This window comes from Rhea pennata, chromosome 2 (assembly GCF_028389875.1).
Source record: "Rhea pennata isolate bPtePen1 chromosome 2, bPtePen1.pri, whole genome shotgun sequence".
In the NCBI taxonomy this organism is placed as follows: domain Eukaryota; kingdom Metazoa; phylum Chordata; class Aves; order Rheiformes; family Rheidae; genus Rhea; species Rhea pennata.
In genome coordinates this window covers 164,582,591-164,815,579 of record NC_084664.1, presented here as the reverse complement: position 1 = coordinate 164,815,579, position 232,989 = coordinate 164,582,591, and the positions used below count along the sequence as shown (strand labels likewise).

Below are 232,989 nucleotides of genomic sequence, written 5' to 3'. Positions count from 1 at the left end.
ATGAAAGAATAAATGGAGCAAGAGAAACGGCAGTCAAAGCCTGGCGAGCAGCAATCTACGACTTCTTTCTAAAAAAGGACCGTTTCGGCCGGACCGAAAGCCGAGGGGACGGATGTGATTTAATTAAGAGGACGCAAACAAACAAAACTGTCTTTATTCGAAAGAACAGACGCACGCAACTATCTTTGTCTTTATTGCTCAAAACCGGTCAACGATCTCTTTTATCGCAACAAGATACCTTGGCCTTCGATCATCACAATAGAAAAACCTCGACGAGCAACTCCACATCCTAGAGCGGCTCCGCGTACTCCTCGCCATCCGTCTCTATAATCTCACGGCTTCTACTCGCGTCGCCTGGCACGTACGCTACCTTCCTGCGGTAATAGGCGATCCCCTCCTATTTTAGGTAGCTCTCAGTAACAGGGTTACCAAGAAGAAAAAAGGAAAAAAAAAAATCCTAAAAAAACCCCAGTCCCAAGGCAGAGCTCCGCATCGACACGGGCGACAATAGTTGCCTCGCAGAGTGGCCGGGACCGGGGAAAAAAAACCCAGCTGGGGGAAAAAAAAAAAATCCCCCAGCTGGGGTTTTTTTTTTTTTTTTTTTTTTTTTTTAATAAAAACCAAAAATAAATTTAAAATGCTAACTACAACCTAGAGGCAAAAAGAAAAGCATACAACATTAGACTCATCCCACTACCGAACAACCGCCCGTTCACGCTCGCTACGGCCATCCATCCCCTGAGCTAACGTAACTATCTGCTACCGTTCTTCTTAAAGGTAATGCTGCGTTGGAATGACCGGGAAGCCCCCCAGACTGGAAATTCTAACTAATAATAAATAAATAAATACCTCTACCTCTTATTAACCCCCCCCCAAAAAAAACTAGGATAGCTACATTACTATATTCTACCCACTACCATAACTACATCCACAGGCAAGGCAGCTCCAAACAAAGACACGGACGTACATACAGACACAAATACACACCCTAGCATAGAAAAAGGGCAGCGAAGACAACGTTGCTGGCCGGTAAGCCCTATGACGCTATGGTTGTGCGGCTCAGATGCTCTGGACGAGTCCAGAAAAGAGGGGGAAAGGCCACCGCTCGCGATGGAAAGGAGCCGGCAAAGCCGGGAACGCCGAGGAAGAGGAGGCTCGCGAGAAAGACCCGAGCCCGGGACAACGCAGGGAAGAGAACCCTGAAAGGGCGCCGCAAAGACGCGGGACGAGAGCGGCCTCGGAAGAGGAGCGGCCGGCAAGGCCGCGACCGTGGCCCGATCGGCCGTGACGCGAAGCCGGAGCGACGGACCGCCCCTTTTGGTAGGCCGCACGGAATGAGACGAGATTCCCTTGGCGCGATGCCGATGACTCGTGCCCGGCAAAGGGCAACGGATGCCTGCCACGCTACTCCTACGCAGTGTGGGCTGTGCTCCCTGAGCACAAAGAACGAGAGCGACATCAAGACCTCAGCAAAAGAGAACACAGCCACAACACACAGACGACACCAGGACACAGACGACACCCTGGAGCTGCCCTGCCTAGCACCCCCTCGCTTTCTGCCACACACACCCCACCATCTCTTCCTCACACACAGCACTCCTCCCGAGGAGCCCTCCGCACTACAATGATGCCAGCACACGTGCACACGCACACACGCGCACACACACACACACACACACTGAGCCAACACACCCCAACACCCTTTGCCCTTCAGCTTAGCTTTTAGAGTGCTGAGTCCGTGGGTCACCGTCTGTCCTCAGGAGGCACCCGCGACGGCGGCCGCGTCCTCTCCGGTCTTCCTTCGATCGCCGCGTTCGCCTCCGGCACCTGCCAAACCGCAGCACGAGCGGTCACCTCCGTGCCGGTCGGCTCCTACCTCATCCCCGACAACACCCTCCCCCAAAGCACCGCAGATGCTCCGCTCGCCTTCGCTACAACACTTCCAAACCCCAACGCTGCGGCTGGATGCGCCACCTGCAGCATCCGGAAGAAACAAAAAAACAAAATTGCTCTTCACCCAGACGGCGCTCGCCGACCGCACGATGCTGGACGCCGAGCCGCTCCCCTGCGACCCCGGGCGTGCCACGGAAAGGCCTGCACGGTACCTGCAAAAAAGCAGAGCGAGAGACATCATCGAGGGGCAGCCCACCACCGCCCACCACACAATAACATTCTGACACAAACAAGATACGCTCTCACCTGCTCAGGCTCTTGCCAGCACTCCACTTCTCTCCACAGCTTTCTGCAAAACCTGCAAGCACAGAGCAATCGTGCACTGAGGTGATGTGTCCAAGACCACAGCCCACCCGCATCAAGCATTTGTGCCCGCCCTTTTACCCGCTCCTATAACCCCTGCTGACCGCCAGGCTACGGCCACCGTGCCGAGCTCTGCCGCGCCCCTGTAAAACCGGAACGGCAGCACGCAACAGAAACGGCGCCGATTACACAACAGCCCTACATAGGCTCCGCTTCATCTCCTGCACTGACGCTCATTTTGCTGTGCTCTGCCTGGGCGTAAGTAATCTGCTCTCCGCATTGCTCCTCATCTACAAGCACAAAGCGGGAATTGATCCAGGAACCGCAACACAACACCACCCCGTTTCCAACAACAAACCCCTAGATCACCATCTAAGACAACGCCCCTTTCTTCCTCCATCTCCCTTCGGCCCGCTGGGAATGCTGCTCTGCATCTGACAAGAAATAAACCACAGCGTGCAAAGGCTGAATGATCACCACCCCAGTCCATCACTGCAACACTCTACATCCTACCATTGCTACATCCACAGGCAAGGCAGCTCCAACCCCAGATGGACAGACACAAACACAAAGCAGAATCGTACACAAAAAGAATCACACTCACACGCAAGACTGTCAGCCAGAAAGCCATGCAATGGCACAGTTGTGCAGCTCAGATGCTCTGGACGAGTCCAGAAAAGAGGGGGAAAGGCCACCGCTCGCGATGGAAAGGAGCCGGCAAAGCCGGGAACGCCGAGGAAGAGGAGGCTCGCGAGAAAGACCCGAGCCCGGGACAACGCAGGGAAGAGAACCCTGAAAGGGCGCCGCAAAGACGCGGGACGAGAGCGGCCTCGGAAGAGGAGCGGCCGGCAAGGCCGCGACCGTGGCCCGATCGGCCGTGACGCGAAGCCGGAGCGACGGACCGCCCCTTTTGGTAGGCCGCACGGAATGAGACAAGATTCCCTTGGCGCGATGCCGATGACTCGTGCCCGGCAAAGGGCAACGGATGCCTGCCACGCTACTCCTACGCAGTGTGGGCTGTGCTCCCTGAGCACAAAGAACGAGAGCGACATCAAGACCTCAGCAAAAGAGAACACAGCCACAACACACAGACGACACCAGGACACAGACGACACCAGGACACAGACGACACCAGGACACAGACGACACCAGGACACAGACGACACCCTGGAGCTGCCCTGCCTAGCACCCCCTCGCTTTCTGCCACACACACCCCACCATCTCTTCCTCACACACAGCACTCCTCCCGAGGAGCCCTCCACACTACAATGATGCCAGCACACGTGCACACACACACCGAGCCAACACACCCCAACACCCTTTGCCCTTCAGCTTAGCTTTTAGAGTGCGGAGTCCGTGGGTCACCGTCTGTCCTCCCCCCCCCCCCCCCCCCCCCCCCCCCCCCCCCCCCCCCCCCCCCCCCCCCCCCCCCCCCCCCCCCCCCCCCCCCCCCCCCCGGCACCTCCCCCCGCCCCGCGCCCCCCGGCCGGGCTCCACCTCCCCCCGACCCCCCCCCCCCAAAGCACCGCAGATGCTCCGCTCGCCTTCGCTACAACACTTCCAAACCCCAACGCTGCGGCTGGATGCGCCACCCGCAGCATCCGGAAGAAACAAAAAAACAAAATTGCTCTTCACCCAGACGGCGCTCGCCGACCGCACGATGCCGGACGCCGAGCCGCTCCCCTGCGACCCCGGGCGTGCCACGGAAAGGCCTGCACGGTACCTGCAAAAAAGCAGAGTGAGAGACATCATCGAGGGGCAGCCCACCACCGCCCACCACACAATAACATTCTGACACAAACAAGATACGCTCTCACCTGCTCAGGCTCTTGCCAGCACTCCACTTCTCTCCACAGCGTCCTGCAAAACCTGCAAGCACAGAGCAATCGTGCACTGAGGTGATGCGTGCAAGACTACAGCCCACCCGCATCAAGCATTTGCTCCCACACCTTTACCCGCTCCTATAACCCCTGCTGACTGCCATGCTACGGTCACAGTGTCGAGGCCCGTCTGTAAAACGAGAACGGCGGTGTGCGACACGGACGGCGCCGACAGGACAACAGCCCTATATAGCCTCCGCTTCATCTCTGGGACCGACGCTCACCTTGCTGTATTCTGCCTCGGTGCAAGGATCTGGCCTCCGCATCGCTCCTCATCTACAAGTACAAAGCAAGAATTGATCCAGGAACCGTAGCACAACACTACCCCATTTTCCAACAACAAACCCCTAGATCACCTTCTAAGACCGTGCCCCTTTCTTCCTCCATCTCCCTTCGGCCCACTGGGAATGCTGCTCTGCACCTGAACCTAAGAGCGGATATGCCTCTCGCTTCCTTCATCTCCCTTGGGCACATGGGCTGCTGCAGCACATCTGCAAAACAGCATAAAGGGGAGCACGCAGGCTGGCGGATCGATGTTCTGAGCCATCCCTGCCACACTCTACATCCTACCGTTCCTAACGCCCACAGGCGAGGCAGCTCCAGCCCCAAACAGACGGACAGACACAAACACAAAGCAGAGTCCTACACAAAAAGAAACACACACACACACACACACACCTTTGCTAGCCAGAAAGTCCTACAATGCCACAGCTGTGCGGCTCTGATGCTCTGGACAAGTCCACAAAAGAGTCAAATACCAGCGTCCGTGATGCAAAGGTGCCGACAAAGGCAGGAGAGTCGATGCCAAAGCAGCCGGCCACGGAAGACCCCGAGCTGTGCCTGTACAGGGAAGAGAACCCTGAAAGGGTGCCAGCAAGATGCAAAACGAGAGCGGTCCCAGAAGACGAGAGCCGACGAGGCCTCGATGACGACCGCGGAAACGATTGGCCGCAAATGACCGGGATGCGAAGCCGGAGCGACGGACCGCCCCTTCTAGCTGGCCGTACAGAATGAGACAGGATCCCTTGGCAGGATGTCGATGAGTCGCGCCAGACAAAAGACAACGGATGCCTATCGCTCTACTGCTGCGCAGTATGGGCCGTGCTCCTTGAGCACAAAGAACAAGAGTGACATCAAGACCTGAGAAAAAAGGTATCACAGCTACACACAACACAGACACAAGCTGCAGCTGCCCTGCCTAGCGCACCCTCGCTTTCTCCCGTACACCCTCTGCTGCACTTGCCTCGCACAGGAATCACCAGAAGAACCCTCCATGCTACACTGAATGTCAGTGTGCACATATACACCCCACACACACTCTTTGACCCTCAATTTCGTTTTTGGAGTACTGCAAGTCACCGTCTGTCCTCACGAGTCCTCGATAACGGTCGCATCCTCTCCGATCTTCCTTCAGTCGCCACGTTCGCCTTCGTCGCTCGCCAAACCGGAGCGCGAGCGGTCGCCCCCGTGCCGGTCGGCTCCGGCCTCTTCTGCGACGGCACCCTCCCCGCAATCGTTATAATTGCTCTGTTCACCTGCACCGCACCGATTCTACGCTCCGTCGTGGCTATGAGAACACCCACGGCACCTGGAAAAAACGAGACAACAAAAGTACTCTTCTGCTAGGCGGCATCGACTTAGCTCTAGAACTGTCACACCATTATACTCACCCATTCTACCTAATCTCAAACACTCAAACATTCCTGGGAAAAGCCCACACAGTACCTCGAAAAGAAAAGAAAAAAATAAGTTACTGACCAGCAGCCTGGCATTACCCGACAGGACAAGGGAACTCCAGCCTGACAAGTGCCCCCTCTCACCTGCTCAGCCTTCTTGTTGCCGCTCATGTTCTCCTCTCCACGACTTCCTGCAAAACCTGCAAAACCAGAGAAAAGACTAGACCTGGAGGTGATGCCAAAAACCACACCCCGTCTGCAACCATACCTCACTATAACACTTACCTGCTCCGCTTGCCCATCCTGACCGCCAGGCTATGGGTTGCCATGCCGAGGCATGCCACACACCTGTAAAATCAGAACGGCGGTGGGCAACGGGGACGGCGCCGACAAGACGACGGCTCTATACTAGGTTCCGCATCCTCTCTCGGACTGACGCTCGCCTCGCCGCGCTCCTCCCGGGTGAGAGGGACCCTCATTGCACATTGTTCCACACCTACAAGCACAAAGCAAAAGTTAACAAGGGGACCGTTGACCACACCGCTCTCCTTCCAAAAACAACTCTAGCTCATCTTCTTATAGCACAATCCTTTCTTCCTCCATCTCTCTTCAGCCCGCCAGGAAAGCCGCTGCATATCTGCAACAAATCAAAGCAGAGCGCAAGGAGGCCGATCGATTGCCGCTCCGGTCCATCACTGACACGCTCTACACACTACCGTTGCTAACACCCACATGCAAGGCAGCTCCAGCACTAAACAGACAGATAAACATTAGACACAAACATGCAGGAAAGCCCTACACAAAAAGAACTACTCCCACACATAAGATGCTGTGGGTTAGAAAGCTCTACAACATCACGACCGCACAGCTCTGATGCTCTGCACAAGACCAGAAAGGAACCAAGTGCCACCACTTCCGGTGGCGAGAGCTCTGGCAAAGCCAGAAAGATCGACGCAAGAAAGGTCGGCGAGAAAGATCCGACGCGGCGATGACGCAGGGAAGAAAACCCTGAAAGGACGCCGCAAAGATGCGAAACAAGAGTGGCCGATGATGCCTCGACGATGGCAAAGATGATTGGCCGCAAACGGCTACGACGCAAAGCTGGAGTGACGGACGGCCCCTTTTAGCCGGCCACACGGAATGAGAGGCGATCTGTCGCCGCGACGCCGATGAGTCACGCCAGGCAAAAGACGACGGATGCCTACCGCGCTACCGCTGCGCGGTGTGGATCATGCTCCTTGAGCGCAAAGGACAAAAGCAACATCAAGACCTGAACAAAAGGTAGCAGAGCTAAAACACACAACAAACTACACACGAACATAGACACAGGCTGGAGCTGCCCCGCCTAGCTCGCTCTCGCTTCCTCCCATCCACCCTCCGCCGCGCCTGCCTCACACACGGCATGCACCAGAAGAGCCCTCCGCGCTGCACTGAGGGTCAGCAGGCACACACGCGCAGCCAAGACACCCCAACGCTCTTCGCCCCTCAACTTAGCTTTTGGAGTTCTCGGGGTCACTATCTGTACTGAAGAAACATCCGCAATGGCAGCCGCACGCTCTCCGATCTTCCTTCGGTCGCCACATTCACCTTCATCGCCCGCCAAATCGGAACGCGAGCGGTCGTCCCCGTGCCGGTCGGCTCCGGCCTCGTCCGCGAGAGCTTCCTCCGCCCGAGCGCCGTGCGTGCGCCGCTCGCCCGTGCCACGCCGATTCCGAGCTCCCGCAACTTCTCTGCGGTGACGTCCGCGGTACCTGGAAAACCAACGCGACAAACTTACTGTGCTGCCAGGCAGCGCTAACCAGCCCTTGACCAACTGAAACACCGGTACCATCACCTGTTCTGCCTCACCGGAAATGCTCAGCCGTTTCTTGGAAGGGCCGCACGGTACCTGAAAAAACAGAGCGGACGGCCCCTAAAGCCAGAGTAAGGGTCAGAAGCACAGCCGCGAAACTGTATGCTGCAGCATGTTCGGGGGCACAAATATAAGGCAGGCGCTGGAAGGCAACGCTGCAAATCGCTTGCTGCTCGCCCAGGAAGTCCAGCAGTTTCTTCCTGCTCAGCCCTAATGCTTCGGTAGGAAAAGAGGGGAGTTGATTAGCTATATGTAGGTTGATTTTTGAGCTCTTGAAGCACATATGCTTACTTATGTGGGGGTTGTGTTTCCAATGAGATGACTACATTTCTCATCATACTGCGGTGGTAGGGAGGAAGGGTGCTTCCTTCTCTCTTCATATGAAGTCTACGCTCTTCTACAAGTCTACATACTACAAAAATCTCAAGCAGTATCTCCCTGACAGGGCTGACAATATTTCTGAGGAGCAGCAAAACATCCAGCAAGTAAGCTGTCAGACTAGCTGACGAGAGCAACAGCTCACACAGATCTGAATTACTGGAGATGCTACACAACACACCACCGCCTAGGCTGTGAAAGAAGGAGAAAATGCTTTTTGAGAACCTCTGCTGTCTCCTTTTGTCCGCAGTCCAAGAGGAGAGCAAATAATTTCTCAGGTCTCATCATCTGGGAAGAACCCAGTGATGAAGTTGGGACCCTTCCACAATAAACACAGAAACACCAGAACCCAATAATGACACTTAACAGAAGATATACCTGGAGACCTGGAAGTCCTTTTCCGCCGCTGAACGCCCCGTACCGAAACACCGACTGGAGAGAAAAAACGCGGGGTACGAGGGGTTTTCTGTCGTACTTGCGTCTCTGCGTTCGGCCGTCCCGTCGCTCTTAGGTTAAGGCGTGACCTTTGCTATGCTAAATGCAGCAATAAATTTTGCAGGAGGTTTTATTTTCTCAAATGCTGTTATTTACAGCATTTGTTATTTTAAGGCAATTCCAGAGCTCTACTCCCATGAGAGAGCAAAGCCAGAATGATCTCCCCGGGCTGAGGGCCTGCCTTTATGTGGCGCTAGGCCCGCCCACCGCCCTACCCACAAGCCCTTGGAAGGGGCGGAGCAAAGCAGTGGAAGCCATAAATACATAGGGCTGGGCAGGAGCAGGTCTTTCTCTTCTGCTCAGACTGCAAACTATGGAAAGGATCAGCAGACCATTTTGACAGAAAGAGTTATCTACTCTGCTACTGAGACTTCATCTACTATTTCTATAATACCAGGAGGTATGTTGTTAAACTTCTTTTTACTCTAACTAGCACGAGCCTTTGCATTCAAAAGTAGGAACTGGTTCTGCTTATGTTTTGGAAAGAAACAACAACATTCTGCATAACCTTTAAAGGAAATATTATACCACAGTCAATTGGTTCAGACCTGCATATAATTCAGCTCTTTAGGCAGGACACCATTTCCCATAGGGCAAACCGAGGTACCAGAATAAACTCCTGGAACAAGCCTGCTTCTGTAATGTGAGTACTTCCAAACAGGGATGTTTCCTGTGTAGTACCTAGAGTAATTAAGAAAATACAGTTGCTAGGTAGAATAGATAGGTCCCCAGGGGAATACTAGCTCTGTATCTCAAAGTGGAAGACTCACAGGACACAAGAAAGGTACTAAGAGGGATGCAAAACTAACATAATGCTCTGGGGTGCAACAGAGGCTTCAACAGGCAGTTCTGAAGGGACTAGAGGAGTCCTACAAGGGCTGGAAGCTCAAAACAGAGTTTGGGGAAGAAAAAAAAAAGCTGAAAAAGTAGTCCAGACTAAAATAAAGGGGTTCCTAAGGGCTCTTCAGGGCCAACAGAGGTGCACACAGCACAGTAAAGCTCTGAAGAGGAATGCAGAGCGCATTACACATCTCTTACGGGGACTAGCAAACAACTAAAAAATGCCAAAAAAAGACCAACTAAGGCCTCCCGAAGGGTTCAGAGGAAAAAAGGGGGCTCAGGCAGCTGAAGGATAAAAAGATTACTCTAGGGCATAAGAAGAACCTCTGTAACAGTTTGGAGAACACTGCAGAAAGTCTAAAGAAGCAAGAGTGCCAAGAGATAGCTCTAGGGAGCAAGGAAGGCCAAGAGTCCAAAGTGCGCTAGGGAGGCCCTAAGGAACCTGCACAGATAAAAAATGACTCTGGTGCACAGGGAAGATAACTGGAGGGCTACTGAGCAGACTAGAGAGTTCCTAAGGTGGCTGGAGGGCCAGAGAGAATCTCTGGAGCACAATAGGCACCCCAGCACATGTTCACAGCAGACCAGACAGCTTGTAAGGGGACTAGCTAGCCAAAAATTAACAACTAGCTAACGAGAGCTCTCTAGAGGTGCTCTAAGGGGACAGGAAACATTTTTATGGGATCTGTAGGGTTAAAGGCCTCAGGAGGCCATTTTGACAACTTGATGGCTCTTAAGCAATGTCGAGGGCCAGAACACAGCTGTGGAGCATGAAAAAGGCCTTTCAAAGGGTTTCCACGGCAGCAGCATGGTGCTGGGGTGGGGGTCTAGGCAGACAACACAAGTCTGTGCCTGGAAAACAAAAGGCCAAAAGAGGAAGCCAAAGCAAAGCAGTGGGCTCCTAAAGGGGCTAGACTGCAAAGAGGGCTCCACAGCAGTACGAGCACTCCAGACGGATTCTGAAGGGAATACAGGAACCTAAGGAAGGGGAGGAGGGCCAGACAACAGCTCTGGCAAACAACAAAGGGAAACCACTAGTCTAAAGTGTACAACAGAAGTTCAAAAGGAGCTTACGTAGGCAATCAAATGACTGGGGAATACAGAAGAAATGAGAATGGGCTGTCAGAAAATTAAATGCAATATGAGGGGATTCCAGAGGACACGAAAGACCACAAGGAAAACGGAGTCATCCAGAGCAAATTACAACTGCTAAACAGTCTACACGGCAAAAAGAATGACTCCGGGAAACAAGGAAGACAGCTACAGAAAATTCTGAGGAGACGAGAAAGATCTTAGGTGTCCAGGTGGAGTTCAGGGGGGAGAATTCTGGGGCACAAAAAAGACTGAAAGCATAGTGCAGAGTGCACTAGAGCAGTGCTAAGGGGTCTGGAGGGCCAACAGAGGTCTGAGTGTAGAAAATAAATGGCCAAAAGAGGTTGCTAAAGGGCAGCAGCAGGCTGCTGAAGGCACTGGAGCACCAACCGGGGGGCCCAAGGCCATAAGATGACCTCCAGTGGCATTCTGAGCGCACTCCAGGAGTGCTTCAGGATGCAGAAGGCGAGAAGGCAGCTCTGGGGCAGAAGAAAGGCTGGAAGGGTAGTCCAGAGCGCACCGGGGAGAGCCCAAGGTGCCCAGAGGGCCCCCGAAAGACTCTTGGGAACAAGGTAGGAATCCGGAGGGGTTCTCAGAAGACTGGGTGGTTCCGAAGGGGTCCACAAAGGCAGAAGCCTGCTCTCGGGCCGCCATTCCATCCAAAAGGGGTGTCCAGGGAGCCCAAGAGGGGTCGCTGGGGCCCTCGGGGCTCTCTAGGGTGCTAAAGCTGAAAGAGTAATCCCGAGTGCACTAGAGGGTTTCTGAGGGGACTCCAAGGGGCAAAGATGACTCTGGGGAAGAAGGAAAATAGCTGGAGGCATTCAGAGGAGACTAGAGGGTTCCTGAGCGAGCTGGGGAGGCCATGGGACAGCTTTGGGGCACACAGAAGGCTGAAACAGTAGTGCAGAGTGCACTAGAGCGCTGCTAAGGGTTCTAGAGGGCCAACAGAGGTGTGCAGATGCGAAATAAAAGGCCAAAGGAGGTTTCTAAAGCAGAGCAGCGGGCTGCTGAAGGGACTGGAGCACCAATCGGAGGGCTCCAGGGCAGGAAGAAGGTGTCGTGGGGGATTCTGAGGGGGCTCCAAGTGTGCTTCAGGATGTAGAAGGCGAGAAGAGAGCTCTGGGGCAGAAGAAAGGCTGGAAGGGTAGTCCAGAGCGCACCGGGGAGAGCCCAAGGTGCCCAGAGGGCCCCCAAAAGACTCTTGGGAACAAGGTGGGAATCTGGAGGGGTTCTCAGAAGACTGGGTGGTTCCGAAGGGGTCCGCAAAGGCAGAAGCCTGCTCTCGGGCCGCCATTCCATCCAAAAGGGGTATCCAGGGAGCCCAAGAGGGGTCCTCGGGGCTCTAGAGGGCCAGGAGAAGACTCTGGGGCCCCATAGAGGTCAAGAGAGGGGTGCGGAGCAGAGGGTCACAGAGAGGGCTAGAGGACCAAAGGAGTCCTCCGGGGCAGAATGAAGGCCTGCGGAGGAGCTCTGAGGGGAGTCGAGGGCTGCTAAAGAGGCTGACAGACTAGAAGACAGCTGTGGGGCACAAGAAAGGCTGCAAGGGTAGTGCAGAGCGCACGAGAGAGGTGCTGAGGCGTCTAGAGGAACAACAGAGGTCAGCAGATGGAAAACAGAAGGCTAAACCAGAGCAGCAGGCTGCTGCAGGGGGCAGAGCGGCAACTGAGGGCTGCAGGGCAAGAAGAAGGGCTCCTGGGGGATTCTAAGCGGGCAAGAGGGAGGCTAACGGGTCTAGAGGGCACCAGGACAAACCTCTGGGGCAGCAGGAAAGCTGAAAGAGTAATCCCGAGTGCACTAGAGGGTTTCTGAGGGGACTCCAAGGGGCAAAGATGACTCTGGGGAAGAAGGAAGATAGCTGGAGGCATTCCGAGGAGACTGGAGGTTCCTGAGGGAGCTGGGGAGGCCAGAAGACAGCTGTGGGGCACACAAGGCTGCAAGGGAAGTCCAGAGTGCACTAGAGCGCTGCTAAGGGTTCTGGAGGGCCAACAGAGGTCAGTGGACGGAAAATAAAAGGCCAAAGGGGATTTTTAAAGCAGAGCAGCAGGCTGCTGAAGGGACTGGAGCACCAACCAGAGGGCTCCAGGGCAGGAAGAAGGATCCCCCTCATGCAGTATTCTGAGGGGACTCCAAGTGTGCTCAATGGTGTAGAAGGCGAGAAGAGAGCTCTGGGGCAGAAGAAAGGCTGGAAGAGTAGTCCAGAATGCACTGGGGTGATCTTAAGGTGTCCAGGGGACCCCCAAAAGACTCTAGGGACTAGAAGACAGCTGTAGGGCACAAGGAAAAGCAGTAGCCCAGAGTGCGCTAAAGGGGTGCTAAGAGATCTAGATGGCCAAAAAAGTTCTCTGAGAAACAAGATATCTGGAGAGTTTCTTTGGAGACTGGATGGCTCCTAAGGGGGCTGGAGTGGCAGAGTAGAGCTCTGGGAAGCAAGAAATACTGAAAGAGTCATCCAGAGCACTGTGCAGCATTGCTAAGGTGTCCAGGGGGCGAACAGAGGTCTGCAGGTTAAAGATGAAATGTCAAAAGAAGAGGCCAAAGCAGAAGAGAAGGCTGTTAAAGGGGCTCCAGGGCAGAAAGGGTAGTTCCAGAGGGATTCTGAGGTCACTACAGCTGTCCTAATTGGGCTGGAAGACCTGAAGGCAGTTCTGGAGCACAAAGAAGCCTAAAAGAGTAGTCAAGAGTGCACTAGAGGGGTGCAATGGTGCCTACATGGTGCAAAAAACTCTAGGGAACAAGCAATAAATCTGGGGAAATTCTGATGAGACTAGATGATGCCTAATAGGGTTGGGGGATCACAGGACAGCTCTGGAGCACAACAAGCACCCAGGAGGTGTTCTGAGTAGACCAGAGGACTCTTAAGGGGACTAGGTGGCCAAGAAATAAAAACTGGTTAACGAGACAGAAGTCAGGAGGTGCTCTAAGGGAACAGGAGGGGATCCTATGAGATGCAGATAGCCAACAGAGGGTGCCAGGGCACAAAGGCCTCAGGAGGGCTTCTGAGCAGACTACATGGGTCCTAAGGGATCTAGAGGACCAAGACAGAGCTCTAGGGCACAAAGTCGACTTGGATAGTCATCCAGAGTGCACTAGAGAGGTGCTAAGGAGTCTAGAGGGTGAGAAAAATGACTCTGGGAAGAAGGAAGATAGCTGGAGGCATTCTGAGGAGGCTAGAGGGTTCCTAAGGGGGCTGAGGGGCCAGAAGACAGCTTTGGGGCACACAGAAGGCTGAAAGGCTAGTGCAGAGTGCACAAGAGGGGTGCCAAGGGGTCTAGAGGGCCAACAGAGGTCGGGGGTCAAAACAGGAGGCCAAAACATAGCAGAGGGCCGCTAAAGCAGCTGGTGCACTAACAGAGGGCTCCAGGGCAGCTTGAAAGGGTTTCTGAGGCAACTACAAGGATGTTAAGGGGTCTAGAGAGACATAAAAGAGATCTGAGGCACAGGGAAGCCTAAAAGAATAGTTAAGAGCACATTAGAGGGGTACAAAGCGGTCGACTTGGCCGAAAAAGTAACTATAGAGAAGAAGCAACAAATCTAGGGAGGTTCAGAGGAGACTAGATGATTTCTAATGGAGCTGGGGAGTGGGCACAGTATAGCTCCAGGGCACAGCAAGCACTCAGGTGTTCTGAGCAGACCAGAGGGCTCCTAAGGGAACCTGGAGGCCAAAAAAAAAATATAAACTGGGTAACAAGACAGGATTTGAAGGATCCTATGGGATGTGGATGGCCCAAAAGAAGGCTTCAGGGTATAACAAAGGTCTTAGGAGGGCCTCTGAGCAGACAGGATGAATCTTAAGTGGACTTCAGGCCAGAAGACATCCTTGGGGCATGACAAAGCGCTTTGGAAGGGTTCTGAGGAGACTAGAAGGGTGCTAAGGGGACTAGAGGGCCAACAGAGGTCTGCAGGTGGAAAAGGAAAAGCCAAATAAAAGGACAAAGCACAGTAGAGGGTTGCCAAAGGGACTGAAGCACCAACAGAGGTCTCCAGAGCAGGAAGAGGAGCTCTGGAGGGATTCTAAGGGGACTACAGGGGTCGTAAGGGGTCTAGAGGGCCAAGATTCCAGGAAGAGTCATCCAGAGTGCACTAGAGGGGTGCTAAGAGGTCTACCTGGCCAAAAAAAAAAAAAAAAAAAAAGAGACTCTGGGGAAGAAGGAAGAAATCTGGGGGATTTGAGGGGATTCTGAGGAGACTGGACAGTTTCTAAGGAGCCCGGGGTCCAAAAGATAATTCTGCAGTACAAAAAGCACCTAGATCGTGTTCTGAGCTGAGCAGCGCAGGGGGCTCCTGAGGGGACTAGGCGGCCAAAAAATAAAAACTGGTTACCAAGACAGAAGTCAGTGCTCTGAGGGGCAGATGAGGGTCCTATGGGATGTGGATGGCCAAAAGAGGGCTCCAGGGCACAATAAAAGCCTCGGGAGGTCTTCTGAGCGGACTAGATGGGTCCTAAGAGGACACAAGGGCCAGAAGACAGCTCTGGTGCACAAAGAACACAGAAAGAGTCATCCAGAACACACTAGAGAGGTGCTAAGGGGTCTTGAGGGTCAGAAAAATGACTCTGAGGAACAAGGAAGATAGCTGGAGGGGTTCTGAGGAGACTAGGGAGCCAAAAGACAGCTCTGGGGCACAACAAAGGTCTCGAGGGATTTGGAGGTATCTAAGGGGTCCTAATGGTTCTAGAGAGCCCAAATAGGCCTCTGGGGCACAAGGAAGGCCAAAAGAGGGGTCCAGGGTTCACTGGAGGTATCCTAAGAAGTTCAGAGGACCAAGAGAAGCCTCTAGGGAATAATGGTCCCAAAGGGTCCTAAGGCAAAAGAGACGTCTTAAGAGAGCTAGCAGGCCAAAAGAGGGCTCTAGCCACAATTTTGGCCACAAGAGGCATCTAGAGTGGACTAGGGGACTTGTAAGGGGCCTAGGAGGCTAAAAAGAAAAGGAGCTATAAGGCACAATGAAGGCAAAAGGAGGGGTCCTGATAGAAGTAGAGGGACTAGCAAAGGGCTTCTGCCTAATGAAGGCCAAAAGAGAGGTATTGAGAGAATTAGATAGGTCCTACAAGAGGTGTTGGACCAAAAGAGGGCTCTAGAGGCACTAGGAAAGCTGCAGGAGGGCTTCCGAGAGTACTAGAGGGATCCTAAGGATTCTACATGCCCAAGAGAGACTCTGGTGCACAGTGAAGGCCAATAGAGGACTTCTGAGAGGACTGGAGCAGTCCAAGAGAACTAGACATCATAAGCCTGTAGGGCACAGTGAAGACTTTGGGAGCAGTTTTAAGTTCATTTGATTGGAAAGTGGAAGAGTCTTGAGAAGATCAGAGGGCATGCATTTGGTTCTAGGATGGCTTTTCTCTAGTACACACCAAAGGCTCATGGCAGGGGTGGAGGGGGGTTGTTAGGGAGCCAAGGGACCAAAGGAAGCATTCTGTAAGGATTAGAGGGCAAATGTGGGAGTCCTGAGGGGAAGAGAGAGCACATAGTAGGCACCAGGGCCTGGTGGTCCTGATAGGATTAGGATGCAGAGGCCTGAAGCACAACAGGAGAACACAGGGGTTCTGAAGCGAGCAGAGAGCAATTGAGAGGATGTGAGGCACACTGAAAGGAAATGGATATGGCATGTGCTAAGAGGCAAAACAAAGATATCTGAGAGAAACAGAGAACTCCCAAGTAGGAGCTGAGGTAGGATTTGAGGGCATTTCAGGGGTGCTGGAGCACAATGAAGGCCCACCATTTTGAGACTACATGCCACATGAATCAATTCTGACCAGACTAGAGGACATATGGAATGTTCTGAGGGACAACAAAGGAAGACAGAGGAGTCTTGAAGGGATTAGAAGGAAGGGGGTCCTGATGGGATAGAAGGCACACAGAATGGTCATAGGGATAGGTCACAGAGAGAACTCTGTAGTCAATGGAAAAGGAGAACTCTAGGGCACACTGAAAGGGTGCAATGAACGCATAGGATTTTGGGGTCTCCCCAGTGCAAAACCAGGTGTCCCAAGGGGAGCGTGTAACAATCCAAGAAGTTCTGATGGGACTAAAGGGCAGTGAGATGGGCTCTAAGAGGCTCAGAGAGCAGAGGCATCCTGAGAGGACTAGAGGGAAAAACAAAGGCTCTGGGATGCACCAACAGCAAACAGAGAGGTTTTGAGGGGACTAAAGGAGAAAGAAAGAGGACTTAATAGGACAAGAGGACAAACGTAGCAGTCTTGATGCTACTAGAAGGCAAATAGCAGAGTAATCTTGCAGGAACTAGAAAGAAACAAAGCGTTTTGAAGGGACAAGAGAACTAATGGAGTGCCTTAGAGCACACCTAAAAGCAAACAGATAGGTGTTGAGGGATGTAGGGAGTAAATGGATGAGTCCTGAGGAGACAAGGGGGAAAACCTGAAGATTCTAGGGCATTAACTCATCTGCTGTAATCTTCCTATTTGAACGCTGCCTCTTACCTCTGAGAAGCTGGCTTTTGCTTTCATTCCACAGGCAGCTGTCAGCTGTTGGGCAGTCTTGGCAGGCAAGTTGGGGATCGCTGCCCAAGTAGTTGTGACCTGCAACACCACGTGTTGAGAACAGTTCTCAGGGAATCGTGCAGATCCATAACCTGAAGGGTAAGAAACAAGTATCTCTTAAGGATAGTTTTTATTTCATCATAGGAACAATTTTTTCCCCTCTCTTCTCCACTGTACTGCCTCTAACAACACACCTTGTCATCATCATTTTCTGCTGCTACTTCCACTGCTCTCAGTTGCCCCGCATTTTAGTCCTTTAAAGCGGCTGTTTTTCATCCACATGTATTTTCATGTCTGGTCACTGCTGATTCCCCCTCCCATTTGTCCTATAGCAGGCAGCTAAGACACCCTGGCCTAGTTCTTAGCTGCACATCCCTTCTAGTCTGGCCAGCAGCTCTGATAGAGCAGAGGGCAACAAGAAGAGTGGATCTAAATGTAGTAGTCCTGGGCACCAAGCAACACAGAAACAGCAGCAAAGCATCCAAGAGATCACATCTTTCTAAAGAAAATACATATAGTTCCAAGTGACTGAGGATTCCCTTTATCTGTACCCAGGGCTCCTGCAGGCTCTTTCCACACAGTTAAAAGTTCCTGAATGTGGCTGTTCCAGGGTCTCTCAGGCTGTTCAAGGATCCTTGGACAGAAACAGCACTGATCACATTTCCCTGAGGATTTTGCCTTGTGCTTCATAACAGGACAGCTCTGCACCAAGCCTTCCCAGCACCACCGCTGTCTAAGAGGCTCCAATCCTGAGCAAAGCTATGACTACCAGGAGCCCACACCACCCCTTGCACTCCTGCTTGCCTCCCCCACTGCCAAGAGGGAAGGCCTCAGCCCCTGGGACAACCTGCCTGCTTGCACCAGAGATTGAAAACACTTTCTGCCCTGCACCAGGGAAAAATAGGAAATGGCCCCAGTGACCTACAGGGACTCTTGTATGAGTAGCACTTATCCAGTAAGGAGCAGACACAGCAGGCTGCTGCTGCAGGGCTGAGAAGGCAGAGGCACCTTGAGCTACAGCTCCTGATTGCCACCAAGCACAATGTGGCTGGCTGTTAGGAGCCCCACTGGCAGAGAACCACGCCTTCCAGTACCTCAAGAGGCACAACATGATCCCCCAGAAGCTCAGTATGGGAATGTTGTCCCAAAAATGGTTTCTGTTACACAGTGTGCAAGGAACCAATAGACACACAGGGTTGAGATATTTGTTTATTTCCTTTCTCTGCAGAGATGGGTGCTAAGTGGTAGATCCACAAAGCTAGCACCCCTTCTCCTTTCCTCACTCTTTATTTATATATTTGTTTTTCAGGGAGTACTTTATTGGTTACAATTTTATCACATCATCCATTAACTCGCTGCTTGCACTTTAACATTCCTGTTAATTAGCATAATACGCAGAGAAAAAGACAGTAATATATTAGTATGTTAATAAGCCTTAATGAACTTATAGGTTACTCTCTGTTATTCTGCTGTTTTTGTCTTGTCGACTCCTCACACTGTTAAGTGTTGTGGTTTCCTTGAGGTTATTCTGCTGGAACCGGTTGTCTTTCGCATTACTGTTTTACGATATCCTCTGTCCCTTCTCCCAGGATTTGCACAGCCGCATTCCAACAGGAAGACTATATCTCCCAGCATGCGTAGCAGACTAAAATGGCCTCCCGGAAGCCCGGTGCCGGAAGACTACTGCTCCCGGCAGGCCGCGCGAAACAAGATGGCCTCCCCGGAAGCCCGGTGCCAGAAGACTACTGCTCCCGGCAGGCCGCGCGAAACAAGATGGCCTCCCCGGAAGCCCGGTGCCGGAAGACTACTGCTCCCGGCAGGCCGCGCGAAACAAGATGGCCTCCCCGGAAGCCCGGTGCCGGAAGACTACTGCTCCCGGCAGGCCGCGCGAAACAAGATGGCCTCCCCGGAAGCCCGGTGCCGGAAGACTACTGCTCCCGGCAGGCCGCGCGAAACAAGCTCTCTCTCTCTCTCTCTCTCTCTCTCTCTCTCTCTCTCTCTCTCTCTCTCTCTCTCCCCCCCCCCCCCCGGAAGCCCGGTGCCGGAAGACTACTGCTCCCGGCAAGCCGCGCGAAACAAGATGGCCCCCGGAAGCCCGCTGCCGGAAGACTACATGCCGGGGACCGCAGTGCTCAGTGAGGTTTCACCCCGTGACGGCTGCTTTGCCCCCCTCCTCCATCCCAAACACACACACACACGACCCGGAAACCTTCGCAGAGCCCAGATCACAGCTTCGCGCTCCCCAGCACCGGCCCGGGCTCCCCAACACCGCCACGACCGGCTCAAGGTCAGCTCTGACACTGCCCCTGCCCCACACGACCCTCTCCAGAGCTTCTCTGGGGATCTCTCCTGCCCCTCCCTGACACGGCCCCGATCTGACCCCGGACCCCTCCCCGCGCTAATCTGACTGCGCATTAAACTCCACCAGAGCCTCAGTGCAACCCCTTCCTCCAGCGCACCCTCAGCCCCGGTGCAAGCCCTTTGTCTTCCTCCTCCAGCCCCAGCACACTGCCTTCCTCCCGTTACTCCACAGCCCTGGTGCACTGCTCTTCCCCACCTTGTCCTTGGCCCCCACTGCATGGCCATCCCCAGCCCCAGTGCAGTTTTCCCTGGCCTGGAGCACCTCAGTTGTGCCATGTTGCCCAGGATGCTTCTGTCACTGAAACCTCCAGCATGTGCAGGACCTGCAGCCCAGACCCCTCCCTTCCCCCCCCCCCGGCCCTGCTCACCTCCTCTGTGGGGCAGCTGCTGTTCCGGTCCCAGTAGGCACTGCTCAGCAGCAGCTCCATTGTGCCAGACTGACCCCAGCATGAGCTTCTCCCAAATGCACACCCTGCTCCCAGAGTGTGCCCACTTCCTGCCTTTGCTATCAACCCAACACGTCCCACCTGGGACTCATCCCAGCCTCAGGGTGCACAGCTGCAGCCCATCAGGGACAGCTGGGGTTGCCAGGGCACCAGAGGCACCCTGGCTCCTCAGAGCAGCTTCCTAAAAGCTCAATGGAGAGCCCTGGGGTGCACAGAGAGGAAAAGAATATTCAGGGGACAAGAGAAAAAAAAATGAGAGCTATGGGTGCAATAAAAGTTAAAAAAGGCAATGAAAAAGCAAACAGAGTGACTCTGGGGGCACCAAAAGACAAAGGGAGAGCCCTGGGGCACACCCAGAGGCACCCAGAAAACTCTGGGAGAGAGGGACAGTAAAAAGCTAAACAGAACATTGTGGCATGCTGCAAAGCAAACACAGGGCCCAGGGGCACACCATAAGGTACATGGGTGTGTTGGGGGCAACCCAAAACGTGAATTGAGGGGTTCTGAGGGCATCAGAGGATTAACACAGGACTCTGAGGCAAATCAAAATACAAATTGTGTGCACCAGTGGGGCCATAAGGCACATCACAGGGCTCAATGCAGCTGACAGACTGGGACGGTGCCTGCAGGCTCCCCCCCCATCCACATGGGGACTCCCAGCTCCAAGCAGACAGGCCCTGGCCCCAGGCACACAAGGGATGTTGCAGAGTGCAGAAAGCAAATTCAGGATCAGTCTGGGCACCTTACACAACCCTGAAGGGGCCCTGGCTGCCCCCCCCCAATAATGGGAATCACCCCCAAGAGCCCCAAGGGTCGAGGCAGTGCAAAGGCAATTCCCCACAGCCCTGTGAACAGCAACAAGTTTCCTGGGAACTGCAGGCACTCCCAGGTGCAAGGAACTTGGGGACCAGCTCCCGGCCGCAGGTGCAACGTGTAACCTCCCGCTCTGGGCATCATCTTCAGGCAAAGGCACATCTGAAACCACAGACACAAGTGCAAAGAATAAAGCAACTGTTTATTGTTTTGCTGTATGTTGTTTTGAAATACCACCTGGGAGTGAGTCTAGAATCCATGCAGCTGGATTCCGGCATGCTTCCCCTTTACCTTGTGACACCTGAAGAGTCATTACCAGCGTTCATCTGTCTGTTCAGGAAGGGTCAGCTCCTGCTGCCGCCCTTGACACGGCAGGTTTCTGTGTAGCCAGCAGCCTACTCCTTTTGCTTTTTCCTTCAGGGATGGGATTCAGCTGTGAGAATGGAGACAATGATCTCACCTGTCTGCGCTTCTGCCTTGCCCCAGACTAGAGCCCTGCAGGATGCTTGCACAGCTCTCAGTTTGCCCGTCAAATGGCCAGTCTTGGTGGGATGGGCCTGCACCGTATTGAACTGTGCACAGAGCTGAACGCTGGTACAGGGGAAGATGACAAACCCCAAAGGAGAGTTTGCTGCCTTAAGCTGCCTAGGCTTCAGGGCTTACAGTTTATTATCTATGGATTTTTCATTTATCAGTAAGCTCTAAGCCCTGAAACTTAAGTGACAAATTACAAATCTTGGCACCCAAATGGTTGCTGAGGCTGTAAAGTCTAGGGATGAGGTTGGATTTTAAATCTTGCACTCTGATCACTAAAAAAGTGACCTGTAAACTCTGACTGCTAAAGGCTGAGCCCCACAAAATAAAGTAAGAAACCATAACCCCTTCGTGAGAGATCTTCAACAACAAACTAAATAAACCTCAAGTGAAAAAGTCCAAACCCGTAGCTTTAAGCAAGAAACACCAAAGTGTTAGAGAAATACTGTGAGAAAAACCTTGCAAATAGTTAACAAGACTCAAGGACAAGGGGGAGAGAAAAACAGTACTGCAAAGGATAACCAGCTCCGGCTAAATAACCTTGATGAAACCACAGCGCTTTGAAGATTGCGAGGGGTAGGTAAGACAAAAACAGCAGAATAACCCAGAAGTGACCTTAGGTTCATTAAGGCTTATTAACATATTAAATTTCACACTCCTAAATGAATAATGAGATGGAAATGACATGATAATGATGTTACCGCCTCTTCTTCGCTTCCTATGCTAATTAAGAAGAATGTGAAAGCGCAAGCGCAGAGCAATTACCTGAGGTAATGAAATTGTAACCAATAGAAAGATTTGTATAAAATACTCCCTGAAAAGTGTGTATAAATAAAGAATGAGAAGGGGAGAAGGTGCGCTAGCATTGTGGATTTACCACCTAGCACCCATCTCTGCGCAGAAATGAAATAAACAAATATCTTGACCCTGTGTGTCTATTGGTTGCTTGCACACCGGGTAACAGAACCCAGGTTTTGGGACAACAGTTTGGCGACCCAGGTGGGACTTGCCAGAAGGCCTTGCCCAGATCATCTTGCCATTCCCGACAGCGGACTGGATCGGATCAAGCTCCAGCGCGCACCGACCTGTTGATCGGGGAGTCCTCCGACCTCCCTCCGAAGTCAGGACGACAAGAGACTCAGAGGTGCAACGCTGACCAGAGATATTTGTGCCAGGGCGAAAGGGAGGTGAATCTTTGGATTGGTGAGTATAAAATTTACTTACTTCCGCGGAAGATTATGTTGAATTATGTCGCACGTAGGCACTCGGCAAAGGTTGCCTTAAATTGACCAGAGGGGTCAGAGCTGAGTGTGCATAAAGGAATAAAGTCGCACGTAGACGCTTGGCAAGGGTTGCCTTAAATTGACCAGAGGGGTCAGAGCAGAGTGCGCACAAAGATACGGGAAAAAAAGGTATTTCTAGGTAATAAGGTTGGTATTTCTAGGTAATTGACATGGGATCAAGCCAATCCATGATTCCTCCCTGTAGCCCTTTGGGTTGTATTTTGAAATACTGGAATATTTTTGGAGGAGATTGGATGACAAAAAAAGAATGAAAAGATGATGTAATCAATGGTGGCCAATGTATAAGCTGGAATGTGATGAGCAATGGCCAAAAAATGGGACCTTGAACTATAACGCTATATTACAGTTACTGCTGTTTTGTTGCCAGAAGGGGAAGTGGGATGAAATACCCTATGTGGAGGCTTTTGTGTCACTATATAAGGAACCAGAAATTCAAAGGGAATGTGAACTTATAAGTAAAGAGGAATCTGTAATGGTTGCAGTAGGAAAGAAGGAAGACAGCAGGTATTGTGCTAACAGAAAAATTCTGAATGGAGAGGAGCAGGAGGATGTACAATTACTGACACTGCCCCCCTCTTGTGGAAATGATTCCACCTCAGCTGAAGAATCAGCCCCCCGCTAGAAAGCCAGGGGTCCAGCCCTGTTTCTGGCAGAACTAGGAGACGGAACCTGTTATACAGGCTCCTTTGAGACAAGCAGTGGGACCAGCAGGGCTGCCAGTATTTGTACAAGTTCCTTTCACAACCTCGGATTTACTAAACTGGAAGCAGTCTATTGGATCATATAGGGAAAATCCTGAAAAGCTGCATCAACTTTTGGAGACTATTATGATAACTCATAATCCTAATTGGGGAGATGTGCAGGTGCTGTTGAATACTTTCCTGACACGAGAAGAAAAGAGGCTGGTAATTGATAAGGCAAAAGGAAGAGGGTGAGAGAAGGGACAGAAAGGGGGATCCTGAGGTCTATTTACCCACCAGAAAGGCTCCAGAGTGGGATCCAAATAGGAGCGGGAGTAGGGAGTTATTGAGGCAGTATCAACAGCTAATTTTGTACGGGGGTTCTGAAACCAAACAATGTATCAAAATTGTATGAAGTAAAGCAAGGGCCTGAAGAAAATCCCTCGGTCTTTTATGAAAGATTATGCGAAACAGCCAGAAAATGGACAGACCTGGATCCAAATGAGGAAGCGAACCAAAGACTGTTTAATACGCTATTCATTGGCCAGTCAGCTCAGGATATTAGAAAGAAGCTACAGAAGGTAGATGGAGCTGGGGGAATGTCTATTTCACAGCTGATAGAAATAGCGTATAAGGTATATAATAATCGAGGTGAGAAGAGAACAAGAGAAACACAAAATCGAATGAAACTATAGGCTTCTATCCTGGCAGCTGTCCAGAGGAATGAATTCCAAGGCAGGGGCAGGGGAAGCAGAAGAGGTAACAGAGGAGGAAGAGGTGAAAGGGGAGGGAGGCCAGGAGGAGGCCTCCCTAGACCTGCTTTGGGTCCAAATCAATGTGCAATTTGTAGACAGGAAGGGCACTGGAAAAATGAATGTCCAAATCGAAGAAGGATAACAAAGCTACAGAGCCCAGCAAACACCGACCTAATTATGTTAGAGGAGTCAAATATGGAATGAAGGGGACCGGGGGAGAAAATTAGAATTTCCTCAGCTGATCCCCTGGTTCCAGTAAAGCTGGGGAATGAAACTATAGATTTTTTATTAGATAGTGGAGCCACTCATTCAGTGATAACTAGTTGTAAAGGACCCTTAAGTAAGACTACTACCACTATTGTTGGGGCTATGGGAAGGAAAACATTAAGGCCATTTTTGCAACCAATGGAGTACACGATTGGAGGTACTAAATTGACTCATGAATTTCTCTATATGCCAGAGTGTCCCCTCCCTTTATTAGGAGGGGATTTACTATGCAAACTGAATGTGCAGGTGACCTTTTCTGAGAGTTCCGTGCAGCTCCATATCCCCCCAGAATCGGCATGGAGAGCACAAATCTGCCTTTTGATGGGATCAGCTCCAGAGGATAACAGTGCAAGTATCCCTTCCAGTGTATTGGATGCAGTGATTCCCTTGGTTTGGGCCTCAACAAAGCCAGGTAAAGTGAAAAATGTGACTCCGGTCAAAATAGAGCTACAACCAGGAGCGAAGCCAGTTAGGGTGCATCAGTACCCTATCAAGCTAGAAGCACGTAGAGGATTGGAACCCCTAATTAATGCCTTCTTGCAATATGGCTTGCTTAGAGAGTGTCAGTCTGAATTCAATACACCAATCCTGCCGGTAAGGAAACCGCGCTCCCAAGAATATCGACTGGTCCAGGACCTAAGGCAGTGAACCAAATAACAAAAGATATCCATCCAACCGTGCCAAACCCATACACTCTTTTAGCCTCGGTGCCTGAGACTAACAATTATTTTACAGTGTTAGATTTAAAAGATGCTTTTTTCTGTATTCCTATAGAAGAACAAAGCCAGACAATTTTTGCCTTTGAATGGGAAAGTCCCACTATGAGGAGGAAGGAGCAGTTATGCTGGACAGTTCTTCCTCAAGGATTCAAGAACAGTCCTACCCTGTTTGGTGAGATCTTGGCCAAAGAACTAGCCCAATGGCAGGAAGGTAACAAAAATGTCACTCTTTTACAGCATGTGGATGACATTTTGATTGGAGCAGATTCAGAGCAAATATGTTTAGAGGTGACAGTGAGTCTGTTAAATTTTTTGGGACTTGCCGGGTATCGTGTTTCAAAGAAAAAGGCTCAGATTGCGAAGAAGGAAGTCCAATATCTTGGTTTTAAAATATCAAAAGGACAACGTGCACTAGGAGCAGAAAGAAAAGAGGCTATATGCCGAATTGCAGTACCCCGCACAAAAAGACACCTGAGGGGATTCTTGGGAATGGCAGGATTTTGCCGTATATGGATCCCTAATTTTGGGCTGATAACTAAACCTTTATTGCAGCCCTAAAGGGTCCAGGAGAATGGTTAGAGTGGACCCCAGAATGCCGTGCTAGTTTCGATGAAATAAAAAATAAATTGATGGAAGCTCCAGCATTGGGACTCCCAGATATGGCTAAACCCTTTCAATTGTATGTTCATGAGCAACAGCAGGTGGCCTCGGGAGTAATGACCCAAATGCTTGGGAGCTGGAAAAGACCGGTGGCGTATTTTTCTAAACAATTAGACAAAGTAAGTAAAGGATGGCCGGCCTGCCTCTGGGCTATAATTGACTCTGGGACAGCCCTTGTACCACATGCAGTATCAGCAATTTTAAATCAAAAGGGGCATCATTGGATTTCCCCAAGCAGACTGGTAAAATATCATGCTGTGTTATTGGAACAAGGAGATATTACCTTAAAGGTGGTTTCGACCCTAAACCCTGCTACTCTGCTACCTGGTGAAGAGCAAAAAGAGTTACAACATGACTGTTTGGCCACTGTAGAGCAAGTATATTCTAGCCAGCCTGATTTAAAGGATGAACCTTTGCAGAACCCAGATGTGGAACTATATACAGCTTTGTACAGAATGGAGAGAGAGAGGCTGGATATGCAGTAGTGACTCAATGGAAAGAAGTAGAAGCTAAACCATTGCCACAAAACACCTCAGCACAAAAGGCTGAAATCATTGCCCTTATATGAGATTTTGGGACAGCAAAAGCACCCATGAGCATGAGAACAGTAAAAAGAAGCCAAGGAGGTTTGACCACAGCTTAAGAAGTTTCCCCTTCATTTAGAAATGCAACAGAACAGGAAGACATGCACCACAATCCTGTTACTGTTGCTGTTTATAGGCTTGGTTTTAGCCACCCTTCAAATGTGAGCACATGCAACCAACCACAGCCAGTGACATCTGCAACCACCAAGGGCAAAACCACCTGCCACCTCCTAGCCCTGCTCACATATAGTGTAGCCTCAGGACTTAGCTGTGTCCATGCTGCAAGTTCGGGCTCATCCTCCGCGGCCAGACGCAGATCTCTGTGGAGAGCTCCCATCTGTGACAATGCTCTTTTGACTGCCAGACTATGCTTTAGCACCTGCAAAGAGGCCAGAACAGTCACTGAGATGCCAGGCAACTGCACAGTCCTCCTAGAACTACTCCCTAGTCCACAATTATTACTGACTGTAACTGACCAATAACCCCTGTAATGAAAGAAGGCTCAGAGGAGATGAACACAGGCAGGACGGCCCTGAAGTTCAGGAATGGTGTAAGATGCAACTTGGTAATCCTAACTGTTGTACAGAGAACTGACTTTATCTTAACACAAAGGGAGCCGGAAGGTAACCTTTGTTTTAGGTAAGTAACCAAATATTGGTGAAAATGTTTCTTCCTAAGTTCAAGAAAGAATATGAATATCTCTCTGAGATTAGCCAGACCAGCATGGGAGAAATGCATGCACGACTAAGCCCAATACAGAGTATAAAGCCTGAACAACTAACAAAAGAATTTTTGAAGAGAGCAACTGGCCGGAGCTGGCTTCAACCCACGTATTCCTTCCCTGCAACTGGGGACATCCAGCATCATGATGATGAGCATATTGTAGAGACTGGTAATACCAATTACACTTGTATTGTGATTTCAGTACATTACTGTATCACTCCTCTAAAACAAAAATTCCATATAACATCAAATACCTTTAAATGAAACCTTTATATCAAACATTGTGCTCTCCGTATGTGTGCAATATTTAAAAGAACCTGGTCGGAGAGTACTAGATTCTGACACTGACCTGCTATGAGAATCAGCCACCAAGGTTCCTGGGAGAGTCTCATTTTAGAGATTTTTCCCTCCCAAAGCTTTAATGACGGTTCCCTAACCTGGGCAAATACAGATCCCCCCCCCTTAAGTGTTAAAAAAAAAAAAAAAAATGGACTGAGGCTGTCTAGAATTGATCGTTTAGCACTTAGCATAACTTGCTGAGCATTAGTAGCTAAGATTGCTGAAGCCTTGGGCCACAAGCTGTGAACTCTTCACCTAGTTAAGGAAAAGAAGGCCCCCAACTCTGGTTCAAGCTGGAAAGATAAGGAAGCCTAATTGTCTAACAAGAGAAGCTGCAGAGATAAGAGAAGAATCTTTACTGTCTGCTTAGAAGCAATGAAAGGACCAAATGAAATATGAGAAGACCTCAGACCTAAATTTTACAATTGGTCCAAACCATCATGTGAGAGGCAGGGAAATTTAGAGTGTAAGAGTATAAGTGCCCAGGAATTTCATTGTTCGGGGTCCCTCTTCAGGCACCCAGCTTGAGCTGTAATTTCTGCACGTGCCATTAAATCTTATTTTACTCTAATTTTGGTTTTAAGGTCTGTTTCAGCAGGCACCTAGGGTCAGACTCTGTTACGGAAGCCAGCAAGCCTAATTTTTAACAATATTAAGCACTACAACAGTTTTTATCCTGGGGTCCTAAGTTGCTATTATGACACAAAGCATCAAAGCAAGGCAAAGACACATGGGGTCACGGCTTACCCATCTAGCCACAAAAATTCTTATTTTAGACCTCACTGCTTCTTCCAGAAGAGACCAAAATACAGCTCCAAGCAGGCCACTGAGGCTTCACACAGACCTTGGGGCCCTGTTAACAACAGCAATGCCATAGCAACTGGGCTACACATCACTATTCCCCGCCTTCCTTTGCTGGTCTGTGAATTGTGGCTTATTACTCACAAGTCTGGTGAGGACACAGCCAACCTTCCTATGGCCAAAGGCTCCTTGTCAGCTCTGGGAGGAGAACCTTTCCTCTGGCATTTGGATCCTCGTGGCTGCTCTTGACACATGATAACTTACAAAGGTCTGAGGCGGTAGCTTGTAGTTCTTCATTGCAGCATATGGCCATTCCCTGATGTTCTGAATGCCTAGGATAAACACAGTTTATAAATACTACCACTATAGGGTGTAAAGCCAAGCTAAAATTTCTGCAACCAAAGAAAACATATTTGTGTCTGGTAGAACGATCCATATGCATCAGTGCCTAGAGCTCGAGGCTAGTAACTCCTCTCAGGTGATGTTCTTCTAGCAGGCTGTCTATCTGAACTCTTCCATCTTGCCTAAGAGTCTCCATTGCAATATTATAACTTGTTGATGGAGGCATAGTAAAACCTATCACCCTACAAAAGTATAGAGCAAAGCAGAGCGCAGAGAGAAAAAAAGAAAAAAAGCTCTGCAGAAAAATCGTAAGAACCCAAAGCTGCTTCTAAGCACGGAAGCAGCTCTAACACACACAAGCAAGGTAAACAGGAATGCGCAACCCACAGATACCCCGCCCCCCCCCCCCCGCTGTCTAGTTGTATGCCTGGCGTTACTACTTTAGAGGGACCTGAGCAGACTGAATTGCCTCTGTGCTATCAAAGGGAGAAGTCTCAAAGACAGAGCACAGAGCGCTGTTAAAACAGTCTTTCTCCCAACCAGAGAATTTGTGTTCCGGCCCAAAAGGGGATATGAGGATGGTGCTACTGGCACCCACTTTCCCTTGCTGCTGTTTTTAAACGGTGCTGTTCCTACAGAGTCAGCAGATGTGGAAAGCATTACTGAAAAAGACTTGCCTTGTCCTGGGAATTTGTGGGCAGGAGATGCTAATTCATTCCATGAGGCTTTAACATTTCCTCTATCTACTGTCTTCCTCTTTCCCCAAATACCATTGCCAGGTAACTAACTGTGGATTACACTAATTGAGCCCTCTGAAAGCGATCTCTTAATTTTACACTTCACACACTCTCTCTCTTCTCTTTTTCTCTCTCCGTCTCTTCCCTTTTCTCTCTCTTTTCTTTCTCCCTCTGCTTCTTCAGTAACTCTGTCCACTTGACCATCATTCCCCTAAGATAATAATTTGCTGTCTTGCAGCTTTTAAAACAGGATGTTTTGTAGACATGTAAAGTCACACGCACAGAAATAAATGTATGTAGCATGTGTCTCTAATGTGCACAGACCTCCCACTATACATTGGTGATCTATTACTCCGATCATCATTAACGGTGATCCTTCCTAGTCAGGAGGAATGGGTTTTCCTTTGTGGGAGATGAAGACTTTCCTTTGGTTGAGGAGGAAAGGATTAGAGATCTGGGCAGGCTAGACATCCACAAATCCATGGGCCCTGATGGGATGCACCCACGGGTACTGAGGGAGCTGGCGGATGTTACTGCTAAGTTGCTCTCCATCATCTTTGAAAGGTCCTGGAGAGGTGCCTGAGGACTGGAAGAAAGCCAGTGTCACTGCTGTCTCCAAGGACAAGAAGGAGGACCCAGGCAACTATAGACCAGTCAGCCTCACCTCCATCCCTGGAAAGGTGATGGAACAGCTCATTCTGGATGTCATCTCCAGACATATGGAGACATACTCTTGAACCAGCAGGCTAAAGGTACCTGTCATAGGGAAGGCTCAGCATAAATCCACCCATAAGTTCCACATAAAACATCACATGCCATGATTTTGCAGGAGGTGATCAAAAGGTCCAATACTGTTAACTAAGAGATCTATCATGTGCATAGTTCAGGCTGTGTTTTACTGGCAACCATCATGATTGTTTGCTTCTTATTCCATCTCCAGCATGTGCTGGATGTGTGTCCAGCATATGGCTATGCTGGGCTGCCTTAATGCTCTAATCAAGTTCAAAGCTAGGCCAATAAAAAGAACTGAGTAGTTTCCTTACAGGTTAACAGGCTGAAACAGCTTAACAAGCACCTGAGGAGCATTAGTGGGAGAAGAAGTGGTAGTGAGTGCTGTAGGAGCTAGACAGACTTTGGGGACCATGGAGCTTCATCCTGGGAGATACCATTGCAGTCATGCATCATGGATATCTGCTCAGTTAGTGATAGTGTGGATCTGCTGGGGAAAAGCCTCTGCCTCAATAGCCTGCACAAACACAAAAATTCAGTGATAACCACAATCTTAGAGACAAATGAATATTGTGGTTAGTCTACAAAAACAGACTATTGTATGTTGAAATAAGGCACATAATCAAATGCAGTAAGAAGTCATTTTAGATAAGTAGATATAAAGTGGATTAAAAAAGTATACCATATATGCAAGAGTACCTTGGGAGAAAATCTCACACTTTAGTTAACACCTTTATCATTTGCTTGAATCTCCTGGTAAGATAGCGTGTAACACTGAAGCTAGATGCTTATAGTGACCTTTTTTTCCTATTCAGATCATATTTAGATCATATTTCTGTTGTTTTTCTTGGATTAGAAACTTTTTAATGAAAGTATATTGTGTTCACTTAAGTTATTGAGAGTGTGTTTCTAGATATAACATTTAGGCAGTGGACAGATCTGAAACTGCCAATTGCTACTGTCTCTTTCATTTAAACACTTTTTTCAGCTTTTAGTATTTGGGAGCAGTGTTCTTCATGTTCCTTGGGTGGGTCTATATCCATACTCTATATTGTACATGTGTTATTTTCAACTTTATAGAGCACATTAGACACACATTTCTTGTTCCAGTAAATGGCAGATATATTAAATGCCATAAGGTCATATATAAAACTCACAAGCTGGTCCTTATACATGAGAAATTTTATTTTCTTGAATATAAAAGCGTAGAAGAGACTGATCTGTTGTCAAACTTGGCTTCTGTGTGGCACAAGCATGGAATTTCATTAGCTTACCTGTCCACCGAATCTAGTGACTTGTGACTAAAGACCATCTTTATAGAAAGACATCAGAACTTGAGTACAGTAATAACGGAGAATCCATTACTTTGGCCATATACTGCAGTGATTAATCACTTCATGTAAAAAAGTATGATTTTTTTTTCCTCATTTGAATTTTACAGCTTGAGATTTTATTGACGTCTAGGTGGTTTTGTGTAAATTTAGAGCACCCTTTATTCTTTAGTCTTTTCTCCAAATGCAAATTTTTATGTATTAAATTTACATGTCTCATTTTTCTGAAATGAGACTGGGTTGCTTCTGCCTCATTTTAAGGCATTTTTGCCAGGCCATGAATAATTTTCTTGTATACAATCTCAGTCTACCAGGGTTTTTTATAATGTGTTAATTCTTGTCTGCAAGTAGCAGAACATAAACAACAGAAGAAATGCAACAAGACACTTATTAGTGTGCAGACTTGCAGCCAATCTCATCTGTTCTGAAAATAATATAACTACATTAAACTATATTGAAAGGTGAATTGATGGACTGTTTTCCTCATAACAGAAACTATCAGCTAAACACATAAACAGGTAACTCCTTAAATGCAAACTGAGAGCCTGCCTGCCCCCCCCCACCCCCCCCCGCGGGGCTTTGAGGTCCCCAGGACTCTTCTTACAGCATGACTCTGGCACCCCACAAACCTTGTGTGGCTTTTGGCTGTCCCAGATCCCTTCATGCGGCTCTGGGGCTAGTTGGACCCCCACTGTGTGGCTTCCCCTTCCCCCCCCCCCACCCGCTCACATACACCCCTTCCTAATTTTGTGGGATCTGGGATCGTTTGCCAAACTTATGGAAAGAAAGCCCAAATATACAGACTAGATATGCTTGAGTAGATATTGGTACCTAATTCCCAAGGAGGACTAGGGATGAAGTCATATGTTTTCCTTTAGCAAATCCTAATAGCTAGCTGAGACTGTTTCCCACAAAATATAGTAGCCTCCGTAAGACTTGTTCTTATAAGCCAAACTACCCTTACATTTCTATTTATTTGACAGCTCATCACTTGGTAGGTAACAAAACATCTCACAGTCTGGTCTCACAACAAGGCTGGGAACTGAAATTGTTCTAAGAATCTCGCTGCAGAGCAACTGTGGTTGCAGTGTTTCATCACCATGGACACATACAGCTTGTAAACAACACCGCTGTTCAGAAATCACAGTCTGGCTATCTTCAAATGCTGTCTCGTAAGCCAGGAGGAGCAAGGCAGAAGAAACTATCTTGAAACTTGAAGACCATAAGAGCTGGAAAGGTCAGTGGCTTTCTGAAAAACATGTTTTATATAATACCAACTTTAGCAAAGCCTCTTTTTATGCAGATTTAGCCATTCCGCCTAACATTCATATAGTCCTACACTTGTCTTTCCCCCAAAAACCTACCATGCCTTGCATTAACTCATTTCTACTACTTTCCATCATGATACCTTTCCAGTCTTCAAGTGTCTTCTAAAACACAGCTGCACTTCTCCCTCAGATTCTTATGTCTCCTTATATGCACTATATTTCTGATGCAGGTGCCATACTTCCAGCTTTGCATCTGTTGTTATTATAATGATAAGAGCTTTTAGTACATTTATTCTATGTTAGTCACCTTGAATTTGGACAATTTCTGAAAGCGAGACATAGTTTTATTAGGATACAATAAGTTTTAGTTACAGATGTTCATTAAAAATTACATTAGACTTACCAGACTTCTTTCTAGCTGTGATTAAATCCTTGATTGCAGTATTCCTCCTTTGACAAAGTAGTTTAAAAGTTCAGCATACAAAGTACTGTTCACTTTTATTTTCACAGTTAAGTCTGCAAGAGTCATTAATACTGATGCATTTCCCTTCTCTCAGTATTTGCTGTCATGTAACTATACCTCTTATATTGCAAGTATCTCACCAGTTCTAATATATAATGTTGCATTTAAAAAAAATGAGAACTCTGCTAAAATGTCTGTTTTCAAAAAAATTATCAAAGTCTTACTTTAGGACTGTAGGCATAATGTTTACAATATTTCAATATATCTTAAAATAATTACATTACCACTTACTGTTACATCAACAATTCCCTGCCTCATTCACACTACAAAAAAAATATGTCTAATTACCAGACATTGTTATCTATGATGTATTATCTTTTAATCTTTTGATATGTACAGAAGAGGGCTTTTAAAAAGGGCTATTTAAGGCATTGCACATTATTCTGTCATCTTCCTCTGATAACTCACAAACATTATAAAACAAGTCTTCTAACTTATTTCTCAGATTCAGGATGTGCTTAGCTACACTTAACAGTGTGAACCTTTGGCATACAGATATCAAGATTAATGGAAACATTATTCTGAAACTAAAGAAAAAAAGCATACATTCCAGAGATGTACAGCTTCTTCTTTGTTGCTGTGCTTGAGCACTTGTTGTTCTGTAATCTTTTGCCCTTCTGGAAAAAAAATTATGCTCTAAAGGTACATCTTACTGTGGCCATTTTTTCTAACATGATAATTCTTGCCATATTTGCACTACACGTGTTTCTTCACCTCTGGCTCTAATTTGGGATGTTTTCATACATGTGGCTGGTATGCTCCCCTAGAATTCCTAATTTTCCATTCTGTTACATTTTGCCAGAGTTTGAGACATTACTGTGAAGTATGACATCCAAGAAAAAGAAGCTGAAACAAGACACCACAGGTGCAGAAACAAATAAGGAAGGACTAAGAACCAAGAATGGAGACATATCCAAAGGAAGAAGTCCCATGGAAATGCTTGTCAGAGAGAGGAAGCAGTATCTGCAGAAGGAATACAAGACCCTTACTGAACATATGAACACATACATGGGAAGAGTGGAGCACTTCCTCCATGAGAATGATATCCTAGAAAAGGAAGCTCAACAGAATCAGGAAGAGAGCAACGCTTACCTCTCCTACATAACAAAATACAGCCAGAAGTGCCAGAATGTGATAATAACATTAAATGATCAGAATCACACTGATCTATCTCAAATTGGGAAGCAGAAAGAGAAGCTAATCTCAGAGTATACAGAAAAAGAGAAGGAGATAAGGAACTACCTTATAGATATGGAGACAAAGTACACTCTTATGAACAAGGAGGTTGAAGACTTGCAGCCTTTCAAAGACCTGCAGCTGGAACAGATGAACAAGATTAAGGACCTGGAGAAGGAGTTGTTGGTCACAAGGATCCAGCATTCAGAACAAATGCACAAAATCAAGAGCAGATTTCTCCAGGCCAAGGCTGCCTGTGAGGCAGAGTCTCATCAGAAGATCCAAGTTCAGACAAAGAAAGCAGAAGAAGCAGCAGTACAATCTCTGATTCAGCATGCCAAACAAATAAAAGCTGAGAACTGGCATCTACGCCAGGAATTGCTCAATCTCATCCAATGCTCACACATTCTTAAAGCAATCAGGCTTCAACTGAGCAAGCAGCAGCAGCAGCTTCTTCAGGAGAACCAGTACAGCCAGGACATGGCACGCATGCGTCGTTGGTTTCCCCAAGATGAGGTATATGATGCAAACAGGTAAACCTACAGCTTCCATAGCCCCTTCAGATGTGTGCATTAGCCCAGAAGAAACACTTCTCTACTCCTCACTCATACCAATTTATCATTAGACATAGCTGGACTGTTGTTACTACTAATCAGGTAACAAAGTATGCAAAAGTAAGGCGAATAGCTGATTTGTTCTGTGCATGGGTGAATGGTTTGATTTACACAGTTTGTGCTCAGAGCACAGTCCAAATACCTCTTAAAAGTAACCTCACATTTAGCTTCCACAACATCCATATTAAGTAGCAGTTGAAACTGCAATCCTTTCACTCCTCAAAATAAAATGAGATTTTTTTCTTTGAGAACAGACTTTGATATTTGATCAATTAGTAACCTTCTACCTGTAAATTATGTTCTTAGACCTAGTGAGGCAACCTTTGTTACTTTTCACTGCCAGCTACACCTACAAACACCATGATATGAACTGGTGTAGGTCACCTCCTACTTCCAGCAATATTCATTTTCCCAAAACTTCTAGAAGGCAAAGAATTTTAATTAATCTTTTACTAGTCTCCAAAGGAGGTAAAATAAATAAGCAACTACATTATTTAATTAATATACATAGTAATAAAAGATATTCAACCTTTAGTCAGAACTATCAATAAACTATCCTCACTGAATATACTCGTATCAGTTTTGATTTTTTTTCACGTTTTCCTTGCTTTAATGTTTCACTTCAGAAAAAAACTGGCAGTCAGTTCTGTTTCTGATAGCCTACAGATATATTCGCTTTCCAAGCTGAACACTTCTGAATTCCAATTACCTCATCAGTGCCATCAGAGGTCACCTTTCTTTCATGCTTGGATAGTCACACAGGAATATTTTACACAGAATCATACAATAGCTCAGGTTGGAAGGGACCTTAAAGCAGGATCAACCAGAGGAGGTAGTTCAGGGCTGTCTCTGGTAGGGTTTTGAATATCCCAAAGGATGGAGACTTCACAACCTCTCTGGGCAACGTGTTTGATCACCATCATGGTAAGAAAGTTTTTTTTTTTTTTTTTTCTTTTTGCTTAAATAGAATTCCCCATCGCCTCTCATCCAGGCACTGGGTGCCATGGAGAAGAGTCTAGCTCTGCTGTCTGTATTCCTTCCCATCAGGTATTTATACACATTGATAAACACTGGGACAGGTTGCCCAGAGAGGTTGTGCAGTTTCCTTCTTTGGAGATATTCAAAGCCTGCCTGGATGCAACCCTCTCTAACATGCTCTAGGTGACCCTACTTGAGCAGGGCAGTTGGACTAGATGATCTCCAGATCATCTAAGGTCTTCCAACGTTACCGACTCTATGATTCCCCTGAGCTTTCTCTTCTCCAGGGCAAACAGTCCCAGCTCTCTCAGAGTCTGCTTATCTAAGCCCTTAATTACCTTCATGACCCCTCACTGGACACACTCTAGTATGTCTATGTCTCTCTTGTACTGGGGAGCACAACACTGGATGCAGTGCTCCAGATGTGGCCTCACCTCTGTAGAGTAGAGGGGAACTCTCGACCTGCTGGCAACACTCCTCCTAATGTGGCACAGGATGCTGTTGGCCTTCTCTGCCATGAGCACACATTGCAGGCTCGATGGTTAATTTATAGTCCACCAGGGCCACTAGGTCCTCTTCTACCCAGCTGCTTTCCAGCTGGTCTGCCTCCAGCCTGTACTGGTGCATGCAGTTATTCCTCCTCAGATGCAGGACTCGGTGTTTCCCTTTGATGAACTTCATGAGATTCCTGTTGGCCCATTTCTCCAGCCTGTTGATGTTCCTCTAAACGGCAGAATGCCCATCTGGTGTATGGGCCACTCCTCTCATTTTCTGCCATCAGAAAACTTGCTGAAGGTGCACGCTGTCCCATCATCCAGGTCATTAATGAAGATGTTAAACAGTACTGGCCCCAGCACGGACCCTTGGGGACACCACTAGAGACTGGCCTCCAGCTGGACTTTCTGCAAATAATCACAGCACTGAGCCCAGCAGTTCAGCCATCAGTTTTCAGTCAACCTCACTGTTCTCTTATCCAGTCCATACTTCATCAGTTTGTGAATGTTATGGCAGACATTGTCTCCCAGAGCATGCCACCCCCCAAAAAAGACTTGTGCTGTAGGCATTTCACAAAAAGTTGCTAGATAAAATAATAAAACCCTGTTTATCTTCAATAATATCAGGTGCAGGTAGCAATGCTAGAGGTCTCCAGCTACACAATCACAGTTCTTTACAGTTTGTAAGATGAAGGAAACAGCTCCTGATATCTCGAAAAAGTCTTACACCCTGCCGGTGCATCCACCATGCGCACAGCCCGCGGCCGCCTCGGGGTCGCCGTCCGGGGCGGCCGCGCTCCGCCCTCCCGGCGACGCGGGGCTTCGACCACGGCCAGATCCACGGACACGACGCCACACCGGGGGGGGGGGGAGGGGGGAGGGGGGCGGGCGGAAAAGGCCGCTCCGCGCCTCTCCACATCTCAGGCCTCGTAGGGCGCGCCCGCAGCCCCCGCCCCAGAGGTACCTGCGCCTGAGCAGCCATAGGAAGGCCGGCGCATGCGCTTTGAGACGGCGGCCGTTTCCATAGCAGCGAGAATCAGGAGGGAGGGCGTTGTATCCGGCGCGGCGCGGCGGGCTGGGGAGGTTCTGCGCCCGTCGAGGGCGCCGCCTCCCGTCTCGGCACGCCAGCCATGAGCGTGGCGGAGGTGGAGGCGCTCGTGTCCCAGAAATACGAGATCAAGAGGCGCCTGGGCAAGGGGGTGAGCGCGTCGGGGGAGTCTCGGGAGCGCGGCTGCTGCCGTCGCCTGCAGCGGGCTGTCATGGGGAGGAGGTTTCTGGCAGCGCGTCCCCGCGGGCGCACCGCGCGGCCAGCCCGAGGGGTAGGGCTGCCCCCCCAAGCCGCCGGCGCCTTTTTGTTCCGTTCCGGCCCTGGGGCGGGCGCAGGCCTGTGACCAGCGCCGCCTCCGGTGGCAGAGCTCTGAGAACTGGTATCAAGAAGTTGAAGAAATACTGAGCCTTGAATTACTTGTTATGCCTGAGAGAGGAAGAAACTCACAAATCAGTCCGATTGCTTTATTTGCTATATTTACTTACTTAAATTCCCTGACATTTTTCCTATAATTTAGTGGAGAACCCTTCCTACTTCGATGTTTTCTGCTATAAATTTGTGTTACCACACAAAGCAAATTTTGACCTTTCATTTACACCTACATTGTAGTAAAATGAGTCTGAGTCTCAAAAAGAGACTTGGATTGTGTTGGTCAGATTCTTTCACATTTACTGTAACCTTGTTATTTCAAGTATAATGCCACATCATGTAGTTTTTTTTCATAAAATATTGATATATTTTTGTATGTATTTTTCAAGAACCAGATTTAATTTCTCAGCTCTTTCTCCTTGGGCAATATCTAAGCCCTTCCTAATGTGCTGCTATTTTTTGATCTGCCAACTGTTTGCCATTGCTTACTTGCATTGAGACCAAGTGTTTCGTGTGCAGTTCCATCTGGATGTGAAAGGCACCTTTTCTCCTTTCTCCTAGAAGATGATGGTTTGTTTTTCTAGCTTTGAAATCATGCCAGTCTTTTTTTTGTGTGTGTGTATTTCATTCTAAGTTTGTCTGTTTTTACTGCCATTCTGTTACTACCTACCAGCTTTCTTCCTTTGAGTGTAATATATTGCATCCTTTAACAAGTTATGTTCTTAAAACAGAATGGCTTTTTTCTTTTATCTAGAATACCAGATTGTTTGAGAGTTCTAATTGGAGGCTGTTTCACAAACATAACTACATGGATCCAGGGAAGACAGGCAGCAACAAGGGAGATAAGCTGTTCCTTTACAGTGAGGGCATTCAAACAGCTCACTTTTTTTTTTTTTTTTTTTTTTTCAAATTACAATCAGTATTGCCTATGATGGGAAAAGGAACCTTAACTCCAATTTCTCTTATTCTGGATGAGTGTGTTAACCAGTGTGATATTTGCAGATAGTGATTACACAGCCTCCTGTGTGGAACAGCTCCAGTTTTGTTACTTTTAGGTAATAGATCTGAATCTTAACTTTCCACATTCTAGGGAATGCCTTATCCCTGCACAGTAGTGTAATTTCTCACTCTGTTAATATTTAAATAACTGTACAAAATAAAACAACTTCCATATGGAAAAAATAAATGATTTCTGTACTTAAATACTCTGATATTGATATTAAGGAAGACTTGGCTCAAGAATATTCATGGTCCTGGAGTATACATTCCAGACCTTTGCAGCATATTTGACAAAGCAAGCAATTGGAGCAAAGGTATCTGAGATAGGTGCTAAGATGTTGGCAATTGGGGTGTGTGGGGGGGTTTTTTGTTTGTTTTGCGTGTGTGGTTCTAATCTCGGTTTCAGGAGAGGATATGTGGCTCGGGATCTCAAACAGACAAATGTGTCTATGACCAGCGATAAATATCTGTTTCTGACCACATCAGCTATATAACTGTCAAAAACATCCCTTCTGCCTGTTTTCTTCTTTTATTTGTATACACTTTAGATATTTCTCCGTTTACCTAGATTTTGAGAATGGGAAGTTCAAGTGCCTAGAAAGACATTCTTGGTATAGGAAGCCTGTCTTTGAAACAAAGACTCTATTAGATGATAGGACAATTTAGGATTTACCTATGGCAGTGCTAAACAGAACAATGGTAAGTACTTTTAAAAATCAAGCTCATGGAGCCTTGTTTAATTTCACTGCATCATCTATCCCTATTTGCAATGTTTAGGTGCTAAAGTGACAAATGCAGGTGATGAGGTTTATTGTTATTGCTCTATATGTATGTTGGTGGTATTTGCTGTAAGCAACGGATTTCAAGGTTTAAGGTTACTTCTTAACCAGCAGAAGCTATTCCAAAGATTTCTACCTTGCTGTTGTTTTAGAGTCACTGTGGTCAGCCTTTGCTCAAAATCAAAACACTGAATTGGGAGGATCTTACTAGTTTGATCAATGTTATGCTAGGATTTTTTTCTTAGAAAAGCAGATGTTCCTCTTGGAACAGTCTACTGTTGATACTTCAGCATGTTGTTGAGAGGAAACTGGGTAAGCTAATAGAAAACAAACCTATGGAGGCTTTTAGAAACACATTGAAACCATCTCTGGCTCAGATATGTCCTCAGCCAGAAATTAGCAGAGGCTGGGAAGGTGTTAAGGGAAAGTATTATTATATATTTACTCTATTCATGTGCTTCTGCTATTGGCTGCTTTTTGGCCCAGAATTCAGGGTCTTGTTGACCTCTTGTCTGACTCGATATGGATGTTCTTAGTTCTTCAGTCAAGAACTATTGTTCATTGATCTAATTTTTCTGTCTCCTGGGTAGTTAGTGATCGTCTTTTCTTTTAAGCTGTCCGTTGAGTACATTCTACTTCAACACTGAATGTCTGAACTGAGCTTAAGATAGTACACTGTTCATCTGTGGTTTTTACTCCTTAGGCTTATGGCATTGTGTGGAAAGCAATTGATCGCAGGACAGGAGAAACAGTTGCCGTTAAAAAGATTTTTGATGCTTTCAGAAACAGAACGGATGCTCAGGTGAGAAATCATTGTAATGACATGTCCTGAAGGATGTGGCGGGAGTTCATAGATATTTTGAGGATTTATATATTGATATGTAAGTAGGCAACTAGACTGTGCTCTGAAATATGTTAGCTATTTGACAGTTGTGTGTAATAGTGTAGTTTACAATTATATCAGGATAAAAATGAGCAAAAATATAAGGCTCTGTGTATCATAGCATCTACAGACTACTGACTGACGTTACTGAGGGGAAAGTGTCTTTATAGGCATGTGCAATTTGATTCTCCCTTATGTTGTTATTCAGCAGTATCTAAGGACTGAGAGCATGCTTATGACTCTCTAGCCTCTCTACCACGTAACATTTTCTTCTGCCTTAGCTATTAGAATGTATCCATCCCTCTCCACTGGAAGTCCATATTCTTTTCTGTCATTCTGTCATAGTGTTAATAAATGTTTCTCTTTATTTCTAGAGAACTTTTCGAGAGATTATGTTCCTGCAGGTAAGGTCCTCTTTGATTTTTAATTATCTTTGCCGTCATTCACATATTTCTTTCTCATTCTTTTTCGAAATGCAGTAGTCAAGTGTTCCCATGTCTTTTCACTTCCTTTCTTCACTTTCTGTCTTGGCAAACAGATTTTTCATGATGCTGGAAAAGGTCCTGAATGAAATGGAGAATTGGTTTAATATTTTCTTTCAGACGTGCCATGTTCTTTCACCATTTTTAGTAATGTGTCTGCTCTGTAACCACTGCATGAATATGCACTCTCTCTCGTGTCTTCCTTCTTATGGATGGAAAATTTTTTTCCTTGAATTTTTAATGCCATGATTCAGAGCTGAGGACAAGGGATGGAAGAGGATTGCATGGTAAAATTTTCTTCCTCTCTCATGTAGGAAGAAAACTTGACCATTTGAAGTAATTAAAGGATAACTGAAAGGAAAGTTCTATATGGAATTGCTTAAGGTTGCTCTTATTTTAATATTAATCACACACTAGGCCTAATTAGAGTGGCAGTGGCATTAAAATAATCTGTCCATTTATCCATAGACCTATCATGTAGAAACATTAATGTTTTGGAATAGCAGTAATGTTGTTATAAGCATGATCATCTAAGAACACAAGCAAGATGGGGGTTCATAGAAAGAGGTATTTCCTAAGACCATTATGTTTAGGTGAGAAAGATACGAGGTTTTGGACTCTCAGCTCATCCTTCAAGCCTGAAATAGACCATTCCTGAAAGTATAGCTCTTTTGAGGAAGGTGGGTGGAAGTGGATTTGGGAGAAGATAGAGAAAGATTCCTCCTAAAGGAAAGAACAAGACGTGGGGGGAGGGGGAAGGTTGTAATGTGCCATTAGGACATTACTGTCATGGATTTAGGTGCTCAATAGACTTAAGACTTTTGATTTCCACCTCTTCTTTTTAAATGTATTTTGTAGTTCTTCCTTGAGGATCAGAACTGAGAGATAAGAAATTGAAAGATTATATAAGAAATAGTCTTTCTTACATACTTGGATATTTTGTCTTATTTTGTTAGTCTGTATGAGTTCCGTCCTGTGTGTAGTGATTATTTAGTTTCATTTATATATTTACTGTAAGGGTATTTAATGCACTGGATAAAATTCATTATACTTGAGAAGTGTGAATGTAGAATCCAGGCATTCTGATGGCTTTCTTCTGGGTGATATGTAATATGTTGGCCGTAATGTTGCTGGCAGGTTTTGCATTTATTGTTCAGCATAAATCTAGATCTGTTTGGTGCCTTTTGGGCCATAGTTTAGAATGTGATTTTGGTAATGAGTTTCGTGACAGTATAGTTCTTTAAGCAAAGGTAAGTGGGACTGGCTCTGGCAAGATTCTTTTTTTCAAGGTAGGACATTTTTATAGTATTGACTGAAACTTTTTCATAACTTTCCATTATCAGTTCTAGGGCAAGACAGTGTGAGGCAGTGGAGATTTTCCTTTAGTATTAAGTTCTTAAAGTTTGTCTTTTGAATAAAGATTTCTTTAGATTATTAAAGTGGGTATTGTGAATACTGTCTTCAGAATAAACACAAGGGTATTTGATGACCTGACTATATTACAGCTTTGTAGTATTTTCACTGGTTGCGGCAGATGAGTGTGTTAGTTTGTGAATCAGTTTTCTAGATGTACATTATAACCAATTTTTCTATCGGCTTCAGAGTCTAGGAAGCAGATGCTCTTCTAAGATTGTTCTGGAGATAGTTTAATATGTTTTTTGATACTTACTGTAACTGAATTTGTGATGGAAACAGGTAAGAAATCTATGTTTCAAGTAGAAATAATGATGATTTAATTTATGTATTTTAGGTACAGCATAGGTTTCATGGTGCACCTGTTTGTAATTTTCTACTCAAGATGGTTCATGAAAATGGCATACTATGAAGTGTTCACAGTGACGCTAGCTTATAGTGTTAGTTACAGGAAATGAAAGTTGTTATAGCTGAGGGTGAAGTAAGTATTCCTGGCAGCATTACCAGCCTGCAGATGTGAGGGTAGGATTCACCTTCAGATTATCTGTATTTAGGTATCTCTGTGCATGTTGATTGTCTGATCTCCCATTAAAGTCAGTTCAATGCAACCTATAGGGTGTTTCAGCTTACCTTCAAATAGGCCGTTTCTGGTTCACAGAATCACAGAATGGTTGAGGTTGGAAGGGACCTCTGGAGATCATGTAGTCCAAACCCCCTGCTCAAGCAGGGTCACCTACAGCATGTTAGACAGGATTGCTTTCAGGCAGGTTTTGAATCTCTCCAGAGAAGGAGACTCCACAGTCTCTCTGGGCAACCTGTTCCAGTGCTCCGCCACTCTCACAATAAAGTAATTTCTCCTCATATTCAGGCAGAACTTTCTGTGTTTTAGTTTGTACCCGTTGCCTCTTGTCCTGTTGTATAGCACCACTGAAAAGAGTTTGGCCTCATCCTCTTGACATCCTCCCTTCAGATACTTATATACATTGATAAGATCCCCCCTCAGTCTTCTCTTCCCCAGGCTGAAGAGGCTCAGCTTTCGCAGCCATTCCTCATAGGGCAGATGCTCTGGTCCTCTGATCATCTTTGTAGCCCTGTGCTGGACTCTCTCCAGCAGCTCCATGTCTCTCTCGTCCTGGAAAGCCCAGAACTGGACACAGGACTCGAGATGAGGCCTCACCAGGGCTGAGGAGAGGGGCAGGATCACCTCCCTCGACCTGCTGGCAACACTCTTCCTAATGCACCCCAGCATACCGTTGGACTTCCTGGTCATAAGAGCACATTGCTGGCTCATAGTCAATTTGTCCACCAGTACTCCCAGGTCCTTCTCTGCAGAGCTGCTTTCCAGCGGGTCATCCCCCAGCCTAGCCTGTTCCATGGGGTTATTTCTCCCTAGGTGCAGGACCCTGCACTTGCCTTTGTTGAACTTCATGAGGTTAATTCAGCTAATTGGCAGTTGAATTGTGTTGGTGGTTTTTTTAATTATGAATGTTGATGGCACCTTTATTATGAGTTTCACTGCCACACTCTTGAGTCTCTTTGTCTTGAGTATGAAATATGATGTGCATAATGTTGATTGGTTTTTATTTGTACGTGGTATAGTGGGAGTTTTAGTACTGAAGTCTCAGAAACGGATTTTTTTAGATTAACTTGGCAGTTTCATACTGTGGAGCAAGTTTAGAAAAAAAACATTTTGTATTTCTGTAGAAGTATAATGGAGGAGGTAACTTTAATATTTGTTCTAGAGCACAATACAAAATAAAATAAGCTATTGTTTTTTATTTGGTTCACCAGCATGGTTCTTGATTTCAGCAGTTGGGTCTCTTTCCTCTGCAGGAGTTTGGGGAACATCCAAATATCATCAAGCTGCTTGATGTTATCCGAGCTCAGAATGACAAGGACATCTATCTCATCTTTGAGTCCATGGGTGAGACTCAGCATTGCATCAGCCATTTACAGCCATCCCCTCTTACATGTTATCTTTGTTCCCTACCTTGACAGTAAACTAACATGAATAATGATGGAGGTAGGCAGATACATAGGAGCAGTACAGGTCTTTGTATTTATGCCAGCTGTGATTAGATAGGAATAGTAGTGAAACTTAAGAGGGAAAATGATTATGAAAAGTGGTTTGGTTCAGGAGGTGGAAGGAAGGCAGTGAGAAACAAATTAGAAGGCTTGTAGAAACACAGGAATTGCACCTTTATTATAACAAAATTATGCAATAGACCAAATACTGCAGCATGAGTTCTACAGTTCAAAGTATATGTGGGTATATATAATGCAGAATGCAAATAAGACAGTAGGTGTTATTCTAGCTTTACAGTTAGTGCGTTCTTGATCCGAGTTAAGGAGCATAAATGTTTTTCTCTGCACACGTGAAACTGCTAACCAAGGATATAATAGGTTGATTTATAATTCAGAAGTGGACCAGATAATACAGAGAAATTGCAGTACTATCAGTAACTGAAGTATTAACTTCTGTTGAGGATGCACTTGAAAGATTACAGTTTTGCAAACAGTCATTGTAGCCTTTCTCTGAGGAACTTATTGACGACTTGTAATCTTTTACTGATATGTATTACAGAGACAGATTTACATGCAGTGATTAAGAAGGGGAATTTGTTGAAAGACATCCACAAGTGCTACATTCTTTACCAACTCTTGAAGGCCACTAAATTCATCCACTCGGGAAATGTTATTCACAGAGATCAGAAGGTACAGTTCAGTCACCAATCTGTATTGAAATGGATGGTCACTCCTTCACTCAAGTTTTCTGTTAAACAGTAATGAGAAAGTGTGAAAGGAATGAGACTGGTAGAAGAACCTTAGTAATAACTTTCTGCTATTCAGAGAGTAAAGAACTTACTAATTTTTCTTTGTTCAATACAGCCTTCAAATATTCTGCTGGATGCAGACTGCTTTGTTAAACTTTGTGATTTTGGGCTGGCTCGTTCTCTGTGTCAGATGAACGAGGATCAAGGCAACCCTGCACTAACAGATTATGTGGCAACACGTTGGTACCGAGCCCCTGAGATCTTACTTTCCTCCCAGAGGTAACTGTAAGAATTGGCTACACTCTGCTTGGTGTTAGAGAGAGGATGAGATTATGTAATTTCTTCACTATTGGTAAAAATTACTGGCTGAGAAGTCTTCTATCATTTTATTTTGGTTGTGAGCAGATGCAATGTCATGTCACCAAGCTATCTTCTCAGCGTGCACCTAAAATTCTGTTCTGCAACAGAAAAGTTTCTCATTACATGCATGTTACTTGCTTTTTTCTTAGGTTGCCTATTTACATACATCATCCAGTTTATATGTTTGTCATCCCTTCTCCCACCAGACTTGTTCTCACTAATCCCCAGAAAAGGTCCCCCCAAATCCTCCTCAGTTATCTGCAATGTTCCACTGTTTCTTGCATAACTTTCCCTTAACTGCCTGTGAAATTCAGCCAGTCTTCACAATGCTATATGTAACTTTGGTTAGCTTCTTATATTGTTACTTTTACATCCAGCAGTTTCTCACATTATGTTCGGTAGTGTCCCATGTCATGTTCAGCTAGTGCAACCTCAGGAAAGGCCCTGATCAGGAGTCATGTCATCCTAACACTGGCCAGTGCTAATAAGAGAGTTATCCTTCTCTGTTGCCTGCCTCTCAAATTGTATATATTCCCTTTCCTGATCAACTTTGAAATCCCACTGACAGTTTCTGACTTTCAAAATAGAAGTCTCGTAACAGTCTGCTTTACACTGATGATTTCAAGTAGATTAGATTGCATATTTGAGCCTACAGTAAAATTAAAAAAGTTGTATTCACTGCATTTCTTGAATCTGTTGATTTTTAAATGTAATCAGAAATATCTATTATTTGAGTTAAGATTTATTTTCGATAGACCTTCAGGAAATAGTCTATAACTAAATGTTAAGGTAACTGCATGTTGGTCAGGTTTAGTCCTATTTTTTGGCTACTTTAGTAGTCAAAATCAGAAAATAAATATGTATAAAGATCCCAATTCTGTAATGTGGATATTTTCCAAATTGTCATATACCTACTCCTTGCCATTTACTCTGTTTAAATAATTGTAATTGCTTTCTGATATATTATACTCTGAAAAGTCATGTTATATCAGTTGTTTCCAAACAGTTTGTATCTTCGTTACTGGTTGTATATAAAGTGTATATGAACTTGTCTGGATATTCACCTTTAATATATTTCTTTTTCTATTTTCCTAGAGCAGGCTTCTAATAGGACAGATGTCCTTAATATATTTCTTTTTCTGGTTTCCTAGAGCAGGCTTCTAATAGGACAGATGTCCTTTCTGTTTTACTTTTGCCACATTAACAGAATCAAAGAGTAGCTGGGATTGGAAGGGACCTCTGGAGATCATCTGGTTTAACTCCTCTGCTCAAGAAGGGTCAGCTACAGCAGGTTGCCCTTGACTGTGTTCAGTTGAGTTTTAAATATCTCCAAGGATGGAGATTCTGCAACCTCTCTGGGCAACCTGTTCCAGTGTTCAACTACCATCACAGTAAAGAAGTATTTTATTATGTTCAGGTGGAGTTTTCTATCATAGAATCATAGAATGGTAAGGTTGGAAGGGACCTCTGGAGGTCATCTAGTCCAACCCTCAGCATAGCCCCATACAGGGATTGAACCCACAACCTTGGCATTAGCAGCACCACACTCTAACCAACTGAGCTAAACGTTCCTATGTTTCAGTTTGTGCCTGTTGCTTCTCGTTCTTTCACTGCCCACCCCTGAGAAAAGTCTGGCTACTTCCTCTTTACACCATCCTATCAGATATGTATAAACATTGTTAAGATTCACCTTGGAGCCTTCTATTCTCCAGGCTAAGCAGTCCCAGCTCTCAGCCTCTTCTCATATGAGAGATACTCCAGTCCCTTAATCATCTTTTTGGCCCTTGACTGACTTGATCCAGCAAATCCATGTCTGTCTTGTACTGAGGAGCCCAGGATTGGACATAGTATTCTGATCAGTGATTTCCCTAATCTCATTCAGTCAAAACCTGTCAATATTCCTTTTCAAGCAATAGATCAAGCTTATATTTCTATGAAAAGGAGCTGACAGATGAAAATACCAAGTAGAGAAAATGCTTGCTTGATCTTTTCCTAACCCTGTTCTGTTCTTGTTTGTAGTTATACTAAAGGGGTAGACATGTGGAGCATTGGCTGTATTCTGGGGGAGCTGCTACTTGGGAAGCCTCTTTTTCCTGGAACATCAACTGTGAATCAAATAGAGCAGATCTTGAGAGTCATTCCTGCCCCATCTGCAGAAGGTAAGACTCTTCTGTGGAGGAATGTGTTCAGAGAAGTGGTCAAAAGAGAAAGGAAAGCAGTGCAGCTTTATCAAGAAAGAGGATATCAGTTGTGAATCATTCTTGCATCTTCCCAAGGAAATTAAAAGACTTAATTGTGGAATGTTAGCATTAGAGGAAAACAGGACTGTGCTTGATTATATGAGAAATAAGAACTAGGCTCTCCAAGACATTTTTGAGATTTATAAGAGGATAACAGCTTAAAACGGAGTGTAGTACTACTGTGGGACTTGTATAGTTACAGTGAATTGGACTTTCTAGTCTGATACTCTGAACACAGAAGTGAAAGCTGGAATACATCTATTTAAAATACACAAGGGATTATTATTATTATATTTTTTCTATCTTCCAGTCCATAAAGTTTATTAATTTTTGCAACTTGTTGATGTTTTCTAACTGAGCTAATGAATAGTTTTTAGGAAAATAACCACCTTTGATTTAAGGATATCACAGACTTGAAAAAATCCATTCTAGTTTACCTTTATTTATATTCTTTATTAGAGATATGTAACAGCTTCATGTGAATGAAGTATGAATGGAAATGTGTGTGTGAAAACACCAGGAAAAAGAACAAAACAAGTTGAAAAATAACCTGCACTGATAACAAAAAATGCTGCTATTCTCAGCAATAAAATTGAGGAATGTGTTGATTATGTCAAAATCAGAAGATGCACACTCTGATAAGAGTACAGGACAAATGACAATAGCAGAAGGTCCTGCATTCTAAACACAGGATGATAGCAGCAGATACCATTTCTTTTTCTATTAACTAAATAAGTAAGAACAGACATATGGTCAAAACATTATTTCAAACAAGGAAAAATGAACAATGAGTAGTTTTAGACATCTGGCCCAAGATTTATGGACACCAAAGAAGAAGGATTCTGAAGCAAAAGACCACTGCAGAACAACTGTTACTCTTAAAGCATGTAAAAGATGTGCAGAAAATATCTCATCATCACCAGTCAAGAAAAGCCCCAGAGATGGGATGAGGAACTCTTTAGCTGATATCCCTTGTCCACTGTGTTACACACAAGTGATCCTGGCCAGACCATTTGGCTTCAGATGTCATAGTACTTCTGAGTATGTGGGTGTAAGAGGGCAAGTGTATGAGAAGATGAATAGGAATTGAGAAAATCAACTTAGAACATCTGTAAATAAATAGTGCATCCTCCTCACATAAGATTTCCCACTGAGTTTTGTTATCCTAATTTCCTATGTTAAAATCAAATAGTTGCTTTCCTTCATAAACTATATGGTTCCAGTAATCCTAATGTTGACATTAACTGTATCTTCTCTATTGCAGATATTTTGGCTATGCAGTCGGATTACAGGGCCTCAGTTATCAACTGCATGAGCTCCCGGTAAGCCTTGTATAGATAGATATGTCTCAGAAGTCAACAGTCCACTATATTACATGTACAAAAATGTTACCTGTTCATGTGATGTTCACCTTCCACTGTTCACCACTGGATATGATTCTTTGTCTCGGTGTATTCACTTGCCTTTAAGGAAGGGATATAAGCTTTTTTTTTTTTTTTTAATTAAAACCCTGAGAAGACCAATGACTGATTATAAGCTGGGGACAACAATAAGATTTGCCTACATTCCAAGCTGTTGTTATGTACACTTTCTCAAAATTAGAATATTTTCCTATTCTAAGTTGTTTAAGTCTAATGCCTGAAGCTATACAGACTGACAACCTCATTCCCGCTGCTTAATGACTCTATTATTTTTTTTCTTGTATCCAATAGAAAATTCCAGTGTTGTAATTTTTGGATGTTGCTTCTTGTCCTTTTGCCATGCACCTCTGAGAAGAGTCTGGCTCTAAGTAGTGGACGACAATTAGAACTTTCCATTTGTTCCCAGCTGAAATGCCTTTTTTTTTTCCCTTCTTTTGACAGCCCTACATTTTGGATTTTATCTTTCTTTTTTTTCCCCTGACAGTATGGGGTTTGAACAGTTAAATTCTGATAGGTGACTTGAGCTAAATAAAAGAACAAATGAAATCTTCATGCTTAAAACTGAAAAGATTTTTTTCTGAGCCACTCAGTTCAAAAGGTATTGTTCAGTGTTGGATCATTTTTCTAAACTAAAAGACTGCTGTCATGACATGAAAATAATTTAAAATAAAGATTAAAATAGTGTTTTAAATGTGTTAGGTTTTATCATGTTTGTTATATTAATAATTATCTTTAGGATTTAAATGTGGAAAATTTTCATCTTTTCATTGCAAATAGTACAGAATTTCTGTAGTTCTAAGGGCTGGATCATGGGATCTTCAGCAATCTAATTGAAACATCTAAGTTAGGGGTCTGGTCTTCCTCCATTGTCAAAAGAACAAAGGAAATATTCCAGCCAATTTGTTATAGTTCTAGTAGGTTCTAGTGTGCTGGATGTAGTATCACTTGATTATAACTGAAACAAGACAAAGGCTAGACTTCTAAATTAGGCACTTTGTGTATATTCCCAAGGCTAGGAGGGAAGCATCCAAATCTAATCAACGAAGTGAAAGCCTTAATGCAGTGAATATGGTGGAGTGCTCCTGGATTAAGGCATACTATTGGTGAGTGAATTTTGGGGATAGGTGTCATCCTGATGTGAATCTCAGAACGGTAATCCATGACTTCACTGTGAATTAGACATAGGGAGCTTATGCCATTGTTTCTTGACTTTTAGGCAGCAAGTAACACTTGAGGAGATTTTGCCATCCTCTACTCCACCACATGCCTTGGATCTTCTGAAAAAACTATTAGTATTTAACCCTGATAAACGGCTAACAGCAGAGGAGGCACTGCAACATCCTTATGTGAAAAGGTAATATCAATGTGCAGTTTCAGCTGCCATCTTCTGAATTGTGATAGAGCTGCTTTTGGCACAAGCTTCCATTATACACATAGTTAAAAAAAAAAAAAAGACAAGACAAAGCTAATTCATAATTCTCTCTAACTCTGTTTAGACTGGAGGTCATGTTAGATGATTGAACAATCTTCTCTAACATGGTATTAATCTGTGATGCTGTTCTTAGTGTGTTACATTATGTGTTATCTTCTTCCTAGGTTTCACTGTCCTACCAGGGAGCCCTCTCTGGGTTATGATGTGATTCTTCCTGTAGATGATGATATCCAGCTCTCTGTAGCAGAGTATCGAAATAAGTTATATGAGGTAGTTGCTCTTACCTATTTCCCAAAACCCTACTTCTCCAGATAACATGCTCTTCTTGCACACACACATTGAATTCTGTCACTTTCTCCTATTTGTCTTCCTCTATGCTTTCTATATATGTTTACAGTTACATTTTAGCATTTCTTGTTATTCAGTTCCATACTGTCATAACTTTTTAAAGAGATCTTGAAATCTGCATTCCCACTGGGAAAAGAAGAGTCTGTAAAGTGTGATATCTGAGAAAGACTGGAGTTTGGTGCTAAAGAGTAATCAAGTGCCAAGTCATGCTGTACAATGTACACAGAATTATCAGATTCCACAAAAATTAGAATTAACAGAGGAAGAAGAACAAGTGAAGAATTTAAAGGTAGCTGATGTGCAAAAATAATAAAGGACAGTGATTCTTTAGGAGCCATGTTTTGAATGTATTAACATGGGGAAATAGCATTTGAAAAAAAAATTGAAATAGTACACAATAAGCAAGCGAGGAAATGAAAGTGAAGTAAGACCTTTAGTTACATGGGAAAAAGGAAAGATAGTATTTTTAAATGCCATTTGATATATGGGATAAGATCAAAAGGAAGATAAAAGCTGAACTTTCCTAGTAAGTTCAAGTAATAGGGAAAGAGAGAGATTAAAAAAGTAAGGAAAATGAAATCTTCAGGTGGCAAGGCAGACAGGGTCATGGAGTGAGAAAGTAAGTGTTGATGTTAATTTCAGACTGACAGATTTAAACAGAAGAATGTGGAATTCGAGAGATAGGTCATCAAGGAAAAGGATGAATTAGATCTACGTAAAAAAAACAATATGAGGGGAAAAAGATAAGAGAGAGTAGAGGAACTTCTGCAGAGAGCAAAACCAACTAAAGCTAACATTCAAGCAATGATTACAGAAGTGAGAAAAGAACAAAGATAAACACAAATCAGAGCTAATTATAGGAGATTGGGCTGATTTGGTGATGGTGTTGAAGTAGTAGTAAGAAGATAGCTTCAGTTGAATGCTCTAACAATGAAATATGAAGAGCAGCAAAAATGGAAGTAAGTCAAGCCTTCTGGATGAGGAATTGTTTCTGGGGGATTTTGTGTGGATTTTGACTTTTTTTGTTTCTGAGTTATTTTCAGTGAATGAGATTATATAAATGCTGTAATATGAGGGAAAGGATCTGGAGGATGGTGAGAAGAGCAGAGGCTGGAAAGTGAAAGAAGTTAAAAATAAGTTGAGAAGATTGCTTGTGGGAAGAGAAGACCAAAAAGGACTCCTGGAGATCAGAAAATACAAGATTGAGAAAATGATAAATGTGTCCACCTTCCCAGAGAGAGAGAGAGGAACAATGTTATTGCTTTTGTTAACAGCAATTAAAATTGAAAAAAAGAAAAAATGAAGTTGAATTTAAAAAAGTTGAACCTATTTATAAAATTTCTGTTAAGGTCTTCAACAGAAGGAATCTAATAAACTTTACTGTGAAAGAGTTTTAGGAATCCTGACCAGATGATTAAGTGGATAGATAGTGAGCACAGGTAGAAAAGATACTATAAAAGACAAAAGATAGCCTTGTGCCTAGGTTATCTATGAGCAAAGAAACGAGTAGTCTTGAATAATCTTAGTGCTAGTGTGTCAAATTGGGGAGGACTATGATTAGAAGAAAGTGAGAGCAGACTGCACCAAAACCTGAAAAACTTGCCAAGGATTCTGATGCTAGATAATTGCCATGCAGAGGTAGGTAAAAGAAAAAGAAGATATAATCAAGAAGAGATTATGCAGTGATTGAAATAAATGTTGTCTTGACCATTTAAAAATAGACTTGGCAAAACTGTAGAAAGGGATGGTAAGCAATGACATTGTTTTACCTTCTGACATACATATTTTGTCTTTTCCAAGGCTATTGCCTATTTTATGTAGTAGTGTTCTCCCTTAGGGTGTATTGACATGGCTCTAATGATGAAATATGCTCTATTCATCCAAGTAGTCCTTTTTCTTAATTTTTTAGGCTATTTTTTCTTTCCACTGAGAATTTTATTTCTATCTTCTTTCCAAGTCTACTTTAATTCTAAATTTTTAATTTTTACCTATTTTGTGAAATTACAATTATTTGCAAATCTTTCTCTTTGTTTCTGTTTTATTCCTCTGCTCTGCTGTGTAGCTGTTTTAAGTCTAATCAGCTTTTCCTTCCTGCAGATGATCCTTGAAAAGAAAGTAAATAGCCATCCAAAGGAGCTAGTGCCAAGAGAAAACATTCAACAAAGTCAATCTCAATCCAAGCCACTTCTTCCAAATTCCAGTTCTGTGATTTTACCTACCAGGAAAAGCCAGAGAGAACCAAGATCGCCTCTTCAAAAAAAATCATACATGTGTGCTGGAACTACAACTGGCATCCAGCCAGAAATATCCAACCAGAGTGAAGATTTAGCAAGAACCTTATGTCAGAGATCAAAGAACAATGTGATATATAATCCCATAACACACACTGCTGTTCAAAGTAGGTTCAACCTTCCTATGCCATGAGGCATTATTAGGGGAAAGAAAGGAGGAAGGAGACTGAACAAGGGAAAGAGAAATAAGGAGAATTTACATGGCAAGATGAGAGGGTGAAAGAGTAGAAGGAAAATGACTTGAAGAATAAGACACTGTTGAATGAGTTCTGCGTATATGACGTTATCTCTGCTGCTTCTGTCTTGACTGCTTCTTTCTCTTTTCCTTTTTTTTATTGCAGTTATGTTTTCTCATACCCTTTCAAACTATTTTTGTTTGTTTCTGCTTTCTAATTTTATTCTGAATATTTTTTCCTTTTCTGGGTGGTCCAAGTCTGTGTGAGAGGAAGCAAGGTGGCAGGGGCTGACTTAGCTTTTATGTTCTGTCTTTGCCTTAGTATCATCTGTGTTCCGTGTCCTCATGATTTTCCTCCTTTCTCTTCTTTACATATTATTTCTCCTGCAGGTAATGCAAATTCTGGTGCTGTAGTTAGGAATCATTCTGCACCACCACCTCAGCAGGAGAGAACCTCCAACAATGGGAAACTGGGTAGACAAATCACATGGGCACATGCAAATGGTCGGCCACCTCCAAATTTACAGGATCTTTATAATGTGAGTAGCAGTGCTACCAAAAAAAAAGCCTTAAAAAAAAAAAAAGTCTTACCTTTTCAGGTAAGGTAATTTGCTACTTGGAAGAAGAGCATAAAACAAGCATTCAGTCTGCATTTTCATTATCCAGTCAGGCTCATGAACCTGTTATTCAAAGGACTTTCCTGTAATCACTAGGGTGACAGTAGTCAGTGCCACAGTAATGAGTAGAATCTCTTGCCTTTCATTTAACTAATACAGGCTCACAAAGTAGAAGCTGCCGTGAAGCATCTTTCCTTGAACTGCAGGTTCCAGTCTGCTCTCATCTGCTTAATATATTAACTTGTATCCAGTGGGGCTGTTAAACACAGTATCTGTGTGCAGCTTCCAACTTGGAAAGTCATCAGCTCATTAGATTGGCCAAAGCCAGGAGAGTATACTGGGCAATAATGACGACGACCTCTCTTGTATGTTTAAAGCATTCACAACTGTTGAAAACAAGGTAGTAGCCAAACAGTCAGTTGGATCTTTGCTTCAGTGTATGATTACTTTCTCATATCTTCCCCTAGTGCCTCTAATCTCATTTTCAGTATACTCATTCTGAAGCCCTTTTCCCTCACACAATTCTCACCACCTTACTCTTGATCTTATGGAACAGTCTGTTTTGTTTTTCATTTAATGAATTCATGATCTGTTCTACCCTTCAGCTCAAGCAAACTCAGTGTTCCTTGTCTGTATTTTAGAAAGCTGCTAAGGGTTCCTAAAACGTCTTGGCTTTTTTTCTCACACAGAATCCAAGAAATGCTCAGTTTCACAACAGAGATGTTCGTCCACTTCTGAAGTCCAGTAAAAAGATGTTCCAGATTACTGCAAACATGGGAGCTGCTGGGGATCCGAAAGCATCAATGGGCAGTTACTCCCAGGCCTATGGAACCATATGTAAATCTGCATTGCAAAGTCTTCCAATATCAAATTTGTTCCAACAGCATGAATACTGAATATGTAAGAGCTTTAACCAGGTGAAGTACAGCTCATCTCATCAACCCACAAGCTCTGCTGGTAACAGCGAATGAAAATGTAAGAGGCACTTGACAGTTACCTCAACTGAAGAGATTTTTTTTTTATTCATTTCACTTCATTCATCACATGGGATAGTGTTCCATTTTCCTCTGAGCAAAGCAACAAAGAAGATAGTCTAATCTCCTTGCCTTCCAGTCTTCCCAGACCTGGGCACAGCACTGTTTGCTCACACACCATGAAAACAGTGAATGCTCTGAGTTCTTATTTCTCATTTATATTACTGCAGAAAATTACAGCTGCAATATTCTGGTATTTGACTCTCTTTAGACATATTCAGACTTCTTTACAAGCTTCAGGTACGCTGCTTGAATCTAGTTTTTTTGGAGGAGAACAACTAAACTGTTCTCTGAAGACCAGGAAGGCTAAACTCTTTACAGATAATCTTAAAGCCCTTCACTTTGTTTTCCACTAACTTCTGTATGACTGTTTTAGAGTAAATTAATAGAATTGATGGGGGCTTCTCTTTATTAAAATCAAGTAAAAAAAGATTGTAAATATGGGTGGGTTCTGCTACACTATTTAATACCTTACCTACTATGTATGAATGTATTTTTTAAGTATTGTAGTAATAAATTCTACATTGCACTGCAGAAAATCCTTGTCTTTTATTAAATGTTTGCTGTGTGTGTACGGGAGAAAAATTCCAGGGATAGCTTGTTCAATCAGTAATATGATAATGTTCTTCCTTTTGGAAAGCAATATTCCAAGAGATGCTATTGCTGAAACATTGTGAAGTTGTTTTCAGGTAACAGTGGGACTACATTAAACTTCAAAAATATTTTCCCCCTTTAAAGCTGATTTTTGATAGATCCTCCTTTTTAACTCCAAAGCTCTCGTAAGAGATCTCTATCCCTACAATTTTACTTCACCTATCATAATAATTGTTGTTGCGGAACTTTGGACCTATATTTACACAGAGCTTTCAGACACTAAATTCCAACACGTGAGTACTACTGTCATTGATGGTATTTCCATTTTATCTTTTAGTACCTGAACACCAAAGACTAGTGAAGGAAGAAGTAGTGCATTCATTTCTGGCACCAGATGTAGTCACTTGTCTGGTAATACTAGGGACCTAGGAATGTAGTTCACAGGAAGGTCCCAGTTTCTTCTGGCATATTCATAAAGTAGCCATTTCCTGTCCATGGCAGGTTTAAGTCTAGGTAGATATAGGAAATACCAATGACTGGGTGAACATGCTGTGTAGGCAACTCCCTCTGCAGTGTGTCAGCTCTTGTGAATCTAAGGCTTAATTCAGGGCCATGACTTCCACGAAATGCCTAGAACCTAGCAGTTTGATGATACAATGCAAGAGCTAAGACTTTCTGAACCTAATCCCAAACTAAGAAGTCATAGGCTGTAACACTAAATTTTTATTTTAAAAATGGCTTTTGTTATTACCAAATGAGTTAGTTATTCTGCAGTATCTGTAGGCATCTGCAATATCTGGTAAGCAAAATCACACTAAATAGATGAGTCATTCTAGTTCTGGTCAGGAACACACTTTTATGCTAAACACAATGCTGAGCAAGATAAAATTCTGAAAGTCTAAGCAAATAATAAAAAACAATCTAAAATGCTAATATAATCTGTGACTATAGAAACAATTAAATTTCCAGCAGGTCTGCTACAGAATGATGCTGGAAGGCTGGGAACATAAGAAATGATGTGAATATAAATTACATATAAAAGGGCAAGAAGAAATCTCAGGCCCTCATATATGTATTTGTATGTATATATACACCTACATATGTAGCCCATCTTCCTCTCTAGAGTAGGATCAGCTTTATCAATATCATCTAACTGACCACTTTAATTATTACACTTCATTTGGGGATTTATAACTGCATCTGATTCAGTACTTTTTGCTAAGAGCAAACAAAATAAGGATGCACACAGCATTCATATATGAATTTGTGTATTTAACAGGTTATGGGGTGGTACCCTGAAATGATCTTTCTCAACTTGGTGCGGTACTGCTGAAATGCCTGCAAGGACATTGGTGTATATTATCTGAGGATCTGGCCTGTACATATCTGGTATTACTTCTGTGCCCTCATTGTTTGAATTTTGCTTGCATATAAACTTTTTGGAGAGGCGATGTTGTACAACATATCACATTATGTGGACACAATCCTTACTGAAATGTCTGCAGTGCTGTTGGTAAATCTAATTTGTTTATGAATGCAGAAAATAATTTTAATGGTGCACACATTGATATACAAATTCTAATTCTCCTCTGGGTTTTTTGGGAAGGTATTAGCTGCATTTCAGTGAGATTACTTTCTCTTTTCAAATAATTAGAAGTAATTGGAAATAGAAACAGAAAATACACATATGCTAGGAAATCTGTGCCCACTTAGTTCTGGTCCTGCCTCAAGTTGCATATTTACTGGTCTGTCCTTTGTGGTATTAACTTCTTTTTCATGAAGATGGACTCAATTTCATAAGGAAAATTCAGATCACTTTTGAATTCTTCATATCATGAGGGGAGAGTGTGTGTGAAAACTGAGTCTTTTTCAGCACTATAGTAAATTACTGTGTTTATTTAATGAGCACAATATTCACAATTACTTGGTTACTGTTCTAGAACACCAGCAAACCCCCCCCCCCAAAATCTCGTGCTTGATGACTTGCATCATCAAGTAAGTTACTGCCTGGCCAAGACAGCATTATACAGGCTTAATTAAACTCCCTTCTAACTCAGCTTAGCTGAAATGCAGACCTAGATACACATCTTTCACCTTGCATAGTATGTAAATTTCCTCTTTTATGGCCTTCCAGCTGCTTCTCTCAACTCACCCTCAAGACCAATAGTACTTATGATTATTGATAGGGAAAAAAAATGGTAACAAAACACACCCAGTAGGTTTATAAAATGACAAATATGAAAGCTGGGCATGTATTAATGGATAAGGCAATAACCATAGATAAGGGAAAAGAGCTTATTTTTGAGCAAGATTTTTTTTTTCTCTCTCGCACGCGTTCAAAGATGTTCTTTCTGGTACTAGATACAAAGAAAAGCACCTGAGAAACAGTCTTAAAAAAAAATAAAGCAAAACCACTTTTCAATTAATATATCTGTATCTACAAAAATTTTTTGGGGGCTTGGCTCAAACCCAAATATTGAATTTTCTGGTTTTACTTCTGTCCTTACTGATAGCAGAATTGTGTTGTCAGCTGAAAATGTTCCCTGAGTACAAGATAAAGAGACTCTACTATATGTGTGTTAAGCATTTTGGCAATTTAATATTTTTATTTGAAACGTACTGCAGTAAGATTGCCTGATACCATGTGACTTTGGCGAATTGTGCCACTAGAGGCTAGTGAAGAACGTATTTCCACTCAGTAACCCAGAACTGTGTCACCTGTGGTACTTACATCCATCATAAATGTGTTATCTCCTCATTCTCTTTTGACAGTCAATGATTATATGGAATTAAATAGTATTTCTATGATCATTTTTTGGTCTTGAAGGTCCCCAAGATTTTGGGCATGAATTTTCCCATCTTCTTGTCTTTGGCATCTGTATCATATTCCTCTTCACTCTGACTTGTATGATCATCCTTTTTGCAGAAGACCTCAAATCTACTGTAGACTCGCTTTTCCTTCCGCATATTCTCCATTTTTTTCAGAAGCGTATCTCGATCCTCTGATGGTTGCCGCTGAAGATTTCGTTTCTGACTCCCAAAACTCTCTGATCTGTGGATGTTACAGCTTTTCTCCTTCTCACCTTTCCTTTCCAAGCTTGAAGTTGATTTACAAAGATCAGGATTGCTAGTGGATGGCAGCTGCTTGGCCAGTTCAGCTCTGTTCTTCTGACTATTTGCAGAAATTTGTTCTAGAATCACTTTGGTATCATCACGGAGATTGCTACTGTACAGGATGTTAGCAGTGGATGAGGGAAATCTCCCCTGAGTTAGCTGACTGCTTTTGGGAGGAAGTGGTGTTGCAAATTTATGGGTTTTTTCTTCTTCCATCATTTCCTGACAGTCCCCTATGGAAGATCGTTTGAGAACCACAGGCTGTTTGTTAGATTTTCCACTCTCAGAAATGGATTCCTCCTCCAATTTCTTTTCACCTTTTGGGTTCAACAGCTGCTTCAGCCGTAATGACCCTTTCCTGAAAAATTCGATTGGATTCTGTTCCTGTTTTGAACATTCTTCCTCAGACTTACTGAGAGAGCTGTCAGATCCTTGACTTTTAGATAAGTTTTCAAGAACTGACGTGGTACTTGTTCTAATCTGTGGTTTCTTGAGTTCTGTATTAGCTGATTTTTGAGACTCGTCTTTAAATGTCACTCTTTCCTTCTTCTCTGGAAGATTCAGTTTCTGAGTGTCCCCTACAAATATAAGACTCTCCTTCTCTGGAAGAGCAGGCTTACTCTCTATAGGGTAAAACCGAGATGATAATTTTTCCACTTTAGTGCTAATATGTGCTAGAGGGTCTTTACTCAATGTGTCAGTAAGCTGGGGGGTTGATGAAGCCATTCCAAATGGTCTGTCAGTCTCTCCATGCACTTTGTAAGTACTGCAGGAGTCTTTGGAGTCCAGTACCCTGCTCTCCAGAATCTTATACTGCACAGATTTGGTACATTTCTTCTCTGCATTCTGTGATTCTTCCTGGAGAAAACTGGAAATAGCTTTGGTGTGACTGACTGTCGCTCGCTCTGTGTCTTTTCCCACAGCTTTGTACTTCTCTAAGAGTTCTGCCACTTTAGATGAGGCAGCTGTCTTTACAGTTTCATTGTCTTTTGTCAACTCACTGGATATTTGTTCCTTTTGGATCATATGAACCTTTTCTATTGTTGTGTTTGGCTGATCTAATTTGGCAGCACTAAAAATCAGAGAAGACCTGAGTCTTGAGCTCCTCTGGATCAAGGGATTTATTCTGGACCTAAAGGCATCTTGTTTCATTATAGAGGTTTCTTCACTTACTTTATCAGGATCTACAAATTCTTTGGCACTTTCAATTCCTAGTGACTTGTTATTGAATGATATAGGGGATTTAAACACTGGGATGAGGTCACCGGAGTGCTTTGTGAGGGTATCCCCAAGAACATCACTGTATGCCTCTGATTCCATAGGCATTGGGAGACCTTCTTCTGGTTCAGACTGGTATGCACTAAGGTATGAAGAAATCCTCCAGTCACGTAACCCTGTTTTATTTTCCTGGGTATTCTTGTCTTGATCGGGGTCCTCATCTTTGTCCTGTAAAAACAGACGTTGTTCCAGGCTTTGCTTCTGTGTAGGTGATGTCTGGCAAATGAATTTCTGTCCTATGTTTTGCCTTCTTAACATCATTCCCATGGGGCCGTTGCCTGCTGGGTTCAGATGATCAGATCCATGTCTCACTTCCCTGGAAGAATTTGAAGGTACATAATCTAGTCTTAAGGGGAAACCCTCCTGTGGAAAATTGGATTCAAATTCAGGGTATCTTGGTCCCTCTCCATAGTCTTCTAGTTCATTGAATCCTGGCCTACCACCTCGTAGTCTATCAAACAGTCCCTGAGGCCTGCCATGGGGATGTTCAAAATGGTACTGGTAGAACTGGTCCTTCTGAAAGTGACTAGACTGGATCTTAAATTCATCCAGATTATTCATGAACATCTGTCTGGCATACTGTTTGGAAGAAGCGAAATTTTCAAATGTTCCTTCTGCAAAACTGTGTCTCTTAAAAGCATCTAATTCTAACTGCTTGGAGCGGAGAAACCCCCTGACAGGATCCATCTGAGAATTCTCCATTTCTACCTTTTTATACATTCGCATGGCTGACCCCTCCACAGTATGGCGCAGCATGTCATCCCGCCTGAAATTTGACAGGAAGTACCTGTCTGGATCAACTCTGTCCATAAAGGAGGGAAAAAGATAGTCCTCTCTCTGGAACATTAGGGGTGCTTTTTTGGGAAAGAAAGGCGTGTTATTCCCAAAGGGAGTCATGGCAAATGGGTTCTCTGCCTTTGCCAAAACATTGGCTGGAGGAACAAGAGGTTCTGATTGTGCAAACAAAATTCGGAATTCTTCATCAAAGCTGGACACCAGCTCCCCCTGGAAGATGTGTGCAATGCTTCTGTGAATCTTCTCAAAAGACCACATAAAACTACAAAGAAAAACAGAAGCAATGATAATGTTATCATCAAGTAACTCAGCAGTACCAGTTCACATTAAATCATTTGCTTGCCTGAAGAAAATTCTCCTGATATTATGTACTACTCAGGTAGCCATTCATTACACACTGGTGTTCCCAAGCCTAATACTTACGGATTTATTGGACATCATTGCTTTGCAGAGGATTTTACAGAGCAATGAATGACTCATGTTCTAAATAGGCTAATCAGTATTAACAGCAGTCAAAGAGAGAGAACTGAGACCAAGGATGATAATCTTTATCATTCACATGAACTAAGTCTTCCTGCAATTACTTTGTGTTGCAGTTCTTTTTAAAATTAAAATGTCATGGCTTCAAGAACAGCAGAAAGCAAGTCGAGAACTACAGCCAGTCAGCCTTACCTCAGTCCCAAGAAAGATTATGGAGCAAATCCTCCTGGAAGCCATTTCCAGGCATAGAAAGGACACAAAGACAACTGCAAACAGCCAACAGGGATTTACAAAGGGTAAATTGTGCCTGAACCAATGTTCACAGTTGATATGCTGGAGGACAGGGGTGCCATTCAGAGGTATCACAACAGGGTGGAGAAATGGGCTGATGACAACTGCATGAAGTTCAGCAAAAGTGAATGCAGAATCTCGTACATGGGATCAAATAACCCATGCACCAACATAGGCTGAGGACAATGAGGAAACAGTTTGGCAGAAAATGACTTGTAACAAGTTGAGGAAAGACAGCAGTGGTGAAGATAAATATATACAGAAATAAATTAGTAAAAGTCTAGCCAATAGGTGAATGGAAGTGATTATTCTCCTCTAGTCAGCATTCTGACACTGTATCTGGAGTATGAGTACACTTTTACGCTTCCTTTTAGAAGCTAACTGTTGACAAAAGTGGAGCAAGTTCAGCAGAGGGCCACCATAATGGTTTACAGGCTGAAGTATGTTAAGTATCAGGAGAGGCTGAAAGAGCTGGTTTTGTTCAGCCTGAAGAAAAGCATGCTAAGGGAAGTGTGATTGTGTGTGAAGGGGAGCAACAAGCTAATTGTTGTCCTCAACTACTTAAAGGGTGCTTGTAAGTAAAATGGAGCCATCCTGTTCTGGGAGGGACACAGCAGAATGATACAAGGCAACAGACGCAATTGTAGCAAGAGAAATATGGATGAAATATTAAAAAAAAAAAAGAATTATTCACAATGAGGACAATCAAACATTTGAGCAGCTGTTCAGAGAGGTTGTGCAGTCTGTACTCTTGAGGTATTCACAGCAGCATTGAACTGTGAGCCTATGATTCGTCAGGACCAACATTCTCAAACTAGAGAAATGTTAAAAATTATTGTAAATGTCTCAGAATATTGTCTCTAACTATTCACACATTCAAGAAAGTTAATTCAAATGGGAATAGAAGGTCCATCAAATCTAAAAGGACTGACTGAGGCACAGGGAGGAAGAAAGAAACCTGCAGGCCAAAGAGTTTGTGCTGTTTGTCAGCACAAACACAGCTATGGCTAAACTGTACATGAATACCTTTAGACTGGACTACAAAAGATTCCTAGTATCAGCATAGTAAACCTCTAGGTTTGCCTTCCTATATGATGTTATCTGAGTTTTGGGTTGGGGTAGGGAGGGTTTTTTTTTTTGTTTTATAGAGGCCACAGTTGGGGGGAATGCTGACTGAGCAGAGTAGATTTTGGTTATGAAGAAGGATGTAAGATATACTTCCCTCTAGCAATAAGGAATGGGATACAATACCATACAACTCTTGGTTGGTATACTCAGGCATAACATAGGTACAATATATTCACTAACAAAGAAGGCATCAGTAATTTTATTAGTAACTAGCTCTTGAAATGTAAGTGCCTACTCCTTGGTCTCTGTAACTATTTTACATTGGAGGAGGTGGTTGGGTTAGGGTTCGTTTGTTGTTAGGGAGGATTTGTGACACTTTTTTTGAACGAAGTTTAAGAATTCCCCAAAATATATTCAGTTACATAACTTGTGCCAGACTGCATGTAAGTTTTTTGGACTTGTTAACCTTGGTGACATTATTGTCCAGCATTGCATTGGATTTTAAAATACATTATAATTATTGTATCTTTTGTACAGATCATTTACACCTTAGATGTTAAACAAGCTCAGCTTTGGGTATTTAAGCTTCAGGTTCAATTGGTGTATCTACCTCAGTTGCAAAATGGTATATTTTCCTTAAAATTGCTGCCCAGTATCCATCAGTGAGAACTTTGTCACTGATGTTCATTTGGAAATCTGAAACACTGCTTTACCCAACAACCAGCCTCTCTCTCATTGAACTAGAGAAATGTAAAGTTGCAGGGCTTCTCACCTGTAGTTGCCACTCAGCACCACCATGCAGTCCACCAAGAGGAATTTTTCTTTCACATGGCCTTTGAATGACATCCCTGTGCGGCAGTAGTAGGTTGGGCCAGAAACTGTCCTCACCCTTAGGAACTGCAAACCAGAAAAGGCAGTGACACAACTGGAAGCTGTTTTTTCCTTTCTCCTACCTCTAGGTCTTTCCCTTGTTCCTTTACTTTTCCTCCCTATCCACCATTTTTATCAGCACTAGCTATTCTGTCTGCCTAGCCAATGAGTAGGAAAAAACCTAAGTAACGTCTTGAGCCTTCACCACTACATTGTTATGCCAGCTCTCCTGGCTTCCCTCATACTCCTGTATTTCTAGGCTCTAACCCAGCTTTCCCTTTTCTCAGGTTTTTACTATAATGACAGACCTCTGTGTCCCAAGACATACCCCTCTAAGGATAGGAAGGAAGAATAGAGGAGGTCTTCTGTTTGCTTACCTCCACATAGTTAAGATTGACTCTGCATTTAGCAGCTGTATCAAGGAAAAGCTGAGAGTTCATTTCATCCAGCAAGATGTACACAGGGACTCTGCGAGCAGCAGCATCCAATACCTCGAACAGCAAATCCACATCAGTGAAGATGTCCATCACTATGGCTACCACCTAAGAAAATGCAAGGATGTCACAATTCTGCGCAGGCTTACATCCTAACTGCATGTTCCCCAGCACTTTACATTTCAAAGCTGAACTGCTGCACTGTCTCCAGTTCAATGTCCTTTTTTTTTTTTTTTTTTTTTTTTTAACATTCTGAGTCCCAGAACTGGAAATAGAATTCCTATCTTATGTGCATATTCCATAGATGATGGTGACAAGCGAGGGAAAATCTTCACTACTATTAACATCCCCTTGTTAATTAATCCAATAATCATAGCAGGCATTTTTTCCTCACATAACCACAGAGAGATTGTATTGAGCTGCTTGGCCTTTACAGGCCCACACCCTCTGACACTCTGACACATTCCTGGCCAGCATTCAGTCAGCCAGTATATAGCTATGTTTATACGCTATTAAATGGGAAATAGCTTCAAATCTTTCTGGGATTTCCATGTCCTTCGCAACTCTTCTCTTACCAATGCATATAAATATCTGAGCAGGGAGTAAAGAAGACAGAACCAGGCTCCTGTCAGTGGTACTCAGTGAAAGGACAAGAGGCAATGGACACAAATTGACATATAGGAAATTCTTCTTAAACATAAGAAAAAAACCTTTTTACTGTAAGGGTTATCAAACACTGGAACAGATTACCAGAAAGGCTGTGGAGTCTCCATCCTTGGAGATATTCAAGGACAGACCCTGAGCAACCTGCTGTAGTTGATCCTGCTTTTAGCAGGACTAGATGATCTCCAGAAAAAGATCCCTTCCAACCTCAACTACTGTGCATCTTTCGTATATTTTAGCATTGTCTCACACAATTCTCCATGGGTTCAGACAGCAGAGGCTAGCTTTGATGCCATAAAAGGTAACTAAAGAAAAATCCTTCCCTGCCATCAGGTCCTGGGAGCAAAGTTATGGGAATTAGTAGAGGGCCTGATGCATCCTGACCCATCTCACACACAAACACATATTTATCTCTGATCTAGTTTGACTCTTTACTATCTCACCTGTTGAGCTGCTCGAATCATTCTGCGAGCCTCCTCCTTAATGCTTGAATTGTCTGGGGGTGGTGGTTGCACAAGTGTTGTTACTTCCGTTCCCCTGAACCCAAAGACCATTGGCCAGCCCAGGTCAAGCTCAGGAACAGCAAGGTCTGAGTTCATGGGCCAGTATGTCCCAGAGGATCCATCCATGTCTTTGTCACCTGTGGTGTCTGTGTTACTTTCTTGATTGGCATACTGGGGTTTCTGGAGATTCTGTATGATGTGATCCACCTCTGAGTTGCAAAGAAAATCAGGGGCTCCTTCCTCTGCCAAGAAGCGTTGGTAACTTTCTTTGCCCTCTTCAGTTAGCACATCCAGAGCCAAGCGGTAATACTCCTTATAATGCGGTGGCAGGTAGTTAGGGTCGAGGGGGTTGTCCCCCTGTGAGGAGCTTTGAGACCGACGAGCCATAAGGCAGGGGAGAGCTGAAAACAAACAAACCAAAAGAAATGACAACAGCAATAGTCAGGCCAGCAGTCTCACTACGGTGACACATTCGTTCTCACAAATTGCAAGGATTGGAGTCCTGATGGCAACATTGAAAGGGAAGAAATTCAAAGCGTTGGAGAGAATTCCTTCCTAATGCATGGGGAGCCTCGATTAGGCAAAGATGGCAAACACTTAAAGCATTACTTTAACATAGTTAAGTGTTTTCAGGCAAAATAAGGAATGAATCAAATTGGAGAATATAGTGATGAGTGAGGATAATGCATTTAACAGAATGCTCAGCTTTCTCTTTCAGGCTACAGATTGCCAAGCTTAAATTTATTTTTTTGTTTTAAAGCTATATATTTTTTAAATAAAGTATAAGGCTGCCAGTTATTAGCTGGACTGCATTAAAACTCATTTCTACATGCTATAGAAATTATTTACTGTGTGTAATATGGTAGTAAACCAGAAAGCACATGCATGTGTACAAATGCATCTACTAAATACTTAAAAAGCTGAGTGTGATAATCATGTCAGCATAGGAATAGAAGCAAGGGTAAGATTGGAATGCAGGCAAGTGTAAAGTATCTTGCTGCTGTAGTATGGTCAGAAGACATGCAAGTGCAAAACTGCTGAGATACATGAAGGGCTAAAGAAAATGGCCATGATTGCTTCTTCAGTTTCCTGATGATTCAGTTAGAAAAAAATCTGTAGTGAAGCGGATTATATTTAATATTTTAAGATGACTTACCTGTAGCGAACCTATTGCTTAAGACTAAGGACAAAAATGATTCTAGTCACAGTTCTGGAAGAAAAGCTTCTCATGGTACAAATGCAACTCAAGTACTAACACCTGACCTGTGAAAAACTCCAAAGCTCTTTGGCTCCTGGCCCTGAATTAACGTCAGTGCTCAGACATACTTTTCTTCAGGCCCCATCACTGACATGCCAGCACACACCTCCTTATAGTGAAAAAAGAGCATACCATGCTCTCATGACCATTCATGCAAAATTTCCTCAACAGAGTCTGAGTACAGTGGGTGGAAGTGGCTGCTGCTATCATGGTCATCCAACACAGAAGAGATGTCTGCTTCCAAAATAAAAGGGATTGCGACAGATGTGGGAGGAAGAAAAGAGACTGCAGGCCCATACTACCGCTCTCTAATCAGTTTAAGAATAAAGCCAAAATAGTTTGCAGATGAAGCCTTAGTGGACTTCCCCATTGGAACATCTGCATAACACAGGTCACAGAGTATCACAAGTTACTCTGATTTCAAACTATATATCCTGGAAGAGCTGCATCAGACAATGGAAAAAAATATGGCCTTAATAAAAGGGAGCAGCTGAATCCAGCAGGTCCCTGTGTGATACGCTGCAATGGACAATTGTCTTTGCAGTTTACATATGTTTCTTATTTGCAGTCTGAATTGTCTACCTTTGTCTTCCCGCTGCTAATTCTCATTCTGTCTTTTTTGTCTTAGGAAAAAAAGCAGTCCGCTATATACTTCCATTTTTTTTTGTGTTCAAGTCACCTGTGTACCTGTTCTTAACTATTTTGGAAGTGTCTCTAGCCTTTCATTTTCAGGAAATGTTGCCAGAGTTCAAGTCATTCTCAGATATTTTCTGAGACCCTTCCTGGTTTAACATTCTTCCTGAAGTGATATTACAGAAAAAGCACACACTGTTGAAGTAATGAGATCATTAATATTTATGTAGCAGCATCCTCAATTTTCTTCTCTTCACTTACGTTCTCTGCTTTACTGCTATGAAGTTCTTAGCCACCACATCCCACTGGAATTTCATGCTTGATGTAGTCTTTACCACGCCCATGGAGGCCCACAGCATCACAGGAATCCCACAGTTGTCCATTTTCTCCTCCAGTACAAGTACTAAAAGGCCATCAAATTAACCTAGCAGGCAGTAGGTTCAAATCGAACACTGGGAAATACTTTTTCTCAATTGAACTTGCACTGCAAGACTCCTTGCTACAGGATGTTTTAGATATTAACATTTTACAAGGATTCAGGAAGTAACTAGGTATCTCTATTGGACTGGAGAGCAGGTAATGAAGGCAGCAGTGGTGCCTGGAGCAAGAAGGAGTCAGCAGAACTAGAGCTATGGTCAGGGAGGGGGAGAAAGAGTTCAGAAAAGTGGCTTAAAGAAGAGGAGAAATTTTGCCAGCTTTTTCATGTGAGGGTCAGGTACAGAATGACTGTGTACTGCAGGCCTCAAGTGTTATTTCTCTGAAGGTTTTATGTGAAAAGAGTGCATGGATTCATAGTATGCGTGTACTCAAATCGGAATACACAGCACACACTGTCCTGCAGACTGGATGCAAGACCTTTTAGGCTGAAAATGAACAGAACAGATTATTGTAGAACAGTCAGCACAGCTTTTGTAGGGGAAAACCATTGTCCCTCCCCTTTGTAGGGGGGGAAAACCATGTCCTGTGAATGTCTCACTGTGCCTTGAAGAAATCAGAGAGTACATAGTTACTAAGAGTGTTCTCATTTATATTGTATATTTGGCATTACTTACAAGCAACAACAAAAAAGATTTCAACAAGCTCCTCACCAAAGCTTTTTGCACAAGCTAGCTGATCATAAGACAAAGTAAGCGTATGAGGAAAAAACTTGAGAATGGCCACATTGGTCAGCTCCAAAGTTTGCCTAGCCCTGTATCGTATCTATGAGAGCAGCCAACAGCAAGTGCCCAAGAAAGCTTGTACGAACAGGACCGACATGCAGCAATATTACTCAGAACACTTTTCCATTGTTCAAAAATTTGTGGCTGGAAAGGTAGATCAGAAAACAAAGGGGAGGGATAAGTGAGTAGTTTTTACAATGGGGGAGGAGTGTCACTGATGTTTCCTAAGGGTTTGTGGTAGTCAATATATTAATGAATAAGCAGGAAAAATACTACCAGTGAAGAAACAAATGTGCTGAAAAATACTCCTCATCCTTTTTCCTAAGCCACTGGCCACAAGGAGAAAACAAACACAGAGCTGAAGGGGCTCCCTGTCTGAGTATAGTAACCACAGACGAAGTGGGATGGTCCCAGGAGGGACACTGGTCTGTGAAGGATATTTAGAAAGGGGACTTGTGCTTCTCATTTAACACTGAGAGATATTTGCACTCGCCTGCGCTGCCAGAATAAAAACAGTCTCTCAGGAGGGCGTTGCCTCCTTGTGTCCGTGTTGGAGGGTATCATTTTGCTGTGTGTGCATTAAGGAGTGTCAGCCTCAGCTGTGAAACACACGGTGTGACTGCTCCTCTGGGCTTTGCGCAGGCTGAGCCAGGGTGTGGCATCGCTGCGGGGCAGGCAGGAAGCAGGTTTGTCAGCACCCAGCCTGGGACATTTATTGGGCCATCAGCCTTCATGCTGCATAGCCCTGACTATTCCCTACCTGTGCTGTTAGGACTCTAGCCTCTAAAGAACCAGCAAGGAGATAGTTACTGACCACAGGGAGCCAGGGCTCAGCCTGTGAGGCCAAACCTGGCTACCCTGGAAGCAGCAGGAGCAGACCAGGGCAGGGAAAACTAGTCTCCAGACTTCACCTTTACCTGCAACAACAGATTGCAAGAGCCACAGCAAACACCTGAACTGGACTGCACTAAATGCCGGAGCGTGAACAGTCCTGTGGCTGACTAAGAAGGTTAAAAAATCTGCACCATCACTCTCTTTGGCTCACAAGAACAGAACTAAGGAAGGAGCTGCTGTGTCTTACTTCAGCCAGCTCTGATTTCTTAGAAGTTAATGCTGAAAAATCATCATCAAATTCAAGATGCCTAGCACCACCTAGCAAGAACCTGCAGCCTGCCATTCCTATATTTGCTCAGGCAAGGCTTTAGTGACTGAGCATCCTCAATTTTAAGGAGTAGACTTCTCCCTCAGGTGGTTTTAATTTCTTCCAAAATAGATACACTTATCTGAGAACTGTGAAATGATACAAGAAATGATGTTTCTGCAATCAAAAGTAACTCATGAGTTGCAAGGACATAAACACAAATCCCTAAAAGGTGGGTACAACAAATTTAAGAACACTTACCATTAGTGTGTTTGACTTTTATGCTGTTCCCTAGACCATGCAGGAAAGCTGCAAAAATGCATCCCCCCCACCCCGTAAGTCCCTAGATTATCCTGCGACTGTGTGTGAGGAATTCTGGAGTTTGTTCACATTTAATGCACAGCTTTCATTTACTTTGATTTTCCCAAATAGATCCCCAGAAGATAGTTCTTGAAAGATCTGAAGTTTTCCAACTTTTTTTCTGGATTTTTGGACAGCTTGTTTGCTGTTGCAAACCCGGGTCAGCAGCTTGCTACATACACACAGATGAACCCTACAGTGTGTGCACAAAAGTTTGGTGCCCTTGGGTAGTGCCAGACTAATAGTACTAGTGCTACATAGGAGGTCTGTGCATGTGCAGTGAGGCTGATGTCAGGACATGTCATGGCTGCATGGGTAGTATGTGTAAGCACGAACAGTAATTTCAACCGACACACACCAGGCTCACTGTACATGCACTGGGCTGTAAGGGTATGCACACATTTCTCCTCACAGAATCCTGGATAGAAACAGCTTATATGGTAACTAAATAGGACTTTAATTTTAAAAATCTCTTAAATATTCTACACCACTTTGGAGAAAAATAACTTACTGAATATGATTCCAGGGAGTGAAAGCACTGGCACAATTCCTGAGAATTATCTGGAATACATTCAGAAAGATATGGTCCTTCTGCATTTGTGATAGATCTGTTTGGTAAGTCAGAAGCCAAACACGTATCTGTGCTTCACATCTGCGCAAGATGGAATACTGATGGTCTACTGATACGGATTTAAAGTCTGAGGAGTACAAACAGTCTCAAGAGCAAATGGCTGTGTGTGCATCCGTAAGGAAAGCTTACTTTAATCCTTAAATCCAACCAAAGAGTTGAAGAGGATGATGTTCCTGGATCTCAGGAGAAAAAAACTCCAGAAAATCCAGATCTGTTTATCTGTTACTTCAGTCAAACGCATGAGTAGCTGATTTCCTATACAAAAAGCACACTATAAGATCAGGGTTTTGTTTATGGAAACAGGCAGATGTCCTACAATGTTCAGCTCTATTCTATATTGCAGTTTTTCTTAAAGGTACTAATCTAGAATGCTTTTTACAAAAGGTAGTAGCTGTTAGCATTTATACAACTAGTAAAATATTTAAATAATGAGTAAGATGATGTGATGTATTTTATATGTCTTCTTCATGCTGCAGAATTCTTTAATTCTCTGATACGCAGCAAGGATATAATAGGTTGATTAATTCTCAGCTTGCATGAAGAACACTGCTTTTTCTCTGTCTGCATCATTGATATGGTTGCTTGTATGATTTGGTCCTACCTCCCTTAGGTCTATTTTCATTATGCCACTTGTAACCCTATAAAGTTGGAAGAAATAGCCCAAGTACACTTAGCACTGGCATGATCCCAATATTCTCCCTCTAGCTCCTCATGTGCTGCTATCTAAAACGAATATTGCATGACAAGAGATGCACTAAGTGATTTAAGCTCTTTCAGTAATCTTTCAAACTATTTCCCTGACTGTCAATTTAAGCAGAAGGGAAGAAGTTAGCTGCAACCACAAATATAATCTTCTGTCACTGTGGTAAGAGCATGAGTGCATTTGAGTTCAATGAATAAGTAAAATTTTGCAAAAGCTATCAAGGTAGCTGCTGGGCAGAAACTCTGCTAGGAATGTCAATTCACTGTGATGTAGTGGTGTTACCTGAGCTTTTGGATTCCATGCATTTGCAATCTTTGCAAGTACATCTCTACTACTACCCATCTTGTAGAGTTTATCTACATTATTTTTGCACTTAGTTAATGTATTAGTTCTTCTTTCCACTAAGTCATAACTTAGTCATTTCTGGGAATAGTTATCTGAAACTGGCAGAACTCAGAGCTACTAGTTCAAATTTGATGTTAAGCTGCAGAATGCAAGGCTGCATCTCTAATTCTAGATCAAATAATCCATCATTTGATGAATAATTCCCCTACAAATTAGCTGAAAAATACAACATACCATTTATGGCTAATATTTGTTTGTCACAAGGAGGACACAGAGGCTTCTAAAATAAAATTTTTAAAACTAGTATCTCTTTACATCTATGTTAACCAGTTTTGATCCATACAATATGTGTCAGTTATCACTGTGCACAGATAGATGTTGTGGAGTGCATTCATATGCCTTAGAAAAGATTGGATAATTTACTAAGTATGCAGAATTACCTTGTTACTGTTTGACTCCAGAATTGGGTATTCTGTTATTTGTTTGTGTAGGGAATTCGGAATCTAGAGTGCCAGGGAAGGGCATCCAAGTGTCAGCAGTTCCTTATTCTCTCTTAAACCTGTGGTAGTTGTCATGTAGCAGGCCTGGTAAGAGCAAAATGAAAGAAATACTTGGCAGAAGCAGCAAAGCTTGGAAGAGAGCTCTGTGAAACGGATAACCTACGTGGACCCTTACTTCCTTCAAGAGCTCAGTAGTCAAGGTCCTCATTAAAGTTAGATGGTAATTCTTTGTTTCTATACCTTTAGTGGGAGCAAACTGAACACTTTGTCAGACCTCCTGAATACAGTGACAGAAGATTGAGGTACACATTATTTATTGGTATTCTTGCATGATGTCTGGATTTTCCTACAAGATTATGGTAGCATCTAAGACAGAAGAACGCCAAGAGGGGATTACTTCCTTTCTTGAAATTTACCTGCAAATTTGCTTTTTTGCAGCTTTCAAAACTATCCACCAAACATCCCTCTTTCCATTCACAAGAGAAGTACTGAAAAAAGTTAAGATCTTTTGTACAAAAGCCCCAAAAGCCATAAAACCTACAACGTACTACCAGAAGAAAACAAGAACGAACAAGCTTATCACCAAAGTCCTTCACACCTTTGACAGCTCCAACTTTAGGAAAAACATCCCAGGAAGAGCCCTACCCTTATATTGTACAGGAAAGCAAAGGATTCCCATCAAACCTGGCTAGTATGACCTGAGAAAAACTTCTTTCCTGTCCTCAAATCCGGCAATTGTTTTAAGCCTGAATTTATGAGCAGAACACATCAATAAGGGACATGAGAAGTTCTTTAAGACCACTACACCTGCTAGCACATGCCACTAATTATCCTCTCACTAGAGCTGTCCAATTGTGATGGTTCAGAGGAAGATGAAAGAAAAATCCCTGCAGCAAAATTAGATAACAAGGTGAAAGTCTCTTCTAACCTCTTCCAGCACATAGTCCTAAAGCCTTGGATAAATTAAATAAAATGCAAATAAACCTTTGGGGAGCAATTCAGGTGTCTACATGCAGGTGTTTAGTGTCATTTGGGATGCCCTCAGGTATCTTGGTTGAGGGCATGGCACATATGCCATGCCTGAATTACCCTCAGGCACCTAAAATGACACTAGCCACCTCAGTTTGTGAACCTGGATTCAGATGTGATAACCACACACTGTATCCCTCTACCCTGACTGCTCCCCAGAAGTAAGATTCGCTGACTAAATGCAGGTGTCTAAAATGTCTACATGCAAAATAATTGCCCTGTATTCCCCTCATAGCTGATGGAGAATGAGATGAGATTCATCTTCTAACAGATGCTTATATTTGGCCAAGTTTTTTCTCAGTCCTTCTCCTGGAGACACTAACCCTTCCAAAGCTTCAATGCTCAACATTCAATTCCCAGATAACCTTTATCCTGTCCTACATTCCCTTCTATCAAAATCTATCTTGAAATTTTAAAGATCTTATAACAGAACATGCCCAGAAGGTGGTTCTAGAATGTCACTCCTTTGACAGTACATAAAGTAAAGAAATAGGAGGATCTTTTTTTTACTTTTTCATTGTACTTTCAAACATGGCTTCCATAGCAGGGCAGATCAGTCTCATATAAATTTAGGCATACAATCCCATGAATGTCTGATTCCTATTACAACCATCAAAATCTAGTCAACACAGTCAAGTGAGTAATTTGTCTTTTACTAAAGTAGACACCTACAATAGGGCTGATGAGTCCCACTATCGCTGTACAATGTTCTCCGAGCAATCAAATTGCTTTGATAACTTTTTTGTACTCTGTTCAAGGCCCATCTTCAAACATAGCCAGTACAGTTGAACAGAATATTCTGATGGTTCTCTTACCAATGGTATATTTGAGATAAATCTGCCTCTCTACTCATGTTTATACATCTATGGTTGTTGCTGTGGTGTAACACTTCAACTCATTGGCTGCCCTGACACCAATTAGTTGGGATACCATCTCCTTTCTATAGGTATGAAATGGATTCTGTTACTAAGTGTAATAACTAATTGTGCTACACCCAGTTTATCAACTGATTCAAAGTGTTCTGTATGCCTGCCCTACATTTTATCTTAATTAACCTTCACAATAATCAAGTATCTAAAAGCCTTCTCATGTGTTCTGACTTCTTTGATTAAAATACTTAGCTAACACTGAACTTCATGGAAATCTACTAAAAACAAATCTATCCAACTGATGACTATTTTTGAAACAAAACATTTAAAATTATTTAAAGTGCCTATTTTAATTTTGCACTATTATTCAGTCAATATCACATCAGCTTTTTAACAGATTGAGTGTACAATGCCGAGACTTTTAAATCATCTCTTTTAATACTGCAAATCATTAACTTAGCACTGAATATTCCAAGCCATTGTATATCTGCCTTGACTATTGCTACTCAGTGTATCACTGTCCCATTCTACCTGAAGCTGTGGCCATCTGGGTCAAAGGAAAATTAAAAATACTAAATACATTTACCAGTTGTGCAATGAGGAAAGCTACTTTCTGACCAGTCCTAAAATATGAGATTTGTTTATCATTGTTATTTTACCACATGGATGGAAGAACAATAGGCATGATTAGCATGCAGCAGGCAATCCTACTCAGCACAAAAGCTGACTGGTAGAGTATAGCAGAGAAGGGAATTGCAGATATAAAGGACGAGAAAGAGCCAGTAAATCTTTCAACCTGAACACTCCAGCACCTTGTACACGCAGGTGATATCAGTTCTCCTGGTAACAATATGTAAGCATATATTTTAGAAAGTTATATTTTGTTTTAAAAATACCAGAGAGCTGTGAGTCAACTACTATCCTAGCAAGATATTTCAATCTTCATTTACCTTACTGGAGTGAAAATGCATCTTATTACAAAGTCAATTTAAGCTAACTTCAGATACTAGCTGTGTTACAATGCCTCTATTAGCAAAACAGAAAAAAATACCTAATATCAAATCTTTTGTCTGTTCAAGTACAATGTAAATCTCTTCTTAGCTTCCTCCATGATAAACTGAATAGATTTTTCTGTTTGTAAGGCTTGTTTCCTATCCTTGGACAATGTTTGTGGCATTCATTTAAGAATTATCTGAACTTTCTCTGGTAATTTAACTCACCTTCACATCACAATACCAAAAGGAGAAACAGTATACTACTAGTGGCCTTACATCTTGTATCATTAAAATTTGTAAACCGTGAGTAGCAAATAAAATAAAATAAAATAAAATTTTTCATAAAACTAACTTATATTACTAGTGACCAGAAAAGGTAAAATGACTAATTTGTCAATTCTATAATTTCAGCCTTCATTCATGCTTTCTGTACGTTGTCTTCTATCCGACTGCATTAAAATATGATTCATCAGATTGTAGTGTTGCATTATTTACTCTTTCCTCAAACTTTAGGCTATCTGTGAACTTTATCAGACTATTTAATGATTACCTAAATATTTTACTAAAATACTGAGCAGCACTAGACAAAGATTGCTGATAAGTCAGATAAAAATGAGCACTATTAATAGCTTCTCTTTAATAACTGATACTAGTTCATTAACTATCTAATGTAAGACCTGTTAATTTTGCATAATATATAGATTTTAATCACATTTAAGAAAGCAGTAATTAGGCTGATTTGCAGAAGTCAACGCTTACTATAATAAACCTACCTGTGCTTTCACCAGCCAAAACTATGATCAGGCCAAAGAAGGCTGGTACAGTTTGACAAGATCTATCTTAATTAAATATTAGAACAAATTTCTGAGGGAAATATGATGCCTTCTTATCAAGACTGAATGTCTTTTTAGCTCAGGAAAAAAACAAGTGTTAAATGTTGTAGTCTCTTATACCAATAGGCAGCTTAGATTATCTAATGATCTTGTCTGGTTTAACTGCTCAAATTATCTAATTCTTATTATAAGGATGCTGAATAGGCTTTTGAATATCTGCCTTCTCCCTGGCTAGTGATGAGTTATTTTAGCATCACGTAATTTCTGTAAAAGAATTCAATAGTCTAAGTAGCTACTAAGTAGAAGCAGCTATTTTATCATTTTTCATGTTGTCTATGAATTGTATCAGTTCTCAACTGATTTTTCAGTTGAAAAAATCAGAACATCTCAATTTACTGTATTCCTTGTTTTATCATGTCCCTTGTTCATCTTGTCCCTACTGTAACAATATCAGTCTTTTCAATCTTACTGTGACAATACCAAACTTTTCAGTTTCTCTTCCTGAGCATTTTCTGTCTAATAAATAAATTCTTTTGTTTTTTCAGACAGCTTCCCTGTTACCTGTGAATTCTGCAATATCAACATCAGGATGAAACTACCATTACTGCACATGAGGTCCACACTGCTGAATTACACAATAAGCATTATTTTTCAAAACTATTAACTGTGGTATTCTGAAGTTTAAAGCATCTTGTCTCTTTTTTCACTCCCCTATAGCAAAGCCAGTATAGTCTGCAACTTAACTCAGATCCCTTTTTTCCCCTGATTTTTATAGTTTTTAGTAGAATCCCAGAAGGCATACAAATAGATCAGTATTTTCCTTTGTGTAAATTACTTTGCACTGGCAGCACATAGTTTCACTTGCATTACGCTCATCTTTCAACTAGCCTGGCTTCTAAAATTCTCTATAGTTCTCTCTGGATTTAATTAAAGATTATTACTCTGTGAAAGATCTTGTCAAATGCCTTTTGAAAGTAATGTATTTTTATCCACTAAAATTATTTTATCATATTTATCCAGTTAACAACCTGCTATTAGGGTATGGATTCAGGATCAAATTAGCAAAGTAAGCTAAGGAACACAAACATAGTGATCCACAGCAACTATCCTGCACTTCCCCTGTCAAAAATTAAAGGTAATTTCTTCTTCAGCAAGAAAGAACTGCAATACCCTGCATTTACCATGGGGAACCATGCAGTAAGGGAAATCACATACAGTTGCTATGAAATAGTTACTGTAAGCACACCTTAGCATTTTTGTGTGCCCCTATGGCTTTCATCTAAAACTGCATTTAAAATAGCAGCTTTCAAGAAGTTTTCTCTGTGTAAATTACTGATGTGGCTTTTCCTCACATAAACCATGATGATTTAGATCAAAATCCTCCAGAAAGATTGTATTTTTTCCCAACTCCTGTGCTGTATACTGTACTTTGTACTCCTGTATATTGTCTAAATAACTGTAATGTAAAAGCCCCCTCAAGATCTTTGTGCTCCACCTGCCATTTACAACTATCATTTTAAGTGTTTTCTTTCTATCATCTTTAAATAAAGGGTTGCAAAATTCTCTGTTTCTCCAGGATTCATTCTCATTAACTGTGTCTGAAACCTCTCTTTGACATGTATTTCTGAAATAGTATGACCAAAAAAAAAATCATAGAATCATAGAATCGGTAAGGTTGGAAGGGACCTCTGGAGATCATCTAGTCCAAACTCCCTGCTCAAGCAGGGTCACCTAGAGCATGTTAGACAGGGTTGCATCCAGACAGGCCTTGAATCTCTCCAGAGAAGGAGACTCCACAGTCTCTCTGGGCAACCTGTGCCAGTGCTCCGTCACTCTCACAGGGAATAAATTCCCCCTCACTTTCAGGCGGAACTTCCTGTGCTTCAGTTTCTGCCCATTGCTTCTTGTCCTGTCACATGGGACAACTGAAAAGAGTTTGTCCCCATCCCCTTGACACCCTCCCTTCCGGTACTTATACACACTGATAAGGTAAAATCAGCTGTACTGGGTCAGATCAAAGGTCCATCAAGCCTGGAATCCTGTCTCTACCAGGGACTGAGAGGAGATGACGTGTAAAACACCTATGTGAACAGGCTAAGCATTTATGATGCTTCTCCAGCTTTTCTAGCCTAATTTTTAGGTACTTGAGGTTCAAGAACTTCCTGATCGAGGAAGTGTGCAGACAGCTTCAGTGGATTTGGTTTCATTAACTCACTCAGAATTTCCCTAAACCCATATACAATTTCAGCACCCACATCTAGAGGCAAGGAGTTCTACAGCTCAGCTATACAGTAGATGAATCAGTCTTCTTTTTTGAATCTGCCACTTGTTTTTTGCTTCAGATAGAAGAATCAATATGTGTTGCTCCTCATCATGCCACTGATTTTATATATCCCTGTCAAACCTCCTTCAATCATCTCTTTTTCTAGATGGAGGACCCTAACCTCCTCTGTTTCTTCTTACATGGAAACTGTTCCTAATTCTATTCCTTTCCTAATATTACATTTGCTTTTTGACTCCTCATCATGCCACTGATTTTATATATCCCTGTCAAACCTCCTTCAATCATCTCTTTTGCTAGATGGAGGACCCCAACCTCCTCTGTTGCTTCTTACATGGAAACTGTTCCTAACTCTATTCCTTTCCTAATATTACGTTTGCTTTTTGACTACTATGGAAAAATGGGCATCATGCTGATTTACAAGATAGTAGTATTATGCTTTGATTTTTGCTCTTAGCCTTGCTGTTGCTGAACTGTTCCCAGTGACCATCAATTAAATTTTCTGAAACCTAAGGGTGAGGCTACAGGCAAGCACTCTTGCTGGTTTGGTTACAGTTATAGTAAGAGACTCTAATCAAGAGTTATGATACCGTTCTGTCAGATGAGGTACCAGCAATTATAAAACTTGAGGTTTTACCTAAGAAGGTCTCATAATGAAGGTTGCATTAGAAATGCTAAACAAATGAGAGAGAAAAGAAGTGATGGGTGAAAAGGAACAACTGAGAGATGTTCAAATTTAGCATTGTGCATATAATCAGCTGTGCAATTAAGTGGGCTATAGCCACTGTACTACAACTATCTTCCAAAGGGAGATTTGAAGAACAATTTTTTGATAGAGTTTCCCAACATAGGGAGAAGCAGAGGAGAAACATCACCTGAAAGACAGGTAAATTAACTGGCATCCAGCACAGAGAAAATAGGTTTGATAAGACATGTCACACTGCACCACGAAGAGCGCACAGAACAAGACAGAGTAGAGACATGGAGCTACTGGAGAGAGTTCAGCATGGGGTTACAAAGATGATTAGTGGACTGGTGCATCTCCTCTATGAGGAAAGGCTGTGAGAGCTGGGCCTGTTTAGCCTGGAGAAGAGAAGACTGAGAAGAGATCTTATCAAGAGCAACAAATACCTGAAGGGAGGGTGTCAAGAGGATGGGGCTGGACTCTCTTCAGTGGTGTCAAGCAACAGGACAAGAGGCAACAGGCACAGACTGAAACACAAAGTTGCACCTGAATATGAGGAGGAATTTCTTTACTGTGAAAGTGACAGAGCGCTGGAACAGGTTGCCCAGAGAGGTTGTGGAGTCTCCTTCTCTGGAGAGATTCAAAACCTGCCTGGATGCAATCCTGTCTAACACACTGTAGGTGACCCTGCTTGTGCAAGGGGGTTAGACTAGATGATCTCCAGAGGTCCCTTCCAACCTCAACTATTCTATGTGATTCTGTGATCTTTGAACCTATTTTTACAGGAATTCCAGACCACCCTTCACTTACCATTTCAGACCAGTTACCACACTGGCTCTCATCTCTGCTACAGAAGTGCTGCAGTATTTCACATTTACTATCCTTCTGATTTTGCAGTCACTCAGAATAGGTATTTCATAGAATGACGGCAAAAAAACATTGATTCACAGTGTCCTCTCTCCAGTTGTTCTAGAAGATTGTTAGAATTATTTGTCATTTCATACTTTTCTCTGCTATCCTTAACAACCATTGCATCAAATCAGGCTCACTAACTTGTCAGTACCAAAAGCATCAGTCATAAATCAGAATCTTATCATATTAGGAAATGAACAACCAAAACTACAAAATTTAGTTCCTTCCCAAGAGATTTGTCCTTTAAGTATCATACCAGGGAAAACAGTCAACATAGACAGATATAGAGAGGAATATATGAAGAAATAAGCATTCAGTACATTAGCTTCTGAGACGTTATTTGTTCACATGTTAATATGGGACGGTTGTTTTTGTTCAAGAGGAAGCTGAAGAAGAACAATAAGAAGACAGGCTTTGTATCTGTTTATCAGTAACTACTCCCATGCTCAGGGGCCATGGATAAAGGAGAGAGGTCAAAGGAGCTTGTTGAAAACTTAGAAGGAGGAGATGAAGGCTATACTGGGCTGATGAGAAGCAAGGCGAAGTGAAGGTCTCTCAGCGGTGGTCTCCCTTACCCATTTGTTTGGGTCTTCCCAAAGACACTGAGTTGGTTGCTAAAGTGCCAGCGTGCCTCTGTACAAGGACTACTAATGCAATCAGGAGAGAAAAGAGCATGAAGCACTATCACTGTGCAATTACCAAGAGCTTTTTTTTTTTGAGCAGGCAGTCTCCTAGGGAAATTTCCCTTTGGCTTGGCTTGAGGTCTGGTTCTGTTCTGTTCTGGGAGTGACTTTATTTGGTTTGATATTTATCTCAGGCATTCAGTCTGGTGATCAACAAAAGCTATCAGACCAAAGAACATTGCTCTCTTAATTCTAAAAAAGTAAGAGATGATGTGATCACAGACTACAAATATCTGTGCACAGAAAAATGCTCAGTCATAAGGAATTTTTTTATCTAGGTAGAGAATAACAAAGTAATTTACAGATGAATCTAGATGTAAAAATCTTCCCTCTATCTCTAGACTAACAATAAGAGCAGATATTGGAATAAATTACGGACCTGCTGGACTGTGCATCATTTGTTGCCTTTCTATATTATGTTCTATTTCAATGGAGCTTAATTTTTTTTTTTTTTTTTTTTTTTTGAAAGAGTAACATGAAATTCTAGTCTGTGCTATGCTGACTGGATGATTATCATGATCCCACAAAGATTAAAAAAAAAGAAGAAGAAGAAGAAGAAGAAGAAGAAGAAGAAGAAAAGACATGCATTTCTCTTAATTTTACTCTTTCCCAGGAGCAAATCAAGTGTTATCTTCAAGGTGATGGACTGTAGTTTTCCAGTCTAAAAGAAGGAAAACTAGTTTAACATTTCCTTTTTCTCTCCTCTGCTGCTGCTTGATGCGAGCCCCTGCTGATGTCTCAGCACCTCAGGCTGGCTCTATCTTCCTGCCAATGCTGACTCCAAAGCTTGTTGTTACATGTTTTGCCTGCACAGTGAGTTCCCTGCCTGCCTCTCTCAACTGATCACTTCCCTGGCTGGACCTGCTTCTCTGCTTCAAGACACTCCCCAAAGCTGAGGCCTTCATAGAGTTATATGCACCAGTAGAGGGAACTGCCTGAGAGGCAGCAATGGTTGTATAAACCCTTCTAGAATGGGATAGTCAGTTATGATCTCTGCCTGACACCTCATGCTCATATGCAAGTATAAGCACAATTTGCTGGGCTTAAGCATCTTGTCTTCTTCATTGCCCTGGATATAAGCGAGAAAGGAAGCAGACAGAAAAAAATAATTTAGCCTGTTGTACTCCACACACAGCCACAAAACCCCTCTGTGCCATGAACATGTGTGGGACTGCCAAACTCAAAGTGATTTGACAGTCAGACTGAGAAGTAGAAAAAGGTATACCCCGAAGAAAAATGTAAAGCAATGATTTCCAATCTGTGATCTAGTAGGCAGGAGTGAATGGGCCACAGATGGTCCACAGAGCCACATGAAACAATGTCCCTTACATCTCTTTATGGTGGGCTGTGAAAAATGTCCAGGTTTCCAAAATTTCTGAAATCGCCGAAGTTCAGAAACCAATAATTTAAGAAATTACATTTGATGAAGTAGAAAAGTTGGTCTGAGAACAGCTTGCTAATATTCTGGAAGTGTTGACTTTAGGAGACAACAGTAATGCTGAAGGTAAAACTACTTGGACAGACATTGTGATGGTAAGAGGAAAAACATAGGATGCAAAATGTGGGTTGCTCTCAAGAAAATTAACTAGTAGGGTTTAAGGTGGACTTTTTAACTCTACTTTGTGTGATAGAGAGCCTGCCAGTGCCTTCTAACCCTGCTGCAGCAGGCTAAATAACCTATACTAATCGTGACAGCTACACTCATCTTTTCCAAAAGCTGCTCCTACAGGTGCTAGATTTCTCTATTAAGGATTTAACTTCTACTGACAAAGGATCTTTCAATTTAAGGCTTCTTACTTGCCAGTCACAGAGCCATGTGTATAGCACTTTTAGCTCACAATCATATCCCAGAATTTCCTGATTAGCTGTAGCAGATTGCCATGAGGATTCTACAAGAGCTATGGCAAAGGACACTGGACCACACTGGAGACTCCAATACTTTCCTATTAAGTACTGTTCTAAGTAAGGCTCAGATACATTTCCCAAAATAGTCTAGTGAAATGTGGGTGCTACTCTGAATTAGGCTCTTTCTCAGCTGCAACTGTGTCTGCTAAATCCTCAAGGCAATTACTTTTCCCCTTTTCATCTTCCTTTCTGTACTTTCTGCTGAAGTCTGAATTCTCTGTTCTTGAACTATATCTAGGCTGAAAACCTTCCTGTGTTACCATTAAAATTTCTGTTTGGAAGATGAAAATATGGAATTTATTTTTTCTGTTGCAATGCCATGTAAACAATCCAAGCTTTCTCTTCTAGTCATCTGACTAGCCTCTACTGTTCACTCTAAGTTAGAGTATCCAAGTGAAAGCAGTCCCGTTCTTTACTCTAAATGGTTTTGCATGAATCACAGTCATCATTTTAAAAAATGATTTATCTGCCAGCTGTAGTCTAGTAGTTTCATTCTGCCTAAAGTCATGGTCATCAGATGAGAATTGCTTGAATTCATTTAATCAGTTCAATCACTGAGCATCCACAGACTACAATTTTATCTCCCCTATTACGTGCATTTGCCAGCTCACCCTGTGAACTGGCATAATAAACTCTTTCATGGTCCAAAGTGAGTAGTGAATGTACTGAATGCTACAGGCATGCAGCAGAGAAGAACTGGGAACCTAGTCAGCACATTGGAACCCCTACTAGACTCCCATTCACCTCTTCTTTTCAGTCAGTGCAAAGGATCCCACATAATATTCTTTGCTGGATAATCAGGAAATTAGCCAGACATTTAGAATGTCCAGGGATCTTTCTACAGGCCAGAGGAAGAGAAAAGTAGCAGAAAAATTACATGTCGTAATTCTCCTTGTGAAGTGGTTATTGAGACAGCATGTCAATCTTAACTGTCTTATGCAACAGAAAGTTTGCACTGGCACATGTAAATCCAGAATACAGCCATTAGGACAAAACCTGATGTTCACAGCTAGTTACTTTCTGCACATGGAGACAAACTGAAAACTGGGGAAATTAGGTTCTGCATGAAAAAGGGGCCTCTACAGAAAGCAGATTACCTAAAGAGATAGCAATGCTCATGCAAAGCTTACTGTATTTCAATCAATCCCCTTCACTGGATTTTTATCTACTAAAGAACAGACATAAGGATGTCCATAACAGAACTGCAAGAAAAGGCCCATCAGTGTAACACATAGTTTGCAGGAGATCCCCCACTGCATGCTGCCTTTGGCCTTTTACCTCACTCCCCCACCTCAATTACATTGTAGAAATAAAACTCCTTCATTAGAGCTATGACAATCCTGCCAGATGGGGTCTGATAAGCAGTTCAAATGTGTTCCATTTACTCATAAAATACAAAGTCCAATTCTGCATGATCTTGAGGTGGATTTTAGTTGCTTAGAAAGTTGTGACTACATGAAAAATGAGGTACAGAACACAGGTGCCTCTCTCCTGAGCCATGACACTGCCCTGGCACAATCATACCAGACTGTGGAGTGTGGTATTTTCATTTTTTCCTTTGACATGCAATTTTCCCTAAAACCACACAGTGACTGCAATTTTTTTTCCATTGAGTATCACCATTTCCCCTGCCAGGTGACAGCAAATACAGTTCGTAGCCTCTCAAATACAACTCTCTAAAGCCCTTCAGTTAAAGGGGAGCACAAAGAAATCCTTCTTTCCCCCCCCACACACAAGCCCTTCTGTAGACCTGTAACATGGTGAAGGCATGCTATGTTTTCTCTGTCTGCTTGCTATTTTACTCCTTGTTCAATGAATACAAAGGCTGTGCAAAGGAATCCAGGGCCACCAGTGTTCTGCACTGTATTTGTCACTACTCTGCTTTGGGGCTAGCTTGTTGTTTAGAATTGTTACTGATTTATCTTTGGCCTCTATTGCAGCTGAGTTTACTGCAGCTTTCATGAATTAAATGTTTTCAGCAGAAGAATGTCACTATAGGTACTGCTGTTCCTCTCCCAGCACCTCCTTCCCTTCTGTTTTAGAAAATTGAGAACCTCAGTATTCAGGCTAGACAAAAGCCATAACTGAACTCCGCTGATCTTAATCAATACAGAGTGCCAGGAACACAAAATCTTCCCTGTCTTCTCTGTGCACCCACTGAACCTAAGTTCTGTCAGACAAGCTTGTATCTGCGGAAAAAAGTTCGTGAGTATATGTGTGTGTGTCTGCATGCATGTGTCCATACGCATCTATCCGTGCCTTTGCATGTACACGCATGAATGCCTGTGTCACTGCTTGCAGGCCATGCCAGCAGGTAGCTACACACCCATGCATGCGGAGTGAAGTCAAAGCAAGTAAAGGAGCAGTGGGCCTCAGTAGCTCTTTCTTGTCTCCTTGCCCACCTCATGCCTTGGCCTTTCCAGGGCTACCACCAGTTAAGTTCTCTTTGTCCCAGTCTCCTGAGCAGATGTCTCTACAGCATTTCCTACTCAAGGAGAAGGCCAACTTGCGCTCTAACCTGGGTAACAGTGAGGCTGCCTGATCTCTTCCCAAGGACAGGGATAAGTTAGGAAATACCCACGCCTCAGGGCTTTCTCGAAGTCACAGGTTTAGTGAAGTGTTCACTGAGCAGTTCTGCTCAGGCTACCTGAGGACTGACAAGTCTCTTCCCTCACCAGGCATAATACCTGCCATCTCGGCTGTGACATGCACTCTCTACCCTTGCCTCTGCTATCTCCTCCTGGGATTCCCTCTCACACCAGGGCAGTCACAGCATGACTGCAGCGCCTGCTGCGGGAGCCTTTTCCCCCTTGCAGCCGCCATCTCTTGCCTCAGACTGCCTGCAGAGTCCCTGCCCCAAATCCTGAGCACCTAGCCCTGCGCAGAGGGGCAGGACAGGGCCTCCCAAGCCCCTGCCTGCCACCGCATGTTGCCACTAATATACCCCAGGAAGTGCCTGCAGGTCTCCTACCTTCTCGAGTGAGCCAGGGCAGGTGGTGGGTCGTGCTCTCCGGCTCTCTGCTCCCCTGGACGTGCCTGCAGCCTGATTCACAGGCACCTCCAGCCAGCGAGAATCAAGCTCCACCCAGGGCAGAGGGTGAGTAAGAGCGAGAGAAAGGCAAACTCTGGAGAGTTATTCCCTCCCCAGGATTGCAGGGGAACGAAAGATAAGGCCTGCACATTCCTGAGCCGCAGGCTGCCTCTCCCTTCCCGTCTGCTCTGAGCCTGCCAGACCAGCTCGGGCCTGGCTTGTGGAGTAGGCCATGGAGCACTGGCTCAGCAGTGGCGACACAGCACAGACCCTGCCGCAGGTCCTGTCTGTGGCCCAGGTACAGGGCAGCCCAGCAGCAACCTTGGGAAGGAGGGCTGGGCCTGGCAGGGACTCTGAGGCCTGCTCTGGGGAGGCTGTGCTTCTCTATCTAGTTGGGCCTCGCTAGCTGGACAGTGGCATCGTGGCAGCAGGAGTGTCTGGGGTCGCAGGGCCACAGCCTCCCTCTTCCCCAGGATGAGGTGGCACTGGTGCAGAGGCACATCTGAGGGTGCAGCACCAATGATCAGCTGGTGCAAACACTCTCTGTCTCCCTGAACCCCTCCACCCCACCCCGGGAACTGCACTTCACAGCTCAGCCTCACTGACAGCAGGGTGCCGGGCTGCAACCGTGGCCTGTCAGCATGCGGAGGGAGCAGGGCCTTGCCCTGAGCCGAGGAGGGGCCGGGCTGCAGGCACAGGCAGAGAAGGGTTAAGTGAGATTCCCCGCAGCCCCGGGCGCGGCAGCTCCTGTTATTTCACCTTTCATGTTCTATCTTATTCAGCCTGGCAACCGCGGCGGCTGGTGCGCTGGGCGGTGCCCGAACGGCTGCGAGGGCGCGGCGGGAGGCGGCTCCGCGGGCGGTGGCGGTGACTCAGGCCTGGGCAGCCCGGTTCTGGCGGGCGCGGGCGCCGCAGCGCGGGGCGGGCCGACACGGGCGCCATGTCATAGCCGCGGCGGGGGCTGCGCTGCCGCCTGCCGGCCCTGCCTCCCGCGGTCTCGCAGAGCTCATCCTGCCGGTAACACCTGATTGCCTGCAACTGGAAGTTGCACAGCCAAGCAGGAAAGACCCTACAGCAGGAGGGCGTGGAGGAAGGTGGCTGAGGGATAAGCACCACAGAAAGAGCAGATTCACACGTGGCAGCATAAGCAGGTAGTGGGCGTGCGCACACATCCCATGACCTGCACTCCCACATAGCGCTTCCTACCATAGATTCATGTACCTGTATGATAATTTAATATATGTACTATAAAATGTAGTTTAATACTAAGGTGCCAAGGTGGGGGCTGCTCAGAATTTAGAAAATACCACGTTAGGGTTGAGTGAGGGTCATAAATCTATTGCCACTCTTTTCTGCCCAAATGTATATGCATCATGTAACAGCTTTCAATTATCTATTTTGGAGTATTTTCTCTGTAAGAACTTGTTTTAGTAAGTGCAAAGGGTGGAGAGTACCAGCTGAGGAGGTAGCTAGTCGATATATTGCTTTTAATCATCCTTTACTATGTTGCCCTACTATTATTCGCTATATGCTATTTAAACACCACACTGAATAAAGTTATTAACTTCCATGTAGGTGTTGCCATGCTGTCCATCAGTATACTGCTGGACTGCTTCACAAATAGTAATTAACTTCTCAGTACTCAATTGGGCTGTGATGGTGTGATTATCCCTATTTTGAAGGAAAGGAACTGGAACAGGAATATTAATTTTAAAATGGCCCACTCACTTTCAATGCTTAGTTCAAGATTTCAGTAATCAGACCTTCCAGAGTCTCTAGCAGGTGGTGATATAAGGAATGCAGACTGGATGGCAATCTATACAGATAGGCCATCTTAATTTTGTCATTGCTGATCTTTCAGTGATTTCAATTTCAAGTATCTGCTTTCCAGTAGCATATTATCATGTGATTAATTCTCTACTGTGTCTTGTTCATTTCTCTTCCTCTCCTCATGGCTATAATTGCATCTATCCTAGAATATTGTATTTGATTGGGCTTTTATGTTCTGTTATTGTTTACAGTGTGGAGGTTGCTAACTTTGTTAGAAAAGGTAAGATCAAAGAAGTGTGTTTTGGACTATAAGTAGATATAAGCAAATTTGTACTTTGATAGAAAGATCTGTTGTGCCACTGGGCTGGTTATGACAGTCTGTATCACAACCTAGAATATCAGGTGATTTTTGTATGTTCTGTGTGCACACATTGAAGATAAGAAACACAACTTAGAATTTGATGTTTATCCAAAGAAAAGACAGTACAAAGAGTACATGGCCAGTTTGATGTTCTTGTGGTTAATACGTTGTATTCTGTGAAGTTAGTCTATAAGACCTGATTGTTTTATGCAGTTGTTCAAAAGCCTGAATAATTGTGGTCAAGTCATCATCCACTGGGATGGGATGGAATTCTCTAAATAATAAAACACAGGAGAAAGTATTAGTCATTATTGTTGTTACCTGAGAGTTTAACTTCAGAAAGAAATCATAGAATACAGTTATAGAATAATTTAGGTTGGAAGGGAGTTCTGGGAGACATCTGATCCAATGCCCCCCACTCAGTGGAGAACCAGTTGGGTCAAGTTGCTCAAGGCCTTTTTCCACTGAGTTTTGAGTACAAGGATGAAAAAACTACAGCCTCTTCAGGCTGTCGTTCCAGTGCTTGATCACCCTCATGGTGATTTTATTTTTCTAAGCTCTAATTGGAATATTTTTCATTGCAGCTTATATCTGAGGGTGTAATAGCATGTCTAAGTTACACTGACTGCTTCAGTTGTAGGTGTATACCTTCAGCCAAGGAAGTGTACAGGTGATAGAAAGCTTTCCAAAATGTCAGAACAAGAAAGCAGCAAAACATAATTATTAATTGGAAGGATGCAAATAATACCATCATGACATAGTGTGATGATAAAGTAGTTTTTAGACCATTAGCAATGAGATCACCTCTGTTAGGAATACCCTTGTTAAAATCAGCAGTTCTAGGTAATTTTCACTTAAGAGTCCAAGGGAACTGGCTCAGGAAATACCAAAACTACTCAAATAAAGTTTATAAAACTTGGAATAGCAAAATAATTCTGGTGATGTATTTGTGTATAATGCAACAGTGAGCCTGATACCAAAGCTACGTATCCAGTTTGGTATTCACACTTTTAGTTTTGAAAAGCTGGAACAGGTCAGAAATAGATGGGAAGAAACATACAATGAGAGATTTTAAAAAGTTCAGTTTATTTCAATTATTGAGAAGATTGTAAGGTGATGTGATTATTATAGTTGCATTGCTGAGAAGTATTTTTGTCAAATGAAGGTTATTTGATTCAGTATAGAAGTGATTAAATTCTATAGATGTTCTTATATAGGAGGCTGAAGCAGGAGGCCTTCCCCACTGTGTATGCCTCTCCACAGTACCTGCAGCAGATCAACACAAAGGAGAAGAAACTGAAGAAACAGTGACTGAACAAAACAAAAGAAGTGCATGCAGAGGCTGTACTGTGGACCTGGAGCCTTCTATTCTGCTTTGAAATATTTTAAAAACAAATAAGATCAGTATCCCAAACCCAGGTGTGGAGTTGTCTGTTTAGTCATCCTGAAGTTCCAAGAACCACAAAAAGTAGCCAAAGGCCAAACTTTAAACATGAAGCTCAGCATTATAAGAGTGACAAAAAACATAACTGTAATTATCACTGGAACATGACTATGAACATGACTACTTAGGAAACAGAAATAAATGCAAAGATCATAGGTCAGCAATTGGACACGGAAGCATATAATGTAAAGAAACAATGGATAAAATAGATGCACTCTTCAGAGAAGACAGAAGATAATAAAAGGGAGTCTACTGGGAGTCTGCAAAGAGCATCAAAAGGTTTATATCCATATGTACATTATTGGTAGGTATTAAGAGAGAAGAATGCCATTGGGAATTATGAAAATACTTAACTTCCCAGATGCAGAGTGGCAAACAGATGGTAGTAATAATGGCTGGGCCTAAGCAGTCACACAGATGATAACCAACAATTTCTTCACTGAATAATCTTAGAATCAGTGAAAAGAGATGCAATTTTAAATTTTGTTTTGCTAAGAAAAGGAGATTTTATTTTATGTCTGATTATAAAAAAAAATCTTCATTTGAATTAAATTCAGTTCTCTGCTGTCAGTGCTAAACAACAGTTTTAGCAATTTTGTCTTAAAGAAATTCCAGGTTTCTTTCATATTCAGGTCCTTGAAATCCTGAATCTGACTAGTTGCACTGTCTCTTCATTTGTCAGGATTTCTCTTTTCTTTAAAGTGAGCATCTTATACAGGCCTGGTTTTATTTGTCTGTGCATTTAATTTAAAATGACTCAAGATTCAAGTGAAGATTATGATATTAGGTAAATGAAAACCAATGAGACTGCCAAGGGCAACTTGGAAGGTATCAAACGAGATTACAGAGCTCTGGGGATAGTGGTTGGGGTGTGGGAGCCCAGGTTGTTTTCTCCTTGATCCTGCTAGTGAGAGGGAAGGATGGGAGGAGGAATAGATGGATACTGCAAGTGAACAACTGGCTGCACAGCTAGTGTCAGCATCCATAGGACCCTGTTTGAAGAGTGACAACTGATTGGGAGAAATGGGGTCCATGTCACTAAATGTGGCAAACGTCTTTGCCGGTAGGCTGGCCAACTTGGTAAGGAAGGCTTTAAACTAGGAAAAGATGGGAGAGAGTTATAGAAAGAATGCAGTCTGCAAAACAGGGCTCAAGTGGAGATGCCTCGAGCATTTGATGCAGACAAGGAAGTGCCGACAAGACTATGGGGAAACCTCTTGCAACACTTCTGGGAAATCAGCATGCCTGATTGTGAGTACATTTCTGAAGTGCCTGTACACAAATGCACACAGCAGGAGGAATAAACAGGAAGAATTAGAGATCTGTGTGCAGCTGCAGGGTTACGAAGGCTGAGAATACTTATTTTTTTATTTTTTTCCCAAGCCAATATTGATTATTTTAAAAGAATCCTTAGCCTTTGCATTCATTTGTAAATTATGTTTGCTTTCTTACTAATTATAATTTATATATACATTGTCATTCTAGATTAATTTAGTAATACATCCAGATAATTACTACTTGTGACTAAGTCTTGACTTGGGCTCTTTTATGCTAACTGCCTTCAAACAAAAAGCCAGTAGTAAAGAGAAATTTGCTGCCCCACATTGCTTATAATCTGGGTTAATGACATGATGTGACAGGGGATAAAACAAAGAGGTAATCAGAAAGGAGTGAGTATAATTTCAGATGGTAGCAGTTGTCACAGCTATTAAAACAAAGGTTTCAACATTGGAAGAGTAAGCAGCAAATGGCACTAACAGTGAACCACCTTGAAAAGATGGGCCACATTCTGCTTATGCTTACACCAATCCTAGGGGAGCTACTATTAGAGCTTGTTAATCTTAGAGCAGGTTTTTTTTTTTTTTTTTTTTTTTTTTCCTGGGACTATATTGCAGCTTGGTGATACGTTGTGCAAGATGATGAACCTGAGGCATAGCACAAATATGCCTCTGTGTGATCAGTAATGGATATAGCTAGTTGCTGCCAGCTCTCTGAGACATGGGATGATTGAAATAGAACAGGTATCTGCACCTTGTGATACAGTGCTCTTTGGTCATCTTGAAACAGAGGCACTCACACATATAAGGTAGAACTAAGAAATTAATCTCTTTTCCACTCTTCAGACAGGGCTTTGATGATATTTGGCTTACTGATTAGGTGTGAAATTTTTTCCTCCAGTTAGATCTTGTGAGTACATGCTGTATCAGTCTTTTCAGTTACTGAGCAAGAACCACAGTGCTGCAGCCTATTTAATGTCTGAATGAGTTTCCCACCACTTGTATCATAGATTCATAGACTCATAGAATCAGTAAGGTTGGAAGGGACCTCTGGAGATCATCTAGTCCAACCTCCCCGCTCAAGCAGGGTCACCTAGAGCATGTTAGACAGGGTTGCATCCAGACAAGCCTTGAATCTCTCCAGAGAAGGAGACTCCACAGTCTCTCTGGGCAACCTGTGCCAGTGCTCTGTCACTCTCACAGGGAATAAATTCCCCCTCACTTTCAGGCGGAACTTCCTGTGCTTCAATTTCTGCCCATTGCTTCTTGTCCTGTCACATGGAACAACTGAAAAGAGTTTGTCCCTGTCCCCTTGACACCCTCCCTTCAGGTACTTGTACACATTGATAAGAACCCCCCCCCTTCAGTCTTCTCTTCCCCAGGCTAAACAGGCCCAGCTCTCGCAGCCTTTCCTTGTAGGGTAGGTGCTCCAGCCCTCTGATCATCCTCGTAGCTCTACGCTGGCCTCTCTCCACTAGCTCCATGTCTCTCTTGCACTGGGGAGCCCAGAACTGGACACAGCGCTCGAGATGAGCGCTCACCAGGGCTAAGGACAGGGGCAGGATCACCTCCCTCGACCTGCTGGCAACACTCTTCCCAATGCACCCCAGGAGACCATTGGCCTTCCTGGCCACAAGGGCACATTGCTGGCTCATGGTCAACTTCTCATCCACTAGCACTCCCAGGTCCTTCTCTGCAGAGTTGCTCTCCAGAAGGTCAGCCCCCAGCTTGTACTGGTGCCCAGGGTTATTTTTCCCTAGGTGCAGGACTCTGCGCTTGCCCTTGTTGAACCTCAGGAGGTTCCTCACCACCCAGCTCTCCAGCCTGTCCAGGTCTCTCTGAATGGCAGCACAGCCCTCAGGTGTGTCAGCCACTCCTCCCAGCTTGGTATCATCAGCAAACTTGCTGAGGAGGCACTCTGTCCCCTCGTCCAGGTCATTGATGAAAAGGTTGAAGAGGATGGGACCCAGTACTGAGCCCTGGGGGATGCCACTAGCCACAGGCCTCCAACTAGACTCTGCGCCTCTGATGACAGCTCTCTGAGCTCCGCCTTTCAGCCAGTTCTCAATCCACCTCACCGTCCGCTCGTCTAACCCACACTTCCTGAGCTTCTCTAGGAGGATGTTATGGGAGACAGTGTCAAAAGCCTTGCTGAAGTCAAGGTACACAGCATCCATGGCTCTCCCCTCACCTACCCAGCCAGTCATTCCATCACAGAAGATTCGTTAAGCGGGATTTCCCCTTGGTGAATCCATGCTGGCTACTCCTGATCACCTTCTTTTCCTCCATATGTCTGGAGATGACATCCAGAATGAGCTGTTCTATCACCTTTCCAGGGATGGAGGTGAGGCTGACTGGTCTGTAGTTTCCTGGGTCCTCCTTCTTGTCCTTCTTGAAGACTGGACTGACACTGGCTTTCTTCCAGTCCTCAGGCACCTCTCCAGTTCTCCATGAGCTTTCAGAGATGACGGAGAGTGGCTTGGCAACAATATCCACCAGCTCCCTCAGTACCCGTGGGTGCATCCCATCAGGGCCCATGGATTTGTGGATGTCTAGCCTGCCCAGAAGGTCTCTAATCCTATCCTCAACCAAAGGAAAGTCTTCAATATCAATAAAGGTCTGAATAAGTGGCTGCAAGATGTGCCGTAATAGATTATTTTTTTCTCCACATACAGCTACATATACCAAGTCTAGGCCCAGCTGTGAAGTTGTTCTTCCCTTGCTAAAGAGTTATGTCTCCTTTTGTCTTGCTAGCATTACACAAAGAAAGGACATGACTAAGTCAAGGGTTTTTTGAATTTTATTGTTTTCTTCAGTGCTCAGAATGCTAATGAAGAAACAACTAACTTATACTGGTTTGAGATGAATGATCATTTTTCATTTATTCTGCACAAAGCTTTAGCCATTAACTCCTTCTGCTCTAGCAGCTTTCAACTTTTTTGCTTTACAATATATATAGTAAATGTATTCATAAACAGTTTTTCTGGATGCAGAAACATTGCCATTTTTCATCATGGATGATGCATACTACTCCTTCAAAATAGGCCTCTAGTTTATACAAACTGCTTCTTACATTAATTTTAGCGACAGTGGCTGTTTTGACACTAGCAAAGATCTTGTATTTCATTTTCTTCACTAGAGTATTTTTCATTTGTCTATCAGTAGTGTATTACACCTTTTGAGTACTTGATAAGTCCCCTGTTCTTTTGTGTCTTGTGAAAGAAAATACATTCCGCTGGGATATTGATGATGATGATCTTTGAGTCTGTATTAGTGACTTTTAAAGTTTCCTCTTCTCAGAATCTTTGCTGTCATGCTCTTTTGAGCAAGCAACACAACATACAACATTGATTGAGAGCACGCTAGAGTTTTTCTAGGAATTTAGTTTTTGGCAATATCCTGAATAGAAGTACTATTAAGGATCACAGTAGTTTTTAGGAGTGTATCGCACAAATTTGTGTTTTGACGTGACACAAGATTGGCACATAGATCTTAAAAGCTTTTGCTTGTTTGGCAACGTGACCCCTTTTTCATTATTGTTGAGGAACAGTAAGGCTTCATATCTGCAAAGAAACATGTACGCATAGTTGATATTGCACACAAATTCACCAGCATGAGTTAAATAATGGCAGTAGTGACAGATGCACGAATGAAAGTGAGGCAGTCATTTTGGTGACTATATGAAGTTATTTCTTTTGTAAAATTAACATATATATATATATATATATATATATATAGAGAGAGAGAGAGAGAGAGAGAGAGAGAGAGTTTCTACTGTCTTATGCAAATGAGCCATACAATTAAAGAGTCTATGCAGTCACAAAACTTCCATTTTGGATAGTACTGGTTATTGCTGCAGCACAGGGACTTGCCACGGATTCAGAGATACTGAAAAGAAGTTAGAATTTGAATAGGTGAGATACTAACATTATGCAGAAAATCCAGAACAGAATAATTGGTGGAAGAGAGAGAAAGAATTTATTCCAGAACTTGAGTGTCCTGCTTAAAGTATGATTACTCCATGAAAAATGTTACTGGCTTTCTTCAGGTGGTTCACTCTGGTAAAGATACTCTGTGCTGTTGTGTTACTGTATCTTGAACTTCCATATGTACTTCATCTTGAACTTCAATTGATTTTTTTTTTAATTTCCAACACTTGTACCTCTGTAATTGCCACTTCACCTTAATTTTTGTTAAATAAACTTTTATTTTTATGCTTTTTAAAACTTGGAATTGTTTCCTGATCCAGTTCTCATAATGGCTACACAGACTAGTGCATTGGCACAACTGAGAGGAAAGAGAAGCATGTTATAACATGGAATGCATATCCTAGACTGTATCATCCTCAGTCCAGTTCTAGATTTTTGTTGGCATAACATGTAGACAAGCCTTGCCAAAATACATGAGAAAGATATCAACACCTTCCTCTGAAGTGTCAGTGTTCATCCTTTCCCTTTGGAAATCACAGCCGTCTGGAAGAAAATGACAGCTTGTGCCTGGAAGGACTTCTGCCTCTATCTGATCAAGGTGAGATCTGTAATCAGGAATCCAGCTGTTCAGAACCATTCTCATCAGTGATTTATTCAGTCTGGATTGCGTCATGAAAACCTGGCCTGAACTGGAGCCTGTCTTTTGACATAGCCTCACTCCTTTGGTATGTCTTTCAGGCTTTAGGGGCCCAGCAGGAGTTCTTTCTTTATTTCTTCCACTGCCTGTCTTGATAGAAAACTATTAGGAAATTAAAGGAAAGTAAAACTGAAAAGGCATTAATTTTTTCATAGTATTGTTGACATTAACTTATCCAACTGTTTCAATCCAACTGTTGGATTTTCTCTGTAATTGAATTATCACTGTTCTTTTTTGAAGGTATTATCTGTGCCATTGTTCACACCGGCAAAGAGATTAGCATTTGTTCTTTAGAACAGACAAAACAGACTGCTGCTGGCCAGTGGGCTATTTCTAGCTGTGAGGAATTTACATTTCCCCAAAAGAACAGAAGAGAATCTGGAAAGAAGGAAAGTTTGGAGATTGCCAGTGTTGTTAAAGATAGGATGGAATATGCCCTGCTGATTTCCTATTTTGAACTGAGAAGATCTTTCTTTTCTGGAACACTGACTAAAGAAAGGTAATCTGCAGGAGGGACTCGTGTTTTATCCTGACAAAATACATTCACTGTGAAGTTTGCATTTCTAGTTGGTGCAGAGTCCCATTGTGCATGTTGCATCATGCTTGATTGCCTCTCTTTTTCATTTTTCTAAAACCATTTCCCCATGTCTATGTCTTTTAGAATTTGAACCTCACAAATCTCATCATTTTATAAATAGAGTAGAGACAATGGAATAATTCTCAGATTGGAATGACATTTTCATTAAAAAAAAAAAAAACAGCATGTGGAGGAGAGACACGGGAATAGCAGGGACTAAATATAAACATCCCGTGTATATCTCTGGGCCCCAAGTGCGCTTGTAGGCCTTAATGGCCCTGACCAACTTCCCGTGGGGCCTCCACCCAAACTCGCTGCCCATGGGCTCAGGACCTCCATTTCAGCCCAACCCTGGGCCTTCAGTTCTGCCTGAGCTATATCATAGCATACTGCTCTCCAGATCAGCCACAGTCATGCCCGTGCCAGGCTATGGAATCCATTGATCTCGACCACACAGAGTACCCAGCCTGACCTCACACCTGCTGTATCACTATGGATCTGCCCAGCAATCACTGGACAGGGTCTAACCCTTATCACCACCACTGGACCTGACCCTTACCAACAGATTGACTTCCTGGCTTGACGTCATACCTGTCTTGTCACCACAGACTTGTCTGGTGATTTGGAATCTTCATTGATCCTGGCTGCCATCATCCGTAAGCCTGCTCTGCTCGCATCATTCAGGCACTGTGGGACCAAGTCCTAGCTGGTGAGGCCCTGCCCTGCTGCCTGTACTGTCCCACTCAGCTCCTGGCTCTCCATCCTGTAGGGAGCAGATAGCTTCACTGTTCCCTAAGTGTATACAAGGGACAGAAGTAAAATATCTACCCAAAGAGCCATAAACAAAGACAAGCTGAGGTGGCCTGGGATGTATAGTAACCTATCTTGCTTGTTCTTTGAGTTGCTTATGTTTTTATGCTGTTACTTTAGCATTTCAGATCCCCTGAACTATGTTATGAGGAGCTTGCCCACTTCATTCCCTTCCTGATCTTTCTTGGCATTTTTTTCATTGTAAAGAACTTTTATTTCAGATGTGACTGTAAAGACATCCAGCAAGATTATAACAAGCAATATTGACATCTGAAGGAAGTATAGATGTGGAAACATGAACTTAGCTTTTGTTCTGTGTAGTTTCACTATTATGCTTATAGTTTTGTTTTTTAATTTGGAAACTGTCTTAAATTAACAAGTTAGATGGAGAGTAAGAGAAGAAGAATCAGCACCATCAATTATTTCGTATAGCAGCATTCTTTGGGTTCCAGCATACTTTTTTTTTTTTTTTTTTGGGGTCTTTCCCTACCACAGTGTTCATTCTTTTCCTTTGGGGAAAGATACAGGAGGTAACGTAAGAGATAAAGGTTCCTGTCATCAGATAACCTGACCCTAACCTGTGACTAGGAGGCTAATCTCCAGTGCAGATTGGGTGGTAATCAAGTTCAGTGTCTGTGGCTGACCATCTAGTACGATCTGATTAAGAAAAAAACCACACATCTGCTTGGCCTGGCCAATTAAAGCCTTCCCACGGGAAAGAGGCAGGAGGATCAGTTCCCTAGTGCCTACAACTCATCACTCCAATTGACAGTCTTTACTCTTAGTTACCAATGTTCTATTTTAATCTCTCATCTAGGCTTTATTTATACAAATCACTACTATAGCATGTAGAGAAGGGATACAGACTTTTTTTAAGCTACAAGAGTATGTACTGAGCATTTCTTCTGTCTTACATGAAAAGACCAGAGAAACTAAACATCATATATTTTAGAAGAATGTTGAAGTAATTAAATAATCGATAATCTAGCAAGACTGCATGTAAATCATTCTTGTAGTTAATGAACTGTACTTTTTTTTGTCTGAATGCCTTTCAGCTTGCAACTGTATGGCTCACTATGTTTGTTACAGAACGGCGTTACTAGAAATCTCATTGCATATAAGCACTCAGTTTTATATTCAGTGATTTTATTAACTTTTTGTGTCATAGCATGGCACCATAAGCTCATTTGTGTTCTGTGGACTCCCTCAGAATTTTCAGTCAGTTTTCTGGAATACAGTACCTTTACTGCAGATGTGTCTTTGTCCTCTGTAGCTATAGTATCTGCACTTAGGTTTACTAAAGCACATTTTGTTTTAACATACTGAAATTATCAAGGATTCAGATAGCTGACTACAAAAGTCCCAAATTTGCAATTTTTCCTTCTCCTTCCAGTTTTACTCCATTCAGAAATTTTATGAGTAATTTTAAAACTCCTGAGTGCAAATTCTGCCCCATCTGACCATGATTCCTCCACCAGGAGGGGGCCCCAGGCAGGGCCCCAGGATCGCCCTGGCTGCCAGCGTGGGGCTGAGCTCAGCACCGGCAGCACGAACATGACTGGGCAGGGCCTCTCCTATGTTACCTGATGGTCTTGTGCTGCAGCCTTCCTGAAGTACTTGTCCTCTGGTGCCTTTCATACTGGCTGTATGCTTGGAGTCCCACCCAGTGATTTTTTTTTTTAAGACTCTTTTCAGGTGTACTGGGTAAATTAAAGCTGTGGCTTCTTATGTGATTTATTTAAATTATTTATTTAAAGTGTTGAAAGCCTTTCTGATCTTTTCTTTTTTTTTCATGATATATAAAAAGTGAAAAAGTGAAATATTTCATTTGGAAGCTGTTCCCCCCCCACTTCTGTACATCAAAGATTGGTTGTATGTGCCATGACCTCTGAAGTGGTGTAGGAAAGCCTGTTTTTTCTCAGAAGTTTGGGGTAATAAATTTTGCAGAAATGCTCAGAGTTAAGCTGGTCACTGTATTAGGGAATGGGAAGGAGTTTTTCTTAGGGTAGGGATGCTCGGAGCTTTTTACTTTCTTTAGGCTAGCGCAAGCTTCTCCCCTAGGATTCTGTGATTGTATTTCATCTAATTAACAAGGGCAAGTGCAGAGTCCTGCACCTAGGGAAAAATAACCCTGGGCACCAGTACAAGCTGGGGGCTGACCTTCTGGAGAGCAACTCTGCAGAGAAGGACCTGGGAGTGCTAGTGGATGAGAAGTTGACCATGAGCCAGCAATGTGCCCTTGTGGCCAGGAAGGCCAATGGTCTCCTGGGGTGCATTGGGAAGAGTGTTGCCAGCAGGTCGAGGGAGGTGATCCTGCCCCTGTCCTTAGCCCTGGTGAGCGCTCATCTCGAGCGCTGTGTCCAGTTCTGGGCTCCCCAGTGCAAGAGAGACATGGAGCTAGTGGAGAGAGGCCAGCGTAGAGCTACGAGGATGATCAGAGGGCTGGAGCACCTACCCTACAAGGAAAGGCTGCGAGAGCTGGGCCTGTTTAGCCTGGGGAAGAGAAGACTGAAGGGGGGGGGGGTTTATCAATGTGTACAAGTACCTGAAGGGAGGGGACAGGGACAAACTCTTTTCAGTTGTTCCATGTGACAGGACAAGAAGCAATGGGCAGAAATTGAAGCACAGGAAGTACCGCCTGAAAGTGAGGGGGAATTTATTCCCTGTGAGAGTGACGGAGCACTGGCACAGGTTGCCCAGAGAGACTGTGGAGTCTCCTTCTCTGGAGAGATTCAAGGCTTGTCTGGATGCAACCCTGTCTAACATGCTCTAGGTGACCCTGCTTGAGCGGGGAGGTTGGACTAGATGCTCTCCAGAGGTCCCTTCCAACCTCAACCATTCGTGTTTCTGTAATTAAGACACCTAAAATTGACCTCTAGGCTTCATTGACTGTAAATTGCCCTAGACTGTAATGAGAGACACCTAATCCACATGGAGACAAACCTAAATTTGTGTGTCTTAAATTGAAGCCGTATATGCATATTATAGCTCATGGTCAATCTGTCGTCCACCAGCACTCTCAGGTCCTTCTCTGCAGAGTTGCTCTCCAGAAGGTCAGCCCCCAGCTTGTACTGGTGCCTAGGATTATTTTTCCGTAGGTGCAGGACTCTGCGCTTGCCCTTGTTGAACCTCAGGAGGTTCCTCACCACCCAGCTCTCCAGCCTGTCCAGGTCTCTCTGAATGGCAGCACAGCCCTCAGGTGTGTCAGCCACTCCTCCCAGCTTGGTATCATCAGCAAACTTGCTGAGGAGGCACTCTGTCCCCTCGTCCAGGTCATTGATGAAAAGGTTGAAGAGGATGGGACCCAGTACTGAGCCCTGGGGGATGCCACTAGCCACAGGCCTCCAACTAGACTCTGCGCCTCTGATGACAGCTCTCTGAGCTCCGCCTTTCAGCCAGTTCTCAATCCACCTCACCGTCCGCTCGTCTAACCCACACTTCCTGAGCTTCTCTAGGAGGATGTTATGGGAGACAGTGTCAAAAGCCTTGCTGAAGTCAAGGTACACAGCATCCATGGCTCTCCCCTCACCTACCCAGCCCATTCCATCACAGAAGATTCGTTAAGCGGGATTTCCCCTTGGTGAATCCATGCTGGCTACTCCTGATCACCTTCTTTTCCTCCATATGTCTGGAGATGACATCCAGAATGAGCTGTTCCATCACCTTTCCAAGGATGGAGGTAAGGCTGACCGGCCTGTAGTTTCCTGGGTCAAATGAACTGAATCTCTCTCAGATTTGTTATTTCTGTTAGTTTGGTGCCTAGAATATTTAGTCTCAGTTTTTGCCTATCCTTTAGCCACTGTTTTAATAAATAGGATGATTAGAATACAGGAAATATATTTTAAAATGATAATCACATCTATATATTAGTGATTCTTGAATTATTGCAGCTACAATAAGAGATGGTTTGTAGGACTAAAAATCTATTAAATTCACTGATATAGGTGATAAAAGTGGAGAAGCGCTTAAACAGATGTTCATGAAGGACCACTTCACTGAGGAATATTGACCTTTTACAGTTTTTTGTTTGGTTTTAGAATGAGGGAGATGGAAATGTTTCTGAACTAATAGGCAAATTAACAGTGAACTGGACAGGAGTGAAGCCAAATGGATTATTTCTGCCCAGATGATGTACTGTAGCAAAAGAAGCTTTATTATCTAGGTAATGTTTCCATTCCACTGTTTCCAGGACTGTTCCCTTTGGTAATTTGGTTAAACGCTTAATAGGAAGACTTTTCCTTCTTTTTTCATAAGTCTGTGGCTGAGTTGGTATTGGCCAGAGCCTCCAAAGGCATTACCTGTCCTCTGGGGACTGTGCCTTGCTGTGCCTCTTTTCATCATGATGGTGACTGGCTCTTTTGCCTCCATCGTGCATGAGAATCAGCCAATGATGTGGGACATTTCAGGGTCCTTTGTGAGGATCTAAAAAGATCATACTATTCTTTCATGCTTACAGTTGAAACACTATCCAGTCCCTCCATGATGAACTGTATGAAGAGTGAATGTTTCATGTATCAGAGAGTTAGGGATAATATTCTAGGCATAGTGGATATGGGAAGATCAGAGAGATTGTTAGTACTAGCCAAGTTAATGGGAAATTTAGATTGGAAATGTACATCTAAAGCTACAGCAGTGCAAAAGTTTTTAACTGTCATGTATTTCCTTTGTACCAAACTTCTTACTTTATCATACTTCTCCACAAATTCAAATATTTCTTTACTTGTATCAAGTATATTCCATCCTAGTGTTAAAACAGAATAATGATTTAGTTATCATCTGTCTTACAATATTTGTATTATATATAAACTATGATTGTAGGCTTGACTGTCAAGCAGGGGAAATAGCCAAGATGGAACCATAAAATGGAAAAAAAAAATACGCTGTTTTCATTCCTATGAACATTTTAGGGAAAAAAAGTTATACAAATATGCAGATTTTAAGGCCAGGGGGTCATTATTTAACATGAGTTGCATAATACACACAAAAGGAACTGACCTGATAATAACTATAGAAGTTGTATCAAACTACAGCATGTTTTCAGAAAGATGCCATTCCCTGACTTTAAGAACTTCAGTAGGGGATAACTACTTCTAGTAGTTATGTAGTCTACATTTTTTAAAAAAATTCTTTTCTGAATTAGCTCTTTTTGTAAACCCAATATATATATTTTTGGTGTCTTTCTGAAGTATTCTCCCTATAGATATACACAGACAATGCATCAAAACATTAAGTATGTAAGACACAGTAATTCTAGCTACAGCAATATGCCTTTTAAGTGATTATCTTTCATAACTATGAAGTCCAAAAAGTAACTGTATTGTTTCTTATCAGAAGGTTATTCGGAACAGTCTTTCTGTATATTTTTTTTTTAATTCAAGTAAGTAAGTTGGTTGGCTGTAATGAGCAGTATCATTAAATGATCCTTTCTGTGTATGGGCATGATATTTACAAGGTCTGGAAGTTCTATTTGCTGGCATTTTATAGTGCTTTGTGTTGTTTGGGAATGTCGGTAATAGAAAGTTATTTGGACGGTTAGTGCTGTGATTTCTCTGGACTGTTTTATGCTGAGGCCTGAGACTTGAATTTTTCTGTCCAAGCTAAATTCCCACATTAAACTAAATTTTTGACAGCTGGAGCAGGGCTTGGCCAAGGTAGGTGATATGCCATTTTTAAATCTGGAGCAAGTTGTATAGTCTTCTTTAAGTCGTCCTCTGCTGAAATCCAGCCATTGAGCAATTCCTCTGTGATGGGACTTTCTATACAGGCCACTTATTCTTTCTGACAGCTGAGGTCATTTTGAAACATATCTTTTAACTGTAAATTTTTCAAGTCCTTTAGAAAGATTACTGTTATAAAATAGGAGAGGAAAAACCTTCAGACTGTTTCTACTTGTGATCATGTAACCCTTCTGCTCATTAAAATGTTGCTACAGTAGTCCATCCTTAACGCTGACAGAGGTTTTCTTAAACATGGCAGTAAATTAGCATAAATTAGATTTGGAAATAATTTAATGGAAAACAAGATGTTTTTCAGCTGCCTTCACCAAACTTCCTATTGCTCCCATAGATACTTGTTTCCATCTTTCCACTCTTGATGCTTTTCAGTCTGCTCTGTCTTCTTCTGCTGCTCTTCAGTAAATTGAGCTAATTAATTTTCCTGTACCTCTTCTTCATATGATTCTGTAAGCGCTCAAATGTCTGTTTCTTTCATTTCATCAAATCCAACAGTTTTTCTAGTGTTTACTACTCACCATATCATCATCTTATTTCTCAAACTTTTCAAAAATCATGAGGCTATTCCTTGCCTAGTGCCTTCCAAACACCATTCATTGTCATGCTACCTATTAAGTCTCATGCAGGAAGAATGTTTTTCAAGGCATGCTGGAACTCTTCTAAAGTGCATATGCTACTGATTTGTTTGGTTTGTCATTTCTTTCAAATAATGTGTTTGTCATAAATAAAACATTTTGAAAATCACGCTCTTTGGTCTAGTGGTTATAAAAGTGAGGTGCAGTTTGATAGCAAGCACACCTGGAATGGTCAACTGCAAATCACACAGGTGAGCTGGATAGCTAGTTTTATTACTAAGCATCAGTAAGGTGTTACATGCTTAACTGTCTATATGATTAGGACAGTTCACTAACCAGTCTTCTGTAATACTAGATATTAGTCCCGTTATTTATTTATTTATTTATTTATTTGAACACTAGTGAACAAGTAACATATGTAGGGTTAAACTTTTCAGCACCCCTTTGTTTCTTGTAGCTGTTTGCATTTAAATTTGCCAGTAAGCTACCCCACTCTGTCTGTCTGTCTGTGTGTGCGTGCGTGCGTGTGTGTGTGCGTGTGTGTGTGTCTGTCTGTCTCTGTGTGTGTGTGTGTGTGTGTATGTGTATTTTTTTTTTTGTGACCTTAAAGTTTGGAGCTCACTTCTTTCTCCAAAGTAGTAAAAGCTTTTGATGGTATGCTTTTCTGAGAGTCCTGTTTCTTCCATACTGAATACTCATTGGTATTACCTCTTCCAACTGTTGGAAAGCAGCTGCAGCCTTGTGATCAACACTAGCTGATTTTGCTGTAGATTCTGTTATAGAGAAATTGTTTATTTTTCTTTTAAGTTTATAATCATCCACTATTATTTGGAAAATTAGTAATTAAATATTCACCTTATTCTTAATATAGATTTTTATAATCTTCACTGTTTTCTGCCAAGTAACATTGGAACTTAACGCATGAGATTCAAAGGATTCCCTTACATGGCCAATTATCATCATGGATAAAATACTTGAATCTTATTCTGTTTTGGGGATTTTTTTTTTCTTTTAATCATTTGATGTTATGGTTGCCTGGAAGAGACACACACACAGTTTAAACCCTGTTTGTTTACTAGCTGGTTCATGTTTTACCCACATTTCCTCTCGCATTGTACTTGACATACACAAAGCATGCTGTCACAGTACCATAGATCTTTGTAGGTTTAATTTCTTTACTTTTTATTGTTTGAAGTCTTTTTCCTAAGTCTTTTACATGCAAATCCTTTTCTGTATTGGTGAATTTTGATGCTAAAAGTTAGAGATCATTTCTTCTGAGGAACTTGTGTATTTAATTCATAGCTTTCGGGTTTTAATTCCTAACATTACATTCCTTTAATAGTGCTGCTTCTTTTCAACTGCCCATTTGCTGTACTTAAAGCAGCTGTATTCTGATAGCAAATAACTGACTGTGCTGGTGCTAGGATGGCACTGAAAGAAATCCTTATACTTTTTGCCTCTTTTACTGTGCATAGTGTTTTAAACAACTGAGTGCATGTAGGCTCACACCTGTGAGCTAATGGGCAGGAGCAGAAGGCTTTGCAGGGCTCAATAATGGACTAGTCCTCACTGCCAGAGCAGACAGCATCACATCCAGCAGCCTTTAGAGTCAGAGCCCTGGGCATTTAAAGTACAGATACCACAGCACTCAGGTACATTTTGTACCTAATGAACCCCCCTCATACTGATGGAGATAGTCTCTCTGCAATTAGTGTTGGTACTTGTCTTACAGGTGTGCAATACTGAAGGGATGATTTTTGTCATTCCCAAATTTGTCCCCTATCTCTTGCAGACCATTAAGCAGGATGTTTTTGACTAAATGTCACTGTGAAATGTGATGATGAAAGCACAGTTACCTACATGTATCACCTTCTCTGTCCGTGTTTCCTTTCCGTACTACTAGGTCTTCTATTGTGTATCCTAACAGGAACTGCAGTAGCAAAAAACTTACTCTACCCTGTCCTGCCTCACCCAACGAATCTGCTGCTTCCAAAACACAGAGTCCTTCCCAAACTACACCAAGATTAGCCTTTACTGGTTTGGGTTCTCTTCCTCCCAACACAGATACCGTAGTTGCATATAAGCTTCAGAAAAAATATGCAGGAAATGAACAGCAGATGCACTAGAGGACTTTCAGCCAGGGTTGCATGAATAATACAAGCTCATCTTGATATTCTTGTAGCTAGCACTAATTTATGTGATCATTTATTTGTGCACACAGAAGCAGCAAAATTCACTGGTTTGTTTGCTAGATTATAGATTAACTGATAATCAGGAACAAAGTGTTGGTGTAGAAATTGGAGACACACAGGGCAAACTGCACTAACTACAGGCTCTAAAATGTAAAGTAAACTTTATTATCCTTGAACCACAAAATAGATTTCTTTGGTTGTACAAATTTCACTAGTTACAGTCTTGATGCGCTAATTTTCCCTCAGAGTCTCTCAGGAGAGAATGGGAGAGAACCCAGAGCCTGGCACCAGGTACCGCAAAGGGAAAAGAAAAAAAAAAATCACAAGTTAGTCACCAAAACCACTCCAGGATTGTTTCCAAAATTGCTCTTGTTAAAAAGCAGATGCTAAAATTAGATTTAAAAAGGAAAGCTCAACTTGCTGATGATGGAAGCAGCCATAGCTGCAGTTTGAGATTATCAGAATTCTCCCTTCAAAGCCCTGCAAAATTAAAACATACAAAGTCAGTTAAAATGATCCACTGGATTTTGGCATGAAGGGAGGCTCTCAACTAAAAGAAACTGCATCCAGTCATTCAGCAAATATACAAGCAGAAGTGCCTGCCACTCCCAAGCCACATCCAGTCACTGAGAGGCTTCAGGTACGACTCTGGTCTTTCTTACTGCTGGAGGGGTTCAGCAGAGAGCACCAATGTATTAGGGTAGACAGATCAGATTACTGCCAAGCTCAGATGCCTTTCTGTCTTCTATTGGAGGCATTAAAAAAAAAAAAAAGGATATTTACTTCAGTAGTAGAGCAGAACAGAGCTATGGGCAATGTCTGTCTCCTCCACATTTGCAAAGCTCATTTGATACCGAATGTGTTCTAAGCCCTTGTTTCATGCAAGAAAACAATGAATTGCAACCCTGCTCCTTTTTTTTTTTTTTTTTTTTCCCTTGCATGGGCAAGTATATATTTGCCCTGTTCTGCATGGAAAGGGACCTAAAGCCAACATCTTGGCAGAGAGTGCAGGATTATGTAGTTATTGCAAGGCATAAGCCAGACCCATTCTATTTCATTGTGCTCCCTGCCTGGCAGGCACTCCTTGAGAGCTCCATACCTAGCACCTCCTCAATATCACACTTCATCTCAGTGCTAGTAGGCAACTTAGTGGATTCACCCACTAGTATTCTCCTACCTGTAAGAACGCATTACTCCTAACTTAACCCCAGCAGCACACCTACCTTTTCCCATTTTCTGAATCCTAACCCACTACCTTATCTGCTGTATACACCACCTACCTTTGCCACCATATCCTAACCCCCAACTATTCTGTCCCCTATTGCTGTCAAACATGCACACTGCTATATTCTCACTACAGCTTTTCAGCTCATTTCTCCTTCCTGCCCCAGTTCACCAACTCAGTCATGATGCTGACAGAAGACAGATACCTGGCTTCCCCTGACACTTGGTACAGTGTGCATGTTGAGTGGCTCACACTCTGCATGTATGGGATACACACAATTACGTGTACCTCTAGGTAACTGTCTCCCAGAAGAGCACAAAATACTAGCAGGAGCAGTTTTTACATGGAACAGATCGCTGCTCTCACAGAGGCAAGTGGAATGGAGCTGATGCTTCCTAGAGCTGGCACAGGCTCCTGCTCATTCAGTCTTCTTTGCTTGAGCACACAGGTGTCAGTGTCAGAGGGAGGCACTTCACTGAAATTATTATTATTATTATTATTATTATTATTTTTGCCTCAAAGCTACCCCCTTCCACACACTCACAGAAGAAAGTGGTGACACTGTGTGTGGGAGATGCTTTTTGGCAAAAGACTGGAAATTAAATAGCAGTAAAGGCTGGAACTTCCTTCAAATTCATACTAGAATAGAAGCTCCCCTATTAATCATTAATAATCCAAGTTGAGGAAATACCAACTGGAGCCCCCTGCCACATTCTCACTTTTATGCTCTCCCTGTCCTACCCTTCCTCCCCCCTCCCCCCCCAATATGTACAGGCTAACAAACTGCAGCTGCCCACTGTCCTACCTACACCTCCTCTCAATTGGCGATCAGTAAGTCTATTGTCCCATTTTGTTCAGGACATGCCCCGATGCACTATGGGGTGAGAAAAGAGGGTGGTTCACAGCCTTAAAGGAAGTTAGTTAACCACAGCGCTCCCTGGGGTGCTCAGTTCCCATCCAGAGTCCAGGAGGCAGCTGTGGGGGCAGTTCAGTGCTGTCCCTGGAGCACAGGAAGCTCAAGAGCCCTGTGTAGGGCTATCCCATTGCCCAGGTGCATCAGATCTTCTACGTAGGGACAGCAGCCTCCAAACTGCGCCGGCTGTGTCGCAGTTTGCGTTTGCTGCTATACAGAGCCATTTCTTCAAGTGCTGATGCAGTAGGTGTTGATGAATCGTGTCTTAATAACATTTCCTCGTCCTCTTGCTGCCCATCCTGCTCCTGAAGAACTGTGTAGACACAAAAAGTTAAGGTTTTAGGAGAAATTGCTAAGTTAGGTACATAGCTGATGCAGTAGATATGGGCATTAGCATGTACCCCTGCGCTGTCTCAAATTTAACACCTAAATCTCTAAGATGTCATTTAAACCAATCCTGTGCTCACTATCTTCTGCTGGTGTTTTTAGATGTAGTTCTTCTACTGACTGCTATTGATTTCGAGAAGAAATTTACATGTCTGAGAAAATTTCTATCGCTAACACTCAGGCTTCACTGCAAACAATAAGGAAGTGCCAAACCTTAGGGGGGGGGAAAAAAAAAGGTATACTGAAAGGACTCAGGTGCATCCTTGTGCTCCAAGCATTTCAGTAGTTTTAACAGAGTATCAACTACTGAAGGGCAATGCGAGCACCTGTGTGGTATGCAGTAGCTGAAGAACAGGGAGGGAAGGCAAGCACCTTGGCCTTGCTTAATATTAAAGTTACACAATTAAGTCTTTTCTGTAAATTTTGACTTTGACTTGTGTCCTCCACCAAAACAACTCAGCAAAAAAAAGATATTCTGTCAGGGCAGCCCCTCTGTTAACTAAGTTTCAGGCCCCTTAGGGATGTGCACTGCATCTGAAGTACCCTCCAGTTACAGTGACTTTTGCCTTCCTGAAAGGAACTAGTGCTTTGACATGCACCTGGGACATCTGCCATTTGCAGTAGTTTGACTTGAGCAATGACTGTAAGATATGTGTGTAAAAAAGAAAAAAAATCCATTAAATCATACCTTTTCTCCTTCAAGTACCAACTAGCTCCTGAGAAGCCCTTCTCTACATTTTTTTGACTTTACTACAGAACTTCAAGTACAAAAATCTATGAAGACATATCAGAGCAGAGGTGCACAGTTTGTTGAGTTTTACCTAATGGCCCTCCCTCTGCTCTAGAGCCAGCCTCCAGGATGCAATGTCCCCATTGTTACATGATCCAAGTATGAGTATTTGCTATAGTCCAGAGTTGTTCCTAACTATTACCTGTAGTGTTAACCTGTTGTTTGAAAAGGCCTCAGAACCAAATGAAAGTAGACGACAAATCTGTCATCTTGAAAGGTTTTTATGATTGATAAGCAGATGACTGACTTCGAAACAAGGCAAACTAGTGTAAAAGAAAGGCATATATATATATAGACATGCAAATAAAAATCCAGATTTGGGTGAGAGGGAAATGAATGTGGCTTTCACAGAAGGAAGTCATGCCTCTTACACCCAGTAGTACTGGCAAACATGCAGGTAGGCGTGATCTCAAAGTTGCATACTGGACATTACAAAAAGCTTTTGATTGTTCCTTAGCCAAAGTTCTTAATGAAAACAAGCTGCCATGGGATAAGAAAACATGGTTCTTAGTGGATTAGTAAGTAGTTAAAACACTAGACAAGGTGTAGGAAGGAAATCTCTGTTTTAGGAGCAAATTGGTATCTGTAGCACAGTCAGTGTTTGGTAAGCGATGAGTGAGAGGAGAAGTGAAGATGACTGTATGGAGAGAGTTTGTTCATGATTCCAAGTTGGATATCTGGGTAGTCAAATGAAACATCACTACAGAAAAGTTTATTAGGATTTTACTGAGTTGACTGGGCAATTACATGGCATGTGAAATTTACTGCAAATGTCTATATGCTGGGAGCTGCCAATGAAGCTAGTGTTGCAGGGTGGGATGAGTTGGAAGCAGTGGGGCAGACACAGGGTTTTTTCAATAAAGTTTTTTTTTCTTTTCCTTTTATGGTAAGGAAGATTGCAAATAAAATCTCTCCAACTCTCAAATATTTTTCTTGAGAAAAATACTTCATTCAAATATACTCTCCACGTATTCTGAGAAGTGTATCTGAAAAGAGACAAAAGCAGGACTAGCAGGAAGCTAGAACTGATGCTGAAAAGGAGGGTTTTATTCCTGACACAGATGCTAGAACTTGCCAAAAATCTGTAGGCACATGAATGAGTTTAAAAAAGTCTATATGTTGAATGAAATGCTGCACTGCCTGAAAGAACCAGATATGGGGAAAAAAAAACAAAAGAAAAAAAGAAACCCCCCCTAAAACCCCAAACATCCCTGAGAGCTTTGTCCCATATCAAAATAGCATAGCTGCATCTTAATCTGCTATCATTCCAGATTGAATTTTGGAAAAACTGCATGCTTTTTGGCACCTCACACATATCCCAGCCTCAAACAGTGGTAATCTAAGGACTACCTAGCCCAAAGACTAGCTCAAAAAGCTCTTAATACAGCATCACAGTCTTTTTTTTCAACATCCGATAATATGGCTTTTATTCCATTTGAGGGCCCAAGAGACTGATGATAGGCAATAGTGAGGTTTGAAGTCCCTGCGCAAGTGCTGATCAGCTCCTGATGCTTCTATGAACTCCCTAGTTATGCAGACTGACTGAATGGATCATCTCAGAAAAGAAATCCAGGGTTGAGAGAGTTACACTGACAGATGAACAAGATACTATTTGCAGGAAAATGAGCTTTAGTTAAGGATCCCTGCAGCAGAACCTCCTTCTGGAAATGATGAACAAAAGGATCAGCTGTCTGAAGTGCAGCCTTTACTGAGGAGATTTACCAAGATAAAACTGAGAAACTGTTTCTTGTGTACATTAAAGGGGAAAAAATGGTTGCCGAATAGGCAGAAGAAAACCAGTGCTAACTGTTGAAAGAAATAACACTAATATTAAGGAGCAGGCCCTGCTGAGCTCCATGCTTCTGCAACAGCCACCCACAAAGAAGCAGGAGATAGTCTGAGCCTCTGTATTGTACTTGGAGACTGGAAGATAAACAACAAAGACTGAACAGATACGGCAGAGATTTCAATATTGTTTATTTACGCCACCTGGCATGCAGATCCACAAGGTCAGACTTAGCAAGTCATCTGGGTACTCAAGCATGTAAAGCCCTGAACCAGGAGCAATTTATCTGCCATTACCTTCTGCTAGAGCAAAGAATCCGACTGCCAGAAGCACAGGCTTCTGGCCGAGCCTGAGCAACATTATCTACCTACTGCAGTTGCCAGAGGCCAAAATTTCCCACCCATGTTCTGCCCACTCTTTGCTCTGCAAAAAAAAAAAAAAAAAAAAAAAAAAAAGGCAGGAAGAAACTAGGCATGCTTGTTTGTTAGACATCATTACCAGCAAGTTAGTTGTCACTAAAACAATGCAAAAATCCTACCCAAAACTCAATATGGCGAGTTTGGAGGGTTCATTCTAGAATGGGACAAAAAAGGAAATTGCTTCAAGCAGCAAGAAACTGATGTCCTCAGTGCTGATTCCACAGGCAAAGAGACCCTCTAGGGGAAGCAAGTAGTACAAGGAGAACTCCCCTCAGCCATCAACTTACCTGAGTTATTTCTGTCATCTACGTATCTGTGATCATCAGCTGCATCAGGTGACTGGAAAAGAGCAGAATATATGAGCATTTACCTCTGTAACACTAATGCCAGGTAATTACCCACTTTTAGCCTTCCAACACATAGAACCTTTTGCCCTCAAAGGGTCTGGTGATACAGCAACTGGCGCATGACACTGTGAACACACATGATAATACATTAATCATTTGTGCTAAAGTCAAGTAGCCTGTTGCTTGAATTGCAGGATGAGAAGTGCCTCTGCCCATTAGAGTTGTCCTCTTAGTACTTTTAGGTGGGCAGGGAGGAGTGCAGGAAGGAAGTGACAGGAAAGACAGAAAGCATAAAGAAGAAAAGAAGCAGAAACATGAGAGACAAGACATGAGAAATCTATACTTCCTTGACAGTCTTGGATCCTAATTCTGTATCTGCAGTGTTTCTAGGCCTAGCTTCATAGGCAAAATCAACATTCTTCAGTATTTGTAGAGAGAGTGTAGAGAATGGACATGCACTTACAACCTAGCAGACATTTTAAAAGACAGCTTTGGAGAGAAGGCTAAAGTAATAATCATGGAACTCCAGCACTTTCTGCTAACTTTAAAACCTTTACAAAATGAGGATCATTTCCAATAACCACAGCTATCTGTACTTCATCAGACCAGAGTCATAACAACACAAAAAACAACAACTTTGGTCATCATCATTGGTCACTGAGGGGACAGGCATAAATGTCTCAAACTCTTATTATTTTGCTTAAATACAGAATTTAATCTAGTTGTGGACAGTGCTTCAAGATCAGAAAGGTCAAACTACTCTATTAAGGTCCTCTGTTTACCACAACAATGGCTGCATTTATTTCTTCCGTTTCCAGGTTTGTACACAATACTTAGGCTGAGGAGCTAAACACTTCTCTGAGCTATACAAATAGGACCAGGTTTCAGAAGAGCTCAGTATCCAAACTTAGTAACATCAAACTCTTCTGAAAGTTCTGGTTGCTACTGAGCAACATCTGTTTGCCTGGGGTCTTTTCCTTGCTCAGCTCAAGAACAGCACAAGTGAGAAGTGTGTGTAATTTTAAACTGCAGGAAAAAGGTTGAGGTCTCTATGTATTTATATGGAAAGCACTGTAGAAGTTTCACAGCTGTGAGAAGTCCAAAATGCTTATATCTCCATATAAGCTTTGCCTATTTTGTGCAGCCAGCAAAACTGGAGGGGGAGGCAGGAAAGAAGGGGAGATGATCTCAGACTATTTAGTGTGTTAGAAATAAAGTGAAGGTATGGCAAAAGCTATGCTCTTCACGAAGAGCAGAGAGCAGAGCATAGGGGACAGTGATGGCTTTGGCATGTATTGCTGAGGAGCTTTTCATATTCCAGAAAATAGCAAAAGGAATCCAAAGGGCATGACATACTTGTGAGATGATGGCCAGGAAGAGAAACAGTCTCTTAAATACTGCACTGCTGTGAGAGGTCCAGAGGAACTGCCTGATGACTTGGAGGTGTAGTGTTACTCTTTGGAGGCAGCTTCTTAGCTGCATGAACAGGATGGCATTATGACCTCAGCAGAGGCTTGGGGAAACTCAAGTGGTCCAGAGCTGGCCCCTGGACACTGGGGCTCAAGTTGCCAGCCCTCAACATGCCTGGTACAGAACCTGGACAGGTACATATGCTGAAAGGGAAAGGATTCTTAGAGAAAAAGATGAGTGATTACCAAAGGCTGGGTAATATCACCAATAAAAGTACAGTCAGACAAAAATATGAATCAAACAATGAAAAACTACCTAAGAATCCTCCAACTGCAATTCTGCTAAAGTCAGCTTAACTTTGGGGATAAGATCTTCCCCAAAGATCTTATCTCAGACCTGAGATCTTTGCATCATGACAGCAGGTTAAAGCCTAACATGGCAGTACTTTCTACCTCTCCATGCACAACAGAAATGTAACACCAGGTATCTAATATTACCACTTCATTGTCTTCACTAAAATATATATATATATACACACATATATATATATATATAATGGATGCATAGTGTCTGCTCTGATCAACTGTCACAAATGTAATCAGTCAATGACAGACTCAGACAAATAAGAGGTAGATCACAGGAATGACACAGCAGCTTAAATGAAATGAGAATTTTTCTTCCTGAAAGAACCTGGCCAAGGCACTCACCCCACAGTCTGGTGTGCTCTCATCACATGATTATTTCAGAATTCATCTACAGCAGAGTTACAACATATGGCAATTTTAAGCACAGCTGTTTCTTTTGCAGGATGCTGGATACGCTCTAGTTTGAAATTAAATTTGCTCCAATTTACAACTTATTGGCACTCAGTTTTGTAGGCTGCCTCTTTTAATTCTCATTTTCACTTTAAAATATTTTAGAATCAATTGATTTGTCTCTAGAAGTTTGCCAGAGTTGCCATGGGCTTGTATCATGCTCAAAGGTGGTGACCTTAAAAGCACTGAGAAATAATGCTCTAAGGTGAAGATATATTTGCAAAGGCTTTGTCAATAGTTTTAAAACCATATGGATCAATTTCTTCACAATCCCACTTGAATGAAGTCTCCAGGAATAACTGAATTATATGGTATGGCTGGTCATCATTGCCTCCTACACAGACAGGATCTCTGAAGAGGGCTTCCTCAAGGGGTTCAACCTCTGCTCTAAGTCATCACTGTACTTGCAGGCACTACCATCAAATCAGGCTCTAACCAATCTAGTAGATGGCAGGAATTCAGCATGCAGTTTATACCTGGATTTCGTAAACAGGTTTGGAAGAAGGAATAGCAGCAAATTCCCGGTAGTCAAACTTCTTTTCAGACAGGGACTAGAAAGGACAGCAAGAAGCGAAATAGAGAAGAAAGAGTAAGGGGAGAGGAATGGACAAAAAAAAACAGTTGCAAGCAGAGTGATTTATACAGAGACAAAAGCAGAGGCAGAGCATCATTCTCAGTGCCAAGGCATGCCTGAATACAGTCTCTGAAAATGAGGCTTCTCTGGGACATTGTATTTCATCTCTTCCGGCTGGATACAGTCTCTGAAAATGAGGCATTTCTCGGACATTGTCTTTTATCTCTTCCGGTATCAAGACACGGGCTGCCAAGTTGCAGAGAAGGCATTATGTGCTCCATAATGTGCAGCAAGCTGCACATCAAGTTAGGTGACAACCCTATTTTCATAAAAAATTAGTGACAAGATTTCTGATAGCTTTAGCAAAGCCAGGATTTCAATCCAGATTTGGCTCTACAGTGTGACCTTGGGCAAAGCTGTGTCCCCTCTGTGCAGCTGTTCCCACTCTTCTGTCTATCTTACTAATTTTGGAAGCTATCTGCAACAATCCTGTTGCATTTACACTGTATCTAGAAAAAGCAAGATGCCGATTTCAGCTGGACTTCTCAGTTTTATGCTATGACATCTCTGGAATGAAAGGCTTTCTGAATACAGAGATGGAGGAAAAAAAATGATAAGAAAGGGGTGGAATAATAAAACAGGGAAACAGAAACCAGACACTAAAACTCAGTTGTTAAAAATGGAGATGCTTCTAGCAATGGGTATGTCAGAGTTCCATGCAAGATGCCCTCATCACCATTTGGCACATCATGCAACCAGACCTGGGTAAAGTATTTAAGTAGGGATCCTGTGGACCAGATGTATGATCTACGCCCCAAGTCAGTGACTGACAAATCCCAGAATTATAGGCAAAATAACAAAAATAAGCAGAAGCATCTCATACCAGCCTTCCTGGAGAAGTGACATTCCTGGGGCTGCAGTCTGCAAAATAAGATGTGAAAGCACTATTTAGGGAATGGTTCTATTACACACAGCACTTCCCCTGCCATTTAGCAACACGTAAGTGTAATAAAAGACTATGCTGAGGAAAGAGATGGCCTCCTCAGCACAAGAACCTCTTTCCTGTCTTTGTGGTCATGATGCTGGGTTTTCTTTTGCTCTGGTCCCTGGAACCATACCCGAGATGTTTAAGTCTCTTTTCTATAGATCAGGACTATCTCCTATGCTGAGAGATGTCATATGCCCAAAAGGACCTTCCAGTCTCAACAGAATGAGACAACTGTTTTCAACAGGTTGTTTTGGATCACAAGAAAGAGGCTTAGCTAGAGAAGCAGTAACTTTTATTCCTCAGAGATAGGAATAGCTATACAATACCTTCAAGCGGTGTTGGTGATGGGGTAGGAACAGGTGATGGTGATTCTGCCAGTTGCTCCAGAGTGCTGCGCTTTTTTCCCTCCTTGGACTTAGCAATAACCATTTGGGCTTTAAGAGCATCCTGTTCAAGTGACTTCATCCTGCCTCAGAAAGAAGCCGTGGAGAGAAACAGACATCACACGTTGTCATCTCGGTAACATCTAATACCTTCTTCTATACCAAGCAGCCAGACCACAGACAACAGGTTGAGTGCAAAAAGGTGGAATTAGCACATTAGCCTTTGGCTTCCCGAGCAAGACAGACTTTCATAGTAGGAAGGAACAGCTTGGTTTGCTGTCATCAGACGTTAATATCTTGAAAAACGCACCATCAAATGCCCTGAAAAGACAGAACCTAGAACTAAGCACCAACCCTCTGAGAAGCTGTAGGCCTTTCTGGAGGTGTCCTATATGATGGGAGAGCAACCCAAGTTAGGAAGGAGGAAGGCAAACTGTCTAGCCTCAAATGAGGAGGATCAGTTTTCACGGGCTTTAGTCTCTTCTGTGTTCTCACTATGTTTTATCTTAACCCTCTTCTGCCAGGATTATGAGCTACCTAAGAAAATGTGGGTTCAGCTCTCAGAAATGTCTGCTTCCCAAATATCAGACAAGCCCTGCACCCCTCCATCTCACTCTCATTGAGATAAATGCCGGTAGTCTGTGGGACCTCAGCAAAATGAATACTAAAATTTTCTCCCTAGCTCTAACAAGACACAGCTGGGAGCACTGAACTAGGATACAGGGATTGTTGAACATGCAGCTGGCAGGAGAGGGGCTGTGCACACCTGGATTGGTTTCCTGACCCCGAGATTCTTGAGACGTGACTCTGCATTGGACTAGGCATCTGAGCTGGCCTGGCCCCAGGAGCAGGTGCCCACTGTCGGGATTGGTACAACTTCCTGGCCAGGTCCTGCTCGTACTGTTTAATACTGTCTTCAAGAGCTGAGGATCTGAGGAGGAGGAGGAGGAAGAGGAGGAAGAAGAGGAGAAAGAAGAAGAGGAGATGATGATGATGAACATCACAGCAGACTAGCACAGGGAAAGAAAGAAACAGATACAGGAACATACCCTGATGAGAAAAAAAATATGCATCTGATATAGGGGTAGCCTTGATTAAAACAAGCTCTTATATCTGATCTTATCCAACACCAACTGCTGCAGAAGCAGGAACCTGCAGAGGGCAATCTGGGATGACATGCTTAGAAGTGTTAGCCTTTACAGCCTCAGCATCTAGGGACTGCCCTCCTCATGTGCTGGGAAAAGATGACTAGAAAGGCCCAGCAGACCAACAGAAATGGCCCAGTAGGTAGTTGCAAAGGGTGTGCATGTTTGAAGCTGACTGAGTACAAGACATGATTGTGTGTGTGTGTGTGCACGCACATAAGCACAAATGCACACACATTTGGACAGTTATTAGTGTACATTTGCATACACATATCTGACCATCTGTTAGCATGAACCCTTGCTTGACCCTGAGAAAAATGGATGCGAAGTGGACATCAGGAGGGAGTTGTATTTGCCACAGGCCCTAGAACACATGCAACCAAAAAGGCAAGCGCATTCACAAAGAGCACTTGCATGTTGGGAAGACTCCCAAGATACATACAGCTCTTTCTAGACACCTTCTGTCCCTTCTGGATATGTGCCTGTACCTTCTCAATCATACTCTTCCTATGGCATGAATGCTAGTAGTTGTTTGTGTGCTCAGACCACTTATGTAGCATGGGTCTCAACATCTTTGTCCCTAAAAAGCACTTGTGGGGGAGGGGGGAAGAGATAGGCAGGCACACATGTCCTGGCATGGCACAGATGACAGTACATAAAAGGAAAACCCAAGAACATGCAAACGGATGGGGTCAGGATTGGGGTCAGGGTATAGCACACAGACCAGAGAAGTGGAAAGAATCACAAGATAGAAGTTTAGAAAGAAAATAATAAAGTCAGTGGCATACATTTTAAAAAAATATGTTAGTGAGGCTGTGGCAACATACACAGGGCAACCTAGTCCTCCTTCCCAAACAGCACATGTGGTACTGCCTGGGGATCTCTGGAACAAAGACATCAGCCCTGGCTGCCTGCCATAAACCCACTGTGCCTGCTCAGCTTTAGAAGACAGGTCCTAAGAACAGCTCATCCTGGGAGATGTGAGGTAGGAGGGGACATCCAGCACACACTGAGCTTAAGTGTCCATCCTTGGCTTACAGAAAGGATTGTTATGGTGAATGACTGATTCCTGCCAATGCCAAAATAAGCAAGGCTATAGCCCTAGCCAAGGAATCAGCCAGACCCTTCTCTAAGAACTGAGGAAAATGTAGTATCTTGGAAGGTATTACAAGAAACAAAATGGAACTGAGGACCTGGTCTGCAGAACTTAGAAATCGTAAGACTGGATCTGATACTTGAAAACTAAGGCAGTTGCAAGATCCCTTTAGAATCATAGAATCAGTAAGGTTGGAAGGGACCTCTGGAGATCATCTAGTCCAACCTCCCTGCTCATTAGGGTCACCTACAGCATGTCAGGAAGGGTTGCATCCAGGTAGGCCTTGAATGTCTCCAGAGAAGGAGACTCCACAACCTCTCTGGGAAACCTGTGCCAGTGCTCCATCACTCTCACAGGGAAGAAATTCCCCCTCACCTTCAGGCGGAACTTCCTGTGCTTCAATTTCTGCCCAGTGCCTCTTGTCCTGTCACACGGGACAACTGAAAAGAGTTTGTCCCTGTCCCCTTGACACTCTCCCTTCAGGTACTTATACACATTGATAAGATCCCCCCTCAGCCTTCTCTTCCAGGCTAAACAGGCCCAGCTCTCGCAGCCGTTCCTCATAGGGCAGGTGCTCCAGCCCTCTGATCATCTTTGCAGCCCTACGCAGGATGCTCTCCAGTAGCTCCATGTCTCTCTTGCACTGGGGAGCCCAGAACTGGACACAGTGCTCGAGATGAGGTCTCCCCACGGCTGAGGAGAGGGGCAGGATCACCTCCCCCGACCTGCTGGCAACACTCTTCCTAACACACCCCAGGAGACCATGTGCCTTCCTGGCCACAAGGGTACATTGCTGGCTCATGGATCTTTTAGCATGCAACTCCTACACCTGAATGGCTCTTCCTTCACTAGTTCATTTTCCACAAACAAAATATGCTTAAAAGGGATGAGACTGAAGGTTTGGAATGCAGTGATTTCCATTTTGCATTCAGTAGACATGACCACTACACTCAACACTCACTAATCTTTCTATCAGTGCAATGCAAAAATTTTATTGTGCCCTATGCAATTTCAGCAAATATCCAGCTGAAACAGAACCAAAGGCAGGTGTATGGTAGTGTTACAAGAGTCAATAATACTAACATTTCAAAAAATGCTGTTTTATTTTTCAGCATCAGAAGTGTCTTTATCTGCTGGCAACAGCAGCAAGCTCTTGTAGGAATACAGACTCTTGAGGCAATTGGTGCACATGCTATGATATATGAGCAGTGTTCTCATAGTTACTTTGCTTTCAAAGGTTTGTATTTTGGGCAATGTCATGGTCTTCCATTCTATATCTATCTTAAATAAAATTTTTATTCTAGCATTTTCTGGATGTTTTCATGTTCAGGTTTAGGAAGAAATCAGAGCTGATACTACTTCATACTGCCTGCCCTGTAGTATGAGGAGATACACATGGGAAATGAAGGCATGAGGGAGAGAAAAGCATGGGGTCCTAATTGGGAAGGGATGAGGAATCAGAATCTATCACCTCTCAAAGCATAGTCAAGTTAATTTTCAGACAGCTGCCTAACAGCCAACTTCTGTTTGCTAGGTCAAATACAAAAAATTCAACAGTGGAGCATTTTTTTAGGTGCAAAAATTGAAGAGTAACTCTCTGCTAGATGTCTGCTCCTGCTGACTCTGTGGTGCTTATACACTATCATATTGACCTTCAGCTTTTATGCGTTTATGCTTATAGCTTCCCTGCGAGACAGAGAAGTGCTATTACTGTCATCTCACAGGAGTGCATCTGCAGCACAGTGAGATCCAGTGATCTGTCCAAGGTCAAAAGGAACTATAGGGCAGAGCAAGAATTTGGATCTGGTCATCTGAGTCTCAGCCCAACCTCTTCTAAGCAACGATTTGTAAGCACGTATTAGCTCTCCAACACCTACCCAACTTGTAGCCCTACAATGCAAGGACACTGCCTCTATTCCAGCAAGAACAGTTCACAAATCCTCTTCCATTTGTTAAGGTACAGGAAAAAGGGTTGTTCTTCACATAATACTTTGTAGTCATTGGTTCTGCATGATCTCTCAGGAGAAACAGTTTGCTTAATAATAATCACTTAATTTGTCCAAATATATACTTCAAACATTTTTTTTCAGTTTTTGAGTTAGATTTTCTCTCTTGGCTGCTTTAGAGGATTTGTTTTTGAATAATTTTTAAGTTACATGAAAATCCATTCTGCTCAGAAAATATACTCTAAAAAAGATAAAAACATTTCATTCTCCATTAAAAAATAGGACAGAAATCCATGCTTAACGTGAAAACACAGGACCTCATTTGTAAATGATGCTACCTGAAAACATGTGAAACTGAAACCACGAGAACAGCAGCAACTAGAACAGGCATGAAATGCCAAATAAAGCACAATATGCAGCAAGTCAGAGCAGCAGATACAGTGCTATAATTTCTGGCCTTCATTACAGGCTGGAACAGTAGCATAGGGAGAAAACAATCGTAACAGCACACTATGGTAAGACATTGACTCATTGCTGTGCCTGTATCTAGGCATCTCCATTAATGGGGGGCAGAAGGATAAGAGATTGAGTAAAAAACACAGAATAATTTGTGTTGGGAAGGACCTCTGGAGGTCACCTGGTCCAAAAGCTGCTCAAAGCAGGGTCAGTTTCGAAGGCATATTAAGTATGCTACAATACGCCAGAACTCAATCTCTTCTAAGTTAAGGTTTCATACAACAGATAGGCTTTTCAGTAACCTGTTCAGTGCTTCAGAAAAAAATTTCCAATGGATAGACAGATCTGGCTGCAAACTCTTTCAAGACAAAAGAGTTGGAGCACACCAAAAATTTTTTTCCCCAAAGACAAGAGCTTTGGTACTGGAAACATTAGTTCAATCCAGCTCTAAATAAACCATAAACAGATGCATTTTATGATATCCAAATGACAATAGGACACTTCATACTCTCAAAGCCCTAGATAATCAGCCAACTCTCATCGTTGAAGGTTGCACCATTCATTTCTTCATCCACGGAACCTTCTCAGAAGGAGGCAGCACCATTGTCCTTTCTGTCTGGGCACAAACACTGGAATTGCAAGGTGATATCACAACTCAGGGCAATCCCTCCAGTGTCCTATCTAACAGGTTGGCAAGGATGAATCTCTAGCAGCCCTGTTCCTCTGAAGATCTCATTCAAACTCCAAAAGAGACTGGTTTCAGATTATCCTTTGAATAGCCTGCTACTGAACACTCAGGGAAGAAAACTGTAATTAGTTTTAGGAGCAGCTTGGCCACTTTTTGAAAGGAATTATGTGATGTAGTAAAGGCTTAGACTAGCTTCCAGTCTTAAGTTCTGAGGTAGGAAGTTCTCTCTCCCTAAACAATTGTTTAACTATGTGTTCATAGCTGAAGAAGCAGCTGGATAAAATTATCTAAGTCTTGCTAACTTCTTGGCTTCAGCAAGTTTTCCAGTCTAGTAACATCAAATACAAGAAGTGCTCTTTCCCTTTTTCATTTTTCAAGCTGTTGCCTTGCAGCTTCACTAAATATCATCTTCACATTACAAAAGAGCTGAGGAGCTGTCTGTTGAGAGGAAAGGGATACATTCACTATCATATAGGTGTGTTTGAGCCATGTTTTTTATAAAACTCCACTGTCCTCATAACTGTGCAAGCGCTGTTGAAATGTAAGAGAGACATCTCACTCATGCACCTGTCAGAAGCAGATACGCTCAGTCAGGCAGTGGGTGCTTTACACTATTTGAATAGAAGCGATGTGCTACAACAGCCTCCTCTAACATCTGTCTTAGGAAGGCTTGTATGTTCCCTGTATTTAATACCACAGATTCTGAAAGACACACAGCAGCAATCTTCTTCATGAACTAGCCTACTGAAGAGAATAGGCAAGATTCTTCTGTCTCACCGTGCTGCTCTCCACATTGCTCGTTTCTCTGCCTCCAGAGCACGACGCTCTGCTGGAGAAAGTTCCTTCTCCTGACCACTCAGGAGCTCAGGACTCTGCATTCTCAGTCGCTCCTGGTGACGCCGTTCAGCTTTGGCTGTCCTCACAGGTGCCACTGCATCCCCTCCTCCAAGATATAATGGACTTAACCTGGGGAGAGAGAAGCAGTGAGAGACAGGCTGACCTGATCCACCACAGCACTATCTGCCTGTTCTTCTGAAGATAATGATGAACATTCCCATCAACTGTCCTGTACCACATCCAGGTTCAAGAACATCACTTTGAGAGATGGAAGACACACACAGAACACAAGTCAGTTACAACAAAGGTCAGTTACTCCTAAAAAGCTGGTTCCAAGCAGTTTCCCCTTTTCCACTAAATCCTTTTTTTTATGTCCCGTATCTGCTGAAAAGCAGAAGCTGCCTGCTTCATCATCTGGCAGCTCTTAGGCAAAGGACATTGCTTATCCACCTACCCAGACACAGAGCTGGTTCTCTGCTCTGACTTGATTCCCTCTTCCAGCGAATTCCTCTGTGAGCTGCTGTTCTCACTGGCTTCAGAGAGTCTAGAGCAAAACAAGCATGTCAGCTAATGGTACTAGAGGCTGGCATACCCAGAGAATATTCAGAACAGATCCAAGCCCCAGGAAGCAACAGCTAATTCAGACTGAAGATATGGTTTTGGAGAGACTTGAGTTTTTGCTCAGCAGGTCTATCTCCAATACTGCAAATGTTTCCTTCCTTGTTGGTCTCATACAGTTCAAGCTCTCCCTATCTAACCTCAGAATTCATTTTCTTCATTTGGAGGTCAACCATGCCCCTTCCACTAACACACATACATACACACACAGACACACTTAATGCACTGTACTTGCTGACAAGTTCTTCCACAGTTCTAGCTTGGCTCTTCCCAGTTGCCATTATGGAACTGGCAGCCTAGCTGCTTCCTGCTTTTCCTTTGTTGATATCAGATCTGCATGAATGTTAACAAAGGATGATGCTCCTGCTTTTGTAAATGAATGCAAGCCTGGGGTAAGGACAAATCCTGAGTGATCCCATAGCACTGATTCTCAGTGTAACCAGTCCATGCACAATTGCATGACATTTTGAGGATTTATGCTCACGATCAAATTACTGCACACATCAGATCAGATCAGCTGAGCTGTAGTTACCATCTGCAATCTTAAGTTGTGGCACATGCAGACACTACTCAGTTTGACCTGAAATTAAAGGAGATCATACAAACCCACATCACCTGTTTTCCATCACCTGTTTTCCACAGGTTAAGAACATGCACACAGTTACTGTAGCACTGCATTTTAGCCCTTACTTTTACTGTTCGAATTTATATTGACTGAATTCTAGCTTCTGTTCTAGCATGACAAAAATATTTCAGAAAAACACAAATTCAGTCTACTCCTTTGTCTGAGCATAAATAATATGCAACTGAAAGTCTTATATCAATAGTTGCCTACCCTTATACAGATAAGCACTGGTAGTTGCAGGCTGCCCCACCCTCAGAGCTTTCCCTTGTAAATTCATTGCTGACTGAGCAAAGCAATCTGAGGGAGCCAAACTTAGCACTCTCTAACCTCCTATGTTTCATTATGCAAAAGGCAGGGATAGGAGAAGCCTTCACATCAAACTAAGCAGTTGGTCTGCATTGAACTGCTTTCTTTAGAGTTGCCAAGTAATCAGTTAAGGGCAGCACAGAAAGTAGAAGGTCTAACTGTATTCATGTTGTGAGAAGTTCCTCAACAGAGAGAAGAGAGAAACAAAGGAGAGAAATAAGACTCAAAATGACAGGATGAGTGCTTTCAGCCACTGCAAGGCTGACAATTAAAATGTTTGTGAGAAGAAGAATGTCTTACCATAGACTCAGAAGAGAGAGTCAGACAAGGGCAAGTCCAAAAGCAGAAGGTTCAGCTTTAATCTACCACAGTTTTATTTTTATCTGAGGTCTTATGAGAAGTCTGTTCTCATTCCCCAGCTGTATGGTCAAGAATAAGGAAAACAACATCAAGGCAACCTGGAGAACAAGTCCAGGAGGACTGGGAAACAAAACCTCAAAAGAGCAAAGCTGGGGCAGGTTTAGCATCACAGCTTATCCTGATTTAGCCACTTCTGCAAATCAGCGGTTCTAAATACTCATGTGCAGAACTGAAGGAGCTATTCTGAAAAGAGCTGGGAAAAAATGGCATATTGCCCATTTCTATCTCCAAGAGGAGATGCTGTCCAGCCCTCTTCCTTGAAAATTACTGATGTTAGGATACTGCTGTGTACTGAGCTAGCAGTCTGCCTTACCGAGTTGCTGGGACCTGGATGCTCCTTCCATTTAGCCTCTCAATCTTGTATTCTACTCCTTCAATGATGACACTGGACTGCAGGCTCATATCAGGTGCCTGTTTTACCATCTCATCCTCTTCCCCCTCTTCTTCCAACAGAAGGGCACGTTTCTGCTGCAGTTTTCGGGCTGCAAAAATAACAAAGGCTCACCTTAGAGCATGAAGTGCTCAGTAAACCCCATAGGGATGCAATCTGTGGGCAGGTCCTTATGCTTATCGTCCTGCAGACTTCCACTGTTTAAAGTCTATATCCTCTCCACAGATGTATTTATTTCTCCTCCACTCCATTAATGCCTCAGATTTAATAAGTTCCACACCATTTCTTCTATCCCTTCTTCCTTATTCACTGAACTTTTCTCCTACAACTCTCTGGAGTTATAATTTCAAAGACTTTCACTTCTCAGCATTCCTAGACTCTCTACAGAATAAAGGTTTTCCAGCAGCTCATCATGTTGAGTTTATTTATCCTCAGACTGGAAGTTGTGTGCAGACCCTTTTACCTCTTCCCCAAGAATGGAAAGCCCTAAGAATCTGCACACACATGTGCTGTGCCTGATCTTTTCATCTGCCTCCTTGAGGGAATACAGCCTGGAGTGCCAGTGACAGGACCCTACATAGGGCATTGAACCACTGGGAACCATCAGGCAGGCAGACACACAAATCACAAGAGGATGAGAGACAAAAGGGGCCAGCGAGCAGGCTGTTCTCTACAGACTCCTACAAGCACACAGGTATTCTGACCTATTACAAAGTAATATTGCTGCTTATCCTGTTCTATTAAGTGTTTTTAGAATCACTGAATGGTTGATGTTGGCAGGGACCTCTGGAGATTATCTAGTCCAACCCCCTGCTCAAGCAGGGTCACCCAAAGCAGGCTGCCCAGGACCCTTTCCAGCAAGCACCTCCACCAGTCCGCGTGGTAACAGTGTAGCATCTACACAACTCCTTAAACTTCAAGTACTTCAATCTATCACCAAGCTTTATTAACAACTACTCATTGGCTTTTGGAGGTGTTGGATTCCTGGTGTGTGCCCTCTCACTTGGCTTCCACTCAGAAAGAATTCACTGGAATTGGCCAAGTTTCCTTGGCCACAGATTCTAACATACCTTCTTCCTCCTTCATCTTCTTCAAGTCATCCTCTCCTACCAAGGAGACACGTTTGGGAGGCTTATCCTTCTGCTGTTGCTTCACCTCAATCTCAAAATACTTCTGCCTCTCACGGAAGGATCGCTGCTCTGGGCTGTGCAGTCCACTTGGCTGTGGCACCTGTGACAACCACACCAGGCACACTGTCTATCCAGCAACTAACCCAAATCCCTCTTCCCACATATCCCCAGCATGAGTGCCTCACCTCTGCCCACCCCAGCCACATCCCCAACACCCACATGCTCTCTCCACCCCAGCCATCCCTGCATTCCCACATCAGGATCCCATTTCCATGCTCACAGTCCTAAAAGACTGAATTGCAGGAGTCCCCATCCTACTTCCAGATCCACCAACAGAACTCACCTCCTGGGCACTTTTGGGTTTCTCTGTGCTGGTCTGAACAGGCAATTCCTAAGAATACAGAGAAATTTGTATGTTCTGAAAAGATGGTTCTCTATCAGCATTCCTTTTTCTTTCTCTCTTTCTCTCAAATGGGAGGAGGACGGGGGATAGCACAAGACAGAGCAACAGCACACATGCAATACAGACAAAGACAGTGACAGACAGAGACAGTGAATCACTAAATGGTTAAGATTGGAAGGGACATCTGGAATCATCTAGTCCAACTCCCCTGCTCAGGCAGGGTCACCTAGAGCACGTTACACAGGACCACATCCAGGTGGGTTTTGAATATCTCCAGAGAAGGAGATTCCACAACCTTTCTGGGCTAACCTGTTCCAGTGATCTGTCACCCTCACAATAGAGAAGTTTTTCCTCATAGTCAGGTGGAACCGCCTGTGTTTCACTTTATGAAAGTGAAACACAGGCACCACTGAAAAGAATCCAGCCCCATCCTCTCGACACCTTCCCTTCAGGTTGCTTGCACATGTTGATAAGATCTCCCCTCAGGCTTCTCTTCCCCAGGCAGAAGAATCTCAGCTCTCACAGCCTCTCCTCATACGACAGATGCTCCAGTCCTCTGATCAGCTTTGCAGCCCTATGCTGAACTCTCTCCAGTAGCTCCATGTCTCTCTTGCACTGGGGAGCCCAGAACTGGACACATTACTCCAGATGAGGCCTCACCAGGGCTGAGGAGAGGGGCAGGGTCACCTCCCTCGACCTGCTGGCAATGCTCCTCTTAATGCACCGCAGGAGACCATTGGCTTTCTTGGCCACAAGGGCACATTACTGGCTCTTGACCAACTTCCTGTGCACCAGGACTCCCAGGTCCTTCTCTGGAGAGCTGCTTCCCAGCAGGTCATCCTTCAGCCTGTCCTGTTGCATGGGGTTATTCCTTCCTAGGTGCAGGACTTTGTTGAACTTCAGGAGGTTCCTCTCCGCCCAATTCTCCAGCCTGTCTAGGTCTCCCTGAATGGCACACAGCCTTTCGGTCTATCAGGGTTAGGGTTAGATCCACTTTAGACTTGGCTATCATGAGTAATGCAGATTTAACTTAAATTAAGGGTTAAATTAAAAAAAAAAAAAAATTAAAAGGGTGGAAATTGGAAAACATGTGGAAATAGTTAAGTGAAATAAACTGCAGCCAAAGGTTCAGCTTAAGATGGAGAAGCCTTACAATAAAAGATGCAACAACTACCCAAAATTTACCTCAAAGAAATGCAACACTGCCAGGGAAAATGAAATACATTTTTAACAGAATAAAAACTGGAATATTAGAAGGACAACTACATGGACCGGAAAAAGAAATTGATCAATGAAATCTTTCGCAAACCAGAAATCAAAAATGGTAAGGATAAAATGACAACTGTCAAAAATAATTAAAAAATGAGAAACAGTTTTTAAAACTACATAATTGAAAACAAATTGCAAGAAAACAGCAAGGAGACTACCTTCAATTTCAGCTCTATCCAAACTCAATCTAAAAACTAAATTTAATTTTGTAGAACAAGCATGATACCAGTGTGCGTGGGGAGAAAAAAAAAAAAAAAAAAAAGCCAGCAGGTCCAGGGAGGCAATCCTTCCACTCTCAGGCACTTATGAAAGTACATTTGGAGCAGTGTGTCCAGTCTGGGGCTCCCCAGCACAAGAATGACACTAAAAAAATGCAGCAAGTGCAGTGGAGGACCATCAAGATCAAATGATCCTAGGGGGATGGAGCATATGAGGTTACCTAAAGCTACCTAAAGGGGGGTTACATGGAGCATGAGATCAGACTCTTCTCACAGGTGAAAGGTAACAGCCACAAGTTGCAGCAAAGGAAATTCTGATAAAATATATGGAGAAAACTCTTCACAGCAGCAGCTGTCAGACACTAAAAGAGGTTGCCCACAGTGACCACAGAATCTCCATTTTTGGAGACATTCAAAACTCAGCTAGATGGGGCCTGAGTAACCTGATACAACTTTAAATGTGGCCCTGTTTTTCATGGAGGACTGGAGCAGATGACCTCCAAGGGTCTCATCCAGACTAAGTAGTTCTATTCAAATACTTCGAGGGAGGAAGGAGAGGAAAAGGATAATTCTGATTAAGTTAATGAGCAAAAGTTAACCAAACAAATCCTCAGAATGGGTATAGCCTGGCCTTTGAGTCTGTGATTTCAGACATTTCTGTATGTCCAGGTAGGAAGTTTATGCAACAGCATGTAATGTCCTGAAGGACTATCAGGGATGTGAAATTCGATTAGCTTTCAAAACTTAAAATATTTATTGATAGGACTCTGCAGAGTGACCACCTGCAACTTGAGTAGACTCTCAAGTTCCAAGGGACCTCAACATGTCCCTCTCATGGTAGCTTTCTCTGGAGAAAACAAATCACTACCTCCTTCCTACCCTTCTACTTCCCTTGGTCACCTGCAATGCTCAATCTTCTGTATGCTCCACTGCTTGTGTAACATTCCACCCAGTCACCACTAGTTACCTGTGTCTCAAGCAGAGGGTGTGACAAGGGCACTGCTGCAAAGGTCTTGTATGCTTGCTTGACATTGATGGGGATCTCGTCAGGAGAGGGAGGTGAAGGTGGCTTTGGCTACAGGGACAAAGATAAAATGTAAAAGTAACTAGAGATGTATGTCATTAAAAAAAAAAGAGAGAACATGGAGGAAACAGCAGAATCATCAGCCTGCAAAGCCTGAAAAATGGAATATGTAAGGGGCAGTTCCTGCAGCCTTGCGAGGCTGTGAACAGCCTTGTGAGCAGCATGTTGTTTGTATGATATACAGAGTAGTACATGTATTTCCAAAGTACTCAAACTCCTGTTTTATTGCTTGGATGGAGGAAGAATGATAGTTGTGGTGGTACAGGTCCTCACTGACCTGACCAGAATTTTGTGGCTGACCTCCTGGTCAAGGGGCTACATTGCTGTCCTGTTCTTCAAGGATTTTTTCCCAATTCAACCAGTACGTATCTTGAATTAATGGACTTTGGAGCTGGAATAGAGGAGTTCTTGATACTTTACTCTGATCTCTACTTAGGCTGAACAAGCCAATTTAAGTTACTACAGCATGAAAGATAAGCCTCACCTGGCTATTTCTGATAGATCCCTTCCCATGAGGAAGATCCCTCTATCAGTCTCATTCCATTTCTGTTTTTGCAGGAACTATTATACCTCTGTTTATAAAACTGCTAGCATGTACTTCTACACGTTTCAAGGCTAATGGTCACAGCCTCCTAAATCATGAGCTACATCTCATTCAGGGTTCTATAATCTGGAGAAAACTTATCTTTGATCTCAAATTTTCCCTTCATAGAATTTCACTTATTCAAAGAAACATCTGATGAGGTCCAAGAAGACCTTCCTACTGCTTGTCACTTATCTGTGCTGCTCTTTTCCTCTGTCTTTCCTGTGATCCCTTCTCCCATCACAGTCAGCAAAGAAGAAGAGTCAAGATGACTTACTCTAAGCATGACAAAAATGAATGGCGGCAGAGGGAAATGATACCACTGCCTTCCTTTCTACTTCAAACCAAATCCCCTTTAATTACTCTAGTTACTATCTCAGCCTCTGGTCCTTGCAGTTCTTCTTCCTGGACAAAGGCTAAATTATGTTGTTTGATTATGTTCCCTTCTGCCTAGACTGAAGAGCAGCACATCAAGATTAGAACAGAGATTCCAAAATATGTGAATTTTGGCCAGTTATATGGATCAGATACAGCTGTTTGGTTTTGTCTACCAAGCTGGTCTCTAATTTGGTACTGCATTAGGAAGGTATCAATAAAAAGGGAAGGGCTATATTGCAGGTATACAAGTCTGACATGGCAATTCTTACCAAGACAAAGACTGAAATACCTGAATCTTTCTCTCCCATTGACTTACAGCCCTGAGCACATGAATCTTTCAAATTTTGCAAATCACGAAACTTGATACCAGTAAAACGGTATTGGCTTTTGCCCCAAGATTAAAGACTGATACACAGAGGTTCTGAAAGTTTTATGCCTAAGAATGCAGCATCTCATCTACAAATGAGGATCTAAAACTGTAACTGCTTGGCAGATTTCAGCCACAGTTCATCTTCAACAATGCAAACTTCTTGAATGGGTAAGTGAAGACACAAGACAGGTTGGTGAGGCTCATCCCTCTTAGAAAATTGAATGGGATGCACTGACCATGGCTCTGCTTGTTTGGAGTATGGCTTCTTAATTGAGGCATCCAGCCTGATGCAAAATTAAGAACAACCTTAGGAAAGGCGGGTGATATTTAATCTACAAGGAAGGTGTGTTCAGCCTACCCATCAGAAAAAGTGGCACTGTAGTAGCCTAGGACAAAAGACTGAGCTTAGCAAGAAGGAACTGCAGGCCACTTACAGAGTTCTGGATATTGAAGCACGGCTCATGTTGCTGGAAGGGATTGGGGCTGTCCCTGTCCTCCAAATTACGTGAGGCAGCATTCTGTCGCACTCGGGAGAGAGGCTGAATGACGCCTGGTTTGGTCTGCTTGTGCCAATACCACACAACAGGGGAAAGGGCAGAGGAAGAGAAGAAAGGCAGAGAAGAGAAATGAGCAGTTAGGGCAGCAAGATGGCTCTGACATACAAGTGAATAAGGCAAATCCATGCACCTGAGCTCAATTCCTTAGCTAGGCTGTTGACTCCATCTACCAGGCTGGGAGCGAGAGCTACTAAAGCAAACAGCACGCAATGGCTCTGATAGAAGTATTTTGGACAGGCAGAGAGATTCAGACTATTTTTGGGGTAAAGGTGGGGCCAATGGCTAAGTTCAGAACACAAGAATCTGCCATAACAGCAAGCAGCTGCAATGATCAGAGGGATATGGCATGAATATGTCAGAGTTTGGGAGAATAAAAGCATCATGAATGAGAGGTGCAGTTGGGAAACACCAGCCAGGAGCAGGTACTGGCAAAAGCCTAGGGTACAACTGAATTGAGCACCAAATAGGGCTCCAGTTAGAAATGCAAACACAAACAGGGGTGAGGAGCAGAGAAAAGTGTCTGAGGTTTGACCTAGATGCCATCACTGTTGGATGTTGTTTGGAAGGAAGAAAACATCAGATACCAGGGAGAGTGGAGGTAGGAATTGAGTGAGCCAGCAAAAACTACGTGAACGAAAGCTGCAAGTGTGAACAGGAATAAAAACTGCGAAACTACTTGCATTAAGCTTTCAAATCAGGAAAATTTAAGGTTTAGTGCATTTGTATAAACTTCAGGTATAGTGGTGGGTTAAAGAAGAGCATATAAGAGCCAATAAGTGAGGCTTTCAGGGCTGGAAGTGAGCACACACAGATAGAAGAGGCAAGCTCTAAATGCAGGAGAAAGCACAGGGACACTACAGTAGGGTCTCATGGCAGATGTACTTACTGATTTGCTGTCATCCTGTGATACAATGAAATTAATGGAAGCCTGAAAACAGGAATAAGGGAAAATTTGTAGTCCATACAGGAACTCTTTTGTTCACCCTGCTCCATATAAAAACAGACATAAAAACTCCCAAATTGACCACCTGCCCCTACCTCATACAGGAGAAAGCCTGGAAGTTCCCCCCTCCCCCCATACCTTGTTCTTCATGAGGAGCACAGCAGAGCCCTCCCACATTAACAGCTTCTCCCAGTTTCTCCTGCAGTGTGAGAAGACACACTGCACTCTCTGTGCAGGCTTGGCCATGGACCACCCCCCGACTCCCTTTCTGCTTCAGCTCAATTTATCCTGGCACTTGTTTATACCCCCTGCCCCTGCTACTGAGCTTGAGCAAAGCCATCAGCACCACAACTTCTCTGCCAGGAAGCATTCACAGATGCCATCTCAGCAGTAGCTAGCAGGGAAAAGCCTCTGGTGTGAGCCTCCTGCCCTGAGATCTGCTCTCCACAAAGCAGGCCCCAGCATACATTAAGCCCAAGAGCTGGAAAGCACAGAGCTGGAGGAAGGGGCTAAGAGCAGCAGTGCCAGGTGAGAGCATCATGGAGCAACGGTGCACACTGCACACTAAGAGGCACTTACAAAGCGGGTCTCCCTGCCTGACAGGTGAACAGGCCGAGGGGTTGCAGGCGCCTGGAGAGGGGCAACGCCAGGGAGAATCATCAGGGGAGAGAATCAGAAAGAAAAACGAAGAGACCAGGTTTCCCATGTGAGAGTTTGAGACAAGCACCTTCTCCCCAATGCAGACATCGCAGTTTCCCAAGCTGCCCAGAGCTGTCAGCGTCCACACACAGCTCCTCACTGTCTGCCACGAAGATGACTCCTCTGCACACACACATGCACACACGTACAACCTCATCATAAAATGGCTCCTTCCCTCCACCCCACCTGCTTCATCCCCCCACCAAAAGCTCATAGAACCCAAGACCAGGCAAGATCATAATCAGGACAAAAAGATTTAATTCCTCTGAAAAATTATTACAAAGTTCTTCGAGTTCTGAAATAAGCCTATAAATCCTGTAAGGATGACAAGAAGTTATATTCATGGAATTTACTTTAAAAATAAATGGAAGCAGAGAATTAGTGATCCAAATCCTTGAAATTTCTCCTCTGGAGCAATAACTTGAAGGTCAGTCTCCTACTCCTACTAGCTATAAGGCTAGTGATTATCTCATGTCCTTCAGTATCTTCTGTTGGACTTGTTCCACTTTATACAAAATTCATTATGCAGAGAGAACTAAATCTACCAAACATAAACTTGCCTGACACATAGGAGACTGCCATTCAAGGCTCTGATCAAGAAAGTATTAAATAATGTAAATGTGACAGAAGGCTCATCTATAGAATGCTGGACTGAGGATGCCATTAGCAAGCCTAACAATTCAGCACTGTAACAGAGTGCCTCTAAGAATGAGTGCCAAAATCATTAATTTATAACAGTCACAGACTAAGCAAGGGGAGAAGATTATCAAAAGTGATACACAGGCCAGATCTCAGAAATGGAGATTTCAAAGCAGTGAGTAATATTGCTAAAGATCTTAAAACGTTAAAATAAAGGAGAAAGTCATGGGATTTTAAGAAATTGACAGAACCTCACATGGCATGCACATTTCTGAACACAGAATTAAAACAGAAAAGCAATAAAAATATATTTTACTTGTTATATTGTATATATGATTGAATGGGTTTCTTAAGCTACAGAATCTAAACGGACGTAATGGAGTACAAATTACAAGTGCTACATAACAGTGAATTTGAGACACCCAGCTTAGAATTGGAAAGGCAAATGCCTGCATTCCTGCACCTGAAAATTGCCACCAGGGTGCTCCAACTCCACAGAATGTATTAGTGATTTTTTTTCTGTTCTTCTCACAGGCCAAGGAGGAGCTGGCTAGTATTCAGACATCACTTCCTTCAAGCTCAAGAGTGGTGAATCCCTACGAGTAAGAAGTGCAGCTAAAGGGGCAGGAGGCCTGCATGGATGAGCAAGGAGCTCCTGGCCAAACTCAGACAGAAGAAGAAAATACACAGAATGTGGAAGAGGGGACAGGCTACTTGGGAAAATTATAGGAATGCAGTCAGAGTATGTAAAGATATGACAAGGAAGGCTAAGGCCCATTTGGAATTGAGTCTGGCAAGGGATGTCAAGGACAATAGGAAGAGCTTCTTCAAATACATCAGTAGTAAGAGCAGGACTAGGGAAAATGTAGGCCCACAACTGAATGGGGCGGGGGCCCTGGTGACAAGGGATACAAAGAAGGCAGAATTACTGAATGCCTTCTTCGCTTCAGTCTTCACTGCTAAGGGCAGCCCTCAGGAATCCCAGAGCCAGGAGACAAGGGAGAAAGACTTTCCTTTGGTTGAGGAGGATCTTCTGGGCAAGCTAGACATCCACAAATCCATGGGTCCTGATGGGATGCACCCACGGGTACTGAGGGAGCTGGTGGATATTGTTGCCAAGCCACTCTCCGTCATCTCTGAAAGCTCATGGAGAACTGGAGAGGTGCCTGAGGACTGGAAGAAAGCCAGTGTCACTCCAGTCTTCAAGAAGGGCAAGAAGGAGGACCCAGGCAACTACAGACCAGTCAGCCTCACCTCCATCCCTGGAAGGGTGATGGAACAGCTCATTCTGGATGTCATCTCCAAGCATATGGAGGAAAAGAAGGTGATCAGGAGTAGTCAGCAAGAATTCATCAAGGAGAAATCCTCCTTAACCAATCTGATCACTTTCTATGATGGCGTGACTGGCTGGGTAGATGAGGGGAGAGCAGTGGAGGTTGTGTTCCTTGACTTCAGCAAGGCTTTTGACACTGTCTCCCACAACATCCTCCTAGAGAAGCTCAGGAAGTGTGGGTTAGACGAGTGGACAGTGAGGTGGATTGAGAACTGGCTGAAAGGCGGAGCTCAGAGGATTGTCATCAGTGGCAGAGTCTAGTTGGAGGCCTGTGGCTAGTGGAGTTCCCCAGGGCTCAGTACTGGGTCCCATCTTCTTCAACTTATTCATCAATGACCTGGACGAAGGGACAGAGTGCCTCCTCAGCAAGTTTGCTGATGATACCAAGCTGGGAGGAGTGGCTGACACACCTGAGGGCTGTGCTGCCATTCAGAGAGACCTGGACAGGCTGGAGAGCTGGGTGGTGAGGAACCTCCTGAGGTTCAACAAGGGCAAGTGCAGAGTCCTGCACCTAGGGAGAAATAACCCTATTAACCAATGTACCAGTACAGACTGGGAAATGACCTTCTGGAGAGCAGCTCTGCAGACAAGGACCTCGGAGTGCTGGTGGATGACAGGTTGACTATGAGCCAGCAAGTGCCCTTGTGGCCAGGAAGGCCAATGGTCTCCTGGGGTGCATTGGGAAGAGTGTTGCCAGCAGGTTGAGGGAGGTGATCCTGCCCCTCTCCTTAGCCCTGGTGAGGCCTCATCTCGAGCACTGTGTCCAGTTCTGGGCTCCCCAGTGCAAGAGAGACCTGGAGCTAGTGGAGAGAGGCCAGCGTAGAGCTACAAAGCTGATCAGAGGGCTGGAGCATCTGCCCTATGAGGAACAGCTGTGAGAGCTGGGCCTGTTTAGCCTGGGGAAGAGACGACTGAGGGGGGAAATCTTATCAATGTGTACAAGTACCTGAAGGGAGGGTGTCAAGGGGACAGGGACAAACTCTTTTCAGTTGTCCCATGTGACAGGACAAGAAGCAATGGGCAGAAATTGAAGTACAGGAAGTTCCGCCTGAAGGTGAGGGGGAATTTCTTCCCTGTGAGAGTGATGGAGCACTGGCACAGGTTGCCCAGAGAGGTTGTGGAGTCTCCTTCTCTGGAGAGATTCAAAGCCCGCCTGGATGCAACCCTGTCTAACATGCTGTAGGTAACCCTGCTTGAGCAGGGGGGTTGGACCAGATGATCTCCAGAGGTCCTTTCCAATTCTGTGATTCTGTAAGTGAGTACACAGTTTCAACCAAAAAGTTTCTACAATCACAGCAGTGACTACTACTAGAAGATAAACCCTCACTGTTGCCATAGGAAATTGGACAAAACAAACCAGTAGACCCCCTGATGCCAAACAGTTTGTCACCAAGGAAGCCTATCCTGACTTAGAAGAGCTGATGATTGCATTAACTACAGTGTAGCCAATTGCAAGGACATGCCATTGAACCTCCAATGGCAAAACACTGATAAGCACATAACTTCAGGGGTATCATGAAAGCTGCCTATGACAAGTTGGAACAAGGGAAATTCCAATCAGACACTATCCAAAACAACCAAAAACTCCATTATAATGAAGGTAGTCAAGGACTGGAGTCCAGAGAGGTGTGGGCTGTGACTGGATATGGCCTTGGGCAGCTTGATTCAACTGGATCTGCTTTGAGAAGGGGCATAGACCAGAGGTCCCTTCCACTTTAAATCATTCTATGAACAGCTATAAGGCCATTCTTGGGGATTTGTGCTTCCTTTTCAGCTGAGGACTGAGTATCTTTAAAGACAAAGCAAATGAGGATCTAGATCTCTTCCCTTTGTAGACAAAGGTGTAGCATCCTCACCGCACAAACACTTCTGGATAAAAGAACCTAATTGCAAAGACAATTGCCATGTGTACTGAAAGGACAATTTACAAATACCCAAAGACAAACCTCTGATCAACATGCAACTGCTGTCAGAAAAGCAAGTAAGTAAACATAAGCAGCTGGAACAGAAAGTATTAAAATAGTATTACTATACTATATTACCATATATATTATTATGTATATTACTACAGTGTCTTCTCACAATCTTATTGTGTGCTTGCTGCTCACTCAAACGCAAAGATCCAAGAACTGAGGAAGATGCAAGACAGGCCAAGGAAGCACTTCTGTGATATAAAATTGGTTAAGCTGTTGCTCACTACTGCTCCCTTCTCCTGCTCCCTACTTCTAGCGACATGGTCCTGACTCTTCTGAAACCAGCGTGAATGTTCACTCACCCCAAGATGACCCAATTCAGTTCACTAAGCTGGTGGAAACTAACCCAGAAATAAAGTATATGTGTTTTTTCTGGTTTAGAGAGCTGAACTTACTCAGTGAAAGATCAAGTAAGAGCAAGAGCTGGTAGGACCAAACAGCTGGAAATGTAGGACAAATGAGCATGATTGTCCTTTTTGAGAGCAGTTGCACTCCAAAAGGAATGTGATAGATACAAAATTACTAGGTATAAAGTATATACTACAATTTTCAATCCATTCCATAATACAAGAATAATGACATGTAATGACTGTGAAAGCAAAAAACTTTAAAATCCATTTAAGAATATTTCCTTTCAAAAGGCACAATTAACTTTTGAAATTTACTGCCACAGGATGAAAAGTGAAATCAAGCACTTAGCAAGATTTAAAAGGAAAAATCAGAGGTGCTATAGGTAGCAAGAAGAGCTAATCAGAATAGGCAATGCTTCCAAAAAACACCCCAAGAGTTATGCAAAAACAAAAAACCCCTCCCATTTCAAAACTAAAGCAGACCTCTACCTAAAGAGGTTTAGCAGGTATTTCCAAAGGGTAGGCTAACCTATAACTCTTTGCTGTAGGATCCTTGAATTTTCTTCAGACCAGCTGATGCAGACCACTAACAGAGTCAGAAACAGAACTAGTCATCTCTCTGGGAGACAGAGAGATGGGTTCCAGACCTGAGATGGTTTTTGCACTTTTCTGAATCCCAACTTCTCCATCTCTTCTGAAGTACCAATTGTCAGAATTAAACACATTTTCTATATAAGGCATCTGTGAGGCCATTCTCAAAGACAGACAACCACCATTTTGTAGGTGTTCTAGGTACTGCCCTGCTCATTACACTGATAATTAAATTAACCTTCATAATAATCTCCTGCTGAATTTATGAGTAGCTAGTCATATTCCTGGGTCTCTGAGACATTTTGAAAGAACAGAGCTCTTCTAGTTTTAGAGTGGCCTTCCTTGATATATACCTCTCTGCCTCGGAGGTATTCAAATACACAAATCATTCTCAGCTTCTTCTGCCCGTCTGCCATCCTGCCCTAGAAACATGCCTCCCAATCCTTCCCCAGCTTGCCTGTCCTGGGTGCATTCTCACCTGCTGATTACCAGGAGAATAGGGGATTTCCCGCCTGGAATTTCCTGTCGCAGATTCTCCTGGAGGAGCCTGAAAGACAAAGGACAAAGCTATACAGTTACTGTACAGCAGCAATTCCATGCACCTCCCTTAGCAGTGAGACTAGGAGACAAAGGAGAGCACTGACACCCAAACTGAGGCCAGCTATAGGCCATCTTACAGCAAGGGAGCAGCATTAGCACTGGGCCCAACAGCAACTGTCATATGGCAGAAACTTGCAAAAATAGCAAGACAATTATATTAATTAGAAATAAGATCATATTCAAATGCCTTGCAAGGCCAACTGAATCATGTTAAAACCTTCTGCCTCATAAGACATCCCTGGGAATCCTTTCCCTAGCTTCTCTTTAGCCTTTGACAGAATAGGCCATAGTGTAGACAAACTTCTTGTTATACAGACATTGAGCACCAAAAGCTATTCGTAGCTGAAAGGAGACAAGATCAATCCCCAACCATATCCGTTGTCTTTCGAGTAGCCTAGAACAAAGGAAAGACAGGGATCTCATCCCTTCCATAGAAACCTGTGATCACCAGCACTCACGCTCGGAGGCAGCCTATAGCCAGTCTCAACAGCTACAACAAGAGAGCAGAGTCCAGCTAATTATCTACAGTCTGACCACAGGATTAAGCAGCAGATTTAAAAAGTAACTTAGATGCCTAAAGATGGAAAAAGGTCATTTGCAATTTACAGAACTGTTTAAGCAAATCTAAGGTTCCATGATCATTAATATCATATCCATGCACTAGTGAATCATCCAACCATGTTAATTTGATTGAGGTCAGCCTTAGACATTCTACTGACAAAGCCAGAAAATGTGACCTGATGTTTATACTGGAAAACAGAAAATATCTTTTATTTTCTATATATAATCCCATTTTAATATAAACCTTCTTAGCACTGGAGTGACAGAGAATGTGGCAGTCTCAGCTGATCTACTTCCACACCACCACTGCAGAGGGTGTTCTTGCTCACTCTGCTTCTGGCTACAGGTATCAGCCCTTCCCTTGTGGCATCACATGCAGCTTTGCAATCCACCAAGGAGGAAGCTGTTCTGCAGAGAACTAATCCTACCAAGAAAATATCGTTTTTTCTGGGATATCAGCTCACTAATCCAGCTGACACATGACTGCTCCAGATCTGGTGTAAGCATACAGAAAGGAGAAGAACATGCAGAAAGGGGAGTCGATCCCTTTTGGTGGCAATGTGGAACTAGACTGACTTAAGATAACTATGACATCTACCTCCAGACTGAAAATATCTGACCTGACATAAAGTCTGCCTTCAAAAAGGATCACTGCTTTGTGACTACTGTTTTTTGGTCCATTATCAGGAACTTTAAAACTGGATTTCTGTAATGTCCAAACAACAGCCTTTGCATTTAAGCTATTGAGAGGTTACTGGTATTTCACTACATGCCTCCCTCAATCTTTAGATGCCCACACATCTGTGAAAAACAAATTCTCACCAAGGAATTAGGCTACAAACTAAGAGAACTACAGCTGGGTGGGATTATTTCTTGAAGTTTCTTTGGGGTGTTCTGGTTCTCCTGCTTTTCAGAGCTCTTGAAAGGCTGAGAAAAATGGAAGTAGGGGGGAGTGGTGTGGTGCTAATCTGGAACATGAGATTTTTGGGTCTAGTCTTTGCTCTACTAAAGGTTTGCTGTGCAACACAGAAAGCTAAATACAGACAGCTTTTCCAGAGTCAAAAGCAAAATCTCCCTTGAAATCTGAAACTCTAGAAATGCTGAAATCTTTCACTTTGAAGAAGAGCATGTCCCTGGGCTGTAGATGAACTTTGTCAGCTGCACTGCCTCTTAGTTTTCAGAAGTCTAAAAATGGCTTTGTCTGTTCAAGCCCTGATCCATAAGTGTGAGACCATTGCCATTCTTAATGCAGTGGCATTGCCACTGCAGCAAACAGGAAACACCACTACTCCTAGTCTGACTCCTGCCCACCCTGAGTGATGCTAGTGGAGTTGTAGGGGGAAAGAATTGCTTCCACCACACACATCACTGCTTCCCCTCCAAGAGGGGCTTAGCAGCATGCGCAGTTGGCAATAACTGGGAATACATTAGTGGCTGATGGACAATTTGCTGACAGTCATTGACTGCACACAACACTACAGAAATACATCATTGCTGTATGTTAAACAGGGCTGGTCCCTGCACAAGCCTCGTGCTGCCAAGAGTCTGGGGTCCAGTGCATGCGCATTGGTTTAGTAGAACGCAGATGACTTTAATTGCATGATTGCATGCTACACACAGCATGCTGTGGGACTGCTTGCCTTGGAGTAAAGGTTGGTCTTCAGCACTCCCCCCCTGCCATAGCCCAGGGGTGGGCCCCCCAGACAAGCCTTGCCTGCTGCTTTCCCCTTTCGGTTAGCCACCACAAAGGGGTTTTCACTGAAGAGGATCGGCTGAGAGTCGACCATACACTCTTGCTCTGGCGTCTTTGGCATCTGGTCCTGGGACAGGGGGCAACCTGTGGGCTCCTGCTTGTCTAGCAGGGGCTTTTCTGCCCCACTTGTGCACTTGTCAGGTGATGCAGGGTCTTGGGGAAGGCCAGTCACACTTCTGATGATCAGGCCTGCAGCTCTTTCTGGGTCTGAATCCCGGCTATCCTGTGCCATTGGCAGAGACAGCATAGCGCAGTCGCCCTCCATTCTGGAGCTGGCTCTATTACACTGAACAAGCTGAGAGGAAAACAAAAGGATCAGAAAGACAGAGAGAGAACAAAGTAAAGGAGAGGAGAAAATACAGAGCAATTGCTAATACCACTAATGATGAAGGCTAGAGAAAAGTTAAGTTCTAGCACTGATGCCCACCCTGCTGTTCCTTCCCTCTCTTCTACTTCATTATAAAGTCTGCTAGTGATCCCGAATGCTACTTCCAAGAGGGGATCTTGCTATCTGCAGGCAATACATACACCAGGTACTCCACATCCACCTGCATATTTTCAAGCTTTCATACACATTCTAACCTGCACTTCCAGTAGCTCACCAGTAACACTGTAACCCCCTAGCAAAAGTAATTGCCAAAACCAGCACAGGCACAGATTCTTTCTCATCTGGCAGCAGATCCTCAATGCAACTCCATCACAAGGCCATTCATCATCTGTCTCACCTCAGCATACTTCCAACATAGCTCCACTACTTCCACACAGAAAATGCCTCTCATCTTGCTCCAATGCACTTCCACATGATTCTACCTTATCACCCTATCACTAGCCCCATTCAGTTCCATCACCCCTGCATGAGCCATTGTGCTTTTATGGCCCCACTTTATTGTAATACACACCACCACCAAGTAACAGAGAGCTAAAATAACAGGTAAGATGGAGCACAGATCCCTCTGAACACCCTTACTGAAGCAGAACTGAAACTGAGCTCCAGCTCTGCCTAGGCTGAACTGTACCCATCCAAGGTGAAGTACTGACCTTTCCTCTTTTAATACTACAGAAGAGCGTCTGTTACTCCAGTCAAAGCCTTCTTTGGGGAAGTAGAAATAATTAGAAAACAATGTCCCAGTCTTCTTCCATTCAACTGCCAGCTGGGGAGCAGAAAGACCCCTTCTGCTCAGAGCACATCCTCCAACTCCCATGTCATGGCAGCACTCGCAAAAATAGCTCTCAAGGGCTGGGTGGGCTGATGACTACAATGGCAGCTGAGAGGCTCAGGAATTTCTGAGGCCCTCCCTCAAGCTGTCAACCCCAACTCAACCTAAAGCAGCAGCTGGCAGGGCGCTGGATCATATCACATTTCTTCAGACAGTGAAATCTGTACTACTCTTAGAAATTTTGCTAATGTAGCTAAGTCACTTTACAATGTATTAAAAAAAACTACCAAAAGAAAGAAAGAAAAAAAAATCTCGTTTTCCTGAGTGCCATAAACTGCACTAGCAAGAGCTCTAATGCACAGGAAGCCTAAAAACATTTTTAGGAACACTGTCTCAAGAAAGTAGAAGCAGATGCAACAGTGAAAACTACCAGCAATCCACTTCCACAGGATGGGTTTGCTGATCCTGCAGCCAAGATGCTCTGAAACTACTCCCATTATGGCTATTTTCCCCTGCCAAGCAGGAGAGCACAAATACCAATCTTGATTCCACGCGAGTCCTAACATAGGCTACTTTGCTCACACAAAAGGGGAAAAGAAAACAATACCTCTAGGGCACTGAGGAGATGGGCATCCCACCAGGTTTGCGTGAAGTTTGATAGACCACGAGGAGCCTCAAAACCCTATTCTGTTCAGAGCAAAATCTGAGCTTCATCCATTCTGAGATTCATCCATGAGCTTCATCACTTTAATCTTCAACACTACCGCTGTAGCAATGTATTTAAGTGCTTCAGGCCCTACTCCCTCCACTTCACAGTCAGCTATTTTTATCAGACAAGCAACAATTTCTATTTTGGTAAGTGGAAATTTTGGCAATGCAGTGTGTGCTTTTTTCAGCCTTGTCTCTGCCACTCCCCAGTCCAGGAGAGAGGACAGTCATGTTTTCTGCTGCATTCTCTAAGGCAAATACAAGACAAATGCATTTGCTGTTCTGATCCATCACTTGGATTTCTTTCAGCCCCTGTTCTGGTACAAATTTTAAATCTTATGAACAAATGTAGAAAAAGAATCAATGGCAGGAAACTACAGAAAAATAGATTCAGGCTAGAAAGTATAGGCTCTTAATTAACTAGCCACAATGACACTTTACTGAGAGAGGTAAAGTCTTCTCCATTACTTACAGTCCAGAAAACAAAACAAGACTTAAAATGCTCTGTAACGGCTAGATGTAGTTATTTGTGGGTAGGGTTTTCAAGCCTGTTTTGTTTTCTGGCTTCATCCTAATGAAGCTTTCTACTGAAAATTTTCAGTTGGAGTTTTAAACGCATGCAAACACAAAAGGTGTGTATAACAGTAAGCCCTTTGTAACCCTTGCTCACAGAAGGATCAATATACAACAATACAGAATAATTCAAGCTAAATTTCAACATTTTGCCCCTTCTTTAGGCAGATTCTTGGGGAATCTTCATCAGAAATTCTACTTGCAATCTACAGCAGAGTCATGACAGAGGGCCATACCTTCCTCTGCTCAACAATGTGAAGAACAGCAGGCACTGAAAGAGAATGCAGGGCCTTTCTTCCCTACTGCCTCAAAAGCATCTGAACCTTTTCCTCACAGTGAATCCAGGTTGCTAGGAATGGACACTCCAGAGAGCACTGGCCACACTTCCCATCATGGCACAGCATTAGAGCCCATTATTCTTAAACATGCTGTCAGACAAAAGACTGCTCCAGGCCCAGCTGGGGGTCTAAGTAGATAATGCTGGCTTTCCTCGGCATTGAGAGTCAGAGGCTGAGCTATCATTCATACAGCACCTGAAATATATGGCACTGCTTAGAGAAGAAAGTAGTTGATGAGAAAGTCACACTTCAGACAGGAAAAAATAGAAAAATAATGTGGAAAGAGGGCAATAACATTAGTCATCTTAATTAAAGCAGACTGTCTGGAAATAGACAATCTGATAATTGAATGACATGCTTTTCTGCTGGCCAGATTGATCCCAGTTTGAGCCTTCCACCTGGCCAAATGGGCTAGGTGTAGCTCTGGAAAGAAAGTAAAAACCTTGTTGTCCTTGAAGCACATATCTCATTCTTCATATTCACAGTCTAAACAGATATATTTTTCAAACAGAGCAATGACAGGTCTGGGCAAAGGACAGCTGGAGTAAGATGAACATGGACACCATTTGGCCTTTCTACTGCAATGAGACATTTATAGATGCCACCCATATACCCCAGCATTCCAGAGTGTGCTGCCCCACATTCCGGTCCCAGGCATTTCCAGGCCGACGTGAGATCTACTAAGGCAGAAGTTCCCAAATGCTGCTTTGGAGGACATAGGTTGTTCAGCAAACAGGCAGCTGCTTACATGGGGCTGGCAATCCCCCTGTTTCCAGCGACTAAGTTACATTAACAGATGCTAAAAATACATTAAACTTTTTCCTGATAATGTTCTTCTGTGTGAATGGCCACAAGCTATTCTGTGTAAATAGCCAGGAGATAAAAACTAGAAGTTGGACAGTATGTAGAGGAATAAAATGAGACAAAGCAAAGCTCTAAGAAGAGTGAAAACAGAAAAAGCAAGAGGGACTGAGGTCACTGAGAGAACAGAAGAATAGGAGGGAAGGCCTGTCTGGAAGGAATGAGGTGGAGACAGTAAAGGTAAGAGAAATGTTCCTGAAACAATGGAATGGGAATGCAGAATATGTCAGGTCTAGCAGCAATGGAGGAAACAACTTCTGAATGATGTTAGCAAAGAGGTGGTCTTGCAGCAGCAAGATAGGAATGGAGGCAAACACTGAGTACATGTGTGAAGAAGCCAGCACAATCCCAGTGCAATAGATTCGATGCAAATGCAGGGAAGACAAAAACAATACTAAAGAAAACAAAGATGCAGAAGTGAGGTGAGACTTTGAACAACACAGGACAGACATCACTTTGTAATGTATAATTTGTATTCTGTCTTTGCTGAGCTGCTGTTATATATCAGCAACCAAAATGCAGAAGGTCGGAGGAGCAGGAGTGCTCAGCCTCTATCACTACTATTTTGCTTTTTGCAGTCCTAGCTAGACCTATGACTTTCTTTTAATTCTTGGCATCAGTGCCTTGCTTCCTTGCTCCTTTTTAAACGCCACCCTTCAGTGAATCTGCAATTAAGCTCTGTGAATAACATTCCCATCTTCCATGTCAACACCAATCTTCCCCTCCCTCCTTCAGTAGCTACTTCCCTCCTTCAGTAGCTACTTCCCTCCAGTCTCCCACAATGGCTCATTCACAAATATCCTGCTCTCCTGTTGGGCTGTTCTTCCTGCTTTGTTCTGAGATACTTTCTTTTCAATGTCTCAGCAGCTACAGAGACTACTTCCCCTTTCAAAATGGAAAGCAACCTGGCTCTCTGCTCTCCCCATTTTCTCACTGTAATCTGATTAGCTGTTGTAGCTACCTTATATTTCAGAGTGTGCAAGTCTACCATAGTTCTGCATTCCAGTTTTCTTCTGCAGAGCTTACTGTCATCTCTCACATCAGGGTCACGAGGAGAGGGCAGATAAGGTAGTGACCACAACATTCCCACACAGGTACCCACACCTCAATGGCCCCTCACTTACAGTGCGATTGACTCTCTGTAAGCCACTGGTGGGCAAAGCAGCCAGGGTCCGATAGTCCAGTCTCAAAGGTTCACTCGTGATATTCTGGAGAAGGGCAAGGGGGGAAGCAAAAACAAAGAAACGAAACAAAACAAAAAAACAGCAGGAAGAGATCAGGCCAGAAGTTGACTAAAGATGATAGGCCTACTAACAACCAAGGCCTTACCTCCAGACAAACTCTGTGGGAAGTTCCCATTGCTGGGAAATGAACCCAAAGTGTACCAAACACAATCACAGGAAAACGTGACAGAAATTGGGCTTGAGAAATACTATAGAGAATATGCCATTCTGGGCCTGGTAAATACACACTGGTGCACAAATAGCCACCATTCCTTCTGTCCCCAGTATGCATCCATCCAGTCACTTATAGGAAGAGAGAGCAGCATTACATCTATAGCTGCTTTCTCCAAATAGTATCCTGAAAGACTTTCAGTCTGGATTTAAAGACCTTGAAAGAGAGAATCTACAATTTCCCTACAGTATCTCTTCCCATCCTTAAATCACACTTACTGTTCAATTTTCTTTGATTTGATTTCCCATTTCAATTTGCCTGGTTTTCAACTTCTAGCCACTGTTTTTCACCATTCCTTCCACAATCACATAAAAGATTCATTCATTTCTGGTATCTTCCCTTACACCTTAAAGTCATTTTTTTGGGAGGTGGGGGTGGGGGGGAGGTGTGTGTGTGAAGGGGACAAGTTAATGGGAAAGAACACTTAGAGATTTCTTCAGCCTTTAAGCCCAGTTGACTTTTCTGTGACTCTCCAGTCCTCCCACCGTGCTCCTCACCTCTGCCTCCTCCTCAAGTTGCTGTGTGGCTGCCTCCCGTTCCCTACGCATCCACTCCTTCCATGTGAACACGACAGAGTCAGAGCAGCATCCAAGCAGCACAGGCAAAGAGAGATGGAAAGATGTCAGCACCATGCTGGGCAATAATTCCAGAGGGGAGGACATAGGAGCATAAACAGGTTGGCACCAAGAAAGGGTGAGTAGAAACCCAATACATGAGGGAAAGTGGGGCAGGAATTCTGCACAGCATAAGCTAAGTTATTGCTAGCAAAAGAGACAGGAACAGTCATCCCATACAATACCAGCCAAGGTGTCACCAAGTGATGGAAAGTGGGCAGCTGCCTCTAATATCCTTCCCTAGGGCCAATCCTGGGAAAAGGGGAGCTAAAGTCCTCCTCATAGCACAAAATGAGCCATCACCAAGGGAAAGGAGAAGACTGCTTCTTGCTAAAAGAGACATCTTGACGGAGTACAGATTGGAGAGGCTGGAAGGGAATGGAAAAACAAATCTACGTAGCGCAAGCCTGGCTATTACTAAAGAAAAAGACCTCAAAAATCACATGCTCATTTATAGCATCACAACCAAAAATGCTACAGAGAGATAAAAATTGTAAAAGCGTAAAGCAGGGCTTGAAACCAGATGTTCCCAATCATTCAGCTCAGCACAGCACAGGAATATCATGTAGGAATGACCTGTGACTAATCTCGCAAGCACCTTCCCCCAGCAGCAGACTTTCTGCTAAGCTTCATGAGGAAGATAACAATGTCTGTCACTTATCTTAAAGAATAACTTCTGTGTATTTACACTTTTGTGACTTTTTGTCCTACATCTATGTTGCAGAGTGAGAAGTGAAGCATCATTCTTCTATTCCATTGCATATTCCAACCCTCCTGACTGCTCTCCCCCAGTCAGCTGTACCTAGATGGTCCAAAAGTCCCAGTATCGGAAGGATGGGAATTGGGAGGCACTTAAGAAATACAGAGGGAGCTAACTGAAAATACTGATGATCACCTAGCCTTTCTCTTCAAAGGCTTCTATGTGTAACCATTAGCAAATAATCAGTGCTGCACATCACCCCCTCACTCTCCAGGTAACAATGAGAGACATGAAGAGAAAATGCTTTGGAGAATCACAAGACCCAAAGGGATATTTCAGCAAAACTGGTTTCAGCTGAAGTTGGTTATGCACATTTTTGGACATGTATTGTCTGTAAAACAAATGTTCAAGCTGATAGCAATCTTGTATATGATCCTTCTTTGAAGCTCTTAAGCTGAAGAGAGACAAGAGGGCCAACCAGCCCTCTGACTTTGAAGGCTGAGAATGAGAATCTTTTATGACACTGAGCTGAGGAATGTTCAAAGTCTATCACTGAAAATGGCTGAGAAAGGTTTCAGATTAAGATTAGGAAAAAAAAAAAAACCTATGGATACAGAGCAGAGAGAGAAAAATGTACAATGAATCAGTCTGTGAAGATCTGGAGTTACTAATATTGTTACCAGAATCTGAATCAACAGTGTGTCAAACTTTGGAGATGTATGTAGAGACTGCAACAATGGTCTCTGAAAACTTCTGAAGGACTCTTGCGTAAAACTGAACTTAAAACACAAATATATTAGAGGACGAAATACAGTGACATAGAAACAGTGTTAGTGAAGATCAGGCCCTGAGGTGGGAACTTCCTTCTACATTATCATGACTATCATATATTGCCATTGGTATAAATTTAGATTTAAACATCAAAAGTAATATTAGAGACAGAATCCTGGTTTCCTAGGATTAAATTAATCCTAGTTTCCTAGCATTAAAAGGCAGTTGCATAGAAATGTATCTCTACTCTTTGGTCTCAGACCATGGAAAGTGAAACAATAGAGGAGTCTGGAGCCCTCATCACCTCCCTTTCTAGTGCCCTGATGGCAGGGGCACCAAAACCCACAAAAGTCTTTTAAGGCACAGGCAGTTCTGGAGGAGAGTCTTGGTCTCTGCTGATCACCAAGCTACAGGCGTAATTCTCAGCTTTTCAGAGGCTGAGACAAACAAAATTCTATTTATAGTAAGCCACACTATGGTGAGAGAAAACACAGTATGTGAGAATTCAGGTCTTTTAACAAGTTCTTAAATACACTTCATCGTAATATCAGAATTTCTTTTAAGAATCCATCAGATTTAAAACATCCAAGAAAGATGAAGACAGATTACTATGCATTGTTCAGCTTCCAGAAAGAATAATGGTATTTGTTGTAAGATGCTTACCATTATTTTTAAATATTGCTGATGGTTAAACGCTGAATGGCTGGTTATGGCTAAGGTTTTTCTTTTAAAATAGCCATTTTAATACTATTTCAAGTTCAAGTCTTCCATAGAGAACTGCCATAATACCATCAACAGTTTTTAAAATGAGATATGGCCAGGACCACTCACTTCCTAATTGATAAATGTTTTTCTTTTCTTTTTTTGTCAAAGTCTTTGTGGTACTTTTAAGTAATCTTAGCATCAGTTATGGAAAAGCTTTTGCCTTCCTAATAATGAACTAATCCAGCTAGCTCAGACAAAGCTGCATGGTTTTGGGAAAGTACTTGCTCTTTGTTTTTCTGTAAGTTTTAGAAATGCTGACAATGGCTCATACGAGCTATAGACTATTAGAGATTCTTATTAAAAATCTCTATGTTACTAAGCTAAAACTTTGCGGCAACAGTAACACAACAAAACCAGGCTTTCTTTGAAATCACAACAAACCACTCTCAGTTCCTTTCTGGGCAAGGAACAAGACATATTACAGGAAAAAAACTAAACCTGATCTAATTTGGTTCTCCTTTGAGCAGAGCTGAACCAAATGACCTGCAGATGTTCCTTCCAACATAAATTATTCTATAATTCTGTAAGGTCATTCCACTGGAAGACTTCTCATCTTTATATAGCTCTCAAACACCATCAGAACACCTTGCAGATAACAGGGACAGAAAACCTTGTCCTACACATGCTGATATTAATCTAAGTTGTAGGCCAGCCAAGAAAAAGTAAAGGCTCCAAAGGGAGTCCATAACACACTGAACCATTTTTGTGTCTCTACTCCAATCTTTTGTAAAGCTGTGTTCCCACACAGCCAATCACAGCCACGCACAGGAAAGCAGAGTAAGATTGACTAAGTATATATGATTTTAAAAAAATGATCGCATATACCATATGCCTGAAGGGCCATAAGGCCATTTTCTTGTTCACTGCCTAGTCCTTCTTACAGTTTATGCCACTGTCCACTCAAAACCTTGGTTCTTTTTGCCAAGACAGGTAACACCTTAAGTGTTAGCTAAATTAGAAAGATCATCTCCATCCAGAATTGCCAACACAACTGCTGTCTCATGGGGTAGCAAATGTAAAAAAGTCAGCTTAAGCCTATTCAGCTGAGGGATTACAACGACGGAAAGAACTTAGAGAAATTTTAGGCGGATCTAAACCGGAAACCTAAAGAAACATCTGCAAAATACATCCATGCTTATCTACTAGGAGAATAGAATCACAATTGACAATACTGATGAATTCAACACCTCCTCATCTTCCAGAAAGATCCAACTCTGAATAAGTCACATTTTTAAGAGGGGTAACCAGAAAACCCAAGTCCTTGAGAAGCTTGACTTTGTTAATCTATTTCCCGTGAAAGTCTGGGATAATAGGCAGTAATACAAAAAAACTAGTAGACCAGAAAAATGGTCATATGAACTAAGGAGCACAGACTTGTGATTATCAGGGACCCTTCTTCAAATTCAGGGCAACTTCGAGCTGTGTGTTCTCATCTTTGCTCATAAATGCTCTGCCAGGTCATGGAATGCTCTTTGGAGAGAATGGATTAAACATGGGACTTCCAAACTAATGGGCCATTTTTCTCAAAATTGCAGCTTTGAGAGAACCTTGGCCAGAAAACAGAAGCACGTAACGATGCAGAACTTCTTAAGTAACTGAAGAGTACCACCAAAACGGTACAGAGGAAGGTATGGCTAAGTCAAAAAGCAGCTAAAACAACCGTGCAATGTACTATGGAGAGAGAAGGCCCCAAACTCCCCCCATGGAAATAACATTTTTGTTGAAGTAATTCTGTGGCATTTTCTTTAGGGCTCACAGTTTTGGCAGAACTCCTGTCAAGAACAGACTCCCCTACATGAAAAATCTCTCACCACTTTCTCCATTTCTTCTCTCTCCCACTGAGTTGCTTCTCTCACCATTTCCATCTCCTAGGAGAGACCAAAGTTAGAGCTACTTTGACCCAGTGCTCTCTCCCACCACGGAGCACCTATAACCTCATGAAAATTTCAGTCACATCCTAGCGCACTCCTGATGAAAGAGCAATGACCTACTGATCCCATAAGAAGAAGGAAGTCCACTACTAGGACAGACTGGCCTACCCATTATATTACAGATTACATGGCAAGTGATTCCCTCGCTAGGGAATTTCAGAGACTTTTTCCAGTCCACACCATCCTCCCAGTTGTAGCTAGAATACCCACCTTCTGTAGAATCTCCAGTTCTTCAGGGCTTAAATCCCGATCAATAGACGAGATACTCTCTAGGCTATTCTTGCGCCCAATACCAGCAGCAAAAGGGTTTGCAATAATTCCTGGAGACATCTACAAAGCAAAAAGACAGCAAAACATGGCAGAACTGCATGGTATGCCATACAACAGATTCCATGTCCTGGGCTTCCAGACATAGAGTATCAAGATGATCCTAGGCGAGTCAGAACTGTAACACAAGTTGAAACCTTATTTCCACTGCCAATTACACAAAGAACTTGAGACCGATGAAAGATTAATTTAAACTGAAACACATACAGAAAGGTGTAAGATGACCAGGGACTGGATACATATTATAATGGAGAATTAAAAAAAAGCTCACTTTCTAAGCCCTGAAAAAAAGCAAGCTGAGAAGGCACAAGATTTCTGCCTGTAAGTGCAGTAAGGTGGAAAGGTAAACACCAAGTAGTAGAATAAGTAAATAATAAAAATTAAAAAGAAAAAAAAAACTTCAAATACAACATCGTGGAAGAACAAATAGGTATAAAATGGCCAGGAGAAAATTATTTTGAAAACTAGGTTTCTAACCAGAGCACTGATACTGTAAAACAGTTCTCTGATTAGCAGTGAGATGATCTACAGAGCCTTGAGAGACTATTGCATTTATTAGCTGTGGCAACAAGCTCCAGTTCATATAGCAGGAGACCAGACTTCAGAATCTGGGACTTAAAAGAAAAATCTATACCAAAAAGTTGGAAAATCCAGCAATTTGCTATGAGGAAATAGGTGGGATCCTTGTGGTATTGGTTCCTACGATGGCACAGGCTTCTGTGCCTACTCTTAAGCTCTCACCTCAATGGCAGCTGCAGCCTTGGGATCAAAGCCATCACACACAAGCACAAGGAGTGCATCACCCACACTTCGGAGTATCTGTACCGCTTCTGTATGTGTCATTCCCAGCAAACTCTGATGATTCACCTCCAGGATCCGCATTCCCACCTTCAGACGACCATCCCGGGCAGCAGCTCCAGAGGAGCTCACCTGTAATGAATGGGAGGATCAAGAGTTTGTCTAAGTAGTTAAGAGAAGAAGAGAGAGCGTGGGGACCACTAGGAAGGAGGGATGAGAAGTGAAAACATACAAAGGAAGCAGGGAGAAAAGACAGAGGCTATATGACAGGGAAGGGTTTGGAACTACTTAGGGAAACAATTAAAAAAGGAAGAATGTATGAAGTTTGGCAGAGGAAACAGATGTAGAAGAAACGGCTTACAGGAGGGAAAAGGAATATGCATTTGAAATGTGCTGCCCCAAGGAAATAAACTGCTGCTGGTATGTCAGTGAAGCAGGTAAGAAAGAAAGAAAGCTCACACATCTCTGACTTGTTTTCAGAGGAAGGAAATTATTGGAGAAAAGAGAGGGAGAGAAAGAAAGTGTGCAACTTTTTCACAGAAGAAGGAAAATAAGAGTACATAACTTTTGTAAATAGATACTGCACAAAGACTTCTTGTTGTCTTCATAGTAGATATAGACATGGCAAATTATGCATGTGTGTCATTTTCCTTCCTGTTTTTTACAGAAATAGCATGTGGGACTCCTATTCTCTTTCCTCTACAAGTCACAAGAACTCATACTTGCCTCATGTATACAAGCTGTCACCAGGGGAAGCAATTACATGCAATACATTGGTAAGGCACGTGAAAGTCAGATTTTGTCTTAAAGAGTGCAAGCATAAAGAGTGCAAGCATCTATATGTTTGAGGAGAGAGTGCATGCTTTGTCACCAGAACATAGGAAGTAAACATAAAGGTTTTTATTCATTTTTCTCTTTAGGACAGGGAAAAGAGACTGTAGGATTCGCAGAAAAAAAAACAAAAAACAAAAAAAACCCAGCACATGCGAATATGAGATTTGCTATAGGAAAAATACGCAAGCTGGAGAAGTGAGAAAAAATAGAACAATACAGAGTTAGACGAAGGTACTATTAGGAATTGGACAGGAAACAATTTAAAGTGCTTTGGGGAAACGAACAGAATCACTAAAGGGCATTACCATTTGCAATGGAAAACTGAAAAGCCTAGAACAAAATGGAACATACACACACGGTCAGCCAGACCAAATGAACACCTTGGTACATTAGTTATACACACAGAACTGGCTGGAAACACCAAAGACAAACAAATGGGTTCAGTTCAAATGTCCAGTCTTAAAGCTGAAGAACCAATACGACTAGCCTTAATTAAAAAAAACTATGAACAGTGCTACACAATGGCTTTGCAGAGGAATACGTCAGGGCTCTTAAGGAAAGCTTGTAAATCTATGACAAGAGAACAAGTAAAGCCCAAGGGCATATGAGATGGGTTGCTGGAGAGGGGGGAAATGCAAAGCTACGTTTGACTGGTTGTCAGGGTGGGAAGGAAGTGAGTGAAATGGCACAGGTATCATCAGAAGGGAAGAAAGATAACTGCACACTCTATATTATTGGGAGTAGTGAAAATAAAAAAACCCACAAGCATGAGTGTTTTGCTGGTTTATGAGATTTGTTTTGGACAAAAAAATACCACCAGATATGATATATGTTTAACAAACTACCTATAAAAAGAGGAGAAGAAAATGCAGCATGCAATTTCTCATAGGTCTAGGGGGAGGGAAAGTACAATGCATGCCTATGCATAATTTCCTCAAGGCTGTAAAGGAAAACAAGTGTGTGTAGGTGCATGTGCATGCACAAAAGAGGTCACATGCAGCTAAATGGAAAAAGACCAAGTACTCACAATTTCTTTTCCAGGGAGAGCAAGTGCACAAGTGTGACAGTAGAACACCCAGAAATAATGGGAGGAGGTGAAGTTAATGTAGAAAGTGTCCTTAATGCCAACTGTCATCCGTACTATTCATATGTCACCAGGGGACTCTGAGCCATGCCCACTGAGACAGATTATGAATTTCAAATTGCAGGTATAATTAATACTTCTCATGGTATTCAATTTGTAACACTTCATCAAGAAGGTTTTAAAAAGTAGGAGCCAGACTAAAACTAAAAAATACAATAACTAATGTACCCCAAAGAAATGCAAATTCAGAAAGATTAAGTGGAAAGAAGGTGATAAGCAGACACCCAAAGAACATAAAGGAGAAAAAGCAGCGCTCTGTCTCTGTGTTACAGGAGGTATTCCAAGGCAAAATAGAAGAATCAGGAAATACACAGTCATAAGGGTCAGGTAGGAGAAAGTAAGCTGAAATGACACAGTCAGAAGGAGAGCAGAAAAGTTCAGTGCTTTGGCTATATGCAAGCTAAAGTAATTATTAAAATGAAAAAAAATAAGTATTTTTTTTTTAAAAAAAAGTAAACTAACCCTGCAATGGGGCTAAATTATCAGCTTTCCAAAAACCTAGATGTTGAAACATCGAAGAAGACAAAACCAAATCTAATCATTAAAAATAATTCTGGATTATAATAATCTTAGGTTTTCTTTTACCACTATTACAAATATTGCCGTTGAATATGCAACTATGACTTTGAGTATATTTACTCTTTTAGCTTTAAAAATCATATAAAGTGCTATCAAAGTGATAACAAATGTTGAGTATGCCATTTCTTTGCAAATAGCAAGTTATTATAGAGGATTAACTGACAATCACGGAGGGTCCACCGTCCAGCAAGGATTATTAAGATCTCTAAAGCTGTGCAGCATTTGCACCCCACCATAACACAGCTAGGCAGGGAATCAGTGACGCTAACATGAACACCCACAGAGTCCCCTTCTGGTCAGCAGCAAGAGATGTAAAATGATTTTGATACAAAGATTACACCTCTGATCACGATGCTATCTTGCTAACAATAAAGAAAATGCAATACTTTTTGGTGGGAGTATAAGCATATATAACAGTATACTGTTGAAAATATGCGTCACTTCTTCGGGAAAAGTGACATCACAAAAGAGTACGCCCACAAGTAGTCACTTACTAAGGAAAGGAAGCAGAATTACACACATGGTACAAGGCCCAGGAGGGAAGGTGAGGAATGCATAATGTTTTTAATGAAAGGAGGAAAAGGCCATGTATGATTGAGTAGGCAGAAAGGTCACAAGCATTTGGGAGAAGAAACAGAAATGGAGAGGAAAATGAAGGAATGTGGGTTCATTTCACGGAAAAAATGCAAAAAAAGAAAAGCAAGGCAAAATAGAGACAAACGTAAGAAATGAAAGAAGAAATCTTGCAGCTGTTGTAGAGAAGGAAATATGAAAGGATACCCATGCATATGCTTCAGTGGATGGACAAAATTCTGTGAAAACAGGTATAGCCAGTGAAAACTGAAGACAGCACATGCAACAAATTTCTGCAGGGATAACTTTTCTCCCTAGCAGTCCTTGCATGCAATTAAGTTGCAGATTTCAGCGTCTGGTACCTTAGAAATGAAGATGCCTTCATCAGTGGGGTCAAAGGGATTTCCAGCATGACCTTTTGCTCCACCCCGAATGCTGATGCCCAGCTTTTCTCCTGGAGCTTTTTCAATGCATATTTCCTGTGTACACAGAAAAGGTCTTCTAGTTTCTGGGTTAAGTTCAGATTGGAATTGCTGAGCAAAAAAATGGTTCTAACAGCTACCCATATTCTGAATACTCTGAAAAAGGACCTGATTCAGGGTGAAAGGGTTCATCCCTTTTAAGATTTTAGGGGTCAGGGGAAAGGGGTGAACCCTTTCACTTACTTGGCACAATTTGTTCTTTTTCACAGAATCACTGAAAAGTTGAGGTTGGAAGGGAAATCTGGAGATCATCTAGTCCAACTCCCCTGCTCAGGCAGGGTCACCTAGAGCATGTTACACAGGACCACATCCAGGTGGGTTTTGAATATCTCCAGAGAAGGAGATTCCACAACCTTTCTGGGCTAACCTGTTCCAGTGATCTGTCACCCTCACAATAGAGAAGTTTTTCCTCATAGTCAGGTGGAACCGCCTGTGTTTCACTTTGTGAAACACAGGCATCACTGAAAAGAGTCCAGCCCCATCCTCTCGACACCTTCCCTTCAGGTTGCTTGCACATGTTGATAAGATCTCTCCTCAGGCTTCTCTTCCCCAGGCAGAAGAATCTCAGCTCTCACAGCCTCTCCTCATATGACAGGTGCTCCAGTCCTCTGATCAGCTTTGCAGCCCTATGCTGAACTCTCTCCAGTAGCTCCATGTCTCTCTTGCACTGGGGAGCCCAGAACTGGACACATCACTCCAGATGTGGCCTCACCAGGGCTGAGGAGAGCAACAGGATCATCTCCCTCGACCTGCTGGCAACACTCTTCCTAATGCACCGCAGGAGACCATTGGCCTTCTTGGCCACAAGGGCACATTACTGGCTCTTGACCAACTTCCTATGCACCAGGACTCCCAGGTCCTTCTCTGGAGAGCTGCTTCCCAGCAGGTCATCCTTCAGCCTGTCCTGTTGCATGGGGTTATTCCTCCCTAGGTGCAGGACTGTACATTTCCCTTTGTTGAACTTCAGGAGGTTCCTCCCAGTCCATGAATGCCATTTCCTCTGAATAGCAGCAGAGCCCTCTGGTGCACAAGCAAACTTGCTGAGGAGGCACCCTGTCCCTTCATCCAGGTCACTGATGAATAAGTTGAATAAGGCTGGACTCAGTAGCAACATGGGGGGGCACTGCTAGCTACAGGCCTCCAGCTAAACTTTGTGCCATGGAGCACAATGCTCTGAGCTCTGCCTTTCAGCCAGTTCTCAGTCTGGCTTGTTTTATCTGGTTCTGCCATTTTTTCTATTTCTGTCTCCTATTTCAAGTCTAGTCTTTATGAAATCTGATTATTACTGACTACAATGCCATCACGGGCAACAGGCTTTCCAGCATCCTCAACTGGATACATACTTGTAAGCGATGGATTCTGTCCCAAGAGGAGAAAACTTCTGACTAGAAGTTTGACTAGTCCCAAATTTCCAGCTAGATAAGCAACTGCCTTCAAAGGTAAGGCTTCTATAAAGAAAAGAGTGATTTCCCCCAGTGCCCTTACTCAGAACTTACCTGCATACCAGGTGGAGGTGGATCTCGTCTTACTAACATAGTCAGCTCCTGGGTGTTGGAGAGTAGGGCATTCACTGCTTCTTGGTGGGTAGCATGGCGCAGGTCAATGCTATTCACCTCCAGGATCCTATCCCCTACACGGAGCCCACTGCGAGATGCCAATCCACGGGGAATGACCTATGAAGAATCATTAATATTACAGCTGGAAAAGGAAATCCCATCTCTACAGAAAGAGATCTGATAAAACTGTAGCCATTCTTGAAAAAAACACATGAAGAGAAACCAAGTAAGTGTCAAAGCTTTACTGGAAATAGTAAGGAATAATTACCATTGTTTCCCTAGACTATCCTCCAACACCTTCTGAGGCCTGTTTTGACTCCTCTCTCTACAACAAAAGCTAAGAGATAATGTATCTGTGAAGAATCTGCTTGGTGAGCTAGCACATTAATGACTTTTAGAAAGCCATCGTAAATTCTATCCTCTAAGCATGTTGTGTGTGCATCGACATGCAGTCACACAGAACCCTCTCTCTCTCTCTCTCTCTCTTTTTAATATGGAGGCTTCTGAGGCATTGGAATAAAGTGCTAAATCATTAGAATCTTGGATGATAAGATAGTAGCCAGAGAGATACAAACCCAGCCAAAACGAGCTGATGTCACAAAGACTACAAGTTTAAATTGCTCATACATCAGGAGAGCAAGGAGTCTGTGACACAAGCAAAAAGGAAACAGAAGTTTTCAGTCATCTGACAAACCTTGATATAACTAGTACTGCTAGTAGTACCACTTACTTGCTATAGGATGCCATTCAAGTGGGATTTTCATTTATATTATTAAAGTCGGAAGAAGTCATCTAACACATCTTGGAAGATTATCACAGGTCACTCAACACCACTACCATCTCCTGCTCTAAGCTCAGTACCATGTTTTAACACAGTTATCTCTCAGATGAACATCTAATCTCAATCTGAAGGTGGTGATGCCTGCAAGAACTATGATCACCCTTGATAATTTTCTCAGTGAGTAATTATTCTTTCCTCAGTTTTCAGCCCACTATTGTCTGACACCTTTTTTAAGCCCCTGTTTTTATTTTTCTCATTTGGAAAAAGCATTTTTAAGTACTTTACAATTTCTCCACAAGAAGGTAAAAGTCTGTCACTATATGACATCTTCTCCAGCTCTTGAATCATCTTTGTAGCTTTTATTTCCTCTTCTGCATATTTAACATCTTCTAATACTGCAAATAGTTCAAGTGGATGAAGGTTTTGACTTTCAAAGGAAGCTTTGGTCCCTTTACTATCCCATACTGTATGCCCAAGATCATGTGGACAATTGTTTTCCACCAAGAATCCATGCTGTAGTTTGTTTGTTATGATGCTCCCATGCTTTTCTAAGTTTTTGCTTTTCAGAAAATAACACCACAACACAGTATAGATATAAATGCTCATGTTCAGTTACATTAAAGTATCTGAACAGAAAATGTGATCAAATTCTCTTTTCTCCTCATTACTCCTACTCTCTTCATACTATGTTGTCTATATTTTTACATAAATTTTATTGGCTGCAACTAGAGATCTACTTCAACAGCACTGCTACTACTGAATACCATCAGGTCTGGTATAAATCCCTAAAAACTCCCCCCAGAGACACTCCCATTCAACGACATCCTACAGATAGCTGCTCCTTGAAAACTGCCATCCAGTTCCAAGTTCTTTTAATGTGTCTTCTGCTATTACATAGCATTAACTTCTAATTAGAAGATAATACAGCAATTGTCTTATAAAGGTTACTTTTATCAAGCTGTCTTTATCAATTAAAATATAACACTGGCAAAGAAAGAAAGATTTGTTTTACAATGTCATTCAACGTGTTTGTATGTTCTGATATCAGTATTTTGATCTGACCAAACCCCGTGCAAGCCTTTCCATTATTTTGCCTATGACTGATGCCAGACTAACCAGAAGATAGCTTTCTTCCAAAAGTTCTGAAGGACCACAAATGTGAAATTGCAGTGCGCTTGTCCAAAGTGCATGATCTATCATTACAAATGGCCACTGTAACAATCAGTACAATGCTGTAAAAGGATCTTGAGAGCTATAGACCGACTAACCTAACTTCTATTCCTGGTAAAATGACAGGGTCAACAGTAAAGAGTAAAATTTGTGTGCATGTGGATAAACATGCTTTGTTAGGAAAGAGTTAGGCTGGCTCCAGTAAAAGGAAATCTTGCTTCACTGACCTGTTGAAGCTTTGTGAAGGAATCAGTACACCCACAGCTGAAACGATCTAGTAGCCATAACATGGATTTCCAAAAACCCTTGACAAGGTCCCACCCTAAAGGCTATCACAGAGACTGAGTCTCCACAGGATGGGAGGAAAGGACCTTTTATGACCCAGAACACTGGGTCAAATGAACATTGGCCTGGACACTGGAGGGCACTCCTGTTTTTTTCTTCATTACACATTCATCCCACTGACACTTTTTGAGTAACAGCCAGTTTTCTGAATGTCCACATCTTTCCAGGATTCATTAAAAGCTAAGAGAAGCTTCAAAAGCTAACTCCTCAAAACAGTTCAGCATGAGTTATATAGGTTTGTTTGGATTTAAGTATCATACAATTTCTAAAACAGCAGCAGTACATCTTATACAAACTAACTCTTTATACATGTATGAATCCTTCCTCCCTATTCCCTGCTTTTTGTTTTTTAATCTACACTGTACTTCTCAGACCCTTGCATCAAAATCCTTCTTCTTAGCCCCAATAATTAAGCACTTGAGGGATGTCCACTGCTGGGCTGCCTACACAGCAGGTCCCTACCTTTGATATGAAGACACCTGGTTCGTGAATCCCAAATGGATGGCTTGAATGGTCACTACCTCCTACAATGCTGAGTCCCAGGGGACCACCTGCTTTTACAAGGTGAATCTCCTTGAGGGAAAAAGAAGCAGAGTTACAGAGAATAAAGGATATCACATAAGGATCAAAGACACTGAAAAACATGGAGTTGGGGATGTTCTGAGTTAATGAGCACAAGGAAGCTCCCAAAGTACAAGGGAGCTCCCCATTATTTCTCAATGTCCCAATAACTCAGCAGGCCAGCCCTCATCAGGCTGATCACCTTCTCAAACAAAAAACACTCAGTGTTACACCACTCACATATTCCAGCTGTCAGACTCACCTCAATCGGGTACTGATCCTCCAGGCCTTTAGACAGATGGTTCCTTTGCAGTGAAGGTGTCTCCTCAGGTGGGGTCTCCCCATGGCTCGGAGGTGGTGGTGGGGAGTGCATGCGCACTCGTGGCACCCCTGGTGAGTCTCCCTCGCTGAGCTGCTCTGCACCCTCTCTCTCTACCAGCAGCACGATGGTGGGGGAGGATGCGGTAAGCAGCGCTACTGCCTGATCATGCCTGGCTTCTGTCATGTCTACCCCATTGATCTAGAACAACCCGCAAACTCAGTGTCAGAGCATTACCCAAGTACACTCTGTTGTTTTAAGCATTTGGCTAAGCACCCTAAAGGAGCCCATTCTGCTAGAATCCTGCCCCTCCTCAAAAGTCTACTAAAGGTTATGCCAAAGGACACCATAGCTTACCCTGCTCCTGTGACAAAGGGACACAGATACCTGCATATATCCAGCCAGACTGCAAGTCTTTCTTTAGCCAGTTCACCAACCCCCTTCCCACTTTCCCTGCACACCTCCAAGATATAACAGCATCAGTGATGTTCCAGGGGACCATGAAGACCCAGTATCATGCTCTGCCTACAAAGATAGCTATTGCCAAGATTATGCTCTGGTCCACTCATTATCAGGAGACTACCTATCACTGTCGTGGCTTTGCATTCCGGTTTGCCTGCTGGTTCACGATGAAAGAAGCACAAGGGGCTATATTAAAAGAATGAGTCAAAAGATCTTAACATGGGAAGAAGGCAGAGTAGAGCATTAATTCCCAGAAGTGTCAGATCACAGTAATGTGCAACAGAAACATTTGCCACTGTTCGGGCCATTTTCCCTCATCAATCATGTTCAAGAGCCTAGTAGCAGGCAATGAAGTACTGAAGGACATGATATGCTGTGTGACAGGACCTGTGGCTATCCACTGAGCTGCTGCCCACCCATGCTAAGCAAGGTCAGGGCAGTTCAGGGAGGCTTGTCCTATGCTGCCAGTTTTAACACATGAAAGCATACATATCAAAAGATTTAGAAACACTGAGAAAGAGGTTCTATCAGTCAACAGTGACTGGCCGGCTGATGCAAAAAGAAAACTATCATTCTTTGGGGCAAGAAAACATTATCCAATATGTTATGCCAAGTAATTTCAAGAACACAACTACAATCCTGCTATGAAACCAGCAAAAGATACGATGCTTTGGATAAAGAGGTATTTCAGCACATATTTGGAAGCAGCAATGTCATTTGTACAAGCCATTGATGGGAACTCATCTGAAAAACTGTATACTGTTCTCATCATTCATATTAAAAAAAATCTTACACGAGTTAACATATACATAGAGAAGAGCTACTAGGCAGAAGAACAGAGAGTCTGCCTTAGGAAGAACAAGACTTAAAAGAGCTTGACTAGAATATCAAAGGCCCAGAAGGGATATGACTGTTCTGCATGAGTGTAGGAGGGACAGAATATTGAGCAGAGAGCTAAGCTAGAAGAATGCTGCCAACAGGACCAAACTTTCCAAGAAAAAGTTGAAATTGAAAGTTAAAAGTTTTCTAATCCTTATGTTCTAGAACAGCTTCCCAAAACGAACAGTGAGGACACGAAAATAACAGCTATTAAGATGGAGTTTGATCAGCTTATGAAACAATAATATGACTATACCAGCCGCAGCAAGCAATTGGATTCCATGGCATGATTCCTTGCTGCCTGATTCCTAGAAATATTAAAACTAGTCCTCAGATCCCTTGTGAGAAAGCAGTTCTTGGGCAAAGCTAACTGTACACAGTCTGGAAACACTTTGTCCAGAACTTGCACAAACACTATCATCATTCTCACCAGACTTGCCTCTATACAATCCACAGCCAAGTGTGATAGTCCTCTTAAGACCAAGAAGCTTCAGATTAAAGCAAGGTCTTTGTCACCCTACTTACGGCTCTCAGCAATATAGCCTGCTTACCAGAGCTATCTTCTGGTCATACCAAAAAAAGATAGGTGAGACAAACTTATACTCCTAAGTGTGACATAGACAGGAAACGCTCAGCCCCCTAATCTCTCCTCTTAGAGAGGAGAGACAGGTCCCCAAAAGGGCACCTTTGGTACAGACCATACCTGACTTAACAGAAGGACACGAAGACACGCCAGCCTGCATACACATGACAGAAGAGGTTGGGAACCTGACAATGGCAGTTTAATGTAAAAGAGAAGGCAATAAGCAGGAGAGAAGAAATAACCACACAGATACACAAACCCTAATGAATGGCAGATAACAGAGACAGTAAGACCAGCAAGACACCGATGGACAGATCATTAAAGGAATCACTTAAAGATAACCTTGATTCTTTTTGAATTTGGTTTGACCAAAAATTTATTAACCAATAATATGACAGAAAAAAAGGTTATAATGGGTTATCGAAACAGGTCTCATGAGAAAAAAAAAACTTACTACAGCAAGTTCTAAGGGTGATTGTGGGAATGTGCAAAACTCATTATGTGATATTTATGGGAAGAATCCAAAGTGGGGGAAAGTGAGGGGACAAAGTGGATCAGAGAGAAAGCAGCACGGGAAAATAGAAATGGTGGAGAATAAAAGAGGGTGATTACATGTAAACAGGCTGCTGGTTGATACATTTTTCTGGTCAAGGCCTGTGCATGATCACCAAAGGCTGCTCTATATACTTTTATTAAACATGATTCCTATCTACCATGAGTCTGCACTCTATTCTCCGTGTGAGCATGTGCAAAACAGATACGGAGAGATCTGCTAGTGAACTAGTGAACTTAAAGCTAGACAAGATGCTAAGTAGTGAACTAGAATCTGGAAAGATCCAACATCCGGCCCAAAGACTGAAGAGACATGTAAATGTGAACATTCATGTGAGTTAAGTGAGGGAGTGTACGTATACGTTTCACTAACAAACTTTAAACATGATTAACCACCAAGAAGGAATAAACTCAAGTCAATTGTGTTGTTCATGCCCCATTTGAGGGCTGTTTTTATTTATGTGGGCACCCATAGAGGTACTGTCCTCCTTCCTGTCGGTGTAAATCTGTGGCTAGCTACATCGACAGTGTGTAGGAGTGTGTGTAAACATGTGTGCCCTTTCAGCTTTTGCACTCAGCCTTGTTAATGCAGCTAGACCTGGGAATGGGGAGAAACTGCAGCCTTGCATCCAGTAGGTTGCAAAGGAGGAACCCTTTCAGTCCTCCAGATCCATCAATTTTTAACAAAGATGACACACAAGAGAAAGACTGAGCCATGAGGCTCTTTTCACCAGATCAAGGCCCAATAGCTTCCAGAGACAGATCTGTAGTAGTAGATCTGAAAACCATTCTCTGTTATCATTCCACCACTGATAAGAACAAAAGAATGATCAGGCTTGGCCAAACCACAAGTATACCACAGTACTTCTACAGGTAACTAATGAGCTGGGAACACAGGAACTCTCCAAGTCAGAGGTATATCATATAGTAGCCCTTGACAGCATTTTCCTCATGAACTTCTCCATTGCCCAGCAAGTTATGCTGCCTTTTAAGCTTTTGGACAGCTACCTTTCAGTGGCCTTTATCACCATGCCTCTGCTTAGGAAGAAAATAAGGCCAATCAGAGCAGTTTGGCTACTCAGTGCCCAAGGGTAATGAAAAGGTATCATCTGTCCTTTACCAGTTGCACACATGGTTCTGTGTCCCAAGGAGCTATAGATCTCTGGAAAACTTTGTGACCAGACTGCTCTCACTAGGGCCCTCATCTACTGTCTGATGCTACTATTGCCTTCAATCACTCCAAAACCAATTTTCTTCGTTCTGCTCCCAAACCTGTCACAACAAACTGCCTTTCCTTAGCCACCACTTCCACTTCAGCACCTTTCCTGCTGGACTCTTATCTGATGACTCAAACTGTCTAACACTTCCCCCTTGCAGCTCCCTGTCCTAGGTCTTTTGCTACCAAGATGACTCTTATGATATCCACCACAGAGCTATACTAGGGCGTCTTTCACAAGAGAGGCTAGAATATGAGGAGGGCTGGAGAGTAAGTAGTCAATCACAGGTGAGATTTGTGGGGTGTTATCTTTGAAGAGAGATCTAGGCTGGGCTCTTCAATCCATATACTCAAAGCTCCCTGAAGCAAATAAAAGGAGTTATCCCTGTCCTTCCCTGCAGAGAAGTCCAGGATGGCTTCGAGCACAGGATGAGAATAGGAAGCTGCGCTGTATTTCTTTTCTTAAGAAAACAAAAATTCTTTGGCAAAGTGAGAACAGAGGCATGACTGGGAGACTGTGGCCTTGGCAGATGGGACATATGAAACTGCCTGTATCCTGCCAGGGCCCTGTTGCTTCCCTCATGCAAATCTAGGGGATCATCTGCAACGTGCACAGTACATCCCAGGAATCACCACATACTAAAAATCTTTCCAATAACAATGGCCAATCACTGCCTGGAGAGAGTTGCAGTAAACAGTGAATTTATACGATGTTAGCTGTGCACTGTTCTGTAGTGAACACTCTCAACATCCTATACCACTGGGCCAGAGCAGTACCACAGGTCTAAGCTAGCACGAGACATGGCCACAGACAGGATAAAACACATAGAGCTGCTTCCACCTCTCTTACAATAAGCAGATATTCTTGAGGACAAATACCTCCCAGAAGATATGAGAGGCCTCAAGATACAACACTACCTCCCACCAAGGAGGGACATCCTATTTAGCAGTAAACCCCACAAATGGGAAAAGCAGAATGGCAGCTACTGCCAAGAAGCAAGGCTGATAGAGATGGTAAGGTCAGACACTTGTGGGGAGGCACAGGAAGTTATGTGAAAAGCCCAGACTAGGCAAGTATTTCCGCAGAAGATGATAATTTGTTCCTATCACACTAATCAAAGCATTGGAGCTGTAGCTGATGCTCAGCACTACATCTCTTATTACTGCACATACTTCAACATGGGCTATGTCCTTGAGAGCAAAGGACCATGCTCTCAAGCATGGACATATTTCCTGTCTATGCAATAACACTGTGCCCTTCATGACAGCAAGGTGTGTCAGAGGACCAATGACAGCAAGGCCTTAATCCATATCAAAATCTATTAATGCTCCTGAGTTCTATAAGCCTTGAGCCCATACAAAGCAGTCTGAAAACAACTGCAAGCTGTTTCTCAGGAATCAGATCTGCTTTTCCTAAGAAGCTGCCCATAGAAACAAATATAGCTACTAATGGAGGGTTAGTGTTGGGGTGGAGGGTGAACAAAAGCAGGTTTCACTTCAGACTCTACTCTGCAATCTTCTGTCTCTTTCTTGCCACAGGTACAGCCAGTCAACACCATACAATGGGTTGGATGCCAGGAATTATGTCTCTCAGTCATGCCTCCATACCAGTGGAGCATCAAAAGATGAAGTAAAACAAAACAAATTAGGCTAGCTGGCATTGTAATTTCTTGATTTTGGGGGCAGAAGGTAACACTAGCAAGGAAGGAGAGAAGCTGTACCATTTCAGGTCCCCTGTCAAAGTAGGAATGCCAGACCTAAGCCAGAACTCCATTAAAATTTAGAGCCAGAGAGAATACAACACAGCCCCCAGCCTAGGGATAGAGCAGACAGAAGCCAGCACTGACAAGGCTGTATCAGTGTTTACACACACCAGCCCTGTGGTAACACGTGCTCTTACCACAGCAGCTGCATTGGAAACCCACCACCAGCACTAGGGATGCAGGAGCTTTCATTCACTCAGAGGCAGCATGCGAGCTTGGGAAGAGGGTGAGGAGACTCAGCAGACTCGCCACAAGAGGGGGAGCAAGTGACACATAAGGCAGAGAGACTTGATGGTTAAAGGCAGCAGTCAGATTCATACCGCTGACACAAACAGTATGGAAACTTGGTGCCAGAGTTTCAAACAAAAGACTGGGGAATGGACTGCAATATGCACGGCCCAATTCCACAGCACTCTCAGTTAGTTCCCCTTCTCTCCAGCCTGCACTGACCCCTGCCACCTTGCTTTCCACAGGGACCAGTTGTCCACCATGCCCCAGAAGGGTTTCCCTTCCCACACGTCCTAGAGCACTGCAGGAGAGGTCTCCAAAGCTGTCCTACAAGGCTCTGGAAGGAGACCCAGGCCAGGGCAGTACCATAGTATCATCTCTCTCCACTGCAGCCTGCATTGCTGCATGCAGTCCTTTGGGGGAAATACTCACATGCAGCGCTTGTGGGAAAAAGGGGAGCAATTAACTACACCCACTGCCAGTCACAAGCTGGTGACTGGCAGGGGCAGAACCATCAAGATTTAAATGCTCTCCCAGATGGCCAGGGAGCTGAAGAAAAGGACTCCAAAACTCCAGCTTCAGTGACAGGAAAACAGCTCCTGTCTGAGGAAGGACAGGGAGTCGTACTTGTGTTTGCTACCCAGACAGCAACAAACCAGACCCCTTGCCAGACTCTCCTGCCCTTCCCCATACACCCATACTCACCGAGATGACCCGGTCTCCTACGTGCAAAGTCCCGTCCCGATGGGCGGCACCACCTTCTGCAATCCGTGAGATAAAGATCCCCTGAAATACAGTCAGGAAGGTCAGAACAGCCTATGTTTCCCCTTACCAGAGCCTTTGCCTCCCAGAATTGCTCCCTGGCACTAGGTAAGTCTCAACTTCTTTCCATCAGCAGACTCCTCCTCCTTTGCCCTGGCACTTCCCCTTCATTCCTCACTCTGCACACAAATCCTCTTCTGCGTCTAGAGCCACCTGCAAAACCTTCAGCCGCAGAAAAGCCTTTATGTGGCCATGAGCCCGGAATATATGTAGTCAAGAGGACAGAGGCAGGATTAAATGTCACTGGCTTGGATCATGAGCCTCAGTCCCACCTCTTTCTCAGCTTCTTTCCATCCCCAGCTTAGAATAGATTTTGCCTCTCAGCACAGGGAAGATAAAAGTGCCTGCCCAGCCCACCAGCCGTGGAGTTCCTGGGCCATGCTGCTGCTTCCTGCCAAAAGTGGGGAAGAGTCTGCATTGCTCTCACAGCCTATGCAGAGATTTGGTGATTATGCACCATCATTCCCAGGTGATCATCACTGACCGTGTCACCAGCCCGGTAGGGTGTGGAGCCTTTGCCACCAGCAATGCTGAAGCCCAGACCCTTCTCATTGCGCATGAGGCAGGTGGAATATCTCTCTGTGGGAGGTGCCCCCTCAGGCCGCTCTGGGAAGCGTAGACCACCTCGCCTCTCACGAGGACTGTAGTCATCCTCAGGGCGCAGTGGTGTGACGGTGATGGCATTCTCTGGCTCCACCATCCGCTCCCGCAGTACCATCATAGAGACGGAGCTTCCTGATCCACGCAGTGCTTCCACTGCCACGTGATGCTCAGCACAGTGCAGGGACACGCCATTCACCTAGGGATAGACAGAGTCAGCAACAACCCTGAACTCCACAGGGACCTCTTCCAACAGTCTGCACGGACAGCTGCAGTCTTAGAAACTGCTGCCCCACAAAAAACACAGCTGATCTCCTACTGAGCTCTATTTTGTCAACTTGTTTCCACTGGGATACCCCAGACCTCATCTACTTCCTGCAAGGGAGTTTCCCCATACCTGCACACAGCACAGGAGGCTCCTACAACATGTGATGCCTATCCCACCGCCTACAACACAACAACAGCCCCTGCCAAACAATATAAAGGTCCTTCTAGAGGAATTCTCCCTCAAGGTCCCCACATACAGCAAACACATCCCACAAGAACCCCCTCAGACAAGTAACTGCTCACCAAAACCTATCTCCCCTAACAGATCTCACTGCAACTCAGGATGACATGACTTCTTGTTGAAGGGCATCTACTTCCTCATAATCTGAAACATATTCTTTTTCCCTCCAAGCAAAACTAGTAAAGAACTTTCAGGGAGGACAGCAGGTTCTGCAGTCTTCAAGGAAGCAATCAGATTCCCTCCACTCTTGATTCCATGACTTCAGAGATTAAGTCCTACCACATTAGAAGACTGGGGAAGTGCCAAGTTGGGGTACAGGAAGCTGAAGAATCTTACTTTCACAGCAGCTGCTTCATTTCATGTTAACACACACTTACAGAAAAGATTGTCTGGCTCCCAGCCTGAACACTACAAGTTCGTACCTCATCTCTTCTACTTAGTTGTATTTAAGAATTTCTTCCCAATGTGGCCTTCATCACTGAGTAAAGTCTTGTACTCTTATTCTAAGGGTAAAGAGGTATTCCTTACAATTCACATTCAACACAACCCTGATGTGCCTCAGTCATGTCTTACTTGTGGACATACACAGTATTTTAATAGGAATATGACAGATCTCTTGAGAAATGTTATGAGGGTAAATCCACTCTTGCAGGAGACATAGGTGAATGAGCATCAGGGGAATGCAAATCAAAAATGAAAAGAACTAGTCTTTTCTGAGAGCCATAACCAAAGATGGATCTACTTTCTATCAAATAGTAAGTTGCTATCAGTTTAACTGTCTGGGAAAGGAGGAAACACTCATCTCAAAATCTTGAAGATCTGACTCCCTTTTTGAAGTCACTCTGCTGCAAAATACATGATGATATATTCAGCACAAGAATGCTGGGTGACATTTAAGGGCCTGCAATATACAAAATATCATACTAGATGATCAAGTGGATATTCCTTTTTGGACTTCATGAAATTATCAAGCCAATGTTATGATAATTGCACAAATGAACACTGCAGCTTTTGAAACTCCAGAATCAAGTTTATCTCATGAAAATAATATAAAAACTTTAAAATACAGAACCATATAGCACTTTAAGTGACTTCTACCACATTCAATGTCAGGAAGTTGTGAGAAAGAATGGAACTTATAGTCAGGCAGATGCCAAGACCTCTATGGCCAAGATGTAGGCTGCAGCCAGTAGGAGTGCATGATTTATCTAGAGGCCATACTAGATCTCATGAATATGAGGCAGTTCTATAAATATAGGCCAATTATTTCTCTGATCTCAATCCAATATTGTAACAGTAGATATTTCCCTGCATGATGCAATCAAGCCTTCCTCAGGTGTATCTTAGCTCTATACAATTAATCATTTTTTAAATAATTTGAAGAGAAACAGGTACAAAATACCTTAATCAGAGGCCTTCTGGTTAAAAATTTGTCTTACAAGGTCTACTTTTGCCCATATAAGAAAGCAGAAACCGACAGTGGGTGTAGAGGCTGGCTGATCAGCCTTTTGGAGAGGCTAGCACACACTCGTTGGAATCTCTCCCTGCCTGGGTTAGAGAACGCTTCAGAGTTTAGGGGAACGAACACAGGAGCAATTTCTGTACTTATAAAACAGCAAAGGATTAATAGTAATGTTAACTAAACAACTAGCTCTTTAAACTGTGGATTTTGTTTTCCTCTTGCACAGCTCCTCATGCTTAATTTGTCCTACAGACCACTGTGATGCAAACAAATACCTCATCTCTCCCTGCACTCTCTAGTCATTACCAGTTCTCATCATTTATTTGTTCACAGCACCTAGGTTCTTACCTCCAGGAGCTTGTCCCCAACACGAACCCCTGCATGAGCTGCAGGACCCTCCTCTGATACACGGGAAATAAAGATGCCCTGAAAACAAAAATTAGATGTTAGAAGAGGTGAAGCCCATTCCTCAAATCTGGAGACTGTGGAAGAATATTCAGCCCCATTCAATTTCAGGGAAAGGGGAAATCCCTCACCAATCCAATCTCCTGGATTGGGGAAACAGGACAGCCATACCTCCCCCTTCAGGAATTGGTTAAAGAGGAAAGAAATTCCATTGCAGGGCTATCTCACAGGTGACAGAGTGGAAAAGAGAATGACACTTAATCCTCTTCCAGCAGATGAGAACATAACACAGCTGATGACACCACATGAATAGAAGACAACCCCACATCCTTCCCCTTTTGAGTCCTGTACATTAGAGTCCAGATGGGAAAGATGGTGCTGTCCCTCATTATTGCTCTATGCAGTCAGTAGCTTGCAGGAACCAGAACTTGGGTTCCAGAGGCGACAGCTTGTTCAGCCCTGTCAGTCTCATTTCTGGAATGGTCAAGGACTGCTCCCACCTTGCTTGGAGAAAGCCCAGCCTGGCCACAGGTCTGATACATATGGACATCCAATTTCTAACTACAGAGAACTAGTTCCTGTAAGTGGGTGCTTCAACAACTACACAGCCTAGAGTCTTACCTCATCATCACCCTTATAGGGGGTAGAGCCCTTGCCCCCTGCGATGCTGATGCCTAGCCCCCCTGTCTGCCGCACGATAGTCAGTGTCAGCTGAAAGGAGAATGGACACAGGTTACAAGTCAGCGCAGACAGGGATAAGGCCAAAATCACCTTGAAGAGCAAGGGATGAGTATATAAGAGAACAAGCATAGGAGTTCAAAATTTATATGCATGCATCTGCTCACATATCTGTGTAAGCTGTGGTATCTGTACCTCAAAGGGACGAAAGTTACAATACATTTAGACAAAAGAAGTCTTTTTCACAGCTAAGCCCTGAACTACATCTCAAGAACAAGAATCAGTTTGCTTGTAATGAATGCATCTGAATGAGATGTCCACCACAAAGTAAACTGAGAAACAGTGTGATGGGACTGGATAAAGAAACAAGGATAATGTTCACATCACAGCCCAGCTCTGTCACATGGCTCCCTTTGGGGTCTAATTCCATACAACTACTGGGAGATTAAGGGTCACTCCACTGTAGTATGCAGTAACAAGAATTGCACCTCTTCCAGAATACCCTGGACACACACTTGGTTTCCATCACTAGAGCAAAGTCAATGAGCAAGTCTGAATAAGCCATCTGCTTTGCCCAATTGGCTCCTTTCTCATCTCCCTTCTGTATAGGCAGGCTCAAGGCTACAGCTGTGCAATATAAAAGCCTCTTTTCCTTCCTCTCTCCCACTTCCACATACCAAATTATGCCCAAGTTCCAAAAGCAAAACTTTTGTTCAAACTTGAACTGAAACTGCCTAAATTTAGGACACTAACCTAAACTGCTCATGCTGCCTACCTCAGTCATGAGAAGGATGATATGGAACATGTGGGAGGATATATGAAAAAGAGTGGGATACAGGACTCTTGGGGATCTGTCAGGGCCAAGGACCAAGGAGCTGGTGAGGTAAGTGAAATAAAAGTACACAGACATCTGGAGAGAACTAAATTTGCTATCCTCCAGACGTCAGTTATCTGGAAACAAAGTCCAGAACAGAGAGCGGCTGCTGCAGAGGCATCTAGCTTCAACATCATGTCCTCTTGGCTTAGATCAGGCAACAATGTGGCCTGCAAAAGAAGCAGGAGACTTGCCTTCCTTAACCCCCTCCCCACAAATCCTTCTTTACTTTCTACAATGACCAAAGCAAGAGCCCGTGTGAGCTTCACATTCTGCTAAGATCAAAACAAACAAAAAGGAAATGAAGAAGGTTCTTTGCCATTTCCTATGATGCCTAGTCAACCATAAAGCTGACAACAACTTTCAGCTGCTTCACAAGGGAACCCCTGATTCTGCCCAGTCAAAAGTACATCTTCCCAGGTGCAAAACCTAGCGACTGAGTGAAATTCAAGTACTGAAAGACATGCATTCCTCAGGTGAGATATAGAAATACGGTGGTTATGAGATAGCTGTACATTACTGAGAGCACACTATGAATCAAGTTACAGATCAAATAAAGATACTTGAGTAAAGAAGTCTGTTGGACCTAACTACAAATATCTACTTCCTCTTTTCCCATTTGCACAGTAAGTTGATTAAGTTTAAACTAACTGAAAGATAAACAACAAAGAAAGATGAATTTTGCAAATTTATAGAAACTAGATCAAAAATATGGGGAAACTTGCCAGAAAAGTCAACTGGGCTGAGGGTTAGGAGCCTCATTTCTATAAAAATAAACTGAAAGAACCAAACCCCAAGGAAGAATCAGACCTAATTAAATTTAAAGATACTGCTGGAATAATAGCAAATTTATATGAATAAGACATAAATATATTTAAGCTGGAAAGAAAACTTCAAACACTAAAAACAAAGACAGTGTGGCAAGTAATCAAACTGGTGAATGGTCATTTTAAGTCTATGAAAAAAACGATGTGAATATGAACCTAAGAGAAAAGAAACTGTATCTAGTAGCTTATTAGAGCTTCACAATTTTATATTCAGTGTTGCACATTATAGCCAAAACACTGCTTTTCCCCCTTTTTTTTCCTCTCTCCATGAAAAATATAAGTTATCTCTTTCAACAGTATGTCTATCCTAAGGCTGCTTCAGAGCTGTCTTCACTTTCCTGATATCTAGACTGATAGACTCTGGAAACACAGTGAACAGTTGTCCTAATAGCCTGGGACAACAGTTTCTGTAATCACTCTGCCAGAGCCTTTCCTACATTTTTTCTTCTTCTTCTATTTTGGTCCTCAGAACCAGGGCACCCCCCCCCATCCCACAATGGTACATCTCACAAGTAACAACAGATCAGAGATATTTCCCACCTAGAAACGTGTTACTCATCTGATTATGGTCCCTGAAATCAACAAAAGCAGGTAAACCTTCATTAGCCGGGCTACACATCCAGTGTTTCTTCCTAGTTCCTTCCAGACAGGCAGGCATGCATGCTCTCCAGGGAAAAGTGCTAGTGGAGAAGGGGGAGAATGGGAAAATGGAAAATGCCAGCACTTCAGCCTAATGCTTGCATCTCCCTGAACTCCCTCTGAAGACAAGTAAAAGCCCATTTCCCCATCAATTACACTAAAGTATAAGCCAAGGAAGTAGGTATACTTCCCTCCCCTCTCCTCTGCCCCCCGCAACACCTCCATCTGTGCTTCTGCCTGTACGTTTCTGAGGAATTCACTCAAATGAGGAATGATTCCACCCCAATCTAATTTTTGTGCTTTTTTAAATATAGCTATCTTTTAACAGATTCACTTGATCCTGCTAAATTTTCAAAGTTGCAGTACATAAACACATACTATTATAGGGAAACTTGAAATGCAACACACATGGACAGGCTTACTTTTCAGCAGCAGCCAGGGCATATCTGAATATTATCCTAACAGAGCTGGAATACTCTTCAATGTTGTGTCCTTCAAACTTCCAGCTAAGGATTTTTGTAACCTGCCCTTAGCAGGGGCACAGCAGACATAGCAGTAGCAAAGTAGACATTCACAGGATTCATAGTGTCAAAGCATGGAGCTGTTAAACTTCAGAGCCTGCTGGATATTCTTCCAGACATATCCAAGGGAATGAGAGCTTTATGGTTTTATTTCCAGAAGGCGGCAAGTTTCTGCCTGCACAGATACCTTTTTCTTTAACACACTACACATTTAGAAGCAGGTGCATGTCTGATCCCTGGATTTATATCACTTAAAACTTTAAAAGGCCTGGCTTGTCAACAGCGACACAGAAAAGCCAAGCATGTAATAAATACTTATGACTTGTATTTGGATAGAAGTATGATGATGTACATGCATCACATGTTCATGACAAAGCACATTTCACTCCATCAGCAGCTAAAGAATCCATTAAATATCATCAATAAAGAACAAATAATTATTTTAAACTTAGAAAGTCTGGGTAGCTTGTACCCAAAAGTCTTAATAGGTGACCAAGATCTCTGATCTGCATATAGAGTATTTATTAGCCGTGCTGCCATTAAGAGAGATCTGGACAGACTGGAGAGCTGGGCAGAGAGAAACCTCATGAGGTTCAACAAGGGCAAGAGCAGAGTCCTGCACCTAGGGAGAAATAATCCTAGGCACCAGTACAAGCTGGGGGCTGACCTTCTGGAGAGCAGCTCTGCAGAGAAGGACCTGGGAGTGCTGGTGGAAGACAAGTTGACCATGAGCCAGCAATGTGCCCTTGTGGCCAGGAAGGCCAATCGTCTCCTGGGGTGCATTAGGAAGAATGTTGCCAGCAGGTCGAGGGAGGTGATCCTGCCCCTCTCCTCAGCCCTGGTGAGGCCTCATCTCGAGTCCTGTGTCCAGTTCTGGGCTCCCCAGTGCAAGAGAGACCTGGAGCTAGTGGAGAGAGGCCAGCGTAGAGCTACAAAGCTGATCACAGCGCTGGAGCACCTGCCCTATGAGGAACGGCTGTGAGAGCTGGGCTTCTTCAGCCTGAGGAAGAGAAGACTGAGGGGGGATCTGATCAGTGTGTACAAGTACCTGAAGGGAGAGTGTCAAGAGGATGGGGACAAACTCTTTTCAGTTGTCCCATGCAACAGGACATGAGGCAAGCAGGCACAAGCTGAACCACAGGAAGCTCTGCCTGAATGTGAGGAGGAATTTATTCCCTGTGAGAGTGACGGAGCACTGGAACAGGATGCCCAGAGAGGTTGTGGAGTCTCCTTCTCTGGAGATCTTCAAGGCCCGCCTGGAAGCAACCCTGCCTAACATGCTGTAGGTGACCCTGCTGAGCAGGGAGGTTGCACTAGATGATCTCCAGAGGTCCCTTCCAACCTTACTGATTCTATGATTCTACGATTCTATTAAATTCTAAAACCTTGATACTCTGAGACAGCATTTATATTGCACGGTTAAAGAGGTTACACAGAACAATACCTGTCACTATGGGCCAGTCATGCTAGCATGAATTTGAGAAAAGTAATTTAAGAGCTAGCATATATGCTTCTTACTAGGTAGACAGAAACACAAATCATGCGAAGCAGCTGAATTTTACAAAACTTAGGTCTTGCAAAAACCACACACACCCACACACACACATATATATAAAAGCAGCACTATTTCATTCTTTGATAAAGTTTTAAACTTGGCTGATATAGTATAGATGTACAACAAGCAGACTTTTGTAAAACATGAAACTTGTTATCACAAGACATTCTTACTGACATCATATGATGCTGTTTTTAAGTGTACATTATACAAGCTAAGAACTAGCAGAGATCAAGTACTAGTGGAGAACCAGGTAGCATTCTGCAGAGATCTTTATCAGGCCTGATCTTAACACAAATCACTCACAGAATAAATGTTGAATAGTTCCGTATGAGGGGAAGCGAGGATTCTTTGAAGGGGGGAGAACTATATCTAAAGGATAGAGATATATTTACTTTCTTCATGCCATTAATGACATTACAGTAAATGACTAATCCATATTTGAAAACAAAGGAATTAATGATACCCAATGAAACTTCAGCAGTAGGCTTATAAGAAATGCTTTTTAGCACAAAGCACAATTAAACTGCACAACTTATTGCCACATAATAGTGTGGGAATCAAATGCATGAATGGAACTACAGAAATCAGCCATTGGCAGCAGCTTCCCTGTATCTACTTTAATGGTAAGAACATTTCAAAGATCCTAAACTACAGACTACAAGAAGCTGGGAAAATAGCAGAGCAAGAATCACTAGGTCTCACTCAGGTATGGACTTTCAAATCTTACAGCCATCCCAACAGCAATACAGAAGAAAATCCCTCAAACTCAGCATTAGATATGTCTTCACACAGATGCATATTCAACTCTGTGCACCTTTGTTCCAGGAACACCTCAACCAAACAGAGGGTACTTATAGAAGAGGCATGTACAGTTCAGGGGCCAGAGGCACTGACTCACCAGCAAAGATTAGAAGAGCTAAATCTGTCTGGCTTCAGTAAGCAGTAACTCATGAGGACAGGGGTTATGTTGCAAGTATCAGTGAGCAAACAGAAGGTTGGGGATTATTGCATGAGCTGTTGAGAACTAAATTAAAAACAAACAATGGAAAAAGGAATATGAAGGAAAGACAGGGGCAGCCTGCTGGGAACGAACAGAAGACTCTTCTGGCTCTGATCTTGTTTCTTCCTCCTTTCAGATGATTTTTTTAGTTACCAACAGAATGGATACTTGCAGGATAGGGTGGTAGGTAGAGAACACAGGAGTCAAGCACTTTACCCCCTTCCTACTTGACACCTCTCCATCCAGCTTACTACTAAGCAGAGGGAGAGTCAAATAAGAAAGGCTTGTAAGTCCCAGAGAGTGACAAGAGCATTAAGAATAGGACAGGACAGGGGAACTGCAATGCTAAATACTCTTCTGTATCCCTACAGGCCCCTTTCCCCACAGAGATTCCAAGTCTTTGGACAACACTGCATTAAGTGAGGATGAAAAAAGGATGCATTTTTTTTTAAAAAAATATTCATGTTGATGAGGAATTTTACACTAGGAATATAAATCTCTGGGTTCATACAGATGTAATTAGTTCTTTCATTAGTGAATTCCAGAAACAGGGACTTAAGAAGCTAGTACGTTTTCCTCACTGGATGCTCAGGGCATCCAGATTTGACACAGTGATGGAAATGTTGATATTAAGAGAGAGGATCCTGAAAAGAATTGGCTAGATAAATATTGAAAAGCAATGGGAGGAATTCAGAATCCCATTGGAAATGCAAATATTTTTATTCCTATTCTTATTGATTTTTTTCATTCTGAATTGTTAAAATTGTCTATTTTACATCATTCTAACTACAAAATTTCACCTAGAAAAGCTCATCAGCCCAATAATTTAATTGTTCTAAAGGTCCATTTAAGCACATCATTTAATATGGAATTGAAAGATTGACAGGAATAGAGAATTTATGACTTTTTTTAAAAAAATCTGTTTCATTGCCTAGCCTCAATTAAGACTTGTGCTTCATTTTCAAACAGTGCTGCTGAGGGCAGACAATACACTGGGAAAGTATTTGTCCAAGGTGACAACAAGACAGATGGAAAATTCTTGCACTAAACCTGGCACCACTTATTTTAAAGCATACAAGCATAGACATGTTTCAGTACACAAAATAGTCTGGAGGGCAGAACTCAGTAAGGATGCTGATACCGAATGCAGGAACAAAAGCAATATAGCTAAAGAGAATTCATATTCGTGAACACAAACTACTACATCTGAAGTAGAAGGAAAACTACAGAATTTAGTGTAATGAAGTTTGAATAAGCTCTGGTCTGTCATCCAGTCAACAAAGTTGAATTCAAGTACAACAGGTGCATGAATCCGCAGTAAGAGAGATATGAAATGGAGAATCTATTTTATAATAGGAAACTAAAAGCGTTTGGTATCTTCAATGTATCACAATGAAGGCTGGAATGGGTTGTGATTGAGGTCCATAAAAGAATACCACAGAGAAAGAAAAAAAATATCAGATAACAGAAAAGAGATTTTTCAAAAGAAAAGATAATGAGAACAAAGAACTAACAAATACAAGTTTAGGCTAAAAATAAGCTTTCTTATCACTCAAGAAGTAGAATTCTGGGAAAACCTCCCAGTAGGAGAAACCTGAGTGACTGTGCATGAGGTATGGGGAGAAATCTACCTATATTTAATAAAAAGTTTGAAATAGTACATGTTGCTAGTGATTGTATGAGACTTGACTTCAATATTTCTTCCATAGCTACGTTATCTTGTTCTTAAATGTCAGCTAGATGTTCCCAAATTGAGCACACTGGGTTTTTTTCTTTTCTTTCTTTCTTTCTTTTTTTTTTTTTTTGGGGGGGGGTGGGGGGAGGTTGGAGGATGTTAAAGCATATCTTCCAGAAAGGGCTACCTATCACAACTAGAACAACTCTTGTCTCCTTTCAGTTCCTGCATCCAAGCTGCAGATACTGTCCTCCACCACAAAGTCTCAAAACTATTCTAGCAATTCTCTCTCTCTGCTATCACCATTATCACTGCTGTTCAATTTGCAAGGAGAGACCAATCTTCAGAGGCATGCAAATGCTTAAGCCCTATTAAATTCTATGGTGTTATTTTAATGCCTAAATTATTGTATAATGCTAGTCCTAAGCAGCAAGACCTGTATCTGTTATATACAACCTATTTGCAAAAGGAAAAAATCAGATTTGCAGTGGAGTGTTTTGTTTAAACAAGGTACCTTTTCCCTCTTTGTTAAAAGACACTCCTCTACTGCTTTTTGTTTCTTCTATCTGAGAAAGCAAATCAGATGAGTGTGCCAAACTCTTAGAGCATGAAAAGGAAACCCTACAGGTAGCTATTCATTTCTGCGAGAAACTATTCCATAGTTTGCTACTTGGTCCTCAAAAAATCTCCAGATCTGTTAAATTTTACAGCTGACACAGAGCGTTATATACTAAGATAAATAAGAAACAATCAGACAAGTAATTGCTGTCACTTAGAAGGGGGATCGTATTCAAACTATGCCTTAACAGATCTTATCACAAAGTGCAACATCTACAAGAAAAGATTATAGTCCCCATCTTCAAAATGCTGCAGGGAGATAGTCACAGAACAAGAAAGAACAGTAAGGGCCCTTCAACCTAGGGGCGAAAGGTCATAAAAAAATTGTCTGGCTAGAAACTAAAGGATGGACATGTAAACAGAAAATACAGCACATTTTTCATCGATCAATGGGATGATTAGTCATTTTAAAAACTAAGTAGAGAAAGTGGGCCACTGCATCTTTTGACAACTCTATAAGAGGATTCTGCTCTGTTAGAAGGTAGGTTCTAGTCAAGTCAGCTAAGCAAATACAGATGACATAATCTTGCATTATACAAATTTCTTCAGGGTTTAAATTTTACAAGTAACCCTGTGAGAAAATCAAGTTTGCTACATAAGACTTAAAAGCCTGATAATATCCTGGTATCCTGTTTGCTTCCTCAGCAAACAATAGAAAAAGGAAAAAAAAAAAAAAAAAAAAAAAAAAAGGGAGAGACCAAGGTATAGCAATCCAAGAAAAGGCAGTATTTCAGCAGTGTCACTGAGATGAACAGGATTGCTTACAAGGGTAGGGCATCCTGATGCTATAAGCTACATGTACCAGCTTTTTAATAGTCGAACACCCCTTTAACCATGGATGTGCTGTCACTACTTTTGGCAGCTAATAATTGTGGTAATAAGCACAAGGCTTGGAATCAAACATAAATGGTGACATTTCTGAGCAATTTCCACAGGGCAAAACTACTTTAAAGAGATGACAAGACTTGCTCCTGACTGTAGAGTGATAGGATTTCACATGTGAGCAGAGGAAGGTGACAGGATTTTTTTTCATCCTCTGGCAAGGAAGCAAGTCAAGGAGCTTTGAACCTCTAAGAGCAGTCTAGCTTTTTTTTTTTTTTTTTTAAGAGAGGGAAATTGCTAGTGCATTCTCTCTGGATAGCCTTGTGCAGTTGTATGAAAACCCCACGGGAGAAGCAAAGACCTATAAAGCTCCTCCATCATCACAAAGCTCCTCCACCAGCACATTTTGCCACTGCAGTGTCCTTCATGCCTCTTATTTTCACTGTGCTCTGCACAAAATAGGTTAAGGCTGGGCAAAACCGGAAGGATGACATCAATTGTTATGTTAGATGAAGAAATCTAAGTCACTTAAGCAGAGCTTGGGACCCACTTCTCCTTATCACCATCAATCCACACAGTAACTCTTACAGATACATGGTGGGATAACTTGTATGACTATAATGCTGTCATGGATGGCTACGCGCTTTTTAGGAAAGATAGGTCAGGAAGGCAAGGTGGTAGAATTGCTCTTTATGTGAGAGAGCAACTGGAATGTATTGAGTTCTGCCTAGGGGGGGATGAAGAGTGAATTGAGAGCTTATGGGTAAGGATTAAAGGGCAGGCTAACATGGGTGACACTGTTGTGGGTGTTTACTACAGACCACCTGATCAGGAAGAGAAAGTCATTAAGGCCGTTGACAGACAGCTGGAAGTAGCCTGACAACCACAGGCCCTGGTTCTCATGGGGGACTTCAACTACACTGATATCTGCTGGAAGGACAACACAGCTAGGCACAAACAGTCCAGGATGCTCCTGCAGAGCATTGGATGAAAGATTTTTGACATGGGTAGTAGAAGAGCCAACGAGAAGAGGTATGCTGCTAGACCTTATACTAACCAACAAAGACAGACTGGTTGGAGATGTGAACATTGGCGGCAGTTTTGGCTGCAGTTCATGATCCCGCATGGAGGAATCACAGAATGGTTGAGGATGGAAGGGACATCTGGAGATCACAGAATCATAGAATCAGTAAGGCTGGAAAGGACCTCTGGAGATCATCTAGTCCAACCCCCCTGCTCAAGCAGGGTCACTTAGAGCATGTTAGACAGGGTTGCATCCAGGTGGGCCTTGAGTATCTCCAGAGAAGGAGAATCCACAACCTCTCTGGGCAACCTGGTCCAGTGCACTATCACTCTCACAGGGAAGAAATTCCCCCTTACCTTCAGGCAGAACTTCCTGTGCTTCAATTTCTGCCCAGTGCCTCTTGTCCTGTCACATGGGACAACTGAAAAGAGCTTGTCCCCATCCCCCTGACATCCTCCCTTCAGACTTAAAGGAGACTCCACAACCTCTCTTGGCAACCCTTTCCAGTGCTCTTGTCACTCTCACAATAAAGAAGTTTTTCCTCATATTCAGGTGGAACTCCCTGTGTTTCAGTTTGTGCCCACTGCCACTTCTCCTGTTCCTTGGCACCACTGAAAAGAGTCTGGCCCCATCCTCTTGGAAGTAAGGCAATAAGTAGGATAGCAACCCTGGACTTCAGGAGAGTGGACTTTGGCCTCTTCAGAGAACTACTCGGAGGAATAGCATGGATTATGGCCCTAGAGGGAAGGGGGAGTCCAGAAGACCTGGTTAGTTTTCAAACATCACTTCTGCCAAGCTCAAGAGCGGTGCATCCCTATGAGTAAGAAAAAACAAAGGAGGCAGGAGACCTGCATGGATAAACAAGGAGCTCCCGGTCAAACTCAAGCAGAAGAAAATACACAGAATATGGAAGAAGGGACAGGCCACTTGGAAGGAATTTAAGAATGCGGTCAGAGCACACAGCGATGTGGCAAGGCAGGCTAAGGCCCATTTGGAATTAAATCTGGCAAGAGATGTCAAGGACAACAATAAGGGCTTCTTCAAATACATCAGTAGCAAAAGGAAGACTAGGGAAAACGTGGGCCTGCTGCTGAATGGGGTAGAGGCCCCTGGTGGCAGAGGATACAGAGAAGGCAGAATTACTGAATGCCTTCTTCGCTTCAGTCTTCACTGCTAAGGGCAGCCCTCAGGAATGCCATGCTCTGGAGACAAGAGATAAAGTCTGGAGAAAGGAAGACTTTCCCTTGGTGGAGGAGGATTGGGTTAGAGATCATTTAGGCAAGCCTGACACCCACAAATCCACGGGCCCTGATGGGATGCACCCATGAGTGCTGAAGCAGCTGGTGGATGTTACTGCTAGGCCACTCTCCATCATCTCTGAAAGGTCAGAGAGGTGCCTGAGGACTGGGAGAAAGCCACCATCACGTGTGTCTTCAAAAAGGGAAAGAAGGAGGACCTAGGGAAAGGCTGGTCAGCTTCACCTCCATCCCTGGAAAGGTGATGGAACAGCTCATTCTGGATATCATCTCCAGGCATATGGAAGAAAAGAAGGTCATCAGGAGTAATCAGCATGGATTCACCAAGGGGAAATCCTGCTTAACCAATCTGATCGCCTTCTATGATAGTATGACTGGCTGGGTAGATGAGGGGAGAGCAGTGGATGGTGTCTACCTTGTTCAACTTATTCATCAGTTACCTGGATGAAGGGACAGAGTGCCTCCTCAGCAAGTTTGCTGATGATACCAAACTTGGAGGAGTGCTTCTTGTGACCAAGAAGGTCAGTGGTATCCTGGGGTGCATTAGGAAGAGTGGTGCCAGCAGGTCAAGGGAGGTGATCCAGCCCTTCTACTCAGCCCTGGTGAGACCACATCTCAAGTACTGTGTCCAGTTCTGGGCTTCTCAGTACGAGAGAGACATGGCAACTACTATACAGATTCCAGTGTAGGGCTATGGAGATGATCAGAGGACTGGAGCATCTGCCCTATGAGGAACGCCTGCGGGAGCTGGGCCTGTTTAGCCTGGAGAAGAGAAGACTGAGAGGAGATCTTATCAATGTGTATAAGTACCTGAAGGGAGGGTGTCAAGGGGATGGAGCTAGACTTTTTTCAGTGGTGCCAAGGAACAGGACAAGAGACACTGGGCATAAAACTGAAACACATGAAGTTCCACCTGAATATGAGGAGAAACAGTTGCTCAGAGAGGTTGTGGAGTCTCCTTCTCTGGAGAGATACAAAACCTGCCTGGACATGATGCTGTGTAATGTGCTCTAGGTGACCCTGCTTGAGCAGATTTGGACTAGATGATCTCCAGATGTCCCTTCCAACCTCAACCATTCTGTGATTCCTGCTGGACACTATTTCTTTGAAAATTCTCTGAAACCAAGAAGATTTCAGGTGCAATTTTGTGCCTTCAAATAGCACATTGATGCACTTTCGCCTTGCAGAAGCCTCCCTACAACCCAGATAGAGACTGAGGCAACACATTGGGAAAACAATCACCCATGGAATCCAAGTATCTTATCAGTTAGTCCTATGTTTTACCTAATTATTAACAAAATTATTCTTTCACCTTCATTAGAGTCCCATATGCACTAACAGTCAAAGGAGATTGGAAAATACCAGCTGCACAGCACCAGGCTCCTTACACCCTGAAGTTGGGATGCTGACAAAAATCAGGTGGATGTCTCCATCTCTGCTCCACTGAGGTCAATCTTTGGCTCAGGATTCTGGCTTAAAGAACACACAATCAGTAGCTCCTTCCCTCTAAGAGCTGTATAAAATTATACAAGGAATGTAATAGCAGCATTATGAACTCCATACTATACTGATCGAGAGGCACCAGGTGTTCTACTATGCAATGGCCTTGCAGAGTTTGCTCTGGCAAATAGCCTGTTGGTGTAGCTATAACAGACACAGGAAAGATTCAAAAGGAACTTCCTGTGTTTCAGTCTGTGTCCATTGTCTCTTCTCCTGTCACCGGGCACCAATGAGAAGAGTCTGCTGCCATCCTCTTCACACTCTCCCTTCAGGTACTTATACACACTAATAAAACAACCCTCCCCCACTCCAGGTCTTCTTTTCTCCAGGGTGAACACTTCCAGCTTGCTCAGCCTTTCTTCATGTAAGAGATGCCCCAGTCACCAAGCACAGTGAGTTCTCAAATGAAGGAAGCAGGAAGAACCTGGTTATACTTAGTCTTGTCTGGTACTGGTGATAGAAAATCTATGCAAAAGAGAAATGCAAGAAACGTGAACATGTTTTTCAATGACCTACAGCTAAGGAGATGGAAAAATCTTCACAACACATTAAGAGTGGACCACAGATGAGTCAGTTCACTTTTCGTCCGAAATGGAAAGGATTTCTGTCATCTACCTCCCCAAAAGTTTTGCTCCAAAACCAAAAAAAAAGGAAGTCTCCGCATCACACATGAGGGAAAAGCAAAGAGGCAAGTACACAGAGACAATTAGACCAGCATCTTGATGTAATGCACGAGTCTGATGCTATTGTACTGTCATGAAGGAAATATCCTCGCTGCAAGCAGTTAGCACTGACAGCAGTTTCTGCCCCTTGCTAGTAACACTCTGCTTCCTGCAGTTCTCTGGAAGCACTGCCTGCAGGATCAGGTAAGCCCACTCAACTGTCAGAAACAAATTCAAGAAGTTAACCATAGTCAGAGGATGAGCTAACGTAGCAAGACACAGGATTTAATCTGTGACACAGGACGCCATACACATGATGGGGCTTTATGATCCCTCTAGTGCCACCTACCCCTTTGTGATATCCCAAAGAGCTGCATGTGAAGACTTCAGAAGCTTCTATGGGGTGCTGTGTGAGATGCAAGAAACATTACCTCCCATCCACTTTTCTTGTCCAACAGCACAGGCTCCTGAGTTAGATTCCCCTCCCTACCCACATAGCTCATACACAGCAATTAGCAGATTTTTGAGGCCTCTGCTCCTTCAAAACTACAGGTCACCTCAGATAGTATGCATTTATTTTCTTCCACCTTCTCCTTCCTCAGTGTACAGTAAGTAAGATTATCATCTCAGCCCTCTTTGGTTTTCTGTATTTCTTCCATCTCGATCTGCAGCAGCCATTCTCACTTCAGGTAGGGAAAGGAGGTGAAAGAAGGGGAGAAAACAATCATCATTGTGTGTTTGTGATCAGTCAGGTCCGGAAGCCACTTGACCCAGATAGATCAGACAGATCTACAACAATGGGTGAGCCTGGGAAGCAAATCAAGCAGATTGAATGATTTTTGGCAGAGAGAGAACAGTAGGAATGGTACAGACCTCTTCCTCCTCAATGCGAGCAGGTTCAATCAGCAGATTATTGGCTTGATCAAACGACACCCCCTGTTAGGACAGGAACCAGCAAAGAGGCATGCGGATTAGTGGAGCATAAACCAAACCCACCACCACTACCATCACCACCCAACACGCAAACGCACACCATTCTGATAGGTCTGGCCACACAGCACCCCACTCACACCATTCCTGATTACCACCTACCGCAGCGAGCACCAGCGACAGGGCTGCCCCTGGGCTCACAACATGCAGAGTGTCAGCACTCTTTGGCCCAGTTCACAGGAAGCTACATCTTAAAGGCAGCATTTCGTCTATGTTTGCACTGAGGATGCGACCACCAAGCTCACAAGCTGAACACTAATAGCTGTTTTTACCCTCTCTGTGCCGAATCATTCACTGAAGAAGGAAGGATTAAACAACATAGGAGGAAACCACAAATGGCCCTCTGCTGCCACCCAGCTGCTGTGCAGAAATGAGGCTATCCCAAATCAAACTGCACTGCTCACTCCAGCAAGGGGAAAAGGCTCTGGTGGGACATTGCAGCCTGTCAGATGTCATAACAGTCTGCTCCCAAATGCAGGAAACCTTATAATTTCACTCAAAACCCAACTGTCTTAGGCCCCCTCCCCAAAAAAAAACACCCCCCAAAAAAACAAACCAACCCCCCCCCCAACTAGTTCAAGGATTCAGCTGCCTTGTTCTAGCTCCTTCTTCAACACATATGCAGCAGTTCTTACTTGAGACTCTGCTCCACAGGGACACTGCTCCCCACATTGCCATTTATGGAACACAGCTCAGGAGGCAAGTTTGCAAACCTGCCTTAACAAAGCAGGTGTTCAGGCCAGCCCCAAGAAGAAGAAAACTTATTTCCAGGCAGAAGTCTTTAGTAAATAGCAAAGATGATATTGAACCTGTAGTCTCAAGTCCTTGTAGGTGTCGCCAATGGGGCAGTGCATCCTTGGTTCTGAGTCTCAAACTAAAATAAGCCTTTTAGGTCAGGACATTTCCAAGTAATGACAAGTCTACGATGCAGAGAAGGACTCAAGTTGGCCTCATACATTCTTACAAGCAACAGCAGCAATTTATTTTTACTCTGAAGAACTTCGTAAACAGCAAGGAAATTACATGTCTAGTCCCTAGAGAGCAAGTACTAGAACAGACAAAGCAAGGCAAGTATCAACTGAGAGAAAAGTTCAAAGCAAACTTGAGTGCAAGAACTTTCCCTGTGCAATCTGAAATCCAGTGTGGGGTGGAAGTAACCTCAACAGTCCAGGAGAGGGTGGAGAAAAGCACACAGCAAGAATAGCCATTGCTCCAGCATCTTCCACCAGTTTCAGAGACCCACATCTCATTCATGAGATTTGTGGATGTCATATTACAACAGAGATTCAGCCCTGTCCTATCCCTTCCTGTTAAGTAACCTCACAAAATTATCAGCAACTGCAACAAGAACCAGCCTGACCTCATGCACTGTTTCTCATCAGTGTATTCGTAGTCTACTGTGAGCATCTTTCCCCAAGCAAAAATCTCCATGTGTCCCAGGTCAAGCACAGTGATTCAGTTGAGTAGAGCCAAAGACTCATCAACTCCCAGCATAACCAGCAAGACTTACTATGCCAATGGCAAATTCTAAAGCACCGATTCCCCCAAAACCCAGTGTATGCATCATCAGAATGCGCCTGTACTGGTGCAGGCATAGTGTGGTATGCTCCTTTCTGCTTTCATTGCCCACTCCTCTCCAGGGAGTGCTGCAGTAGAAAGGGCAACTGCCAGCAGCTTGAACATAAGCCTTCAGGCTTATCCGTGCAGGGACACAGCTTATCCTGTTGCAGATGAGGTGCAACAATCAGTAAGCGAGGAAGCAATTGAAAGGAACAAAAGAACCTGTCAGTGATGGGACAAAAGAACTATTCTTGCAGCACAAAACACAACATCATACACAAGTGGGGAGTGTGCAAGAATGTGGACACAGCAAGGGAGTTGAACATAAGCAACATAACAAGGCTACTGGACAATCATATCAGCCCCAGCATAGACTTCAACCCTCCCAGCCTCAACATGTCTCTTCTGAAGGTCTAGAGCATCTTGCCAATACTTTTGTTGGCACCTGGTAGTTCAAAGCAGCAGAAGGAACATCTGGAACCCCTCCAACCATCTCCCCTTCCCACAAGACCTTACCTTCACAGATGGTTGAGTGGATAAAGCTCCATTCTTTACATCATCCTCATCCCATGCTTCCTCCTGATCCTCAGGCTCTATGTTGTTATTGCAGCCTCCTAACTCCTCTTCCTCTTTGGGGACTCCATCACTATTCAGCCCCTGCAGGAGTGCCACCACTGCCTCTGGCTTGGGCAGTTTAGTTATCTTAAAGTGCTTCTTATAATGGGGTGTGTCCTTGCGGATAAGCCTCTGCTTCTCTACTGGGAACGGTCGTTCTTCATCTTCATCCTCATCCTCACTCCGTATCAGTGTGTCCTCAGCAAAGTGTACAGTGGGCTACAAAGACAAAGCCCCCCAAAGACTGTGAGCCTCAGATAACAGCTATACCTGGAGGCAGCACAGAAACCTGCTGTCCCTCCATTGCCAACACAGGCAAAGCCAGTGCTGCTGCTTTAATGCTACAGAAGATGTGGAAATACTCACTACAACTTTCCCCACACTTGTCATATTCCATACCAGCTCCCTCATCCAGACACATCTCCTGCCAGTTCCAAGGACTAAAAGACACTCAATTCTGTAATTCTGATTTTCCCCACAGTCCCTGCCTAGCTCTCATGCTATCCTTCCTAGTCTCTCATATACTCAGCTCCCACAGCCTCTCTGAATCGCCACTTGCACTTGGGCATCTATGGGCTTCATTTGCCCCCAGTGATGGCTAGCTCACTCTGTATACTCATTTACCATTTTCACTGAAACTTTCAGGTCCTTCTGCTACCATGACCTTGCTGCAGTTCCTAAGCTCCTACCTCATTGTATTCCACTTCTATGTCTTCCTCCTCTTGGTCAGCTGCTTCTTTATGCTCTTCTTCAGGTCTTGACTTTGCCTCCTTCTCCAACTCTTGCACCTCAGGCACTTGCCCATTTGGCCAGTTCCTCTCTCTCTCCTCTCCCTGCTCCTCTCCTCGAAAGTCAGCAGAAGCAGTGCTGTTGGAAAGGTGCGAGTCCTCACTGTGATTTGACATGGCACTCAGTCTCTTCTCCTGGGGAGACGATAGGTTGTAAAAGTCAAGATAAAAACCAAAGCAGCAGACGGGAGTAGTGTAATGTGACTGGTACAAGGTGGAATATGATCCAATACTAACAAAATCACCTCTTCAGATTGGCTACTGCATTCCCTGCCAAGCCTGCTACTTTTCACCTAGGTCCACTCTCTAGTTCCACCATCTGTTTGGGCATTTATTCTCAAAATTACATCTGGGCAGCAAGATACCTCCCCCAAACACTCCACTCTATCATTCTTTATTCGGAGTATCGGAGCCTTCCTTTCCTCTCCCTGTACTGTGATAAGAGTTGCACTAATGCATACAATTCTCCCTACACCCTTTTCTGTATCCTGGTTGAACCTCTTGCCCTGTATTGGTGACTCACCAAATCTTCATTCCAGTCTTTCCCCAAAATAAGCTCTTCCTGCCTAGCTTACAAACACTGCCTCCTCATTCTCCAAATCTGTTATGCGTGGCTCTATGATTATTTATTTCTTAGTGAACAGCACTCACTTCTGCCTTAGGAGAATTCAGGTCCCCATCAGACTTTGCAGCATATACCTCATTGCGTCGAACTTCGATCACCTTCTTCATAACCTTCAGCTCACTGGGATGAGGGGTTGCTCTGCGCTGTAAGCCCTACCAAAAGAAGAACACTCAGAACTGGGGACTCAACAACTAGAGCATCATGCACTATGCCTCAAGACTGAACTGTCAGTTCAAATGACAAGTTTTAATCAGACCAATAGAGCTCTAGCTGGACCCAATCTAACTGCCACATTGCAGGATGTGATCCAGGCCTCTCCTCTATTACAGCTTGCAGCTGGAAAGAGCATAGATGTTGAAGAAGATAACACTTCTCAGATACTCCTCTCAGACATTAGCCAGCTCATTAATAAAGGAACTGGGAGAAGTTATGCAGACAGGATGTTTTAACTTGTGCTTCAGTCTTAGCAAATACCATGACAGAGTCAACCCTGAAACCTCTAGAGGAACACATAGGTGGAATTTCTTGATCTGTCTGGCATCTCTTAAAATGTCTGATGAACTCTTGTTTCAGCAGAACTTCTGATGCTCAGCTGGGCTCATCCCACAGGAGAGGTCAAAAAACCTCAGCATTTTAAAATTAATAGCAATAAAAAAATCCAAACATCAGCAGGAAAAAGATCGCAGAGCTGCAAGGTGAGATGCAGCACTGGTACCAGTCCAAATGTTTTTTATTAGAAGGATTCAGATCTCAGGATAATCTCCCTCCACAAGATGTAAAGAACAAGAAATCCTGCAGGATATTTTAATCAACACAGTACTTGCTGAAAACTGAAACTTTTATCATGCCCTTTGCACCTGGAATTGAAGTAAAATGATCTGCCATATGTTTTTAGGTTTTCTGTCTACAGGTATAAAGCTTAGCCACCTTAGTTACAGCATACTCCACAGCAAGGGACTGCATCTGGTTTCATGCTTGGTGGGACAGAGATTGTCTGGTTCAAGTTTGGAGGTGTTGCATTTCCCCATGGAGGAGGCCAACTCCAATCCACTACTGACACTGCTGTGACCATCAGAATCTCTGGGATACCAAGCGCTTCATAGACAGGTTAGCAGTCACAGTTCAACTCCCATGGGATGGCCATCAATATTAAACCTGCACAAAGGCTCTCAGGGCAATCTCTTTTATATCTGCTTGTCTCCTCAGGGAATCTAATACTCTCAGAACTGCAAAAATATAGTACATGCTTGCAGCAATAGTGCAGGAGCTGTGACACAGGAACACCACGATGCATTAGGTGGGGGAAAAAAGTGTAGATTATACCCATACTTCCACAGAAAGTTAACAAGTCTCTAGAAATTCTTCTTCTTACCCTTCTCTCAGCTCCAGATTCTTCCTCATCATCCACTTTGGGCTCATCCAGAAACTGAATCACACTGACTCTGTTTAAATTGGTGTCTGTCCAGCTCTCGTCCACACTGTTCTGCAAAAGATTCTCTGCGAAGAAGGACAACAAAGTAGGAGCTACTTTTCTGACCAGAGTTGTGGGCTTGGACAAAAGAGTTCTCATCCCATTAGAACACTTCTATCATACGTGCCCATGCCCATCAAGCTGCAGAGCCACTGAGGACAAAGGATAAATCCTTTAGATCTTGTCATCTCCTGTATGTCTCTTGCCAGATATATGATAGCCCCTACAAGTGGCACTGAAGGATTCAGTTTTAGTGCACCTTACCCAAGGATTGAAGGGAAAAGGTAGAATTAAGGCACAAATCAGAAGTGCTGACACAAGAATGTCATCGTGTCACAAAGCAAACTTTACAAATAGTGAACTACTCTGTCAACAGGCAGAACCTTAATAATCTCTACCTTAGAAAGTTGCCAACAGCCAGTCAGGACACTAGATCTGTTACTGCTACCACAGTAACCAAGAACAGACCAAGGTGCAGAGGAAGGCACCTGAGAAAAGGCAAAGGGACCAGGCAGTGGAACCTGGATCAGGACAGCTCATGGCCTCTTCTCTGTAGCATTCTGCAGAGTGTATGGTATGGCAGACAGCATTCATAATGTGGCCTCTTACCAAGACTGGGAGAAGGCTGCTGGGGAAGCAAGTAACAAGTGAGAACTTTTTCTCCTGTCTTTTCATCATCCTCTGTCTGGAATTTCAGCATGGGCTGGGACTGATTTTCTGCCAGCCAGAGGGCTTTCAGGTTAAGATTTGTCAAAGCAAATGGCAAGTTCTGCAGTCTGCAAGAGAAAAAAAGAACTGTTGGTTAAACTTATTTGGCTGTGAAGGAGCCTCCACGCAATCCCAGACTGCATTATCTGCATTAGAGAAGGACAGAATCAAGCCACTGCAGGATCCTTCACTCCTGAACACCTTGAAGTAGCTGGCTCATGCTGCATATGGCTCTGCCACAGCCACAAGCTAGACTACAATAACCCAGACAGAACCCACCACAGGTTTTAGCAGAGAACAATCTTCTTCAACAAAATGTAAACAGTGAACTTCAAGGAGAAGGCTGAAAGCTGAAAGGATGATGCATTCACGGACTAGTGTTCCAAACAGAAGGTCTAGTTGGCTTCCAACTTTTGTTAGAAACACAAGCCTCACCTAACAGGACTGTAGCTAAAATCTGCAGAAGATTTCAGATCAAACTACGAGTGTTTGCACATTTGTTTTGTCTTTTTCTTTTTTTTTTTTCTTTTATGAAAGTCTGAACTAGTCTACCTAGTTTCTGAATTCTAGGGTTTCAAAACAGCAGAGCCCCAAATCCATTACATTACTGCCTGTGACATGGCATCGGGCAGAAATCCTGCCTTCTCTACCCCCAGCAGTATGTTAAAACACAGATGGAGACAGTGAACCACACACAAATCTGCTTGTTGGGGGGGAGAGAGGGGGGGAAGATCTCCATCCCTGCATAAAGTATAAAATCTTAGTAGGCAACAATTTTGTGCTGACTGGCATTCAGGCTGTGCTGTGTACCGGTCCACTATTCAGACTGAATTTTACCCTATAAATGCTAACAATCCCATTGAGACACCTAAACAGCAGAGAAAATGTTGGCAAGAATCCCAGTGACATTGGCAAAACAATGGAGAAGTTGAGCTGGCATTGGCTGGAGAGAGAAGCTGAAGAATAAGAACTAAGTGTGCCTAGTGTAGCTCTCAGACAGAAACACAGAACAGTAGAGGTTGGAAGGGACCTCTGGAGATCATCTAGTCCAACCTCCTTGCTCAGCAGGGTCACTTAGAGCATGTTAGACAGGACTGTGTCCAGGCAGGTTTTGAATATCTCCGGAGAGGGAGACTCCACAACCTCTCTGGGCAACCTGTTCCAGTGCTCCGTCATTCTCACAGTATGGAAGTTCTTCCTCATCTTCAGGCGGAACTTCATGTGTTTCAGTTTGTGCCCAGTGCCTCTTGTCCTGTCACATGGCACTACTGAAAAGAGTACAACCGCATCCTCTTGACACCCTCCCTTCAGGTACTTACATACATTGATAAGATCTCCTCTCAGTCTGCTCTTCTCCAGCCTAAACAGGCCCAGCTCTTGCAGCCGTTCCTCATAGGGCAGGTGCTCCAGCCCTCTGATCATCTCCATAGCCCTACATTAGACTCTATCCAGTAGCTCCATGTCTCTCTCGTACTGGGAAGCCCAGAACCGGACACAGTGCTCCAGATGTGCTCTTACCAAGGCTGAGTCAGGATCACCTCCCTTGACCTGCTGGCAATCCCTTCTAATGCACCCCAGGATACCATTGGCCTTCTTGGCCACAAGAGCACATTGCTGGCTCATAGTTAACTTGTTGTTCACCAGCACTCCCAGGTCCTTCTCAGCAGAGCTGCTTTTCAGAAGGTCATCTCCCAGCCTGCACTGGTACATAGGGTTATTCCTCCCTAGGTGCAGGACCCTGCATTGCCCTTGTTGAACTTCATGAAGTTTCTCTCTGCCTAATTCTCCAGACAGCAGGAATCAAGCAATAGTTGGGTCATAGCCAAAGCATACCCTATGTTATAGGCTGAGGCAGAGACTTTTTGATCAAAGACTGCTTTTTACTGAGAAAAATACAACATTTGTATTTACACAAACTGGATAGAGTGCCTAGTGCTCATTTTATGCCACTGCCAGTGCTGAAGGCTGGAAAGGCTTCACATGGGAAACAGATCAACACAAAAGCCATTTTGGAGCTTGTATGTTATGATGACGACTATGCATATGTTTGCTTGTAGGAAGGTGGGGCGATGATGAGAGTAGTAGGAGGTGCTTTTCTGCTAGACCGAGAGAAGCCTGATCATAGAATCAGTAAGGTTGGAAGGGACCTTCGGAGATCATCTAGTCCAACCTCTCTGCTCAGCAGGGTCACCTAGAGCATGTTAGACAGGGTTGCATCCAGGTGGGCCTTGAATCTCTCCAGAGAAGGAGACTCCACAACCTCTCTGGGAAACCTGTTCCAGTGCTCTGTCACTCTCACAGGGAAGAAATTCCTCCTCATATTCAGGCAGAACTTCCTGTGCTTCAATTTCTGCCCATTGCCTCTTGTTCTGTCACTTGTCTGCTCTCCAGAAGGTCAGCCTCTAACCTGCACTGGTACATAGGGTTATTTCTCCCTAGGTGCAGGACTCTGCACTTGCCCTTGTTGAACCTCAGGAGGTTCCTCACCACCCAGCTCTCCAGTCTGTCCAGGTCTCTCTGAATGGCAGCACAGCCCTCAGGTGAATCTGCCGCTCCTCCTAGCTTGGTATCATCAGCAAACCTGCTGAGGAGGCACTCTGTCCCCTTGTCCAGGTCATTGAGGAAGAAGTTGAACAGGATGGGACCCAGTACTGAGCCCTGGGGAACTCCACTAGCCACAGGCCTCCAACTAGACTCTGTGCCTCTGATGACAACCCTCTGAGCTCTGCCTTTCAGCTGGTTCTCAATCCACCTCACTGTCCACTCGTCTAACCCACACTTCCTGAGCTTCTCTAGGAGGATGTTGTGGGAGACAGTGTCAAAAGCTTTGCTGAAGTCAAGGAACACAACCTCCACTGCTCTCCCCTAATCTACCCAGCCAGTCACACCATCATAGAAGGCGATCAGATTGGTTAAGGAGGATTTCCCCTTGGTGAATTCTTGCTGACTACTCCTGATCACCTTCTTTTCCTCCATAGGCTTGGAGATGACATCCAGAATGAGCTGTTCCATCACCCTTCCAGGGATGGAGGTGAGGCTGACTGGCCTGGGTCCTCCTTCTTGCCCTTCTTGAAGACTCGAGCGACACTGGCTTTCTTCCAGTCCTCAGGCACCTCTCCAGTTCTCCATGAGCTTTCAGAGATGACGGAGAGTGGCTTGGCAACAATATCCACCAGCTCCCTCAGTACCCGTGGGTGCATCCCATCAGGGCCCATGGATTTGTGGATGTCTAGCTTGCCCTGAAGGTCTCTAATCCTATCCTCCTCAACCAAAGAAAAGTCTTTCTTTCTCCAGACTTTCTCCCTCACGTCCAGGCTGCAGGATTCCTGAGGGCTGCCCTTAGCAGTGAAGACTGAAGCGAAGAAGGCATTCAGTAATTCTGCCTTCTCTGTATGCCTTGTCACCAGGGCCCCCACCCCATTCAGTAGTGGGCCCACATTTTCCCTAGTCTTCCTTTTGCTACTGATGCATTTGAAGAAGCCCTTCCTGTTCTCCTTGACATCCCTTGCCAGACTCAATTCCAAATGGGCCTTAGCCTTCCTCACAGTATCTCTACATACTCTGACTGCATTCCTATAATTCTCCCAAGTAGCCTGTCCCCTCTTCCACATTCTGTGTACTTTCTTTTTCTGTCTGAGGTTGGCCAGGAGCTCCTTGCTCACCCACGCAGGCCTTCTGCCCCTTTAGCTGCACTTCTTACTCGTAGGGATTCACCACTCTTGAGCTTGAAGGAAGTGATGTTTGAATATTAGCCAGCTCTCCTAGACCTCCCTTCCTTCTAGGGCCTTAACCCATGAGACTCCACCAAATACGTCTCTGAAAAGCCCAAAGTCTGCTCTCCTGAAGTCCAGGGTCGTAATCCTGCTTGTTGCCTTAATTTTTTCCTGCAGGATCCTCAACTCCACCACCTCATGGTCACTGCAGCCAAGGATGCCCCCAACCTTCACATCTCCAACCACTCCCTCTCTGTTGGCAAAGACAAGGTTCAGCAGGACACCCTTCCTTGTAGGTTCCTCCACCATTTGTGACAAGAAGTTATCATCACTGCATTGCAGGAGCCTCCTAGACTGTTTGTGCCTTGCTGTGTAGCCCCTCCAGCAGATGTCAGGGTGGTCAAAGTCCCCAATGAGAACCAGGGCCTGTGATCGTGAGGCTACCTCCAGCCGTCTATAGAAGGTCTCATCAACTTCCTCTTCCTGGTCAGGTGGCCTGTAGTAGACACCCACAACAGTGTCCCCCATGCTAGCCTGCCCTTTGATCTTTACTCGTAAGCTATCAACTGCCTCCTCCTCCTCCACCCCTATGCAGAGCTCGATGCATTCCAGTTGCTCTCTCACATAAAGAGCAAAGAGACCAAATGAATACTGCAGTCATCCAGAGGCAGGTTAGTTTTTTTATGTCTGCAGTCACAGAGAATCTGATACACCTCATAATGCTTTGGCACCTATTACCCGAGAACTGATTACACAAAACTACAAAAACTGGAAGGCAGGAAGACAGTGGATCAGGATTCTCCCAGACATCTGTTCCACAGATGCTGATAGCAAAATGTCCACACACCTCTGCATCAGTTCTAGTCTGTGTCAAATTACAGTGGAGACGGACTTAACAGGCAAAGGCTGAAAGATATGCTCCCTCTTCCCAGATGTCTAAGCCACCAATCTGGGTCTCTCCAAACACTTCCATGCCCTTGGATTCTGCACAGATCCAGTGCTTCCCACAATACATCAAGGGCCAGCCCACATTGCTCCTCCAAATCAAGCTCTTCAAGAACATACCTACAAGCCTGTTTACCTCACCTACTGCTTACCTGTTCCCTGCTACATCCAAGACATGAAGCTCAGTCGTGTTGGCAAGCTCTGATGGCAGAAGTGCCAGGCGATTGTCTCTCAAGGACAGCACATTCAAATTGGCACAGCCTCCGATCTCTGCTGGAAGGGATGTAAGCCGGTTCCGATCCACATTCAAATTAGTCAGCTTGGTCAGCTTCCCAAGGGATTTTGGTAAGGCCTAGGAAAGAGATGATTGAGTTGTTATACCAGATAAGAATAGCAGAGTGGGTATAAACCCCTCTACCTTCTGAAAAAAAAGCTGCTTTTTTCTAATAGACAAGATTTCAATAAGGTTCTCACTTTCACCTGGGGCCAGATCTTTCCACAGGTTCACTTTTTTTTTTCTTTTTTTTTAACATGTGTAAACTATTCACCTCAGCACACCATCAGCAAAAATTCGTCTGTTTATCTGGCCCTTTTCAATATTTGTGTTTTATCAATCAGACTACAAGCAGTTTAGAGCAGGTCCATTTTGAATTACATTCCTGTGTGACCCCTGATCAAAAGCAGTCTTTCACGTAGTCTTGGTCCCATCCTAGAAAAATTTTCAGCTAATTATTTGGAGAGAACAGCTTCCACCAGGGTCTTACAAGGAGGCTCTGAGCTAGGTGAATCTCTATGAAGCAAAGAAGCTAGAAGAACAATAGTCAAAGCATGGTGAAAAATCTGGCTCAGAGACCAGAAGATGGGAAAGGACCCTGGTGTGTAGCTAAACTGAACAGCACAACAGATGCAGGGGTAGCTGCAAGTATACTTACTGTTAGCATGTTCTCTGTCAAGATGAGTTCTGACAAATTTTCACAATCTCCAATCGACTCTGTCACCTCTGCCAGACGATTCTGGTCCACCTTCAGGATGGAGAGCTGCTTGAGCTGACCTGGCCAGGGCAACAAGCTAGGTGTGTACTACGTCACAGCATCAAGGTAATGTCCAATGTTCATCTAGCTGAACTGCCTCCTGTCAGGGAGTATCTAACCTAGCAACTCTGGTACTGCCCTTCTTCCTCACCAGTCTTATTCACAGCTTTCACCCATGCACAATGCAGGTCAAGAATCTGAACTTGTCATGTAAAGTTCTGCTAACCAACATCATCATCTACTCCCGCAGTCTCCTACAGTGATTATGCTCAGTCAGCCTTAATATCCTGTTATGCACACTCTTGCCTGAAGCCTCCAGAAACACTTTTGGGGGCAGTACAGGTTTCTGCCCTGGAGACCATCCCACAGTACTCACCAATCCCATCCGGAATGCATTCCAACTGGTTCTGTGACAGCAGCAAGTCTGTCAGTGCTATTAGTCCACTGACCTCACTGGGCAACTGCTCCAACTTGTTCTCTGACACATCCAGACATACCAAGCGACGCAGATTGCCCAGCTCCTAGGATGAGAAAGGAGACACTATATGGCTCAAGAGAGCAGCAGAGGAAGGGAGCAAAGTGGCAAAGCAATGGCCCTGAACAGGTACTCACTGGAGGCAGGGTTGAGAGCTGGTTCCGGTCTAACCAAAGCTCCCGCAGATTTGGCAATGCTCCCAAAGTATCTGGCTGTAACAGATCAGGAGAGTAATAACGTCAGCTCCTTCCACAGGGCAGAAGCTACTCTAGGATGCTCCAAGTCACACCAAACTCTGCAAAGCCAGACAGCATTCATACCTCCTAAAACTATTCACCAAATGATAATATGTTGATATGCCACAATGCAGCAGCACATATGTTTGGAAGTCTCTGGGCTGGCATACTGCCTGCAGAAGCTGCCAAGAGGAAACATAGAAGACAATAGCAAGGACTGTCTGGTAGCAGGCAAGATAAGAGACAGGGTTTTAGAGATTTTGGTCTCACAGAATAAATATGTTTTCTCACAGACATGAATGAAAACATTTTGATAACACTGGCCACTCCAACATGACATATGAACATTAGCAGCCACGACACACATACATTCATTGCATCACTGTATTTTTAAATCAACAAACAATGCACACACTATCATTTAGTTTTGGAGTTAATGCATCACTGAGGTACATTTCAAGTGTCAGAAAACTGCTCTCACAAGTAGATGGCAGCCTTGGGCACAATAAGCTGCACCAGCTCCTTTGTCTTTTATTTTACATAGCTTTCCACCAAAATGCATTCCAAAACATTAGGAGCAGGATTCAGTAACAACTTAATCCATAAATCCTGCCAAATTAAAGAACACTGCTGGATGCCCCTGCATGCCAAGGGGAGTTCAAGATTCTGTTCTGTCTCTCAACATTCTTAAGGCTTTAGAGCTCTCCATGGTGGCACCCTGCCCCCATCACCAGAGCACACATCCCATGCTTGCCTGACTTCACTGCCAGAAACAACATGGAATGGTCCTGCACTTTCTTTCTAGTGGAGAATTCAAATCATAGAAATGAGAAGGGTAGAAAGATGGGCATAGTAGAAGTAAAGAAGCAACAGACGGTGGCAGAGGGCAACACAAAAGAGAAAGGAAACAACAAGCAGAGAGTCTCAGAATCAGAAAGGAAAGATCCTAAGGCAGCTAAGATAGCAAGACAGAACATCCCAGAGCAAAAGTGCTTAGAAAAAACAGAGTGAGTTGTGCAATAGGATACTGGGAAGCAAGGTACAGAGCCAACACATGAAGTAAACATTACGGGAACAATGACTAGGCCATAGTGGCAGATCACAATCTTCCCAGACAACTTGAAGGTCTATTTCCTTATATTTCAGATGAAAACATACTTGCTTCCACAAATGCAGAGTGCTGCCCCTACCAACCTCCCATGCTCCCTCCCCACCATCCCTCACCTACCAGTACTTCCAGGTCATTGCCACCAAGATCCAACTGCTCTAACTTGACAAGGAATGAGAGTGAACTGCAAGATACAGGGAATAGAAAGGGGCAGAAAGAGAAAGAAAGAAAGAAAAAGAAAGGAGAGTTAGCATCAGGGACATATATCTCACAAATCACACAATTCTGAATAATTCCAAAAACAGATGGGGCAACTCTGACCCTTTTCATAGTCCTTCTGAGCTAAACAGTTTAAAGGAGTTGGCACCCTACCCCAAGCCAGGCCAGCTGTGCTACAGAACTGGGATCAGTGGCCCAAGAAGTCCATAAGTAGCCAGTTTCCATAATAACTTGCTCTCTCCCCTTCCCACCATAAAACCCACTCTCCCCAAGCAAAAACATGACAGAATGGCAAGCCACACCTTAACGTTTCCCCCAGTTTTGATAGCAAGGATGAAAACCTGAGCATAGAGTAACAGGCAACAGGAGAGAGTCAGCAGAGGACAATACATAATCAGACACAAAGGGAACATAACTGCAGAGAGGAAGGAATGAGCAAATTACAGCCTCAATTTCTCTAAATGGAAGCCCCATGTTTTTAAGAGAAAGGGAAGGGCAACACTGGCATGATGTCTCAGACAAGATACACACATGTACAGACAAGAAGGTCACTAGGCAAGATACTGTGATAAGCCTGCATGGGAGCCAGAGCGTATCAACACAGGGGGGCCAAGGATGTGCCCTGAGTATCCAAATACATTGCAAACTGCTGGTATAAAAACTCCAAATCACAGGCCCAAAACATTAGGATTCAGTTCTTCTCATGTGGTGAGGCTGTTCGTGTATTCTCAACTCTCAGTGCTACCACCTCAACTCCAACCCCTGCTCCCCCAAACAAGGGTTGCTGTCTCTTGCTCTACTAACTCTATTAAGGCTAAGGAAAAGAATCTTAATCCTGCCCATGTACCCAACATGGAGAGTCTTAAGCCCTATTTTATTCTTTTCATAAGGAATTGCCCTTCCATAGAAATCACTGCATTTCTTTTTGAAATACAAGTATGCATTTCCACCACCCAAACTATGGGAGTTGGGGGCTGCAAGTCTACCAGAAAGCAATAAAAAAGATTTCCCCTTGCTGGGACAGGCTGTAAAAATACAGGAGCAACTTGGGAAAAGGAAGACTTCATCTTATGCAGTGGTGGATTTTGAGATACCACATGAACTCAAGCTAAGATTTATCAACAGGATAATCAGATGGATTCTGTTGTATAGCAGTGCCTCATTACTACTGTACAATTGCTCTTTGACTACTCAGAATGATGAAGCAGCCATGACTCTCCCTCAGTACCTTTTCAGTTTGAATTCCCAAAATAATGGCAAGTGAACTATAGATTCCATGCTGATTTATGAGGTTCTATAAGAATGCATCACTGTGAATCATCCTTCCCAATGGACTGGCAAGCTCTGTCCCATATGGATGGAAGAGATGAGGAGCAACAACCAGCTGTATGAGCTGAACTGTTTAGAAACCCAGTCAACAATAGAAGACTAATGAATGACTACGTTTTGACAAACCAAGGTCATTGCAAGCTGGATCCTAAGGAATTGAACAAAAACAAACAAAAATCCCCAAACCAAAAGGCTTCTTAGGCATTAAACAGCCACAGATTCACAGTACTAAAGCCTACTGAGTTCAGTAAACTTGCAAGCTAAAAACACTGTCCAATTTGATAAGTCATTCTACTCTTTGGCAGAATCACTTGGACTTGTTTACAATCATTGCTGGGCACAATCTGTAACCAGACTAAGTACAAGGGCTTCAGACTTGGATGAAATTTCTTTGGCCTTGATTCAGATCTCATATTTGACTGACAGATTTGATGAAAACTGTCTTGGTCTTCAAGACCCTGCTGTTTCTACTTTTGGATAACATCCTGTGAATTGGAAAAAATAAAGAAGTTGGAACTACACTGCAGGATGAGTATGAAATCTGAACTTATTTCTCAGAGAAAAGCCCCCAAAATTCACGACATGCCACAGGTATCATGCTGGGTGGTGTACAGATCTAGCTACAGGGAAACAAGGAAAAAAAACTGAGCATGACAGATCTGCCCCGAAACCATATGGGTTTGATCACAGATGGTATACTCAATCTCCAGGTCCTTGCTGGTTCCTAGATGGTGAAAAGTCATTGGGATCATTCTTCATTGAAGTGTGGAAGTCCAACTCTGGATGTAGCTATTGCATCAATGGTATGCACCTCTTTGTTTATACGATGCAAAGTGGTGCTGTCTGTCTGTTTGATTACAGAAAACACGTGGAACAGACAGCGGTGGGTCCCAACAGCAGGACCTGAACTCACTTGCCAGTTTTCAGCCTAGTAAAAGACCTTCAGCTCTCACTTTTGCCCCTTGTGGGTGCATTCCATGTGAGGCCACCTCAGCTGGTCTCTTAATGTCATCTTTCTGTGACAGGACTTCAGTGCTGGAAACTTCTGTGCAGAAAGATCCAGCGACTTTGGCATCAGAGAGAAGATGACTACGTTAATTCGAACTGTGCTTCCATCATTGTGTAATCACTAGGTGTGAAGCCTGGGAGCTGACCAGTGTAGACTTTCAACTCATTTTTGAAAGCAGTCTTGTCCTCTGGGTCAAAACTGACACATATGAATTCTACAAGCCAATATAACTGATGTTGAGTAAAGCTTTTACTTGAAGGTTCCAGAGGAAAATAACCATCAGCAAGAGTGTATATTATGTGTCACAGCAATGTCTTCCAGTGAGGGAAGCAAGGCCATCACAGAAGAAGCAAGACTAAAGCCCTAATTGTTTACAGTCACAAAGCCCTGCTTGAACACTGTATCATCAGATGCCTCCTTTGCCCCTTTATATATAAGGAAGGGAAACAAGGGAAAAATACATGTTGCCAAACTTAATACTATGCTATGAATAGTGAGACGGCACTGAGGAAGAGTGTCTACATTTCCGTATTTCACACATTCCCTGAGAAGTTCATGTGGTGCCAAAACACACTGTTATTCAAAAGAGCCAGGTGGAATCCCTTCCAAAATGTCTTCAGTGATTACATTAATGTAATCTCATCAGTTCTCCACATCCTGTCTAACTGGTTGCATCAGAGCTGTACCAATGAGATGCTCTGCCAGAAAGCAGCCTCTGTCCCTGACTCACTAAAACATTTAAAGTAACTTACCTTTTCTCCCTCGCTGGCTTATTCCTTGTCCCTTTTAGGAAAGTCAGGTATCCCACCCCTTTCCATTGAACTGCTCAACCAAGACAACCAGAAAGGATACCCAAGAAATAAACATACAGGAAGTAAAAATATGCCTTTAACCATATCTGCTCTTCATCAAGTTTCTAACTTCAGCATATGCAGAATTCTTCCTACACTCATGTCAGTACATTTTTCTCTCTTTTTACAAAACAATGTGTTATTTGATCCACTTCTCAAGGGAAAAGGCTTCTCATCATTTCTAGAGGCTGTCTTGGAACCCTGTCTATTCCAAATTAATCCAGCAGAGACTCTGTATACCCCTCCCTGTTCTTGAACCCTGTACCATCTCTCTCCCTCCTCACCCAAATCTACAAAAATCCAGTAACATATATTTAATTTGCTCAAAGCCTCAAGCCCTCCTAAGCAAAGCGCTACGGTCTGTAGAACAGTGATAGCAAGTCCTGGAGGAATGAAGTTATAATAATCAGGCAGGAGACTCCTGAAGCCACCAGACACTCACGTGGGGAGAGTCTTTAGGAGGTTCTCACGTAGCTCCAAAGTCACCAGGTTGGCCAAACTGCAAGAGAAAAGGGAGCAAAGAAGCCAAACTCACTGGATAGGGCTTCAGGGACACAAGGAGATGTTCATACCCCTCCCCTGGGACAGACCCTCAGGGCCTGAACAAATGGCACGGTAAAACACAAAATAAAAAGGATCTTCACTCACTTGTGATGAGGGTGATTTTCTATTGCAAAGTCATGGGGAAACAACACTGTGTCCAAATCTAGGGCAAGAAAATGTGGTATTCCATACAGGACTGTCTGCCCAGAAAGATAAAAATCCTCACAAGCAGGAAGTCAAATCCTGTACAGCTCATGGGCAGAGCCCCAAGGACTTTGCCTTGGCCATTTGCTAGTAGCATTCATCACATCAGTATCACCAGACAGAACAAATTTGCTAGGAAGGGGGCAAATGAGCATTCATGTAAGAAGAAAAGATAGACTCTTAGGATTTGATAGGCTTGGCTTCACTCCTTGTCTGTACCACAGACAGTCCGTACAAGCATAAAGAGTTTTCTTCTCCCTGTTCTGCAGCTGCCAGCTGGAACCTGGAGAGAGTGACATATGCCTAGCTGCCGGGTTATGCAGGGGATTCATACATAAATAGCAATTTAAGCATAACTAACCTAAGTAAAATGATAAACTATTATTCTCACTAACCTTCCAGCTGAGGTTTCTACCCATTCAGTTGCAATATTCAAACACCAACAACTGATTTGACACAACCAGAAAAGCAGAAACTCTCCTGGGAGAGTGGAAGAGGAGAAGCAGCTGGGTCCAGGAAAGGAATCTCTTTAAAAGGTTATCTTTTATCAAGAGTAAGGCTCAGAGTTGCTCAGACAGTACCATTCAGTATAGTGACCAGGTGTGACTGGGAAGGCACACTTTCCCCACAAATCCTGCTAGTGTTGCCACCCTACCAGCATGGCCCCTCCACCATATAAGGAGTGGAAGATTACTCACTTCCCAATATCATTGGGGAGGCTCTGCAGGGATACGTCATTCAGGGCCAAATGACCCAGGCTCCGCAACTGTGTGAAACCCTCAGGAAGCCTGTGAAAACACAACAGAATGAACACCATTAAAGTTCTGTGCACAAAACAAGCCCTGAACACCTCGATCAAATCCCTGAAAAGAGAGTCTTGTTCCAACTGCTATTAACACGTGCAAAAGGAAAAAAGCAGGAACCTGCTCTGACCTTGGCACCTGATCTAGAACACTCATTCTCAAGACACCAATATCCTGTTACCGCAAAGTGACTACATGTCCCTCTGGGCAAACTTGGCTCTGGAGTATTTAAGCACAACTCCCAGGCTTAGCTATGTCATGTGGTCATTTAAGCTTGGGAGGAGGGAGGGCTAGCAAGTAATAAAATCTACAGCTAAGGATACTTTTACAGATGACACTGCTGCATTTCCCAGGCCCAAGTAGTATTACCAAAGCAGCTCCAGGGTGCAAAAGAACAGGGAAAGACCCATAAAGAGATTTACTGTTTATAGGCTGTTCCTGAAGCTGCTCTGCCCCACTGCTCTTGGCATACATTCTACAAACTCCAGGCCACAAAAAGACTCTGGTAAATAACTTTTAGAGTAAGAACTGCTGGTCATTGTTGCGGTATGAGGATTCTCACCGACTGAAAAGGTTATTCCATTCTGACAGTGTTTGGCACTGCAAGAGGGAAGCAAAGATAAATCTACTTAAAGGGCAACTTGGGCAACACTTGCCCAGGAGCAAAAAGGGCAGCAAGTATCTGGAGTAAAAATTACATTTTCAGGGACCCTGGTAGAGAATGCAAGTCATCAGTGCTTGAAAGCAGAGTTTGTAAACACAGATGGGTCACAATTAAATTCCCAAAGTGCTTTAGATTAAGAGCTGCACAAACAGAACACTGAAGAGAGAGGGCAGAGTCCTGTTCTCAGACATACTCCAGGCACCATGATACCACAAAGACTCTGACCAAACACACAGGTCAAAGCATGGTTATTCTATGTAACAAATAAGACAGAGAGCAAACAGGACTGACACAGAAGAGAGTAGCAGGCAGGCCTTTTCTATATTTTTCAGAAATACAGGCAATCTCCATCAATTCTGGTTTGTGCAGCAGGATGAAGCAGTGAGGAGGTAGTATAAGCTTACTTAAAGAGGGCAAAACTCCTCACCATTCACACCAGTGGCATCAGTATGACTAAAATCTCATCAGCCCAAGCCCAGGCTCCACAGCAGAGGGAGCACACACAAGTTCTTCCCTGCACCGAGTGTTCCATGTGGCAGGAAAGCAGACACATCTGTAGATCTTGGCAAAGCCAGGGTGATCATAGACTTTGACCTCAAGGGAAGCTGATTACAAGATGAAGACCAGAGAAAGCTCAGGAGAATAAAGAACCTCAACCCTCATTCTCAACAGTGCAAAAGGACTGTATTTTCCTTCCTACCTGGACAGGGGATTCCCACTGAAATCTGCGATCTCCAAGGATTTGCAGAATTTGATGCTTTCAGGAATTTCTGGAATGTCTGGAAAAATATGTGAAACAAAAAAGAGACTTGAGAAGAACCTACCAAATGGAAAATGGGACATCATGCAATGGTGACAGCCTGAGACACAGTAAGACAACCAAAGTTTCACAGTTCAGAACTCAGGATCACTCTGGGGGACTGTGAAAGGATAATACCTACTCTGGAACAGAAGTGCATGGAGTAGTATGATCAGTAGCATTACTGCAGTGAGGGAAGCAGGATGCCAGGACCCAAGCATAGGTGCTCCAGTCCCTGTTCAGCTTTGATCTTACCATTACGGGAGATATCCAGTTCCACCAGCTGCATGAAATTGGCAACCTCAGGGGGAAGTCTCTGGATTTCATTGTCACTCAGGCCCAGCTTGCGCAAATTCAGAAGCCTAAAGAAAGGCTGGATGGGAAGAGAACAAAACTAGGTCAGCAGCAGTTCCATAGAAAACCTGTCTTCTCATCTCAGGGCAAATCTCAACATCCATCCTAGGAATCAATTGCCTTCTGTCATAATCTCTGTCCTGCTGTCGTTCGGTAATTTGAGGACTACAAGTACTGAAGAGATGAGAACCCCACTTATGGTCTATAGGAAATGAAGGTAAAAGGAGAAAGGCATTTAGTGAGTTTAGCTTGATGATTCATTTAACACCTCTGTTATCATACTAACCTTCTCTTTTCCTTGCAGGATGCAAAAAAGAACTTCCCTGGAGCAGAAAATGCAGCTGTTTTACTAGACAACAGTATATCTTAGGCATTCAAATATTAGTTTCATGAGAAAGTTTCTAAAGTCGCAACAGTAGGCACTATGATGTTTCTTTTTTTGTTGTTGACTTCTCTTGATCAGACTTAAAAACATGAGAAACATGTAGCTGGAGGCGACTTTCAGACTGAAGACCTGTCACAGAATCAGTAAGGTTGGAAGGGACCTCTGGAGATCATCTAGTCCAACTTCCCCGCTCAAGCAGGGTCACCTAGAGCATGTTAGACAGGGTTGCTTCCAGGCAGGCCTTGAATCTCTCCAGAGAAAGAGACTCCACAACCTCTCTGGGCAACCTGTGACAGTGCTCTGTCACTCTCACAGGGAAGAAATTCCCCCTCACCTTCAGGCGGAACTTCCTGTGCTTCAGTTTCTGCCCAGTGCCTCTTGTCCTGTCACATGGCACTACTGAAAAGAATTTGTCCCCGTCCCCTTGACATCCTCCGTTCAGGTACTTACACACATTGATAAGATCACCCCTCAGTCTTCTCTTCCCCAAGCTAAACAGGCCCAGCTCTGTTCCTCATAGGGCAGGTGCTCCAGCCCTCTGATCATCTCCATAGCCCTGCGCTGGACTCTCTCCACTAGCTCCAGGTCTCTCTTGCACTGGGGAGTCCAGAACTGGACACAGGACTCGAGATGAGGCCTCACCAGGGCTGAGGAGAGCAGCAGGATCATCTCCCTCGACCCGCTGGCAACACTCTTCCTAATGTACCCCAGGAGACCATTGGCCTTCTTGGCCACAAGGGCACATTGCTGGCTCACGGTCAACTTGTCATCCACCAGCACTCCCAGGTCCTTCTCTGCACAGCTGCTCTCCAGAAGGTCAGCCCCCACCTTGCACTGGTGCCTAGGATTATTCCTCCCTAGGTGCAGGACTCTGCACTTGCCCTTGTTGAACCTCAGGAGGTTCCTCACCACCCAGCTCTCCAGCCTGCCCAGGTCTCTCTGAATGGCAGCACAGCCCTCATCTGTATTAGCTGCTCCTCCTAGCTTGGTATCATCAGCAAACTTGCTGAGGAGGCACTCCATCCCCTCATCCAGGACACTGATGAAAAAGTTGAACAAGATGGGACCCAGTACTGAGCCCTGGGGGATGCCACTGGACACAGGCCTCCAACTAGACTCTGCCACTGATGACAGCCCTCTGAGCTCTGCCTTTCAGCCGGTTCTCAATCCACCTCACTGTCCACTCGTCTAACCCACACTTCCTGAGCTTCTCTAGGAGGATGTTATGGGAGTCAGTGTCAAAAGCCTTGCTGAAGTCAAGGAACACAACCTCCACTGCTCTCCCCTCATCTACCCAGCCAGCCACGTCATCATAGAAGGCGATCAGATTGGTTAAGGACGATTTCTCCTTGATGAATTCTTGCTGACTACTCCTGATCACCTTCTTTTCCTCCATATGCTTGGAGATGACATCCAGAATGAGCTGTTCCATCACCCTTCCAGGGATGGAGGTGAGGCTGACTGGCCTGTAGTTGCCTGGGTCCTCCTTCTTGCCCTTCTTGAAGACTCGAGTGACACTGGCTTTCTTCCAGTCCTCAGGCACCTCTCCAGTTCTCCATGAGCTTTCAGAGATGACGGAGAGTGGCTTGGCAACAATATCCACCAGCTCCCTCAGTACCCGTGGGTGCATCCCATCAGGGCCCATGGATTTGTGGATGTCTAGCTTGCCCAGATCTCTAATCCTTTGGTTGAGTAGGATAGGAAAGTCTTTCTTTCTCCAGACATTCTCCCTCACGTCCAGGCTGCAGGATTCCTGAGGGCTGCCCTTAGCAGTGAAGACTGAAGCGAAGAAGGCATTCAGTAATTCTGCCTTCTCTGTACCCCTTGTCACCAGTGCCCCTGCCCCATCCAGTAGTGGGCCCATATTTTCCCTAGTCCTCCTCTTGGTACTGATGTGTTTGAAGAAGTCCTTCCTGTTGTTCTTAACGTCCCTTGCCAGACTCAACTCCAAATGGGCCTTAGCCTTCCTTGTCACATGTTTACATACTCTGACAGCATTCCTATAATTCTCCCAAATAGTCTGTCTTTGTTGTTATCAACATCCATACTGTACAGTGCATTTCATCAGGGACATCAGTAATTCTAAGGCAACAATAAAAAGGGGTTGGGCTACCTGAACTGGGAAAGAAAAGCAGCATGCAAATGATCCACAGGGCTCAAGTAACCAAGAATTAGCAGAATACCTCTGCAGAAACATAAAAATTGGAAAAGTTGACTGGAAGGGACATCTAGGGGTCTTCTAGTCCAATAACATCCAAATTCTTAAATCCAGCTTTGCTTTCAGAAGTGAATTCTATTAGCTATAGGAGGTAGATCAGAAGATCCATCAACTATCCTCTTTTCAGACACAAGTAGCCCCTCAGTAAGTTTTCTGTACATAACTTATGCTATAACTGTATACTCGGTGAATCTTGCAGTTGCTTTTAACTATTGTCAGATATAGGATAATGGACAGGATGGAACTCAAGGTTGCGGTGTTTGCTGCATTTCCTGGATCATTTCAGAATGCCCAGGAATAACAAACAGCATAGGCCAGTGCAGAAAATGAGACAGATTTAAGAGGTTCACCCATAATCCACAAACAAAGGCAGAGACTGTTACACATGCCTCACAGTATTACTGTGAGGCAGGTCTCTGATTATATGTTCAGTTCTGCCACAATCATAGAATCAGTAAGGTTGGAAGGGACCTTTGGAGATAATCTATTTCAACCACCCTGCTCAGCGGGGTCACCTAGAGCACGTTAGACAGGGTTGCATCTAGGCAGGCCCAATACAGACAATTACTCTAAGTCACCTCTATCAGTTTATGATTTTTAGACAACCAAAGCATAAGAAGGTAAGTAACTCAACCACTCATTCAAAAGGAAGTAGAGATAAAGCTAGGAGCAAACTCATGTCTACAAAGTGACAGGCAGACTGCTTCTAATCAGTGTAATAACATGGTCTGTCTTAAGCCAACAACAGACCAGGACGTAAAGCAAGCAACAGCAGATGTAAAAGCAAACTTGTTCACAGATGAGAAAACAGATTTAGAGAGTCAGACTACAATGAAAAGGACCAAACAAGAATTTGAGGTCCCAACTTCCTTTCCCAGTTGCTTTTCTAGTAATCCATCTGCAGAAAGGGTTGTTGAAACATGCTTGCCCCAGGAACAGTTGTGGGGTGCTAAAATTTGTTCAGAAAGAAAGAAAAGGAAAAAAAAAACCCACCTTACTTGTAACATTGTGGATCACAATAGTCTGGTGGTTTTAATACAGGCCAAGCAAAAGAATGAAAAGTAAAGAGTGAAAAGTTGACGTACAACTTACAAGTAAAAAAATACACAGATCATAAAGAGACTTGCTCACCCCACTGGAAGGGATGGTGATGAGATCTAAGCAGACGTGAAGTCTCTCTGCTGTAGATAAAAAACCCTGCAGTTTCCCATACAGACTTCTTGGTCAGGAAGTGCTGTTGGCTATGTGTGTGTGTTTGAGGGATCACAGAACGCTGCCCTTGCTACACTGAAGTTGTCATACTTTCACATCACAACGCACATAGAAAGCAAGAAGTGCTCCAGGGTAAACAGCAGTGATATGAATTTATACTCCCTACGTCCTAAAGTAATAAAGCAAGACATTATCAGTAGAAAAGTCCTCAAAACTGAATAGCATGAATTCTTTTAATTCAGTGTATCTAATGCAAATCAGTGTAATAAGAAAGGAAGTAGGTGAAAGTCTTAAATGACAACAAAGTTTCAAGCCAGAACAGGAGATTCAGAGACTTGAATTGCTATTGTTTCCCAGCTCCTTCTCCTAATTTTAGAATGCAAGGAAATTCCAAGCAAGACATTATGTTGACCTGGTAGCGTCTGCAAGTCAGAAAATAGTAAATGGAACAGAGCACCTATATTCCCTATGTCTAGCACTTCTGGCTACAGATTTTGGGTAGTCTCAAAACAGACATGCACACTTTTTCAAAAAATTTTTTTTTAATATACTAGGATAAAATCATGCTGTGTATTGCACTGCAAAATATATAGGAAGCTTTTACTTGGTACAACCATCTGCATGGCACATTGATAGCAGTGGAAAGCTGACTTCAGTTTTGCTTAAAGATTTACTTTTTTTTAAGCTACGCCGTCAAAATCAAAACAACCTAACAGTTCTTTAGCACAGAAGTTGTATTCATGCAATTTATTGCAATTTAACAAAACAAACTGCATAACAGGTCTTTTACAAAGCCTACAGGCACATAGACACATCTGTAAAGTGCATAACAAGCTTTAGAATCAGGCTATTTCAACAATCTCACAATTCTTCCTGCCCAAATAACTTTGCTTCAGGGAGACATCTGACTAAATATGATGTTCCAAAATACCTTGCTTTGTATGCTTTTTTATGCCAGTTTGTTAAACAGCAATTTCTCCCTCAGAGGTTTTTTTTTTTTTTTTTTTTTTTTTTTTTTTTTTTTTTAAGTACTGACAGAGTATCAATTCTGTGCTCAATTTTCCATTCAGCAAATCGCAAGACAATAGAGTAGTAGCTCCCACTTCTTAAGAGGCAATTAAGCTGGACTTGAATAAAATATATCGATGTGACAAAAATTCAAACTCGTCAAAAGTCATCAGTGAAGGTCTCAGAAACCACATTTTTCCAGAGAATTGGTATTCCTTGCAAGAATTAAGATTTTATATTTGCCAGAAAAAATATTAGACAGAATCCAATTGAGACGCTGTGTTCACTCTGACTAGAAAACAATTCTTTTTTTAATCCTGGCACATACCAGTGACTTATTCCTCACCTGCAAACTTCTAATACAGATGAGGAGAGGTTAACCCCTTGCTGACAAAATTGTCCCAATGAAATGCTGCCAGTACAGATGCACCAGCAGATCTGTATTTTCTCTCTACAGACTGCTTTGCTCATGAACGGTTTTATTACAGAAGCATGAAGAGGACTTTTGCCAGTAGAGTGTACCAACATTTCTGCAATCAGTCAAATACAGGCTTAACTGCCATTGCTTAATGAAAGTGCATGGGCAGAACAGATTCTGTTTGTTCAGCTGCTGTTCAGAAATGGGTCAGTCTTCAGAGGTAAAAACTTACTTAAAAGCACAGAAAAGATGTGCTTCCCACTCATGCTAGCAAATCTCAGAAAAGTAGCAAGCACTCAAAGTTTGCTCTTATCTCTACTAGGACTATACAATTAACATGATATAATGTATGACATCATGTAATCAAGAACTGGTAAGACTGCAAATGCTAGATCTGAGATGACGTGCATAATTTTCCATTCACTGTTTTCTGAAATAGGAACTTCAACTCTTAACTCTAAGTCAAATTTACAAAGCAAGACTGCAAAACAGAACCATTTGTGACACTGGGAATAAGTAGAGAAGAAATTAATTTAAAAATTGTTACTAGTAATAGGAGTGAAAACCCAAGCAAATTTCTTTTTGGAGATTGGCAGTTACCTCTTTTTCTAATGATAGAATGGTAAGGTTGGAAGGGACCTCTGGAGATCATCTAGTTCAACCCTCAGCATAGCCCAAGGTTAGCTTGACTGCATACAGTCAGCAAAAAAACCTCACCATTTTGGCAAAACTATGCTGTATGTCTCTATTAATAGAGATGAATCACACAAAACCTTCCTTCAGTTTTTCTCAGCATTCCCCCCCCCCCAAAAAAAATCATGATTTAGATCTTTCAGTGTCCAGACTAGACTGATATAATGTCAAAAATGGAAGTATGAAGAGAAAAATAAACATTGACCTTTCACTGTTTGTTAACATACCAGAAGCCCAAGCAAAGACCACACAGCACTAACAAAGATTAATAAGGACTCCAGTACAAAGGCATTCAGTAAGCTCAGAGTATGATGGAGGTTATCACAAATTAAAAAGACAAAAGAAAAAGCCTGAAGTTCTGAGGGTGTACTAACACACTAACAGCATGACTGACTAGGCAGTGACTAGGGAAAGAAAAACTTTTGTGAATGCAAACATATATTACAAAGACATTCTATTGCTGAAATACGTGAATTGTTACAGAATGCCTACAATGAAAGTCCCTCCAGACCAGGAAATTATCTTGCAAATAAGCTTCAGATGGCATAAATTCTTACAATACTCAGTGTAAAACAACAGTTATGTAACAGATTGGAAATACATAACACATTGCTCTCATTAATACACTGACAAGCTGAAAATTAGTCAAAAGTATGAAGAGCCTATAAAGCACTACAAGCCAAAAGATGAGGAATCACCTCAACCGCCACAAAATCATAGCATTTCAAAAAAATACAGGAAAAAAGTTGTGAAATACAGGTTCTGTAGTGTGTTTTCAACAGTGACATCCTCACTCATCAGCCCCTTTTCAAGGGGAATGCAGGCAAACACATACCTTAACTACAGAATCAGGGAATAATTCAGGTTGAAAGGAACCTTAGGAAAGTCTCTAGTCCAACCTTCTGCTCAAAGCAGAGTAAACTATGAGGTCAGATCAAGTTGTTCAGGGATTTATGCTGTCAAGGATAGATTATCCACAACTTTCTGGGTCCCTGGGTTGATCAGTTAGCTGTTGTTAGAGTGAAAAATATCTCCTGTATCTAGCCAGAACTTCCTGGTTCAATTATGCCTAGTGTTTGTCATCCTCCTGCCATGTACCACTGAAGAGACTGGCTCCATCTTCTCAATAATCTCCCTGTAAGCACTGGTAGGCTGCTATGATGCAACCCTGTCCCAAGCGGTCTCTTCTCCAGGCTGAACCAACTCCATTCCCTCAGCCTCTCCTCTTAGGGCAATGCTCTAACCTTTGCCACTCTGGTGGCCCTCTCCTGAATTCATACAAGTTTGTCAATGTCTTTCTTCTACTGCGGTCCCCAAACTGGATGCAGTATCTCAGTGTGGTCTAACAAGTGCAGGGGAGAAGAGGATCATCACTTCCCCCAGTCTCCTGGCTGTGATCCTGTTGATACAGCCCAGGATGCTATTGGCCTTTCTTGCTGTCAGGGCATGCTGTTAGATCCCAAGAAGAGCTGAATTATAAATACACAGACCAGAGATGAAAGCTGAGCTCCTCTTAGCACAAAATCTATCAGGAATGGTGGAGAGGAGGTACAAAGGATATTGTCAACAATAGAACATGCAACATGAGGTAAAACTCACAGGCCTATCTGCATAGGTGGATGACAAATTGACCATGAGTCAGCAATGTGCCCTTGTGGCCAAGAAGGCCAGTGGTCTCCTGGGGTGCAGCCAGTAGGTCGAGGGAGGTGATCCTGCCCTTCTCCTCAGCTCTGGTGAGGCCTCATCTTGAGCACTGTGTCCAGTTCTGGGCTCCCCAGGACAAGAGAGACATGGAGCTACTGGAGAGAGTCCAGGGTAGGGCTGCAAAGATGATCAGAGGGCTGGAGCACCTGCCCTGTGAGGAATGGCTGCGAGAGCTGGGCCTGTTTAGCCTGGGGAAGAGAAGGCTGAGGGGGGATCTGATCAGTGTGTACAAGTACCTGAACAGAGGGTGTCAAGGGGACGGGGACAAACTCTTTTCAGCTGCCCCATGTGACAGGACAAGAGGCACTGGGCAGAAATTGAAGCACAGGAAGTTCCGCCTGAAGGTGAGGGGGAATTTCTTCCCTGTGAGAGTGATGGAGCACTGGCACAGGTTGCCCAGAGAGGTTGTGGAGTCTCCTTCTCCGAAGATCTTCAAGGCCCGCCTGGAAGCAACCCTGTCTAACATGTTCTAGGTGACCCTGCTGAGCGCGGAGGTTGGACTAGATGATCTCCAGAGGTCCCTTTGAACCTTACTGATTCTATGATTCTATGATAACCAAGTACAAAGCCTCATATGGCCTGTTTGGGCCAGAAATGAACCCTGTTGTCAGACACACTGAAGTGTGCAACCAATAAAAATGAACCATCGGAAATTTAGGAGATCTCTGATGGTAACTAATCTTCCACAATTAAAACACACCAGTTACTTGGAAGTTGCACTTAAGCAAGTTACATAGCTACCCACTACAAATAGGCTTTGGTTCACAAGAAATTCCAGGTAAGCTGACCATCCTGACCATTCAACTACTGTTGAGCACCTGACACTTATGTCAGCTACATCCAGCTAAATTTCTGTCTTAACAATAACTGATGTCTCAGCAGCTTCAAAAGATGCACTTTAAATACTGAAATATGATGATTATACATGGAAGTGAGGAAGAATGAAACCCCAGTGCAAATATTAATGAACTTTGTGATATAGACCACTATCTCAGGATTAATTTTTAAAAGAAAAATATCAGGCAAATAGAGCAGAAGCACTGCAAGGACAACAGTCAAACCTGTCATCATTGCATAATGAAAGAAATATTATCTTCAAATTGAAATGTTACAACCAGTGAAGCAGAGAACCATTCTGACCATGGCCAAGGCTCATCTTAAATTGTCCTCCCTACTAAAGGAATGTTGATATTTCCAAACGGCGCACTGTGGTTTTATTTGAGGTTATCCAGAGAAACAATTAACATGCCCAGCCAGTTTATGAAAACATGAAACACTGACAGCAGTAAATACAGGTTCCATGTGGTAGATCCACCTTTGGCTGAGGAACCAAAATACCTATGTCAAAAAAGTCCTGAGCCTCACATGCAGGTACTGAGGCCCACTCATCTAGAACTGTTTTCTTGTTGATAATGTAAAGATGCCCAACACCCGCTTTGCAGAGCTTCTCATCCAGTGAGACTCAGAGGCACAGGAGTCCCCTCTCCCATGGGGTTCAATATACACATGAAGCTTTTATACAAGCTGCCTGCACCTAACTTATCAGCCATGTCAGCCTGTGTCTCCAGCTTCAGTCAATGTTGCACTCTTGCCTGGAAAAGCAGCATAACCATAGAAAGGAGTGAACGCTAATCTGTTTTAGAACGTTAGCCTTTAGCCTCATGTCTTCAGTACATCACAACTGCTCCACAGCAATACCGGTGGGTAGCACTACAGGTGGTGCTGGCCAAAAGAAAAGTGGGAAATGCCTATTTCCTGAGCAAAGACAGAAGTCAGACAGTCACCTCTATCCCTTCCTTGCCCATTAAGAGAGAAATATAGACTGTAAAACTCCAAGACTGGCTGCATATACCTCCACCCATGATTCAAGAGAAGAAGTGGAGCCAGTCACAGACTCAGTCAGAGTAAGGCAGGCATCTTACTGCCTACGGATATTAGCATAGAGCTTCCAGCAAACTTATAGCAGGATAAGATTCTAGAAAAATACTGTTGCATACAAGCTACAAAGGAATATGGAGTAAGCACAGGCAGGGAGGAAAGCAGATTTCCAAAACCAGTAGTTAAGTCAAGTAAGCAGCTTGCATCATGGGGGCAGGTGCAACAGAATCATAAAATGGCTGAGGTCACAGAATCATAGAATGTTTGAGGTTGGAAGGGACCTCTGGAGATCATCTAGTCCAACCTCCCTGCTCAAGCAGGGTCACCTAGAGCATGTTAGACAGGGTTGCTTCCAGGCAGGCCTTGAATCTCTCCAGAGAAAGAGACTCCACAACCTCTCTGGGCAACCTGTTCCAGGGCGCTGTCACTCTCACAGGGAAGAAATTCCCCCTCACCTTCAGGCGGAACTTCCTGTGCTTCAGTTTCTGCCCAGTGCCTCTTGTCCTGTCACATGGCACTACTGAAAAGAGTTTTTCCCCATCCCCTTGACACCCTCTGTTCAGGTACTTATACACATTGATAAGATCTCCTTTCAGTCTGCTTTTCCCCAGGCTAAACAGGCCCAGCTCTCGCAACCACTCCTCATAGAAGAGATGCTCCAGTCCTCTGATCATCTCCATAGCCCTGCGCTGGACTCTCTCCACTAGCTCCAGGTCTCTCTTGCACTGGGGAGTCCAGAACTGGACACAGGACTCGAGATGAGCGCTCACCAGGGCTGAGGAGAGCAACAGGATCATCTCCCTCGACCCGCTGGCAACACTCTTCCTAATGCACCCCAGGAGACCATTGGCCTTCTTGGCCACAAGGGCACATTGCTGGCTCACGGTCAACTTGTCATCCACCAGCACTCCCAGGTCCTTCTCTGCACAGCTGCTCTCCAGAAGGTCAGCCCCCACCTTGCACTGGTGCCTAGGATTATTCCTCCCTAGGTGCAGGACTCTGCACTTGCCCTTGTTGAACCTCAGAAGGTTCCTCTCTGCCCAATTCTCCAGCCTGTCCAAGTCTCTCTGAATGGCAGCACAGCCCTCATCTGTATCAGCCACTCCTCCTAGCTTGGTATCATCAGCAAACTTGCTGAAGAGGCACTCTATCCCCTCATCCAGGACATTGAGAAAGAAGTTGAACAGGATGGGACCCAGTACTGAGCCCTGGGGGACTCCACTAGCTACAGGCCTCCAACTAGACTCTGTGCCTCTGATGACAGCCCTTTGAGCTCTGCCTTTCAGCCAGTTCTCAATCCACCTCACTGTCCACTCGTCTAACCCACACTTCCTGAGCTTCTCTAGGAGGATGTTATGGGAGTCAGTGTCAAAAGCCTTGCTGAAGTCAAGGTGCACAACCTCCACTGCTCTCCCCTCATCTACTCAGCCAGTCATTCCATCATAGAAGGCGATCGGATTGGTTAAGCAGGATTTCCCCTCAGTAAATCCATGTTCACTACAATTCATTGTGCTCAAAGCCAAGTCCTCACACATGAGGGTCACAGAATCACAGATCTGGACAACTCAGGCAGAAGGTCAGTCCTAGGGCTGTATGGCCCCTGTAGCAGGGCAGTCCATTTCTGGCAGAGCTGAATGCCTCTATTAGCACTAGCTTTCACGAGCAGAGCAGTGAACCCAAGACATACCTTTTCCTATACTAAGTGAAAGGATCCAAGCAACATATCCTCCCAGAATGACTAGATTCAATAAGAAGAATCATTCCACCTGAAATCTGGTTATGGTAGCAGAGTTCACACAGCAGCAGAGATCAAAAAGCAATCACCATCACCAAGGCAGATCAGAGTATCAGCTTGAAGCTTCAGTGGAAAGACTGCACCTCAGCCACTATAGATAAGCCCCAATTCCAAAGGGAGGGCCTACAAGCAATGTCCAGGTACACCCTTGCACCCAGGTATTTCTCAAGGATCCTCCTAGCAGTTACCAGGAGACTCAGCCTTGCTTACTGGAGCAGGTGTGCATCACAAGACCACAGGACAGTGGAGCCTGATCCATTTGCCTAGCAGTTCCTAAACACAGGATCCTCCCCAATAACTGGCTCCAACTACAGCACTGTTTTGCTCTCCACTCCTCACAGCATCTGTCACAGACACTAAACTGGCTCTACCCCTTCCTTTTCTGGTCACAAGCACACAATCAAAAAAACCCAAAAGGCAGCAACTCAGCAGAGTCCCTAAGAGAAACATCTGACACTCTACAACTGCGAAATGACACACACAACAGTAGTGTTCAGCCAAACTCAGGGCTGCACCCAACCTACAGAAGTAGGCCACTTCTGTGGTCCAGCAGAAACAGCAAATGGGGAAACTCCTCTTCATCAGCCCCTACGCACCAGGGCTGCACCAAAGCACTCAAGGAGGAGAGGTTCCTCCTCCCTGCCCCAGCAGGGCTGCCACAGGAGGAAATGCACCACAATGCATGCAGAAGAATGCAGCGTACAGTGGGGCAGGGCTCCTCCCTGACATGCCTGGGGCAGGGCAGGACAGCATGGGACAGAGCAGCAGTGCATAGCGCACAGAACAGAAACAGCTCCGCATGCCTCTCACATACCAAAGTTCAGAGCTGGGGGAGGAGATCTGTACACATGCAGACTGCTCTGTGGCTCTGGCGACACAGCACTCCATGCTGCAGATTGGCCGGATTTCCGACTATTTAACCCCACGTATCAGGCCCTGAGGAATGTATTTCAGATATATAAAAGTACTTAAGCAGCAGCAACACATTCCAGCTAAGACAAAGCAAGTCATTCCTGAGCCAAAAGCTCACCAGCTGCTTCTTCCCAGGCATTTAATCGGGGACTGAGGAATGCAGTCCCCTCAGGGGTAGAACGCAGCAACTGTTTAACTGCTAATAGCCACAGTGCCCAAGAATTTAATGCAGAAGCAAAGTAGAATCTCTGGTCCAAATGAAATGACAAACTATTTCAGGGCCACAGAAAGAAAATCCTCAAGCCAGAACTAAATCACGATACCGCATTAACACTTTACTCTTGCAAAGAGCTATGGGGGTTCTGCTGCCTAGAACAATTCACTGTTTCGGACTCTATCTCATGTGAGACAGCAGCACAGCACAACTACATGAGCAGAGGGCTCCTACTGAAACCAGAGCACAAGCAACCTCTACCCCAAGTCCTGCATAGGTGGGCTTCAAACAGAGTCCGAAGGAAGATGACCGTCCGATACATCAACACTCCCTGCTGCAGACAACCCGTATTCAGTATTCAGGAAGTTTTGCATCAAAATACTGTAAAAACATGAATCTGGTTCACTGGAGAGGTCTATTGAGATTGTGACATGGGACAGGATTCTGGCTATGGGTGATGAAGACAAAAACTAATATACCCCAAGTACTATCCAAAGATCTGTCCCCACTTCTCAACTAGTCTACCATTTATTTCTTCCCTACCCCAGCACACTAGTTTTTCAGGAATGGCCTTTTCCACTACACCTACCATGCTAGTTTAATGAAGGAGCCTGATTCATCCATTTACAGTTCTCTTCTAAATCATCATCTGATCAGAGGAAAGTCAACCAGCAATTACAAAGGGGCAATTTATTTATCCATAGTGCCATAAACATTAGCAATAGGGAATAATGCCAGGAGTCATCCACTAACCTGTTCCAATTGTTTCAAAAGGATTGTATTTATTGAGACAAAAATCATATCACCCTATACGTTTTTACAACAGACACAACTTCTCCAGCACTGCTAGTGACTTAAGAGGTAACACACATACACACAAAATCAAATAAGCTCTAATGCTATTTATATGGGAAATGAGGAACAAGACAGAGGAGATCAAGTTTATGAATTAGGATAGAACAAGGTATCCAGAGTGCAGCAGATTGTACCCTCAGGGTTTATGAAAGCACATTTGGGGGACTGAAAAAGTCTTGAAGAGTTACATGTCCCTGTGTGGAAGGATACAGCAGGAGATTCTCAGACACAAAAGATGCAAACAGTTCCTTTGAACAGGAAGAGTACAAGGTGCCAAAGCAGCTCTCAAGGGAACAGCTCAGACATATACTATTAAATACTCTAAGTAGAAATGGAAAAAGGAGGAGTCAGAAACCACAAAGTACTTGCAATGTAAGAGCTCAGCAAGCCATCACATCCAGATCCCTTAGTGTAATGTACAGCTTACCATTCACCACACTCTTTCCCTGTCTCATCCGAGTTTCTGTCAGGGAGAGTGAAATAAAGATATGAAATCAAGGAATATTCGGAGAAACATGCAAAATAGGTCAAAAGAGAACTGAAGAAGTTAATCTAGTCCTACCCTTAACCGTAACCATTGATAAAACGCCATCTACATCATTCCAGGCAGATGTTCAGACTGCACTCAATGGGAATAAGCAGAGATCTTCGAGATGCAACAGAAGCAGATCCAGTACTGAGCAAATAGAGGATCTGTAAGTCCATTGTGGTATTCTGTTTTACAGGCATCCTGGAATATGAGTAAGGAGAGGTGATCCTATGCTGCTAATTGTCATGGAAGAACAGGAAGAATTTCAAAGGTGCAAGCTCAGGTCAAGCAGCCAAATTGGCAGCCAATGTACCCAAAGACATAGAAGAAGTTATTAACCACATTAAAGAGACTTATCTAGAGGTTTACAATACGAGGGTCAACCAGCTCTGGGGAAAAGACTAAGTAGGTATTTCCATTGATGATCTTCCTACCTTGTACAAAACCAGCATAACAGAAGATTTGGTGAGAGGTAGCATTATTTAGGTCACTGTCATCCAAATCTTCATTATCCTTTCGCCTCTTTGTAAAAGGACAGTAAAATTTGTCCTTTTACTCCAGTATTACATGCATTTAAACTTTCTCCAAGACCTGAGCTCCTTTTGTGATCCACAGTGCAACATGGATCCTACACACCGTCCACAAAGGAAGCTGACCACATGCTTCAGAGCTCACACAAAAGTGAGTATTAACTATGATTTCTTATTTGTAGACCTTAAAGCATCCCTGTGCAGCCTTGCTAATACTGTATACTATAGTAAAATCAATTCCTTGCTCCTCTTTGCTGCTTGTTTACATATGTCCAAGAGTGGTATGAGCTCTTTTTTCTATAAATTAGCTTATACTTGGCTATTATTACTCCACCACTTATTCCAAGTCTCCCTTATCACTACGTTGAATTTATAAAAAGAAAGCTGCTGCACAATGAGAGAGAAGGATGAGGGTAAAATGACCTGCACTATTTCAATTTCTGAGCAACAGCACTTCCAGAATACCTGGCTTTTGGAGAAACAAAACCACATCCATTTGTACACATTAACTCATATGACTCCTGAGCTCCTGGAAAGCATTGAGAGACATGCCAACACTGTGCATAGGTCTCATAACAATCAAGTGAAACCAGTTTCTTGACTGGTTTTGCTAAATGAATGACACTTGCAGTTTTGCAGAAAATTCACAGGCTGAACGAGAGAACATGCCCACCATACACACAGCCCTTAATGGGCGCAGAAGGCCGTTGTCTTGCTACCTCATGGTGAAACAGAGAAGAGCTCAAGTCACTGATGATTCACTGTTCCCTGACTTTTTCAGGGAAGAGGTATTAGCATGGAGAGATTAAAAGAAACAGCTTTACTCCTCCATGGAAGTAAATAAAACCTGAGATCCTCCTCACAGGCTCCAGATGTCAGAAAATTAAAAGCTGCTCTTAATTAGCCTTTCAAAGGCTCCGCCCTTGTCTTGGGAAAGTGACAAACACTGCTCTCAGGTTTCACCCTGCTCAGTGCAGTAGGATCTTGGGCTCTGGACAAAGGACACCACTGCTCTTGCCTTCGGCTAGCTGCAGCAAAACAGGAGGAAATACTGAAATCCAGAGTGTTTCTATCAGCCTAGCAATGGCCTTGCCATGATGCAAAAAGCAATAAGCCGGAACAGGAAGGGACCTACCCAGGACCCATGAGGCCTCCACTCCTTGGTGTTCCAGGAAGGCATCCATCTCCTTTCTCCTTCAGCACAAATGAAGACCAGCTTACTAGGCAATACCAAAAAGAAAAATTCTGCATTTAATCCAATTTATCACAGGAGCTTTGGTATGGAAAAGAGCAAACCTGAGAAGCTGTATCTCCTCAATTACATATCGCTAAAGCTTGTGTCTACAGAATCAGCACTATTCAAAAACTTGTTATCAAATGCAACTCTCTAATTTCTTCCTTCTCCCTCACCATATGATCCCTCAATCTGCCCCACCCAAACTCACTTCACTTCCTGCCCAGGTATCCTTCCAGCATCAGGTTTCCAACTGCCTATCCCTCCACATACTACTGCTGAAACAGACTGCAGGTCTCCTCCCTCCTCTGCATTGACTTGCTCATTATTTCCCATCCCTATTCAGCTCCACCACTTTGCGCCACACCAGTTCCTACTCTCTGTTCCACCCAGGTTTCTTCTGACCTCTCCCTTTTGCAATCCCATACTCCAAACCAGAGCACTCCTCTTAAAACACATGGAAGAGTCTTTGGGTCCCTATTGATCACGCTGTGCTGCAGTGCTGTGACAGGCTCCCATCTACTACTTTCAAATTACACCTTTACATTCCAGACTATGCTCATTTCATTCAGATTAGAATTACATGCTCTGAATTGCTCACAGAGAGGGGATTAAAATGGTCAGGTGCATTCTGTAGCTTTAATGTAATCATTTAGCAGCCTGTATCCTTGAAAACTAAACGTCCTGCTATTTATTCTCCTGCTGTACTGCATACACTCTCAGTCGTGCAGAAATCACTTTATGTCAGGATGGAGCAAGGAATTTCCACCTGTGGAATTCAGACACTCTAACAAAGAGCACAGGGAACTTTATCAAATACAATTTAACATTTTCCATTAAATCATACTGTATCACCCTAGCAGCAAATCCTTGTGACAAGACAGCAGATGCTCTTAACACAGATTTAATCTATCACTTCAAACAGCCAGAGTTCAGCCATCATAATGAGAAATCTGGACTCAAAATATTCCCCCCATAAGATAAGCAAAAAAGGAACAAAAGCAGATAGAAAAGGACTAGCCACTGCAGGAAAAAGAGAAATAAGCATCCACTTTTACAACTCACAAGAGATAGTTAAGGAAACTAAAGTAGTATCATTCAGAAATGCCAGGCAGCAGGCAGAATTTGTAATCAGATCAAGAGCAAGCAGTAGCAAAAGAGACATGAGAAGTTGTGGTATGAAAGAAAATGGTGCCACAGAAGGAACAAGAGATCATCAACATTTCGGGAGTCTGGAACAAGTGGACAAAAGGTAAATAAAAGCATGTTGGACAGAGAGAGTTCAGCAGTGGAAGTTAGGGAGGAAAACCTATTTAAGAGGAGGCAGATAAATTCACATGTTTCCAAAGGAAGTTGCTTCTTCTCTGTAAAAGATGACAACCTTTTTGAAAGGCAGCCTCCCCTCCATTCTGTTGCTTCAAAAACCACCTCCACACAGAAGCCTTCTCCAAAAATCCTGCTTAAGCCATTTAAAACACACTTGTTATGGTCAAACTTGTTTTTAAATACTCTACAAGCTCTCTGATTCACATTTTTCTAACTGGTCTCCAATTGCTACTCTCCTCTCCCTCTGCAAATGGCTCAACACTCCTCTAGAACGTTTCCTCAAGGAATCCTGAGCAGCCCTGTTCTGTCAAACAAACACACAGTTTCCTCCCTCCGAATCTTCCTTGTGGCATGCACAAATCCTCCTGCGAGCATCTCTCCCACAGAAAAGGCTCAGGCTTCCAATCAAATGTTCGTTCCACGAAGCACTTCTCAACTGGAGAGCGCCCTCCCTTCCCGAGTCAGACCTCACCCTTCATTGCTCAGGGAAGCTGTATTAGCACAGAACATTAAGACACACGGGGTCACACCACAGGTTGCTTAAACTTTACATCCAGGTCCTGCCAAGTTATGGAACTCCTTATCGACTTCCTCTGGACTAGCTAACCATTCATAACACCAACTGGAAGAAACTTCTGACGTGGATGCCTGGAAAGGAGAAAGACTGTGGGACCTATTTCTGTTCCCTCCTTTAGACATGTCTCCAGAGCACAGCACCTCTAGGAAGTATCCACCAGCTCTTGTTTTTTCAAGAGCAGTGAGCACTCAGGAGTGCTCTGTTCAGGGCCCCCCTCCTGTTCCCCACCAGCACATACTTGACTCTCACCTTTCTTGCAGGGGAGAGGGCATTCCAACTTTGCTAGGGATTGGCTGATACCTGTCACTGCTGAAGAAAACCAATAGCAGCTGCTATTGATATCAGATACCAAAGAAGAGTACTAGTACAACAGGCCCATAACAATACTTCTTCTAAGTACTTTCCTGGGACATGCAGTACAAGCTACACCTCAGCCAAAGATGATGTCTTTGTGTATACTAACTTTTGCTGGACCTCTCTTCAGTGAATGTCCAGTTCTTTTCTGAACTCATGTAAATTTTGAGCTTCCACTGTATCATATGACAAGCAATTCTAAACCTTAACTACACACTGCATGGAAAAATTATTTCCTTTTATTTATTCTGAATTAAGCCATTATTGATTTTACCTAATATCCTCTGATCTTGGAAGAAACAGTGGGTAATGGCTCCCTGTTTATTTCCTCCAAACCATCTGCGATACTAGAAACCTCCACCATCTGATGGAAGAACAGCAACAAATTTGTCTGATGACTGATGTCTGACTGATGAGATAAGGTCTCTTTTAAATTTTGTTTTTCTCTGTGGAAAAGGTGTTGCACACTTCTGATGATTTCCCTCCCCTCCCCCAGCATTACCTTTACCACTTCCAACTCTAAGACATCTCCTTTGAGACTGAGGAACCAGAAACATGAACTAGAGATTTGTTGATAACATAATAGTGTTTTTCTGTTCTCTAATGTTTTTCCAATAATTCATAGTCATTAAAAAACCTAAAAATTTTATGGAATGCAATCACGACAGAGGAAATCTATGATCCTGGGATAGGTCACAGTAAAAGCTCTGATGCTCCCATGCAGAACTGACATGACACCTTGAGTTAAACAACAGCATTTGCAAATACAGGTTCTTTGGGTGACAAGAGCAAGGAAACACAATGGTAAGGACAGACACACAGACCAGATTTCTATCTGGTTGCAGACTAAATAAAGTGTCAATATAAAATCTGCATTTATGATCCAAAAGATGCTCTTCAAAAGCTAAGCAAAATCCAACCACATCCCAAAAACACTACCACATTTCAATAAAATCTGTCTCTACATAAATGCAAGGATGACGACTATTCAGAAGATACAAGAAAGACCTAAGCAGTGAAAGGATAGGCAAGTTCACTGCACATATGCTGCAATTAGCCTACTATGCAAAAGAAACTTTTGCTCACTAATCAGTCTTAACCTGCCTGTAACCTGTAACATAAACTTTCCAGTAGTTTGAGAAATAAAGTATATATAAACATATACAAATATAAATAAAGTATAATAAAATCTCAATATACTTGATGGAGCATAATTCAAAGTATTGTACTAGTTTCTCATACCTGAACAACATACAGTCTGAAGCAAGTTGGCTCACAGTACTTTCAGAGAGGACCAAATCAGAAAGATAGAAGGCAAAAATATTAGTAGCAACAGGAGAGCAAAGTGGTACCATTTCTATACAAGAGAATCTGTATAGGAGTGCATAAATTGTTCAGCTTATCAAAACAGAACCATACTGTTTTGGTCTGAACCAAAAGTAAGTATTTTTTCAGATTTCATGGTGATAATAAAAGCATATCAGTGATTCAGCAAGATGCTCTAAGATGCAACTTAGTCCATAGTTACTCTGGCAAGCAACTGTCCAAACAGGCTCCAGCCAAATACTTTCTCTGGCACACGTAACACTGAGCTAACTTGTTTAAAATGATACAATTTCTACATGAGAGATGTGGAAAAACTTTCTCTAGAATACTCTATAGCCCAGTAGGGTCTTAAGGTCTTCTGTTTCTGGAGAGGTGAGAGACAACAGGTCCAAATTCCAGCTCTTATTTGTAGACCCTGCATACCAGACCATCCAGCTGAACAGGATCATCATCATTTCGGCTTTTGCTGAATGATACCTTAAGGCCTAAGCAAAAGAATTCTGCCAGTATCCAGGACTCCTACATTGCAAAAGCAAACCCTTCAGGGTTCAGAGATGCCTGGGTCAAGTCTGTAGAGCAGATTTCCCATCCTCTAGCTCTACAGAGAAATCATGCTGCATGGTGCATGGCAGGGCCTTACTGTTTTATCACCCACGTTACCTGTACCAGGAGCACTGTGATTAAAAGGAAGAAGTGGCAAGTGCACACCTGTGTCTCAGTTAGAAAGTATAAAGTATCTCTTTCATTTTTAATATACTTGCTCAATACTCTTTTGTGGCTTACAGGTTAAAGTAGAGTTCTTGAATTTATCTTGTGATTTTGCTTCGCAGTAAGTGTGGTTCATGCCGATTTACATAGAGTGCTCTCCCTTGTGGGCAAGACACCCACTTATTGGGCAGACTAGTTAACTTTTAAAGCGCCCATCAGAAGACACGGAGCTCCCGAACTCCGAGGAAACAGCTCATGTTCCTGCAGTGACTTACGGAAAGACAGCTAACCGGCACGCAACTGCAGGCGACCCGCATCCGAGCACCAAACCCCACTCGAGACCACCAGCATGCTCAGACCCAGCTGCTCTCGTACGTGTGCTGTTCTGCTTTACTTTCCTTTACTTGGCGAGAAGCAGGTGACAAAATCAACTAGGAGCCAGAGAGACCAAACTGGCAGCCCAAGGCAGATAACCGGCGGGAGCAGAAGCGCGGGCCGCCGTGGCGAGAGCGCTGCGGGAGTTAGGGGGTGGAGGGGGGACGGCGGCGGCGCCCAGGCCCGGGCCGAGGGAGGCGCCGCGCCGGGCCGGGCAGGCCGCGCCGCGCCGGGGCCTCACCTTGGGCAGCTCGCGGAGCTGGTTGGCGTCCAGCAGCAGCTCCTCCAGCGAGCGGCTGTAGCGGTAGATCTCCTCGGGCACGGCCTGCAGCGAGCAGTGCCGCCGGTCCAGCGCCTCCACGTGCCGGTTGCAGCGCCACAGCGGCGGCATGCAGCGCAGCATCGCGCCGCGCCGGGGCTTGGCGAGCACCGGGGCGCAGGGCCGGGCCCGGCGGGGAGCGGGCGCGCCGCGCCGGGCAGGGGCCGGCCCGGAGGAGGGCCCGGATGTGCAGGCCGGGGGCGGGCGCTCTGGCAAGGCCGCGCCGCGCCGCGGACTCGGGGACCGGGGTAGAGCTGCGCCCGGGCTCCCTGCTGCCCCTCGGGCGCCGCCGCCGCGACACCCCGGCCCCGGCCCCGGCCCTGGCCCCGCCGGCGCTTCGAGCCGCGCCGCTCCCGCGAGCGTCCCTGGGAAAGCGAGTCCGCGGCCCGTCCGCGCTCCCGGCCTGCCCCGCGCCGCCCGGCCCCGCCCGCCGGCGCCGCGGAGGCGGGCGGGGAGCCCGGGTAGGGGCGGGGGCAGCGCCGAGCGCTGCGCCGGGGAGCGGGGCGGAGCGAGGGCCATGGCGGGGCCGGGCGGGGCCGCAATGCCAGAGCGGGGCCGGGGCCGGGGCCCGGGCCCGGGCCGGCGCGGGCGGGGCTGGTGCTGCCGCTGCGCCTCCAGCGGCCCGAGCGGGACCAGCCCCGGCGGGACCAAGCCCGGCAGGGCTCGTCCGCGCCTCGTGGCGCTGCAGGCCCCTGCGGGGCGGCCGCTGCTGCTGGGCGAGCAGAAACCGCGGCAGAAACCGCGGCAGAGGCAGCGCTGGAGCAACGGGACGGGGGTGGGAAACAGAGACACGAAGTGTTGTGGTACCAGCGTCTCCTGCCGAAGGAGAAAGGAAGACCGCAGTGGTGCAGCATATTACTCTTGAAACCAGTAGACAGAAAGGGACAGTCATTGGAGGCAGCCTCCACTGCAAAGGCCCTTTATGCCCCTTAAGTAACATCCAAAGGGAGATACAATCCTGACTTCATTTATACAGTACTATGCTCTGAGGTAGTAACAATCGTTAAAATATGTGTATACAAATTTTTTTTCCAGCATCTGCCAACTCCATGATAGAGAACCATGTTAAATTAACCCATGACCTAAAAAATGACTATTTTTTCTAGGCAAAAGTAGTAATTAGTGTGATGTAGCAGTACGTATAGCATCCCAAATGAAGTTACAAAAGTGCTACGAAAAATACAAGTTGCTACAGGAATTGTAAGCTAGATAATGAATCGGCCAACAAGAAATAAAACTATGCTTACATTGAAATTTTAAGCCCACCTTTAATCATTTGTAGCAAAATGTAGGTATATTCTAGCCACATTTCATGGAAGATGGAATGCAGCAATCCAGAGCAAAACCTGTGATGTTTTAAAGGCAGTTTCATTACTAGGTCCTCCTAAATTTCAACAACCAAGTGCAAGGCTGCATCAGAGATGAGAAGAATGTCAGTTTTACATAAACTCACTGGTTAAAAACAACACAGAAGCAGCAGAAACAATTCACCTAGAGTGGCAAACAACCCCAAAAGAGTGCCTATGTGGGAGGCACAACTGCAAGTCCTTGAATGTACTCAGTAAATATGGTAGACAGGTCAGTAACCTATCACATAGGTGCTCATAGACCTCTGAAATGTGTAGGCTCCAGTCACTTGTACTTCAAGAAAAGTGAACTCAAATTTGTATCTCCATTCAGACAAGCTATCAAAACCATCAGAATGAAGGAAAACTCTTAAAGAAGGAGGTTATATAATTTTGACGTGTAGCCTTACAAAACACTGATAATAGCCAGAAATCGTATTCTATAGAACTATACTAATAAGGATAAAAGTAAATAAAGGTGTTAATGCAAAAGCAAGTATGAAGCCAGGTGCTAGTAAGTGTGGTTTCCAATTTCAACAGATTCAAAAAAAAAAAAATCTGTCTGTACACCTCAATGTTTAAGATCATGAACTTTGTTCATCTTCCCTAAGTTGCAAATTTGTAAGTGGAAGAAAATGGTTTTATTTAAAGAATCAGATCTTCAAGGTCCAACAGAAATTCTGCAAGCTTTGAGCAGCAGAAGCATCTCTGCATAACAGCAGCTACCGCAGCAGAGTAAAGTTCATGCACCTATACTTACAGAAGCTCCAAAGGCACCTAATACTGCTTATCTTCCAAATCATCAAGAGATGGAGATGCAGCTGAATCTGACTGATTCTTGACAAATCAGGGAGTTGACTTGGTTTTCTTTGGAAGCTTACCTTTCCTAATTTGTCATCAAGGAAACCATATTTTCTGTATAGGCTTCTCTCACTCTATGCAGCTGTCACAGGTGCAGGACTTATCCTGCTCTGCTTCCCAAGCACCAAACTGCTGTCAAGCTTTTAACAGCCCACTACAGAAGGAGCTGATGCTGAATCATTGCTAAGACTGCTAACACACACCAACTTGCAAACTAAACTGAGGATAAAGCTTATCAAGGATTACTTTAAAAGTCCCATCACAGCCTAGTGCTCATCTGTATTTAATGGTGTCTTAATCTGCAGGACTAAGTTTCTGTGACCAAACTTCATCTAATTGAATGCTTGGCTGCTGCAGACACTGAGTGCAGGACACTCAAAAGTGCAGGCTGGAATAAGAACACCATTCCCTACCCTGCAGTGTTCAGAAATGTGAGTCAGAAATGTGAAAACTGCACATTATTTGTCTAGCAGTTTCATGAGGTAAAGGTTTCATCTGGAAGCTTGGACCTGGAACATCTGAAAAACAGACAGCCAAACAGCTCTTTCTGTTAAAAGTTGCTGCACTATAGCAGCTGGTTTGGCAAGCAGAGTTCCTCCTACAGCCTCAGGACTCCACTATGATTTTGCTAGGTTCCTGGAGGTACCCAGAGTAGCTTCAGTGAGAAGTTCACTTGAACAGGCCCAGAAGAAAAGACCCTTTTCTAGAAATCTGAAAGTACATTAGCTTCTTTGGCAACTGAAGGAGTGCAGAAGGAAGTAGGAGAAAAGGACTATGTACAAAGGACTCAAGACAGTAATACCTGAAGATAGCCATCCCTAACCACTTTGGTGTAACTTATGCTAGGATACAGATTCTGGGATGAGAAATCCTAAATCCAGTGCTGCATAAGGTTCCAGAAAGTGAGGATTTAGCTTGTGGTGCATGAATGGATACCACCTCTAATTTAGGAAATCTCTTCCCTGTAAGTTTTTGCCATCTGAAGCATATTTATTCCATGCTTGTCCTCTTATAATTTTGTCTAGAAACCCACACAGGCCATTGTCTTGGGCAGGATGGAACATCTTGTCCAAGACAACAAAGCTGTCACTTAGCACAGGTCACTTAGTTTCTTCTGTAGAAAGCAATGATCAGGCATTGAAACAGAAGATGTAAATGTCAGGTGAGCAGACTATTTGATAGAAAAACAGCCAGATGTCAAGGCCATTTTAGGGAGAGAGAGGAAGAGGTAGGAGGGGAGGAGGAGGGAGGGAGAGGGAGTGTGCATGTGTGTGTGTGTCTGTGTCCCAGTGCAATGCATGTGTGAGAGAGCTTTGCCAGCAGCAGCTGCACTAGGTCGTTGCAGGACAGAAGTATTAATAATGAGTGTTCTAATGTTAATGGAAAGAGAAAGGAGGAGGCCGAGCTCTGCCTTCAAGCTGATCTGCCTATAAGAGATCTAGGTACAGACTGTTGGCAAGACTGACAAGACTGCTTTAGCAGAAACACTCCAGTCTTGGCAGTCAAAAGTTGGGTAATTAGCTCATAGAAAAATAAATCCCTGCCTGTAAATTCAGGCTACTTCAGCTACTCTTGTGTTTATCTAGAGATCATGGGCTTTTGCCTTTGAGCCCTGAATACTAATTAACCCTCTATAGCCCCATTAACTCCCTTTTTATGGTTAGGAATCCTCTTCTACAAGGATAGGAGCTCTCATGCCTCTACCATAATCCATGTTAGCCATATACAGTCCTGTCATTCTCACACAGACAACTTTGCATCTCACACAACTGAAGATCTTTGCAAGAGGCAGTATGTACAAGAAAATGCTGAAAAATCAAGATTTTACCTCATAATGAAAGTTACACCATTTACTTGGAATAAAGACCATGTGGACAGACAGTATTTTCAAGTACTAATCAGATGGAAAAACTTTCAATGCATGTATTTTGCTTCAGACTGCTACCTCTCAAATAATTTGGTCTCTTCCTGCTCAGCCACTGTGCTGGAATACCCAGAAATCCATAGGATTTACCTGCTTTGAACTTGTACAGAAGTCAACAGCAGGAACTTGACAAGGAACATTATTCCATGGGTTGAGGCCTGAAAATTCAAAGTCCTTGGATGTAAACAAAGCAAATGCCAAAACTATCCTGCTCTGTAATTAGAAAGTGTACATATGCAAGATTTAAATTGGGGATTAATTATTCCTTTCGTCCAAGCATTCAGAAAAAGGGTTTCAAAGCTGGGGTAGGGCAGGGAAAAACAGGAAGGGCACAAACAGTAATAGACTGGAATGAGTTTAGCATGAACTCAGATGAAAAAGTCTCCTGGATCATGAAATACTTAACTGAATTTATTCACAGAATATATTCCTGGAATCCTTATCTATTTGAGATAAGATTTCAAGACTTTTTTTTTCCCAGAAAAACATCCTGTAGAAATAGGAGAGGTTTCTGAGCAGAAGGCACAGATGCAGGGCACTTTATCTATCTCCTGGCAGATTTTCTTCCCTGCTAGGCTGAAACCATCTAATTCAAAGCTATAACTTAAGAGCCAGTCTTGAACAGCTGGTATCAGACTTTTATGGTACAGCATTTTTCTCATGGAATCACGTAACAATGGTTGAGGTTAGAAGGGACCTCTGGAGATCATCTAGTGCAACCCTTCTGCTCAAGCAACGTTACCTAGAGCATGTCCAGGATCCTGTCCAGATGACTTTTAAATATCCCCAGGTATGGAGAGTCCGCAACCTCTCTTGCCAACCTGTTGCAGTGCTCAGTCACTCTCATAGTAAAGAATTTTTTCCTCATGTTCAAACAGAACTGTGTGTTTCAGTTGAGCCCATTGCTTCTTATCCTGCTGCTGGACCACTGAAGAGTCTGGCCCCGTCTTCTTTACACAATTCCTTTAGATACTTATACACATTGATAAGATCCCCCTCTCAGTCTTCTCTTCTCCAAGCTTAACAGTCCTAGCTCTCTCAGCCTTTCGTCATATGAGAAGAAGTTTTCAGCAGGTCCTCCTCCGCCCAATTCTGCAGTCTGTCCAGGTCTCTCTGAATAGCAGCACAGCCCCCTGGTGTATCAGCCACTCCTCCCAGCTTGGTATCATCAGCAAACTTGCTGAGGAGGCACTCTGTCCCCTTGTCCAGGTCACTGAGGAAGAAGTTGAACAAGACTGGCCCCACTATGGAGCCTTGGGGGATGCCATTGGACACAGGCCTCCAACTAGACTCTGCACCTCTGATGACAACCCTCTGCCATTCAGCCAGTTCTCAATTCACCTCACTGTCCACTCGTCTAACCCACACTTCCTGAGCTTGCCTAAGGAGGATGTTGTGGGAGATGATGTCAAAAGCCTTGCTGAAGTCAAGGCAGACAACATCCACTGCTCTCCCCTCATCTACCCAGCCAGTCACTCTATCACAGAAGGCTATCAGATTGGTTAACTATGATTTCCCCTTGGTGAATCCATGATGACTACTCCTGATTACCTTCTTTTCCTTCATATGTCTGGAAATGATATCAAACACTAGCTGCTCCATTACTTTTCCAGGGATGGAGATGAGGCCAACTGGCCTTTAGTTCCTTGGGTCATTCTTGATATTTTTGAATGCTGAAATGACATTTGCTTTCTTCCAGTCTTCAGCTACCTCTCCAAGAGAGACAAGCATAGAGCTGCAAAGATGATCAGAGGGCTGGAGCACCTGCCCTACAAGGAACGGCTGCGAGAGCTGGGCCTCTTTAGCCTGGGGAAGAGAAGACTGAGGGGGGATCTTATCAGTGTGTACAAGTACCTGAACGGAGGATGTCAAGGGGACGGGGACAAACTCTTTTCAGTTGTCCCGTGTGGCAGGACAAGAGGCAATGGGCAGAAATTGAAGCACAGGAAGTTCCGCCTGAAGGTAAGGGGGAATTTCTTCCCTGTGAGAGTGACAGAGCACTGGACCAGGTTTCCCAGAGAGGTTGTGGAGTCTCCTTCTCTGGAGATCTTCAAGGCCTACCTGGATGCAATCCTGTCTAACATGCTTTAGGTGACCCTGCTGAACAGGGAGGTTGGACTAGATGATCTCCAGAGGTCCCTTCCAACCTTACCGATTCTATGATTCTCACCTCAACTTAAGTTGTATCCTCTTAAAAATGTGCCTTTTGGTTTCCAGGGGAGGCCCACTATCTTGTGAGAGCTAGAGGTTTCCAACCACTTCAGTAATAAGGAACCACTAACATATGCTGAAGAGTCAAGACATAAAACCTATCTTGAACAGGCTATCAGTCTCTTCTAATCCCTAAAGGAAGCAGCAGTAGTAAAAACAAAAAGTTCAACTCTTTGCTGATCAAGACCAGACTGTAAGCAAGCTCCTGCACACTCAGGCAAACAAGTTTCATATTTACCCCCAAATTTTTGGGATGTTTTTACTAAAACTTGAAGTCTCCTTTAAAGGTTGACACCAGATTGAGCTATTCTTAGTTGTGCAGCTATACCCAGTTTGTTGTCACAAATAAGTAAAGGCAACAAAGCATCCCAGCTGTTCCATTCTGTCGCTTTTCAACTAACTCTAGTACTAGGTAAATTACTCACACTCCTTGAGATATGTGTTAACCTCTCCTTGACACAGCCACAGTTACCAGTATCACAGAATCACATAGAATGGTTGAGGTTGGAAGGGACTTCTGGAGATCACCTAGTCCAACCCCCCTGCTCAAGAAGGCTCACCTAGAGTGTGTTAGATAGGATTGCATCCAGACAGGCCTTGAATCTCTCCAGAGAAGCAGACTCCACAACCTCTCTGGGTAACCTGTTTCAGTGCTCTGTCACTTTCCCAGCAAAGAAATTCCTCCTCATATTCAGGTGCAACTTTCTGTAGTTCAGTTTGTGCTCATTGCCTCTTGTCCTGTTCCTTGACAGCACTGAAAAGAGCACAGCCCCATCTCCTTGACACCCCTCCTGGTAAGGTAGTTGTTGCCCTTGATAAGATCTCTTCTCAGTCGTCTCTTCCCCAGGCTAAAGGGGTCCCGCTCCCACAGCCGTTCCTCATAGGGTAGATTTTCCAGCCCTCTAATCATCTTTGTAGCCCTACACTGGACTCTGTTCAGTAGCTCCATTTCTCTCTTGTCCTGGGGAGCCCAGAACTGGACACAGGACTCGAGATGAGGCCTCACCAGGGCTGAGGAGAGGGCAGGATCACCTCCCTCGACCTGCTGGCAACACTCTTCCCAATGCACCCCAGCTGACCATTGGCCTTCCTGGCCACAAGGGCACATTGCTGGCTCATGGTCAATCTGTCATCCACCAGCACTCCCAGGTCTCTCTCTGCAAAGCTGCTCTCCAGTAGGTCAGCCCCTAGCCTGTACTGGTACATAAGGTTATTTCTCCTTAGGTGCAGGACCTTGCATTTGCCCCTGTTGAACCTCATGAGGATCCTCTCTGCCCAGCTCTCCAGCCTGTCCAGGTCTCTCTGAATGGCAGCACAGCCCTCTGGTGTGTCAGCCACTCCATCCAGCTTGATATCATCAGCAAACTTGCTGAGGAGGCACTCTGTCCCTTCATCCAGGTAACTGATGAATAAGTCACAGGGTCATGATCTCATTGCAATCACAGAGACATGGGGGGATAGCTCGTATGACTGGAATGCCATCATGGATGGCTCTATGCTTTTTTGGAAGGAGGTCAGGACAGTAAGGTGGTGGAGTTGCTCTTTTTGTAAGAGAGCAACTGGAATGCATCGAGCTTTGCCTAGGGGTGGAGGAGGAGGCAGTCGAGAGCTTAGGCGTGAAGATCAAAGGGCAGGCTAACATGGGGGACACTGTTGTGGATGTCTACTACAGGCCGCCTTACCAGGAAGAGGAAGTTAATGAGGCCTTCTACAGACAGATGGAAGTAGCCTCACAATCACAGGCCTTGGTTCTCATGGGAGACTTTAGCCACTCTGATATCTGCTGGAAGAACAACACAGCTAGGCACAAACAGTCTAGGAGGCTCCTGCAGAGCATCAATAATAACTTCTTGTCACAGGTAGTGGAGGAGCCCACGAGGAAGTGTCCTGCTGGACCTTGTCCTAACCAACAAAGAGGGAGTGGTTGGAGATGTGAAGGTTGGGGGCAACCTTGGCTGCAGTGACCATGAGATGGTAGAGTTCAGGATCCTACAGAAAGAAGGAAAAAGCAGGATTGCGACCCTGTACTTCAGGAGAGCAGACTTTTGGGCTCTTCAGAGACCTACTTGGAGGAATCTCATGGGTTAAGGCCCTAGAAGGAAGGGGAGTCTAGGAGAGCTGGCTAGTATTCAAGCATCACTTCCTTCAAGCTCAAGAGCAGTGCATCCCAAGGAGAAAGAAGTCCAGCAAACGGAGCAGGAGCCCTGCATGGACAAGCAAGGAGCTCCTGGCCAAACTCAAGACAGAAGAGGAAAATTCACAGGAACATGGAAGAGGGGATAGGCTACTTGGGAGAATTATAAGAATGCTGTCAGAGTATGTAGAGATGCGATGAGAAAGGCTAAAGGCCCTTTGGAATTGAGTCTGGCAAGGGATGTTAAGGACAATAGGAAGAGCTTCTTCAAATGCATCAGCAGCAAGAGGAGGACTAGGAACAATGTAGGCCCACTACTGAAAGGGGCAGGGGCGCTGGTTACAAGGGGTACAGAAAAGGTGGAATTACTGAATGCCTTCGCTTCAGTCTTCACTGCTAAGGGCAGCTCTCAAAAATCCCAGAGGCTGGATGTAAGGGAGAATGTATGGAGAAAGGCAGACTTTCCTTTGGTTGAGAAGGATCTTCTGGGCAAACTTAACATCCACAAATCCATGGGCCCTGATGGGATGCACCCACGGGTACTGAGGGAGCTGGCGGATGTTGTTGCCAACCGCTCTCCATCATCTCTGAAAGCTCACGGAGAACTGGAGAGGTGCCTGAGGACTGGAAGAAAGCCAGTGTCACTCCTGTCTCCAAGAAGGGCATGGAGGAGGACCCAGGCAACTACAGGCCAGTCAGCCTCACCTCCATCCCTGGAAAGGTGATGGAACAGCTCATTCTGGATGTCATCTCCAAGCATATGGAGGAAAAGAAGGTGATCAGGAGTAGCCAGCATGGATTCACCAAGGGGAAATCCTGCTTAACCACTCTGATAGCTTTCTGTGATGGATAGATGGCTATCCATCATTGGATGGCTGGGTAGATGAGGAGAGAGCAGTGGAGGTTGTGTTCCTTGACTTCAGCAAGGCTTTTGACTCTGTCTCCCATAACATCCTCCTAGAGAAGCTCAGGAAGTGTGGATTAGACGAGTGGACAGTGAGGTGGATTGAGAACCAGCTGAAAGGCAGAGCTCAGAGGGCTGTCATCAGTGGCGTGGAGTCTAGTTGGAGGCCTGTAGCTAGTGGAGTTCCCCAGGGCTCAGTACTGGGTCCCATCCTGTTCAGCTTCTTCATCAATGACCTGGACAAGTGGACAGAGTGCCTCCTCAGCAAGTTTGCTGATGATACCAAGCTAGGAGGAGTGGCTGACACACCTGAGGGCTGTGCTGGTATTCAGAGAGACCTGGGCAGGCTGGAACAGATCCTCCTGAGGTTCAACAGGGGCAAGAGCAGAGTCCTGCACCTAGGGAGGAATAATCCTAGGCACCAGTACAAGCTGGGGGCTGACCTTCTGGAGAGCAGCTCTGCAGAGAAGGATCTGGGAGTGCTGGTGGATGGCAGGTTGACCATGAGCCAGCAATGTGCCCTTGTGGCCAGGAAGGCCAATGGTCAGCTGGGGTGCATTGGGAAGAGTGTTGCCAGCAGGTCGAGGGAGGTGATCCTGCCCCTCTGCTCAGCCCTGGTGAGGCCTCATCTCGAGCGCTGTGTCCAGTTCTGGGCTCCCCAGGACAAGAGAGAAATGGAGCTACTGAACAGAGTCCAGTGTAGGGCTACGAAGATGATCAGAGGTCTGGAGCATGTGTCCTATGAGGAACGGCTGCGAGAGCTGGGCCTCTTCAGCCTGGGGAAGAGAAGCCTGAGGGGGGATCTGATCAATGTGTACAAGTGCCTGAAGGGAGGGTGTCAAGGGGACGGGGACAAACTTTTCTGTTGTCCCGTGTGACAGGACAAGAGGCAATGGGCAAAAACTGAAGCACAGGAAGTTCCGCCTGAAGGTGAGGGAGAATTTCTTCCCTGTGAGAGTGACAGAGCACTGGACCAGGTTTCCCAGAGGTTGTGGAGTCTCCTTCTCTGGAGATCTTCGAGGCCTGCCTGGATGCAATCCTGCCTAACATGCTCTTGGTGACCCTTCTTGAGCAGGGGGATTGGACTAGGTGATCTCCAGAGGTCCCTTCCAACCTTACTGATTCTATGATAAGTTGAACACAACTGGCTCCAGTTCTGAGCCCTGGGGGACACAACTATCTACAAGCCTCTAACTAGACTGAGACACAGCTCTCTGAGCTCTGCCTTTCAGGCAGTTCTCAGTCCACCTCAGTATGTTTAGGTATACCAATACTAAATGATAGAGACTCCAACATGAACAAAGATGA

General features: G+C 43.8%; 4 protein-coding genes across 30 annotated transcripts; 2 read left to right on the top strand and 2 right to left on the bottom strand.

Moving 5' to 3' along the window:
• The first annotated feature begins 19,057 nt into the window (after positions 1-19,057).
• Positions 19,058-35,227, top strand: CCDC166 (coiled-coil domain containing 166). 7 transcript variants are annotated; one of them, XM_062570827.1, is made up of 5 exons: positions 19,058-19,252; positions 22,169-22,322; positions 29,595-29,710; positions 32,074-32,327; positions 33,684-35,227. In XM_062570827.1, exons 1-4 carry the CDS (start codon positions 19,079-19,081, stop codon positions 32,086-32,088), a joined length of 459 nt encoding a protein of 152 aa, XP_062426811.1. In that variant the 5' UTR covers positions 19,058-19,078; the 3' UTR covers positions 32,089-32,327; positions 33,684-35,227. The 7 variants fall into 7 exon arrangements, with proteins under 7 accessions (XP_062426811.1, XP_062426806.1, XP_062426808.1 ...); XM_062570822.1 differs by having other exon boundaries at positions 29,595-29,782; XM_062570824.1 differs by lacking the exon at positions 29,595-29,710.
• A 2,044-nt stretch (positions 35,228-37,271) lies between these two features.
• On the top strand, positions 37,272-55,347 carry MAPK15 (mitogen-activated protein kinase 15). Its single transcript, XM_062570819.1, has 13 exons — positions 37,272-37,342; positions 40,042-40,140; positions 40,596-40,625; positions 43,950-44,040; positions 44,701-44,831; positions 45,006-45,169; positions 47,270-47,409; positions 48,755-48,812; positions 50,128-50,265; positions 50,508-50,613; positions 52,789-53,089; positions 53,548-53,696; positions 54,464-55,347. Exons 1-13 carry the CDS (start codon positions 37,274-37,276, stop codon positions 54,668-54,670), a joined length of 1,683 nt encoding a protein of 560 aa, XP_062426803.1. The 5' UTR covers positions 37,272-37,273; the 3' UTR covers positions 54,671-55,347.
• A 2,548-nt stretch (positions 55,348-57,895) lies between these two features.
• On the bottom strand, positions 57,896-84,834 carry FAM83H (family with sequence similarity 83 member H). The gene is made up of 5 exons (XM_062570818.1): positions 84,793-84,834; positions 64,839-65,299; positions 63,676-63,840; positions 63,201-63,325; positions 57,896-60,851 (listed from the first exon to the last, which is right to left on the bottom strand). Exons 2-5 carry the CDS (start codon positions 65,283-65,285, stop codon positions 58,211-58,213), a joined length of 3,378 nt encoding a protein of 1,125 aa, XP_062426802.1. The 5' UTR covers positions 65,286-65,299; positions 84,793-84,834; the 3' UTR covers positions 57,896-58,210.
• Positions 84,835-104,360: 19,526 nt separating this feature from the next.
• Positions 104,361-222,404, bottom strand: SCRIB (scribble planar cell polarity protein). Of its 21 annotated transcripts, XM_062570816.1 has the most exons (46): positions 222,224-222,404; positions 201,633-201,750; positions 201,279-201,357; positions 199,810-199,899; positions 198,807-198,863; positions 195,077-195,140; positions 193,750-193,824; positions 193,514-193,658; positions 193,039-193,157; positions 192,259-192,458; positions 187,350-187,516; positions 186,642-186,766; positions 185,296-185,421; positions 184,546-184,779; positions 183,758-184,075; positions 181,565-181,627; positions 167,659-167,748; positions 166,981-167,058; positions 164,547-164,861; positions 163,946-164,026; positions 157,501-157,758; positions 157,140-157,250; positions 154,322-154,498; positions 152,706-152,822; positions 149,157-149,345; positions 148,299-148,418; positions 147,969-148,025; positions 143,805-143,861; positions 142,977-143,060; positions 138,103-138,510; positions 135,780-135,848; positions 130,296-130,346; positions 129,660-129,701; positions 128,651-128,776; positions 126,769-126,876; positions 124,255-124,302; positions 123,852-124,011; positions 122,704-122,872; positions 120,876-120,965; positions 120,362-120,550; positions 115,020-115,184; positions 114,197-114,336; positions 113,766-113,803; positions 112,785-112,859; positions 110,024-110,075; positions 104,361-106,667 (listed from the first exon to the last, which is right to left on the bottom strand). In XM_062570816.1, exons 1-46 carry the CDS (start codon positions 222,383-222,385, stop codon positions 106,507-106,509), a joined length of 5,967 nt encoding a protein of 1,988 aa, XP_062426800.1. In that variant the 5' UTR covers positions 222,386-222,404; the 3' UTR covers positions 104,361-106,506. The 21 variants fall into 21 exon arrangements, with proteins under 21 accessions (XP_062426800.1, XP_062426781.1, XP_062426782.1 ...); XM_062570808.1 differs by lacking the exons at positions 115,020-115,184; positions 138,103-138,510 and adding an exon at positions 109,856-109,890 and having other exon boundaries at positions 106,578-106,667; XM_062570797.1 differs by lacking the exons at positions 115,020-115,184; positions 138,103-138,510.
• Positions 222,405-232,989: the final 10,585 nt, after the last annotated feature.

Coding starts and splice junctions, on each gene's coding strand:
- FAM83H (XM_062570818.1), bottom strand. CDS start 65,285: ATGGCTCGTCGGTCTCAAAGCTCCTCACAGGGGGACAACCCCCTCGAC. Junction 63,326..63,675: donor TCAATCTTAACTATGTGGAG/GTAAGCAAACAG, acceptor TCTGGTTTGCAG/TTCCTAAGGGTGAGGACAGT. Junction 60,852..63,200: donor GTGCTGAGTGGCAACTACAG/GTGAGAAGCCCT, acceptor TTTTCTTTGTAG/TTTTATGTGGTCTTTTGAGA.
- SCRIB (XM_062570816.1), bottom strand. CDS start 222,385: ATGCTGCGCTGCATGCCGCCGCTGTGGCGCTGCAACCGGCACGTGGAG. Junction 199,900..201,278: donor AGTGGGAATCCCCTGTCCAG/GTAGGAAGGAAA, acceptor GTGTTTTCACAG/GCTTCCTGAGGGTTTCACAC. Junction 167,749..181,564: donor CTCGCATTGAGGAGGAAGAG/GTCTGTACCATT, acceptor TTCTCCTTTCAG/CTGACACTGACTATCGTGCG.
- MAPK15 (XM_062570819.1), top strand. CDS start 37,274: ATGAGCGTGGCGGAGGTGGAGGCGCTCGTGTCCCAGAAATACGAGATC. Junction 37,343..40,041: donor AGAGGCGCCTGGGCAAGGGG/GTGAGCGCGTCG, acceptor TTTACTCCTTAG/GCTTATGGCATTGTGTGGAA. Junction 53,697..54,463: donor ATTTACAGGATCTTTATAAT/GTGAGTAGCAGT, acceptor TTTCTCACACAG/AATCCAAGAAATGCTCAGTT.
- CCDC166 (XM_062570824.1), top strand. CDS start 33,707: ATGACATCCAAGAAAAAGAAGCTGAAACAAGACACCACAGGTGCAGAA.